The following is a 283,103-nucleotide window of genomic DNA, read 5'->3' on the forward strand; positions in this document are numbered from 1 at the left end:
AGTCAACAAAGCGTTTAGAGTAGATTTACTGTGCAGTAGATCAACATGCTGCTCACAGTGGAGTCTGAGAGAGTGACTGGCAAAAGGAAGGCAGCTCACTTGAAAGCACTCCCACTCGGGACGTTTTTGGACAAAGTATCAAGGCTTACCATTCAAGATGTTTAATATCAGCGCGAGCACAGGGCCGCTAGCGGGGGCATTGGGAACAGCCATGGTGTACTCCCCCACATTCACCCTTAAAGGCTTCTCATCCAAGACAGGCACATAATCCTTCAGATCCTCCATTGTGATGATACCGCCTAAACACAGATTGACACACACACTGTGAATGCACACTTGGACAGAACTGGAAAAAATAAATCCTCCTCAAAATTAGCTATGCAAAGCCTAAACAGAATCACAAAGTTATAGCTATTTTATAAATTAATATTTTTTCTTAAATACACTACATATTACTAAATATTTTTCACATTGTCTTATTTTCTCATTGCACAGCTACTGTCTTCCTCAGATGCTAAGTAGTAAGTGGTAAGAAGAGAGGCCGAGGCCTGCAGACTCACAAGTGAATCCCTTTGCAGTTTAAGTGACTGTGGACGATATTGTTGATTGTCATAGTGTTCATTCAATCAGATCTTTAGTTTGACATGTTGGGCGTATTCTTTGATGTGCCAGAGCCTGCTGGCTGGCCTATAAGCACGTCAGCATTACGTGCAGCTCAGTTTTCAGGATCAGCTCTGCAGTGAGGTGCAGCATGTGCTGTGATTGGTTAGTGGGCAAGCACGTATTTATTTTTTTACCTAGCTTTGCTTTTTAACACTCAATGGCTGAAATTGGAGGAGAAACGGATTTGTGAGTTGGGATTTAACTGGGATGTAACTCTTTGTCAACAAAGAAAGGAGGATGTGATCAGCATTTGGTAAGTCAACTGGTTCGTTTTTTTACATCTAATATCTGAATGGCCCTTGAGTGTGTAGCAGAATGCATGTTGTTGCTGTTGTTTTCCAATGAAGCTAGTTAGCGTAGCTTCCCAGAATACTTGCGGAGCATCAGCTGTTTTTTGTTGTCACACAGTCCGCTGTCTCCTAGTGAGCGCAGAAAACATTATATTTCCTACAATTTAAGCTTCTGCATTTTCCAAATGCACTAGTATTATTCAAACGTATTGTTCGGTTTGTAAACCTCGTATCGAACGGTTTAATACGAATACGTATATAGTTACAGCCCGAGAAACGAATAATAACCCTAGCTTTAGCGCCATCATGAGGTTATAAGGTGGTAGGACAGCAGTGAAGGCCCAGGTATAAAATGCACGACCCTGGTTTTATTATACGCCTGAAGTGTTTTTCAGCAAATCACTTTTAGTGCTAACAGAAGTGGCAATGATGATAATGATAATGTCCTTGTGTGAGAGATGAATTTGATGGTACAGAAAGATGATCTAATCTGCAGAAACAGCAGTTTGGATTGTAAAATAAAGTAAAATGATGACTCAATTTGTGAGAAAGACGCAACTTTTTTACTATAATTGTGGAAACTTGAATTTGCTAATAATTATAACAGACTTTTTCATCCAACAAAGAAAATAAGCTTTTCAAGAAACTATACTATTTGATTTTAGACAGTAAATACAAAAAAATTAAAAACATACCTGCTGCCTGAATATCTGTCACAAGGTTCTGAGCCAGTTGTCCCTGGTAGAAAGCATCAGGACCGTCTTCTGCTATTTTCTTATAACTTTCTGCAAGCTTGGTAAATTTGATGGTGTCATTTTCTTTCAGGACGTCGCCATCTTTCCCACAAAACACTTCACTGAAATAAGGGAAATTATCTTAAAGTGGGAATGAAACATTCCTATAATCTGAAATGATCACACACTGATCTTAAATTGCTTCGGGTCGATGCCTCTCACCACAGGGCTTCGTCTTTGATGATGGTTTTATTGTGTCTGGACAAAGCTGTGGCAAGTGCCCTGCCCAAAGGAAAACCTTTTTCTGCAAGATCAATGCTTGGCTGGAACAAGTCTTTCCAAGGCAGTTTGCCGTGTCGTTTGTGTGCCATCTCATAACCTCGAATCTCCCCCGGTACAGCAATAGACAACCCTCCTACCAACCATAGAAGCAAAGGAAACAAAGACTTAGATTATTGCCTCACAACATACACACATACTGCTTCTAAGACCCACACTTTCTTTCTTTTTTTATTCCTGAGTTTAAGAGTCTGTCAAAGCTCTCAAAAAATATACACTCTCTTTTATCTGTCACTATCACAAGGTCATCCTGTTTCATAATAGTGTTAACTGCAGCTTCCGTCAGCTCATTTCCATGTCTGATAGCGCTGGTTAAACATTACCTTTTTGGGATAGATCTGTGCTGTTCCCAAACATGTTCTCTGTTGCATTGCGTGGTGCCGTCTCCCTGGCATCAATGGTCTCAACCATCCCTGTGTACAGGTCACAAACCAGGAAATGCATTTATGATCGAGATAACCAGGAAGTCATGTGAACTTGTTGCGACAGTAGAAAGTAAACAGAGGACTTTGTGGTGGCAACGTATGTGAAAGTACCAGTTTTGGCGTCGTAAATGGTGAAGAAAAGTCCTCCTCCGATGCCCATACTGTGAGCATTCATAAGTCCAACACACAGTAATGCAGCTATAGAGGCATCTACTGCAGACCCCCCTTTCTTCAGAATGTCTCTTCAGTAAAATGTATTAAAACACAGGGAGAGAAGGGGTGTACGGTTAGTTTTATTATGTTCATGCTTCTATCTTTATGGATGTACGAGTCTGAGCAACGTGTCTGTCCTGATGGATGTTTCAGTCTGTAAGCTCTCACCTGCCGACCTCTGAACACGGCCCAGCATCTGCCGCCACAGCTGCCTTCAAGTACACCTGCTCACTCGGTTGCTTCCTTCTCTCGACACCAAAGAAGACACCCACGAATGTGGCGACTGATGCTAACAGCAGCAGCGTCAGTGCCGCAATTATCGTCTTCTTTACCATATTTATAGCGCAGGAACAATAAATGCTTTATTTAATGCCTGTCAAGAGAAAAAACATTTCCATTTGTGTACATTTTAAATGTATGGAATAGCAGTTGCAAAGAGCTGCACTATCAAAATCAGAAACAAGCAAACAGAAATTACACATCAGATAGATGTGTATAGATACTGCAATACCAGCAGTATCAATACATATCCAGACATTTGGAGCAATATAACACAAGAAAAATGTAAACCCACGTATTGAAATATCAATAACATAAAAATATAATACATGTCAATAACTCTTTAGAGGTAACTTGATACAACAACAATACACACAACCTACAGCATATTTCTTATGGGAATAAAACATACAGCAGCTGGTTAACAAATGCTGCCGTCTTGATAGTCACAAAAAAAGAGGACAAATATAAGTGTTTTCATTACTGTCTGGCATAAACACTTTTTAAAATTCAGATTCTTAGCAGGACTGAAGTTTAAGATTAGCTCATTAACCGAGAGATGCATCTGTGTTCTGTTGCAGCATGTGCCAACTGGTGAATCAAAATGTAAGTAACCAAGTAACTACGATAGTTAACAGATAAGTGAGGCAGAAGTTAGTGTTGGACTAATTAGCTCACACGCTCTCACGGGTGCTGCTCGCCTTTTACGACTGCGAAAGAGAATGACAAGTGAAATGATGGTGGCGCTGGACCTATTGAGCCTTAATGCCACCTCTTTTTGAAAATGTACCTCATGTACCTCGTTTTCAGAAGGACTCACTTTAGTCAAAACGTATTAAAAAAGTACGACATTAATTAAGCCTTGAACTCCTACAACACAACCAAAAAAAGGATAAAAGCTGATGCAGCAGAACCTAAAATATCGTCGTTTTTATTCCATGCATTTTTCCTTGTCATAATCTGGTGCCTACATTACCCACAATACAACGTGACAGCTGACAGTTTAACATAGATTCGGTGTGTTATAGTAGTATTCCCCAAGAAAATGTAAATGGGCATTGATTGATTGATTGATTGATTGAATTGAATAGTGGATTGGATGAAACAGACTTTACGTAGTTAAGTACTGTCAAACACCTATGTTGAAATGTACACATAATGTAACCTACATAAATAACAGAGGGATTTGGTGCTGCCAGCCAATAAACCTCCTAATTGTTGTGTTTAAGTAAAGTCGTCCAAATCAAAGAGTTTTGTGTATCTGAGGCGATCTGACTGTGAGGCTTTGTGTCCTCCTGGCTGTACTTTCAGCAGCCAATAAAGAGAGAGTCATTTAGCTTAAAAACACCCCCATTCGCTCCAAACCCTAAGAAATGAAACCAGATTACACAACATTGAATTGGTTCGGTCGCACAGCACAATCATTTTGGTTGAAACCTGTACACAAATCATTTATACAAAATTTGTCTCCTGCCTTGACGTCTCAAAGAACAAAGTTGCTTTAGCAATTAAAAGCTTAAAAGAAACGTTGTGAGGTCAAACAACTATGTAGATTTTGATTCAACATTGTACCACCTGGATTATAGAGCTAAACCTTCCCAGACATGTATAACGATTTTCTATCTTACCTGGTTTTTCTCTCGGGCCCTGAGCAACAGGCTGTTCACTGTGAGCGTGTGCCACAGTCTGCAGCAGTTGATGGGTAATAGACTTACTCTGCTTCTCAATGTGTAACTATTCATTAAACTTTAACCCACCCCACCATAAAGCACCTATCTTGTCTTAGGAATGGGAGAAGGGGACGGACACAGACGTAACAACTTGAGACGACACTCAAGTTATCGCTCAAATAATTAGTCATCTGTACTCAATTTTCACATAACTTTGCAAAATATCACGGCGCAATTGCAGGACCCTGAACCTGAGAGGAATCAACGATTTGCTGGAAGAGTAGTTATTTATCTGCGGCAAAGATTAACAGTGGTTTGCTGGTGGTTCATCTCGAATAGATGACATATGACTCTAGGTAGTCAACACTTTCACAAAATGACAGCAGGGATCCGTTTCACCGCTCTGACGCAACGGCTCACAAAACCTTTGATATGTAAGTTTTAAATAAAGTGCCTCCTCACCAGGAAAATGAAGGCTTTCAGGGCTGCGAGGGAGAAGATCACATCTGCCACGAGGGGAGGAAAGAACACTAAGAACAAACTGCAGGGGAACAGTGTGAAGGGGTGCAGAGCTGGAGGAGAAGGGTCAGTTAAAAAAGCAGCCAGGCCAATAGGTGGAGGCCAACAGGGACAGGAAAGATGACTCAACTTTGACACCAGGATCCCAGGAACAGCTTACCCAGGTTATCCCAGAATACCGATAAAAGCCCCCTTAGAATTGACCCTCCAAGGTTGTGATGGAACTCCTAGACTGCACCATAAAATGGTTCACAGAGGAAATTGGCGGACAATCTAATTAGTTTAAGCTTCAGATGGCCTGAAGGCACTCAAGGAGGTGCTTATACTGTATGTCATTTGAGAAAAAGCCCTGACAGCCGGCCTTGAATTTGATTCCCAATCAAATAGCTATGATTAAGTTATAAGTTACTCAGGTTAGTATATATATTTTTTAAAGAAGGAAGCAATGGCGCAGCAAGAACATTTTCTACTTAAGGAAAAATCTTTCATCAAATGTGTGTTATCGAGCAGTTTTATCTTTCAATATAAAAATTCTTACAGCAACATCCAAGGAGTCTCCTTGAATGCAGTCTATTTTTCACTCATTTGGTCCGTGAGTTGGACTTTTAGTTACAGCTGTGATAACAGCAACACTTGTTGTTTGTGTTTTCACAGCTGTAGCCCATCAACTGTACTAAATATCCAAAGTTGGTTACATAGCTCCATTTCAAACAGAAACTTATAGACAGGCATGCTATGTAGGAAAACACCGGACTTATCTGGGCACTTACAAGCTGACAAAACACGGTTAACCATCCTGGAATACTGTTTTACTTAAATGACAAGTCGATGGCTCATTTTTTTCTTTGATTTCACTACACTGAGACTTTTGACAATGAGCAGGCCAACGCAGCTTTACAATTAACCTTTATTAAAAGGTTTCAATCTAATACTATAACTATAAACAGGTTTTAATAGAGAATATAGTATCTATATGGATATGCTGATTATAGGCCTATTTAGAAAATGAAAGCAACACCTTTAAGTGGACCATATCTGCTGAGCAGCTGCACTGCTCCATTTTCCTGATTTCCTCCTTTTATTCAGTGAACGCAAAACAAAAAAACATTCAATGTTGTTGTTTTTCATTCTTCTGTTTGCATTCTGTTACCACTGGCAAAGCAGCTTTCATGATATGCGCTGCCAAGTTTGCCCCTTTCTTCTTCTTCAATTTTTTCGGATAAAGAATGCATGTCAGAGCCTGATCATATAACACACATCTGTGCTGTGCTACGAAAATCAACAGGCTGTGAAGCAATTCTTATGCTGGATGCATGTAAGCCGAGCCACGAAACACCTCCACGGAGATATACGAGTCCCACTTTTGGCTTGACACCGGCTGCTGAAGGACACCACCACCATGAAGAGTAGGAGACAACATCGGTTATTCTCACAGGATTCACCTTGAATATAAAATGGTTGTAGGCACATAAACCACAGTGACACTGGTGTACCTCATGCAGCGAGAAGCAAAATGAGCAGCTTCTGAGATGATACTAAATATGGTGAAACATTCCTTTCCAACATACTGTACATCTGCTCCTGGAGTGCTCTTCTGGCTGCCAACTCTGTCACCTCCTGCACCATAAACATCCCGGAGTTTGCTGCATCCGTCTGGAGACACAAGATAAAAGGTCAAGTTTACAGTAAACAGTGACAGCTGGCAGAGAGTTGCTTTAAACTTCTCAAATGTCCTCTAGTGTGACGTTTTACGAGACGGCCTTTCAGCTGGACGGCATCATTTGGAAGCGTCTTCCGAAAACTTTTAAGAAATAATACAGTTTTCTGATCTGACAATGCTGTGGTTATAGGAAGAGATCATGGTTTGTGTTCAAATGACTACTTTAAAGTGGAGGAATGTGATAACCTCACCTGTTGCCACGTAGCTGATTTAAAAGTCAGTTTTCTTTTATAGTTTACACTTAATAGTTAATTTTCTCTTCATTGAGTTGGCTGCCCTTTTGACCTTATGCACATAGATCAGCAAACAGATAAATGATTGACATTGCTTTTGTTTCAGACATCATGCTTCATTTAGCATTGTTGGCAGTCCGTTAGTGTATTTTTGTAGGGGCACATTTAGTTAATTTCTGTAAGGTCACACGGCTTAGTTTGTCTTCAGTTAACTTTGCCTACATTCGTTGTAATTCACATTTCTTTGAGTTACCAGTGCCGAGGGTGGTTGCTGGTGCTAAAGGAACAATCTTGTCAAGCCTGAGCGAAAGATGCACCCCTTAAAGCAGAGCTCTTACATACAGGAAGTGTCCAATCAGAATGTACCAAGTGCTGGCCACATCATGGGGGGGGATTGGATTTCCAGTTTAGAGATTTTGTTTATTTCTTTAGAGCATATTAGTTTGTTGGTTTTGGTTTATTGCTTAAATGTTTATACTAAAATGTTCCTGTTTGTTTTTTTTGTTCAGTTTAGTTTTTGTCTGCTCAGCCATGTTCCCCTTTGTGTACAGCACATAGTTTAGGTAAATAAAACCCTCTTTTTTTTATATCCACGTGTGGCTTTTCATGCCTGCCAGCTCGGTCTCTCACTGGGAAGGATCATACTCCCGCCCATGAGGTGCTTGACTCCATACAACCCAAAAAGAAACACAGTAAATTGGTACAAACCTTGTTTTGCGGAGAATGCTGTTTTTTCCTGAGACTCTGGCAAAAGGAGAATCTGCTACCGGCTCAAATCCAGTGTCAACAAAAAAATACGAACCTTGACAATCCGGGAGTTCATCGACCCTGAGAATGAGGTGTTCGGTGAAATCCTGTAATCCAGACAGAGCCTGTGAGAGCCATTAGACTTTAGTACCATGCATGATTGTGATGCATCACTACTGTTTCCATGGCTTTGCCTTTAGGCTGGGAGGTGGTACGACTTATTGCACTCAACCCCACCAGGGGTTGTTTGGTGGTGTAAGAGCTTATGCTGTTATATCAGACAGGGCTGACAGTGAAAGCTCGGGCCCCAACTCATCTCTCATATACTCACTGACCACAGAGACACAGATTCACCCCATGCTTTTATTTGGTTAACAAGATGCATCTGTGTCAATCACAGTGAATGCAGTTTAGAGGTTGAATTAAATAGCGATGCAAGTCTCACTCTGTAAATTGTCTCACTTAGCCCCCCCCTCCCCCTGATGTCAGCGTTCCTGTGCCCAGAGCAACCATCACAGAGCATTTATTTTCCAATTAGTGTTGGTTTCATGAATGAACAAAAAACAAAGACACGAAGGTTCCGTTAAGTCATGGTGGAAGATGTAGTGTTGAAGAGTAACTCGATTAAAAGCAGTACTTCACCTTGTTGAGAGTTGTAAAGCCTGTTGCACCTCTAACCACACCCAACAGTGATGTCACAATGTACTGATGCATCGTGTAGTACACTCATACATCACTGCAGCGAAGTGAATTGTATGATTTGCAGCCAATGTTAAGTTGCTCTTAAAGTCCAACTGAAATTTCTTTTATTGTCCACTATAGTGTTCTCATCTGCTCTTTAAAAAACCTAATGTTTCATATCTTTTGGTTTCATGATGATTGAACACAGACACTGACTTTTTTTCCTTCCTTTTAGCAATACAAAACCATTAATGATAACTATTTAAAAAAAAACACTTTGACTCTTGCTCTTAATGAGCATTACCACAAATTAATTTATCTTAAATGGTTAAAGCTTTTCTGCATCTACAACTTACCGTTCATGTTGCTCAGTAACAACATCTGTCTGGGATTTATCAATACTCTTCCTTATTTAATGAATACCCAAAAGTTTAGCTCAAGCGTCTGCATAGCTGATGGGTGCAGTGACTATTTATGCAAGGGGAGTTTTAATGTTATTATTCAGCATCTATCTATTTATATCCATCACATTTCTATAATACTAGATAAGATATCGTTACATAAGATACAGCAGGCTATAATAACATGGAGTAAACCGGTCAACTCTGTCTGATTGACTCAGGTTCCAATACACATTATGTGCGTTGCGCGCACGTCCTGTGTAACTAAGCTGAGATCAGTTTCCGACATGACTCTCGCGCTCAGTCTGTGCGAAGAATCACGATCTGATTGGCTGAGGAGCGCACTCAGCTCTGAGTAACGCGAAGGATGCCAGAGAGCTCAGGCAGTGCATGGACGGATGCAGACAGGGGGACGACGGCGAGAGACCGGGCACACACACGCACACACACAGAGACGTTGTTGTTTTAGGATACTGCTACTTTAAACTTTAAAGTGCTATTTCACTGCGCGGGCGCGAGTAAAGTGTGATGTTTTGGCTGCGCGTTGTAAAATCCCTCTCGCCACCACCGACGCATCCTCTCAGGAGTGATGGGTTCTAAGTTGACCAGACGGAGAAGTCTCGATCTGGAAACAAAAGTGTCCAAGAGGAGACGCCAGAGGAATGACAACCAGGGAGAGAGCGAGAGAAGTGGCGGCAGAGACTTCTTGTTTACCTCCTTGATGCTCAAGTCCGACAAGCTCCCGGGGATGCTGCGGAAAAACAACCACAGCCCATATGTCGGACGGGTGGCGTGGATCCGGGAAATCCAGAGGCTGCTCCGGGACCAGAGGATGGAGCAAGCGGCCGAAGTGCTCAAACTGCTGAGAAAGGTAAAGGGCTGACATTATATTTGGACCATGATCATGCGCCGAGTCTGTCCGTTTGTATAGCCTCTTATGTTGTTGTTAAAGCTAGAAACGTGGCTTAATTGACGATGTAAGTGGGTATTGATGAGCACGTGGGCAAAAAGTGAAACGAGCTAAGAGGCAAGATATTGACTTTTATATTTACTCAGAAACGAGTAAATGTAAGATGCTTGTATTTAATATCACATCAGTTTATTCAGTTGTTGTGTCCTTATTTCAATAAACCTGACATATTGCCTACACAGATATACTGGAAGTGTCTGCTGTAGTTTAATACACAAAGCTCAGCTGTCACTCATTGGAGAAAATGCACTTTTCAGGGAGCAGGTGTGTCTGCAGGTGTCAGTGTGTTAATGTTTAAAAAAAAGTTGAAGTCCTTTAATCATCTACTCTTAGCAAGTTCTCATAACTTTATTGACATAAACGCTTTGGCTTCTTTTGATATTCCCGTGGGAAAAAGAAGCACTCATAATGAGACGCTGTTTTTAATCAACCACCTGTGTAGTCTGAAAGGGAATGGGTCCGCCAGCTAGTTCAGTCTCTGAATATTCAATCAGCTCCGCACGACACAGAACACTGAGGATAGTATATGTTAGCCCGGCACCAAAACATATTTTGTATGTGATCAACTTTATGACCTTAAGTAAATGTTTGGCATATTTCTTTTTCTAACATATACCAGCAAGGTCTTTTAGGTAAAAGAAAATATTAAGTAAATAAATGAATGGCAAGCCATACATGCTGTCTTTTTCAGCCAGTTCCCTGTGTAAAGGAGGTTTAAGAGGGATTCAAAATATATTATAAATATTTAAATCCACATAAGAAGCACAAACACAGTTGATACTTTAATGTGGTGTTGTTAAATGCTTTACTCTGTCCCCTGTTGCACGGCATTGTTCAAACACTCCTTTGTTGTCAGCGTCATATTCCGCAGCTATAAGGTATGTTTATTTCATGCATTTAAGCCTTTTCCCATGTAACACCTCCCCTGCTCTAATCCTCACTTCCTGAGGATTTATCCAAACTTAAAGAGGAGTTTTTAGAGCTCAGCTTGAGCTTTCCACTGCCTTCTGGTAGCATTGATCAAAGGAGAGCAGTTTTGAAGTTCAGACAAAAGCAGTTCTGATCAAGAGGGCCCCCTGTCATGCAAACTCCCTCCCCCCATCTGTACGGTGCCGTAGAATAAATTACATGTGCAGGTTTAAAGCAGGAAACAATGCTGAGGAGAAGCTACGGGTGTCTGAGAAGTCGGAATTGAAGACAGATTTGTAGATATCTCTTATAGTGCATGTAATAGGTGTGGGGTGAATTTAAACGTCATCGTATCGAGGTTCACATTTGTGTGAAGCAGGAGGGAAATGACTCAGGCATGTCTTCCTGTAAGACTTCAATGTTGCTGTACCTGTTTGTTAAAGCGGTCCTGCGGTCCGTCATACTGAAAAGGATCGTAAAGATCAACATGTCAGTGGAGAGCAGGGACTGCTTTCTCCATTGCTCTGCATTGAAACTGCTCACGAAGCACAAACACGCTCTCCATCACTCAGCGAGGTGAAGGCAGAGCGCTGCTACTGTTGTATGTCGTTGGGGCCCGAAGCCAAGCGTCTGACTAACAATACTTCCAAGACAGGGGGGGGGGGGAAAACTAGCAGTAGATCTCCTGTTGTGGTTCTCCTGCAGAGAAGCAGCTTTTCCTCTCAGAGACAGATGGATTTGGAGATAATCACCTTGAGATGATGGAAGCTGGAACATGTTTCTTTCACATTAAGGAAATGATTACAAAGAGGAGCCAATAGCATCGGCCCCTACGCTGCATCTCCATGGCATTAAGTTAATTAGTTTGTGATATTTTACATTAATAAATAAAGAATCAGCATATACACATATAAATTCCACTCTACAGCATGCACACTGAGTAACCAATGTGCAGCGATGGAGAAGACACTAATTAAGGGGCTCTCTGTAGTGTATGAAGTCTGAGGTTAGAGCTGTCACAACACACAGATTTTATTTATTTATTTTATTCAACTTAAAATGCATCAACACAAAACCTGTGGTGCCTCTGTGATTATATTATTATTCATCTAATAGGTTTAGGGTTGTAGTTAGGTTTAAAAACTAAATACTTTTTGTTTTACCTCCTTCTCTTTGCCTGTCTGCCTCTCTGTATGCTATCAAAGGCAAACTTCCATGAAAATGAATAAATGAATACAAGTTACACGACCCACATTAATGAAGTAGTTCGATATTTTTGGCAAACACACTTATTCACTTTCTTGCTGGGAGTTAGATGAACAGATTGATACCTGTCTCATGTCTGTAGGGTAAATATAAAGCGACAGTCAGCAGCAGGTTAGCGTAGCTTAGCATAAAGACTGAAGCAAAATCCACCTCCCAGCTTTTCTAAAAGCTCACTTATTATTATGTTTTAAACTGTTTGTTTCAAACATGTAACAACGATGTACTTGTGGTTAATGTGTCAGACTATTTCTTGGCCATACAGTGAACGCTGCCAACCTCACAGTGACAACAGGACACCAGGAAGTTGTTGTTTTACAGAGTGAATGAACAAGATATATTGTTTGTTTGTGAACGTTAGAGACTAGTAGTTTCCAGTCTTTGTGCTAAGCTAAGCTAAGCTAAGACAACCTTTTGGCTAAAGTATTGTACTTGCCAGATGGTTAATCTTTTTATCTAACCTTAAGCAAGAAAGTGATTATCAGCATATTTCCCAAAATGTCAAACGAGCTTCTGGTACACTTCCCACAAATTAAGATAATATGAAAAAAGTCTAGTTTTGGTCACTTTGCTAATGAGTGAACATTGGAGACTCACTTTGTAAATAGCGAACGATTTTTCAATAAAATGCGGATTTATTTAAATTGGAAAATTGGATAGAAGTACAATGTGTACAGAAAGTTCCCCTTTATTTAAGGGACAGATTGCTAATGTGACTGTGGTAAGCTAAATTCATTATCAAGTATAGCACTCACAGTGTTCATATTTAAGTGTACAAGAAGACAATATTCCTTATATGTCTTGTCACATTTGACTAAGCTGACATATTGACCTCGTCCTGCTTGTCAGATATAATTGCCAAAAGATAGTTGCTGCTGGCCAGGCATTTGTGTCCTTGAATCTTCAGCTTTTCAGTCCTTATTCACAAGAAAGTCATGCAGTGCTGACTTCTTGCCTTTAATTTGATATGATTGCTTGAAAGGTCACAACATTTCGTCAAAACCTGTAAAAAAAAACATCTAATGCTAAAAAAGCGAGTAAACAGAACTGGACACCTGACAGCTGCCACAGGTTTCCTAAACTGAAGCAGAAGAGTGTGGGACTGGATTTGTCACACTGCAATATATTTAATTGGATTCTAATGAACTGCATGTGTGGGATGATGTTCTGCGGGTTCGGAGCGCGTCGCTTTATTCAGAGTTTTTGTGACGAGACATATGCAGCTTTCACGAGGACATTTGCAGTGGGATCTGAGGGCACACAGGCACGCACACAGACATCCTGTCAGTGACAAATAGGAAAACATTTCATTAGGAATCAGCCAAATGAATCCACAGGATCAGATCTCTGTGTGTATTTTAGAAATGGGCTTCGTTTCAGCTATAAACCCCACTCACATCCGATGCTGCAGCTGCACTACATATAACACACATCATCATTACAATATAATCTTCAGAATCCTCTGCGCCTCCATTTTTGGGCACATGTGGTGCCCTCAGTCTGTGCTAAATGAGGTTTATTGAAGGGAGAGGGGTCTGGAGGATAGTCCAGCGTCAGGGAATCCCGCAGAGCTCCGCTGTAATAAATCAACTCAAAAGCTGGAGGAGGAGAAAATGCTGATGGGAGTTTTCCTCTTTGCCTCGACTGTGCCCCTAAGTGTTAGGCCTGTCAGAGCGTATATAGCATGTTTTACACTGCTTCCACCTCCAGCCTGCTATTTGAAAAGCTTTTCAGTTCAGATCTGAAAGTATTCACTCCTCAGCTTCACAGCTTCTAGTTGTACAGTGTCACAAGAGGACGATGGTCCACAAACATGTGTGTTCACCAGTAGCAGCAGTCATGTCACTGATATAACAGCATGTATGAGCAGAGGAAATAATCTTTGAACGGCTTAATGCCTAAAAAGAAGAGATTTCCTTGTACTGTCTTACTCGCAAACCTTTTGTTTTCTGTTCTTTGTTTCATTTGCTCAGTTTCACGTCTTCCCTGCTGTTGTTCTTTTGTTGTGGTCCTGTGTGTGTGCGTGTGTGTGTGTTGGTATCTTTCCCCGCATGCTGGTGAGGATTATACATCAGCTGTTAACGACACCTCAGCACTCAAAGTTCTACCTGAAGATGCAACATATTTACATTGTCATTGCAAACAGAAACAACCTGAAGATGATTAAAGTATAATCAACAACCGGGCGTGTGTGTCCTTCACATCACACAATCTTTATCTTATGAATGCTGAAGATTGAAGATAGAAAGTGGAAGTGCATTAATCAGAACGTTTTAGAGACGTGTTTTGTGAAAATGATAAAAAGTCCCTCGGGCCAAAACTACAACTGAAACCTGTTAATGAGATAAGAGGAACCAGAAGGAGTCACTGAAGAGTAGTAACTGTGATATTTGAAGAAAGACCACACTACTTTTATCTTAGCTTACTGAAACTTTACTCCCAGCATCCCACACACACACACACACACACACACACACACACAGACACCCTCCTCTCATCAGCTGCTCAAGACTCTGATAGCAGATTGCCTCGCAGCGTGATAAGAGGGCAAGATGAAAGGGGATGATGAACAAAAGCTCATAAACGTTGACTCTATTTTCATTAAACTATCCATGAAATGCCACTTGAATATTAAATCAAGCATAGCTCAGACACGGATGCTTTAATCAAATTAATTTCTGACCGTCTACACTGTTAGTTTTGGTAAAAGTTAACACAAGGCTCTCTCTCTTCTTTTCTCTCAGGATTTGGGACTCCAGGGAACGTCACTCAATGAAATTTTGTACAAGAACGCAGCTTTTCTCAACCTGGTGGACCCCATTTCTCATGAGCTGCTGCTCAGTCTCGCCCGGGACCTGCAGTGTCCAAAAAGGGTGAGAATCCACAACGATCCACTGTGTTTCAACTGTTACATTAATGAATTATGAAACCTACAGACCTCACATTAATTGACTGTGCAAGGACCACAATTGTAAACAGAGGAGAGGCAAGCTGCAACATGTCCACATTTATTAGCCAAGCCTAAGGGCGTGTGTCATATCGGTAGTCATGCTATTGTGAAAAGAAATGAACTGTCAGTTCTGAACAAAACGCAACTGCAGAAGCTAGGCAGTAAATTACACTTTAGGTGTTAACCATTAGCATAATGGATTACTAAGCACGTCTTGGAGTCTCTAAAAGTAGTTCGATATAAGCTGACATATTAACTTTTATTACGTATGCAGCATCACAGATGCTAGAAGTAGCTGGCTCATGTCTTACAAGGGAAATGTGAGTGGCTGAGTACATTTAAAGTCAAGTTGAGTTTTATTTATTTAGCCCTAAATCACAAAAAGATCTTTACAATGTGCACAATGTGACTTTATATCCATAGCTACCATAGTTAAACCTGCTATCTTCTTTGACATTACCCACAGAGTCCAGCAAGATACTAATGTAAATATCACGTTCATGATTCACTGCAATAAGATATTCAAACTGATTAAATTGTTTTGCATTATCACAATAATTGCTTACATTCGAACATGTCTTAAGGGGTAGGTTTTCAGCCTTGTGCAGCCACAGTTCACATTGCATTCTGGGAAGAATGTTTATTTTTTTGAGTGTGCATGTGAAAAAGCTGCACTTGGAAGACAATCTGGAGGTCAAAGGAGAGCTGCCACTCATTCCCAGCTACAAAGGTGACGCCTGCGTGCTAAAAGGTGGGTAGAGAGCTATGGGATCAATGGTAGGGCTGAACGGAGGCGCCGGATCAGGGTTTGGCTCTGCAATGGCACCATGCGGTCTGTCTTTCCTGCTGCTCATGTGCTCTTTCGACGCATTGGCAAATGGTAGCAGCTGTGCTCCAGGACCTGCAGGTGTGTGAGAGTACCTGCCTACCGGAACGCGTGGGCAGGTGCCCGGTTGTCATCATTCTGAGATCAACAGGACTGGCAGCCGCGGTCAATAGCACCGAGGCTTTTGGGTCAGCATGGCTTTGGCACTACTAATGAGAGCACTTTGAGGGCTCTGAGAGGAGGCAGGTGGCCAGTGGGATCAAACCGGAGCCTGCTGAGTGTCTGATCTGATGTGTCCCACAGACTGTTTGTAAGGGACTATACACAAATTATTAGGAGGGGAAATAGGGTCAAACAAGGTGGAGGGTATTTTAATTTTTGCTGTAGTTGTTATTTTTTTCCTGTTTGAAATGTATCTTAAAATGATCTTATTTCAAGCTTCCTGTGCATTATACAGCGTAATGTTAATGTGTACATTAGTGGTGCATGTTAGATGTTTTGTTAAGATATTAATGTTTAAATTTGGGCTTTTGAATAAACAACTTCTCTGTTACAACTCTAATTGGTTTACAGATATTACTGATATGACTAAACCTTTCACAGCATGAACACATTAATCATTTATATGCAGTTGTCTAACATTAGTCTTATCTGTAAATCAATTTGACAAGCTCTTTAATTATGCATATGAAATATGTTCAGATGTGTGTGGTCAATAAAATAAATGACTGGCCCTTTAAGACATAAATCCTGATTTATCCAGACTGGGAGCCGGCTCATCCACTTGTAGCACGGCATACAAATCCGAGATATTAAATTTCAAATTACATTTCGAACTCTGGTATGAGGGTGAAGACAGTACAGAAGCAGCTCAGAGCGGCTGTAAAACACAGACCCCGGCAGCCATTACAGTTATCTCAGGTCTGCAGTTATCTCTTTTAGGAAAAGATGGGTTGACTTGAGATAAAGTCACTGTAGGTCTAGTTTTTACTTACCGAGACAGATGATAATCACCTGTGAGAAACTCTAATCTCATCGCCGTTTGCTTTGGTGGGGAAAGCCCAGGAGGACTGCAGGGAAAGTGAGGAGCTGGCAGCGTCCTCCTGACTGGCTGGCGACCCGTGGCAGGATACTGTGTCAGACGTGACGAGGGTGTAGAGAGGCAATGTGCTGGATTTAATGCCTGGCAGCTGCCTCTGTGCCCAGTACATTCCACCAACACTGATATGTATTTAGATTATATATTCAAGGACATATTGAGGACTAAAAGATGCGTCTATGTGAGTGTTCTGAAGCTCATGGTCATCAGTTTCAGACAGCTGATTTAATCTGGACGCACTGAGCTTTACAGCCCCGTGGTTAACGTCTAGGAATGCTTATAGAGTTTTCAGACTGTCCATCCTTCCACTCCGCAGATTCACAATTTCAAAGAATAATTTCACATTGTAAAATCAGTATGCGCAGCGTTCATGTTGTGTTCAGTCATCCAACTGGCTGAAACAGCAGCACTGATTGTTTTGAAGTATGAGGCATGTTTTTTTTTTTTCTTTGTCGACCAAGGCAGTGGGAATGGTTAATCGCCTTAAGGTAAATTAGCCCCGTCTTTGTTCCCTCTCGCCACATTGCCTTTTTTCTTGTTGTTGTGCTGTACGACTAATTAGATTTACCCTGCTCGGCACAACCCATTCCATTTAAAGTCTTTGACGGAGGTGGGAGAGAGAAAAGAGAAGGCAGGGGGGAGCAGGGGGAGGAGAGGCATGGAGAAAGAGCGACGCAAAAGGGAAAATACATTAATGTATGTTCAATGTAGAAGATGTTTGAAGCAGCTGTATTTGAAGTACAAGAAAAAAACACTCTGTGACTGTGTGCAAAGCAGTACATCTGTAGTTTGCAGGAAGAAAGAAAGGATCAGACATCTATATAAATATAGACATCAAATAGACTTTAACCCCCTAACGGCTCCGTTTTACTTTGTCATATGCAAAATATACAGTTTTATAAGTATTGGTTTCTTTCAGTGATTCCCCTTAAATATGTGATGTGTTAGTTGCATTTATTCACAACCGGTTTGATTTGTTGTAAGAACTAGATTTACATTTGCTGTCCATCATTCGTCCTTTGTGTTGTAGGAGACCGACGCATTCAAGTCCACTAACAAGATCTGCCGCCAGCTGATTTACCACCTGACCCCTCACTCCAAGTGGACGAGACAGAGCGTGCCCAGGAGGAAGTCTCAGGCCTGGTGAGTGTGTCCTCTTGGCTGCTGCCTGACGCTGTGCCATCACTCTGAAGGACAGTCCCTGTGACAGTAAACACATCCTCAGCATAAGCATCAACGCAACTCATCGCACAGCCTCTCTGAAATACTAGTCGGACATTGAGGAAGTTTGGGAGAAGTCCTCTAACAGTTATTTTTGCAGGATTTTCAATTTGTTTTAAAAACAGAATTGTTGATCATTTATCACAAAAAGAAGTTTATTGTCATTTGTTTGTGTTCATTTGATGTTTTAGTAGTATTCCTCTTTATTTACAGTATCTTTGAGGTGCAAAACAACACACTACCTCTTTTTTTAACATGTTCTACATCTGAGTGGTTATAATCGAATGCTGAAATTGAGCGACTGTTGAACCATCTGCATAGTTCACATTTACAATTTTTGCGCTCAACTTTGTTGATTTAATCTAAAACATGTTTAGTCGCACGGCTGAACTGTAAAATGTAATTGTATGTTTGAAAAGTAATTGGAAGAACCTACAGCAGATGAAAAGTTGACCCAGTTATATTACTGCAGCAACGTTAATTTGAGGTCAGACTACGACCGTTGCAGAGGTGCCTTAATGAGGTCGGAAGCGGGCATCATTGCTTCATTTGTGCATTTTATTTTTCTATTTAAATGTAGAGATACCAAACTGTAATCAGTTTATAATTTAGGGTAATCAAATCGTCAACTTGTGTTACAGTGTCTAGGATGATCGGTCCATTTTCACACTTGCCCCTCAGCAGCAAATACAGTTTCCCGCCTCACACCATCTTAAACACCGGCCATCACAAGTGTGATGTGTCATTAGAGATTCTAATATGTTTTTCTACGCCTACAAAGTGTCTCTAAGAATTATCTGGAGCAAACAAGAAACTAATACAGAAACTAAGATGAGGTGCGTAACTGAGCCGTCTGGGCCAGATTCGAACTTGGATTAACTTCCACCAAACTGCAAGCTGTCAGATATTGGTCCGTGCTTGAGTGACACAAAGAAAGAGCAACAGAAAGATGCTGATTGCAGCGACTGTAGATATACTGTGCAGGCAAACAAGAATGCTCTTCAACTCGAATGAAGTAACAGGTACATTTGTGGAGACGTTGTGAAAAGAAGATCTCTAATAATGATCATGAGGTTCAGTCTCCCTGAGCAATTAACCCAGATTGAAAGATTCTTTGACAGCTCGACTTAACTTCCCGCCCCAGTCTCTTGGTTGCAGTATTTCGAAATAACACTCAACAGAACAACAAGGCAGACTCTCCCAGTGTGCTCATTAGCGAGCGCTGTCTCTCTCCCAGCATCTACTGCAACAATCCAGTAGCAGTAACTTACGGTTTCTTTTCTCAGTGAATATAATAACAAATGAATATCTTAGGATCAAATGAAGCATTAGGACACAGTTGACGTGGTTTCACGTGTTTCTCTGATATTGATCTTTTCATTAAAGCTCTCTCTCTACCCCCCCCCCCACCTTTCAGCTCCCCCTTCCCTCCCCATCCCTTCCATTTCTCCCATTTTTAAATCCCTTCCTCGCATTGATTTTCTTCCTCTCCTCTTTTCCTGTGGGATTTTTTTTTCTTTCCTTCTTGTGAGAGTCCATTTTGCTCAACAGTTGCCACACAGAGCGGTTCTGCAGTTTGAGTTCCAGGCTCTGGGGAAACGCTCTGTCAGACGGAGAGAGGAAGAAAAAAAAAGGGGGGGGGGGGGTGGAATCACTGCAAGGTTGCCAATTAGAAGTCACGCATTTCCCTATTTCTTTACGCTTCGAATCAATCGTGAATTTGATCTCGTCATATTTAGGAATGCAAAAGCTATCATATAGCCGTTATTGCATTCTTAAATTCCTATTTTCTTCAAGTGATATTGAAAAGTCTATTTGATCAATCTAGGAATGAGCTGCAGCCTGCTCTCCACCCAGAGCTCTAATTGAATAGTTTTCATGGAATATATGCTTGGTTGCAAATATTCAAGAGATAACACATTAAGCATGTTTCAAGCTTTATTACTCCAGCCTGAGTTGCTTTTATAACACTAACTGCAAAATTGTGTCACACGTTATATATTATCCAGGCAATTTCATTTGTTTCCCTCTGCAGCCATGTGCCAGGTTTCTAAGAAGCACAGTATTGCAGAGTCCCCAGTAGAGTTTTTAATGTTATTGTAATTGGTAGCGAATTTCAGATTAATCAAGCTCATATTTTTTTTTATGATGATACAAATTGCCCCTGCCGCACTTTTGGATGAGATTGGACTCCGATTGCAGATACTATTTCATTGCTTGTCTTTACTGCAAGGCGTGATATTGATGTGAGGCTCTTACAGCAGCTATTACAGACGTCTTCAGTACATTTAAAGAAATGACTGTGGTTCAAGGAGACGACTGAATTCTTGTATTCAGAGTACTGAGGGAAATCCAATTGCATCTGGCATTGTTTTGTTTTAATTGAGTTAGCAGAGAATATGCCGTTAAGCAGAATAGCTGGCAGGATTTAGTTAGTTGCTAATATTTAGTCGTGCAGGTCGTGCCGACTGATGAGAGTGAAGCGAGGCAGCTGTTTGAGCAGATGTAACCAGCTGTGGATGAGCTTTGATAGTCTGTCTGAGTCCTGATATTTGACCCAGACCTAAAGTGCCTTTCCTCCCACAGCTGTCCAAAAGACAATGCAATGCTTTGATTTATCTGGATATAAAGCGTAATACTTATTGAAACAGGGCTATTGGAGTTGGAGCAAACAGTACATTGCCAGCTTGATTTGAAGAGTTGAGCACAATGAAATAATAACACGTCTCTTAGATAAGAGGCAGAGGCTAAAACAGTCGCTGCTCTGCTGATCTCAACATCTGGTAACATTTAATGTTTGAAAACGCATTATATTTAATGTTGCACATTTCAAACATGGTGAAATACAACGCCAACATTCCCCAATAAGATGAACCACATGGCCTCTTGTGCTGAAATTCTAACATAAGAATGAAAAGCAAGAAGACAAGAAAGCCATCAAACAGAAATGGCTGCAGCCAAACCCTCCGACAACAGACAACTGGACTGCAATTATCAACAGGATTTGAAGAAATTTACCTTTAATCTTTACATTCTTCACACAACTACTTCCACCACTTTTCATATTTACAGCCGAGTGCAACGTCATGAATCTTGACGCCTAGAATCCTGATAAGACAGCAGACAACGTTGCAGCCCAAACCTGCAGATTTGCACTCAACATGCATCAGATCCCTCTCTTCACTCGGGATTCATGCTCCTCTCATTGTTTAAGTTTAGAGGAATAATTACACCCAATATAATCTAATACATCTCTGAGAACACAGTTTTACTTATCCTCCCCACTTCAACAAGATAAACCAACTTATTTCCGCAAGAGGCACCTTACACCGTAATCCTGAATCACACCCCAGCAAGCATTAGCCAGTGAAAAGCCATCTTTGCTTCAACTATATTTGGTTGAGCAGTGAAACTTTTTTTTAGACGTCTGTGTAGTAGTCAGGATGCTTGTGACCACTTTCACAACTGCATTTCAACAATATTTCTAGCCCAGATGCCTAGACGGCTTTTCACAGGCTAATCACCAGAGAATCGCTCGCTGGGATTCTCTCTCCAGTCTCTCCCTGCTGCCGCTAATTTGCTCTAATCTTTGAAGAAATCCCCTCTACCTCGCTTCCTCGCTGTTATTTTGAGCCCTTCTCCATAACAGGATCCTTCCGGAGCCAAAGCAACATAAACGCGCTACACCTTCCACCTTTGAATTCAAGCTTACTCTGCTGCCCAATCCTTTGAGGCCATGACTACATTGATGTACTTTAAATCCTGACCGTTTGTTTTTATGACCATATTTTTGCTGCTTGTTCTAGAGTAGAGGAAAATACTCCCTCAATTTCATAAATAAAGCATTTTAGATGAAGATGAAAGTGTTGCGAGTCATTGATGAGGTAAAATGTACAGTTATAACAATAACATACAATACATACATTTAAATAGAGGTACAACTTCTTAAGATTCTCCACTGTACAACAAACAAGCAACACTTGATGGCATAGCTGTTGTTTGAAGTTGCCTAAATATTGTATGAACAAGAGAGGAAAATGAGCTTTTTTTATCATGTGGGAGAGATTTCTAGAAGGCTCTGTGGATGGCAGGGTCGGCGTGTCGGCTGGTCTAGACTGAAATATCTCAACAACTAGTTGATGGATTGCATTGGAATTTTGCACAGACATTCATGGTTTCCAGACAATGCATCTCACCTATTTTCAGAACTTGAATGCCAGTCTGAGGTTTGCAGCTCAGGGTGAAATACCGACATCTATTGAATAGATTGCTAAGGAGAAGGTATGCCCGTTGCGAATTTCATGGCAGGGTTTGGAAGAAATACCTTGCTCCAGTCTACCACTGTTCTTACCTCGAGGTGATGCCCCCACAATAATAATAATAATAATGATGATAAAATAATAATAAGCCGTCGTCTACAACTTGATTCAACCCGTCTTTCACTCAGCTGCTGTGCTTTATCTGGAACAAATAACCAGATAATTATTTCTTGATGCATTTACTGTACATGTGGCATCTGTACCCTGAGCTATGTGTCATATGCCTTTGACACGTGTATGACCTATTTCTGGGGCAGAGTGAACCCCCCGAGGTGGGCACCGGAAGGCCAAACAGACTGACTCAGCAGGCCTGACCTCTCACCTACAAGGTCGAATCCTAAGGCAAGGGCCAAAATCTGACAACACGGGGAAAGAATATTTGGGTGTTTGCATTTTTTAGTACACAATCCCAGATGATTGATTTCTCTGCTTATATTTCCATTCAGAGACTAAGTATTCCACTTGACTGCCAGCTGCACTCAGTCTCCTCAATCTGCTTTCTAGTTGACCTCCACTTTTAATAGACTTAAAGATCCAGCCACCATCCTCGTCTATGAATAATTGAGGGATTCCGGCGGTACAGACAGAGATCCTGGAGGATGAGGGGGAGGAGGAAGAGCTGCTCAGTATCCATCGCTCCAATCTTCAGCTATAGGGCACGGGGCCATAATGAAATAATTACAGTGATTAGATGTGTTGATTGGTAAACACAAGGTTGAAGGTGTTATTCATTTAACAGACGTTTTAAAACAGCTTTATATAAGAGCATTTCAAGACTTCTTTTTTTATCCTGGGATTGAATCTCTCTTAACCTCTCATTGATTGTATTCTAACTGTAAATCTGAGATAAGGCTGCTGCTGCTCGAGCACAACATGAAACAAGGATTTTTGTGCTTCAGATGATCTGTGGGTCTCATTCCTTTAAGGCTGATACAGATCAGTCCCCAGTGATTAAGCCCCTCGATCTGCGTTTGGAGCCCTGCATTTTAATGCGGATTTCATAACTGTGCCTTGACATAGTATGGCAGAAACAAGCGTACTCCTCCATGCTACACAGTTATGTAATGCAAACTGTTTTCTGTGTTCTGTCGCAGTATTCTTTTCTCCTAAGCATCCAGTTTGTCACATCGAATCAATCATGGGGGAATTTATAGCTCAGCCGTGGAGTACATTTTGCATTTTCCACGCTGCGCATTTGCATTATGGTACATTCTGTACCAAGAGGTTTTATAATCATTACATATACATCAGCGCAAATATGCTTTTCTCTTTGGATGGATGTCACATATTATAAGAAGTAATTCATGTCACATCCATGTTGAGGAGCAGTAACGTAAGTGAGATATACAAAAGAAATAAGGACATCTTTCCTTTTCTCTCTTTTTGCAGTGTACTTTCTCTCACTTTTTTTGTATTTACAAAAAAATCTTGCTTCTTTATACATCTTCAAGGATTAGTTGACGCAGCCGTTTGTAAATTGAGGATTTGGACCAAGATTTTAATCTGTCAAATTTCCACTATATAAATATTTTTCATCTCTCTTTTTGAGGGCACATGTGCTGTTCACTGCTGTCAGTTCACTCCTTGTTGACGTCAACATTACTGCTTTCCCCAAGACTTCTAATTTAGAGTTTCAAAGAATCAAGGGACTGATTTGCGATGTCAGAACACTGCACAGCCCGGAGCTGCTGCATTGACGACGTACAATAGAGGAAGCCTTTATCAGCCTATCCGCTAAATGTTTCACTGAAATTTAATCCAAATCCAAATGAGCTTTGGGGCTATTTTTTCCCCTCACAGAAAATGTGCCATTATCCCCATGAAACTGGAGGACACCGGATGGAGAATGCAATCATCACTTTCATGTTTCTACATTTTCTGCAGAAGTAATATCAGTGACAGTTGCTTAAAGTTGAGGCAATTTTTGGGCTCAGACTGTAAAGTATTCTAATTAAAACGGGCAAAACTGGACTAAAGGCACTCATATATTTGACGCTAAAACTGAGTTGTGTTAAACAAACCGGTTCAGCACTGTAGCTCGCAGTCACATTCCTGAAGGCACATTCAGATAACACAAAAGTACAGAAATAAACGAGCAGTTCTTTACTAGCTCACTTTTCAAGGATGAGTTTTTACATTAGACCCTTGCAGGCTCACACTGCTAAGACAGACTACCGCGAATGTATTATACACATGCCCGGAGGCGAAACAGCTTTGATCGATCCAAGGAATAAACAGGTCAAGACCAAAGCGTTGATGAAGCAGACATTGATCTGACCAATCCCACGGGTCCCTGGAACAGCATCCACATCCAATGTTTCTCAAGTGCTTTTATTTCCTTCCCCTGAAATAAATCAAGTGTTTCTCTGCATGCTCAGCGGAAAGACAATTTTGAATTTGTATTAGAGTTTGTCCTCCCAGCTGAGATACTATTGGATATATCTCTGAACTGATCAGGGACACACTGACACACTTTGGCCAGATTGTTGCCGTTTTTAACATATGGGACACAGATTTCACAACCAGGCCATCAAGAAAAATCCATATCACTAAAATATTCATACAAATTATATTAATATTTTCTCACCCATACCAAGCTTGAGTTTATATGTTGTAAATTATGTATTAATGATTAATAATCATTTTAAAATTCAATGAAAATCCCTGAATTACCATCTTTTGTGTATCCAGATTGGCGTAACTTTGCTAACTTTATCTTCATGCTAGGCTAAGTGAACCTGCTGATACTACCTTCATTTTTAACACACATCTTTATGCTAAGCTAAGCGAACCACCTGCCGACACAAGCTTAATATTCAACATACACATTTATGCTAAGCTAACCTTACCACCTACTGGTACTAGCTGCATATTTAACATACAGCTTTATGCTAAGCTAGGCTGAGCTAACCACCTGCTGGCGCTAGCTTCATATTTAACTTACATACATGCGAGTGGTAATGCACTTCTCATTTAACGCTCCTCAAGAAAGCGAGTAAGAGTATTTCCCAAAATACTTCAACTTTTGACTTCAAGCTAATTGGCTCATTATTCATCTAGAAAGCATAATTCTGCGATTTATTATTGTTATTAATGCCATTAGTTACAAACCATTTTTGAAGTGTCTCATTAAATGGGTACCAAATCATCCAACTATCCCAGAAAATGTATTTTACCAAACCAGACTCTTACAACACACACATCACCTTTGTTATATTAAATGCCACAGTAAGTGAACATGAGGAAAAAATATGCCCCATAACACTCCCCCTGTCTCTTGATATATTACTGATTCATGAGAGTAAATGAAGGGGAACATGTATTCTATGTGGGCGGACAGATTACAAGTTTCTCCTGCCATTTCCTTTTAACTCTCACCGTGGTGGCAGAATATTGAAGGGTTGTACAATTCTCCTTGTAAAGATGTCGATGTATCTTAACCTAGAAGGGTGTACATGTTGGTTCGGCCCTCTCAGCCCTTTTTAAGACGTTCACCTCTCCAACCCTCTCTCTCTGTACGGGTAGAGGACGTGTTTGGTTGCATTCGAGTGGAAATTGATTAGCAGAATGGTGAAGTAGGAAAGCTTCAGACTTACACTTATGATGAGCACTTAACGTTTGTAACATCGGGAGAGACAACTAGACAGAGTGGAGACTAACCTGACACCGAGTGGCACCAGACGAGGGTTACAAAATGAATGAATACAGAAATCAATGGATCTGCCCTGACCTTTAATGGAGAAGCTTTCATCTCGTCAGGGGATGCATAGCACAAAGGGATGAAGATGAAACACTACATCATCATTATTACTTTAGGTTTTAGTAGATATTTTTAGGAAATCCTATAAGTAGCTATGAATGTTTTCTGTTTCAAGACCCTGACAGGAAATGAGTAACTTCTTTTAGTTTTAGATTGGGGTGCTGCTTGAAGAGTTTTGTTACAAGTTCTGAGGTTGTTTGCAATTACATTTGGGCATAAAAGCTCACAGAAATATATTGGAGCCAGAAATGTATCATTAAAGTCTACCGAGTTAAATGACTCAAATGAAATGAAGTTGAAGGATGTCAGTCTGACAGGGATTTCACAGCAACAAAGAGTTGCATGTCAACAGCATAGCAATGAAAATAATCATTATGGTTGTGTATTATTGAAGTGGAAGCATGTAGATAAGAAATAGAAGTGGATCTAGGACAGAACCTGTCGGTACTCAACATGTTCATAAGCTCAGTACATACATTGAAATGAACAGGTGTAACTGTACATTGGCTGTTTGAGAGGAAGGAGATGAAACATTTGAGAGCGGTGTCTGCAAGTCCTGCAAATTCAGATAGCATCAGCAGTGATGAAGAGATCATTGGTCACACTAAGGGCAGTCTCTGACAAACCTTTCTAAAGACCTTTAACAAGTGAAGATTTCAAAATGTGTTCTATGCAATATACTACATTGTATTTAATGTGGTAAATATTTGGCCAAAGTAACAGTTCACAAATGATCTGAGATTAGCGTTTGTACATTTTAAAACATATTTTCACTGAGGCTGTGGAAAGAGACCACTGGAGCACAAGTGTTTTGTCGAGGCTGTCTGAGTAAATCTCTGTAGCAACGCAGATCAAGCCGCTGTAGATCTGTTATTCAAATATCACTATGAACTATATCCACTGCAGTTTGAATACAGATTTTATCACCGATTCTTTAACAATGTATCTCAAAACACTTTCATTGAAACGATTCATTAAAAGACACATCCTCAGGTTTTTTTCCGACCTTCTGTAAGCTTGGTCTGTTTGCCTGCACTCCATTTAAACATCACAAAGCCAAGATGTTTTATTTCCTACCTCTGGGGTTTACATAACTATGGAACAGCAAGGGCCCTTGTTCAGTGTGTGAACGTTAACAACATCCCTGAGGAAAGACAATCTATGAAAAACAATTAGATAGTCTGCCTGAACCCACATTTAAGCAGCCGATAGCTTGACATACGAGAGTCTGCTCCCATTACATTCCTGGATCGTTGTATCGGTTTCTCCGGAGATGTCAATAAATAGACTTCCCTCAGTTGTTTGCTTTTAAATGAGTCCCGATGCAGGGGATGCTCTTGTTTCGAGTCATGTTTATGGGAGTACACTATCCTTTGAAGTCGTTTGTGCTCGAACTGGTCCAAGAGGATATGCACCTCTGCCTACGAGAATGGCAGCCACATCAGAGGGAGCGAGATGAGACATTTTGTTGTTTATGTCGTTATCGTTTCATGGTAATTGACTACATTGTACACTGTGGCGTTAGAAACGCTAGCTGTGCCCCTGGGCCTGCGGCCAGCTGAGCAGCCTGTGGGTGGAAATCTGCCCACGGAGTCAGGAGGCAGAGGATTTGGAAGGAAGTCTGAAGTCGTCTTTACTCTGTCTCATTAAAAGCACATTAAAGGCCCCCTCCCTCCCTCCCCCTGCACCACCCACTCAGCCACAGTGCCACCGACTACCCGGCCTGACTTGGTCTCATGGATCAGCTCTTCTGACACAAACACAGGCACCCAGGTGAGAGAGGAGGGCACAAGTAGGAAAACCCTCCTATAAATACGTCCAAGACAACAAACGTCGATACCCATAATCAGATCCATTACAGTAAAGTGCAGCAGCTGCACAGGGGTACAATAAACCCTCTGAAATCACGGGAGTGGGCCAAGAAGCTGCAGATGCACTCACTTTCCTTTCAGACGCTACAGTCAAAGTCAATAATGTCTGAGGGCTGACATGGTTAGTCAAATAATTCATTAGTCGAACTGACAAAATGAATCATCAATTTAAAAAAAATCTATTATTTAAGGAATGGTTCAAGCATTATGAATTGTAATAAGTTTGGGGATTCCTTAGCGCTTCATTAAGAGCCAACAACAGTATGTTAGCTTTTTTTACTGTTAGCACACGTGTCTCAAGATGGTTTGACCAAAACAAGTGTCACTCAGAAAGGAAACATCGTCACTCGTAACACACCGACTTAAAAAACATGAACAGGGAGCATCACATACATCATTAACTTTCATCTTTGAAGTTTTAATGACTTCATTTTAATACATCAGTATTTCATTATAGAAGAGGAATAACACCTTTTCACTTTATTGACTGTACTAAATTATGCATAACAAGAATGAATCATAAATGCAGCAATTTGCTTCAATGTCCTTTATTTTTCCTATAACCTTGCATATAACTCAAAACTAATGCCTGAAATTCCAAATCTCTCAAAGAGAGGTCGTGGTTTACAAAATGGTCAATAATTGAGGCCATTATCTCAACAGAGACCGCCATTGTTGGTCTTCCTCTCTCTTTGTCGTCCGCACGGTCTCCCTCTCGCTGCCGCTCTACTTCCCCCTCAGCCGTCTTCTGTGATCCACGTTCTCAAACTAAATCATGCTGAAGCCGTTTTGTGTGAAACCACTGAAAAATTATTCAAAGTTTGGTCCACTGTGTGAAGAGTTTTGACCAATGCATGTCAGCAATTGAAAAAAAAAAGAAAAAAACACTAATCATCTCACAACCCTCAGATGCAACATGGGAACCATTGGAATAAACAATGAAATTATTGGTCGAAACAGATGAATGTATAATGAAAACAATCGTTATTAACAGCCTTATAATGTTGAATAAATAGCTGAGGAGAACACATACAGGCAGCATTTTCACATCATAAATATTTTAAACTGTAATAAATTCGTAGAGGCTCAGGTTGCTACGATCATTTTAATAAACTTACAAATACAGTAAACCATTCAAAAGAGAAAAATAAAAGAGGGCACAAGGGCTTCAGAAGATCAAATTTAGAACAAGACAGACAGTGAAATGATAAAAGGGAGAAAATAGGCCAAGAGCAAGAAAGTGAAAGGCAGTGAGCAATATAGTGAGCATATGAAGGTGGGAGAGAAGAATTATAGCCTACTCCTGGAATCAATATCTTGCGAATCACCGTCCCGGTGTGCTACAGATCTTTTTCTTTCCTTTAACCGAGCACAAAGGGTGACAGATGTAAAGCGCACAGCCACAGCCTGACGATTTCTACGGCTCCCAGACAAACCAGAGAGCAGAGAGATACGAGGATAATCCTCACCGTGCCTGAGGAGGCAGAGGGACGAGTGCAGGCAGACAGGACTAAGACAAAGAGACGATAAACCGTTAAACAGAAAGTTTTTCTCCCGTTTCTGTAATTTTCTTTAAACAAAGTCTCCCAAGCTTCCACCTTATTGTCATTTGTATGGCAGATGTCTAAATACCAGTGAAAATAGGAGTCTAATGCTCTGCAGCTTACTCTCTAGTGCTACTGTTGTGACATGCATGCAGCTTCCTTATAGCTCTCCTATGCATATTTAACCACTCCGTGGTATAGCGAGACATTTTCTTTCAGATTGCAGAGTGCTATCAGAGGCCGGGGGGAATACAATGTTCCAACCTGACAGGTGAGGGTAGTAGTATGGGTGCATTGTGGGTAATGTAGGTGCCAGTGTTTTGACAAGGAAAAATAATGCATGGGGAAAAAGGCAATATCTCCCTTTCTTCTGTATCACTATTGATCCTCTTTTTTTTTAATTAAACTGTCCATCATGAGTCTGAAGATGTTACAGGATCTGATACTGACTGCAACATTAGAGAAGGGCAGTGGTGTGTACTGGCTATCTGGCATACCGGGACAAATCTTGCTGGGCCGCTGCATTGGTGGTCCGGTGGACCGTCAAAAAGACCATAAACTTTAACCGGCCGTCCGGCCCTCTCCGTCTCTTTACCGGCCCTCGCTGTGTGCCTGTCATTCGGGGGGTGACTCGCTGCCTGCTGCGTGCATGGTCCGGGACTGGGTTCACTGGCCAATCACAACCAAGTTCTTCTAACTTGTGCTCACATCCTTGGCTCCAGGGCTGAATTTCTTTCCCATTGCACCCCTACAGAAGGAGATCACACCAGTGAGTTCTCATGTTTGTTTGTTTTTTTACTCGCTCATCAGCTCAATTGGCTTATTCGTGTGTCACCCACAATACCTCAGACACATGCCCAGCTCAAAACAAGTTGACATATCCGTTACTAATTGGCCCTGACCGAAGAGCAAAACATTATTTTTTGCCTCGTTCACTCTGTTTTCTAATCATTTATTTATATATTTATGGTCTTTGATGGTTGTTTCATACTCACAGACTTAGAGAGCTGGCTTAGAGATGGCTTTACAGGGAAGAAGTGACACCCGAAACTGAAAACAGCTGGTGCTCTTCAGTAAATGACATTTAGCCCAGGAGACAGAATTGGTTGCTTGAGGGACCGGGATACATTTAAATGCAAATTCTCTTCTTTACATTATTGAATGCTACTCTCTCCACTCTCTGCTGGTGGATGCGGTTATTTTTTTTTTTTGCGTACTTTGCAGTTCTCCTGTACTTGTGGGACATTGTGGCACCCCGTTACAGAACCTTTTAAAATCAATAGCCCCAGTATCATTAAGTAAAGATTGTTTGTTTTGACACACTTTTGGAAAACTAACTGCTAGTGCTGAATAATTAGCATGCCATTTTGTGCCTCAGAGACCCAACTTGTAAACAAAGTGATAGAAATTTGTTTTCATCTCCTCTTTTTCGAACAGTCTGAAGACCACCCTGAAGAAGAAACTGTCCGGTGATGTCGTCAACCTGTCGGGCATCCCGCTGTCTGGCCGAGACGTCCACCGCGTGGCCTTCTACCTCCAGAGTAGCAGTGACGCCGTGTCGGCTGTGGACCTGAGCTTCACCGGGCTGCAGGACGAGAGCTTGCGGCTGCTGCTGCCCTACCTCGGCTGCCTGCCCAAACTGACCATACTAGCCCTCAATGGCAACCGTCTGACGATGGCCATCCTGAAAGACCTGACGGATGCGGTGAAGGATCCTAAGAAGTTCCCCAGCCTGGCCTGGGTCGACCTGGGCAACAATGTGGATATCTTCACCGTGCCGCAGCCGCTGCTTGTGGCCCTGCGGCGTCGCTTTGGCTTACGCAGCAGCCTCCCCACCATTTATGAGTACAGGGAGGCGCAGGCGTTCAGGGGCTACAACCCAAACATGGAGACGTCTGTGGAGGAGCCCAGTCTGTACGAGGAGGGAGACGGAGAGAAAGATGAGAAAGAGGAGGAGGAGGAGGACAGGCTGGAGCTTCGGGCCTGGGGCTGTGGAGAAGAAAACGCGTCAAAAAATGTGCCACTGCACTTCTGTGGGAGGTGATCGCCCAGAGCTGCTTTCTTTTACACCGGCTGCCCCTTATATCCCCCAGTATCACCTTAAAATAACTTCCAAATAAGTAACCGTGTTGTATGTCCCTCTGGATACTCCGCCTTCTGAAACTCAGCAACGCGATGCAGGCCGCTCCGTGGTTGCACAGAAACTCAGAAGTTATCCGAGGATGAGTTAACCTTCACTTATCCAGGAGAAGTTGAACTGAACGTGTTTGCCGTTTCCCAGTGCTTTATGTTCCGAACGTTTTGTGCTCTCACACCTTCATGCTTCCCATTATTTGCTATTTTCCACTGGGGGTTAAGTGCCTTGCACAAGGGCACCTCAGCAGAATCGCTCGAGGAAGGGGGGGGGGGGGGGGGGGGGGGGGCGTTATTAATTCACATTCCCCGAGCACATTTATCCAGCTGGTCCCTCCGACAACGTCACCCCTCCTGCCCCATTTCTGTGGCTGTCAGAATAAGTCAAAGTAACTAAATATCCTACTTAAGAAACAAGAGACATTTTCGTTATGATGCATAGGTTTTTTTAGTCAGATCTCAACTGCAGTGAGATTATGTTCACATTTTTCTGTCGGGACACAGTATCTATTCAGGAATTATCGTCAAATAAATGTTGGCTAAGTAAATGCCACATGCTGAATCAATTTTAATTTAAACTTCCAGCGTTGATGCTTCAGTAAGTGTTGCTATAAGTGCTGCAGCTGTGTAGAGAAAAACCTCAGGCAGATACACACATGCTAGACAACACACAGTGTTTGGGCAGGAGCTGCCGATGAACTGATTACTGCCTCTCATCAGGTCTTGTTAGGCCCCTTTAGTCACAGATGGTGAGCAGAGGATCTATTTTTTCCTCAGCAAATAGGACTAGCCCCAGATTATATAGTCCACCCTTGGCTTGTGTATGATTCTATTTATGAATCAGACCACGAGTCTCGAGAAAGATGCCCACACGTTTTTTTTAAAAGGCGCACGCAGACAATGAAACGATTACAAACGGATCTGCTTTTATCTTTTCTTCTGTGGTGCTACAGCGTGCACATGAGTCTTTGTTGTGGCATGAGTAAACTGCAACAGTTCTGTTTTTTTTTAAATTATAGATGTATAGCTCTCATCCTTTTGTATTATTTTAGAACAATGGGCATGACTGTTTACTGTAGCGCAACATAACAGACAGAGAGCATGTTTACACGTACATTAATGTTTCATTCAATTTGGGATTATTTTTGTGGGGATTCGAGAAACATCTGCTGCATGTGAACACAACTGCCCACTTTATCCTGCCTACAGATGTTAATGTGGTCTGTCCCCTTTCCATGCTATTATTCAGGAAATTCTGTTTGTTTACAGGGATATTAATGAGCAGGTTGGCGTGTGTGTGTGTGTGTGTGTGTGTGTGTATTGTGGATATGCAGAGTAAATTACAACCTTTGATCGTAGAAATTAAATATTTACTCATTTGCACTTTAAGGAAAAATCAGTCCCTGAATGTTGTTGTTTGTTGATACTCACTGAGTCACCCTCATCCTAAAATAAACTTTTTCATTTGATAAGACAAACCATTGACCTTCATACAAATCGCTTTCAGGATAAAATCAGGTGTAAATGTACTTAATTTTGATTTTGTCTCATTAAATTATGGCTCGCTTTGAAAGTAAAAGTTGTGTTTTCCTGCTGTTGCTTAAAAAAATAAAACACAGTTTGACTAACATTTGCGTTTTGTGGAGTTTTTGTAATTGACAAGTCTGAAAGCAAAAATATTTTACTAAAAGTTTGCTCAAATGTAAAGGTTAAGCTTGATAAACGCCTACAGGGGCACGCTTCAATAATATCCACTAGAACATGCGTCACTTTATTACTTGGTGAGTTGGGCTCATTGAAGGTCTTTGGTCTGTGTTGACACACGAGGGAGTGAGTGAGTGAATGAGTGGAGTGCGCGTGCAATGTGCAGTGCGTTACGCTTGTAACAAAATAAAGAAACTACAGTTCGACGCATGCATCAAAGTATTCAAAAAGCGCACGACATGGAAAAACGAAAACAAACTTGGTCTTTTTAAATATATCTTTCTTGCGAGCGGTTGACAAACTATTTATTCTCGACGTCCTCAAATCACACACCTGTGAACAATAGCTAAGTGATGAAGGGCGCGCGGTGATTGCGTCATTTAAAACTCAAACTGCGACGCCTTGTGGTTCTTAGTTTTTCAACAACAAACAAAATGACTCCCGCAGACATTGTCAAATAGTTGCAAACAGCAGATTGTAATACCCGTTATGTATTTTACTGCTTCACATGATAAAACAACAAGCAAACTATAAATATGAGTGGATATAAGGCCAAATCTTTGGGAAATATGTTCGCAACTAAACAGTTGAGGGGCGAAAAACCCAAACAATGACCTGAAAGAGCTCCATAGAGCTGAGGGGAGAATGAGTGTCTGTTGTTTAACAGCTTTCACATTACACAGTCATGTAATACATTGTTATTATAAATATATGGATTATTGCAACTTTAAAAAAATCAAGGCAACATGAATAGTAAACGTTTAATTCTGGAGATTGCTATAAAACTAACCTTTATTTTGGGTCATGATGAAATCTTCATATTTAACATCAACCCTTCTTAAGCCCTTATTTGAAGGTTTTGCTGTGCATTGAACAACAGGCCCTTTTTTTTTTTTTTTAATAACCACCATGACTGAAAAGATGAGTCTAATCTTTACATATTGTACATGTTAATATGCCTTAGCTAAGCAAAGAATGTTATGTTTACGTTTACAAATATGCTCCTGTATACATCCATCACACATAGATTGAACAATATATAAAGCTCTGAAAGTTAGTAGTTGCTCTCATTCCTCAGGGACACATTAGAGATAGTCTGGTGACTCTGGGTTTTCTTTCAGCAGCTGGTATCCATGTCAGCATTTCTAATATAGTGTGTGGATGAGAGCGGGGCCCTGTGTGAACCTGTCGGGGGCAGAATAGTATCAACATCCTGCTGACTTGTAGCCGCTCTGCTAGCGAGGCATTTTCATGTTTACAGGGAGGGGAGACCGAGGCCATCCATCTTCGATCCCCGTTTGTCCCTCAGAGGAGTGTCGGATAACAGAGGATCCTCTTCTGGTTTGTAGCCAACACTAAAACACCCTATCGACATTTAGCAGTTTAAGTACCTGGTGTCTGCGCTGCTCCTCAGACATAAACAATGGCTCATGTGCAGCAGTGGGGAGTAACAAAGCATATGTCCGACTGTAATATAATCACAGTAAGTACAGCTCAGGGGTAACACAAACTACAGCCTCCAAAATGAACATAAAGGTGATTCAACACCTCATGAAAACAGACGTTCTTGTCCTTTAAATCAGCAGTTGAGAAATCTATCTCATCACAAGGTCCATTTAGTAGCTGTCCCAGAGCTTTCAGTCACACTTCTATCAGATAGTCTGTATCATCAGCAGACGGCGTTTGCCAACCTGGACGAGAAGTCAGAAACGAACTGATGAAGATCATGTGATATGATCAAAAGCTCCAGAACATATATGTGTAATACATTTCAGACGTGTCAGACTTCTCAGAGAACGTAATTCTTCAACTGAACAGATTTGCATACAAAAAGTGACATATCACCTGCACCAACAACAACGTCACAATGTTGCTCACATGTTCCATCAATATTTTAACACCATCTTTGAAATGGATCTTTTGAATGCACAACTCTTACTGTAGTGTTTGTTATCGTGACACGGCGTCATAGTGCTTCTTTGTCCACTTCTCCCCCAGGCTCGATCATCTCAGACAGATATTTCAAAAGGATTTCAGTCCTTTGTTTACTAAACCAAACCGTCCATCCAGGTCATTATTCGCTGACACGGGATGTGCGCATGTAACAGGCCACAGGTTAGTACACTTAGTGATGAAAGAATGTTTTCATTCATTTGCCCTTCTGTTTCCTCCTTCCTGTGGTTTGACCCCGGCACAAACTCTCTCACATCTTCCTTTTTATGACAGGATCTGTAGTAGGTCAAAAAGATCAGAACTCAGACTCACATTGTTTACTTGAGTGAAAGAACCACAATGTAAAAATACATTGGAGCTAGTTTTACTTTATATACAGTTAAGTAGTTCAGTACAGCGAGTCTCAACCTGGGGGTCAGGCCCCTCTAAAGGGTCTCAAGATAAATCTGAGGGGTCATGAGATGATACAAGAAGAAAGAAAAAACAAAAACATCATTGTACTTTTTTTTTATCTTTTTGTGAAGAATTGGATTATTTGACCTATTTTGGGCCTCGAGCAGTTATTTTTAAGGAAACCGTCTGACAAGTTTGCAAACAACTCAAATCTGAAACGTGACAAGGGGCCCCAACCCCCCTTTTGTTTTGTTTTGTTTTTTGTAAATGGCCACAAGCCAAAAAGTCTGTGAACAAGCCGTTTTATCTTGAACAATGTATTTTATAAGTTTATCATGTGTTTTTATGTAAAAGATTAATCAGTGAGTTACTAGTTACAATACGTATTCAGATTAAAATATGATCTATGATGACGTATTTTTGTAGATTAAGATAAAATGACTTTATTGATACGTGGGGTGAAAATCCACAAGCTACCCGGCAGTATATAAAGTAATCAAATTAAGTCAACTTTTACATCTGCATAATAAAAGTGATGTACACATGCATGAATAGTGCATGAATAGTGTAATCCAATCAAATGATAAACAGTGATGTACCTTTATTTAAGTAAATCTTTGAATATGTGACTTTTACAATATTTCTACATTGTGGTAGTACTACTTTTATTTAGACAACATATCCGAGTACTTCTTCCATCGCTGATATCATCTCAGTTTTCATTCCTATTCTTATTTTCCATATTTAAATTTACTCAGTAGTTTGCAGATGTGCCAGTAATGGCAAATTGTTTAACTTCTTCAAGCAACCACACACTTGAGCCGCGGATTGCTCTCTTTTTGAAAGCATACACGCTCCATCTAGTGGCGCTCGTCGGCAGCACAGAGCAGCTGCCGGATGTCGGCTCCAAGTGGGGACTGTCAGGACAAGAAGCAGCCGAATGTTTTTAGAAACTGCAATTAAATCATTTAATCTGCAATGACCGAATCAGTCCTCAGTAGGAGCACAAAGGAATAATTATGCAATTGTTTGGAAGAAATGATATTACTGTGTAAGCTGGAAATCCTGAGAAACATGACCTGCAGGTTCACTTTGCATAACAACACAGGAGGGGGGGTCCTTTCAACTCAGTGTTTTTTATTGCCCATGTTTCGCAATCGCGGAGTCAGATGTTTGTTGGACTCTCTCCCAGTAAAGTCAGTGTTTAAACTTGTCATCTGTTTCTCATCCAATGGTTAGTTTGTATCGTCACTGACCGTAAATCACCCCAAGAAGTGCACGGGATCCAAAATCAGCCCCATAAAAGGTGGTAGTCAGGTTTTAGTTTCGCTTTCCCATTTGTCCCCCCCCCCCCAGGGAGAACACATTTTCCAGTAAATGTGTGAATTTTGAAATGTAATTTCCATGAAATGGTTGCCTTTGTGAGAAACTGCTCAACTTGAAGCAGAACAAATGAATGGGTGATTTAGATTGTTTTCCAGATGTGCAATAGGGTGAACATGGATTGCAGCTGTGATAACGAAGCACAGATGCTAGATGTGAGACAGTGAGGGGAAAAATGAATATTCAAGAGAGCATGTTCACTCAATGTGCCAAAAAAATCTCAGGCATGTCTGCAGCTGAAACACTTCGGTGGTCCATTAATCAGAAAATGAATCAATAACAACTTTGATAATTATGTGTCTAAATAACTGAGAAAGCAAAACTGCCAAAGATTCTCTGGTTCAAGCTTCACTGCACAGACACTGAGAATGGACTTTTCAGGGAAGAAGGAGACACCTTGTGTCCAGTTGTCAAATGAATATATTTATATATTATGGATTTCCCAATGATGGAGAAGATATATATACAGGGAGAGCCCTTTATATGGCTTTACATGTCTGGATTAGATTTTTATCAATTTTCTTTTAATAAAAAAAAGATTTCTTGTGACTAATCAAGAATACAGTTGTTAATTGAAGCTTTTCTGTATCAGTTGATGCTCTTTAACATTTCTTTCAGCTAAAAAAAAAAAACAGTCACTTTTGTCACAAAAAAAAAAGTTGTGGAAGAATGTTACACTTTCTGTGAGGCCTGAGAGGAAACTGAAACTCAAACATCAAAATGTGCAGGAAAAATGAAGGAACAGGGTCGACACAAACAAAACTCCCATGTGGTAGGTCAAGGCTGGACAGGAAACAGACTGTGAGAGACTGAGAGGAGACATTAACAACATGGTGTTATTTCTATTTAGTATGACAGATGTTTATCCTCGCTGTTTATATTTGGGTAAAGCCGGATAGCGTCTCTTTTTCAAGGTAACAAGTCAAAGTGGACTTCATTTGAACAAGCAGGAGAGGATACTTTAGCCGGCTGGAACAGAGTCGGAGGTTCAGAGAGCAGAGCAGGATGAGCTGGGCCAGGGACTGGGATGCAGGTTGACGAGGAACTGGGTGAGGCAGGCAGGCACAGCTCTCAGGCAGGGAATGGACCCGAGGCCGAGGAAGGAAACACAGAGTTCATGTAAAACAAGGAAACTTTTACTAGAGTCCAGGCTGGCAGTGGTTGGCGAACTGAATGATCTACCGGTAGATATGCTCCAGAAGCTTGATTGGATGAGTCTCAGGTGTTCTGATTAATGGCAGCAGGAGGGAGATTGAGTGCCACACACAGAGAGAGAGAGAATAAACAGGGGACCAAACAAGAAACACAAAGAAGGGGTAACTCTCTTCTTTAGTGGTTGAAGTGTCCACAGAATAAATGTTAGTCAATGCCATGATCCCAAAGAGTAAAAAAACAAAACAGCATCTGTGTGTGAGTAAACCATAATTGTCCCACACTTTACTTTACTGGCATCCTCACAAATTAACTACCAACAGCTGGAGAGAACAACTTAGTCATATTCTGTATTTGTCAATAAAAAGTCCAATACTGATCACACAAGTTTCCTAAAACGAGACTATGTTTCTCCATAAGGTCCCGTCTGGCATACTGTATATAGATATTCAGAGTCATATAGTCGATCTTTGCTTGGTTAAATGGAAGGAAAGAAGTTAAGGGGGTTTCATGTGGTGTTCAAAGCTTCAAGGTATCTTTTGAAAAACAGTGTCCCAGTTACTACAGATTAATCGCTGACAGTTTTCATTGGATCTACTTTCTACTGAAGACATCGTCTCTATGAAAACTGTTGGCATTGAGCTCAGTGGATTATCCAGAGAAATTAAGGACACTGTTTCTGAGGATATCGCAGTTGATTTTTTTTCAATGCTTAGCAACACAAACATAATTTGAATTGCTGTCACTGTATTTGACAGAGAAGTCACAGATGGAGATGTATATCCATCTTACTGATAATCTGTCTGCATTTTTTTTTAAATGGTAGAAAGAGTTTGCACACTTCCATCATCCAATACAACTTTGATGTTTGAACACTGTGGAAGAAAATTCAGGCCAAGTCTAAAGCTCCAAAGTGTGTCACTGGTGGCCCGAGGGCCTCCACAGATCTTTTAATGTGGTTCTGTGAAATAAAATCAACATAGTAGGGTCACTGTTTGATGTACTGGAAATGGCAGAAACTTTAAAGAGACTCATGCTGCAGCAGGATACTCTGATTGCATCATTATCACACCTTAAATGTATTGTGTGTGTCCTACTCTAATGTTGCAACAGCTGCATACCCTATCATTTCAGCTGTATTATAATACAGTAAGAACATAATGAACAGCATGAGCAGCCTTCCTCCCCCTGAGGCTCAGTTATGTCTGAATGATAATAATGATGTGGCTGCGCTATCTGCTGCCCCCTGCGGGCTCACAGCGGTACCGGCCATGTGATGGAAGAACCCCCCCCCCTCTAATCTCTTTACTGCAGACAGCAGCCCTGTGTGTGTGCACACGCGTCACAGACATGCACACATGCACACACACACACACACACACACACACACACACACATCAAATGCAGCGGTAAATAAGATTGTAGACGCATTTACTTTTGGAACCAAACAGAAATAACACAGCATGTGTTGGTGCAGAGGGTAATCTCGGGTTATGGCCTCCTCAGGTGATTGAAGTAAGAACATCGGGGGGTAAGAAAATCCTCAAATTCATGAAACAAAAACATTTTTGCAACAAAATCAATAGTGCAGAATCTTTTTTTGTGAAATAAAATTAAAAAAAGAATCCCTTGATTGCAAAATTGTGTCATGTCTGATGCAGCGAGCAACTTATTTTATTATAAGAAACAAGTGTTTCTGTGTCCAAAAAAAATTCTCTAGAATAAACCGAAGCTGGGAAAATAGCATGATGCGTCTGTCGCGCTCACACATGCGTCTGTACGCACGGCACTGAACGCCCACTCCGGTGACGCGTCGAGGCGGATTGGCTGCTAAAGATACCAGCGCCCGTGTGCGCTCTGTGGTTGGCTGCGGCTCCCTGTGCCATTACGTTATGCTTACTCCACACACACAGGCAGCTGGAGAGAGGGAAGACGTAATGGTTTGATTCCCTGTGCATTTGCAATGGTCGTCGTCCTGACATTACTCGGCAAATTCCTCAAACGGGAGGTGCAATGAAGGTACGTGATCAATTTGCAGGTCGTTTACGGCTCTGGATTCGCTTACGATGCAGATTTCTGTGAGATTTCCGCACGACGCTGCACCGAGAGGCAGGGAATACCTCCATCCTAATCTCAATGCACTGTGTTTGCGCGCACCAATATGTAATTACACCAACCGGCTTTCGTTTAAATGCAACATCCACCGGTTCATTTTAACTTGTCAACCAGACATCTTCTCGCTGCTGCTCTTAAAAATATGTTGTTGTTTCTTTGGGGGGGCTTTTTTTATTTTCCCGGCGAGCTGGTTAAGCCTGGGAATGCTTTTCCTGCATAATCTCCGGTCGTCCTGATAAACAGGTACAGCGTGTAGCCTTTTATGTGCCTGCTTTGACCCCAGTGTGATAGTTCAGTGGACTAAATGCGATGGAGCGACGTCCATTCATCGCCGGGCTTTTAATCCGGTCTAATGAGATAGAGACTGCGGTCAGCGAGGGAGTGAGTGCGGGGATGTTGAAGAGAGATTCACCTCTCAGGTCCGAGCTGTGTCAGGAGTCTCCTTCCTTCCACCTCTCTCCTTGTGGAGTGTGTGTCTGTCTATGTATGTGTCTGTGGATGTACGAGTGTGCGCGCGCGCTGTAGCTGCAGCACAGGGAGGAAAAAGGTGATGATGCTGTCTGGCAGCTCGCGCTCAGGACGGATAACGATGAGGATGATGGCGATGATGTCATTGGTGCTCTGGTGGCGGCAGGTTTGTGGTGACAGTCGCGGTGAGAGGTGAGGTGGAAGCAGGACTGCCATAGCTGCCACAACCATCATCATCACCATCATCATCTTGATTGAGTGACCTACTGTGTACACACACGTGATGAAGAATAGGCTATAATCACTTATTGAAGTCTTACTGTAGCTGATTGGGTGCTTCTTATAGATGCATCACTCATTGCATTAAAAGGTGCATGTCTCCATTTCGCAAATATAAATCACAGTTGCAAAGTCACTAAATGCATTCACGTCCAAATACTTAACTTAAGCATTGTTTTGAATGTAGAACTATTTATACTGTGAGAACTTTCACTCCGCTACATTACTATTGTGATTTGTGTGGCAGGCTTGAGGGTTTCCCCAAACAGCTGCTGCAAGCTTAAAGCCAGCGACTCAGCACTGGCTTGTCAGGTAGGCTTTTTTTTTTGTATATCTAAATATCACACAGTATATGAAGTTAATGGAGGAGAACGTTTATCCAGGCCTGTGAAAGTGATGTTTTTATTTTGTTCCAATAAGTTACTTCCAACCAACTCCCCTTTTCAAATACGCTGCATGTTTTGGAGCGATGCTACCCCTCCGTGTGTGTTTACATTCAGTATTGGGCATTGCAGGGTGGAAGTACTGTTATTTAGTGTATCGGCTTTCGTAAACACGTATTCAAGCTTTGCGTGTTACTTCGAAATTACTAGAAAAAAAAACATACAATCTGGCTGTACTCACTCGCAAACTCCCTCCACAACACTGCATGAACAAATTGAATATATATCTACAGCTGCAGTTACTGATTCATTTGAACGTACAGGGTTTTACATATAAAACCTACAGTGATCTCATAAACTTGATGCAGTGAAGATAATAAACATGCCAGCAGTATTTGAAGCCTTTAAAGTCACAACAATGTTTTGTCTGTTACGACTTTCTGCTGCTTAAACTAAACAAAAAGTATCTTTGAGCAACAATCATTAAACACTGAACAGACACATTCTTCACAATGAATAATTCATGTTTGATTGTAAGGAATATTGTTTTAGCATCACACTTGTGTCAAATGTTGTGTGCAGTAAGTCAAGCACTTACCGTTTGTCACATGGAAAACAGGAGTAGGTGCTTCACTCCTGCTGGACAGCGTAGCATCACTCCCTGTGTCGCGGGAAAACAAAATGGACGTGATGTTTTATTGACTAATCTGGTTTAAATTGAAAAGCAGCTTTTCTGCCCCTGTGGCACCGACGGTGTTAGCTGAATTTTGTCAGCATACATCTCAAAACGGGACAGGCTGCGGTACAGTATGTGCTATTGCTGCCACTTCAATCAGGGATGACTTGGTCTATGACATATACTGTGTCTTCAAAATCCTCTTACCGTTTAATTTCCATTCCATCGTGGATGCAAATGCTCAACAAATCTCTGATGGAATGGTAAGATGCAGCACTGATGTAGCACAGCGGATCATGATTATTCCAAATGAGACTAAACTCACTCGGGGCAGTCTTTTAAAGTCGGCGAAGAAGTCGGAAGCTGTCCAGAGGGCACAGCAGAACTCTGGCTGTGGTTGTGAAATAGTCCAGTCATGGTTTGTTATTGCAGGACAATCTCCGCAGCAGTCTATTTCTGTTTGTATTTCTGCACCAAGAGTGTTCTCCAGGCTGAATCCTCCCCTCGCCCCCCTGCCTTTGGAGTAAACCGTATAAATCTGTTATTTTGCAGATAAAAAAATCCGAACTTTGCTGGTAGCAGAGTGAGCTTTCTCTGCATATCTCTGAACATCAACTTGAGTATGCCTCAGTTGGATGAAATATAGCATTTCTTCTCATCATTTTTTTTAGACAAACAACGAAAGGAGAGTTATGAGTTTATATTTTCAGTAGCGACGTCACACTCAAGTCTCAACAGTTAGGGAGCTGAATTCACTTTTCACGGTGGAAAAAAAAGTAGCTGGGGGAGATTCAGCAGAGAGAAAGAGGAAATGAAATGCGAGAGAGAGACAGTGGATGATGGAAAGATTGTGAGTGATGAACCCATGCATCTATAAAATGTTTGATGATGCACACTGCACAGTTGTTTACACTGAAAACCATTGACTGTTCGGTATGTATCTGTATTGTGATGCCTATAAGTAAATACATGGACTAGGGACAATATGTACCATGAGTTGATCAGATATTTTGTCATACAGATGTAATTATCCACTCAACCTCCAGCATAACATGGATACTGTTTCAAGTCAGTGAGTAGAACTACTTTATGGCAATATTGGATCCACGTCATTTTGTTTGCATTAATGTGATGAGGTGACCTGACTTTTAGTCTCTAGTATGAGCACAACACTGGATCCCTACATTTCCCATAATGCAACTGAACAGCATTTTTCATTAGAAACTCCTGCCTTTTAAATGCATATTGTCTGTCAAAGCCTGCACCTCCAGTTTATAATGCAGGATTATGAAATGACCTTAATGACGTCATCCGAGTTATTTCACCAGAACCACAAAAAAACAGTTTTCACAGGCTGTGTAGTACTTTTTCCGATGAGTAAACTGAACTTCATGTGTAAAATTGTTCTCCTTTTAAATTTAAAATGAAGTAGCTGGACAGAAGTCACTCGATGTTTTCTCTTTCGGTGTCAGACTGATTTTCAGTTCCAGTTAAACACTCCAGCCTCCACATGACCTATTTAGGCTCCATCGAGGCTCCCATATGGTTTCACTCGTCTGTGCTCATGCAATTTTTGCGATTTTGATCCTCAAAAACTAATTTAATGAGGTCAGATCACTGCGCCATACAAGGCCTGAACATGGCTGATTTGCCTCCCTTTTCTGTTGTTTCTATTTAAATCTGTGTGCTGCTTTCCCCTATCAGTCTTTGTTTGTGTGCACATACTGGGGCTAGATTGTTTGCTGACCCAATGTTGGGAATCCAGCAGCAGTGTGAGAAATATCTCAATTATTTGGTCTAGACCTGACACTCAAAAGTGTGCAAAGTATAGTGTGTATATATATATATAAAGTATGAAATATTGTTCCCAGAGGTATATCTTCCAGCTGTAGAGGAAAATATAAATGATACAAGAAAAAACAAAACAATGAACCACATGTGACGTTTACTCTTGTCACTTCTTTGTTCGGGACTCCCTGCCGCAGAGCTTACAGTGTGCTAATTGAAGTGACAGAGGGAACGCGTGCTGCTGGCTCAGAGCCAGTTAAGACTGATTTCATGGCCAGACTGCAGCGGCTCCTCACATGGAGAATGCAGTAAGCGTACCTTCACTCTCGAATGAGGGAGGCTGTATCTGAGTTGGGAGACTTTTTAGCAGCTGAACATCGGGTCAAGCTCACGCCACGGGCAAATAATTCAAGTTGGTATGCATCGTGGTTTTACTGTGCACATAAAGCTGGAGGCGTGTCGTGATAAAGTGAGCTGCTTGTGGTAGATTCAACCAAGGACGAGATGCATGATGATGATGATGGAAAACATTAACTGCTTCCTGCTTCTCAAATTGGAGGATTTGCTAATTGTCCGTTTTTATATCACTGTAATATATTTTCAGGTTTTGGACTGTTAGACAAAACAAGCTTATTAAAAGATACCACCTTGGGCTGTAATGGTTATGACCCATCCAACAAACCATTCTGTATTTAATGATAGATTTAACCTTTAAAAAAAAATCCATCCTGACCGTCTCTCTGCAGCAGGGGCTTCCTCCCCCTTAACGTGACTCCACATATAGAGCCTCGTTCTTAAGGTTGCGTAACGAATCCCTAAGCAGATGGGTGAGGTCAGATCACAGGGCGTTTGTGACAAGTCGGAGCTGAGCGCTGCTTTAAGAAGAGATGTGGCAGGACCCTGTGAATTGTTTTCCGCATAGAGCCGGGAACCACAGAGGGCTTGCATTATGCTCATGTCAGCTATTGATTCTGCAGGCTGGGGAACAACAGAAGACATATTCTCTCCTCGCCGTCCTCCCCCTCCCTCCTCCTCCCTCCCTCCTCTCATCAGTATGCTCCAAGGAGCCGTGGCTCCCATCACGCCATCTTTGCTCCCCGTGTCTGGCCCGTCACACATCCAACACACTTTTACTTTACTTTACTGGTGCACCAACTGTACGCTATATAGTTTGCATGTTTCCACAGCACGTAGGGAGGCTACATAGCATCCACGTCTTCACATTTGACCCTCACAAGATGTGTGTTGTGTGGCTGAGACTCCCAACACATCCTCTGTGTGGATTATTTGTTTATCAAATTGTTCAAAATAATGCAGTGAGTGAGAAATTTAATTTGCAGCGCTCTTTGGAGATCGTCATTAATAGCAGCTTTTAGAGTCTGCTTCTGTCTAGTTATCGCTAACCTCAAAGACTATTACAGAGCACTCTCAATGGTGTGCAGCCCAGTGTCTCTCCCCCTCCTCTCTTTTCCTCTCTTTACCCAAGACCAAGTGAGTCTATCTCCTTACACAGTTTAAGTATTATTGAGCAAAGGACTGGATGAAATGGCTCACAGGGTCATATTATTACAGGTGACCAGTTAAAGAAATAATTAGAATTAAATACTTGCATACAGCGCACACTGAATGTTTTATCAGTACGAAAATGGTGTGATGCCGTGGCCTTTACGGGCAGTAGATCTCAATTGAATTAAGGTTTTCTTTTGGAAGAATGGTGTCTGTATCTCCACATATTCCAATTGTGGAGGAATGAATTTTGGGGAAATGTGTAGAAAATAATGCACATAAATAGATATAACACATCACATGTTTAAACACTGGTGCCAACAGACAATGGACTCAAAAGCAAGACTCTGAACACAGGGCAGACGAAATAAAAATAGTCTTTACCAGAAAACAGGGTTCGGTACACTTCAGGTCAGTCCAAACCCAGGCGACAGTATTCAAAAACAGCAGGCGAAGGGCTGAGTGTGAATATAATGAAGCAAGGTCTAAACCACACTAGGAAGTCATGGGGAATAAAACGCTGGAACATAAACTATGAATAGCTAAGTTGAAATGGCACAGACAAAGGGGAGCACACAGATATATACCCAATGAAAGGAGGGTGATAACGAGGGACAGGTGACAGAAGGAAGTGAAGTATCTGAAACGAGAGAGGTGTACACCAAAATAAGACAGGAAATAATAACTGGAAACATAAAACTAAACTAAAAGTCATCTAGATAGTTTGAAATGTGTGTCCTTGTGTGTGTGTGTGTGTACTACGCAGGCAGGGGCATCGTCCATGTGGGCGTCATGCTGTGGACTGCTGAACGAGGTGATGGGCACGGGCACGGTGCGGGCGCAGCAGCCAGGGTTCGGAGCAGGGGCGGGGCCCTTCCGCTTCGCCCCCAGTGCCGGGTACTCCACCTACCCCCCCACCAGCTCAGGGAGCGCCGGACAGCTGTGCAAGGCCTGCGGACTGGCCTTCTCGGTCTTCAGACGCAAGGTGAGCAAGAGTCGTGGGAGTGAAAGTGATGATGAGTTTGATAGTAGATGATTAAAGGAAACTATATGTTTGGACTGCATGGTTTCACGGTAATAAAATCAACTTGCAGACTGGAAACCTGCTTTAGTAATCCTTCAGAGTCAACATTTAGTCAGCTTTTTTTTTTCAGAATTATGTAATCCTTGCGTGCAGTTAGAGCAGGGACTCTTCCGCATGGTGCATTCAAGGAAACACTGACATTCATAATTATTGAGTCACTTGCTGAAGATCTCTTTAACAGCAAACAAACCTCTGAAATAACAACGCAGTGTTTCACAGGGAAATACAAGAAGTATATTTGACATTATCACTTTCAGGGTTAAATCATTGTAATAGCTCATTTATTCAACCTTTCATTTATACAGGGTTGGTTGGCTGAGCAACAGTTAACAGAAATTAAATAGCAAGAAGAGACGGCCGTTAATAGAGCAGAATAACAGCCAGTAAACGAGACAAAGGCTCAGATAAGGCAGGTACAAGATTCTAACAATATCATATATATTAATGTATCAGCCATATGGGCCTTTTTAAGTACATTTTGTTCATAATACACGAAAAAGAGTATTTTTTTAGTCTTGTACTGGTACTTTAAAATAAGCAAATAATCCTCTTCCACCACTGCTTTAAGTTGTTAGTTGACCTAAAAGCTTGTGCTGGTTTGTTTTTGAAAATGGTCGTCCACATCTGGAGGTAAATCAGACGCAGAGAAAAAAAAAGCAAATTCCCTGGCATGCTCCTTTGAAAACATGCACCATTCATATTCATGCTGGCATTTGAAGGGTCTCTGCACAGCCGAACATGTCAGAGTTTAAAGGCAGAGTGTCTCCGTCTGCCAGTCAGACGCGCTGAGACACTGATGAAAAAGCTTCCTCTCTGCTCGCTGCCTCAGATCTCTCTATCGCCATCCACACACCAGTTGCCCTTCTGACAGCAGCGTGATTTCCCCGGACACACACACACACACACACACACACACATTTGTGTGTCAGCGCGATATTTTCATTGTATGAAAAAATAACGCGCCGGGGGATTAACTGCACATGACTGAAGAAAAGTATCTTTTGCCGTGCAAATGTGCTCTGGTTGGTCCGCCATAAGCACATTTGTGCACAAGTGATAAGAACATGTTCACAGCCATGGCTGACCTGCTTTCCTGCCCATTTGAAGTGTCAATCTACTCCGCTGCTCTGTATCAGGAGACAGCGTTACGCCAGTAAAATGTCAAACATCACCGGGAGCTTCACAGATAGATTATTTACCTTACTTTACTCGTCCCCAGAAAATAACTGAGCACCCAGGATGTGAGCCGATGTTTCAGATGGAACTTGGTGTTGCTGGTTTATAGGTTTTCTCTTTGTCAAAGCAGCAGCCTCTAGGAAATACATCAATGTCAATATGGTTGTTAGGTTGAAATATGAATCTGATTAGTTTGTTGATAACGATTACCATGATTTCAGATTATTATTTTCACTATCAATAAATCTGTCAATTACGTTTTCAATTAATCGATTAATCTGCATTCTCTCTTTGAGTGTAAAGAAAAATGACATCATCATTTCCCAAAGTATAATTGCTTATTTTATCTAAAAAGCAGCAAATCCTCCCATTTGAGAAGCCGTAGCATGCAAATGTTTGGCATTTTTGCATCCTAAACTACTTCAATAATTAAACATTGACTGGGCTAATTGATTAATCGACTAATTGTTTCAGCGCTAACATTAATATATGTCACTATATAGAAAAGGCTAAATTAAATATAAAGTAATCAAACCGATAATAAGTTCCATCTTTTCCCATCTGACAAAACTCTTCACATGCAAGCCTCAGTAATTCATATATCATGTCATGATCCCACTGAATCCTACCTCATCTTGAACAAGCTCCACAACTATATCCTGCAAGTAAAAGCATGTGCTGATGGCTCATTGTGCTGCAAATTAACCCAATGTTACTATCAATAGCACAAACGGCAGCTTCAGTGACTTCAGTTTCATCATTTGGCCCATTTTTCAAAGCTGAAATCGGTTCAACCCTTTTCAGTAGATGGTTAATTTATTCATGGGGAATAAATAGTTGAATATGCTAACAGTCAGACATCATGGCCTGCTCAGAAAGGATGAAATATACAGTTTCCTTAATTCTGTTGTTGAAAAGAAGCCAAAAGCACACCTGATCACATGACGTCTGTCTTTGACTCTCTTCTCCCTCCAACAGCACATCTGCTGTGATTGTAAGAAGAGCTTCTGCGCCCTGTGCTCGGTGCTTCAGGAGAACCTGCGCTGCTGTATGACCTGCCACCTGCTGCGCGGCACGGCCTTCCAGAGGCCTCGGCTCATGCAGCTCCGAGTGAAAGAGCTGCGCCAGTACCTGCTGCTGCGCAACATCTCCACCGACACGTGCAGGGAGAAACAGGACCTGGTGGACCTGGTGCTCTGTCATCAGGGGACGAGGGAATCCCCGAGACCGGTGGCGGAGGTCGAGGACGAGGAGGAAGAGGACGAGGAGGAGGAGGACGAAGAGGACACGCATGAGGAGGAGGAAGAGGAGGAGGAGGAGGAGGAAGAAGATGAAGGGGGAGACGACACAGACAGCCTGCACTCGCTCCCCCACTCGCGCGCCGCCTCGCCCCCCTCGGCCACGCGCTCCGCCTCCGAACAGTCGGTGATCTCCGCCACTCAGGGAGACGTGCTCAGCCCAAGTGACAGCTCAGGAACCAGCAGCCAGGTGAGACGCACGGCCGGTGTTCACCGTGTGTGTCCGCACGCACCGCCAACGCCGAGTACTGCGCGGCCACACACAGTCCTCTGATTTCCATACGCCATACTTACTCCCCAAATCTGTCCTCATTCTATCCAAGATAATTAATTTCAAAGGAGACGTGAGCTCGTTTACAAGTGTCAGTGTGGCTGTTTCAAGTCAGGAGAAGACTTCCTGCCTTCAAGTCCCTGACAAACATCTTTAGATGTTATTTCTTTCATAGTAATTCAGTGCTTTATTCTTCCCTTCGTGCTGTCTTCTGTGTTTTTTTATGGTCTCGTGGTGCTTTGCTCTGAATGAATTGTTTCTCCTTGAAAATCTACTACATTTCGGTGAATTATGTTCCCCTCGTTGGTATTATAAAAGCTCAGATTGTCAGTGCAGGTCCATTGTTCAGCAGAATGTATACGTGACAGCAGGAAACAGCTGTGTGAGCAGAGCCCTCGGACCAGCCAGCGATGCAGCTTAAGCCCTTTGCCTTTTCTAGGTCTGTTACATATAGGCTGAGTCTGTTATGTAACAGAAACACCACAGTACATCCCTCCTCTCCCCCCTCCATAGATGATCTCTGGACCATGTCTTAGTTTGTGGCACATAAAGGCTTTCAGATTCTTGTGGGTTAATTCATTTTCCAACCAAAGGCTTTCAAAAAACAGCAGAATATTTGTAACAAATGACCTGTATTTATTGAAACATAAAAATCAGTCAAAATGACGTCCAACTAGATTTACTATGTATTATATTCTAATGTAAATTGACAAGATTACTGGATAAGAAGAAATGTGATGAAATCATCCTGAAATGAGATATTGTAACGTTATTGAATCGTCATTTCTGCAGTATATCGGACACATTTTAATGCAAAACCCAGGAGGTTGAGTTAACTTTTTGTTTTTCTCAATGCAATGAAAGGAAAAGTGACCCAGGACTGTCTATCACCAAGTATATTATGATGAACATTTCTTCACATTTTCTATGCTTAGGATATCAAACTTACCAGCTCGTACAGATGTACGCACTCTCTGAGCGCTTTCTAGTACTTTCACAATCTAACATCAAGTCAAAGAAACGTTATGCTCCAGAGAGGTTTGGCACTGTTTGCATGTGTCGGGGACGGCTGCTCGTGTTTTTGTCTAGCCTGAGTTAAAGCATGACGTCTGGTTGAGGGCAGGCATCCAGCACCGCGACGCCGACGGATGCATTATTAACACATCTGCCTTCCAGGGAGATGATTGGTCTGCTGGAATATGCCGAAGCAGAGAGACAGAGAGAGAGAGAGAGAGAGAGAGAGAGAGACACAGAGGTTTTTAGGTACAGAAACAGACAGTGCACTCCAGCATGATATCACACAGTTACAGCTCATTTCAGCCCTTCACTCGCTCCCTTTTGTCAAGCAGATAAAAGAATAAAGAGACGATACCCTCTCTTCAAAGTGCGTAAATGGCTGAGATAACATTGAGCTATACACTCAAACCAAATTGAGTCTGCACTATTCTCTGCCTCCATTTACTCCCTTTTCATCCAGCAAATTCAAGACTTCCACCTTCAAAGAGAATAAGAACCGCTGGGTAAAGAGCAGCTGAGTCGGTGTTTAAGCATCTCCATTCTTTCATTAGCTCTCTGAACAGTTGTACTTTAAAGACTTAGATCGCAGAGAGATATGCAGTTGTTTTTTTATGGATAGTCATATGGAGCTAGTAGAAACTATGAATTGTAATCAGGCACAGTCTGTCTTGTGATAGTGTCAGGGAATGTAGGTGGTGATCATCTTGTTAACAAAACAAACAAATATTGGTAAATTCTGTATTTTCTCAGTTCAGCTGCCCCAAAACATGAAATCAGGAGGTTCTGATAAACTGTAAACTACAGAATTCAAGGTTGTATTTTACACATCGCTCGACTTTGATGCTGCACGCGTTTTGTTCAAACGTCACAAGCTTTAGTTGGAGTGATTTGATATCAGGTGATTAAACATTAAAAGCATCAGTGAGTGAAAATGCTGTTATGAGAATCTAAACCAACGTCAATTAACCTCAGCGTGTTGATTCCTACTCAAACAGGAGCAGGAGGATACTCCAACGGCGTCTCTCTTGAACCTGGAGCCCACTGACAATTTGATAGAGGTACAATACTTGTGTTTTGCAGATTTGCAGTACTAAGTAGTGTTTATAGTCGAAGAACAAAGATCATTATAGACTGACAAGGCTTTCAGGGAATGCAGACTGTGTTATTGACCGCAGCTCTGTTTCCTGTGTGGATTGCAGGTCAGTCCGGCGACACAGAGGAGGATCAGGGCCTCGCTGTCTGATCTGGACAATGAAGAGGCGATAGAAAACCTCTCCGTCCGCCAGCTGAAAGAGATTCTCGCCAGGAACTTTGTCAATTACTCCGGCTGCTGTGAGAAGTGGGAGCTGCTGGAGAGAGTTCATCGACTCTACAGAGAGAATGAGCAGAACAGGAAGTCCAGTGAGAATGTTTTCCTTTTTCTATCTAAATTTCACATTTTGACCTTCCATGTTCTGTACCTTTTGTAATAAGACAATGACGACCTTGTTTTCTTCTTTTCTTTCAGTGGAAAATGTGAGCATAACTGCAGGTAATTATTGTTTGATTATCATATTTCACAGGTTAAAAACGATTGCCATTGCCTTTTAATGAGAACACTAATATTAACACGTGTAATCGACATGCACTTCGCTCCCTCCTGTGATGTGATCTCAATGTTGAAAAGCAACAGTGCTTCAACATTGTTCTACATTTACTCTCCTGAACTAATGTACTTTCTTTATTACTGCCCATTCTTATCTATAAAGTGGTTGCGTATCCTCCACCTCTCAGCAAAAGTGGAGTTGGAGGTAAGATGTTTTTATTAAAGGCCACTTCACCGCCCCTTTGCCATCTCCTCCATCACCACATTCTGTCCATCGCACCAATCATTTGATATTTGTAAAGCCATGCTGCAGTTATTTGTACCCACTTGATCCTTTATATCATCCTGCATATTATCACATTATCATTATCTCCTGCCTGGTTCAGTGTCTCCACATTCTGTCACTCGTGTTTCGTCTCCAGCGGGCAGCATCATCTCATCTCATTGTGAAGGACGGACCCTCGTCCTCTCATTAATGCACTCGCTCTAAGAGCTTTTACCTCTTAATGAGCCATCATATTACTTCAGTAGCAGCGTGTCTCCATCAGGTGTAATTACATTGTCGGCCGTCCTAGAGGCTCTCTTGTTGACATAAAGGGCTTGAGGATCATATTAGCCCACTTAATAGTCAGACGTGTAGGGACAGCAGCCAGGCTGCTGCAGCGCGACTGGCTTTTTACCCGTCACACGAGATGTGAGCAGCAGGAGCCAGATTTAGGCCCGTTTAGCTATCAGCCAGCAATCAGACATTCAAGTCCTATAAACCTGCGCTTCATTTGCTGTTGTGATTGTTTGCTTTGGTTTATATTGTAGCACCTAATTATAAGTAACAGATCAGTTATTGTGAACATTTAACATAGTTGCAAATGTCCAATCTACCTCATTGGAAGACAATTATCTCAATATTTTAACAATTATTGTTTTAGACCATCTCTTTTCTTCCTCTAACTGCTCTAATCTAAAAACTAAACCCGGAGTATTTCACTAACTTTAGTTTTCGTCAGTTTATCACTGCTCATAGGGTTAAATTGATACATGTTTTTATTTTTTCTCCATGTTTGAGTTGAAAATGAATATTAGAAATATGAATTATCTTTTTTAAACCACCACAGTCCCACAATGGGCCTTACTGCACTTACCTTAGGCTTGATTTCAGTCAAAGGGGAATGAGCCAGTTTCCAACATAACTACCTTAATGGTGTTACCACTAACTTATCACCACTTGGAATGGAAACAGTGTTTTAGGTTATTTAAAAGTGACACCTCACATGTGCAAGGTGTGCACAAGGTGAGGTGAGGTGAGGAATTTAAAGTAGGGAGATAGAAGAGAGGATCCACTGCAAGTGAGCAAACGGTGGGGACTGATGCCGTTATGTTGATCGTTCTCAGACTGCAGCAGCTTCAGTTGGACTGTACAACATCTGTACAACATCAGTGAACTTCACAGTTTAACGATCCTGAAGGGAAGCATTGCAACAGAAAAATAACACTTTTTCTCCCATTCCACAGATGGTGTCAAGGCTCAGCTGGCGGCTGATGAAAACCTGTGTCGCATCTGCATGGACGCCATCATCGACTGCGTGCTGCTGGAATGTGGTCACATGGTAACCTGCACCAAATGTGGAAAGAGGATGAGCGAGTGCCCCATCTGCAGGCAGTACGTAGTGCGGGCCGTGCACGTCTTCAAGTCTTAAAACTGTGCTCGTCAGAGCGGCCCTCGGGGCGCACTTGTGGCCAGAGCCCTGAATTTATCACTGAGGATGAACTACTGTGCATGACGTCTCGCAGGGCCTAATGCTGCAGCAGGTCCGAGCAACTTCCCGGTCTTTGAAACCAGACTGTTGCCTCTGGACTACCCCCCCTCCACCCCCATCCTCCCTTACTAACTCATGTCCCGGCCCCACTTCTCCTCCCTGTTGGACCGTCATCAGCTGCACCGGGACACTCACTCTCTCTCTCTTTGGTCTGTTAAACACAGAGCAGAAAGCTATGCCATCGCGTTCTGCTCTCCATCCTCTGTTTAGTTTGTACTCACAGGAGAGGAGAGGAAGTGGTCCCATGGATACTTGAAGAGGATCGGGTTGTTCTGTACGGTGAAGAGAAGCAGAAGAATATCAGATCCCAGGGTTAGAGTCAATAGGGTTTACACAGTCATGCCACATGACGCCGTGTTATCTCCCTCAGTGTTCTTTTAGGATGTGCAATATTTAAAAGAAGAGACTTACATGTGTTTTTATTAAATGTCTATTTGTTAATCCGAACACCACAAGCACCGGGTCATCTCGTCTCGCACACAGGAGGGTGCAAGGTGCCAAACCTCATGCCTTTTGATCGATATTTGGTTCAGATTTCTTGGTGTATTCGTCTCATAACCAGCAAGCTTGGTGTGATAGTTTACTCTTTTTTTTTTTTTTTTTTTTCTCCAATGTACTTTAGGAAATAGGTGTGAAACATTTGAACACTTGCTGCGTAAAGGATGTGATTGTTTCCTCATCGAAAAATGAAGTGCACAGTTATGATTTCTGCCGAAGACACGAACGGTAACGAACGCCGAGCTGTTGAGCGTGAAGGTTCATTCGTCACCTTTGAAACAGCAGTTTTAGGGAAAAAAAAAATAAAAAATCTGAACTCAAGGCCCACTTACTAGCTTCTTCCTGGGCTTTCAAATTTCACAAACTTCATCAGAAAGATGAAGTTTGCTCGATTGTCACGGAGACGGGTCAGCCTCCGTGACCTAAGGTGGTCGTGTATGACGGAGAGATCAATCAAATGGTCTCATCCTTCTCCCGAGGAAGACCACGAGACAAGAAAAAGCTAATAAGGGGACCTTGAGTGAAGATTTCTTTTGAATCTTCTTTTTAAAGACTCGTCCTCCTTTCATTTGAAAGAACTGCCACCAAGCAATTCCATTTAGTCTCCAAGTCTACCAAGTGTCTTTCTCTGATTGTGTTGTCCGTTGATGTGTCGATGATCTTAGGTAGGTGACCGGTGCTACTTTCTCTTTTCTGAGTGTAACATCAACATCCCTTTTGACATGTTGTCGAGGCCTCCTTCCAAATGTCCATCGCAGAGTGAGAGGCAGAGAAAGCCTGGTTTACTTTAACCTGTTATGCAAATGAAACACTTTGTTTTCTTGTCATGAGATCCGGTAAACTCAGATGTCACTACAATATGTGTGTACAGTATGCCTGTGTTACTTTAAAAAAAAAAAAAAGAAGCTGAATTGCAGTTAAGTGAATCGCATAGATAGCTTATATTGTTGTTTACTTATAAGTCATTAAATGTATATTTTTCCATTTACTTGGGAGGCGACATGATTTAAAATTATAATAACATAAAATATACCGTTTTTCAGAATGTATCTCTGCTGATTTTGGTCAGACGAGTTCCTCAGTCCTCTGATCGCGTCACTCTCTCACCATTAAAGTTGCGTCAGTCATGGTCTCGCTTTTCTAGCACTTTTTTGTCGCCGCCTGCTTCAGATCCAAAACCGACACTGACACCATGCACTGTAACAAACACTGTAACTCTGTACGTCTGTTTGTCGATGCTGCCGTTTCTCAAAGATGTCATTCATTGGGCAGCTACAGTATTATCAGAGTAGGAGGTTATCATGAGCACTCATAATCCTGGATCTTTACATTTTGGAATGTTGAACCTTTTTATTTTGGTAAACAAGAGAAAATAAATGATTTATTAGATTCAATAAAATGCAGTACTACAAACCAGAAAGTAAAACCTGCTCTTCATTTTGTAATCGGCTTGATTTTGTTGTCCTACAGCCAACGTAGTGGTTGTCATACAGTTAATGTTCACTCATAAATAATACTAATGTGATGACAGCAATATATAATAACCACACACACAGCTCAGTATTTAAAATGAATTTAATATCTCAAAGGTTGACTTAACTTTTCCTAGAGGCTTTACATGTACATAATGTACAGACTGAACATTTACAGTAATGTACTAAAATATTTCATGAGGACATGTTGCTTTAATACAAAACAAACAAATAGAATGTAAATGTAAACCCATCCACTGAACCGTATCAAGTGCTAGTCAAAAAGACTTTGTCTTTAAAAAAGTTTAGTTTTCAAGAAAAATGTAAACCTATCAAATAATTTAACTGTCGAGTCCGACCTTTGTTAGACTAAGTTCCAATAGCAAAATGAGCAACTTTTATATAACTTTAAATATTAGGATGATGAATGAATGTGTAAGAAACAACACTTGTGAAAATGCTACTAAACTGATGCCCTAGGTTGACAAGTACTTTATCTTCAGACCTTTAACTCAAAAAAAACTTTAAAGAAATGATTTTAAAGAAAACAATCGGTGTTAACAAATATATATTTCAGTGGAGTCTCTGACTAAGAAAAAAAAGAACAAACAAAATCACATTTGCACAAACCTTTCAGGGAAGATGTGTTTTTCAGTGACAGGATTGTGATCCGATTTCATACTCTGGTAAAAACTCGACTTGATTGGTTTACTGTTACTGGCTTTATATCTTTTAAATAAAATATATCCATCTCTGCCCTTGGAAACAGAATACTATACTGCTCCCTTACTATAATCACATTTCTGGGGTCATGAGAATTTTGAAATATACAGAATTATTTTCTTTCAGCCTCTTGGTCTGTTTGACTGAGTTAATCACGTCACTTCTGTCAAATGGCACAAAAAAACTGCCTCATCCAAAAGATGTATGCAAATGTCAAATCTCATTCTGTTGATTGTTGCTTCTTTCTTTTTTTTTTTTTTGCATTTTTTTATCATGTGGAGTTCAGCTGATGGGAGTAAACAGATGATTATATTGTTTCAGTTACTAACCCTATTGCCTGTGGTGTAAACATGTGTCTTTGCTGCATGCAGAGCTAAAACGCGTCCTTTCACAAAGCAACGATAACACTAAAGAGTGAAGGAGACTGGCAGAGACGTTTGTATGCAGCTATGTCTTAATACAACCCAGTTAACTAGAAGCTGTTAGTAGAATTAGCGGAACATTTTAGTTTTGAAAAAAAAAAAAAAAAAGCTTTATAGACTGTACACTGTAAAGTGTATGCGTGAATACATTCATGTATTCGTATTTACTGTATCAGTGCAAATTGTATCATTTATATGGAAAACAAAATATACAGCAGCTTTGTCCGAACATAAACAGGGCACTGAAACATACAATCAAATATAAAAACACAAACAGAAGCTACCGTCCTACAGTTTGGCAACAAATCATTAGACCTTTGCCTCTCAACAATTAAGAGCTTAACAGTAATGCCGATTGATTATCAATTCCAATGGTATGATACTGTACAGTGGTGCAATCAATACTGCACATAAATGTATGAAACACTTTCTGATACAAAAATATTACTCTAATGCAATAAACTTTGCATTGGAACAAAAACAAAAAAGAGTCTATTAACACTAAAAGATAGTCATGATACGATACATAAACAATCAATATATAAAGAAATAAATAACTTTTAAACAGGTGCAAACAACAACAAACATTTTTTTTTGCAATATTGCCTTCACAGGACAAGATTTCCATTTTTACATTCCGGCTTAGCAGCACAGCCTCCTCTTACGTCAGCTGGACAGAGACAGACGCGTCCTCGTTGTCCGGCGGATGTAAACGAAGCACACAGTCGTCTGCTGCCTCCGTGTGGTCAGTAGTTTCACCACTTGTGAATGTCACACAGTCCTCCCGTGTTCCTAACTGATCTTTTGCAGCAGCTTCTCTTCTATCAGTTCAAACTGCACGCTGACGGACATTTCTGCGATGAACCGGTCGCATCCTTCCTTGCTCACCTGTTTGCAGTACCGCAGGTCGATGTGACATATGCTTCCACAGCGCTTGAAATAGGTCAGCGACTGGTCTGTGACCCTGTTGCACACTGCAGGGAGAAATGGGGTTAGGAGAAAAAGAACAAACGACGCGTGGCGCATCACCTGTACATGACATAAGCTATGACACACATGGATTAATCAAGCCTTTACGATATTCTAGGACATGTAATCCTCATTATGGCGGGCAGTGTTTCAGGATACATGAGGAGCCAGAAGGCCAAAATGTATTTGACTTGCAGCAGTTTCCATTAGAGCCCTTTGATTCAACGCTTTTCACATTTAATGGTATTCCAGAGAGACAACAAGTATAAGATGTGGTTATTTTTAGCCTTCGTGCACCTTCAATAAATGGAATGAAATTCTATAAAAATATATTCCACGATTTGTGAATAATGAACACAAAGTAGCGCCACAAACTACAACCTCTCTAAAACAGTTTCTACAAAAACTGAACATTAAAATCCTCATGAAGGTCCGATTTATCAGACTGCATTAGTTTAGCTGAGGTGTGCCTAATAAACTGGCCCACATAAAAATGGAGGTGTTTAGATGTATTTTCTTACAGTACCTTCCAGACAGAACTTTTGGTATCAGTAGGTTTTTAAATAATTTTCTGTTGGCAACTATTCGACAACGATATGACGAAATATTCACTGTGCTGCATTGCACATCTGTAAAGTCAAATGTTTTCTTTACGTCTGTGGAACTGATGTATAAATTCATTGGAAGCGGATAGACACAACAATTCAACACGTCGTATGAGTTCAGGGTTTAGCCATTCGGGGGAGCAAGTCGAATGCAGGCAGTCTAACAGCCAACAAAGACAGCCTCCTACCTGACAGGTTGATGTCAGTGAGCGAGTCTCTGGTGGTCGTCCCTGCAGCAGTCAGGATGTTGACGGACTGGTCGGTGACGTGGTTGCAGTAGCTGAGGTCCAGCTTGGACAGCGAGGGCATGTAATGTATGATGAGGCGCAGAGACGTGTCTGTGATGTCCAAGCCTGCCAGGCGCAGCTCCTCCACATTACGCAGTTTACTCCTGTTGTCCAACTGACCTAAAAAGCAGAAGACGGATGTTTGAGAGAAAATCATGGTAAAGGTGCTATTTTGTAGATAGTTCCATCTAACAAGCATTATGTTGTACGTATGGCTTGTTTCCAAAAGCCAGACACGGCTTATTCCTCCGTCGTTGTTCAAAAACTATTAAACCCACATCGATGAGCCACAACGTTGCACTGAGTGACATGTTCCTAAACATGGGCAATATAGTTGATTTTTTTAGAACGTTTTTCAGCTTCTGTACCGTTACGTGTTTTCCAAGTGAAACGGAATATTTGAGCGGTGTGCAGTTACAAGAGGGATTTAATTCAAATCACACCTAAAAAGTGTCCGTGCTTAGAATGTAGCGTGATACTGATCGACTGTAGCTCCACACAAACCGCCCTTGTCGCTAAAAGTTGCAGGTTGATTGATTGATGGCTGTCATGATATTATTGGTTGAAACTGGTTAGTACGAGCTCATTTAAGCACACTTCATATCTTGCTTTAAAGGAAGAAAACATGATTGGATTTTGATATGAAAATACGAAGAAATTAATTGTTTTGTAATTGTTTTGCATACATTGTTAAATAGGTGCACAATATGATCAGAAAAGGGCATTTTTCATTTAATCTCGACTTTAACCCCTTATACGCCTTCCTTATAAACCTTCCTGCTATAATCACTAGAGGGCCAATGGTGTATTAATCGGCAACTAAAAATAGTCACGAACAAATGCAGTATTTACTCCTGATTGAGTAACTTTTGCTAAAAACTGCTGCCCAGCTGTTTTAAGAAATAATAATTATATATTTGCGACCCATTTTGTCATATATTAGTATATATAAGTTACACGTAAAATATCCACTCCTCGCATTAATTTCCTATTCCTAATAATAATAATAATTTCCTTTTACTCCACGGTGTTGCTCGCTCAGCCTCAGACTGTTCAGACCGTGTGTGTGAATTGCAGGTCGGTACCTGGCCTGTTATCTGTAGGAGGCGACAGCAGGTCCCTCATCTGGGCATCTTTCAGTCCCTCAACCCACTGAACATCCAGAGTTCGCAGAAGAGGACAGCTGGAGGTGCAAAGAGCAGAGACCGCCACCCAGGAGCATCCGGACAACAGCAGCACACGCAGACCTGCAGAAACAGCGGGGACATACAGAGCCTCGTGTCAGACACCTTTTACACTAAAGATACACTTCACTGATCTTCTGTAAACGATATAAAACCTGTTCTTTGTGGCCCCAAGCAGCACCACAGCAAGCCAAATATACTGCAGACTCTCATTCAGTCTGTTGAAGAAATGTGCCCTATTTTTCAGTTTTTACGTCTCCAGAGTTTTAGTTAATCTGCGGCCACAAAATAAACCAACACAGAAGCAGTGAGTATTCTCATCTAATTAGCTGAGTGATCCAGCAAAGACATTTAGAAGCAACAAAGAAAAACTCATGGATTCATGGAGCCTCTGGAGACACAATTATCCATGTAGAGGATCCATATGGGGACATATGAGAATTATGACTTTTTAAAAACTACATAAAATCGATTAAAAACTTTTTTTTCAGTTTTTTGTTAACACACACCGCCTTGTTAACACAGGCGATTTGCTGGTTGAATGTATTTACCTGGCAGTCTGTTGATGAGCCAGCTGAGTTGTTTTTTGGAGATGTTGGTCCAGCTGAGGTCCAGAGCTGCCGGCTGTCTCCGGATGATGCCGCTCAGCATGAGAGGTGTGATGGACTTGCAGCGGTTCAGATTGACGTGCTTCCAAAGCCTCTTGTCGCAGCACCTGGTCGAGACACGGTGTTCTTACAGACGGGTGTTGCGTAACGAAGTGTGAAAGACATGTTTTCAACTGCACAGTACGTGTTGTACTCACCATCTGTTCCAGGTCCTGCAGACGCGCATGCACACACAAAGATCTCTGTGAGTCAAGTGGCCGAACACCGCCATCCACATCTCCCTTCGCATCACGTGCGCTTCACCGTCGGTCAGCGGGAGTCTGTCAGGCGGAGGACTGATGGGAGGGGGCCGGATCACGTGACGCTCCATTTGGATGCATTTTGGCGGCGACCGGCAGGGGAGTGGACGGGGGCATATGGGCGTGATCTGCATGCCTCTGTTCCAGCCCAGTGGCGAGTAACCACGCGTCGCCTCATTCGCCTCCTTCCCCCTGTGCCGCAGCCAGTCGCCCAGGTCGCTGCTGCCGTTATTAAGAGGCCATCGAGGCTTTTGGTCCTCTACTTCGTTCTCAGGCTCAGTTTTTACAGGCCTGTGGTTTTGATTGGCCAGGCTGTCCTCCGTTTTCAGCGGGCGTCTGTTGTGGTTGGCCAAACCTTCCTCTGTTTTAAGGGCCCTGCGGCTCTGATTAGCGGTTGAGTCCTCCGTTTTTAGTGGTTTGCGGTTGTGATTGGTCACGGAGTCCTCGTTCTTCAGCGGCCGTCGGTTGTGATTGGCTGAACCGTCCTCCGTCTTCACTGAGCCGTGGTTTTGGTTGGAGAGACAGTCTTCTTTCTTGGGAACCTCCTGGTTGAACTCTTTGCTCAGCTCTTTGTTGGGGAGGCGTCGCCGCTGATGGCGAGCCTTTAGCTGAGCAGAGTTCCTCTCCTGTGCATCTCCGGATTCGCTGCTTGGTCCAGCTCTGGGCGAGTTGGAGGATTGTTCACTCTCTCTGGCTGCGGATGTTCTTAGCAGTGGACTTAACAGGACCTTGGCTTTGTCTTCCGTACTGCTGTCTCTCTCTTTTTTCACCGTCTCCTCTTCCGCTCCCTCCTCGTCTTCGGCTTGGTCCTCGTCATCATATTCACGTTTCCCCTTTAAATGAATCCTGTCCAAAGTAAATCCATCTTCTTCGTGATCCTCCTGGTCGTCTTCTTCATCGCCGTGATCATTTTCTGTCTTGATTTGCCGCAACAGCTTCGGAGTCAAAGGATCATCTGGTTTTGAAAGCTTCTTCTAAGAAAGAATAGGATACACATAGTTGGTTTTTAAAGCAGTTGTCCGTTTATCAGTGTGAATTTGAGGATAGTTTTTGCATATTTGAGTTCACTCTATGTTACATTTTCAAGAGAATTGAGCACCAAATTGATTTACAAAAGGCTGACATATTGTAATACAATTTCATTTTTAATTTTAATAACAAATACACCCACCAAAAATGATTAATCATTGTTGATTAATCATTCTGTTCTCGGGTCTTCATTATCTCCCCCCTTTGTAATATTCACAATAAACTGTTCAGAAACATATATGTATATGTGAGATACATATGAGATTATTAATGCCATCTATGACTCCACATTATTCAGCATAACTGGTAAGACAACAAACAGATGAGGGTCTTACCTTCTTTTTCACAATTACAGGTTCATCATGGGTGTCAAAAAGCTTCCTCTTCTTCCTCAGTGGGTTGTCCTCTAGCCTTGGTCGGAGCGTACCGTCCAGAGACAGCAAGGGAGGACGTTTCTTTGGAGGCTCTTCCTCTTTCCTCTTAGGGATTTCCTCCCGCTCCGCTTTTCTCTTCACAGCAGACGTGGTCGTCAAAGCAGTAACAGTCGCTGTGGCCAACATCGGGGCGTCGGGCTCGTCTTTCGAATCCCGGTTTAACCGTGGTTCTTTCAGCAGCGAACCAGGAAGGTTTGACGCGTACTTAAATCCTGGCCCCCTTTTTTGCTTTGAGGCCAAAAGGTTAGAAAAACAGAGAGCACAACTTTATTTTTCCGAGACAAGCTTAACTTTTCACTGAATGATTCCATGACTCAGACACATACAGTTTGAGGTCCATACAGATACTTACTTTTCCTGTTTTCCCAGCATGATTGCACTTTGGGCACTCCCAGCAGTTTGGCAATTCATCGTTGACTACTCCGTTGGAATCTTTCACCTAAACAAGAGGAGGTTTTGCGTTAAGTTTGCGTTGGCAGCATTAACATCCACATCAGCACCACCTCCACCTGATTCGTCACTTCGTCTGACAACATTCGACACGTACTGATGTTGACTAATTTACCTTCAGACAGTTGGGATGAACAATCTCATTGCAGATGGAGCACTCCATGAGCATGAGGTTAAACTTCTCCTCCTCATCCTCCACCGTGTCCTCTTTCCCCGCCTCTCCGCAGACGAGACACACCGCTGTGTGCGGCAGGACGGGCTGCAGACAAAAACAGAGGCTTGAAGATAAGGCTGCCGTATCAAACTAATATCCTCTTTAGGAACAATTGCTCTTGGCCACAATTGTGCTTGGCGGACTATTTAACTCACACTGTCACACCCACCCAATGTTTCCATTAATTTAAGGTTTAATTACATGCTGCACTCAAGTGAGGTAGCTATCTGCGGTGTTTTGTGTACATGTTGACTGTGGATTAAACAGTATATTGAGTAAGATGTGTTTTGTTGTTGTTTTTTGAAGGTCTAGTATTTCATAGTCTGCCACCACCGTTTATATTGAACGTTTTGTTTTATTTGCATTTAACTATATTCAATGAATTCAATATGTCATGAACTTAACAACTTGCAAATTGTTTACTGAATTAGCAAACAGGCTAGTTGCATTACCCCTAACAAATGGGCAAATGTTTCACACCAGACCGTGAGGAACTAAAGCGTGCTCTTAGCTCCGAAGCAGTGTTGAGTGTACACCAGGAGTGGGTTAAGCATATTGGCACATCTTAAAAGTGGGACACAGTTGCTAAAGAGCTTAAGACCGCAAGTGTGGGACATTGGGACAGATGCCAAGTCTCCCTCACTCTCGTTTACTGCGGTCATTCATTCAAACTGAGTCTTCCTCATCGTCTGTTGACGATGCTCGTCTCTGTCCGTGGTGCTGAAACATGTGAACAGTCTTTGTCTCTCTCTGTCTCTCTCTCTCTCTCTCTCCGTGGTCGTCTGTGAGTACTGCTACAGCTGCCGTCTGCTGCTGCAAATACTTATTTATATTACATGTGTGGCTACCATGGCAACCACCTGAAACACCCATAGTAATCACCCTGCACTGCCCTAGCAACAATGTTGAGCACCCTAGCAACAACCTCACAGCCACATGGACCCAAAACCAAAAGCGTTCAACATTGAAGGAAAGCAAAAGGAAAACAACAGTTTGAGATTTGACGAAATTAGTTCGGAAAATTGATTCCACTCTCGTGTCTGCAGGCTGAATACGCAGCTAGAGCCAGATAGCAGTTAGCTTAGCTTAGCATAAATACTGGAAGCAGGAGGAAACAGCTATCCTGGCTCCGTCTAAAGGTTAAAAAAACAACTCTAAAGCTCACTGGCTTTTGTCGTATCTTGTTTGTTTAATCTGTACAAAACCCAAAATGCAAAAAGTGCAAAGAAATGCAAAAAGTCCCAGGATATCAGCGGGAAATAATTTTTGGTTTTGTGTAGATTAAACAAACAAGACACAACGTGTTAACCAGCAAGCTTTAGAGGTGCTGGTAAGTAGATTTGTTTAACCTTTTGAGAGAGCCAGGCCAGATGTTCCCCCTTGTTGTCAGTCTTTATGCTAAGCTAAGCTAAACCCGCTGGCTTTAGCTTTAGCTGAGAACAGTATGAACAGTGAACTTACTGCAATGCACTGCCTCATGATGCAGGACTGTTTCATGCGGCCCGGCCCGCCAAACTTCTTCATGTCTTTACAAAAGTGGCACTCTCCACACTCCGTCCGCAGGCACGCTTCACACTTCCGACAGCGCGTCCTTCTCCTCCTGGCGCCAGATGTTCCCCGACCGGCTGACAGCTTGACTGCTGATGCAGGAGAAGCTGCCATCTTGGGTTTCGGCCGGTTGGGAGGCCGGGGCTAAAAGGATAAAGAGGATGCAGAGTGTCATGTGCCTAAAATTATAAGGCAACAAATATCTCACAAACAGGTATCTAAAAGGTCAGATGAAATAGTTTGTTGACATAAAGACGGAAGGATATTTCTAAAAGATATATAACAAATGCTACTTAAGTATAGTTAAGTAGTCGAATACAGCAAATATAAGTGCATTTACTCAATACTGTGAAGCAAATGTGTCATAGGCAGCAAGCATCATTATTATCGTTCACAAAGAAGACTGCAGATGCTTTAGAATCATTATCTCACGAGGTACTAAATGGTCAAATCAATTTGACAATTCAGTGATTTCTTTTTAACCAAAATGTCAGCTTAAAGTAAAAGGGAGGCATTAAGCTCTGCGGAGCTCCTCCATCGAATGACCTAAATTACTTTGCATTTCAATTAATAATGGTGCTTTGGCTCAATAATAAGCACTTAGAATCATGTACATATTCCATTAAATTCAGCAGGGGTCATGTAGGACCCATGTATGCTTTATGTAAGCATGAATGCCTTATCCTTTCTTTGCGCTTTGTAACTCTGGGTCAATAGATGCTAACCCGAGACGCATCCATACATGAATATACACATATCAACAAACATAAATGTGATGATGTGTTCTTTCTTCATTCATGGCTGTTAAAGCACAGAATCCAGGAGAAAAACAAACAAATTAAGAATGTCCCTGGGGGCATCTTCCAAATTTAGCACTTCACTTGCTTTGCATGTTTCTACTTCAAAGAAAAGCTGCACTTACAGCTACATATCACACATGGAGCCATTATTCTGTGTTAGGAGGGCGCCGACTGATTTACATCAGTACACATTAAATGTGCTCTATTTGATAGAACTGGGTAATGGAGATGAGATGCTTTTGATCTCCATCATTATTGTTCTAGTATTATACATTCCGCTCCTTCTCGGGCTCAGAGCCCAACCACAGCAACATATTCTGACCATGAAAGCCGCGCGTGCCGTATACTGCCAACCGCGCCGTGTGAGACAAATATGTAGCAATGTGTGAGATGAAATGAACGAGGAGAAGGAGTGCAAAAGACTGCAGCTCTTGGAAATGAAGATCAGATTTCTTTAGTTACATCGGCAGTGCAGATTCTCCTGGAGTCAGCATAGCAACAGCCACGTCCCATTCCCTAACAGAACAGTCTATGACACACTGACTTGTAACCAATAAGAACTGTAATGAGACTCTCTAACAGAAAAAGAAAGAAGGCTCAATCTTAGGCACGTTACAATCATGTATTCTAACAATAGCCATGAAATAGACTGACATAGGCAGTCAGATATGTGTTTACCAGACGGGATTAGAGTGAATTATTGGGGGCGGTAGGGCTTGTGCAGTCTGCCCTGGACTGTTCTGGAGGTACTCAAGGGGATTAGAGACAGGAGGGCTGCCACACTGGGATGAGACCAAATATCCAAGGAAAAGACACACACACCATAATCTGTAATTTGCCACTTCCTACAAACGTGAGACAACAGGTCGGCGTTATGAGCGATCTGCTCATGTCAGATCACATCGAATAGCATGTACACACATGTACACACCTGAAACCTAAGCTGTAACTGCAGGTGTAAAAATAAAAAGATACTTCAGAACGCTGTCCATACTGTCCACTAAATCATCCCCGTCCACTATGTGAGTGATCTCTAAAGCAGATATCCCTCTGAAGCTCTGAATAAAAGGAGCAACGAAATAAACTGCCTATCACTCACAGTAACGACTTTCTGTCTCAGGTCGAAGTGTTTTTTGTTTAGCATTAGTAGCTGTAGTATACACACCTCTTCACAGAACGTAATACACACGTTTCCTCAGTGCAAGGACAGTGCAAGTAACCAACTAGTAATTCAATGGCTCTTCAAAGCCCATTCAGCTGGGAAACATGATGAGAAGAAGACTTTAATGTTCATTGACACTGGCTTGGAGCCTCTGACGCTGCTGTGGAGAGCAGTGGAAATCAATTACTGTGGATATACTTAACATCACCTTAAACACACATTGAAGACAGTGCATGCTGAGCACAGATTGCAGAAACAACAGGACATATTGTTTTATCAGAAGCCGAAGAAATTCAAAATCAGATCAGATGAGATCACGCAACACTGTGCTTTTTAAAGCCATATTTATGCCGTTTATTAAATTATTACTGCCTCTTTTCTATATCACTAGTAATATATGTGAACAAATTTAATTAGCAAAAGAAAATATGTGTTCACAAGTTCTTGGAGGGTTTACTTTGGCATATGTTATAAAGTTGATGCTGTATTTGAAAAAGCAAAGACAGAAACATGTGACTTCTCTAGTACACGGTGTGTTGTGTTTAGCCCAGATTTTACATAATGACAAAAGGAAAGTGGAACAAGTGTTACACACCAACCTGAGTAAAACCTCTGGAGTGTATAGTTACTCAGAAGCTGAGGAAGGTTGTCTGAACAGCAGCAACTGTGTCGATCAGCAAACCCACTGTACAGAGTATGCAGTGCATGTTTAGGAGATTAAGTGTAAAGTTGTTCAGACTGGTGCTGGATGCTTTTGGGCTACACCACCTGAAATCTAAACTTGCAGGTTCTTCAACATATATATATACATTTACATGACTGGAACAACCACAACAGAAAATGTGTTATACTATTTGTCAAAAGAGTCAAATGGACGTCTGCAGTCAATGTTTTTCAAATCCAAAGGCAGCCAAAGAATGAATGTGAGGGGGTGTGGTTCAGAGTTAAGCAAAAGAGATATTCAAATTAACTTTCCACATTTCTTGCTGTGTAAGCAAGTATCATCTTAGATCTCTCAGCCATTTAAACCGAACAATCTTGAATATTCCTTTCATAATAACTGCTTTCACATATATTCTAATATTTGTATCTGGTGCTTTTACAACCAAACCATGAAAGATTAATCCTCTGCATCGACATGCATTTCCATTCCTCTGCTTTGAGACAACCACTAGCAGCCCTGAGGCTCTGAGCTATATAAACACAGCCTTCTCCTATTGCTGGTTTCACCTGACAAAACACACACACACACACACACACCTATCAGAAAAACAAAGGGCAAAAAAAAATCAAAGACCAAGCACAGAATAAATGAACTGAATAAATGCATTTCTCTCCAGGAAGCTCCATTTCCTCGCTGCCCTGTGATGCTGCACACTGCTCTGTCTGGCACAAGCGTTCCTCTGGTGGCCTCACTACGCCTGCCTGCAGAGGTTTTGTGTGCTAACCTGCTCAGAGTCTGAATCGTAGTCCTCATCATCAGCGCTCAGCGACATGGCCATGGCTGGTTTTCACGCATCGTCCAGCTCACAGCAAACTGACATGGCTGCAGTCTCCTCCTCCTTCTACTCCTTGCTACTGCTGTCTGGCCTCCAGCCCTCCCTCCTACTCTAAAGCTCCACAATACCACAAGCAGATGTAGGAAACACAGACAAGCCTGCCTCATTAATATGGGTCCACTCCCAGAAAAGAACAGGAGGGGTGTTCAGAAGCGCCGGGCCAATGGGAGGCTGCTGTGCATCAGAATATGCACTGGGGGTGTCTGCCTCTATCCAATGAGGAGACCAAATGCAGAGAAGGTGTTTGTCATATTCATGATGGGTATCACAGGGAGAGGAGAGAAGGCTCCACACAGCCAATAGAGCCAGATGGCATCTCATTACAAAAGGCAAACACAAAGAGGCCCCACCACCAGCAGCTGGTCTCTGGCGGGACGGGTGGGGGTGATCCAGAGGGTCCATAAAACCAATAGAATTCGCCTCCATACATTCAGATACAACACGTCCCATCCACCCACCTCCTGTTGAGGCCTCTGCGCCCTGTTACACACTTCATGCATCTGTTTGGACAATGAATTATTCACAGAAAGTGTAAAAGTGTGTTTAGAAAATATGAAATGTAAAACAGTTAGCTTCAATAGAGTTATCAATGTGGAACGTGCAAACATACTTTCGTAATTAAATCTCACATTTTAGTTATTTTTGGCTGACATTCCTCAGCACCTGCTGTATTTTTTTACCACCATTAAATATTTATGTCTCCACATTTTTATGGTGCGTTAAAAATAAACACTGTACATCTGTGTGTCATTTCAATAATAGTAATTTCGGCCTTTTCATACTCGGTATATGGGAAAACGGAGGAGGTCGTTATTTTTCTTCTTAGATTTAGCCAATAAATGTAAAAGCCTTGATGTTGACCCTCTTACCTGCTCTTCCTGCTCACCTCAAGATAAATCAAACAGACATTAAACACACTTCAGACCTGCAAGTGTTCACAGCTAGTCAAGTCTTACAATATCTGAGGAGGTTTTTTTGTGCAGCACACTGATGACCGAAAGGCAAATGCGTAACCAGTACTTAAGTAATGAGCATCAGCAGAGACGGAAAAATATGACTGAAAATGTCCTTTTTGAATTTCTGAGTAAGCCTGAAGTGTAACAACAAACATGTAAGCAGTGAAGTTGTGTATCTGGTCTGAAAAATGGTCAACAGTTTATTTAAAATAGTCAGAGCCAATACTAAAGTATGTTAATGACAGCAACATACAGTATGTAGTATGTAGAGGTATGTGTGAATGGAGGAAAGCAAAGAGTGTTCTTAGAGTGTTGATATTAAAAACCAGACCCTTCTTAGACAGTAAGTCAAACATATCAAAAGCAAGATCATATTGTCCGTTGATTATTAATTGTATGACATTAAATTAAGGTTTCACACTGTTACCGGTTACTGGTCACTAACCACCAGTCAGTGGATCGTAGCTATATCATCACCACATTTTAACTCCTTTAAAACATAAACTGTACTCCTGCCATCTTCTCAATATCCATCTTTAAAGTTAAAGATGTTGTAGACGGTGCAATGACATTTTTACAAAATTAGCGTTTCAGGTGAAAAGTTCAGAAATGTTATGCACCACGAGACAAGTGACAGGTGATCAAACCAGGCTCTGTCCATCACCTGGGCTCAGTTTTCTTTCTATTTCTATTGAACAATATTTGGTCCAAAAGCAATAATAAAGCCTCGGAGTGCCACTGAAGTATTCTTACCTTTATAGTTTTCTTTGGCCAGTAAACCACAGGAACTCCAGTGATCGCTAATTTGGGGTCGTCATCAGCGTGTTCCTTTAAGACGACCTAGACGGCCACAGAGAACAGACAAATGTCTATTGAATGGCAAATATTGTGAAAATGACTGTGTACTGTGTCCTCTTTTTTGGTTTCTTACCTTCATGTCTTCCAGCAGGGCTTGTGGGTTCTCTATTCCCTCGGGAACACATTTCTTATTTTCAGGGAGGGACTCCAGCTTCTCAACCAGCGTCCTGAGTCCGCTCAGTTCAAACTCGGTCAAATGCGTCCATTTATTCAGAGACTCCGAGGCTGGAGAGTCCGAAGGGGTTTGAGGGAACTCCAGAGATGTGGAGCCGGGATTACAGCTGTCCTCAGAGTCAACAGATAAAACAGCTTTGAGGTGCTGGCCCCTCCGGTTGTCAGGAGAGCAGGGGCCATCCTGGGAAGCTTTCTCTGGTTTTTCACTCTGGCCATCCCTGACTTGAGTCTCACATGAGTCCTCGTTCATGTCCTGGCTCCTTGAGTCGGAGTAGGGGCTCTCTGTGTTTGCCTTTGTCTCAAAGTCTGAAGGGACGAAAAGAGAGAAAAAAATAGTTGAAATGACTTATCATATTTCCACATTCTATTTTTCTTCTTGTTGGAAGAATGCCATCAGCTGCAGAAATAACTCTGGAAATAGCAAAGAATGACTCCTATGATCCACCATTGCACTGAAACTGAATGCCTGACATGTCTGATTGTCTGACACAGCAGGTAACCCACAATGCATTACATTACAATACAGTCATTTAGCAGACGCTTTTATCCAAAGCGACTTACAATTCAGATTCTATCACATACACCGTAGGCACAGCAATTTTCTTGCTCAGGGACACATCGACATGCGACTAGCGGAGCCGGAGCTGGGGATCGGACCACCGATCCTCTGATTGAAGGAGGGCCCTGCTCTCCACTTAGCCACAGTCGCCCTCTGTACCCCCAATGCACCCTCTTGACTATGTCCAATAGTGAATAGACAGCTGCATTACTTAAGTTCACTCACCCATTAGCACAGGCTCCTTGCGGCTCTCCTGAGAAAAGTAGGAGCGTTTGGTGAGGCAGTGCAGGTATCTCTCCAGGACATACCAGCATATCTCATAGTAGAAGGGGAAACGGAACTTGGAATTAACCTGAAGACAGGGGGGGGAAAAACACCTAATATTAACATGCACTCAGGTTATCTAGTTATTGTTGGCTTTTTGTAGAAACCTGATTTCTTAAATGTCGGGTAATCTTGCCCGCGTGTTCGCTTAACCCGAGTTCTGTCTGTCTCTTTACATGACAGAGACTTCAGACAGAACACGGATCAGTGACAGCGACAGCAGTGCAAAGAGATTATCACTCGATCACAATATGTTATCTCCATCAGTTCAGACACTGTCCTCTCATGCACACAAGGAAACATGCGCACGTCTTCAGGGACAAACTGCAATCCCACAGGCTGGCCTAAGTTCTATGTAACATGATTATTCTTTTGCAATAATACAGCTTTAAAACCTATTAGAAAGAAAGAGGTCATATTTCATCATTTCTTTGTTAAATATGACCTAAGAGTTTCATAATATGGATTTTGGTGGAGCACAACGTACACCACACTGATTAAGAAAAAGGAAAATGATTTTCTTTCCGAGAGAAACACATAAAATTCAGAATCTACGCATGAAGTGATATTGCCTTTGTAAGTATGAGGGACATATTAAAACTTTCAAAACAACTATTATAGATATTCATGCATCTTTCTTTGATGTATAATCACTTACATTCACATCCCTCCGTGCCCCTTTTCTTATCGAGCTCCCAATATCTTACAACACACAGATTAGTATTGCTTTTGGGCTCCGACACATCTTCCTGACTTAAACATTGATATTTGTTGTCATGTTGTCACTCCCAAATATTTTGCCCTTTGACTCGTATCCCTTATTTCTCTGTCAATCTCAGGCAAATCAATTCCTCCTCCATCACATCTCTCATTCTGCTGTCTCTTGCACAGGTGACCTCTTCGCCTTCCCCTGGTTCTCAGAGAGATTGATTTATCATGTATCTTAACGTATTGCAGTGCAGGCAACAGTTCAGCCACACAACGGAGAATCCCGCGAGGCTCCTACCTTAGTCCTATTCTCTATCTCATGGATGGTAAGCTGCATAGGAATGTTGAAGCTGTGCAGAATATTGCCTCCAAATACCAGGGTGTCCTCTGGAGTGTAGACAGCATGAATCCACCCTTAATTACAAAAAAAGTACAAGACATACACAAAAGAGAAACGGAGGATTCATGCAAATTCACATAGTTGAAGAATATACCGTATAATGGTCAGGTAAAGCCCGGCATTACTGTTCATTGAAGAGGCAGCCAAACTTTTCCTGCTGGCTACTTTCAAAACAACCATGCCAACACACCAGATGGGATGAAGAACGTGTATCCTTGGTCAAGCTCCACTCTCTGGCACCCATCAGCTCGGTCTCCCAGGAAGAGATCACTCTGCTTGCCTGACAGGACCCAGTCCTCATAAAGGGCGAGGTTATGAGGGGTTGGAGGCACAAGCCAGAACACCTGAGGAGCAGCAGAGATTTCATTTAAAACTTGTACTGTACAGTCGATGCCAGGTTAAGGTGAAATATCAACTCTGAAACTGTTAGAAACACTTTATATTACCAGACATACATTTTCTTAATTTCTTCCCTTAACCGTTAAATGAAGATTTGATGCACAAAATAGCAGATAAGAGAGGAGAATTAACTTACTTTCTGTCCCTTGAACACGTGATACCAAACAGAAGTTCCGCCGAAATCGATGTGGAAGTCTGTGTAGCAGCCCTTCACACTCATCAAACAATACCTACAGCAGGAAAAAGGAGACAACAACAAAATTCAAAAAGAATCCTGTTGTTGATTGTGAGGCTGTACAAGTACAGCCTGACATTCATAAAAAAGATCTAAAAAGGAAAAACCGTGCTCAACCAATTACATGGCAGAGGTAATCTCAGCTGTGTTTTGCTGAAAACAGCAGCTAAAACACCACAAGAAACCACTTACAGGAGCACTACAGCATAGGAAATGTATCACAATGGGACAGCTCTCCTCTGGAAGATAATTGAGGAATGATTAGCACTCCGAGACATAAATGATTCAGTAAATTAGCCAGATGTGAGCAGCTCCGTTTATCTATAAAAATGTACCCAACAAGTGTATTTAAAAATAGATACAGACACCACCGCACACTTCTAATAGTAAGAGGGATTCATTTTATATGAGTCCATACATAGTCTTTTAGAAAAATCCTACATTGCTTGCATGAGAGATAATAATGAAACTGCAACTAGGGCTGCAACTCACTATTATTTGTATTAGCAAATAATTAATAATAATAATGTATAAATTGGTAAGAAAATTGTGAAGAAAATGGCCATCACTTTTTCCCAGAGCCCAAAAGCATCTTCAATTCATTTTTAGTAACACAAACATGTCTGTCTGCACCGACACCAAGCATTACTTTAGCAGCATAACAACAGCTTAACTAACCACTAGTGACACTGAAATTAAACGTTGCTATTGGCTGAAATAATAATAGAAAAGACCTGTAAAATCTGCTCCTAATTTATTCTATTATGTACAACCAAATCCCATTAAATTGCACTCATCTAACTATGAGCGTTATCAACAAAAAAAAATATATATATATATAAAATGAATAAATATAAGTTAGCTGAGGGACATGGAGTGATGGGAGGAAATACGAGCAACTGGGGTTACAAGAAAAGACACAATTGGTTGGTATTAGCTATGTAGAAATGCTGCAAGCTGATTGGCTGAGAGGCGTCTGTGCAGTCAGACTGCCGCTGTTATAAAACCATCCTCCACTGTGGAGAACTCTGCTGCCTAGCAACAATCAAGAGCACTTCCATGAGATGGATAACACAGACTGTGTGCAGCGCTCTACAATGATAGAGTGATATATGAGACACTCGGACGTGAGGAGAAAAATTGTATTATGTATTTACTGGCAAGGGAGCAGCAACTCCCCCCCCCCCCCCAAGTATTTTCTATATGTACACATTCCATTACTTTTACTCACAGACTTTCATAGACATACAGATCAGGAGAGGTTGTTGCGAAAGTCGTACCTTTGCACTTTAGGGTACTTCATGTCTGAGATTACATTGGTGGCTTCGGTTTGGCTATGTTTCAGATCAGGAGGCCACATGTTGTCCACCCAGTCGACTTGATCCACCTGGGAGAGTGAGCAAAACTGCACTGTTAACCCCCAATCACTTAGTCATACTTTCTTTTGTACCAGATTTGTGACCTTTATGAAACCTTTTATGCCATCATACAGAGTTAATTATGCTTTATTACCACTGTGGGCCGCTTGATGAGGTTCTCCAGCTTAGTGTGGCTGAACTCTAAGCTGATGACATTGAAGAGTTTGTCCCGCTCTTCCTCTGGTGTCTCATAATACCGGACAAACTGAGCCATGCTCATTTCAGAGCCTTTCTGAGTGCTCACGTCCATAACATCCACAGACCGACGACTCCCTGCAAGCGACAACCACAGCACAAGTTGACGTGAACCTTTGAGCACTTCCACTGTCATTAACATGCTTACCATTTGTCTGTAAACTTCTCAGAGAATAATCTAGCATGCTATTGTGAGATTTATACAGAGCAAACGTGTATTGTTGACATTTCACAGATTTCACCATGAACAAGAACCTCCTACTGTGTGTATTTCACCATCTTCCCCACTAGATGGAGCAACTACTCCCCAATCCTGTTTTGACTTCATTCAGCTGTACTTTAATGTGAAAGAAAATTGCAATTTCTAAAATATTTTTAGGCATACAAATAGACAAATAGATAAACATGCATGTTCACAAATTAAATACTAGCCTACAAAGGAGAAAACAGTCAACAAAAAGCAATAATACCATTGAAATAATAAAATATATTGTTTATGGAATTTGAACATACTGTGACTATGACTTTTCGTCCGATTATTTTTGGCTGTTCATATTATTTTGGTGCACACACTTCCACTAGGTGCAATATTTTACCAAAAAGCAGCTTTTTGAATGTATAAATATTTATTCCACTAAACAAAAGAGTGGTTCTTCACGATTTCTGGGCATTTTAGCTGATACCACAATTTGTACAGCTCGCTATGCCAACCACACTACAGAATCCATCAGAACTGGGGGGACTATTTACCTTCCACAAACTGTGCTCTGGAAGTACATATGCTCATGGGACATAGGACACTTCAGATCATCTCAAATCCAAAAAATAAAACATATTTGCTGACGTGTGCGTGTGTGTGTGTGTGTGTGTGTGTGTGTGTGTGTGTGTGTGTGTAGCATCCTACTCACCAACTAAGCCTTTAATTTCACTGACTGTAAATTCTGGATCAGGCATTCTATGAAAGACAGGGGTTGAGGTCACTTAGTAAACATAAACATACAATAAATCTAAAGTGTGATCAATGAACATCATGAGCACTGTCAATGGTTATTCTTAAGAACTATCTGTAAGCTGGTAAATTCACAGAAATGTTGTCTCACCTGACCCCGAGTCCATCTTTCTCTTTGAAAATGAGTGGGGTCCTGAGAGCCTCCCTTTGCACGTATTCATAAGAGAAGTCTGGAAGATATTGATTGTGTTATAGACAAAGACATGTATAGGAAAACAAATATATACTGTGGTAAAGACGTGCATCTAGCTAATCAATTGTATTGCAAAATATAATAAACCTCTACAATGGCTAATCAAAAGAAAAAATGATATTCTATGTGTTACTTTACCTTTACCCTCCATGAAGTGGACAAATGTGGCGCTGTAACTGTCACTGACAAGCTTTTCCTCCACACTGAAACCTCGGATGTTTGCAATTTCTTCAACGTCGGACAAATCCTCGTTTTCATCGTACATCCTTCGGCAGATGGAGCGCTGCCATTAAAAACGAGATGATTTATTTCACGTTAATTGCGTTAATTGAAACACACAACAGCCCCTCTGTCACCATAAACAGCCAGTAAGATGGATAATAGGACATTTATTTTATTCCTCACTTTAAAACTGGAGTAAAGGGTCATATTTTGTTTTTTGTTATTAATTACATTGCTATAGTAGCGTTGTATAGTTGTTTATTAAATGTGACGTCAAGCACAATAAACATGAAACGAGACTTGTCCTGAGAAAAGACACAACGATACATGTCAAGTGTTTTTTGCAGGGTTTCACTGATCTGGTCTAACTGATACGTCCACTGAACTATTACACATATACAAGAAGTTATAACATGACAAATGCGAGAGCTATCGTTTCTCCCCGTGGCCTCAAACTTGAGCACCTTAAGTGACTTGACAAACATCCCAACGTTGCAGGCGTTAGCTTAGCTACGTTAATTAGCTCGCTGCCAATATCGCTTCATAGGCTAACGTTAACGGATGGTACACACCAGCCTGCGTCCGGATTCAGCACACGTTTCCACGGCCTGAGCCATCGTCTCTTATCAATGTCTTCCAGCCACTCGCTTTCGGAAATGCATCTTCGTGCGTAGTGGAGTTAAAGGAACACTTAGCACGCGTTTCAGGTTCAAAACAAGGGAACCATGTTTTTGTGTATTACGTCACCGCCAGGAACCAAAACATTGTTGGACAACGTCACGGCATGTTAGTTCACTGCTTCTCAACTGGTTTGTACAAAGACGAAACATTTATCACATCGTATCAATCACTGTTGTTGTAGTGGTGGAAAGCAAACAAAAAAAAGCGTTACGTTGAATCCACTATTATCGAACAGTTTAGCATATCATGCTAATGAAAATAGAGCGATACAATAGTGTTTATAAAGAAAAATATCTTTATCTACTTTCATTCATTCTAATAATAATACTTCGTATTTATCTATGCTGGACGTTACGTGTGTCACGTGGACTGGTGTGACAGTCCGTTCATTCGGTCAAATTCACAATAACATATTTTGACAATTGCTACACTTTGAATGTGGTAATTGCATCAGCGTTAACTAAAGGGCTGATTCGTAATCTCATTCACAGAGGAAATGCAGCCGACAGATATGACTCTGTAGCGGATGTTCGCCTCGGAGCGCGCGGGCTCATGGGTAATGTGGTGCAGGCGGCACAACACGCCGAAGACCGGGTGGCGAAAGAAATATAGCTTCCGCAGTTCCGTCAGCTGGCGAGGCTAAATGACCTGTGAGTGTACACTGTTGGCATGCTGAGCGCTTGTTTGTGTCGTGTTCCACTAGAGTAACAAGGTAACTACGTCAGCGCTGCTCGCCCCGGTCCTTTGACAACAGAAGCAACATGAGCCTGAACGAGCATTCACTGCAGGCACTGTCCTGGAGGAAGCTGTACCTGAGTCGAGCTAAACTGAAGGCTTCCAGTCGGACATCGGCTCTGCTTTCCGGATTTGCTATGGTAACATTGTCTTCAAAGCCATTCCTCTATACTCTGCTGTGGATTAATCAGTCACGTTGGATAGTGTGGTCACGTGTGTAAAGTTATTTCCTGTTCTCTCCAGGTGGCCATGGTGGAAGTGCAGCTGGACAACAGCTATCCATACCCACCTGCTCTCCTGATTGCCTTCAGTGCCTGCACCACTGTGCTCGTGGCCGTCCACCTGTTCGCTCTGATGGTCAGCACCTGCATATTGCCCAACATAGAGGCTGTCAGCAATGTCCACAACCTCAACTCCGTGAATGAGTCTCCACACGAGCGCATGCACCGACACATTGAACTAGCATGGGCTTTTTCTACAGTTATTGGTACTTTACTCTTCCTAGCCGAAGTGGTTCTGCTCTGCTGGGTGAAATTTCTGCCCGTCAAGCCCAAGTCCAGTAATAGTACAATTTCAGCTGGTGTGGCTGCTGCTATTACTTCCACCTCAATTATGGTCCCCTTTGGTTTAATCTTTATAGTCTTCGCTGTGCATTTCTACCGCTCCTTGGTCAGCCACAAGACTGACAGACAGTTTCAAGAGCTGGAGGAGCTCTCTAATCTCACCAGGCTGCAAAACGAGCTGGACAACAGAGGGGACTCTTCCATCTTGCAGTCTCCAAGCTCACATTTCCCATAGTGAAGTGTGGTGAATATGCATCCATGGTGGAACTCTTGACTGCTTGGGGCCATTGTTGGCTTGTCATTTTTTTTTTTTTTTTTCAACCTCTTTGTTGTGAAATTTAATTTTGTGTAAAGAGTTGTATTTTTTAGAAAACGTGTTTTGATCGACTAAACTCACAAATCTGCCATCAATGCATGGCTCAAAATTGGAAAGCCTTAATTACAATAGTTGCTTGATTTATCTCTTTTTATCATGGCAGATATATCTGAATAACAACTTGAGATCCTGTCTGTTGCCTGCTGGATTTATTCACCCGTTTGTCAGTGATCCCCACATTTGTTAATATAACCACATTGCCTTGTGTTTTGTAAACCACAAGTATTTAACTATTTCCTCCGTGTTCATATTGTACATGATTTCTTGTACTGTCCACTGATTGTTTTTGTAATACTTGCATTGTGTAGAAGGATTCAACAGCTGCTAAAACTGCAGTATTATTTGTAGAGTATATTTGTTGACGTCTGTAGCACAGACTGTTGAAATAAACACCTTTATACCAAGTGGCATTCAAAGTTTTAGAATTTCACAAATAATTTGGATATTTGAAATCATTTGATCTATTATGTTATCGATGTAATTTACTTGCTATTATTGACACAGGCTAAAGTAAGTCCTACATAGAAAAGTGTAAAGATACATAACAGTCACCCTGAGGCTGGATTGATTCGTTTCGAGCACTCTTGTCTCACATATCCTGAATTAGCTTGTTTTCAGCATTCTCAATAATTAAAAAAAGCTGATCAATCTGAGTTAACAGTCTGTTTACAGTAATGGCTAATACTTGATCAGTCCTTACAAGACAAATTAATTGGATGTGTCATATGGATTTTCCACATATGCTGGTATTGAATTTGATCCCCTGTGTTGGTAGTAAACTTGATTAATATGTTGAATTATATCACTATTGTTTTCGACTCATTGAATAGAAGTTTTTGGTTTGCTCTACAAACAAGAACAAACTATTTGGTTGTAAATATTTTGACAAAACTGAAGCTGAATACCATCATGCTGTTTATTTTATTTTGTCCCTGTGAGTGTGTCATGGAGTGGAAACTTGCTGTTGATCCTCTCAAGGTAGACTGACTTGGCTTCACTTAAAACCAACTGCATGTCCACCAGTTGTAGCTTGAAGAAAAAAAAGATAATGTTCATATTTTAATCCACATCAATGCATTGTACAGAGCTTTGTCAAATCAAAGGATTATTTGATTGTGCCACCTAAGTGGTTACAGAGCGCTGCCAAAGTATCCACAGTGAAAATGTACCTGTGGAATTGGATACTGTGTCGGTGCCGGTGCTTCATTCCTCCCAAATTCAGACAGGGTCCCACACTTTGCCACTCCTTGCAACCAAAGGCCTTCATAAATCTGGCCTTTGTCAGAATAGTAGAACTTTCCATTACCGTTCTTCTTGCCGTCCCGCCAGGTGCCTTCAAACCAATTTCCATTTGCTTGGACACAAGTTGGAAAGTCACATTGTAAAACCCACCATCTAGCCTTACTAAACTATAATCTATTTTAGAGTTTAAAAAATGTACAGCAAAAGCAAAGTGGTCATACCAAATCGGATGGTGCCCTGTCCATGAGTCTTATCCTTCATCCACTCTCCCTCATAGATATCTCCACTCTCATAGCACATCCTTCCCCAGCCACTTCGATAGCCCTCACTCCACTCCCCCTCATAAACAGCTGAGCATTTGTAGAACTGCATACCGTACCCCTAAGGTATGACATAGAAGATTAGGCACAATATATCACAGTGTACATAAATGCATAACAGCATATCAAATACATACATGCTTCTTTCCATTTTTCCATCCACCACAGTACTTCGTTGCATTCTCTTTTGTTTCAGGAAGCAGCACACTGAGGGTACCATGTCCATTGGGTTTCCCAAATCTCCATTCTCCAATATACATGGCCCCAGACTTCTTCCAAACCTGAGTTCCCTTCCCTTGAAAAAAATAATAAGCAAACATTATGACAGGCTTATAAATACATGTTTATAAATGTATATGTAACTCAGTGAAAAAGTATCTCACCATGCTTCGTGTTGTTCAGCCACTCTCCATTGTATTCATCTCCATCGACTGAGAAAACTGTGCACCGCAGTCCACATTTCTGTGTCTTTGTATCCAACAATGTTGACGGTGGCGGATTTGTTCGATTTTTTTTAAGGAATGGCATGACTAGGAGTAGCTTGATAAAAAAAATTACCTATAACATAAATAATATGTCATGTGGAGGAAATGTGAGCACATAAGAGGAAAGTTTCACTAAAAACGAAATAGTTAAGACAAAAACAGATCATAGCTTTCACTATTATTCTATTATTACAGCCTATGTTACACATTAACATGTGTACATATCGTGAGAGCATGCCTATTTATTTAATTCATAAAGACAGTACTGATTTAAAACTAAAATTAGGATGCTATGCACATGAACTGACATTTAGGATAAAGTTTTCGTTGTTCAAATAAGCACGTTAGCTTAGTTTAACGTTAGTATGTTAGTTAACGCTACTATACGGTGTAACTTAACCTAACACATATTAGGACATCAAACACTAATTTAAAGCAAAGTACTTGTACCTTAGCGACGTGTACAAGGAGATGACATTTAAGACAAAGTGGTTAACGTTTATAGCTGGTATCGCAACCTAGAGGGGTCTAAACATTCGCTGTATCCTGGCAACAGAAGTGTGTACGGTAACTTTGGTTGGTAAAAAGTCGACTCATTTTTATTTATTTTCATTTTATCTTTTTAATTGTATTTAGTGTCTACAGGCTCAACGGTTGTCCGGACAGTGGTTATATTATATATTATCATATTATTAAAAAGGCACTCTGATCCGCCCTACTCGACCTCTGATTGGCTCATCCTGATATTCTGATATCAACCCAACCAATCACGGCAAAGGAGCAGCAAGCCAATCAGAGGCCGAGTGGTTACGGCATGCGCATGCTCTTTACGACCCATTTAAAAAAAGCTTACGAGTTGACAGTCAGCCCGTGGCGGTGGGGAGAGGGTGAAATCTTGTGAAGCTGCTCTCCTCTCGCATCAGCTACTGGACCACAATGTCCAAACCGAAGTTCCAGACGGAGTGGGAGGAAATAGACGAGGAATATCAACAATTACAGGTGACAGAAGACTCTACAACGAGAGAATCGTAGATTGCTGGCTGTAGCATGTAGCATGGTTCTTGTCTTGCGGCTAACGAGCAGCTAACGCTACAGTAACTTAGCTAACAACAGAGCGTAGTATTGCTCGGTTGATCAATGTTGACGTTACGTGATTGCTACCAAAGTTGCACAGAGGGTTTTTTTAAAAGGCAACTTCACGCTGTTGCTCGAGTTAATAAAGTCTTAGACATCGAATGCATCGTCGTTCACCTTTACCATGCTATAGCAGGCTAGCTAACTTGAATAATGTCAGGAGAAGTCGATAAAAGGAAAGAATACAGTTCACTTTGAGGTGTAATGTAGCATCGTGTCGTCTGTGGTGTTGCTCTCTGCTCATCAGACCACTGAGACGTAGGCCTGTTGTGTCATCATTTAAAATCTGGAGCTGATCCGTAGGGAGAGATGATGAAAGTGACTGTCAACTGTTCGGGGATGTTCTTAAATTACACGTTCTGGTGAATAACTAGTGTGAAATATCTCACCTGCACTGACAGTCTCCCATTCATTGTCGGTTGCTTCCTTTCTGATTGCATGTTTCGTACATGTGTGCATCGATCCTACCTCTGAGGTTTGAAGAGACTGTTGATTGTGGTAAAAGTTAAATGGCCATGTACATGTTAGAATTATGGGTATAACAAAACTGCCATGTGACCTATGTGGCTGTATAGAAAACACAATTTCCAGTGCGCTCAGCTGCCAGTTTGCTCTTTTTATTTTAACCTTTTTAGGTGGTTTGCATGAGATACAATTTACTGTCAAAGATGGTGTACGTTGTGTACATTTGAACATCAACGACAGGACCACAGCATCATCTCTGCTGACAGTGCGTCCTCACCTCCACACACTCGGTGTCATACACCAGTGCTGGTGGGGAAAGCTGTGTTCTACATACTGAAATATGCATTTCACAGTATCATACAGCATCATGGGCTGTTTCTGTTCTGACGGAAAGGTCAAGCAGGACTTCCCAGGTTGAAGCGTTTCTATCTCTGCTGAATAGAGACTCTGTTCAAGCTCTTCCGTGTTGTCCATGGACTATTTATTTTTTTAAGCGTGGCAACAATTTGTGCAAGATGAAAAAGCATTTTGGTCTTTCAAAGAAGTCTTTTCAGAGGAATATGACAAATTCAATGCATGATAATCACCCATCAGCACTTCTTTGTGATACATTTGTGAGTGCAGAAAGGCACAGTTGTCCATCTTATCGCCGGTTACTTTTTAGTCGTTCCAGATGTCCTCCGCTCACCTCGTGTGTTTGTTTGTCGACTAGGAAACTCACAAAATCTACAGACAGAAGCTCGAGGAGCTCACCAACCTTCAGACAACATGCAGCGGTGCCATCAGTAAACAGAGGAAATGCCTGAAAGATTTGAGGCGCAGCTTGACCAAGTAAGTGTTCTCTGATCGGGACCCGAAAACTGCATTTAACAGGTCTTTTACTCACCAGTCAGTATACTTTATCATTGGTTTGGGGGCTTATCAAATGTTTAGAAGATAAAAGTTCCTTGTTTTGTGGAATTTTCAAAATGGCAAAACAATAATATTTCCACTGATGCTCATGTTGTCTTTTCTCCGTAGGGGTTCACAAACGTGTGACGAGAAAGAATTGGAACTAATAACGGATATCAGATTACAAATTAAAGAAAAAGAAGACGTGTTTTTTGATATGGAAGCATACTTGCCAAAGAGAAACGGGTCAGTACTTATGCTTGTTGGTAATTCGCTCAACATTAGACGGTGAATATTATCGGTGAATAGTTTTTTTTTTTGTGCGTTTTTTTTCAGGCTGTACCTGAATTTGGTCCTCGGCAACGTGAACGTAACACTTCTTAGCAACCAGGCAAAGTATGTAAAGTATTCAGCCTGAACAAGCACGGTTTAGACTTTGGATTTGTGTTTGTTCCGTCTTCATTTTGAGCTCAATCTGTTCCCATAGATTTGCCTACAAAGACGAGTATGAGAAGTTCAAGCTTTATATGACGATAATCCTGATGTTCGGAGCAATAACCTGCCTCTTCTTTCTCAACTATCGGTGAGAGAACCTCTTCCCCTCGATCACTACTGTTGATTACTTATTAAAATCTAATGAGCGTCTCGCTATTTCATTTTAGAGTCACTGATGAAATCTTCAACTTCTTGCTGGTGTGGTACTACTGCACATTGACCATAAGGGAAAGCATCCTCATGAGCAACGGCTCCAGGTATGTTGTGCACTGCAGTCTGTCGAAACTGAAGTAAAACCACCAGAGCACTTGTTCAGAGTTCTGATTTCTCTACGATAGGAGCAATTTTTCCTTATTCTCCTTTTCTCCGCTTTCTAGGATCAAAGGTTGGTGGGTGTCTCACCATTACGTGTCCACCTTTCTGTCGGGTGTGATGCTCACCTGGTGAGTTTCCTGTCTTTGATTTCTCAGTGCGAACGTTGTTTTCAGCCTTCATATCAACACGTACGGGTAAAGACGGTACGGGCTACAGTTCCTTTATTTGGTTTTTGTTCGCCCTTGTGTCGTTTCCTAGGCCAGAGGGGCCCATGTACCAGAGGTTCAGGAGCCAGTTCCTCGCCTTCTCCATCTATCAGAGTAAGACGTGACACTATTGGTTACATTGCCATGAAGAGTCATAATGTGGTTTGGGTCATAACCAGAAACCTTTATGTGGAGATCAGGGTTTGTGTTTGATGTACTTTAGTCATATCTGCATCCAGTGTTGAATCTATTTAGTAAGTGTGTTTGGTCGAGTCATTTTTATTTGCTTACCAAACATGAGGTGGTTCATTCTCCAAAAGCAGCTGTCGGTTCTTCCTTTGGTGTGATGTGCGGTTGTATAAAAAAGGGAACACGCAGTCCCTCCTTTTGTTGTCTCATGACCAACATTGCGTTTCACGAGGGGCTTTGTTGACTTTGGTCAAGTGTAGCCACACTTTAGCACATTTGAGGCCATGTGCTGTCAGTCAGTATTACATCATCAGTCACAGCTGGGGGAGATAAAGGACAACTACTGTTACATATGCCTCGCTGTGTTTTCTAGTTCCCCTCATGAATACCTACATGTAGGGCTGCAACTAATGATTCTTTTCTATCATTAATCTGCCAATTATTCTCTTGCTTGATTAGTAAATAGTTTGCTTATGTCAGCAAATGGTGTAAGTCCAAAGTGAAGTCTTCAAAGTGTCTCGACCGTTTTGTATGTTGCTCTTCGCTATTGAATAACAAAGAGGAGATAAGAAAATGATGAACTTTCATTCATGTTTCGAGTCTGGATTTTTACGCTACGACGTAACCTGACGACAGAGCCCCGATCTAAAGAGAATATCTTCTAACTGTTTGTGCAAGAGTTCAAAACGCCTCTCGGGCTGTGTTCTCGCCTCAGATGCTGTCGTTCTGTCGCACCTCGGGTACGACAGTAGACCGACGCAGCTCCAGGATCACCTGCAACACGGTTTGTTCAGCGTCAGTGAAGCTTGTAGTTGCTGGACATCTACACATATTTAGAGGAAGTAAACACGACTTTCCTCAAGCTGGCGTTAAACGGACCCAATTTCAGTGGATTAATTAGCATCTTGATGTATTAAGATCTAATTGGATAAAGACGTGAACCCTTCCGTGTCACACAGATGTCAGACTGTAGATTACGTCCTCGCTCGCCTGCTGAGAATCGTTGCCTTCATGTTTTCTGGCTTCTCACCAGAAAACGGAAGTCGTCTTGCTCACACTGGTGGTTACAGCCCTTATCTAGTACATCACATGAAGACTGATGTGTGATGGGGTAAGCGATGTGATACGGCTCTGTGGTCGGGAGTTTTGGGTGAGAAGTAAATGTTGAAACAGACGGATGTTCATTTGGCAACAAGCTTCTGCCTAAACTGAGACGATGTGACTCTTTTTGTTTTGTCTTGAGAACACAATCATCCAATTTATGTTGTACAACGCTTCACATTACAAGCTGCTGTTTATGTTTTTATTAGTTTAAAGTATCCTCCGATGAGCGGATGCTAGTCCTGTAAAACAGTTTTCCTCTCCAGCACTGAGATACGAGTCGGATTACGTGAACCTTATTGAGCTGTGCATCACCTCAGTGTTGTCTGTGTGGTAATCTTGTCATATTTGCAACCCGTTTGTCCTCCAGGCTTCGTTCAGTTCCTCCAGTATTACTACCAGAGCGGCTGCTTATACCGGCTGCGGACCTTGGGGGAGAGGAATCAGCTGGACCTCACAGTGGGTGAGTGGTACGCTATTTTTGGCGGTAGTCGTTTTGATCGTTTGAACTCTTGAGCCATCTGCAACACCATGTCTGGAAAAATAGGGTAAAGGTCAGAGACTGAGACAGTTGTTACATACAAGCAGATGTTTGAGTGCTTCAGTGAATCTCTTAATTGACAACTTTGTACCGACATAGCAACCATTTATTTAGCATTCTATGTCACGTTGTCCTGAGGTCACTGTTACGCTCTTGTGTCTCTGCAGAGGGATTCCAGTCCTGGATGTGGAGAGGCCTCACTTTCCTTTTGCCATTCCTCTTTTTTGGCCATGTAAGTCGAAACCTTTTACAATCCATGTCACACCTGCATGCATTGTTTAGTGTTCAATCTGCATTAAGCGCGTGTGTGTTCAAAGCGAAAGTTGCTTTGTGCAACCGGATCGTACGTCAACACTGTGAAAGATAATGCCTCCTCTTCCCGCACAGTTTTGGCAGCTCTACAACTCCGTGACCCTGTTTCGCCTGGGAGGACATGAGGACTGTAAGGAGTGGCAAGTAAGGATCCCACTGGCAGATACAGTGCTTAAATGTAAAAGAGTCATGTCGAGACAGGATGAAACGTACATACTGTGACGAAGCCCGTTAAAGTCTGAATGTTACCCACTCCTACTTATCACGTCCGAGCCCTTCCACGTTTCAAAATCCAGAGAGCTACAGTTCGTTTTATTTTTTAACAGGTTTTTTTTGTTTCTTCCAGGTATTTATGCTGGCACTGACATTTCTCATCCTGTTCCTGGGGAATTCTCTCACCACTCTAAAAGTCGTCCATCAAAAGCTTCAGAAAAACCAGGAAAAAATGCAAAAAAATGACTAAGACACACACAAAAAAAAAAAACCTCCTCAGATCCTTCCAGACGGCCAGTAATATTTGAAGCAACGCGCCCAACGGCTTGATGGGCTGTCCGCAGTACGATCAGGCCGGGAGAAGACGAAGCTGAAACCACTCTTTCTCTCAGGCTTTGATGGCAGCAGTAGACACACACACACACACATACACACACACACACACACACACACACGGGCTTCTGCTTTGGTGTTGCTGCACAGTAAGTCACAACACAAAGTGGTGTTCACCTGGTAGACGGAACAGTTTGTGGCTTTATCCTGTACATAAAAAGTGAGCAGGACGAGTGTGTTTGTGTCAGCGCATGAGTCTGTCAGAGGGCCTTTTTGTTCAAGTCATATGCAACCGAAAGAGGGCCGGCAGCGTCGATCAACGGAACAGAATATAGTTTGCCTTTTTGAAGACCGAACGTCTATCATGTACTTCATGCCTCTGTGACGCGGCACTGGTCAAACCGTCTCCGGCTTTGGACAAAATTGGACACGATCAACTTGGCACTTCATTTCCAGAATTATGTAATGTTTTGTGTGTAGTTATGAACTCCCTGTTGTGCTATTTCACTGCTAACAAGTGTTTTTTTTTACAAGACTTGTAGGTCGACGACTTAAAAAAACAGCATAAACCTGATACTTGACTGCCTTTCAATTTAAAAAAAAAAAAAAAAAAATCTTCTGGTGTCTTTTTTTTCTTGTTTTTTTTTTTTTTTTTTTTTTTTTTTTTTTTTTGGTTCCTCAAAAGAGTAAGGACTTCAAGGGAATGCAACAGTTTCTCCCTTCTGGCAGCGGTTGCAAAAGCCATAACTTTATTATTTATTTTTTTACAATCTTAACGCCTAAACTGGGTTACCTGAACACAGACATAAACACTTGTACTGTCTCTACAAAAACACAGTTGTTCCCAGTGAGGGTTTTCATGGGAACTCCTCACTAACACTTCTATGTTCCCATTAACTTCATGCTAACTAACTGTAATGTTTCACTAATGGTCTAACGCTTCAAGTTTACTACACATTTGATCACAAAGCCACGCACAGAGGTTTCTCATTGCTGTGCTGAAACAAAGACCACGCTGGTAGATCCCATCTTGTTACGTGATGTTGCAGAAAAGTATCAAATGCTGCTATTAGTGCTGGTACTGTGAGACCGAGACACAGAACGATTGAAACTGTGCTCGGTTGTTTTCTTTTCTAATTCCAATCAACGTACTAAATAAAATATTTGTATGAATTAACTTCTGGACAATCCTGGAGCTTTTGCCCTCGTTGACTGTAGTGTCGTCTGCTTCCTGTCTCATGCGTGTTTGAAAGTAGAGTTTTGTTTTGTGTTTGTCAGCAGTGTTGGATCTCTAATGCCTTATTCTCCTTCCAGCCTGTCACAGCAACAAAAAAAAAAAAACTTTTATTTTGAAAAATCCAAAGACGGTAGCGTTTCTGTGTCATTTACCAGAAAGTCATCGTGCTGAAGAGAATCACAATATTTCATGTATCACTTTTATTGAGGGAAAATTGCGACACGTTGAGTTACAGACCAAAATGTTACATTTTGATGCGAAAGCTGCCAGAACGCACAAAACAACTTGATTTCCTCATTTTTACGATGTAGCTGATGAACAATGTTTTCATCGTTCATTTCTAGACTGTAACTGGTGCCTGAGTATGATCAGTAACAGAGACAGTGGACAATTTCTCATTCTGTGTACATTGTTGTAAAAAATATATATATTAATAATTAAACACCTAATTACATTTTTTTTGCCATTTCTGTGGTTATTATGCAATGGGACAGAAAGATGTAGTTATTTACATTTCACTGTGGGAAATGCCTAAACACACATTTCGTTTTCCTGACACTAGTGGGCGCTGTTGGTGAAGAAAAGAGCCCTGCTTCACGTCGACACAGCTACGAGACAGATTGGTGTTCAGTTTCACTGGAAAGGAACTAACCCTGTTGGGTGTTGATCAAGGTTTTCTTTCTCAAGACTGTTAAAGCTACAGTACCATGATATATTGAACTATTCTGTCTGGGAATCTGTTACCTACTTGCAGCTGTTAAAACCAGATCCAGACATTTTAAATTGATATGACAATTTCATTCATATAAATCTGAGTTGACAATACAAAACCTAACTGTTCAACTTCCTCTAATAGATGTACATTTCAATAAAACACAGGTTTGGAAACTGTACAAAACTTTGTATCAAAAAGGTGTAAATATAAAAGTACTAAATGTCATACAAAAATACGTTGATGGAATGCTTTTCAAGTTGCAGATACAAACCTGCTGCTTCTTGCAAAATTGTCTTTCCTGTTAAGTCATAAGTTATTTTCTTGTTACGGTAAGGACTGATGATTCAGTGAGGCCCAAACTTGCGGGGGCTGGTCAGGGCTCATACAGCTGTTTCCACACTGAGACGCCGAGCATCTTTGGTCTCTGAATGTCTATCCACTCGCAATGTGAATGAATGGTTTCCCACAACAACAACAACAAAAAAAGCCAGTAGAGTCCTTCAGAATCAGTTCTTCTGACTTCACAAAACTACACATTGCTTCTTCCTCTTGCAGTTCTTTTGTTTTCGATTAAAGGCCAAAGTTCTTTTGGTTGCCTCCCTGAAAACGTCTTCCACGTTCTCCTGATACTTTGCCGAACACTCGAGGTAGAGCTCTGCGTTCATCTGCTGCCGGGTCTCCTCACCCTACAACCCAAAGCCACCCAACATTAACACCAAGGATTAGTCTAAGCGGATCAATGTACTTTTGGAAGACATGTCTCGTTGCACTGAAGCTGTAGTATTTAGGTGTGGTTGTAGGTTCTGGTTAGCGCGCTTCCTCTTGCACATTGTAGTTAACATCCGGTAACCTCAAGCATAAGGCCTGTTTATATAGATCACAACATGTCTGAACACTCGTCCTTACCGTACCTGTGTGTAAGTGATGGGAGCCTGGTTCGTGGCCTTGAGCTTCCTGGCGCACTCTTTATCCTTCCTGAGGTCTGTCTTGCAGCCAATCAGGATGACCGGAGTGTCCCGACAGAAGTGCTTCACCTCTGGGTGCCACTGGGTGTACAAAATAAGACTTTAAGGATCCGAGGCATTGTATGTCTGCTCTTTTTAACATCACACTTTTTGTGCTTCAGGGTGACACTCTTTAACAGCGTTCAGAAAAGAGAACATCCCAGCACAACATTGAGTCCTATACCTGCATGCACAGGGGGGGTCAATGTCCACATGCAGGCTCAGTCGCATGAGTTAATCATAACGACAAGAATGCAGCCAACAGACTAACAATCATTAACACACACGCACACACACACACACACACACAGCTTTAACAGGAAACCCTGAAACTGTATCTTGGCACGTTGATAATGCACGATAAGAAATGATCACCTTTATCAGGACATTCTCATGGCTGGTGGGGTTAGTCACATCAAAGCAAACTAAAATCAGATCGGCTTCTTGGTATGAAAGCGGCCGTAATCTGTCATAGTCCTCCTGACCTGAAAGAAAGAAGGCAAACAACACCACTGTTAGCTGATACGTGTCACAGCGAGCACACAATTGCAAGTAAGAATTCATGTACACTAAACAAGAAGTGGTCTGCAGCCTGAACACAAAGATATGAAGTATGTTATGACGTTAGGGCACATGTATAAAACCACATCCTGGATTCAGCTTCCTTTAGCGCTGATGTAAGGCACCCTGCTGCAAATGTACCAAAGATAAGTCTGTCATGAGTTGTCCTGGAAATGAAATGACTTTTAAAAACTGCTCCATTCAGATCGGAACTTCACGTTTGTTGCCCCACAGAAATACAGCAGTTTGGAGTAAAGCTGGCTATACTTAAAATCAATACCTCTAATTAGGTAGGACTGGTACAGTTTTCAGTACATAAACACCAAATATAAACACAAGTGTTGGGTTTTTTTTTATAGTAAACTAATAGCAATAATAGATAGTACAATAAATATTAGTCTGACTCTATTATTGGTTGTTGCTAAATAAAAATACAATTTAAAAACCTGTTAAATTCAACATTAAGGAGGAATGAAAGGATTTCACTTGATGTGGGTTTCTGTCTTGTTTGGGAGGTAAAAACACTCTCTCACTGAATTTGCCTCTGAAGCTGATTCCAGAATATTAATAGTTATTAGATGCAAACAGCTGGTCACATCCTGAAAGACGATGCTCTGACGTAAACATGGACCGTTACCACTTCCTGGTGTCTGTCAGTTTTAAGCAAGCCAAGATAAAGACACACAGTGGGAGGATGTCTGAACTTGTATTTTTTAAACATATAAAACTATGAAATGATCCCCCCCCCCCCCCCCCCCCCCCCCCGCCCGGCAATCTGAGTGAATATACAGGTATGTTTTGTTTATCTGGACTATGTTTCTATACTGTACTCCAACGAGCGGTCTCTCCTTATAATGTGAAATGTAAAAACAGTCAAAGAAATAACAATCAACCATGGTCAACATTGAGGGGATTTTTGATGGTCTTACCAGCTGTGTCATACAGGTTGAGCTTTATCTCTTTTCTTCCGAGAGAGATAGTGGTGACATATTTTTCGAACACTGAAGGTGCATATTTCTGTTTTTGGTACACAAGAGAAAGATGTCCATTTCATGATACAACCATACTGTATATCTTATATTCTTCCATATTTCTGCGCATTTATAAATTCTCAAATTTCAACATTATTAGACTTTCGATAAATAAGACAAACATAATATTTTAACATAACATTTATATTTAATATCAAGCCAAGAAGTACATTATATAACTTAAGACGCCTTGCTTACCTCAGGAAAATCACCTTTGGCATAAACCAACAGAAGAGATGTCTTCCCACAGCCTCCATCTCCCACTATCACAATTTTAAGTTCGTCTCCCTTTTTCGTGGTACCATTAGCAGTCATTTCGCCCTCCAAACAATCAAACAGCTGCCAGACAGGTCAGGGCTGAAGATATACTCCCTCCAGATTTAAGTTAAATACATAGCAAATCTTAATGACTCTATTTATGGAAAGGCTGAGATGATGTACAGGCAGTGTCAAGAGAGAGGAACAGAAAAGCCTCATGTTTTACCGGGTAGCTCGCTCTGTTCACCACTTCCTGTTCCTGTCACATTGAAGCTGTTTCCAATTGACCCCCTACACTCTTTTCCTGTGCCGTTATCAGTCTGCTCACTGAAAGCATCGCTGGGTGAGAATAGTGAGTTGCACATGTGCAGCAGTTGAGTCTGGCTGGTCCACTTCCTCTATCGAATGTGCATGCCTATTTCATTTTCTGGGTGGGCACTCAAGCTGAAGCACTGCCTCCATCAACAGAGGAGTGTGTGTGTGTGTGTGTGTGTGTGTGTGTGTGTGTGTGAGAGATAACACTGAAAATATTCACCTCTAATGCTGAAGTTAAGTCAGCAGGTTTTTTGTAAACGCTGACAGATTTCTAGATATTTATCTGCGAGGTCATGCTCTGAAAACAGTGAATGCGCTGGGTGTGTCGCTTGTACCTCCATCAGCTCTTTACTCTGGGAATTTGCTTTCTCAGAAACATAGACCAGTAAATGGCCAAACCCCTCTTCTTCTTCTTCTTCTTCTTTTTCAATGACGCACAAAATATAAAGTAATAAACCAGCTGCCTCACTTCTCTCTAATTCTTCCAATGTATGCATTTTATTTGGGGTTGTCCTCCCTTTTCATTCCCATGCGTGGTTGTTTGAATCAATATGGAATATTCCTTCAATGGTAATCCATTAAATATCAGTCTAATATACATGGGATTCCATGTTCATGAGGACTGACCTGAAATATTCACTTGTATTCATGGGAAACCAAAATGAGGAATATATATACACAGACACGTAAATCAATTTGGATCTGATTATATACATTTCTTAGCCTTAAAATAAACCTCCATTCACCAGTCTAAATGCAGAATCTAATCATGCAATTGGTAGATATGTTTATTCCTGTGTTTTCCTTTTAATGTCATTATTTTGAATCCCCAGGGGCATTTTACCAGCAATGTGTCAGTCATACTTGTCTGTTCAGTCTGTATGGCTGATCACAGCAGTGACATCACAGATTGGGGCGTCAGGACAAACTATTCTCTCTCTCATCCCAGGGTGCAATGTACGGACATCTTTATCCGGCATTAAACTAAATAAATGAGCAAAAAGAGTGATTTGGAGACGACATTCTGAGGTACAGCAGGTTACCTTAGTATAAAAGGTGAAAACATGTACAGTATGTGCTGCTATCGACTGGGAGGCTGTGGGTGTGCGAGGCAGACGCGCTGCTTTAAGGCATGAAGAATAACTTATCAGTGAGTTATGATCAAAAGCAACTGGACGTTACATAACTGGTCAGTTACTGCCGGATATGAAATAAACTGGATGATTTGAGAATTCTCTTGTACATTACAGTATGTGCAATAAAATGATATTTTTACATTAGGAACATGTCTCAGCCTAGTCGATGATGGCTATAATTACATAAATCAGTAACAGTGGGTGTCAGGAGGGATTAGTTCATAGAGAATGAGCCAATAGAAACATTTTGTATTTGAGATTACACTCGGTTCAGTATCTGGTCTGGAACATTTTCTCTCCCTTAAAGGCAGTGAAACTCTCATTGAGGTAAGCTACAAAGGCACATTTAAAAGGTTAGATTTCAGTGGTCTCGGGTGGGAAAATATGCAGTTAGTGTGTTGGAGGGGGAAAATCTGAGCAAGCTGTCCCTTTAAGAGGATGAACTGACACTGCTTTTTCCTTTGCCTATTTTAAGAAAACATGTAATCTTTCAAGTATTTTGCCAGAATACACACACATTTATTGCAAGAACTAAAAGGGAGTTTCACCTATCAAATTGCTTCGGCTATGTCACCATGCAGCAGGAATTGAGTTCACTGTGTAATTTAGTGTCATATCATGATAGGCTAAAATAGTGTTTTAAAGATGGGCCTAAAATCATTAAAAAAAGGTAGATAATACAATTAATGTCAATCCAAAAAGAAAAGCAACCTGCTTCAATTCCCAAAACAAGAGAACATAAGAATGAGGGTATAAATCTATTTATTTAAACATTTCAGGAACACAGACAGGTGAAAATATTGCTAAGTAAGAGACTACATCACAAGCCTTACTGTGGAATAGTACACTAGTGATACACTAGATATGCAAATATTTAAGACCTAGAAAGAAGAAAAGACAATATTTTGAATAGAATAAATACAGGAGCCTACCACCAATGAAAAAACATTGAATAAGCAGGTGTACCTATAGATTAAAAAAATAAAAATAAAAACATAAAAAAACACAAAGTACGTAGGATACCTGATTTGATTCAGCGAACAATCCGTCAAAATAAAAGGCTGAGAAAACATGGAAAGAGAAACAAAGGGCAGAGCAGTTTGCCTGACTGCCTGCTATTCTGACTCCATAGAAAAAGCCATAAAACCGTACTCATGTGCCCCAATAGGTTCTACAAAACGGTACGGTGTAGTACAAGCTATGAAAAATACCAGCATAGTTGTACAAAAAGTGCTTGTTTGACTTACAAGGTGAAACTGGTAGCCTAACAAATGAATAACGTTGCATATTTTAAAAAAAGGATATTAAATTGTCCTGAAGATGTAGTCTACAAAATATCCATACGTATAGAGCCCCCTTTCATCAATTAATAAACAAAGAACATTTGTCAAAAAATGTTTTTTTTCGTCGTGCAGAGAGACAGCTGTCCCGCAGTAGAGAGGCCAATCCTCTGTGTGGAATATTCCAGTCTGTCAGCGGCGCGCAAAGCTGAATGGCGAACCCACCGAGGAGGTGTTTTTTTTCCTCTCTTTTTTTTTTTTAAACAAAGGCCTATAAATAACCTCATTGGCGGATTTGAACGCAAAATGTTCCTCTTTGTCACATACATAAAACCTTCCTCACATTTTGTCCCCATTGCACTGGGTGGGGGTGGGGATCTAGAAAGCAGGGTTAGGACAGAGGAGAGTGCTGGCTGCAGCCTCGTGACCTGCAAATGGAGGAATGCGCGCACTTGGCAGCCGGAGCTAGGAGTGGATAACAAGAAAAACAGGCCTCTGACACACCAACTACAATTCTGTGTGTTCTCACAAGCACCAGGCTACACACACACACACACACACACACACACACACACACACACTAAAAAAGGGAGTGCGTAAAAGGCACCGTATAGTGGCCCACCTTAAAACCGAATTAAGGCCCCCTTCTTTTCAACTCCTTTACGCATCTTTTGAGTTTGTATTTTCTGATCTGTTGCACTTAAAAATAATCGGTCCAAGAGATCCGCCGGACTTTTTTTTTCTCGAGCTACAGAGCACGCGCTGAAGCCCGAAAGCACCTCCAGTGTTATTTTCACCCAGAGACAGAACAACAGGGCTGCTGCAGAGAATTCCTGATGACCTTATATAGCAGTGTGGGGGTTGCAACAACACGCTCGAGCTCTCATGGCAACAGTCCAGAGCTCTCGGATTACTGCCGTTGCAGGGCGAGTCAGCCCAGTAACCGACAGCCTCGTTTCCAACGTTTCCTTCCCTTTACGCACGGTGGACAGTTTTTCTTCTTTTTTTAACTTCTTGTTTAACACACACCTATTCGAGTGAAATCGCCCCATGCGTCGGTCGGTGTTAAAACTTCCTGTTGTATCACCGAGAAATGTCCCCGGAGCGAGGCGCTCTCACCGAGTGAACGAGCCTCTCCCAGTTATGGCGCAGCAACATTTTACAGCACAGTGCTCTCCTTTGTCTGTAAAGAAGCCATTTTGAGACAAGAGAACAGCAGAGAAAGCAAAGCAAGTGTAGCCTACTTATCACCAAAGGGTGTCTTTGGATAAAGGGAAGCAGTGACATTTACAAGATTTCTCCCCATAAGATTCCTTTCCTCGTTTAAGACTTGGATTACATGTTTTGAATGCAAACTGTAAGTTTACGATATCAAACAAAAATACGAGTTATATATATATATACATATTACAAAAGCCAATACAGTTTTGATGATAGCGTTTTAACCACAATTATGTATTGTTCATGTCTGTCTTGTTGTATAACATTAAACCTACATTTAGACATAAATTGGCAAATAAAGTGAAATAGCTCAAAATCCATTACCTTTCAAAACAACATTTCCTTGGTTTTATATGATGTAGCTCAGTTAGAAATGTCGAAATTGAAGAGGTGTTTGCCTACTTGACTGCCATCCTGTCTTCAAGGAGAGAGAGAGAGGAGATGGTTTGCATATTGCCCACACAGATATGATGCTTGAAGATGCATATTCGCTGGCTGAGAGGCAATGCCTACTGATAAAAAAAAAAGAAAAAAGTTTTCAAAATAGCTTTCTATCTTTCGTGCTAATGGATTCCTTCCTTTTCAGGAGATGCTATCCCACCCCATATTAATGCCATTATTAGAGGATCCGAAGATGGAGCTGAAAACATTCCTTCTGCCCCTGCGTTTAGGCCTGTTAACGGCATTTCACCAAAGTGCTGAGGTAAATATTTTCACCATAAGAGTTTTCCCTCTGTTTCCTCTTTAAGTTTGACAGTCTATTTTTTTTAAACCGTTGTAGAGACGGTAAAAGGCTCTCTTACTGGGCGTCTAAAGACATTTAAATATGCCTTTGAAACAAGGTCAAGCCGAAACGATTACACTTTGGACGCATTTGGTTCTAATATGGCAAATGGACAGCACAAACGGAATCGTTCTTTAAGCTGTCTCCACGGTTATAGGAGGGGTAGTCTACAGCACACAAGCCACCACGGGAGTTAAGCATTGCTGTCGTGAGAGGAAAGTATTTTACGTCATTAATCAAAGCAAATGGGTTATCAATCAACAGTCAAATTTCCAGGCAGCACAATAAACTATTTAGCAGAAGGCCATTATGGCCTGCTTTCTGTCATTTGAGGAGCAGTGGCATATAACCTGGACTGTAGGATGTATATCTACATGTCTGCATGCCAGTGAACATTTTGAATAAAGTTGTCTATTACAGATGCCAAAATGTCTGTGATCAAATAGATAGCTCAGTAGCTCAAGTGACATTAAAACATGTTTAATAACAGTAACTGCATGCCTCACATTTTACATTAATAAATAAGCAAACAAATTTAAAATGATTATAAAAGAGTTGAACTTACTCATATCCTACAAGGCCATATGTGCAATGCCAACAATCAGACATCACTTTAACTGTTTCCCCCCCTAATTTAACATCTGCAAGATCACACAACTGTTTATTCACAACATTGGTTTCTTTTCACTTAACAAATATAAATACTATTATATGGGTGTGCCATGACCTAGTTAAGACAAAGATGGATTCCAGGCAGAGGAAAAAAGGCTCAAGATGTCACAGGGTATTGCATCCAGTACATTCTCTTCCTTCTTCTCAATCCTTTAAAAGGAGGAATCATAGTTTTTATCATAGTCCGTGAGAGATGAGGAAATCAAGTGTAAGATCCCTTTTGGAACAAAGGAAACCCATATAGGCCATTGAGTCCTGTTTCAGGAAAATGGCTGCCGAGAGCGCTCGGCCCCCTCTCTCTGCTCTGTGTTGAAGGACTCCTGAGCCGTGCCTCTAATAGCAGACAGCTCCTCTGCTGCTGCGCTCTGATTGGCCCGCTGAGCTGCCGCTGTTAACCAGCCAATTGCCCGAGCACTGCAAAACACCAGGCAATGTCAAACAAAAAAAAAAAACATTTATTTTTGTGTCGACAATATGCAGTTCAGAAATATAATTAAAAATGAGAAATCCATACGGGGTTACGGTTTTATAATTAAAAACTCCACGGCTGTTTTAAAAGCGAGGGCCAAACACAACGGTTTGGCTCTAGTTTGTTGGTCTGAATTAGACTAACTGACAGAGAACCAACCGCCGCATTCCAACGGTTACAAACATTAGCCTGCCTGTTAAATAGAACTCGTTACCGACCGAGTTTCGTATTATAATCGCATATTAATCTGGGAGTAATTTCACACTAGCAGTCTACTCGCTCCGAAGCAGCAGTGTCTCCATTTGATTGTTTTCCCTTTTTTTTAAAACAGCCCGACATGTGTGAATCAGTGACCGACCACAGGTCTGTACAAAAAACAAAAACCTGCGACCAAAGCATTTTTTATTAGCCTTTAGGGGCAGTTAAGAAGATATTACCACTGTGTCTATCTTGTGTTTGCCATTTGGGTAAATGCAATCGACAGATTCCACACAACATGATTTAGAGATTTAGCGACACCAAGCCGTTACAAAATATATAATAATAATATTTAGACACACGAACATTATCACCCGAGTCGTTTAAAAGATAACAATTGCATTCACGGTTGTGTCATAATTAAGTTACCAGCGGAAACAGACATGAGTTTATAGCGAAAGTGCGGCTAGCGTCGGCGGTGGGCAAAGCCTAGCGGTGTATTGTGGAAGAGACAGAAGCTACAGACCAGAGGCACACAATATGTGTTGGCTCTCGCCGAAAAGGAGGCAGTATTCTTCAAGCTAAATCATGTAAATGTGAGCGGCGAAAGGAAAGCGACTTCGTCTTTTCGTCAATTAAAGAATAACCCCTCGATCGGACGAACCATGTCCAAGCCAGGGGAGAAAAACAGATTGAACGAAGACCATGGCAGAAAGCAGAGTTCAAGTAAGCTTGTTCTTTTTTCCTCTTTCTCCAGCCCTCCTAATGCCTGTTTTCCGTCACTGGGATATACGCTAGGTCCCGTTTTCTCTCTCTCGGGTTACCCCCCCACCCTGTACCACCGAAGCCATGCATCTGTAACGTTTAAAGTGTCGAGGGGGGGGGGGGGGAGAGCTGGCAACGGGACCGGGTTTAGCTTCTTTTTTTTTTTTGTCTGTGCCTCACGATAGCTCTTCTCTCCTTGTCGCTGCCTGGCGTTTCAGGTTTGGCGAACGGCATGGACAGTCATCCCGTCTGCGGCTCGGCGGAGAAGCGGAGTCACCACTGGAGAAGTTACAAGTTGATCATCGACCCGGCGCTGAAGAAGGGCTCGCACAAACTCTACCGCTACGATGGACAGACTTTCAGCATGCCCGTAAGTGGACCGCCTTTTTTTTTTTATTATTTTTTTTTTTTACCCGCGGGTGAAACTGGCTACAATAGTAACCGGGTAGCCGACCTCCATGATGGGGTTACAATGTGGCTGTGTTGTGGCCGCGGGCACGTTCCTGCGTCTCGGAAGAGGGGGGGGGGGGGCATTTGTAATGCACCGACCAGCGTTTGGTTTGTGCTAAAACTTCTCTGCAACAAGTTCTCACCGTGTGAAGTTGTGAAAGTATTGATAACAGTATGTGTCCCCCCCCCCCCCTCTCTCCCCCCTTCCTCTCTCCTACAGAACCCCGGGATACCACCGGTGGACATCGTCCGAGACCCGAGGATCGGTCGTCTCTGGTCTAAGTACAAAGAGACGGACCTACCGGTGCCGACATTTAAGGTATCTACTCTGACAGAAGCTCTTGAGTCCAGCTTTTTCCCCGGCTGTCAAAAAGTTGCAGACACACCCCCCTCACTCATCTTTGGGATGTCGGGCGAAATGATGGTGGACGGAGGGGGCTGTTAGAACCAAAATAACACGCACTGCTCTTTGGGTTTGACTGGATGTGCATGTTCATCTCGACAGACACGTCGCTCTCGTGTCAGCTGTCAGACACGGCCGCACGTGGTGCATCGTTTACCCGAAAGCAACCTCTGACGTTAACCCCTCTGATTCCTCTTCTTCTTCGTCTTCTTCCAGATCGACGAGTGCTACGTCGGCCCCGTGCCCCCGAAGGAGGTGACGTTCGCCCGGCTTAACGACAACGTTCGGGAAGGATTTCTTTCGGACATGTGCAAAAAATTTGGGGAAATCGAGCAGGTCGAGATCTTGTACAACCCGAAGAACAAAAAGCACCTGGGGATCGCCAAAGTTGTTTTTGAGAACGTGAAAGCCGCCAAAGTGGCCGTGCAGTCGCTTCACAAGACGTCTGTTATGGGAAACTTCATCCACGTGGAGCTGGACCCGAAAGGTAAACAGTGATTCAGTCATTCAGAGGGAGAAGATGTGTAACCTACATTCATGCAGGATCAAGCTGTCTCTCTGCTGCTGCTGCTGCAGCAGAGCTGCTCACTCGAAGTGGACAATGTTGCCTTGTTTTTAACTATGAGGAGGACAGCAATCACGTGTGTAAATGCACACGTGTGTTGCCTGGTGATGTGGGGTAATTGAATTTCATTGAATGTAAGGCTGCTCCCACAGGCCCTGCGCTCAGGGTGCTGTGTACTCCCACTGTGCTTCATATCAGACCTGTAAACAAACCGACCCGTCAGATTCACACTGTCTCTGTTGACTCACATTCAAATGACTGAAATCTAAGTTAAGAGTCAAAGACTCTGCTGTTGCTTCTGACTAATGCAGAACAACCATTTAATTCCTCTTTAAGATGTAAAGTATTTATTATTTGAAGTGTTATTCTCTTGAATTATTCCCACAAATGTATTTCATTTTCTTTTTATGAATAGTCTTAATATTGTAATTTTTAATAATAATTGTAATTAACAAGTGTTGCATTCTGTGGAGGATATGTTCATCTTATGAAGACATGTTTAGGTCGTTATAGTACAACATCTACTGTATCATTACATGTAACTTCCCAGATTACCTAATGTACATTAAGAATATTTACAGACCGTAACTTTAGTTTGTAATGCTCGTATTGTAAATATTTGGAACGTGTGTACTATGAAAGGAAACTGCATTCGTGTGTCTACAAATGTTTAGATTTGAGTTCAGCTGCCGGATTAGTTTTAATACAGCCTGCTGGCTTTAAGCCTTCTTTATAGACTTCGCATCAGACTAACGCATGTTTACCGTCCTGCAGGTGAGAATCGCCTCAGGTACTTCCAGCTCCTGATGAACGGCAGCTACACTCCGCAGACGCTGCCCGTTGGCGGAGAGGAGGCCAGGGAAGTTTCCCCTCGGAGCCTGGCGGAAGCCCTGCTGGTAAAAATGCGTCTAACAATATGCAAAATATCTTTTTGTTCCATGTGTTTATTAGAAATCCATTAGAGTTAAAACAATACTATAGTTTGGTACAGGTTTTTTACAATGTCAGCCTGGTGAATTGTAGTGTTGCTCTGTAGAAATAACTGACCAGTCTAAGCTGACATCCTTATCTGTAATCCATTTTATCAGCGCAGCAGGTGGTAGAGTGGAGCAGAGGAAATGTCACCCAGACCCGAGTCTGTGGACTGAAATGACAAAGCGCCACTGAAATGTGAACTTTGGCCTCGTAGCACAAGATACTTATCCACTAGTTGCTTTAAAAAAAAACAAAAGAAAGGATCTGTGAAGGCGCATATTGGGAAATGTAAATATTGCCTGTGATTAACCTTGATCCGGTTTCTCTCCTCTCAGGCCTGCGAGCCCATCCGCAGGTTGTCGGAGAGCAGCGCGTCTGCGGCCGGAGGGACGTTGCCACCCAGCAGCAGCTCCACCACGCCGTTGTCCCACGAGACGGGCTACTCCAGCCAAAGGCAGGACACACCCCAGTCCCAGGGAACCCCTCACACCCCACGGCAGAGTGGTACGCCCTTCTCCCAGGACTCCAATTTCTCCAGTCGGCAGTCCACGCCGTCGTACCAGTCCAGCCGGGCCGAGAGCTCTGGAGGTTACAAATCTCGCAGACACGAGAGTAAGTTCCAGGATGCATACAACCGCAGACCGGAGAGGCCCCAGTACCGCAGCAACATGTACAGAGGGACGACGTCGTCGTCGTCCGAGCAAGCGTCCTTCAAACAGCACCAGCTCACCCCGCCTGAACCTCCGCCCTCCACCCCCACCTTCACCTACACAGCGCCTCTCCCCGCTACGCCCAACTTCAAGTCGGCCTTCTCGCCCTACCAGGCTCCTCTGCCCCCCGCGTTCCCCCCGTCGGAGCCTGCTTTCCATCACCCGGCCCAAAGGGAGGGCGAGTACCTCCGACCGCCGCAGCCGCCTCTGGCTGCCGCCACTGACTTTACGCCCGTCAAGGAGAGACCAGAAACTCCTCCGATCCCCGAGCCCCCGCCGGAGCCCATGCCCCACCCGACCACCCCTCCTCCTCAAACACCAGAGCACTGCCCCTCGCCCGGCTCCCCCACACTCGACCCAGAGCGCAATAGCCTGGACTCCCGCATTGAGATGCTCCTCAAGGAGAAAAGGACAAAGCTGCTGCCGTTCCTGGAGGAGCGAGACTCGGACACCGAGGTGCGTATGGAGGGGAGTCCGATTTCCTCCTCGTCCTCTCAGCTGTCCCCGATCCCCCCTTACACGGGCGGCTCCCAAGGCGGCCAGCAAAACTCCCGTCCCACTAGCACAGGCCTGGAGGATATCAGTCCGACCCCGCTGCCTGACTCGGAAGATGAAGAGCCCATTCCCGGGACGGCCTCCCTGATCAAGAGAATCACGTCTCCTGTCCAGGAGAAGATGAGCAACAGTGACCTCAAAGATGGACATTTTCGAGGCCACACTCCCACTGATAAAGTTGAAACGGTAAGACACATATTTTCCTTGTATTTGCATCAAACTTCTGTTTACAAGAACAATAATACTGAAGTAAGAACAACCCACGGTTGCACATGTAGCTAAGAGGAGCTCGCGTTGACAGTGTTGGTTAGTTGATGGCACCACGCCGCTGATGTTTACTCACAGCTGTGACGGTTTCACTGAGGACCCCGGAAGTGAGGTCTACTTTCAGTGCCAGGTGATCGTAGTAAACTTTCCCTTTTTGTTTCCTTCACTATGCCTCATGAAGGCAGTGCCGATCTCACAGCAATCTATGTATGAAACAAGGTGTTTGCGATTTCAGTTGGCCTCTGCTGTGTTTATGCAGAGTAAAAATATGATTTGAACAAGAAGTTTATGTCTGCACAACAGTCTATGAATATACATATGAAACATGTAAAAACTCCTTGTTAACGCTGGCAAAACAGTTGAGTTACGAATGAAAAGTTTCAGCTCACAGCCTTACAAATACCTTCACATTCATATGAAGTTGATCTCCTTGTTTGAAGTCATAGTAACGCCATCTGACCTGTGATGTTGTATTTCTACACTTGGTGTGGTGCTTGCAGGAATAAGAGCGGCTCTGCTGTGTGTGTGTGTGTGTGTGTGGGGGGGGGGGGGATCGAGCACTCTTATTTCCGCTTTCTAACACTCGTCGCACGGAGGAAAACCCAGTTTGGCAGTTAGCCCCATTCAACAGCACACTTCCTGCTTTTTTTTTTTCTGAGCCTGACAGTCAGGATTGGCCGCAGCGTCTCATGTCTCACATTTCAAGTTATCACAAAGCAAGCAGCGCAAACAGGTCATTTGGATAACGACGCCACTCCCGTGCTGAGTTTACTCTCCTTTTTAGTTTCATTCCTGCAGCAGTTCATAAATCCTTTTCATGATGAACAAACGGCAGGGGAAGGAGACTCAAAAGGCCGATGTGTTTACAGGTGTTGCACTGACATGATCCAAGTGTGCTTAGGAAGTATTAGTCTGTTGCCGAGAGCAAACAGCTCTGTGTGGAAACATGCTGACCAATGACCTGGATCAGTTGTGTTTGACTGTGTTCACTGCAGACTAAACTTTGAACTCTGATCAGAACTCAGATCATTTTTTTTTTGCCCTTATCTTTAATGATTCACTGGTTATTTAAACCTCAGTGCTTTTTCAATACGGACCAAATTAGAGTACTGTAGGATGGTATTGAGGGCAGGTGTCGTTTACTTATTCTTTAATCAGATATTTCCTGCTTTCACACTTGCTCCTTGTGTTTGAGAAATATAAACATGTTTAATGTAAGGCATCCAAAAACTATACCCACAATTAATGTTAAAGCTAAAGGGGCCTGGTTTACGACAACAATCTTCACTCAAAGTCCACTTACTCGCTTTTTCCTGAGCTTTTCAGCCTTATCTCAAGGTCTTCACGAGTCAATGGCGTTCGCTCAGTTTGTCGTGGAGATGAGAAGGGCAGACGATTGTGCTTGTGTAGTAACCTGTGACGTTGATTCGTTCCTCACACAGGGCCATCAGTCGTCAGGCGAAGACATGGAGATCTCCGACGACGAGATGCCCGGCACTCCGACCAGCGGTGGAGAATGTGGCAAAGGCATCGTGATGAACTCCGCAGTGTCCCCGATGCAGACCATCTCCATCCCGCCTCCCGGCTTCCCTCCTCTCCCGCACCAGGTCGGCTTCCAGATCTCCCATCACCACCTGGCCGCTCACGCTGCCGTCCCGGGACATCCGCACCTGACCGGTCATCCCGGAGTGCCTCATCATATGCTGCCGCCCATGGGCCCCTACGCTCACAGCATGATGCCGCTGGTGCAGATGGAGCTGATGAACTGCTTGCGGTGGGAGCAGTGGAGCAATGTTCCCATGTCCTTCCAGATGCAGCAGCAGATGCTGAGTCGCATGGCTCAGCCCAGAGGCCCCTATCAGTATCCGCATTTCATGGACAGCGCTGCGGCGTCCGCGCCGTACGGGGGACCCTACGCGCCTCTGTCTATGGGAGCTACGCCCGATACCGGCGCAGCAGCACCCGGACAACAATGGCAGCATCCCAGTGTACCAAAGTTCAACCCTACTGTTCCTCCTCCTGGATATGAGACTAAAAAGGAGGATCCCCACAAAGCCACTGTTGACGGCGTACTGCTGGTCATTGTCAAGGAGCTGAAGGCCATCATGAAGCGGGACCTCAACCGCAAAATGGTGGAGGTGGTGGCGTTTAGAGCCTTTGATGACTGGTGGGAAAAGAAGGAACACTCAGCAAAGGTAAGTCAACTCGTTTCACCCTCCCAAGATACAAATACAGGGTCAGACACAGACGCAAAGAGAGATATACCACACATACGAACACAATGTCTTAACTTTCTGTTAAGTGAACACTAATAATGTCCATATTATATGAATTATTTTTATATAATAAAGCCATGAATTTGAGTGACATCAAGAACCAGTCATCAGGTTTGCGTTGCAGCGAAGCAGCAATCAAAACATGATGCTTTTTAGAGGATTATTACGGAATAAGAATTAAAACAACCTCTGATGTATCTCTCTTTCCAATCTACATCCACAAGAATCTTACCTTCTTAGTAAACATCATTTTAAACGTAATTTAAATAATTAAAAGTAAATTAAACATCACGTTATTTCCCCCAGGTTTCTTTGACTCCGGTGAAGGGTGCCGAGGGGAAGGAAGAAGAAAGACCCAAACACAAAGAGACGATGGGTTCAAGTCTGCTGGAGAACTGGAACAAGGGCGAGGGGCTGGGCTACGAGGGGATCGGCCTGGGAATCAGTTTACGGGGGGCCATCCGCCTGCCCTCCTTCAAGGTAAGCACTTTTGTCTTTGAGTGAACACGGACACCGCCTGTTGCACCGCCTGTTGGTGTTTTTAATGGTCGCGTGTTGTGTTCAGGTGAAACGGAAGGACCCGCCCGAGGCTGCAACATCGGGGGACAACAAACGAGCACGACCCTCCACTCCAGTGGACGACGAGCTGGAGGATGAAGGTAACGCTCTCTTTGGTCTTTGCGATCATTTCCCTTCTTTCTGGTGTTTTGTCAAATTTTCAGCCGCTAATTTTGTCTCCTGGCTTATTTTTGTCAGACCGGGATCGAGACCCAGCAGAGCTCCCGTTGGACGATTCCAAAATGGACGCCGACGGCGGGTCAGCGAAGCGGCGGCACTCGCGGCCACTTGAACTGGACAGCGAGGGAGAGGAGGAGGTGGACACCTCGGGAAAGGAAGAGGAGTCGTTGTCCGACAGGGAGGAGGAGCCTGATAAAGCGCAGGCTGCAGATAGGCTGTCATCGGGCAAAGTAAGCTGTCTCACGCTTTGAGATTATTGACATAGTGTGACGTTGACTATTTGTGCATCTTGTAAAAATTTCCATGATCTGTTATCGTCTCTTAGGAGAGTGGCGATGAGGAGGGTGATGATGAAGACTCCTCCAGTGAGAGCGCCTCCTCAGATTCGTCCGATGAAGGTACTTTGACTATAAAACCGTTGTTGTAATTTAGTTCCGCTGTTTCCTGTAATTAATCATTTCTCCTCCACGTTTCCTTCAGAAGGGCAGAGCTCAGCTTCCTCCAAAGCCAGCTCGGACGCCTCGGCGGAAAGCGCAGACTCCTCTGAGTACGAGTTGAGCTCGGAAGAGGAAGAGGACGAGGAGGAAGAGGAGGAGGATGCGGCAGCGGTGCAAGATGTGGAGCTCGAAGGCAAAGTGCCGGAGACCTCCTCGTCCTCTTCATCTTCGTCAATTTCCTCGTCGGAAGAGGACGAAGGGAAGGCAAAGACCAAGCACCCGTGCCCTCCTTCGGGGACGGTCCTAGAGGATACGGAGGACCAGAGGAGAAGGGAGGAGCTAAGCGGCAAACCCAAATACAGACCTCCTAGTCCTGAGGCGGAGGTGACGGAGGACCTGAAGCCTCCGTCACCCAAAGGCATCCCAGGTGAGTGTCTGCTGCGTTATTCAGCGCAAACGTGTTTTTGTACTCGTCACAAGGCAAAAAATGTATGTCAGATGTTACGTTAAATCAATATTATGTGTTTTTGTCTTGTAGTCAAAGAGCGAGACATCGGCGCGGACGGTAACATTCCTGCAGTGAAGGAGCATGTAGCAAACCTTCGGCCGCCCACTCCCACCGGCGCCCTGCCCGACAGCGACCAGGGGACGAAAGGTAAAGCGGAGCCTGAGGAAGTACCCTGCACCCCCGGTCGATTAGCCCTGTCCCCCGTAGATGCTAACACACCTGTCCCCAAAGCTGTCTCCGCATCTTTATTGCACCTCCCTCTCCCTCCTCTCCCGGCTGTAGAAGGTCGATCCCTCCTTCATCCGCCCCCCGGTCCCCTGCTCGACCACCCGCTGCGGCCCCGGCTCCCCACAGACGAGGACATCCCCCGCACGCCGGGCAGGGACCTGATGGAGCGCGCCCGAAGTCTGGGCAAGTCCCAGAGCACGGACACTGTGCCCATCACACCCGGCGGCGATGCCCCGCTGACAGGTAGCAGCCTGTTGCTCAGCTCCCCTCACATCCCCGGTAGCCCCTTTACCTACCCTGCACAATCCCCTGTCCTTAGCGCTGGAGTCCCCCGCACTCCAGGAAGAGACTTAACCTTCACCCCTGTCTTCCCTGACCCCACAGCACTGGCTCTTAATAGGAAAATATCCACCGAGAGCCTGGACGAGAGACCCGTTTTTAAGGAGCCGCCCATCAGCACTCTGCCCAGCCAGGCCCTGTCAGCTGGAGCGGCGCTTTCAGCCAGCGTCCCTGAAGATCTGCCCGGCGGTCTCCCTGTAGACGTCCCTGTGCCGTCAGATACCGCCCCATCAAAGAGGAAACCTGGACGACCCAAAGGCAAAAAGACTCCAGCTGTCTCCGCAGCTGATGAGTCTTTGGAGCTCTCGTCTGAGTCCACCCTCCTGCCTCCCGACGCACACCTCAGCGATCTGTCCAAGCAGACGATCTCCGCCAAGTCCCCGCACTACCCGAGCCTGGACTTCAGGGAAGGAGACGCGAAGCCCCAGACGGTCCTACCCGACGAGGACGGCTTCCTGTCCTACGAAGAAGAGGCACCTGTGGCCGTGAAGCCGGCGCGGAGGCCACGGCGACCCTGGGGGGAGCTGCTGCTGGACAGCCTGTCCCCCGTCACCTCGCCCCCCCGGCCGTACTTCAATCCCCGCTTCGAGTTTGAGGAGATGACCATCCTGTACGACATCTGGAACGAAGGCATAGACGACGAAGACATGCGGCTTCTGCAGATCACGTATGAAAAGATGCTCCAGCAGGATAACGGCAACGACTGGCTCAACGACACACTCTGGGTCAACCATCCTCATATCCTTTACTGCTAATCATTGGCTGATTTACACCAAATGTTATCAGGAATATGATTCTCTGTTATATGTCAAAGTTCAAAGTGCTCCACAAATCATTTTAAGAGATCAGTCTAGTCCAATGACACTTAAAAAAAGATAATAAGTGCCTTATTCTTTTTTTTTATGGAGCTGTTTTGTAGTGTTTACATCGCACAGCAGCCCCCTCTGGTGGTGGAAACTAGGAACGTTTTGGCTGCTGTTAGTATCGCAGATCCTGTTTTGGCATCTTAGCTGTGGCCCAAGGCCTTCTTTTTCTGTTTCCTCCTTGACTTCCCTGCACCTACCAACATCCCAAGAGTGAAGAAAAAGAAAAGAGACGACGGCATGAGAGATCACATGACTGGCTGCGCGCGAAGCGAGGGATACTACAAGATCGACAAGAAGGACAAGATCAAGTACCTTCAGAGCACAGACCTGCAGTCAGAGGAGCTGTTGGTCGACACGCAGGTGAGACCGGATTGTGACGTGCGACTCCTGTGAACGTAAACGCCTCAGAGGCATGGGGCGCGGTGTGGGTGAACACATTTAACGCCGTCTCCTCTCTGCAGGGCATGAGTATTCCTGCACAGGTCCAGAGCTCCAGAGCTGGCTCGGAGCGGCGGTCGGAGCAGCGGCGTTTGTTGTCGTCGTTCGCGTGTGACAGCGACCTGCTGAAGTTCAACCAGCTGAAGGTAAACGCAGACAAACCTCCATGTTTGATTTCCCCCCACTGAATTTTATATAAAAACGGCAGTGAGCAACAACACGAGACAGTTTATGCCATCTGACGCTTGTCTCCCCCGTTTTTCCTCGTTTTAGTTCCGTAAGAAAAGGATCCGATTCTGCAAGTCACACATCCACGACTGGGGTCTGTTCGCTATGGAGCCCATCGCCGCAGATGAGATGGTGATAGAGTACGTGGGACAAAACATCAGACAGGTGAGAGGGAGTTAATTCTTCTCTGTGGGCGTGTAAACAATGATGACATTTTGACTAATTCACTTGCTTTCATCTTCTCAGAATTTGTCTTTCAGGATAATCACGGCTATCTGTCACGAAGAATTATTTGATCTTAAATTATTTATATATTTGTGATGGATTCTACAGGATATATGTCAACTTGTGAGTTTGTATAGGAAACGTCTGTTGCACAATGCAGTTTATATTCAGGGACATAACCAAACGTTGATGCTTTGAGTGCCATCACAGCATCAAAGACATGGTTACAACCAAGCAGGGATCAACTGATGGGGTTGAAGTAGACACCCGGTGGATTTCTATGTCAGATGAAGCCGTTCGTTTCATTTCAAAGCAGTCAGAATTCTAATACGTGGCCATCCTCCATCCTCCATTGGCAGGTGATTGCGGACATGCGGGAGAAGCGCTATGAGGACGAGGGCATCGGTAGCAGCTACATGTTCCGCGTCGACCACGACACGATCATAGACGCCACAAAGTGTGGCAACTTCGCCCGTTTCATCAACCACAGCTGCAATGTAAGACAACATCGGCACGACGCTCCTCTTTGAAAGCTTTTGCACCGCCTACATAAAACACACACGAGCATAAAAGGAATTTAATATAATTATAATCTCTATTATGTTTTCTTTCAGCCCAACTGCTATGCGAAGGTCATCACAGTGGAGTCTCAGAAGAAGATTGTGATCTACTCCAGACAGCCCATTAATGTCAACGAGGAGATCACGTACGACTACAAGTTCCCCATCGAGGATGAGAAGATCCCCTGTTTGTGTGGGGCGGAGAACTGTAGGGGAACGCTCAATTAACGTTCCACGTGAGGTCAATCTTCTCCAGGTTGTTAAAAAGTGCTGTCCTTAAATTTCAGTCAAGTTTTCAAGACCTCAGCACATGCTGAGACTCTGGACGAGGAGGAACTGAAGTGGGAAGGTCTGTTTTTTGTTTTTGTTTTTGATCGAGGAGAAGAAAAGCTGCAAGTCGTCTGTACGGCCCTCTTCACACATTCAACTCTAGATTGTTTACGATTTATGGTGCTCTTGAAAATAGAAAACACGTATTTTTTTTTTTTTTTTAATGTCTGCCAGTGACCCGGAACTTAACACTTGACTTGCTGGTGCAGCATTTCATCCTCTCAACTCGGACAGTATTTCAGCACAGCTCCTTCCACGTCCTCTCCTGGTTTGTACAGTTTTACACGTTTTTTTTTTTGTCTCATAAGCTTTACGTCCACCACACGTGGTACAAAAAAAAAAAAAAAAAGAAACAACACAACATGTTCAGCTGCTTACTAAACACTGCTGAGACGCACAAGCCTAGCCAGGAAAAGGCCTCTCTTTGGGAGAAGACGTGGTCGGGCATCTGAGCAGATGGGATGACGGCGGAGTGTCGCGCCCCGACGATCCTGCGTTCTCGCTCCTACCTCCTCTGCACCACTTTCCTTGGACGTGAAATCAAACTGATGGGAGAAATTCAAGCAACACAAAATGATTATATCCTGCCACAAAGTCTGGAATATTTTGGAAATCACGCCTGCTTTCACCAGCCAATAATAGATCACGCTGCTTCCTATTAGTTTATGCAAAACAAAAAGTTAAAGGTGACGTGCAAACTTTGTATTACTGATAGTCCAGTGTTTTCCAGTTTTGTTGAGGTAGTTCTCCTCTTTCTTGTTTCTTCAAAGACACTATCTAGTGTGTGTGTGTGTGTGTGCGAGTGTGTGTGTGTGAGTGTGAGAGTGAGAGCATTTGAGTGCACTGCCCCCTGTAGGCCACAGCGTAGTATGCCGCCATGCGCAGCAAGAAAATGAAAAAATGTAATCAATTCCTCTCTACATCCACTGGGCAGCATTTGAAAAAGAAATCCTTCTCAAACAAAGTTTTCAGCATATGAAGAAATACCATTTCCTTATTTTAAGTGCCATATGAATGTGTAACCGTCTTTGTGTAGCTTGAGCAGGCCGGTGACGGACATAGAAGTCGTTTCCGTTCGCCTCGCGCTGTGTTAACACATGCATGTGCAAAGAATTGCTGCCTAGTCTTTTTTTTTTTTTTCACCGCCGCGGGTGTTTGGCGATGACGTTTCGGGTTTCTTCATCTGTCACCTGGGATGATGTTTCACGTTTGTGTCCTCTTCAAACTGTAACACTTATTACTGTACCAGTGTTCGATGTTTCCTGCGAAACGGAAGTGTTATTACGGCCCAGCAGCCCTCCTGCAAGGGTTGTTCTTTCTTTATAATCTAATTAAGAAACAAATAATTGTAAATGCACTTGAGGCTTGCACTTCTGCTTTACGCCCCCCCCCCCCTCAGCCAATCATATCCCCCCTTTCAAGACCAAGTCAGTCACTGCTTTTCATTCAGTTGGATCGAATTAAGGAGATTTTCTTTTCTTTCTTTTTTTCCACCAGTGATGTTTATATTGTATATGATAACTTGTACAGAAGATCTAAAGCTTTTTTTTTTTATCTTCATAAGGGTAACACTTTTAAGATGCATCTTTCTCTTTTTTTTTTTTTAAAACAAAAGACTGAGTATTTAAAAGTATTTTCAGGGATCTGTAAAAGGAATCTGAAGGTTTAAAAGGGTTGTTTATTTAAAGAAAAAGGCCCACTGTGTACAGGAAAAGTCTCCACCTCCCTTTGTGAAAGATTGTTTCTTGTAGAAACGTCTTCTTTTTCTGCCCATTTGCTTTGTAATCCTAAAAATGTGTACATACAGTAACTGTGAATACTATATAAAAATATATATATATATATATATATTTTTGTTCCCCTGGGATTTGCTACGTGAACACAGCTCAGAGTTCTATGTAACATATGAGGTGAGCCGGTAGCAGGAAATTCAGCTTGTGTCAAGCTTTGTTTTTGTTTTTTATTTTCTGTTGTAAATTCTATGAGAAGTTGTTTGCGGTGTGGAGAAAAAAACAAAAAGGTGCAGAATCGGCATGGGAAGAGGATTGAAGCGTCAGCCTGTTTCTCATGTCTATTTATTACACAACAAATGTATGAAAAAGGAAAAATTGGAAATAAAGCAATTTTGCATACATCCATAAACGGCGGTTGTTATTCATTTGAAGGATGGTCGTCTGAAGTGACCCATCGGAGTCCTACTGGTGCTGACTTTTCATGAATGGAAATGGGAGGCAGCAGCTGACCAAACAATGAGTCTGTGTCAGGCATGGCTCCATGGAGGACCTCGTCATGTGATTCCCTGTTCTCCGACAAACACACACCGGCAGTAACAATTAGCATTCACCAGTACAGTGGTGGATGCAGCACATAGACCATGTAAAATGAGATTTTCCTCCCGACCAGACTCCTGATTTCAAGAGCTCTGAGTCTGTGAGTTTGACTTCGAGCCTGTTTAAAGTCTGCAGCTCCAACTGTGTTCTCTTGTTTCTGATGTTTAAGTCATGATGTCATGTTTTTATCGTGGCTCTGTTGATGTGAAGAGACAAATGAAGATTACCCAGTTAAACTCGTTTGTCACAGACTGTGCGTGCCTGCTGGGTTGTGTTATTTTAACATCTCATGTCACCTCAGCCACAGATTTACAACTCACTGAGTCATTTTTGCATAATAGCCTCACCAAACCTCGTAACTCAAAAACAACAACAGCAAGTGTGACACAGAATAGGATGCATATTGTTTGAATACAGCAAATATTATTAGAACATTTAAGTTAACTGTGAACTTACATTTAAGTGTTAAACACATATTTGAAATGTTCTCTACTTGCTGCTTGTTTACACTGATGCTGGTGGGTCCTAGCAAATATGCAAATGACGCACACAGAATATTATTTTTCTGAAGGCAAGAGGAAAATCCGCACATTAGGACCATGAACAGCATTCAGCTCCTCCTCCACGCTCCTCTCGTGCTGTCAAATCGATTCAAACAGCCAGCAGCTCGGCACAAACGTTGATAATAAGTATGACAAAAAGAAATTGTCTTTTAATATTCATAGTATGTTAAAAAAAGTCATGAATAGGTCATAATGTATCATTTCGAAACATGTCATAGTATGTTTTATAAAAAATTATTTGTAAAGTATTTCGAAAAATGTATAATTATATAAATAAAATATTCAAAACAAGTTATGAAAGTCATAACATAGTATGTGGAATTTAATCATAAGAAAGTCATAGTGTAGTATGACGAAAAATAGTCACGAATAGGTCATAATATATGATCTCGAAATTTGTCATAGTGGAGCTTAGTTTAAATATTATAAAAGGAAATACATTTGAGCACCGTGGGTTTAATGGATTTATAAATCCCCAAAAGTATAAAAGCGATAAAAACAATTAATTTTTGCAGTTACCTGTTAACATGAAATAATGCATTTTACTCCTCACGCAACACCTTTTGCTTCACTGCACCTTTATTGTTCTTATACAAAGTTTCTAATCAATGTGAAGGCATGAACTGTGCCAACAGAACATCAGATATTAGTAAACGTTTCTTTCTTTAATGCTCCCACATAGTATTTGCTTTTGACTGAAACGTTGAGCTCCGTGTTATGAAAATACTTCATACTTCAAACATCTTTATGGTTAACAATCATCTTTCTCCTTCTGTTTAGCCCCTATGAGGTTGACATTTTTTTATTATATTGAAATATTTGTCCAATACCATAAAACACATTTCAATGCTCAACTCACATTATTTCTAACTGTTAGTAAAGAGACACATATTTTATCACATCTTTCAATGCACTAATCAAGTTAATGCTGCAGAGACTGCAGAGCACAATCACAACATTTAGCAACATTTTACAGTACTTTATTCACAGTTTGTATTTTTAATATGTATTCTTTGCTGGTCATCGTCTAAATGTCATTTTGGAGTGAATGGCAAACACATGAATCCATCTTTGTATGGCCAATGCTGTGTTGCATGGTTTTGACTTAAAGTCCAGAGACGAAGCTTCCCAGCAAAATGATTTGAAGCAGATGCAGCGACGCATCCGACCCGAGGGGACGGCTGGACGTCCCCGGGAGGAGTCTGCCGTCTTTGGACACGGAGACGACGCGACTGAAGGTGGGGTGGACGTGTCTGAAGTTGTTCTGCAGAGGTGTCACCTGCTCTGCATCCTCCTCGGTGGAGAAGATCTGTGAGGAAAACTGAGCCAGCTGAGGAGAAAAGATCCACGATGAGCACTCAAGGAAACCGTTTTTATTGTTTTCTGTCAGAGACGAGACATAAGAGACCTACTTGGGACCACGAGATGTAGATGGGAACTTCGTACAGAGTCCACACAACCGCTTGAGAACACGGAGGGGTGGTGAGACTGCCGTAATAACGGTAATACTGACTCATGTTGTGCTTTGGCAGGAGGTGCATCAGCGGGAACGGCTTGATTTTAGTCGTTTGGCCTGGAGGCAGGATGCACAGCCGTGATGAGAGCAGAGTTACAAAACAACAGAAACAGAGCGGGCGGGAGTGAATTCTCTCAGAGTGTTCTCTAACCTTTGTAAGCCACAGAGGACAGCTTCTGGGAGATGAGTCCAAAGTGCACATTGTCTGCGTAAACAACCTGAAAGAACGCGTTAAAATAAGGATGTGTTCGCACGCTACAAATGCTTGAATATGTAGAACTCATTTCAATCAACGGACATCAATAAAGAATCCAAGAACAGCAAGTCCTGTTGGATCGCGCAAGGCCGCTGTCATGTTCGGATGGATGGACTTCATGTTGACTATGTGCATCTAGAAGTAAATTTAAAAAAAAGACATTAAAAGGGAAGGCTGCACTGCACCAGCCTGCTGCAACAGCTGTCGGGTGACAGTGTAGAGCTTGTCTACTGACCATACTGTACCTCCATCGGGTATCTGCGTCTGTCCACAGTGTGCTCTGAACCGTTAGTGGCCGGGCCTCCCCAGTGGAAGTGCAGCTGGATGGTGTGGTACACATCTGGAAGACCTCCACCGCTCACCGACATGCCGTTGCCAACCTGCAGCACGACTGAGAGAGCAGACCAGTTGGTGTAATCACCCAACACAACAATGTGCACGTTCATGACAGTGTCTGTCGGTGTATTCACCAGAGTGCCCGTCGTTTTCAATGGTCCAGTGACCCGTTTGGATCACATCGAAGCCCTCCAGGTGTAGAGATCCCAGAGACTCGTTCCTGGTCATCTGGTGGTCCAGGTTGATGGGAGAGTGGTGCTCTTCAAGTAAAGGATGGCAAGGCGGGAACATGTCTCCCCATGCATAAGGATCTGAGGAATGGCGAAGAAACCACAGAAGAAGCAGCTACACCAGTGACTGAACGGAAGACGTACATTAATAGTCTCCAATATAACCCTTTTTTTATTATTGTGACAGGAGAGAAGATAAATATTTCATTTCATTCTTGACCTTGGAAACAGCACAACAGAAACGATTTGACAGCTATTCTGGAGCTTTTGATCAAATCCCACAAACTTCCTCTGCAGATTGAGTTTACTTTACAAAAATTTAAGACTTTTATTTCTTGAGCTTGGAAACTAACAAAACAATCTCATCTCAAGTGTCATGTAGTAGCAGTTGCAAAGATTACATTTCTTTTTTCTCTAATTTTTAAGCTTTTTTTCTTCTGAAACACTCGACAGTTTAACCTCTTGAGGCCTCCAAACAATTATTCAAATGACACATTCTGCGAAGTTTAGAGGAGAACATTTGCTCACAACTCAAAGACATATTGAACTGAGGGGTTTGCAAGAAGACACCGCTTCATTCTAGGGGGTCACCAACCAGGAACAGCTACACAGCATCAAAATAAAGATAGTAACTGAACTTAAATTGTATAAAATCACAGGCCTAATACAGTTAAATATCTCCCATTGGCCAGTAAACTATTCACCAACAAGTGGGGACATAATATATTCTGACGGCCGCTCACACTTTATTGAGATGACATATTCTTTAAGTTGTAGTCTGTGTGCTTTAAAACAAAAGTTATGTTACTTACCACAGTGTGGCTCATGATAACAGTAGTCCTCTGAAATGTAAAAAGAGCACAATTTTGTCAAGTAATATTTTGTCTTAGCTTTAGAAATGACACTTCATAAATAAATAAATACAGTCTATAGACTCGAGCAGGACCCTCACCTGAATTACCGTATGAAACAAAAATCACGAGGAGAGCAGCAGCAGCAGCCCCGATCATTGTAGGATCCCGCAGCCCGGTGAACTCCTGACAGGTGTCCGTATTCCCGCTTAAGTGGGAACGGAGGTGGAAGCCGAGTTTTATTTTCTCCTGGTCTGGTCAGCGAAGTGTGTCATTACCAGTCTAGTGGTCTTTCCTGATCAACAGGCTCATTGATGCAGGACAGCTTCACCCCCCCCCCGCGCCCCCCTCCCCTCCTCCTCCTCCCACTAGTGCCAGCATCGATGCCCAGCGACCAGTAACAAGACCTATTCATGCCATGGGAAAGTCAGTGGACGTGTAGCACGCTGAATTAGAAAGGGTACAGAATATATATATGGTTTCACATAAGGAGGGGGTGTAGAAATGTGTCTCCTGTAACTCTCGGTGGTTAAAAAAAAAGTGGAAACAGGACATTGTAGAAGAAAGAAATCCCTCCAATCACTGTGTGAAATAACATTTTTTATGATATTAAAGCACCATTCAAATATAAATGTACTGCCTCTCTCAGGAAAGTCCTTTGAGTGAAAGGGAGAACTCAAACTCAATGCTTTCACACAAACGTCCTGAACATAATCCACCTGAAACACTTCTTTCTAAATACTTCCTATTGACATAATGTCGCACACAACATTGTGCTTAAGTTGCTCAGTTATCATCAACTTGATATATTTAAAAACTCTGGATACGTGTGAAAGGTTTCTAAGTGATGTCACAGTTCAAAACTGTCTTGACTCAACGATAAGCGTTGCGTCTCCTCCATCCAGGAACAGATCATGTGATTCTGTCACTACTTGGCCCGTGTGAACAAAGCCTCTTTTCTTCAGCCACAATGCTCTCCAGCCGGGTATCGCTATCGCTGCTCCGCCCGCTGCCTCATGAGTCACTGCGAGGTGCGATATATATCCGCTTTCTTTGAATTATTTGAATCTCTTGATGGCCGTGGATTGAGTTTATCTTAACAACCTCCAGCTCACTGACGGGGGGGTTCCCCACATCCCACCTTAATCCTCTGTGGCATTTGGTGTCACTGCAGACGGAGGACTTTCCTGCAGGACTCACAGAAGCAGCTAAATGTCGTGATTGATGAGACTCGACAGAGTTCAGTATGATGCTGTGTTCATACCCACTGACGCATGAGTCTCATCTACCTCAGAAAAACACAAGCCCTCCCTGCACATGAGTCACTTTTTTGTTTTTTTAATTTAAAGGCTTTGAAACAATGAAATGTAGCATTTGTCGTATTATACATGAAACATATCAAATCCATTAAAATGAGTTCTCACACCACCAGTGAGTCTAGCACAGAAACTACAGCATGAATGCAGCTTTCCGGGGTCACGGTCAGGTTTTTTCTGATGCTTACAGAGATGTTGAAACTATATGCAGGAGTGGAACTGTACAGGACTGTTGAGCTGAACACGTTTCCATCAAAAGAAAAATCTCTCTGCATGCCAAAAAATTAAAAAGAACATGCACCGCAGCTCCAAAAAGCAGGTTGAAAAATAAAACCAAACGACTTTGATGAAAACTCAAAATCTAAACCAGAACACCTCCTCCTACACACACACGCATGCAGATGGCTTTTCTTTTTTTCACAATTCATGAGATTTTGTGGATGATCAATGCCCCCCCCCCCCCCCCCCCCCCCCCCCCACAAAAAAAGAAAAAATGGGGAAAATGTTTTATACAGTAAACTCAAACGTGAGACACTCAGACACTCACATTTACAGCTGGTTTGAATGCTGGTGGTTGTGGGTTCAGCCTGATCGAACTTCTTCAGGCTTTGCAAAAATTCATCCTCGAGTGAATCAAACGATTGTCGTCATAAAACGGGTCTAACAAGTTCCAAATATACAGTTTATCTTTATTACAATATTTCTGTTACTGCAATCCCACCGAAAAACAAGGACGTCAACAGACCCATCGACAGCGAACAGAAACAACCGAGATGACCGATGTATTTGGTGAAGAACCCAAATCATACAAACACATCAGAAATGGAGCGGCAGCATCCAAATGTGACATTTAACTCATTTCTTTGCAAAAAAAAACCCTCCCAAAAACAAATTAAATTGTAGTTTTTGAATCCCTAAACATGGTTCAGTTTGCAAATACACAACTATGCTGCTAAGAGTCGATGATTAATTAACAATAAATGGGTCCGTTTGCATGATTCATGATTCGAACAGCCATCTTAAATAAATTGATTTCCTCAAATGAAATGATGGGATATCGTCTCTACTCTTCACGTAGGGAGTTCGGGGGAGTTCAGACCGTGTCCATCTCACAATAAAACAATCACCATTACAGCCTGCAGTCATAACTTATCATCAAAAAGAACAAACTCGGATATTTATCAGTACCACAACATTCCTGGACACACAATGCCTTGTGTCAGCATTACCTAATAAAAACCACTACAGCAGGAAACTAACCGGACTCTCTCGCAAGGTTGAAACCCCTTAATTACAAAACTTTTGCTGCAAATACGCTCTATAAACCTGGAAGACAGCTTCATGTATCAGACTAATAAGAAAGGTAGGGGGGGGGGGGGGGGCCGCAGACTCTATGAGCGAGTAGAAACGGGGCTGATGAGGACATTATTGTAGCCTGGAGACCGTCGGATCAACACAGAAACGTCCGTTTTGGACGGTAAGATGCAAACGAAAAAGACGCACACGAAACGTTAGCTGAATTCACCGTCCGTCTGTCATTCTTGTGCTGGACTGTGTGACACACGGGTATAACAAATTTGACCGGCGCAGACCTGAAGGGGTATTTACATGAAGGGCCGCTCGACCGATCGGGACAACTCTGAGATGTTTCAAAAGCTTCGCTCAGTCGATGCTAAAAGTAAAAGTGCCGCCTTCACGGCCACAATGGAGTCTGTATAGAAACAGTTGTCTCTGAAGAAAAAAAAAAACACTCAAAAAGGCCAACTGCAGACGTGTCTTCAGAAAGAGGATTCTGTTATGTCTGTACAAACTTTAACTCCCTGCAGTCAGCGTTTTTGATAAATGACTCCACAGTCTGCAGCTCCCTCCACGGTCCTTATACAACGGTGCTGAGGGTGGAGGCGCAGTCTGCGGGCGCGGAAGCAGGGGCGGGGCCATCTGTCGGGGTGTCGGGCCCCACCAGGAGGGTGCTGCTATCTATGGAGTCCTCCCGCTCCTGAGAGGTCGGTACCGAGTCCGGCGCGGGGCCGGAGGCGTTGGGAATAGCTGCATGGAGCCCGTCCACCATGGCGTTCATCTGGCTCGGCACCAGGGACACCCCGTGTCCTGCGGGTGAACAAAAAGAGAGGGAATGAAGTCGAGAGCCTGACACACCATGAGATACATGAACAACAGGCTCCGCGCCTACCGAGGTCCACGTAGAGGAGGCTGTCGGGGTTGATGGAGGCTTCGTACGGAGGAGGGGGGTCGTCAGGGTGCTGGATGTCGGCGTACTTGTAGGCTGCGTACGGCGGAGGAGGCTCTTGGAAATGGAAAGCTCCTCCCTCTCCATCATCGGACAGATGCAGGGGAGTGAGGCCGGTGCCAAAGGCATCCGGGCCGTAGTCAAAGCCTGGGACTCGTCTTCCGAGGTTGAAGTGGTGCACTGAGCAAAAAAACAACAACAAAGGATGATGTGAAACAACTGCACTTAAAATAAAGAAAGAGAAAGCCTTAAATTCCCTGAGCAGCTTATTATTGTTCAGAGGGTGGTGTGTGCTAAACGCTCACAGTTTCCTCCGATCAGAGTTTCGATGCGTTCGCGTCTCCGCTGACGGAGTCTGTGCACCATGAAGAGCAGCAGCGAGAGGATGAGGAAGGACGAGATACAGCTGACGATCAGTCTCATCCCGCTGGCCATCGAGTCAAACAGACTGTTTCCATCTGAGGAGAACGAGAGAGAGAAAACCGACAAAATAAGAGCATCACAAGCTCGGGGGCTCATGGGTGCTCCCGAGTATGAGAAGTGCAGATGTCAGACATTCCGCTCGTGTGGCAGTACCTGGGTCCAGGCAGGTGAACTTGCAGCACTCTTTGGGATCCTTGCGGAAGTGCTGGCAGCCCTGCGGACGCTCGCACAACGCCGCCACACACATCTCCGGTTCACCGTCGTGACACGTGCAGCTCAGACACGGGTCGTCCCCCTTGGGGGTGAAGTAGTAGCCCTCGTTCACAACGTTGTCTTTTATATCCACACACGTTTGCCCTATCGGGGGGGGAAACAAAACAACATCAAGACGTTATCCAAAATGAACTTTATATGACCGGGACAAAACGTATTTACATTTCTGATGGAAAAGACATAACGAGCACGTACTCCTCTTGCAGAGAAATGGGAACTTCTTGTAGCAGTTCTCAGCGTGCCAGCTGTGCAGGCCTCGTTCATTCATGCTCTTGATCTGAAAGCGCTGCAGCTGGGCACAGAAGACGTTGTCCTGGGTGGGAGACGCCTCCCCAAAGTTGGTCAGACCCTCGGGTGGCAGAAACACCTGCATGGACCCTGGTGAGAAAAAAAAAAAAAAAGCATTACAACAAGTAGCGGAACAGTATATTTGGCTTTCTATTATTTAAAAAGAGCAGAGAAAGCTCATACCTTTGTATGCGACCTCCCAGCGGCCCTCCAGAGAGTGGCTCTGATTGGTGATCACATACTGGTAGCCCACCCAAAACCTTAAAAACAACAATAACTCCAAAGTTTAAATGTACTTTATCAGATGGTCCACTTCAGGGTTTATGCACAAACCACTATTGGCCACTAGATGGCCTGCAAGCAAATGACAGACCCAGCTCTGCTGAAACACACTGACCATTTGAATGAATATTTATACTGTATACTTGTATGTTAGATAAGTCAACTTGAAACTTAAAGGTTTTAATCTCTTTTCTGTGAATGAATTGAATTTTCAGTGTCAATAAAGGAAGACGAGTGTGCAGGAGTAGACAGAGCAGTTTGTCTGGATTTGTCTTTGCGCAGAAATTGCAAAACTACACACAAACAGTAAATGACTGTAGAAACTCAGAACTCTGACTAAACACACTTCTAACATCCGCTAAGTTACGCTCTTATAACAACCTACGATCAAAGGCTTTGGACTGAAAGACTCACTTGCACTGGTCTCTGCGCTCACAGACTTTGTCGTCAAAATCCACCTCGATCTTCAGGATGAACTGCAGCTCCTCGTTGGTAACGAAAGTCGCCAGCGAGCCGTTGACTTTCTGACACGTGTCGACAGCCTGCCAGTAGTTCTCGTTCCTCAGGTACACTTTGTAGCAGCTGGCCGTCTTCTCGTAGTGGTGCCACCCACTGGGGCATTTCTCTACGGACGCGAGATAAACGTCAACATCGTGGTTGATAAAAGCAGCGCGCGCACATACACACACACACACACGTGATCAGACACAGGTATCAAGTATGAATATGGTAAACGAATATGTCTGTATTGCAGATTGCACAACATTTAACAGGGGAGAGTGAAGCTGCTTACTGTTGAAGCGGACGGGCTGAGCCACACCGATGACGTCTTCTACCTGGTCGTATCCGTTACCGAAACGAAACCTCTCCTCCTTTATAGCTGCAAAAATAAAAATAAAAAGACTCACGGTCAACAAGTGTGGACACGTTTTTTTTTTTTTTTTTTTACAGAAGAACACTTTTTCAGTGCACATATCAGTTTCTGTTGTGCAACCTGTGATGTAATGAACAAGGCATTTCATCAGTGCGATAGATAAACGGACGGTGCTGCACCGACTCTAACTGCTCAATATCATGTGTGTGCAAAGGCCTGTTTTGTCTTAAGATAGTATAAAAGTTCATCTTTCTATAAATGTCCACAGAGTGTATAGACTAGTTCTGGTATAAGTACACTTCTCTTTCTCTAGCTTTATATTTACTTCAGTGCTTCTGATCAGCATTTCCTCTTTATCTTCTTCAGGAAACGTGAAGCTCGCGTCTTAAGAACCAACTTCAACCCACAAGAAGTAAATACAGATTTGAGGAAGATAAAAGCAGAACCCAAACCTTACTTTATTAACATTAAAACAGTGCAGACTGTATTCGCCAAGTCTAAAATAGAGCTCAAAGCGATTCATATCTAAAGTCCCAGCATTGTCTCCATAAAGCACAATCTCTACCTTTCTCTAACGACACTGAGGTTTGACTCACTTTGGTACGGTCTCTTTTTTTCCCTCTTTAACCTGCTGTGAAGTCATACGGTGGAACAGTTGCCTCTGGTGTTTGTCGAGGCTGGAATTAGTGGGAGCGATGGCTCCACCGCCACATGTTGTTCAACAAAGAGCTAATCCCAAACGAGAACATTGATTTCCATGCACGCTGTTGATTTAGCAGACAATAAGCCCTCACACTGAGACGTTGTGCCAGCATTGTTTGGGTTTCTCTCTGTGAAAACACAGCTACTCGGCACACAGGGAACGGGTAAATACATGCAGACAGAATATACTGTACATGCATGTTATTTAAGGGACCTTTCATGGGTGAATAAACAAAGAAAACAAATGGATCACTTCCTGCTTTTACGGCATGTTCCATCAATGTGGCTTCACTGAGGACTGACTGCTGTGTACGGCGTTGTTTCCGGGCCCACAGCGGTAACCTAAAGGCACACTGCTGTGCGGAGGTCACATGCTGAACTCAATCCTCTGTAATTCCTATTATGCGGTCAGAGATCTGGGGATAAGGTCTCTCTGGATTTAAGAGGGGAAAACAATGGGATTTCGGTCAAAAGGCTTGGCGCCGCAACGTTGAAGAGATCAACGAGCGGCCAACAAAAACAGAGACACATGTGCAGCCACTCAAGAGTTCAACTCTGCCGGTCCCCTGCCATCTGATGCAGTCTGTCCAGATCTGCTAGTCTTGATTTTACAATCCTTGTGGTGGATTAGGACCAGCAGATTTAAAACCTCCTCTGATTGGTAAAAGTAAATCAGCTGGATTTGAACTACACACTACAGGCTACTGCTGCTCATATGTCGCTCGATTAGATCCCAGAGCGTCCTCAAAGCGTTCTGGGTGCATTCACACCTGTATTTAGAGCCGACCAGCTGTGATCCCGACCGTCCAAGTGGGTGGGAAAAAGGTCCCGGGTGTTGCTACTCTTTCCAGAAATCATTCATGTTATTGGTGTCAGGAGTGGGTGTAACAAAAGGCTATACTCACGGGGACAGTCCATCTCGTCGCTCTTGTCCTCACACGCTGTCCAGCCGTCACACTGCCAGGACATCGGGATACACTGCATCTTCCCACTGCGGCAGGCGAACTGCCCGGGGCTGCAGCGCTGCTCTGAAAACACAACAAGAGAGGAGCTCCTGTGGTCAAACGTGCATGTGACTGAGCCTGAAAAAACATTTCAAGTCCAGCAGAAGACTGAATGAGGCCACGCTTTTAATGGGTAAAATAAGAGATCTTACACGGTGACGGGGTGAATTTGGGGGGTGTAGAACACATTTGTTATGTTCTTTCTTATAGCACCTGTGTGCAAATTATTTAAAAAATATTTCTCCTTCATTGTGAATGTTGTTATTCAGCCGAATCTACATGTTGGACGTGACAGTCGGTCTTAGTGGTATTCGTCCCGCCCCTCCTCCTCTGTGATTGGACGGCTGAGTGCAGCTTTTCACCCAAAGTTGAGTTTCTTTAGATTCTCAGAAACCAGAAGAACAGACGTGCGACACCGTGTCACGCTGATGCCGTTTGTAGCATATCGTAAATGCTACCATGCTATGCTATCCCATTGCAAAGAAGAAGAAGAAAAAAATACACTGGCAGAACATTTACACCCACTTGTTGTCAGCACGAAAGCCCACTCACCCATTCAATATACTGAGAGAGCAAAGGAGGAAATAACAGAGAGAGACGGGATCCTGGCAAAGAAAACCCAGAAACTCAACTTGTTTAAAAAACGTGGTGTATCCCCCAAAATCTGACCATTGAAAACATAACAATAAGACTTTTGTAAGTAACAGTTGGGTTATTGGGGCGACTGGAAAGACGTAGCCTTGGACCTGCAGCAGACACACTTAATGTCCTTTTGTTTGTCTTCAGAGCATGTGAGGTTAGAAGAAGGATTCTAACCAAGACATCAAACAGACCTCTACACTAAAAGATAGACTGCGTGCTTACCTGACAATAATCTTGCCAGAGCTAGCCGCGGACCTGAAAACAAACAGAAACAATAGAGTGACTGTCCAATCCAATGTGTCGTCTGCTCATCATGTTGTCTAGAAGGACGTTGAGTGTTTATACCGTCAACAACTCTCAGTGCTCTGTGATTAGAGGGAACATCACACCACCTGTTCCTGGATACAGGCGCTTGTGTTGCCGGACCACCCACTCACGTGACATGGACTTTACTGAGAAGAAGACTTGGAGCTATTTCCAGTCACTATTGTTTCACCTGTGTACCAAACAGCTGAGGTGACATCACCCCACACAGACCAGACCTTCAGCTCTGATGACGTCACAGAGCGACAGCTACACTCGGCTTTAACACGGTTATTAAAAAAAACAGCCTGTATTTGAACAAGAGTTCTGACTGCTGCACAAATGAATGATTAACCTGATATAAAAAACAAACATACATGAGCATCTGGCAATGTCGCACAAAAGTATGGATTTACAAACCAGACAAAAAGGTTTACCCACTATTTACAATCATAGCGCAACCTCAGCAATAGCTTTGTTTTAGGAAAATAATAATTAAACTGCAGCTTCTCCTGGTTTGAATACAACCGAACCACAAGTACTTTCACAACAAAGGCTTTTGACTTCATTTGGCACAACATCCTGTATGGCTCACACAGCTAAATGGAACAAGATTAATAAGAATATGATGTTAAAAGTATTTTGTTTAAAAGACCAGTTGTGTTGTGAGCATGCTGTCTATTAAAAAGTTAATATATGGTGGTGTTTGACGGCTTAAACCATGTTTCAAAAGCTCCAGCACAACGGTTAGTTTGAGAGTTAACGCTTCATGAGGTCGGGCTATTATTAGATATAAACGATAAGAGAGAAAAGGTCTGAGTCAACATATCCTGAGACCGTAATGCAGAATTGCAGACCTTCACTCTATCTCTATCTCTCTCTCTCACTCTCACACACACACACACACACACACGCACACACACACACACACACACACACACACACACACACACACACACACACACACACACACAGCAGACCTGTCTTACTTGATGCTAAGTGGATTGAGACGCATTACAGACTCGTCTCAGTCTCCGGGGACTGAGCGCGTTATCATCGATCCCATCAAGCCCTAATATGTGTCAAATTGATGGATAACATGAAAGACCATGTGTCCCAAATGTGATGTTAATAATTAATGCACACAGAATAATAGACCAGGTAAAAAAAGAGCTATCGGCTTTCACAGTCAATCTTATTCTAAGTGCCTTGCAACATAACATAATTATGCTAAAATATAATATCTAATCTCACACATGTGATGTTACAAAGACATCCAAGGGCTTTTATAGTCTTTTTGTTCGATGTTGTACTAAGACACGTTCCGTTGCCATGTCGGCCTACTGGGAAGCTAGCAAACAAATCCAGCTGGGGAGTGTTTATCTCAAACGTAGCCGACTCTGTTTGAGCCGTGTCTGCTCGTGCTCACTTGTACTTTCTGGTGCCCGTGGTTTGGATGAGGACTCGCTGCCCGCACGGATCCGTATTCAGTCGTTCTGTTCCGATAACTGCTGCTGGGAAAGACTAGTTTACGCTTTAGGTTATCAGATGGTACATGTTGAAGGCACAGCTTGTTTTTAGATACAAGTGTTGATGCTGGAGTGCACTTCTCTCGACATCAACTGAACTTCAGGGAGAGATGGAGTCTCTGAATCTGCTGTGGTTAACATCGGGTTTCCCCTCCTTGTTCGGTCGGTCGGGACATTTCATCAGAGAGATTTTAGATATAGTTTTGAGACGAGCGAGAGAAGATGATCACTCAAAATGAACCACGCATGATGCACACGCACGCACAGTGTCTTGCGGCCGTATGCAGAAAAGCATCTGCCTGGGAACAACTGTATTAATGCCTTATGCATGACAAACGGAGCCGTTGTGAAGTTGGACAGAAAACGTCTCTTCTTTCTTGAGGCCATTTCTCTCACAGGCGTTGGGTTTTGTCACTGAGCGAACGTTGGCAACCCTGAGACACGTGAACCTTTGCATCGCTTACATAACCAACAGGAAGATACAATAAAGACTGGAAGACTGGCCCCCAGCTCAGTCCCGCTGAAGAATAACGGCAAAGTGAACCGGCCTTGTGTGCACGACGCGTTCCTCTCCAGCCGCCGGTGATTCACATCAACACTGAAGGCTCGCTGTTAGAAGCAGTGAGTGGGTACAAAACATTCATTTCTCCCTTTCTTTGTACCACCTCGCATTTAAAAAGCAATATTCTTTCTTTTATACCCCACGTGGATGAACGCATTCCGGGTCAAATTCCTTCAAAAACATAGCCGTTCTTAGATGGGCAGCCTACGTAACAAAAAGCAATTTTGGGGGGAAATGAATGTGTTGCGTCGAAAGTCTCGACACCAATATGACAACGTCAACACTTCAAATGGTAAACAGGGTTGCTCCTGAATACAGAGCTGTAGCACTGAGTTTCAGCATATTAGGAGAACGTGGTAATACTGCTTATTTCTAGGGTGATCTTTACAGACTCTTTCAGACGTGTCGTCAGTTTACACCTCTGAAATGTTCATTTCCTCCACATACAGGAGAGCAGCGTCAGCAAGATGTTGCTAAATGTTTCAGGTGCAAAAGGTCTTGATCCAAAACAACAAATTTAACACTTTCCTTATCGGTGGATGGATCACTTTTCTCCCATTTCCATCCAACAGCTGACTCGAGGATCATAGTTATGTTGGAAATATGAATTAATGGCTTTATGTTGAGCCAAGAGACATCTGACTTTTGTCAATAGTTAAACAGTTTAGCGCTGAACAGATGGTGATAAACCAGCTGCCAGTGTAACACAGACGGCTCATTCAGCCCCCACAGACGATTCAAACCAAACCTACAAGCAGCTTCAATGAAAAAGTAAAAGGTAGACGATTACCCAGATCTGCCTCGTTGTTGGGCTCATTCACATGAACAGAGGAAGGAAAATAACTCTGGATTTCGACTATTAGAACTTCTAGGACCTAATCCATTTAAAAAGGGCTATTCAAGTGTTCATACTGGGAAGTTTATTCCCATTAATCCTCTGAGTTACAGATGTTTTCCCCAATGTAAGTCGGGCCCAAAGGCTTTTAGCCTCTATGTAAAATTAGCTTCCACGCCTGGTGCTCTTCCTGCGGGATGTGTTGGGAAACACAGGGGGGGGGGCGGACAACGTATCCATGATACGTTGTCAGGTGGACAACGTATCCACGATCACATGCATGTCTCTGTAGTGTGGCAGCGAACTGAAGCAACCACAGGACATGCACATGTGCTAACCACCGAGCCACCGCGGTCTGCATATGATCACATCTATTTCCGTTGCTACATTTATCACACGCGTTTCACAATATTGTGCAGAGTAATGTAAAACACGCAACCCCCACGAAGACACATTATTTACAAGTGAAACTTACACGGATGCTAAAAAGTGATTCGGATTATAATTTGAATTTAAAGCAAGTTTCATTCTCCTTTGGATGGAGAGTATTTAAAGCTCAACTACATCCAAATTGTTGACATTTGAATGCTGCCTGGCTCACTGGCATAAATCCAGAAGGCTAACCAAAGAGCCATTTCGTTTTATGATGCACGTTCCTTTGCTTATCAGCAGCAGTAGACGCTGTGAGACTCTTAAAGACACCGGGAGGCGGCTCAAGCCCACCTGTGTGACAGGGAAAGTGGTTCATGTTCACACCAGCACAACGTTTTTAATTGAATTATGTTCCAGCAAACTGGATTATTCTTAAGTCTGAGTTATGTGGGCCATCAAGCTTTACGACGCCTGTGCAAAATACGATAAAATTATTATTATTATGTTATTCCCCCGCCCCGCGTAGAAGGCTTGGCATGAAGGCCACACTATCCCCCAAACAACTAGGAGTGGTTTCAAACAGAACAATACTCTTTTCAAAAGCATTAAACCAGAAATAAACCTTCACTTTTCCCTCAAGTTATCTTAAACAAAAAAGGTGTTGTGTTCACTTAGAGTAAATACTGAATTCCCCTTTGACGAGATTGATAATTACAGTTGATTACACTCTTATAATGGAGTGCAGATCAAACACAAATGAACTAGTCGTGTTGCTTGTACTGTATGTTCCGGGAACTCCTTTTTATCAAACCAAACAACGTGTTTATTCACGACTTGTACTGATTACGGCAGATAGCCGTAGATGGTTCAGGGTCTCCCAGAGCAGGCTGAACCACTATAAACAATCATTCCTGCTTATGCCTATTAAGACTCACAACACTAACAGGTAATCTAGGGGACCATGGGGGTTGTGCAATATGTCGCCACTGTCAGAAGGTGTGTCGCCTTGTGTGTACGTGCAAACTGTTACGTGCAAGTGGTGTTGTACGATTGCATCTTCTGTGGAAGTCCAGAAACACATTTATCTTTGCTGCTCCGATCCACACGTTTATCAGGATCACAAGATCAGGCCTACAGGAAACCACAAGATGCTTTTTATGTTCTTGCTGCTTAAATTATTCCAGGAAAGGCTGAGCAAGTGTTTGCAATCGAAGCACAAGTTCAAGCTTTCAATTGAGACAAACTAATTAAAAACATTTCTCTGTTTGATCTTTAAAAACTGGTCATTTTGTGACAGACTTGACTACCCGAGGAGGCCTTTAGTGTGCCAATAATGTGCTGTAAGTGGTTATATTATGGAAAACAAACATGCATTTGCTTATTAGGGATTTTGTATGTCAAATAAATCAGATTGTGTCTGCAGTACACAACAGAAACATCTTTTAGGAGAGTGTCATGACAATGACATTACTGTGTTGTTCAACACTCGGATGTTTGACTGTGTAGCTGAACGATGAGTCAATGAGAGACAGCTTCTGTGATGCAGGACCATGAATCTCTGACATGCATTTCAAACACAAGCGGACACACGGCGAGGTTAAATTGTTTACAAGGCTGTAAAGACACCCGCCTTATAAAACAGGAGTGAAGTTAAATCTTTATAACATCATTTATCAATACAGCTGTTATAAAAAAGTGTCAAAATAGCTCATGAGAGAGAGGCAACGGTCTATCTATAGATATATTTTTGTATATATATATCTATATACATATAGATATATATCTATATATATATGATGTGGTTCTGTTGACTACATACATCTTTAAGGTAGGTTTTTATTTGCCCACTTTTTAAATGTCTTTTTACTGCTATAATAGCGACAGCAAGGCGGTCCTCCACACCGTCCAACAGAAGCACAGCAGCGGATATAAAATCTACTCGAGCCCGTGGTTTATCCAGCAGGCCTCTCCGCCTGACCTGTAATCTCTGTTTCTCTCTTCGAGCTCCACGGGAATAAATGCAGAAGTAAAAAACAACAACGTGGATGTATTTACCTGTCCGTGGTGGGTCCGTTAACGTGAGGACGAAGAGGAGAGAGAAGAGGACGAAACTGCTGCTGTCAGCCTTTGGCAACATTTATCCTCCATTCATAGTAACTCCTCTATCCAGAAAATTGTTTAAAAAAAACATAAACCGAGGATCTGCGCCGCCGCTCTCCTCCTCCGGAGTTAACACGTTACCCTCTTAACACAGTTTGCACCCATTGTACGCACTCGAAGTGGCAGCTAGCGAAGACAAACCGCGTCTATAAAGCATAGTTGCACCGCACAGCGACACAGATTGTGCTTAATCTCTCAGAGCAGCTAACGGTAGCTGACTGGCTCCGCCGCGCGCGTCGTCCGTCCTCTCAGCGCCGCTGATCCAAGATGGCCGCGGCCTGCCATCACAACAATCCCAAACATTCACCACAAGGCTGTCAGCTGGAGGAGCTGTCGGGGCGGAGTTAAGCCGCTTTTACCCAGAGAGACACACGATAACCAGCGCGTGTATGTGTGTGTGTGTAGCCTACTCGTAGAGATTATTATGAGATGAATCCAACCCAAAATATGATCAGTGAGATGGCATCGACGCACGAGCGGCGCTGATGACTGGCGCAGTTTATCATGCAGCATGATGCGAAAGGGTTGTTTATTTTTAGTGTATTTAGCATATCATAAGACTTTGATGAAGTGTTTTACCAATTTAAAAAAAAGTATCATCCATTAATCCAGTTAAAAATATATTTATTCTAAAACCAAGACAATTTAAGCTATTTCACTCGAAGCAGTCATGCAATAATATCTGCCTTTCTCATTAGGAAAATATTTGTACTAAAATTGCATTAAATATGCATTTCTACCCTGAATGTTATGTGAATATAATTTGCTTTATTTCATGGTATCCTTGAGAGATAACCCATGGGTCAAACTCCAAGACGGCATTTAACATAACAAGTGAGTCCGTGTCTTTGAGGGAATTTTATGGCTTACTTTTGTTATTATACTGGAAAATATATCTAATGTCTTAACACCCGTTTCCGGCTTTAAGTACAACACATTGCACACATGATGTGGTACAGTCCAAATTAAAGTGGGCAAATTGTCTTTGACATAAACATGCATATCCACAACTAAATCCATATTATATCAAGCTACTGCGTTTGTGTGTGTTAGAGGACCTGTAACTCCCTTAATGCTCATTAAAACTCAACAAAAATATAACACCAAACAGTGTGACTCGGCCTGTACATTTTAAGCTTCGTTCAAACACCAGTAGGAGGAAGAACAGATCTATTAAAGATGTCAAGGTGTTAGATTCTTTAGTAGAACTTATTTTTGTCAAACGTGTCCAGTTTTTATTTTAGAGTTTAAGAAAAAGGTTGTACAGATTTATAATGCTGAGCCCAGCTCTGCCTGCACATTTATTTTCCCAATATAGGGAAAAGAGAAACACATTTTTATTCATTTTAAACACCAACACACTTGTTTGACGTTGGGTTTGAGTCATTTCTATGATGCAGAGACACTGAACATGTCATGGCAGCATGTATGGAGAGCTGGGTGACGGCTATCGGATGAACTTATTAAATATTGGATCAGAAAGAGCTTCTGGATTCTATGTATATATTCACATCATTTAAGCTGCTGTGTGACACGGATACCAAACATGTGTTAAGAGTGGAAACAGCTGTACAAAAATCTATGAAAGAAAATAAGAAAATCAAGTTGTACAATATAATTTGAACACTGTATTGAGCAGGGACCTCTATTAACCCGTCTGCTCAAAAATTGAGAAAACATCTTGAAAATGCTTCAGTCCTGTGTGCATTTCTTCCTCCAGTCATCCGACTGAAAGATGTGCTCTTTAACTGGAGAAAACTGGGTCTGGACAGTTCAAAATCAAGTTTCCCACGTAACATATCTGTTTTGTACAATCCCAGCAGAGAACAGCTTCTCTCACTCAGAAATAATCGGCGGCTTTCCGTCTCTTGGGAAGTTGCAGCAGATTGTCTGTCAGGGACGTGAGGTCCTGAGAGCTCGGCGTCTTGACTTTAGTAGGCGTTGGCGTTCCCGTGGGAGTGGACGGGCCGCCGAAAGGAGACTTGCAGCCGGGGACTTGATGTGAGGGCGACGGGGTGTAACTCGCCCGTAATGCTTTGTCCGTGTATTTGCTGGATGTCCGGTTTACGAGCCTCTGCAGGGCGGGGGTGAGGGCTGGGCTCAGACCTTTAGGAGTAAGACTGCAACACAACAGTTCAGTTAAGAAGAGTATCATTGTCCTCAACAACTGCGCTAATAAAAGGAATCAAGCAGCAGAGAATAATTTAACAATCAAGAGGGCAGAAATGTCTTTACCTTGCAAGGTTCTCCGTGACCTTTCGGAACGCCTCCTGTTTCTTTGCGCGGTTTTTAGCGGCGGCTTCATTGGCCATCTTTAAACCCAGCCTCTCTCGTCTTCCTGGTTCTGGAATCTATTAAAACACATATTCAATGTCAACATTTTACAACAAAAACAATCAATGATTAACAAAGAGCTGGCTGCCGCTGGAGGTTCAGTACCTTAAATGACGGACCGTGATTCCTCTCAATATACGGGCTGTCTGATCCGTCCAGACGGAATGGGGTGCTCTCAATCTCACCCCAGGTCATCAGAGGTGACTCGGCTACACCTGAGGGGACAAACACGGCTTTGAGATCTCTCCTCCAAATGTAAGAATGTTGTTAAATGAGCCATACAAGGCACACACATTCAGTTGGGTCCGTCTCCGGACTGTTACTGAGAGCCACTCACCAGGTGCTGGAGACGGCATACTTTCAAAACCATATCCATTTACTGACGGGGAGTCGTGCGGGATGAGCTCTTTCCCATCAGGTCCTACTTTACCCTGTTTGAACTGGACAGAAAACACGACACATCACTCTTGAATTATTCAACTGGAGAAGAGACTGCCACGTATGGGGCACACATAGGCCCAAACCACATCAATGTTTTTCATACATTCTTCTAACGTACCTGTGCATTGAGGGCTGCCGCCTGCTGAATCTGGCTTTTGTTGAGAGCTTTGCTGAATGGGTCTCCAGCAAAGCGCGTGTTCTTGTGAATGACCTCCCGTGGCTTCTTAAATAGATTATCGTCGTCTGGAACACCTGATTAAGTGAAAACACACGACCATATATTTTTCTCTCACAGTGAAATTACCTCCAGTAGGGATTAATGCCACTTAAAGAAAAGAAGGAAATCCACGTTTGGTGTTCTTACCCTCTGGATAATACATCAAGGCGTTCTTGGCTTTGTACTCCCACGTCTCCAGTCCAGCTTTGACACATTCAAGTGCTGCTTTCTCCGCTGATGGTAACGCAAGGTTCTCGTCGTGGCGCTGCAAAAACATCACACGTGTTTATAAATGTAGTCTAGGGGTGTACCGATACTTTAATAGTTGTCTGACATAAACATAACATGTACCAATTTGGTCAAAGGGAATGTAATTTTCACCTGTAATCCAAAAATATAATTCCTTTGTGATTTAGATTTGAATTTGATTTAGTTTAACTCTGCACACACATACCTGTTTGTATTCAGCCTCCGCCTCATATAACCAGGAATGCCTCAGCCTCTCCTTGTCCTCTGCCAGATCCATGATCTGCTCAAACGATGCGTTATCCTCACTGGTATTTTTAGCGAGGAAGCGATCCAGAGCGGGCAGCTCTTTCTCTTCCTTGTCATCATCCTTGCTCTCTATAAATACGACATCAATAGGAATAGGGTTAATGTACTTGTGAGTATTTGTGATTGCATTCGTTAGGGGAATTACGGACTAAACATGGTTTCAATAAGACACAGATCTGGCATGTGTTCATCTTCATTTTAATAAAATAGATACTTACCCCCGTCTAAACCTTTACCGCCATGAGAGGAGGAGGGAGACCCTGAGCGGCCCACTGGTGTATCAAAGCTTGCAGGTGTCACATCTTACATACAAAGAGGAACACAAATAGGCGTGAAGATCATTAAGACTGAATATTTCATCCTGTAAATAAGGTATGACAATATGAAGGTGCAGTGGTCCATTTCACTCCTCATACTACTCACGGGGTGCAGAAGATCGTGGGGTAGATTTGGTCAACGATGATCCATATCGGATGGAGATCTCTCTCATTCTTTCTAGGTCACCAGTTTCCTCCGCGTCAAGGTAGTCCTTCTGTGCTTGCAGTTTAGTCACATCTGGGAAGAAGTCCCTCTGGATGATCTTTTCTAAACTCTGTAGAAGTAGACAATTTGATTTATTTGACTTTGTAATATTGGTACAACAACCTCGTCTCTAATTGTCTGGTTGTTTATCTACCTCAATGTACTCCTCTTCGTCGAGGACCTTTCTATGCAGCTTCCCCTTGTCGTTGTCCTCAGGTTGTTGTTGTAGGAGAGCCATTGTTGACACTGTGACAGGGACGAGAGTCCCGCACAACGCTCTCCTCACGCTCGCACTGCCCTCCATTGTAGACCGTTGTTAGCCTGCTAGGCTAATGGTTTAGCTTCAACGAACAACTGCGACTGAATCGAAACGGAAGGCGACTTTATAAACACCGTCTAAGTATTTAGAGCGAACAGTTTATATCTAGTAATCTAATACTACGCGAACGTGACTAACTGTTACGTTAACAAGCTAACTAAGGTTAGCTACGGTCGGCTAACTTCAGAACCAGCGTACAAACAACGCACTACGTAAAGGCTTCAGTCAGAAGTTGTACGTCACCGGAAGTTTACTGCCTCTCAGGAAATCTTCAGAATAAAATAAATAATGACATTTCCGGTATAATAATAATAATAATATTAATGATATTCATATTTATTATTATAATGCTATTTGTTGGTGGGGATGGGAGATGACTTCTTGTTTAACCTTTACTATAATCTAAAGTTAAAAAGTTGTGTTCTTCAGTGTAATCATAATATTTTAGAAGAACGTGTTTTTGTGTTCTTAGGTCAGATATATATATTACTATATATACTATTTGTAAAGGAATCTATGGTTATATTTTATTAAACATACATTAAATACATGCTTGCATTCATTTTTTTTATATTAACAATACTACTGCTCCAAAAAAATATTCTATAAAGATAAAATAACAATTTTAACAATAATAATACTGCTAATAAAAGATGATGTATCTACCAGGCAATAGCTAGAGTTTCACTCTGATCCCTGTTATCTACCCACACAGAATAATTACTATATACTGTATGATCCTAACCCAAAAATGATCATGTGACCACACTAATAATCTCCTGACCCACCAAAAATTTACAAACTGATTATTTTCTTACACACAAAACTGCGTGTAAGAGTTGTTGAGCAAAAAGTGAAAAATGTTTAAATACAGTAAAATAATTAAGCTATATTGTGACGTGTTCGCTTCATGTCAGCTTTTAAATTATTATGATGCCCTACTTAGATGTGTTATAAAAAAAATAGTTCTCCACCTCTCTCAAAATAACTTTATTTGTTCACAAGGACACTTTTTTTCATAACCAGTGCAAATAATAACAAATTCCAGATTCCAGAAGTATCAGTATTAGCATATACTGAAAGTCCTTTGATCTTGCAATCAACTAATCAGATTCACAAATAGGCTACAAAACTGCCTGACAGACACAATATAGCAATAATATAGCTATTATATAGCAATAAAAAAAATCATTTTATTTATATAACTCAAGCTCACACACATACACGGCTCTCTTCTTTCTCAGTGTTGTCGTCCATATAGTACAAAATCTAGTTTTCCGTGTCTCCCACACAAAATGATAGTCTTTTCTGACGCCTCCACTTTGCTCTTCGGTTTTTAAACCAAACCTACCGGAAGAAAAAAGATCACGTTATTTAGTTGTGATTTTATCTTTTACATTGTATATTTACATTTAAATAAACAACAGCATTGGACATCATTATCAACACAGGCATATAATTAAATATGTCAAATTGACTAGTGTTTAAACTTGCACACATCTTTAGGAATGGTCCATCTTCCATTAGCTGGCACAATACGTTGCTAATTTGGAGCAGTCTTAAAACACATCTAACCCTGTATCACTGTGAAAACATGACTATTATTTGATGAGAGGCTGAACGTGACAGTCTTACCTCTACTCTTTCTTCCCTTAAGTGAGTATGCTGTGCTAGTTTCTCCCTTGTGGTCACATCTGGATACTGGTTCTGCAGGAACAGCTCCTCCAGTGCATCCAGCTGCTCCTCTGTGAAAATAGTGCGATGACGCCTGGTCCGCCTCTGCACCTGACCGGGCGACTGCTCCTGCCTGTGAGCATCTCCCAGCCTGCACGGGTCTGTGAGCATCGCTGGGGGCCATCCGTACTGACAGGCTGCAGGGAGGAGATCTGATTTTAGGTGAGGGTGCAAAGTAAACGTTACCGTTACCAGTTTAAAACGTGTCAACAGAAGTGACTCTTCTCATGAGGAGAATGGTTCTTGGTCTTACCTTCATGAATGAAATCAGCCTGGTAAATGTCTCCACAGTGGGAGCAGTAGCAGCAGCACAGGCAGGTGTGATGAACAGCCTCCATCTGACCTCCGACAGGACTCACTGTCCTCTCTTTTAGTCCAGCGCCACTTTCTCCACATGACCGTCTGTCTCCATTAGTGTTGGGATAATTGCGCAGTATGTTTTCAATAGTGAAAGGAAACTTTTGTCTCTCTATCCTGATCAGTCCATCCATCCCCAAAGAAATTCCAACAAAACACAAGCTGCAATGATCGCAGGATACTGACACACACAGTTCAGGCTCAGCTGCTCCTCTGCTTCTCCTCTCTGCACAAAGGTGTGTCGGGTCCTTATAGCGAAATTGGGAGGCAAAAAAAAAGAAAAGGAAGTAAAACTATAATCCCCCCTGTGGACCAGAAACATAAAACGGTTGAAACTTAATTCCTAGCTAATCTGGGCAGTTTTGTGAAGAGGTTAGGGAGGACGGCAGATTCAGTTAATCTTGCCTCATTCCTTTCTCCAAAAGAAATCAGATTTCACTGCATAAAATGAGAAGTGGAGAGCTCCTAAGATCCTTATTGTTGGGGTTTTAGAGAAAAGGGGATTGCTTGGTATTAGAAACCTGGATTTAAAGATAAACGCTTTTTTTTTTTTGGTGTGGCCAGAGACTTGTGTTATGTTGAATTTGAGGATTAGCTCTGAAATTTATTTCATAATGTCGCTTTGCCATTTAGCTTTATCAACGAGTGATCAGGCTGCACTGACAACAACAATACTAATTAAGCATACTAATTACACACAGTTGGATTATTGACTCATCTTGCTAGTGATGTGTGGTGACACTAATAGATTTGTATGTGTTATATATAACTCAGTACAGACAAAACCAAAAGCAGTAAGAGTAAATTCAGAAAAGGGTTTCCTCCATGTGGTTTGTATTCACAATCACGCATTATGTGTCTTATCTGTGCGGTGCAGTCTTTCATCCTCACTTCTCTGACAATGTGCACAGCTGTTGTAAAGCTATTACAGGTTAAATTCATCCCCCGCAACAAATCCTGTGATTTCATACAAGGTAAAACACCTTTTTTTTTTCAGAGAATTAATGGATTTCCACAATCTGTCTTAAGCTCCTCTTATAAGGGCTTTTGAAAACAGATAACAATAAACACCATCCCATCCTTTTCACTCGGGTTTAATAGCGTCCGGATTGTTGATGTATAGTTTGCGGAGCATGTGAGATCGCAATCTAGCAGATATTGTGCTCCTCAATAGAGGCAATTGTATCACATCCACATTGGTTCAACCGGTTCAAAATTCATTACTGGGGATTAGAATGATAAAGGTTCATTTTGTTGTTGTAAGAGCAATATTTGGCACAAGAGGTAAAGTTAAGAAAAGCCACCACCACCGCCCACATGGCTGATACAGTTTTTCTAGATGTTTGCAGAGCTGCTTGGATGGCTCTCTTCAATTTAAAGTGATTTTCACCTGTGAATCTGCGGCGCTTTACTACCCTACAAATACACAACCTGAAGCGACAAGATGGACAATACTGAGCAGGCCCCGAAACAAAAGTCAACCAAAAAACAGTTCCGATAAAGTGAGAAAACATGAGGTGAAAAACAATTGAAGACAGTATGGCTTGTATTTCTGAAAAACTGTTATAATTCCAAATTTCAATTGATAAAGGAGACACATTAAACCAGTACAATTCAGACAGCAGACAGTATTACAAATACTCTTACTGATGGTAATTAAGCAGAGAACCCCAGGTGGCATCAGACTGTTCCCATGTGACAAAGCACAGTGTCTCTGTTCTTTGCTGGACTGGGGCCCGAAACCTCCTGGGGAATCGCAGATTGCAGCTGTGAGAGGACATGCAGAGGATCAACCTTCCTCCTTGTTTACTCCAGGCTTACTTGTGCATGAAATGTTGAAGGCTCAGAAAGCACTTGTCAGATAGTGATACTTCTAATAGCTGCATTAATACAAATATTATGTTTCTCTTTCTTCATGTCCTCATTTATTTTGCCTATAGAATCTGAAAATTAGCTCTGAGATCTGGTGCGTCATTGTCAGGCTTCAACATCACCTTGCAGGCTCTATGAACTAAGGGAAATATGTTTTGTTGTACCAGTATGTTTATGCTTCTGACCTTAAACTCAACCAAGGAGATGCACTTATGACTTCTGGTGACTAGTAGTTCTCTTGAATACCTATATGTTGAATACACTTATTGTAAGTCGCTTTGGATAAAAGCGTAATGACTGTAATGTAATGTAACTCTTAAGATTTCTGTTCTATTATGTAGACATATGTTTGTAATTAGTTGTTCAATGCAATAAAATCCATTTTAATAATCGCCACATCATCACTTGACATAGCCTGCATCACAAAGCTTCACAATTCTGTCTCTACCATTTTAAAATTGTAATATCGGTGCAACAACATATTCTTATATTGTAAAAGCAGTGTGTACAACAGGGATTTGAAAAGTTAAAACATTTGTGAAATGTAGGCTTGGTGTGACTTATTCATTGTTAATTAAACTGCAAACAGATTTCAACAATGAAACCATTCTATTTTAGATATGTCATGCAGAACAAATAGATATGTTTATGTTTGCAGTTTATGTTCGCCTCCAAAAGATGAAATGACCCCTGTCCTCCTGTACCTGGCTTATAGTGGCAAAGGAGGCCGATGCAGAGTGGTGCGCCCCCCTGCGACAAAAGACTACAATGCCCACCGTTGAACGGCGGAGCGACACAGCGCGGCAGGCAGCCCGCCACTCGCGATAACTCGCGTCGAGGCAGCAGCTGGGCGGAAAAGGCGGGAGAAGACTGCCGCTTCCGCGTCCGCGCACAGGCACAACACTGGGGCAAAATGGACGATAAGTTAATATTGGCCGTATTTAAATACCCAGAGCTGTACAATGTCACTTTGCCGAATTACCGCTGCACGGAAAGTCGGGTGAATGCGTGGAGAAACATCAGTGTCATGCTGAGTCTCCCATGTGAGTATCTGATTGTTTTTTGTTTGTCACAACTTTACAGCCAGTTGTTTCCTAGCCGACGTTGTTGCGGACGATTAAACACGCATACACAACAAACCATCATGTGTGTCTGCGAGTTAGAGGTATTTTAATCATGTCTTACAGGCAATTTAAGGTTTTGTTTGGTGTTGTTTTTTTGGTATCCGCGCGGGTACAGCCTGGTGGTGAAGGTGCAGCCGCGCGCACCGTGCTAGCGGTAGCAGCCGCAGCTCGCACGCTGTAGGCCGCGCTGCACCGAACGGCACGGCACGGCCCGGCTCTGTCACTGCGCCGCCGGCCGCGTGTCCAACACGGCACGGCGGAGGAGGAAACATGCGCAGCGTCACGGACTGTATTGAGCGAGCCGCGTGCTTTCCGACTCGCTCGTAAGCACCACGAGCTCCATATAAACTAGAAGCTTGTTGAAGTCTCGTGGACGCGCCCACGGAATGTTATAAGATAAAACATGTCAGAGCCAGCCAGCCCCCCCCGCCCCCCATATATTCAGATACATGGAGTCATGGTTAAATATGACGAGGCAGCATATAACGCGGATGAACTAACAGTGACCTCCAGACAAGACCCACATTAAGATACCTCGAGCGTTTCTTTATGTGACTTTATACATACTTAAACGAAATAATGTATCCACATTTTAACTTGGATAAAGTTGTGTTTTTGCTATATTTTTTGTATACCCTATTAACTGTTATATGCATTAACCAATACACTGCCTGGCCCCTTAATCGGGTACAATACACCCATATAATATAATACAATCCAACAAATGATATATGGCACATAGTCTATATAAAGATTATATAAAGAGGCGTCAATTCAACTAAATGATGAATTCAGTCTAAGCCAAATACCATTTGCAATTTATATAAGACTATATAACCCAAAGCTATGCAAAGGTACAGCTATTATTTGGCCCATCCTGCTGTATTATATCCTAGAACAGAGATAATCCACAGAGAGCCTCATTCAGGCTGTATGCCAACAGCAGTGAGTTCATTGATCACTGAGCAGTACTTTATAGTGATCTCATGCATGTGGTAAATGTTCTCATTTTGGTGAATGCCTATATAGGTTGCATCTTTTTTAGATTTCTTGCCCCTAACACTCTGATATTTCACTTTTCCAGCCGAGGAGTGTAAAAGAAAATGGAAGAACATGAGAGACCGGTACTTGAAGGAAGTCCGGATGGAGATCAAAAGCAAGAAACAAGGAGAGATCATGCAAAGCAGATGGAAATATAGACAACTAATGAACTTTATCGCCCCCTTCACTGGATCGAGAAGTGGACTGGCGGACATCTGCGGTAACAACGGCGATGACCACGATAATCCTGACAACGAATCCGGCAGCGTCGAGGGAGAAACCTCGTCATCTGAGGCGGTCAAGACGCCGCAGTCGGCCACGAAGGCCCCCGTGAGTCAACCCGACCTCAAGCCCCAGGTGGCGTACGTGACGCAGATCCCCTCGGTGTCTCAAGACACACAGATGTCCCATCTGGCCAAGATGCCATTGAGTCCGCAGTTCACGGCCATCAACAAAACTGGACGAAAGCGGCGCCTGATGCAGGAGTCTCTTTCACTGTCTTCTTCTCAAAGCGCATCGTCTCCCACCAAGTGGCTGGTCAAAGACAATGGCGCCTCCTTTCCCAACAGGCCGCGGGACGAGGACGAACTGTTTCTGCTGAGCTTCGTCCCCGCTCTGAAGAGACTCGCGCCGCAGAAAAGGTGCGAGACGAAAATAAAGATCCAGCAGATCATGTATGAAGCCGAGTTCAACGTCGCACAGTCCGCCTCTCACGAGAAACAGACGGAGCCGTCAGCGCAGGACTAGGCCACACGGACTATTTTATACTTTATAAAAACCTCTTCCACAAAATGACCAAAAATATCTTTTTGTTTACTGTACATCCTTTTTGAATGTGAAATTCTAACAATGAAGAATAACTCAACTTGATTTGCATATTTAAATGAGTACGGCTAGTGAGAAAAGGAAGCCCCAACATAATTGCACATTAATAGGACAACAGACTATGATTAACATCTTTATTTACATAGTTTTACTGTCAATAAAGTGAATTCACATTTAGAAAAGTGGTTTCACGTTGAAACAATCTTCATTTAAGTAATTATTCTGTAATAATCTATAGTATTTTTACATTTAATTACAGCAACAGAGCAAAAAAAAAAAGTATTAAATGGTGAAAGGAACACTGTTTCATAAATTAACTGCTTACATGCATCAACACATTTCTTTTTAATCTGAACTAAAATAAAGACAATTGTTTTGATTCCACAAAATGAGTTTTGGTTTTGGTAAATTTTTGATGATCATGTGTAAGATCAGGTGGAGCTGGATTAACAACTAAATTCTTAGTGGTCAGAGAGACAAAAGGAGTCACACGCTCGTATTCAGAGTCTTTGCAACAAATAAAAGAATTATAAATACAGGCTAAAAGGAAATCACCATATACAACATATGGATTTGGAAATCCAAAATGATGAGCACAGAGCACTGGTTGGTCTTCTTTTGTTTAGCAGAGTATATCTTTAAATACGGTGATGGTACCAAAACAAAACTCAAAAAGAGACCTGAACATCCTGAATGCGTCTGATCAAAACAACAGCAGAGACAGACATGTTGTAATGAGCAGCATGAAGTTTGAAGCCGGTAGCTGGTGGAGTTTAGGTGCTCGTTTTAGTGCTGATGAAGTGTTAATGAATCAAAACTTTAGGCACCCACGATCATGTGGTTCACTTTTCTCGTATTCTCGGGATTAACATCCAAAAACTGGCTTCATTAAACTCTTACATGGCTTTGTGTCAAAATAAATAAAATGAATGAAGTTACCAGAAAGGAAGCAGAGTCACATTGGTGCAAACCGTGATAATGTGCATCTCTGTCAAATTATTTGAGTTGTCCCAAGAAGTCATTCTGTGTATTTATGCAATCAGCAGCCAAAACATAATGACCAGAGCGACAAACAGGAAGAGTCGAGACAGAAACTGTTCGTCCGTGTGCTGCGGTGTCCCCGGAGCTGCTGTTTGGGGAAATAACAGGTTATTAAATATATTGTTGATAAAAGAGAGATGATGGTGAAACATGTCAAACAGAAATACCTGGAGGTGGTCTGCCGTCGTTGATGTTAAAAGCCGTCGCAAAAATACCAAATGGAAAGGCACCGATTCCAAAGGACATTTGGAAACCTCCATCTCCGAAGCCAAACCCTTGGAAGCCCTGCGGATCATGCATTTCATCATTAAGATGAAGACGCGTAAGTGAGTGAGATATGACGCAACAGCCGGTGAAATTTGTGATCATTCTCAAGAGACGTCTGCACACCTCGGCGCTTAGCGTCTAATATATCCCAGAGGGAAGTGTTCCTTCTGTTAATGGATAAAACCTACATCATCCTATGTAACGGTTTCATCATGAACGCATGTCAACAGCGGACACTGAAGACTACAAACAGCTGCAAACTTTTTTCTATTTAACGATACCTGTACAAAGTACTTACACCACGATTTTCTGGCTCCGGCCTTTGTCCTTGTGGTCGAGGAGGAGTTCTTTCTCTGTAAAACAAAACCACATTTTGTAAAAAGCCATGCTTTGAAAAACCCATTTAAAGTTAGATATTATGTGTGTTGTGATTACATAACATATTAAGTTTTAGAGTCACTGAAGTACCCACCTGGGGTCTTGTTGACCGGTGCTTCCTCGTCCATATAAGGGGATTACTTTGTCTCGGCTGATGCCCGCTTTACACACGGGACATACTTGTCTGTTGGGTCTGGTCTCCAACCACTGAATGAAGACAGAGACACTTAGGACCTGACCTGTCTGCTTTAGTTTAAAAACTATCAATAAGAATGCGTGTCATGTGGAAACAGACAGCTTACCTGATGCAAGCAAGGCCAGCTGATGGAGAGGAGGTGACAAGTACAATAAAAGTTGACAGGGAAGAGGTTTGATTAGTAAAACATCGTCTACGTCACAGAACAATCTGGCTGTGCAAAACATACATTTACTGGAAAAAAATGGCACCCATGTATCACGTGTTCACGAATGAAAACAAAGCGTCACTTCACTCGTGAAAGTTAAGGGTGAGCACAGCTGCTAAAGAAAAAGGAAGAAAAATGGCTTCCTGTCAAAGGGGATTTAACTTCGCTTTGAAAATGAAGAGCTACATTGTCTCGCTGCTGTAATTGCATTGATTCTAGAGAAGCACTCATATGCCTGGTGGTTAGACCTGGCTTAGTTAATGCCGTGACTAAATTGGATTATACTGCTTTCTTACCAGAAGAGGTGTCCACACAGGCTGATCACTGCGTCCTTAGCGGTGTCCAGACATATGTTACACTCGAACGTGCTGTCCTGGTTGCCACTGTCGGCCGGAGTCGAGCTGCTGGATCCGGGACTTGTGTTTTCAGTGGCCGCAGTAGAGCCCGGGGCTGGTGGGGGGGCAGCCGTGGCCATTTAAAAACAAGAAGTGGGGGGGCACCCAGCGCTTCAGAATAAGTACATAGGGAGGCCCAGTGTTTGGGGGGTTATAGATAAGAGAGTAGACGATGAGAGACTGAGCGTATTACCAATAATTATGTAAAAAAAAAAGAGTCAAATCGAGTCAAATCAACTGGCTGCTAGCTAACGCTAAAGTTGCTAACGTTAGCTAGCAGATAAGACTGAGGACAAACAACTGTTATCGTCAGACAGATTAAACGAATACAAAGTGACAAACGGCAAATACAAAACTGCTAATCCAAACTGTCGTTCCGAAGGTGGTTTTCTAACTGAAAATCAAAAACTTGTAGCGAGAAGTTGCGAGATATCCTTACGTTTGGTTGCATCACACATCCGTAACGTTAACCGGTAGTACATCCTGGGGGAAGACAGGGGGCGGGGCCACAAATGTGCGTGGTGGTCTGCTGCCCTCAGTAGGCCTATCAGGTGCCCCCGACAAGGGGCTCCACCAATCAAACATCAGTATTTATTAAAAGTTTAAACCATGAATGAGCTACTTCGTACACATATATTTTTTTTACCATTTTAATCTAGAAATTGAATAGGAGCATGTTTGATATATTTTATTTGCTTAAAATAAAACAAGTACAACAATAAAATACAACAGTAGCCTCCTGTCAGCTACATTTAATCAAAGGAAAGTTTTACATTGACAGAATTGACAGAATAGAATAAAGTTACAACAGAGTAAGTATATCATTAATTTGTTTACTTTCTTTTGAAAATGTAAATATGCATCAATTACTAATTACAAGATTAGGAATACAGGTATTTGTTTATTCCAGTGTTGGGATGTTGTGACTGTGTTTTAGTTCACAGTCTCTAAACAACCAAATTCTAATACATTGTAAAAGATTAATTACATTCAATTCAAAATAGTATGCTTTACTTGTCCTACAAGAGGCAATTTGAAGCAAGCTGGCTTACAAAAATAATAAACAAGCAATTAATTCACACTCATAGAAACAATCCAAAAACAAATGAAAAATTAATGATAAATGTCTGTGGCTGATCTATAGCTGACCAACACAGTCACAGTCCAGTAAATCATTGATAGATGAATATACAGTATGCATAGGTAAAACATGCCATGACATATGATTTTGTCAACATCACCCCACTCTATAATCATGTTCTGTACTGTGAAATACTCCTTGTCATTGATGACAAAGGTTTCAACTTATTTTTTGACAATTTCCATTGACTTTGAGTGATTGAGACCACCTGTCCGGAGATCCTCCGCCATTGCTTCTTCTATCCTTGATGTCAAAGACCGCTTTAGGACTCGTCTAAAGTCATTACCAATGAACACATAGAGAACTGGGGATATAAAGCTGTTTGCTGCGGCCAGGGTGGTCCCCACCTTCAGGCCAGTTTTCAGTACTTCCACGCTGTGGTTCTTCAAGTCTGACTCCGAAAGAACAAAGCTATGATAGGGGACCCAGCAGATGAAAAATGACAAGATGAGCGCCACCATGACTTTGTAAGGCTTTGTTGACTTGATGGTCAAACGTCTCAGCTTCACACAGAGCACCAAACTGCAGAACACAATCACTAGGAAAGGAATCAGGAATCCGCAGATGAATCGAGTCAGGACCACCGCCTTGTGTTTGGAAGGGCCCATGTAACTGGTGTAGCACTGAGTGACTGAGCCGCGGACCGTGGTTTGTCTGAAGATCAGCGAGGGCAACGTTAGGAGTGCAGAAAGGACCCACACGAGGACGACAACTCCAAGTGCTTTCCGCACCGTCCGTTGGTTATGTGACCACACGGGGAAAGAAATCATGACACAGCGATCAACGCTGATCAGAACCAACAGAAACACATAGCTGTACATGTTGAGGAAGAGGGCAGAGGAGGTGACCTTGCACAAAGCCAGTCCGAACGGCCAGTGTGAGGTGATCATGTAGAATACTTCCAGGGGCAAAAAGGCACAGAACAAAAAGTCTGAAATGGCCACACTGAGGTACAAGGTGGTGATGACGGTTCTTTTCATTTTCCATAGACAAATCCATATGACTAATGAATTCCCTCCAAGGCCAATAACCGATATAAGGATATTGACTGCTACCAGAACATGAGACAAAGAAGACTGCGGACTTCCGAAAGGTTGTTCAGTTGTGATGCTGTTGTTCTCAGTTTCATTGTCTGGAGTGTAATCCTCATATTCAATATAATCCACATCCATGCTGGTTACTTTCCCTGAAATATGAGGCACAATATCTTTATTTACAAATACTTACATATAGATGATCACAACAGTTCACAATTGCCATCGAGAAAACATACTTTTTAATATAAAATGTACTCATGTACTCACGTTATGTCTCAAAGCAGAAGCAATCACTTTGAAATGCTGTCTTCCCTTCCTGCTGGATGCAACTTTTCACTTCTGTTTCCTGGACAGTGTTACTGACGAAAGCAGAATCAGAAGTTACATGTCATGGAACAAGTGAGAATCTCCTCCCACTTACCAAAAACACATTTTATTTCTTTTGGGTGAGACCATTTTCAGCTGTTTATCTATTTTTTGTGGTTTATCTTAATCACAGAGGTCAAAACATCCACAGCAAATTATATTAAAGGTCTTACACCAGACTTTAAGTAATCTGTTGCAATATCACAAAGGAGATCCCCTTCACAGCAAGAGACAAAACCACCAAACCACCAGCTGACATCCCTAAACCAAGGGTGTGCCCATACCATTTTACCAAAAATGTAACAAAATCTCGGTCAAGGCTGTTAAATCTTTTGTTGTAACTCAAAGAGAATGTTTTTTTGACTATAGATCTCTATCAAGAAAAATAAAAAGTCAAATATAACAACATCATACACTCCATCCTGAAAATCCCATGTCATCAAATGTACCCATGCTAAGAAATCACAATTAAAAGAAATGTATGTGATAGCAAGTGTGCACTTAAAATATAGCACACATCTGTTCCCTGCTTGCTTTTAAAGTAAAATGTATAATTTGTGAAGATAAACATCCCTAATATGACTCACTTAAAACATAATATGATGCAGTAATGCACCTCTTTTATCTTTAATAGCAGCATATAAACAGCCGATGTCTAGATGATTAAGAAAGTCAGTACAACAAATGGCAGGAAGAGAGAGAAATGTATGCCTGGCAGATTTTTAGACCAAATCAAAACTTTCATGTCACATTTTACGTTGACAGTGAAGCACAGTTCCCTAAAAATCAGATGATGCAGTTATGTAACAGAAAAAAAGCTGAGTAAATCATTTTTCAGTCAAACACCAATCACAAGGCAAGCGACTAACACATTTGTGGGATTTTGTTTTCATAAAAACAGTCAATACCAATTCTCTGACGTCCATTTGTTTCATATATGACTTTTTAGATCGGTTACTGAACTAAAAGTGCAAATAATGTAGCTACAATACACAATTACAAGTAAAAGTCCTGTATTCTCACTTTGATCTATACAGAATTATTAACGGTGTAATACAAATATCTAAAGTGAAGGTACCTGTCATGCAGAATGGCCTACTTTTTAATCTGAATATCACAATGCAGTGTTGTTATGTTATTATATGCCTTCTGCTTTCATCTGAAGTTTTTAAGATAACGGTGGTGAATATTGGCTACATTACAGTACGTTTGACCAAGTACTGTACTAAGTACCATTTTGAGGTATTTGTTCAAGGCCTATCTTATTAATTATAATGTAATTTATACTGCTTAAGACATTTGAAGACCTCATCTTGGGCTCTGGGTGGTTATATTGGGTAATTTTGAAATATTTTCTACTAATCGATGAATCAAAAAAATAATTGGTTGCAGCCTAACTTTAAATAAAATATTTTCTAATTATGTTAATGACTGTTCACCATGGGGGTACTATATATTAGAAAAGTATGTTTATCCTCCACTGTTGTGCGTACACTGGACATGCGCAGATGTGATTGTTTTCGCCCCTCCCCTTACAGTGACGTATCAGTCTCGAGGCATCGCTATATCTTCCACACTATCAAACTGCGCCATTCCCCTTGACTATCAACATGGCGAGTACCGTTGCTAACAAGTGTCTCAGTCCTCTGGCTTTCATCACCAGGAGGCTCTCTGCTCCAGAGTTCATTACCCAGTGCTGCTACCACAAGAAGGTAAACATCTTTTGTCCGTTACAGCGTAACTAAAGGAGGCCGAGGTCACCGCGTGCTAGCTGCTGTTTGGCTAATGTTTACAAATATTAGCATTAGCTTCAAGTAGTTCTAGCTTAATAAGAGTATCAGGAGTATTTAAGAGTGGTGACATGGCTAATAATTAATTAGATGGAGCTGGTTAACCATGTAGCTAGTTTTTAATATGTATGTTGTATGTACAAATAGACAAGGTTACACCACTGGTGTCAGGGGTTAAATGTCGCGTATGGCAGTTATGAAACGTTAGCACTTTAGGTAAAACTCGTTAGCATAAGTTGTGTCGTTCTTGCTGATCAGTACATTTGAAGACGTCACTAATCTGGCCCTCAGGGTGGCCATTGACATAGCTTTAATACTTGAATCACATCCGATTAATACGCCTTAAGCAGTGTGATATAAACCTGCACATGTTCTGTTTGTGTACCGTCATCTTGAGGTTGCAGCATCTTAAAATATCCTTCTTCACCTGTACGATCATAGAGATTTATTTTACCTAATTGTATTCTACACCATAGAATGTGTATCACTTACTTTTGAGAACAAACTTACTACAATTCCAAATGTGTATGAAATGCAGTCCTTATGGGATGTTTTGTGATACAAGCTCAGCCACTTCATATTGTTTACGTCACAATGACTTGGCAGGAATAAGGGGTGGGGGGGGGGGATGGCTGCAGGAGTTGATTTTGGTTGACAATGAAATCCTGTCCTAATCTGTTTATTTAAATGTCTCTTGCGTAACGGTGAATACTTGGTTGTATAACAGTGATGCTCAAGACTCTCTTTCTGATTGCAGTAGAATAGTTTAGTCACATGTATGTCAGTATGGTGGCATACTCTCAACAACTTGCTAAAACCCACTTTGACACGTTGTTTTCTTTCCTAACAAAGTGTTTCCTTTTTATCTACTTCTCTGAAGGTGGTGGATCATTATGAGAACCCAAGAAATGTCGGCACATTGGACAAACTCTCCAAGAATGTTGGGACCGGTTTGGTGGGCGCTCCAGCCTGTGGCGACGTAATGAAGCTCCAGGTATGTTTGTCGCTAAGCCCGGATGGATTACACGCTTTTTATACACCCAGAGCCATTAAGACTGAATTATACCAACAAAGTTAAAAGCTGTTATAGTTCAGCATTGCCATGAAGCAGTTATTTCCCCTTGGGCATTTGAGTAAAACTTTCATTTTGACAGATTGAGGTGGACGACCATGGGAAGATTGTGGATGCCAGGTTCAAAACCTTTGGCTGCGGCTCTGCTATTGCCTCCAGCTCTTTGGCCACTGAGTGGGTGAAGGGCAAATCTGTGAGTTAACGCACTACAGAAACTTCTTTCTCTGCCTCTTGGAGTGCGTCATGTGTTGCTTTTCCTATTCTTATTCATTCTGCTCTGCTCAAAAAAAGGTTTTGTGGTTAAACTAGCTGTGTGCTTTTCTCTCCAGGTGGAAGAAGCTTTGCAAATAAAGAACACTGACATTGCCAAAGAGCTCTGTCTGCCACCGGTTAAGCTTCACTGCTCCAGTAAGTTATTAGGGATTTTTTTTTTTTTCCCCTTCCTTTCCAAACTTCTCCACACATGTATGTATATTTAACGGATCTAATCGTTTCTCATCAGTGCTTGCAGAGGATGCCATCAAGGCTGCCCTGGCTGACTATCGCCTCAAGCAACAAGATGACCAGCAGGAGGCAGTCAGAGCCAGCAGTTAAACGGAGCGCGCTCACTCTGAGCTGGGCGCCACTGTTTGCGTCCTGCTGTCAAGAGGAGAAGTAACAGTAGTCCAGAATCCTCACTTTCCTGCAGTATCGATGAGGCACACCTAGTATGTCGATGGCCAGTACACCATTGTCATCCCTCAGTGTCCCACCAGGCTTTCTGTATTGGTCCTGTCTGTGGTCCGTTTTAACCTCGCATACTGTGTCTTCCTAGCCTGTCAAGTAAACGCACAATAAACACTGTTTGGGCTGTCGGTACAAAGGTGAGCCTTATTTTTGAGATTGTGTTATATTTTAAGATTTTGTGCTTGGGGAGTGTTTAGTTTGAGTGGTGTGACGGAGACGGGGATTAAAGCTAAAGGCCGTATCCTATCTGCACCCTGAGCACTGAACTTTTGATATGCAATGAAACAAAGTGGCTTGAAACGATGAAAGGGTCCACTGGTTTTAAGTGTAATTTATGAGTATTTAGTAATACTTGATTGATGGTATGCAATAAAAGAATTCTGAAACTAAAACTCTTCTCAGTCTGTGGTTTTCTATACTTTTACTAATCTTAACCGTGCAAATACTGATCCAAAGCAAAGTTGCTGTTTAGATGCACACTGAGCAAGATGTACTTAAACATACAAAAATGTTTTATACCAGCTGTTAATGAAGTTACTTGAGGCATGTTTATAATATGGTATGAAAGTCAAAGCGAAGCAACAGCTGCATGCATTTCCCTGCATTGAATATCCACAAACAAAAACCTCCCAGGATTGGAATTTAGCAAGCTTTCTGCATTTCTCTTGATACATCTTTGACAAGGTTTGCTGGACAAATTGCTACACATGGATTCAAAGCATTAAAAAAATAACAGTGTTCAGAATAGTTAGAATGCAGTTTTGTCTCCCGCGATCAGCTGAAGTGTAGCAGAGTCATTGTGAATATGCAGAGAGGACGGCCGCAGGCTCCTGCCAGTTAAAGGTTCCCGTGAATCATCTTCCTCTGGAGGATTGAGCTCAAGGCTTCCTCCTCCTCCTGCTGCTGCTGCTACAGCTGCAGCTGCTTCACTGTCAGGAAGCCCACACAGATCCTTTTCCTGAGGGAGACTTGGTAGCTGCTGGTCCAGGATGCTGCCATCTGGATGAGAGCTGTCCTCAGGACTGTGGTCTGCTACTTTCTGACTGGGATCACTTCCCTCTGCAGCATCAACACATTTATTTGGGGTGCGCAGCCTCTTGGCTGCCCTCATAATGTCTGCCTGCAGCTGCTTGTGAGAGTCCACCGGCTCACTTTCCTGCTCGGGAACGGCTTTTTCTGGCACTTCCTTAAAGAGTTTAGCACCTCCGGTTTTGTCACTGTGGTCCACGTACATTTTTGAGGGGAAAGAGGAAGGGTAGTAGGCATTCACTTTGCGCCTGCGGCTCATGATAATTGCCCCACAGATAAGAAGGAAGACGAGAAGGATGAAAGAGCCTGCAACAAGGATAAGGAGCATGTTCTCCTCCAGAAAGTCCACAACTCGGTTCAGAAAGTCAGTTTCCACATGGGTGGGGCCAACAGGTGTGGTTTGGTATTCAGAGGAAAGGTTGCTGGTGGGCGGAGAGGAAGTTAAGATGCTGAGATCTTCCTCATCTGTACTTCCTTCTAGAATACTGTAAAAAGGTAGCGGTGTGGCCAAGCTGCTGCTGATGCAAAACACCACACACAGACCAATCAGATGAAGGCCCATCGGTAGCATGGTTTCCCCTCAGGATCTGTAAACGATGAAATGTCAGTGTGAAGACAGTTATGTGCCACAATTATGTTGAGAAGCAATGAGCCATTGGGTGAAAACTTCCATGAACTGCATCAAACCGCCAGTGTTTTATACTGTACATGTTTAAATTTGGGTGATCTGGCCCTTTAACACATGCTTTAGTTATTTATTTGGATCCCAATCAGCTCACTGCTCAGTCTGTGTGTCAACTGGCCGCAGCTCTCACACTTTTATTCTTATTCTGCTCCATCTGTGTGCAAGATGGGCAACATGAGCCTCTGCTCTCATCTGGAAAAAAGGGGGTTGGGAAGATCTTTGTTTTTTTTAGAATTAATCACACTCACTCACCCCCAGACCAAATATACATGGACATGCCTGTGCACATGTGCACATAACGCCATGGTCATATGCACACACATGGAATTTATCTTCACTCGATCGATTTTTTTTAAACTACAAAAATGGAAAAAAGTACTATGACCTAGATTCTGTCTTCGGTCCACTGGGATGTCTAAAACTAACTTTTTAGTTGTCATGGTTATAGGCTACTTCCTCAGGCTGGATGCTGCTCTGAAGGCGTCATGATGCTGTCACATCAGCCGCTTCAAATCGACATGTGAACTAACATCAAGAAACCCCAAAATGCCCAAAGAGTGAGCAACATCCAAAGAAAAAAACTCTGAAATGTCAAAACATTTTACTCACCATCCACTGCGGCAGAAGAAGTATCTCTGTTGAAGTTTTCTCTGATGGAGGATGTGTGAAACCAGTCTGGCGAAAGTGAAATGAGAGAGCGAGAGAGCGCACAGCAGAGAGTTGCAAATGCTCTGTGAGCCACACTACTTCTGCAGTTTCAGATTTCAGGCTGGAGGTCGCTCTGGATAGTGCAACACATTTTGTTCACCATGAGGACAAATCCCTCCTTCTGCCTCTCCACTGTTCTCCTCCCCCCTCAGCTTCCTACAGACTGTCTGGGCTCTCCGGCCTGCACACAGATTGTTCTCGTTAGGTAGAAGTCTGTAACGTGCTGTGGGGGCAGGGACCTTCTCCTCCAATCTCCTGTGTGGTTAAATAGTTATGCAAGGCTAAAACAACACCGGTGGAATGAACTAAAACAACTTTATGACAATAAAACATCACAAGCAAACCCTGAAACATCATCATCTGCAACATCTGTTCTCTTTTGAAATAGCTCTCCATGATTTCTGCAGAAAGAGCCTCCGATTGACAGTCTGGCCTTTTCGTTAACCTCAGCCTCTGACACTGATGACTAACAGCAGGCCTGCTGGGACAAAAAGAGTCAGAGAGTAGCAGCTTGTAAGAATGACCAGCTAATGCAGGAAGAGGTTAATGTTTCCTGTGCAGACAGAACACCCGTAACAGTCAAGAGGGGGAATTTCACTCCACGGGCAAGCAATTAAACTCACACGGCGTGTGTGACCACTTTAGGGAGAGAGTGTGAAGGAGTACGAGTGAGCCCTACAAGTGATTTTTTTTATAAGCGCAAATGCATTTTTGGCAACTCTACTGTGTTTGTGATCAGTCAAGACAAGTCTAACTTTATATGGTCATCAGGAGAATGAAATGAGGTGCTGCTTCTCCAGGTTTACATTTGTCTCAGCTCTGTTGATAGTCACCAGTGTCTGTTTCAGTTGCACATAACTCGACGTGGAGAAACAAAAAGCCCTAATAAGCATTCAGGGCTCTGTTTTCTTTTCACGGGAAGGGAAGTGAATATGAAATCCAGTCCTGCGTAGAAGAAAAGCCTTTTATAAAGCCTGTCATAAATAAGGGAACTGACTTAGTCCACAGAGTGCTCAGTTGTATTGTGACTGTTTACCATTTAGAGACACATACGGACATTGAACACCTTTCGCAAAATAGGAACAGAGCTGTTTTGTGTTTCACTGATTTTCGCATGAGCTCTTGTGTTTCCAGCATAACATTTATTTGAATAACTAGTTCTTATTTTGAAACTCAAAGTGAACCGCCATCCGTTTGAAGAAAGGAAAACTTTGATAACCTTTTACTGGTCCGTAATGTCAAATAATCATGATATTAATCAATTCCAATTAAATGCAAAGATAGTGTGACCAAGACTCTTTCGGTCTCTGAACTTCGCCTCCATCTAAAATTAGTAAAATAGAAAAGATTAGGCGATGACAGATTTGTAAAATAAAGTGTAACAAACCGTTAAATAAGACAAATTGGTTTAATAAATTATCACAATACAGAAGCTGCATCTAAATGCCTACATAAACAGAGTCACATACAGTTTAACATTATTCAAATGAGAACGCTCATACAATGAAGCCACAGTGCTACCAGGACACCACGTGTAAACTGAGCAGTGTCTGCGAGGAACACTAATCCCTTGACAAAACAAGCCTTCCTGTCTCCCGTCGCTAAGTGAAATACCATCACAACTCAGCTCAGGATGTTCAAAAAAATTCTTTGATCCCTCTCTTCATCCTGACTTTGACTCTTGTGGAAGGCAAGTGTAGAATTACGCAAAAAGTCTCAACTCTTTTCCAAAATACACATTTGATGACCTGACCTGACCTGACCTCACCAAACACCAGATACATTATTGGTTCATGAACAGTACTGTTTTGGTTTGTGTTTGTGGATCTACGTCTCTTCCTCCACAGCAATGGCTTGTGCAGCGAAGCCAAACCACAAACTTCATACGGGAAGCACGAGTTTATTCAAACAGCAACTGTTTCCACTTCACTGACAGACAGGTCTGCAGACAATAATAGTAATTCCATTTAAACATAGCGGTCATTTTCTGGAAGGAAGCTGCTGAGAGTGAGGTTATCTCCTCCGTCTTCATCGCTGTCTGCATCACCGTGGATCACCAGCACTCCGTTAGGGACTGCATTGCGTTGTCTTGAGTAGGTGATATTCCTCTCAGGCAGCAGGGACGAGATGCACATCATCTCTGTTGCCGGCTGAGTTTTTTTGAGCTTGTACTTCCTTGTGGACAGCTTGATGCAGAGGATGATGGTAGAGATCATGAAGACGGTGGCCAAAGCAGCCAGGGAGGCGATGGCGATGAGGCAGTGCTTCGCCAGGCGCCGGGTGGAGCAGGGTTGCACCTCGGTGCTGGATGGGCTCTTTGAGACTTCACAAGGTGCTGTTGTAGTTACCGGAGTTGATTTGGTGGTTAGGACCGGCAACTTCTTGGGAACACGAGGGATCAGGATTCCTGCAGGACTGGTGGAGACATTGGTGGTGGAGACATTGGTGGGGGAGACATTGGGGGTGGAGACACTGGGGGTGGAGGCTTTGGCTGTGGAGACATTGGGGGTGGAGGCTTTGGCGGTGGAGACTTTGGCGGTGGAGGCTTTGGCGGTGGTAGGAGATTCAGTTGAGAATGAGATGGTTGGGGACTCCGTGGTAGAGCTCAACCCTGCTGTGTCAGGAAACTGTGATGTGGAGTTTGGGGTTTTAGTCACAGAAACGAGCTTAGGCGTCGACAAAAGCGCAGTGCTGGTGGTGAATGTTTCACTCACTGTGGGATCAAACACAGGTGCTGCCTCAGAGGTGCGGCTAGCTGTCATTGCGGTTGTAGCTGAAGCCGAGGTACCGCTGAGGGTCCGGTTGAAGACTGTAGCCGGAAACGTTTCAGGAGAGGTGATGGGAGATAACTTGGATGTAACTTCAGGCTTAGCGGTGGACGAAGGCTGCTGCGAAGACGCAGCCACTGTTGCTACAGAAGCTGCTGCAGAAGTTGTTGCAGGAGCAGCCATGGCAGTGGAAGTGGTGGGTGATTGTTGATGTATCTGATCCCCTGTAGGGTTTGCAGTCGTCTCTAAGATCATCGTGCTGTGGGAAGGATGTGCTGCACCTGCAGTTGTGATCACTGCTGTGGAGGCATGAAGCAACCGTGGCTCTGTTCTGCTTGTAGTTGCTGCGACGGTGTTCATTGCAACCAAATCAGAAGTGGTGTTGATTGCGCTGTCGCCTCTGTAAGCGGCGGTCGCCTCTTCCGTTGTCTCTGGTGTTGAAGCGACACTAATCTCTGCAGGTTTGTGAGGTTCAGCAGTTGAGTTCATGCTGCTGGTTCCTGTGTTGGAAGCGCTCATGTCAGACTCCACAGCATACAAAACAGATATTCCCCACAGCAGAGCCAGGTACGTCTTCACGCTGAGTGCCATCATTGTTGTTTCTGAAATTACAGAAAAGATGCAATGCAAGAGTTTGGTTAAGAAATCTATTAAACAGTTATAGTAAAAAGACACACACATGGGGATAAAAACAATATGTCTGCTAGTGACAGCTTATGATGAAACGGTCATGTGTCTTTCACCACACCCATTGCTACATTTTTTTTTACAGGACAAACAGAACTACTGCATTTAAGAGTACATCTGAATCTTTCTTTAACACAATCTATACAATCAGAATCCACATTTAAAGTTGTCTTTTTATGAAAAAGTAACCTGTAGCCAAAGGGGACAACATCAGATTTTCTGAAACTTCTGAAATGTCTTAAAGTTAAGTATACATTTAATGTATGAAGTAAACAACGTGGATAAATCAACCTCCTTTGTGAGAAAATGCTAATAGAAGATAACATTTTAAGAGAATACTTACTAAACTTTATCCAAGTCCCTTACATGAAAGGAAACGCTAGATCACAAATGCAGAAACATGTCTATCCAGAGCAAAGATTTCAAATGTGTCCTCAGAGAAACCGGGTCGGCGTCTTACCTTGCTGCTGGTAAAGCACGTAGATGAGAGAATAAAATCTGATAGAAGTTCAGCTCATTTCAGCCTCTCTGGGAGAACATCCTCCGAGCTCTGACACGCTTTCTGTATCACTGCTTAGAAGAAACAGGAAATGTTCACACACACATTTTTTTTAAAAACTGAAAATCCATAGACAGACACTTCCCTTAGAAACAAACACACAGCTTTAGTCTTGCATCAACGAGGAAGTAAAAATGATCAGAAGCTTCTTTTTATTGCTCTACAATCGCTCAGCTACCGTTTTAAGATCTTTTAATCATTAGCAGAAGATTAAATATGTCTTACCCTTCTGATGGAAAGTTATGGAGATGTTTGCTCTGATGATCTGATCACTACTTTATATAGAAGTAGCAGGAAGTGCTCAGTTCTGTTTCTCACATGTCAACTATACTGATCACTATGATTACAGCTTCATGTCATGTGGGTAAAAGGCATTAGCTCTGCAGGAACTTCAAGGCACTGATAGTGGACCAGTGACAGGATCAGCTACATGACGGGGATTATGTCAAGTGTAACACATGCAGGAATAAATACGCTAAGTCCATATATTCAATGGATTTGAAATAAATAAAGGCTTGGACTCAAACCTACCCTGTAACAAAACGGAAATTTGACTTGTGTGGAAATAGTAGCTGTCACTTCCTGTACTGCTGAGTCAAAGGAAGATGTGGTTTAAAAAAAAAAAAAAGAAAAAAAAACTTTAGAAGTTTATACAAATGTGACATGAAGATAAACTAAGTTTGCTGGTCTTTTGATTAAAATAGTACACAATACACGTGAAGGAGAATAGATTATACACGAGACAGTAGCTATTAATAAAGTTACAGAAGTGATGTCCTCATAGTTTCTGGTAATGTGGGGACCTGAAGTGCAGTTTTATCTTCAGGAAAATATGTCTATATTTAACACAGTGCCTTTAAATATGACAAAAGTGAAGACATACAAAAATGTGTACATTCAACAATTTTCCTCATAATCAAATTCCTGGATGAGAGGTGAAAAGCGTTTTAGACCTAGCTAAGCTCATTCTTTTAAATTAAGGTAAAACATCTGGGAGTGGGAGCACTTTGATTGCCTCACAACGGCTCTCAACATGTCGACAGCGAGCTGGCAGCTAGCAGCTAACAGCCCAAACTAAGGCGGAAGTGCTGACAGAGCTAACAGTGTTTGCCTGTAACCGCCATGTGAGAGCAGCGCAGAGCGGTGGCTGTGAGCTAAACATTGGACCACACTCACAAACCTGCACTAAAATCAGAGCGGTTGGACCTGCTCGGACAACAAAGCAAGGAGAAGCGCCGATAACAAACGGAGGGAGAGCGACTTTCTGCTCAGGTAGACATTGCTCCATTATAGTCTTACATAGATAGCCGTTTGCCGCTATATTAATGTTTAATACAGCTCCTTTAATGAATAACTACAGTTACCGCCTCTGGGTTGTATGCCTCCACCAACCAGTAGAGTTGCAGTTTACATCTATGTCTGTGCAAAATGTCATAACTTTTTATCCGACAAGACATTTGTGTGAAATTGGGATAATTAGCATTAAACTCTTAAAGCTGTGGCCCAAAATGTTTTTTTACGGTCACAATGACCTTTGACCACCAAAATGAAATCAGATCATCCTCGAGTCCAAGTGGATGTTTGTGCCAAATTTGAAGAAATTCGGTGATGTTGAAACCGCATTCATGAGGGTGGACGGACGTGCGGATGGAAAACTTGGATACACGATGCCTCCGGCCAAAGTTGTCGCCGGCGTAGAGGCGTAAAATAAATTGAACAACAAGCTGTGAGAACATCTCATAAAAACTGAAATAGACTTCACACTAAAATTAAAGAATGTATTGTTGCCACAGCAGAGGAGCCAGTTATCCGATCAACAATTGAATGACCTCATGAGCACTTTAGCACCAACGGCAGGTAAGAAAAGTAGTAACACCTGACAAGTTTGAAGGCTTTGGGGACTGATGTTGGGTTAGAGCTGAAACAATTAGTGACAGAATATCAACTCCCACTGACGCACAATAAGCTCAACACTCAACCTGCAGGGATACCGATTGATAAAAGCCAAATGAAGATAAATAAATTAAAAGAAAATAGAGGTTTTCATGTGTAAATTCTTTATTCATGTGCACAGAACTGTTTGTTAGAGGTTCAGTGAATCACAAGCTGGGTGAGTGGTCCCTTCCCCAACACCAAATATGCACTGGAGAGGGCGACTTCAGTTTGACCCTTAACAGTGACAAGAGGCACCACTACATTTGCACAACATTTACACCAGAGAGATGCAACCCCCCCCCCCTCCCCTCCCCAATAAAACCCAATGTTACATTTCAAGCCCAGAAGAACAGGAACAAAACGCTTAAAAAGGAATTCTTCCACATTCATAAATCTGATGGTTATCAATGAGCAAACTGGTGGGAGGAAAAAAATGTTCAACCGCTATTGTTTTAAAAAAAAAAAAAATCCAGCTTGACTAAATCAACCTAGCAGGTTGTGACTGGAATGTACAACAGGAGAGAAAATAAATGTAAAAGCAGTGCATGAAACGGCACACGATTCATATTTGGCAACACATAAAATAACAATGGAAATACTGATGCTACATACAATTTTTGAGTAGTAAGTACAAACTTCACATAAGAATGTTTTACCACAATTAAAAAAAACAAAAACAAAAAAAATGGTTAAGACTTTTTCCTTCAACAAAAATGTCTTTTCTTCAAATGTGTACATGAGCTGCGAGAGTTCTTCCTTTTCTCTGTGAGTCGGGGCAAAGTGTGAAACTGGAGACTTGATGAGGAAAAAAATAAGTTCATCTTGGAATGTAGGGCTTGGTCTCATCGCAGGACGAAGCCCAGCTCAAAGAAGCCGGATCTTGAGAATTTGGCTGTGGCCGACCCCGTCCATTCGATTCCTAAAAACAACCAACGGTCCCGGGAAGTGGGGCCGCAACCTTACATGGCGACCTTGGCGACCTGGTCTTCCAGTCTGGCGATTCGACGGTCTTGGAGGATGACACGGTCCCGGAGTGACTTGAACTCTCGGAGTACCTCTTCCAGTTTATCTTCTATTTTCTGCTCCTTTTTCTGGTGAGAAACGGAGAGAAAATTAGCTGAGTCGAGTTCTTTAGTCGTCTCATTTAGCTTCCAAAAGACTAATAAAGATTTACAGTGTTTACAGAAGGTTTTTGTGGGGGATAACTTCTGTATCTTACCGACTAAAAAACGTATTTTCAGGCAAAACAAGCACGGATTTGACAGGCAATGATGCCCTCTAGCTGTTAACATTTTCCCTTGCTGTTCCACTGAATCGTGACCCAAACACCAAAGTATGTGCTGATCCATAACTTTTGTGAATTGTTCCAACCATAATAATTACTGTGAAGGGGGGAGTTCAGATGTCAGCAACAAAAATGCTGAGTGAGTTTGAAAAGGGTACTGCTTTCCATTAAAGGAAACAGTAACAATAATAATAATCTGTTTTAAGAATCTAGTTGTACACAAAAAGAAGAGTTGAAGAAACAATAACTGGGAGGTTTGACACTCACGACTGTGCGCTGCGGAGAAGCGTGCTTCTGGACAGCCGAGATGTTTTCTGCTTTTGTGGCCGGCTTGGTTTCCAGGACGTTCGTCTTGATCACTTTGAGATCGCGGGCCTTCGTGGAGACGTAGCCATCTTTGAGTGAGATCAGGATGGGGCCCCCGTTCTTCCCGGCGAACCACTCCTCCCCCTCCAGGGCGGGATCGGGGCCGGCCGTGTCGGGATACAGGTCGTCCTGGAACAGGTCCGACTGGTGGAGAGGACACAGGACATGTCATGAGGAGGAGGAGGAGGAGGAGGACATATAAAGCAGCACTGAAAGAACAACATGTTCATTCCTTGATATAAACACAGACATACCTTACGTGGGACGGTCATGATGATTGGTTCACATTTCCTCTCGTGTAATTTGTAAAACCTACAGAGGATTAATAATATGTGATTAATATCATACACAGCAAAACAGTTTACAGCAACAAGAAAAACACTCAAACAGTAAGAGTAGCAATACAAAGTTTAACTAAGGAATATATTCAGCCATTAATTAAATTCATACATTGGTAAGGCAAATGATGGATTTGTTTAAATGATCTGTTTACTTTAAATAATTTCAACTATGAGTAAACACAAAGATCAATAATGTGTGAAAATAAGTGGTGAACTTACTTAGATGAGCTTTGTCCCTATTCTTTCTTCTATTAAAGTCAAATTAACTTTTTTACATGAAACTATGGTGACGTCACGAGCTGAAACAATTAGTTGATTAATTACAGAATATTAATGAGCAACAACTGAATCTTTTATTATAGAAAAATAACCCAAATTCTCTGGTTCCAGATTCTAAAATGTTAACATTTGCCTTTTTTTACAACCTCCTATGATACCAAACTGAATATCTTTTGGGGTTTTGCACAAAATACAACATTTAATTATGTTAATTGAGCCTTGGAAAATTGAGACATTTTATAGACCAAACAACTAACTAAGAAAAATCTGTAGATTAATGGATAAAGAGAAAATCCTTGAAATCAAATTGTTTTAAGCTGATTTTGCTCTTCTTAAAAATGTGGGTATTTTTCAGACAAATTCTGTAAAACAAATTAAATAATGTACGTTATACAGTACGTTAGCTCCACAAACCAACAGACATAATCACTGTAATACCTTGCAATTTCACATTTGTTGACATCCAGGCCTCTTTTGGGCATGTATCCCATGCCTCTCTGGGGCTCCTTGGTGGAAAAGGTGCTGAGGTAGTGAACAAACGGCGCCTCATCGGTGATCTCAAAGTACCGAATGCTGCTGTCACCCTGAGCACACACAGTCACAGCTCAAAGTCAGATTGAGAATCAAATTATCAGAAACAAGAAACGAAAACTTTCTTCTGCTCACCTTCCCACACAGGTAGACTACGTTGGTGTCGGGGTCATAGAAGGGCAGCAGAACTCCATTACTGGAGTCCATCTCTTGAACACATATTGGCTCATCCATGTTTTCCTGGAAACACAAAAATAAGTAGAAGTAAGCAGCACCAAATCTCATCTATAGCCAATAATGAACAAGTAAGAATCATTCTCAGCTAATAAATAAAAAATGACTTGTTAATTAGATCTGGAGAAGTGAAATCTCTTTGAATTTAACGCCCCCACCTGGAGCTAAAGTGTAATGACAATGAAAATGTGATCAATCCTCATTCAGGCAACACAGGAGAAACTGATGGAAACTTGTACAACAGGTAGGAAGTGTATATGTGATGAATCAGTGTGTTGCGGATAGAATGAGATTCACTCCGGTGACGTACGATTTTCCACAGAGCCAGCTGGCGTTCGCTCATGCGGCTGAATCCAGTGGTGAAAATGTTTCCGTTTGCTAAAAAGATGGCTCTCATTGGCCGAGCTCCCTCGTGGGCTTTGTCCTTCTCCTAAAAACAGAAACACACGTGTCAGACTGGACTGCCGTGTTTGTAGGTGCTTTGGAGTAAACAGCTCGGTGGGCGATTCTGGGAAAGGTTATTTCACACGAGAAGCATCCAAGCCCCCCCAAATCCCCGCGGCGTTTCCACTTACCGCAACAACCCTTTTTTTACGGGGGTCGATGACACGGACCTTCTTGTCCTTGCAGGCGGTGCAGAGCAGGCTGCCATTGCGGCTCCAGCTGACACTAAAGATAACATCAGGGTGCATGTCCTCCAGGTTGATCATGGCCTGTCCCGTGCCCACATTCCAAATGACGATCTGGTTGTCACACCCTTAAATGGACACATGCAGCACAGCATGACTACACACTCACACACCTCTGTGCTCCAAGGCTATTTCAAGCCCTTTACATCACACAAAGCAACAGGATGAGAAGGCCGTCTGTGAGGTAATTGGTCCGATTTGGAGTTCAGCTGTGCACAGTGGACAAATGGCAGACAATTGCCCGAGACGGATATTTCAGTCTGAGGGCGCGGGGTGCGTGCCACAAGGCCTCGGTCAAAAGGTTACCTGCGCTGAGGAGAACGTTGCGAGCGGTGGGATGCCAAGACACGATGCCGACCCTCTTAGAGTGGCCCTCCAACACGACCACGGGCTCCGAGAGAGGAGTCCCCAGCCCGTTCTCAGGGATCTGCCAAACCTGAGTCCGAAAACAAGACCAGTTAGTTACATACCAGCTTCAAAAAGGTACTAGATTACAGTGTATTAATACAATAGAACAGGCCCATCATTTGCATGTGCTAGATCTAAAAATAAACAATGCAGTGGGTAAAGTGTAATGCAATTGCTTATTCAAGTATTTATACTTGCTACATTGTTAAAACACACATAATAAATCTGAGTTCATGCGATCCTGTCGTATTAACCGTGTCCTTACCATCACTGTGCAGTCCTCCGAGCCGCTAGCGATGACGTGGTCATTATGAGGACACCAGTCGATGTCCAACACTGGGCCCGTGTGACCACAGACTGTCGGGTAAACCTTGTCTATACGGCCAGACTGTGAGACAGAAGACAAACTGTGTTACAGAGAGTGTGAGACCGCATCCTCCTGTAAGCTGATATCCGTCAGAGGAATATGAAAATGACCAACGGGGCTAATTTAACTATCCTGTGGAGTTCAGTCCTTTGCATGATTGCGAGACTCTTTTTATGAGCATCACATTGCAACTTCATCACACATCTGTCCTCATGCTGGGCTAAAAACAGAGAGCCGGGGTTCATTATTGTACATTTTCACAAAATACACTTGTATTAAATGTTTGATATTTAACTCAAGGATTCAGCAGCAACTCCTCCCTGAATGAACCAACATCAGCAGACGGCTTAACGTCATGAATACGTTTGATCGTCTGGGCTTGTTATGATCCCAAAGAATCATTTCAACAGGGAGGACAAAGTCAACCCATTTTTACTGTTATGACCTCACCCCAGTGGCCTAAAATAATGCAGCACCCGTCCCCTTTGCGAGTATCATGTGTTCAATGAGCCAACCGTAACCAGATACGCATTACATGCCTTTATTACCGGGCAGATTCAAACATTGATTATCTTTGGGGTTTTTACTATAGATATGAGCCTCGGGGAACGACCGGACGGGGTCACAGCAGCAGTGTGCTGGAGGTCTGCTGACAGAGAAGCCTGTAGGATTGATTTGCTACATGCTCTGAATGTCCTATGATACAGTGTGCTGTTACGGCGTAACCTTCGTCTCTCTGGGTATGCTTTACAACGTCTGTGGCCAATTTTGGTCTTCAGTTGCCGGTGACATGCTGCGATTTATTCCTAACTGACAGTTAAAGCCCCTATGTGAAGGATTTGAAAATGTCACAGAGGAACAAAAAACCCCCCCAAATACACCAGCCCCCGAGGCCTGACTATTTAAACTAGTTTTTAAAACACTTTATACAAACCTGGACCTCGCAGCTTGTCTGTAAATGACAGTTAAAATTTTAAAACCCCTTGAAGGAAATGAGAAGGTGTTGCAAGGCGCCACTCACCTTTTGTAGAGGAAGTACAAGAAAGGCTCCGCCCCCACTGGCGTCTATGATGATGGCAACAAATTTGGGGTTGACGGCACAGAAGGAGCTGTCCCATGTGACCCTGGACACGCGGATGTCATCGTAGCACTGGTCGTTCCTCACCGCCTGACCAAAGACATGGCGGAACTTGCTCTGTCGCACAACTCGCCGCAACATATCTGTTAAAGAGAAATGAGAGCGCGATAAGAGCGTGTTTTGCCCAGAAACAAAGTATTTTCTAAACATAGAATAAAATCTGCATTTAATGATCAAATTGCTGCTCAGTGCAGTACTCGTACTAAGCTTCCCGTCTCTTCTTTTACTCTCATTTATGCTTTCGGCTTCAAGGGAAGTCATTCATCGGGACTAGGCAATTGTTTTCACAGCAAATTCCATTGTTGGCATTGTGAAAAACTTTGGGAACGGTCAGGTCTAATCCGCAGCCAAAACATGAAAACCAAACATGATGGAAATACTCCTCAGACTTGATTTGGGGAAGATGGAGATGTTCCATGATTTTAGTGGCATGCTTCGCTGCATAACTATGTGGAAAATATAGTGTGTAAGGGCGGTAATTAAGCTGCCAGTCTGAAGAGACACGCTGAGCGGTTATCCCGGCTCCAGTTATCTGAACCACCTGCTTCTTCACACGCAGTCATGGATTTTGAAAATGGAAAAGATGAATCACGGCTCTTTGTCCCAAAATCTTACTCAGCTAAATTTTAGCTTTTTTTTCCCTTTGCAGTTTTGCGAAGGACTGAACAAATCTCATCTTTAAATAATACCTCTGATTTGTGGAACTCACGGTCAGGATTCATTTCTATAAATGATGGTCTGTAAACACACCTATTATATATCCACACAGGTTTTCAATTATTGGCCTGATTAGATCTCGTCTCAGAGGACAGGGGGTGTGATTGTGATTGATTGACGCTACATCTTAATGTTTCATACATGGAGTTGATTTAGGATTCTTACGTGGTTAATGTGTCGACTATGGAGTCAAATAAGTATTTAAACATATAACTTCAATCCAAGTTAACAGCCACATTTGTCACAGTCCAATGTGAGGTCACATCACATGGCATCGTCTTAAAATCTTAGTTTACGCCCACACCTGCGATACAAGGTGGATTACTAGACATGAGCCTGGATAGCAGAGGACGACACAGTTTACGGCAGACCAGAACAGCGTGTTCCCTCAGCCAATATCACTGAAGAGCAGCTACTCCAAATATGCATCTGACTAAAATGTGCTGCTCCAGTTGATGGCATGCACACAGCGTGTTGCTCTTTGCCACCATATCACCACCTGACACGGGACATTACTGAGCATCATGCTGGCGGACACGGTCTTGTTGCAGCAGTTACAGACTAATCCTACGATATTATTATCCAGGAGTCTAAGCTGAAGAAGAATGTCTCTGGCATTAATACAAATGTAACCAGCAGCCCTGCAGGGGTCTGGCCTCCCTGTCTGCTATTCCACTGTCTGTCTTGGACTAAATGGGTGGACTACAACCAAAGATGCAATCTCCATCACTTCAACCTAAGCTTGTTAAAATACGGGCATGTTGATTTTTTTTTTTGAAGGTCTATGCTGAATATAGCAAATGAGTCAATGCTACAGCTACACTGTGCTAACGTTAAACAATGGTTGCTAGCTAACGTTAGCTGATGTGAACACAAAGCACGGTGTGTACCCTCCTCCCCATTGAAACAAGTAGCTATAAATAAGACATTAACATGACGACGAGACTCAGCTTTGTTGTGATTTTTAAACTTTCTTGCCAGTAATTTCAACCGGAGTCGTTAACGCTGTGGGAACGCTTTAGATAAGTTAAGCTAGCTACGCTAACGACACCGTCCCTGAGACAAGGGGGTGGATCGAGTATGGAGGTTTGTATTTTGGTGAGTAACGTTACGCTCCAGATGTGACTATCACTTGAGAGCGAAATAAAGCATATGATCTATTGAAACTACTAGATTAATTTAATTAAATTGTATTATAAGCAAAGTTTGACGCTAAAGCCGGCTAGGACCATTGTGGACCGTGTTCCGCCGCCCTGCCTCGGCAGCTGTGCCGGCTGGTCCCGTCTGAACAGCCGCTGATGCTCAGAGACGTTACAGACAAGGGGGAGGACACCTGATGGGAGTGATTTAAAAAAATAAATAATTACACAAGCAGCCATATTACTCCTGTATTGTGCTCATACAGAGCTCTCCGCACAGTCTAAAATGTGCAATATGTGTACGAGGACTCCAGTAGCCTGTCAGTGTGTTTTGCATCCGAACCGTTCATCAGTTAGCTCGCTAGCCTAGCCGCCTAGCTGCTAGCTGTTAGCTGCGGTGGACCACAGCCAGCTGACGCAAGTGCAGATATTTCCACCCAACGTTTTTGGGCTGCTCCCATTCTCAAACCCATCCAGCGAGTTAAATGGATGCTGCACCGCCACCGACCGACAGATCACATGCAAAATACACAATGCAGAGAGACTTTTTCAGGATTTCCTTACCTCCTAACTCTATGCAAGGTTTTCGTAAGCACGGGGGTAATCAATCACAACACATGAGTCTGGTGATTTAGGCGCGCCCTTGTCCTGCAGGACGTTGATCTAGTGTCCGTCTACTCCCGACTTGCAAATATGTGGCCCGGAGGAACGTGCTTTAAATCTACGAGTATTTCTAAATGCCGGTTGACAAATGGAGCATCTCCTGTCCGCTCCTCACCTGCGGAAGACTAGCAATCGTCTACTCTCATCGTTATTAAGTTCAATGGGGGTACGTTGACGAGAGGCTACGGCACATGCGCAAATGACAAGATTTCCTAAGGCTGTGAATGGGGATGGGGCTGCAGGAAAAAAAAACTGGGTTCCTCGCTACATCCTCCTTGTGTCATTTGAGTAGTCCTACTGAATGAATGCATTTCTGTTCAGCGATGCAAAAATGTGGATTCTAACTGGCAGCAGCATCGTTTGTATCATGGTCCCTCCCCTCCCCCCAGTCCCATCCAGTCTGCACACATAAAAGAAACCCCCATAGTCTGTAATGCACCCACACATCACATATTCAGGGGAATCTTTTTACATCTTTTATTAATGTTTTCACAGAACATATTTGCACTCCTTAGGGTTGTTTAATTGCAGGGGTTTTCAAAATTGTTACTGTTTTTGATGCTAACTAAATATATTTAATTATCTAGCCCTTCCAAAGTCTAAATCATCAAAACGAGTGTCAATCTGAATATGTCTGCTAAAAGTAAAAATGAACGAGAGACGAGCATTATTAACCTTGGAAATAATAATTTTGCAAAACAATTCCAACATTCCCAACTCAAGAGACACTTACATTTTTTTCCAGGGCTTTCAGCCGCATCACCTGGTCTTTATCAAGGTCAAGGAGAACTTTCATAATTAGTTTGTAAGCCGCCACAGATGAGTCCTAAAATGGACCTCCACTACAATTTACAGCTGACAACTGAGAAAGCCATGTGCAGCTAAAAGTTCCAGAAAAGGCTATTATGTGGACCCTGAATTGGGATTTTTTTGTTTTGTTTTGTTTTTCAAACCAAAGACTCCTAGTTTACTTTTACCTCTTTTGTCCGGTGATATGTGGATGACCTTGTGAGTTGGTCTGCACTTATACTTCAACAGCTCTGAGTTACTGGGTAAATATGGAGTAATTATCGAATCGCCATCACAAAGACACAAACACATTCATCACTCATGAATGGGTTTGTGTTTCTATATCGCTTCTTCTGCTTTGTCGATAATGCCTGACGAAGATCTCTGGTAGATCGAAATGTTGCAGTCAAAATTGCCGGGAGCTTTTAATACAGAGTAGATCTTTTGTCTGATTATTACCTTAGTTAGATTTTTTTAACCGGCACTTCTTGAAGTATTTTGGCTGTGCATTCCCCGCACCCTGTTCATTTTAAATATGGAGTAATGTAATCTAAAATCAGAACCACTTTCCTTTGATGTCTAAGTTTATTTGTAATTCAATTTGACTTATTTTAGGAGGACAATAATGTAACAGCTTGTTTAAATCATGAATGGGAGATGTAGAAGGAAAACTAATTCCTTTGCTTCTTTCTTTACCTGCTTATTTCGACAAGGTCAGAGAGTTTAGAGCCTTCCACAGTCAGCATCGGCAGAAGGCAGGGAAACAACATGGACAGTTTCCAAGACTGCCACAGGAATAATTAAGGTAGACAACACATTTATACTCTCTTTTACACCTATAGGGGTAAATCTGAGTCTCCATTTCACCCTGAGCCTTGTATTTGGGCTGTGGGAGGAATCCGAGGTTAACACAGGGAGAACATCCAAACTGCACTAAAAACCCTGCAACCAAGTCATAGATGGAAGAACTAATTTAGTCAACTGATTGACTAACCGGCAGGATGAGAGAGGAAATGTGGATTTCTTTTTCTGTCTTAATAACCATGTGAATGATACTGAGTCACAGCTCAGACCATGTGAAAATGTTGTTTGGGGAAACCTTGCTTTGTTTCATATTGAATTACTCTCCCACCCCGACAAGAAAAACAAGACTCTCGATCGAATTAGGCTTAAAAGTTAAAATGTTGTGGATCCAGGAACAAGACTTGGATCTTGTTAGTACATCACTGGCAGAGCATGAATACATCAGCTGATTTGAAGGAAAATCAAAACGATGAGCTAATAGAGGCTAAAAATCTCCTGAGAGTTGAGGGGAGCCATTGTTAATATAACGTTTCGAAATATTGACGTGGCGCTTTAAATCCAATTTTATCTTCAAAATGTTTTTTTCTACATTCTCTACATACATATATATTATATAATCTTTCCATTAAATGTATTCTTAGTGTGACAAATTTGTTTTTAATTGGCTTCATATAAAAACAGAAGTGTTTTAACTCACAGTAAACCATCAGTCCCTCAAGTCAAGTTGTACCATGAAATATAACGTGAAGTGTTTTTCTCACGACGGTCTGTGGTATTCAGTTTGGAAAGTACCCTCTCGTCCTAATATAACACACATCATGTGCTTTGTGTGTATACATGCTTTGATAAACTATAACAAAAAAAAAAAAAAAAAAGACAGAACCAATGTCTCCAACATTGACATTGCAAAGTCTTTACCTTTCTTTGGACATTGTTGAGCTTCCATTGTTGGTCTCTCTTTGGATTTCTTTGGGACATCAAAAGCATTCTTCATTTGGGATACTTTCACACTGGGACCCTCCTCTGCCACCCGAACCGGAGCTTTGGCCCCTTCAGGTTTGACCCGGGGCTGACGTCTCTGCATTTGATTAGTTTCTTTGATGAGTTCCGCCACGGGCTTGTACGAACCCACCTCACTGCCGTTTCCTGCATCCCTATCTCGACTGCGGTTGTCTCTACGCGTACCACAGTTACCGTAGTCATCATTGCTGACTCTTTCAGATCGGGGCTCAGGGAAAATGTCTTTTTCCCCTGAATAAGCAGGTTTTGATCTTCGGATTTCATTGTATGATGCGACCTCAGGTATGTGAAGAGTCTCTGTGGACGCAACCCGATTTGGGGGCTTTTCCACTACAGGAGGAGGCGAGCTTTTAAATCTGGATCGTCTCTCCAGGAATTCTCTTCTCAGCAACATGTCCAAGTTTTGCGGCTCTTCCTCTGGAGACAGATTTCCCATACGCACGCAGTAGTCAAAGTCGACCATGTCTCCGTACTGATCATCCATGCGTCCGAGCGAATGTTGTTCCCAGGGGCTGAGGTCAACCGACAGACGCCGAATGTTGGTCGGCGCCACGTAAGGGCCCCTTTCGTCCCACATTGAGCACATGTCCTGATTAGCTGCGGTGTTGCTCGGAAGATCTTTGTAGAAATCAAAAGTGTGTCTCCTCTTGACCCTCCCCTCAGAACGCGGATGATCTTTGCCTCTTCTTTGCACAGCAGTAGACTTTAATTGTGCAGTTTTGAGCTTTAGAAACGGGTTTTTAGGTTTTTTGGGGACAGGCGGAGGTGGACCTTTAACTTTGGGCTTTTCTTTTGGCATGGATTCATCTCTAGAATCACACGAGGCGTCTGGCGCCGTTTGCGATTTCGCCATGCTCGTACCGAGTTGCGTCGGCATGGATGCGTCTCTCTTAGGCAACAGATGAGTTAAAGGTGGAGGGGTGATGACAGCAGAGAAGCAAACAAGCTCGCTTTCCCTCTTTAAGCTCGCGACCTGTATCTTTCCATCACAGCCTTCATCCTCTGGCAGAGGAGGACGAGGGATTGAATTGCACTGTTCCAATGAAAGTGATTGACTGTCATGTCGTGGTGGTGTTTCAGAGCTAGGGGGCTCGGCTGCTTTGCGCAACACTCTGCTGTCCTCTTTCTTGGTACACAAACCACCTGCTTTAGCCCTCATAGAGACAGCACCAGCAAACCGGCTCGGATGGGACTGATCCGCTCCTACTTGTGTTTTTTGTGCAACAAATTCTGAACCGTGGCTTTCTTGATCATGTTTAATGAGCTGGCCTGCTTCATCGAGCATGTCTTCTAAATCCTCACTGCTCTTTCTTGATCTTTTCACAAAGCCGCCGTTGTTTTGTGTCGACAGGTGCTCTTTGCTAATGTTAGACACTTGCCCCTCGCCGTGGTCGTTCATGTTTCGCTCCCTCTCTGCTCTTCCTCTCCCAGTTGTCCCAGCATGGACAGCTCCAACATGACCGACTCCTTTTAGCAGACACCTGCTGCCTGTCACTTCAGCCAAATGTTGACCCATTTCCCTCTCAAAACAGGCTTCGGGTGAACTCTCAGCATGCGCTTCCACACCGTCAGTCGCGACTGGAAGTGTGTCCGATCTCCTCCTGCTTTTCTTCTCATTACCCTTTTCTTGAAGGGCATTCCTGGAAGCTTGTGGAAGGTTAACGCCACTAGCTGAAGCGTCTTCCTCGACTCTTCTTTTTATAGGTGAATGAAGATTATCCGTCTTGATCCTGTTGCCAAAAGGGATGTCCCCGTCAGATGACACCCACGTCTCGTCCTTCTCTAGCACCACAAAGTCCTCATTACTGGGATTGAATGAGGAGGTTAGACTCCCGGTTTGAATGTCAGGACCTAACTTGCTACGACCAAGATCTGATTTCTTCCCATTTCCCTGCTCCTCCATAGCTGTAGTCTCAGTATAGACCACAGCCTTACTCTCAGAGCCTTGTCTTTTGTTTGGAGTTGGTCTTGTCTCCTTCGGGCTCAGGGCAGCTTTTGACTCCTCTGCCGTTCGAGCGACACTCCGGCTCGCCCTGTCTCCACCCACCCACACTCCCCTGGTGTTCAGAGGTTGCTCCCGCTGACCTAAAGGCCTGATTGGCCGCCCAGTTTGGGGGTCTGTACATGGAGAAGTGACTGTGAGCCCAGTGGACGCGACGCCGACACTGAGCTCGCTAATCCAACCAATACCCTGAGGGGTCACAAAACTGCCATCGTCTCTGCTCTCATCTTGTTGTGCCGTCTCCGACTGTTCGGTCTCTTCAGTTTGCCCCGACCAATCCGAGTTATCAAGCGACTCTTCATCCTTTTCAGACAGCTTCTCCAGCTTCTGGCCCATGGTTGTTGTTCTGCCTTGTCATTAGAAAAGAGAGAGACAAATGTCAAGACAATGTTGTAATGTGGATGGCTTGCCTCCACATCCCAATGAGAGGAAAACTCTATTTTGAATCATCTTGAACCTCTCTCTATTTTGGTATATTCTTCTATTCTGATCATCCGTGCCCTCCCATGGCCTCTCTATCTATCTCCCCCTATTCTGTAGGAAAGGAATGCTGTGGTGGCTATAATTAACGCTGGTCTGACTGCTGCCACTGAGTCAGGAGGCCAAAAAGGAAACAAGACAAGTGAGATAAGAGGTCAGCTGTCAAGGTCAATGTGACCTAATAAAATGCTGCCAAGACATAAATTATAAATCATTTTGATGCGCTCTGAAACCAGTCTTGAATTACAACCAAGCCTTATTTTTATATAACTTGTCTAATAACGGATTCTGTATACATGTCTACCAGAGGCAGCACAGTGTTGGACATCATGCAATGTCAATTACTGGTTTGGAGACAAGGCGTGTTTGTGCTTCCCCTTCAAACCAGCTGATTGTTTATGGTTGTTTTGGTTACGGGGTCTAGAGAAAGGTCACCTGCACTACGTGATTCAAGTCACAAGTGCTTTGACTTCTGATCCGAATTGTTTGAGGGCAGAGTTTAACCACCGCCGACATGTTGGAAGGCGGACGAGAGATTATTGCAAAGGGAAAACAGCTCAACAGACTTTAAAGTGGCATGTGGAATATTTTTAGATCACAAACAACCGAATGTGCAGAAGTATTGTTGCATCAGGTATGTTTTCCACGAACGCAATTTAGAATCAGACGAAATGCTAAGCTAATGTCCTTTGACGTCGCCGGCTGAACGGTGAGGAAGGAGAGGTGACTGAACCTCTTCACCCTGCGTCTGCAATCACGTGATCCGCTGCTTAAGCTATTTCAAGCCGCCGGAGAAGCGTTGAGTGACACTTTACGTCTTTCAAGCCCGTCTATTTAACCAACGTGCTTGTCCACAGAACGTAAATATAACTATCCCCCCTTCAAGCTCGACAATAAATTATGGTTCCTCTTGTTTACACCTGTGATTCCCAACTCAGGGTACTTGTAAGTGGAAAGACTGTTGAGTAGCTCAATCCATTTAAATAGATTGAAATTACAATTTGATTGTGAAAATATACCAACATGGAGACAGCTGTAACATCTGACCACCACATGTTGAGAGTACATGAAAACTAGTTAGAAAAAAAAAGAGGATAAACAACTGAAGCAGGAGTGGTTACATTATAAATTGGGCTGTGGGGGACAAACAAAATGTCAGAACATTTGCTCCACATAATGGATTCACATGAGTAGAATTTCAAGAACTAGTTTTGATAAATACAAAAGTTTGAAGTTGATCCAGAGGTCAGTTTTGAACCATTTGAGTCTTTAACATAGCCTGGACTGAATTGTATTGATGTAGTGATGCATACTGTCCCTCGTATCTTTCATGTCCCATTACTGTGTCTCTCATGCTCAAAGTTTATAAGAAACTTGTGACTTTGTGTACTCAAACTATTAGCCCGGGCTCCGGGTAGATTTCTTTTTCTTCTTCTCCCCAACAGAATACTGTGCCCTTCCTTTAGAGCAGTAAGTGCATGGGTGTACATACAATGAGCTCAAATTCAAATAGGCAGTACGGCAGGATCGTATTCAGACACATTATCTAGTTTGACAGTAAAATGTTTTCCAGCATTCTACAAGGCAGGACTTCAAACGTCATAAAACGATAGATGTGCTGCCGTGTACCGGCGCATAATAAGCTTTTTACATTAACCACAGGAGCATACAGTAACATTTACAACACAGGCATCGAAATGAAGATTCTTCTGTCGTTGAGGTAGAAAATGTTAACTGACCATTTACTGTAGCATTTACTAGGACAATACTTCCATTTAAACAACTTAACTGTTTTAAGTTATCTAATAAACTGCGTAGTTACACCGACATAAAACTATCACAGATTATAGGTAAATACTTACGGGGACTGATGCTCTGCCTGCCCGTCGTCCTGTAGGACTTTCGTCTTTTTGGGAGATCTTCTTCTTCAGCCGTCACCTGCCCCATGATGATGTCACACTGACTTCATTTGACTAATTCAATAACAGAGCTCTCTGCCCATTTAAGAGCAGGCAAAGGCCAGAGGCAGACAAGAGGTGAACATATGATTACAGATGTACAATATATTGCAATAACGGTATACAAAGTTGCAAATGTTTTGCGATTAAGTGGGGAAAGTAGATCTTTTTTTTTCTCCACCAAAATGTGTAAATATAATAAACAGTGTGGTGAGCTGCACGCACAGCAGATCAACTTCACTGAATAAATAGATTATGCAGAGGAAATGGTTTATTTCCATGATAAACATTAGACTGGACATCATTTTAACAAAATGTAAAAAAAAAAAGAAAAAAAAAGAAGTGCATTACACATGAACATTGGCAATGTACAGTACAGTACACAAAAGTTAACGAAAAACAATTAACGTAACAAAATCTTACTCCCAGGAAGGTTTATCGTGTTCTACGTTTTCCACTCGTCTCGACCTCGCATGCTTTGGGGCAGACTTGTGCTCTATAAATACACTCTATAAATGCCTGGATCCCCCTTTTAAAATTGCAATATGTCTTAATATCCTTCCACACAAAGTCCTCAACGTCTGGCTCTTAAGTAGGATTGTCAGTGTGATGCCTGCTGCCTGGGAATAATGCAATAAAAAAAAAATTTCAATTGTTGCCATTTTTAATGGAGCCTGAAGACATTTGCCTAAATCGCCCAAAGTCTTATTTTTTTTGCTGTGGTACAAACACGAGAACTTAATTATGAGTACTTCTCAATACACAGTAGCATTATCAGTGCTTTTCTTAATATTGACCACATCTGCAAGCTAATGTACTTATAGCAAATCGAAAAATATATACAGACTGGTAAATTTCAAAGACTTAAATCCATCCTTTCTAATGTTTTTAATGTAAATGATAGTTCTCATTCCAGCAAGTAAGGTTCCTCAGCCAGCTTTTGAACCAGTACAGTGTACCACAAGTTTCAACAATATCAAACAAATACAATATTATTATAGGCTATTAATAAATGGAAGTCCATCAAGTATGCGTGTGTTTGGGGGGGGGGGGGGGGGGGGTGGGGGTGGAGGAGGCTGCTGTGCATGAGCTTGTGTGTGTGTGTGTGTGTGTGTTTGCATACATTATTATTTTGTGCCGAGTTATACATTGCAGGGAGCATGGTTATTATTGGGAGTGAGGGTGAGTAATGTACAAAAAGCCAGACCATCAACACACTCACAGAAACTCTTGCAACGCCTGTGATGCTTTATGATGGAGCTAAGGCCAAGGTTAAGGCACTTAAATACAAACACAAATTCAAAACATGAAGCGAACAACCGAACTTAGTGCCGTGGTCTGGGAACGCAAACAGAAGGATTTAGTGCTCACAATGTCGAGCACGTGGATCAGGCTCACTCGTCAACACACTGAGAACAGCTGGCTGAAATTAGAATCATATTAATAATACATTAAAAAAGGAAGAGAACATTTTGGGACATTTGTTTTCTCGCCGGGAGTTAAGACGACGAGATGCTAATCTCGTCTCCAAGTTGCCACTTTGTAACATTTCCTAATTCTTCGATTACAGATGTTTGCGGTATCAAATGCTGGCAGCAGATTTTTAAGTGCCTTACGTTACATCGTGCTCTCACGTGTGGGGAAAAGAACAGTTTCAAGGCAAAAACCAAATTCTTTAAAATCGAACTAGTGGAGCAAACCTGCAGCTCCCTGGGGTCCAGTTAAGGGAGGAGAAGAAACAGAGGATGCATGGAAGTTTCTACTGATCTAACTAAAGAAATGTTAAATCTACAAAAAAAATGTAAAAAAAATACAATAACCTCATGGTTAAAAGATGATTAAATAACTTGCATTCATTCTTTGCACAGTTTTCATTTCTTCTGAAGCACTCAGATCTTTAAACACAGTAATAAACACTCGCATGTGCTTTTCCTGCATACAAACAGGCGTCTTTCAGTTCCATTCCAGCACACCCAGCGTGCCAAAACACAACATCAACCAAACAGAAGACCTTGTAGAGCAACACCCCGCGACACGGCAACTTTGGCTTGGTGGCACAATTTGAACACAACGTGCCTCAAGCTGTCTCGACATGTACACAATGAACTAAATAAGGAAAAGACTTGACGAGATGAGCGCTGGGCTTTGCAGTTTTCTACATAGTTTACTAATCTGTATTTAAAATTAAAAGGAAAGTATCGTAACTTCAGATTATAATTTCAAATTTTCACACTGTAAATAGAAATATTTGATTTGGTAATTTCAAAGTCAGAATTCAAATAATAATAAATTAAATCAGATCAAATAAATTACACCCACAAGTATGGACACTGCAAGCAAAGAATGGAACCACGTCTGATTTCTGCTTTCGTGTTCCTCAAATTAATTTGATTAAAACGTGGCTATAGATCTGAAATGTGTGCACTGTGTGAATGGATACTAAAAGTTGTGCTCAAGTGCTAAATCTATACATGATTAGCGCGTCTTCGCAGGTGTTTGTGGGTTTAGGGAACGTTAGCCGAGTGAGGCGTGTTTGCCTGGGAGCCTCCGAGATAAATGAGGACCCAGACGCAGACTCGGTAAGAAAGTAAAAGAAGAATTTAAATCAAGACGGTGATTTACCGTCCCGGGCAAAATCATATGGCTTTGGTTACATCAGCAAGCGATCAGACCAAGAGTGGAGAATAAAATGACGTTTGAGCTCCTGAATGTTTCCTGACATCTGAATGAATGACTGTCAAGTCTCCCAACAACTGAACGTTTTTTTTTCAGTCTTTTTCTTTTTGTCATTCTTTCAGGCATAAGACGAGGGGGTTAGCTTCACTTTAAAAAATTCATGTTTCATGATCTCTTAAACTAAATAATGACAAATCTGAATGCATTTCAGGACTAAAATAATATGTTTGCTGCCCAAGTGTGTCGACAATATGTTTTGTAATACTGCAAAGTCATGCGTGGGGCTAAAGTGAGTGCTTTAAGTACATGATTACATTAACTTTAATGGAGGAGGTCAGGGGTGAACCAGCCACTGTGCAGAGACAACAAAAGAGTCTTTGACCAAAACAGTTCGAGATGCTTGTGGTCCGAGGTACAACACCTTACAAAGAGGCATAAAAAGGCTCACATCCTTTTCTCAAAATGATTATGCTTCCACATGAAATGCCCTTTCTTGATGCAAAAGCAGCTGCAGCAGGGAACGTAAGAGTGGATTCAGCTATCAGCGGTAACATGAGGAGATGCTGAACGCAATCAAAATGGGGCAACTGCAAAACATTCATCGAGCTCCTTCATGAATGCCGTTGATGAGTTGGATTGAAAGACATACAGTACACTGAAAGAAGCAGGTAACTTCAGGTATTTCTCTTTCCATCAACACCAAAGTGCTCGCTATAGCTTTCTGAGGAGTTAGAAACAAAACAACCACCGCCGCCGCCGTCTCTGGAATATGCCAAACCTGTCTGTTGAGGGTAAATACGGCAGCATAACGCTCATCTCCACTGGGCTGTGGGGAGGTGTGATGATCCTGTGTGTGGTGTGGGGCCAGCAGGCTCAGAAGAGACCAGGTGGGCCTCCATCCGGTCTGAGGGACAAGTGGAAGGGCACGGGGAAAGTCTTCGGTCCTTACCTGGCCAGAAGCACTCAAGCCTTCAGCGAATGGTCAAAACAACCAGCCTCATCTGGATCTTAGTGCCAGTAGACAATGACAGGACACTCTCTGGGAAATGCAGAGAGGGCTGTTTGCAGCTTGTGACAGTGCAGCTATGAGGCCAGGACGTGACAGTTCAGGTCAAAGCAGAGCTTCGTTTCTGGTGCGACACCACAGCGGTAGTCATCTAAAAAAAAGGCCCACAGCCGTCATAGGGTTCCTGCTGAAGGCAGTGGCCAACCTCCTCCTCCATCTCATCCATGTAAGGGTTACTGTATTAAGGCAGGGGCCCCACTGGGAGCTGGCCCTCCATGGCCAAGCTTGGCAGCTTCTCGAGCTGCTCCGCCCTCTGTCGCATCAGCTCCAGACCAAATTCTAACCCCAGTCCCGGCATCTGCAGCTGGGCCAGAGCCTGCTGCTGGAGCTCCACGGCACCACCAGGTTGTAATTCTAAACATTCAGCGGGAGCCACTCTGATGGCCCCCGTACCATCCCTTGATAGTTCTTCCCCCATGTCCTCTGTGTCCACCGAGCCGCGGTCAGGAGGAGTCTCCTCGCAGCTCATGGGCGAGACCGGTTTGGGGCGGTTGGCTAGCGGGACACCGGGGGTGCAGGTGGAGCAGCGGTACAGATGACTGGAGGGCTGGATCAAGTTGGGTGGGACAACAACAGGGGCTTGCAGAGACTGCAGAATTGGGGCGGAGGCAAAATTGGTCCCGGGCGGATCTATGCATATGGTGGGGATAGTGCAGTGGCGGGAGGGGTTAAGGCGGTGAGAACGGCCTCCTGCTGGACGGTCACAGCGCCGCACTTGTGGTAGACGGAGGCAGTCTTTACAGGACTGATACGAGGGCTTCACTTTTAAAGGGTTTCCTGTGCTACCACTGTCCTAAATGGAGTAACATACAAACACAGTATATGGTCAGTGGCATGCAGAATATTTAAAAACAATTGAAATCTGTATAAAAAACAGACAAAGACTTAACTAGAATTTTAAAAAAGCGATATTTTCTTAACTCACGTCAAAAGCTGCAGGGCAGCTGCGCTTGGCAGCCAGGCGGTTGCTATTGTTGGTGTTCAGGTTGGCCAGGCCTAACCGGCTCTCCTCCGTCCTCTCAGCATCCTCCCCTGGCCTCTTCCCATCGGAATTTCCAGGTGTCTGAGCCAGGGCCGCCATCTCAGCTTCCTCTTTCTTGGCCTCCTCCTCATCCTCCTCCTCCAAAGTACTGATCTCGAGCCTCAGTCTCATGTCCTCCAGGGGGTCGAGGCGGCCGCACGTCTGAGCTGCCGTGCCCTCGCCAGGCAGGGCTAAATGGGCCATGGGGAAACCCTCGTCCTCCAGTAGGGCATCCCTCTCCACGTCTTCTATCTCAATGAAAACTCTTTCCATGCCTAGCAGAGGGGGGCCCCGCACTGGAGTGGAGGGCTCACTGTCTAATGCAGAGTCTGACAAGCGTCTGAAGTAATAGTTATAGTTAAGAGAGTCAAGGGGCTCCATCTCCAGACCCACAGCCCTGCACGGAGAGGCCCCGCAGCCTCCCATGGCTTCTTCCCCTCTGAGCACTGGTGTCTCCTCCCCACCAGAACAGTGGCCAGAGGCTTGCAAATCATCTGATCCCTCCTTATCGCTTTCAGGCCTCCACAGCTTGTTGTGGCGATGTTTACTGCGAAGGCAGATATGCTTTTGTTTACATGTGAGGAAAAAACAGAAAGCTTCACAAAGCAAATCACCATTATAGTTAAGATACCAGCAGGATGTGCGTAACGGCCGTTAGCTTTATGGTATGTGTACTTGAGGTATCTGGCCACACTGGAGTAAAAAAACACCCAGGCGACTGCAGCGAAGTGCAGACCCGAGTGAAACTGTAGAGCTGCTTACCTTGCATCCAGGATTCCCTCGTACTCGGCCAGCTGTCTCATGAAACCAGCGTTTGGCTGAGCTATACTCCGTTTCTGCTTGACAAAGTTGTAGGCTTTCTCCAGAGACCAGCCGTACTCCTTCATTGCATAGGCAATCACTGTAGAGGCAGACCGGCTCACCCCCATCTTACAGTGCACCAGGCACTTGGAGTTGTTCTTCCTGGTGGACAGAAAACAATGAGTTGATATGGATCTAGTTGGTGACAGTTAGGACGGTGTAGTAGCCGTTAAAAGTATTCAGTTAAATCTGTTTTCGATGGTTTTCATGAGGTGCACTCCACCATTGCACCATTTCAGTTCTCTCTGTCTACGTTACGCACAGCTGTGTCATGCATTTGGGTGGGAGAAATATGCATCCTGTGGGGCCACGGCCCCAGGACTTAAGGAGAATACATGATGTGAGCCGGTCAAACTGTAACGACTTAAAAATGATGCCTTGAAGCCACATCTGTTAATACCAGAGGGCTGTGGGGACACAGTGCTGTTGACTGCTGTTTCTATAATTCTTGGATAACAATCTGGTTTTATGATCTGTACAACTTTTCCCAAGCCCACTGCTGTATCTTAACATGTGTGGTCTCTTACTTGGCTTTGATGAGGAAGTTGTAGGTGTCGTTCCAGTGGGCCAGCAGGTCGGTAGCATCCTCGTCGTATACGCGGATGTTGTGATAAGAAAACATCCCCGGGAAGAAGTTGTCAATCTCTCTGGTAACATTCAGGATGAAACCCACTCTGCAACCAGAACAATAACATGTTAGTCTTCACACTACTTTTTAGTTTAACTGTTACTCAGGACAGGTGGAATCAAGACTAATGCTGCGTTCAAGACAACTCGGAACAGAACATTTACGACCTCCGACTAGAAAAAATACATCCACCCCGACTTCATGAAGAAGCAGTTGTCCACCAATTTTTTTTAAATGTCCCAAAAAATGTGGAGGCTGCACTGCTGAGCGTCTAATTGTGTGTACTCTTGCCAAAAGGAATATCAGTTTGTCACGGTCAGCCATGTTTTTTTGTTTACATTTGTCATTGTGCACCTTGAACGCAGCATAAATATCTACCAACACTGCTGCACTGACTAAGTAATAACTGAAAGTCATACAGAGTCATGTGCCATGTGTTTTAAACAGATTCACTTGGTATAATTCTACAATTCGCCTCCCAAATATTAACAGACAATAGCAATATTTTCTTCTTTATAAGAATTCAAAAAGGTGTAGGATTAAATCAGGACTTCATGGTGTGCACACTATCGGCTCACCCGCAGTCACGTAGTTCTTCCAGGTTGGACGCGTTCCACTCGGAGCCCTACAGAGGCAAAAAGACGGAAACTTATTCTGGATAATTGCTGAAGTTTACTGAGGTAATAATAAACCACAGTGTGACAGTAAGTGTGTATCAGCGTAAATGTTAAGAAAATAGTGGAAAAATATTATATAAAAACAGTTCAAGGTAAAAGATTCTCACCAAGTACACGTGGTCGAGGATGAGTGTGGGCTTGTCCATCTGACCCAGGATCAAAAGCATCTCGTTGTCTATGAACTCTTTGTACTCCGTGAGGTTACAGCTCATATGCTGCTCCAGCTTGTTACGGATCTGTGGACGAGGATTGAACAAGAAGCACTTTATTATACTAAAACATTGCAGCTGCTACATTAATAAAACATGAAAATCCGATGTGTCTTTTTCTCAAACCGTTAAGTACAGTATTATAGAAAGATCCGGACCCATCACACACACACACACACATCGTCGATTTGCCACATACCTCCTTCGAGGTGGTGTTCTCCAGGTCTTGAAACGTCATGATGCTGCGTAGCTTGGCTTTAATGAGACACTCTGTCCTCTCTCGCTCAGTTGGCCTGCACATAATGAGTCAATACATCAGTGTTGCTGTCTGAATGGAAATTAGCATAACAGTGTAACATGTTCCCCAAGCTGAAGACAAAAGGGACAACAGCTGGTGTCCAAAGCATTAAAATCCATTCCATGACTAAAGACACAATACACACACCATGCATGTTAAAAAAAACGTGTAGAGCCTATTCGGATAACGGATTAATCCTTACAGTCATTTTTCATGGAATAACAGCAGACAATGCTGTTTTCTGCCTCTCAAATATGGAGGTACTCTGCTTTACATCACATTAAACTCATATCTTAAAACGGTTATGTTGCATGCAGCAGCCTGCGGGGTCTCACCGGTCGACGAACATGGTGGGCGAGTCGGGCCGGGTGGTCTCCAGGTCGGTCATAGCGTTCCACTCATTGATGCAGCTTTGCTCTGAGGTGATGCAGCTCTCATAGAAGGCCATCCACGTGAGAGCGATGCCCCCTTGGAAGTAGTTGAAGCGGCGTGACACCTCGCACGCCTTGTGGAGGACCTGCAGGGCAGACCTGCAGAGACACGGAGCAATAACTTCACTATCACACAAATCAGGGTACATAAGACAAACGGCAGACTTGTTTATTGGTCGTTCTGATGAGTGACCAGCAGGTGGCACATGGATCGAGCTAGACTGCCAGAAGTTTTGGAACAAACTGTAATGACAGTCGTGTAGTGCTGGACCAGGTGAGTCATTACAGTGTTGAGCACAGTGGGAAATTATAGTCAAATGCTCTATAATTCTTTGGTTATTTATAACAATAAAGAGCACCAGCGCAAAGGCAGGGACATTTTCTGTACCATTAACCTCTCCAGTGATGGATAGCTAGTCAAAGACATTAACATGTTGTCATTTACATATTCATGAAGTCCCAGAATTACAGAGACAAAGAAATCATATTAATGTCCAACTCTTATTTCCATATGCGCACAGAGAAGACAGATATAGTAGAACCAAACAATAATCTAACACATCTCACATATAAAACACATCTCTTAGTGTTTTGTGTGTATTTTTTTATAAATGGGTGTGATTGGAATGAGATAATTGGTGGCAGTTTGTACCTATGTTCATTTATGTTACTGGCGACGAGTGCAAAGCCTCAATGTTGGACAAAGTCTAACAGTCATTTATTACCTTTTTGTAAAGCTGCTACTTGATCCCATAATTGAGCCAACTAATCCCACCCTCAGCTTTTCAGTACCTTTACACTGCACACAGGCCATACAAAATCTGAACACTCAAATTAACCTGCACATGCCTCGAGGCCTGGTACACACGTTTTCATCGACCTAATGTGAGAGTCCATAACAACAATTATCCAGCGTGGCCAACGCGTGTTTCCCTCGTGTCCACACACCGGTAATCCCAGGTAAACACGACGGATTCACTCACCACATGGCCTGCACAGATACAGGCTTGAAGACATGTGATCGCCCCGCCGTGTTCACGCTGAAGCCTCTGGTGAGGAAGAGGAGGAGAGGGAAGATCAGTTCACGTTTTTTTGGGTGGAGATGCAGAGAGCGGTCAGGGGGGATGTAAACACAGACTGCTGCACACGGCTCGTTCACGGGGACTATTCAGGACACCAACCGGTGGAACATTCCTCCAGCATACAGAGACAATGTTAACAGGTCAGCAAGAACCGTTCACACACACACACACACACACACACACACACACACACACTGAGAAAAATGCATGTAATTCACTCCTCTGCCACTGGTGGGCAGAAAAACCTAACAGGAAGAGAAGAACAAAAACATGCAGCTGGAAGCCCGCCTCAATACCAGCAGAAATATTCAACCAGCTGATTTACGTATTCCAGCTTTTATGAAAAGGACAAACTGAAACTTACCCATCTCCATCTAAATGTATGTTGGAATCACTCCACAGTGGCAGCACCATCCCAATAGAGCAGTTTTTACTGTAGAGCACAAAGATTTCAGAATCACATTTGAACAGATCTAATAAATCAGATAAAACTGCATTAAAACGTGAGACAGCGGAGGGATTCATTACCTGTCCTTGTCTGTGAAGTCCATCCCCAGGACGATGTTTTCCTCTGTATCTTGATGGCCGTTGGTGTAGATGACGACCATGTAGCGCACCCGGTCTGACCAGCCGCTCTCCAACCGTACGGCCTGTGGGACAGAAGGAGAGCATGCAAGATTTACTGGTGGGGGTCGTGGAATTATTGTGCAAAAACTGCATGAAAAACAACAAACCTGAGTAAACAACACTTTTCTAAAATGGTTTTAATGAGTAAGAGAATTAACTGGAACAGCTTCAAGTGTACAGCACCCACACAAACAAATCGATCCAAATACTTTTGAAAATAAATAAATGTGTGTGTGTGTGTGTTAAGTATCATACTGACCAGCTTAATGCGATCTTCAGACCGGAGGATTTTAAACATGACCTGCAGGTGTTGAGGTAAATCACCTGCAAGTGAAACACTGAGTGAGTGCGCTGCAATTCAACGAGAAGCACAGTTTAGTTCAGCTCGTTCTTTTCCTCGTGTTTGATTGGACGAGTTAAGGTCACCGTCACAGTCTGGATGTCCAAACTGGACACTGGATTTCCCAGTAAGAAACTAAAACGGCCTTCAATAAGCTGACAAATATGACCAAGTTCAGAGTTAACAATACAGAGAAAACAATGCACACTTTAAAATCGCTGACAGGCTTCACTGCAGAGACACTCAGGGGAATTCCTAACAAAAAACAAAAACAAACAAAAAAAACTAAAAGGTCAAGTACAAACTGATCATTCAGCTTCGTCTATTGTACATTCATTTGGGGTTTCCGTCTCCAGTGGGAGCAAATATGCTTGTGGATTTCTCTCAATGAAGACAAATCTAAACCCGGCGACCTTCCAGCCGTGCTAAGCTAAAGTGTTAGCGAGTAACACCCGAGTCACCTGCAAACAGACTTCTCCCGCCTTTGTCCTCAAATGACACACGGCTCAACTTGTAAACAGTGAGCGTCTATTAAAGAGCTTTCATTTTTAGACGGTGCGTGATCATGCTGCATTTTAGCATCACTTTGATGTGCAGACAAACATCAGCAGCATGAGTCTGTAATTCAAAAAAAGTTAAAAGAACAGACACCGTCCGTGTATTGCTTTAAAATAACTTTAAGCTGACTGATTGATCTGGTTTGAACTGATTTGTGGGCATCCCTTGTGCTGAACTGCAGGTCACTTCAGGTCGGACCACAGTTTAGAATAAACACAGACGAACCCACAGGAGAGAAAAACCACCTCAGCAAACACACTTTTCCTTTTGTCTGGAGCTCATTTGTGCGAGAAACAAAGCTTCTTCTGTGCAAGTTTGCTCCTACCTGCATGTTTGTGGTGCGTCGGGGTCTTTGGTCCTTGTGCGCTGCCGCCCTGCTGCAGAAAGAGGGCGGCTCCTTTGACCATGAAGAAGCTCTCACTGAGGCTGGAAAAGGCAGACGTGGAAAATACATTGAGGGCGGCTGAAATCTCAACAATTGCCATCAGAGGCAACAGTACAGTGTCTGACACTTTCACACCAGCTTGATAATGTTTTACCAGTTGAACCACTCTTCCCTGTGCTTCGTTCTAACCCCAACGAGTCAAACCCAAGTGAGGTAGGGATTTATTGTTTCCCCTCTTTCTTTTCAAAAAGGAGAGTTTTGGACTGAAGAGAGAGAGCGAGAGAGAGAGAGAGGGAGGAGTGATTTAACATCTACTGGCTGGCTAAGGTACAGGCGTAGTTAAACACATTGATTCCCTTCATCATCCAGCTCGGATATCTCCAGATTTCAGACATAAAAACCCAAATGACTAGTTAGGAAAGCAAGAAGCTGCAGAAAACAGTCTTAAAATGCCACCTGGGTGGGTCAGCAGAGTAAACTGGCTGCACCAGGACAAAAGGCCTGCTCTTCAGAACCACCGTTAATCCTGCTGGACAGCCTCAGCCTCCTCTTCATGGTCTCCACAACACTTTAGTTTTACTTGACGTGTATGCACCTTAAACATCACTCGCACAAGTATACATGCTGAACACCACGGAGCCATTCCATAGCTCCACAACCCTGTTTTTGCTTTAGACTCAAATGGAAAGAAGACGTAGTTTTTTTTCAATTTGTGCCAGATGTCAGAAGCTTTTTCCTGTATTCTAACATTTGACAATATTTCTACCATAATTACTTCTAATGTAGCATCAGATCTTTACTACTCATTCTCAGCTCATGAATCTCTTCGTTTTTCTATTCCCTCATTAGCAAACAAATGTATTCTCACACATTGGAAGGAAACTACTGTCAGAATGATTAAAATGTGGCTGGACGACTCAATTATTACCCTACATTTAAAGAGGTTATGAAATGCTTTTAACAAAACATAATTTGGCTTTGTAATTGATTAACTGAGCAACAATAGAACCAGTGTTATCGGTATGCGACCTAAACTGCTAAGTACATTTTTTTTAGGAAAGAAACTTATCATCTGATCTATTTGAGGTCAGAATTTCCCACAACCAAAGGTGACGTCTTCAAATTGCTTGTTCCGTTTGACGATCGGTCCCAAACCAAAAGATTTTTAATTTTACGATCACATAAAACAAAGAAAAGCAAATCCTCAAAAACCAAGAAGCTCAAACCGATGAATGTTTTGGAAAGACACCAACGATGAACCAACATTGTCGAATACATTTTCTGTTGATCTGCAAATAAGTCATCATGGCCGAACTGGAGTTTAAAAGAAATCCCATTTTCAAATCATGGTTGAAGATTTGCAGTGAACACAGTTGACCGTTGCTGCTCGTCATCCCCTCTTTTCCTGTCATTCACCAGCTGCTCTAATAAAAAGCTAAGAAAAAAAAAAAAAAAAAAAAAGAATTATCATAAAACAAAAAGACATGTCTGCAGTGTGGATCCCGTACGCACAGTGAGCAGTCAGGTGTAGGCTGCATACTTATTAAGTCCTCGCTGGTTCAGCGAGCAGGACAGAGGGCTCATCAGCGGCTGAAAGTCAGCAGAGTTCTGATGCGGTGACTTTTACAGCCCTGTGTTTTTATAGCATGATTAACAGACGCCTCCTGCGTGGGTCTGCTGACCTACGCTGAATCAAGCGTTACACCGCGACTACCCAAATGTGCTCGGACATCCAGACTCCCTCTTCCCCCCGTCCGGGCCTGTACTGGATGCGGGACTTGTGGGGGGGTCATGCCTTTCGTAACGAGGGCTGCAGTGAAGCAGGAGGAGAGCTTTAGCGTCTTTTCTCACACAGAACAGAGTGCAGCTTTGTCCAACTGCAGTCTCATACCCCTGCTCAACCAACACACACACACACACACACACACACACACACACACACGCACACACACACACACACACACACACACACACACACGCACACACGCACACACGCACACAGCCTGGTATGACTGAGTGGGACCATCACAAGGCCTTTTGTTTCAGTTCTCCTGCTACGTGGTATCACGATTCCTTTTCAATTGTATGTAGAATACACAAGATTTAGAGACAACGGTCGAAGAATCACAGGACGTGATGTGAATCAATTTACGTTCAACAAATGTACACTTGAGAAAGGTTTGTTGATTTCAAAGCAACAACTTCAAACTCTTCACAAAGCTCGAACAAAGAAGACTTTTTCTTATCTAAAAACGTTCAAATGTGGATGACTGCTAAATTAAACTAAATACACAGACATAATAACTTTTAATCTTTACTTTACTGTCAAACTTTGACCGCCGACTCTAAACATCCCAAACCGCCGGTAAGCGTCGACTCACCCCCATACATTTTCACTGTCAAGTCTGCCATCGACTTTCTGTTTGCGTCGCTGTGAGAACTTACATGCGACAGATCTCCCTCCGAGTCAGAGCAGCTTTCTCCACAAAGTGAGGCAGCACGGCGAGCATGGCTTTGTGTGGCGGTTTCGCGACCAGATGCATCCTGCTAGCAGTTAGTGAACCACCTAGTAGAAATAATAACTCAAATCTAGTCTCCTCTTATCAACATCCTCCCATCTATCGTCTACACCTGTGTATTCCTGTTGGTCAGGAGACGGCAGCCTCAGAAACTGGCAGTTTAACTTCTCTCTCCCCGTGGTCCCGGTCTAGCAAGTCCTTCCTCTTTTGCCTCCCACGGCTTTCTCGGTCCTGAAGTCTCCTCGTCTGCGCTGCCCTGTCCTCCTCGAGCCTCTGTTCACTATCTCCTCTTCACAGCACGCGCTTCGGCAATCAGCTCTCCCTACGCAACACCCTACGCCACAATACCATCATTCATGCAAGCGCTGCGAAAGCAACTGGCAACGCTACTTGGCGTCAATCTGAAGTCTGTCATGCAGAATTCTAAATGAAGACTCTGCGCTGATGAATTGCTGAGCCACAGAAACGGGTTACTCATGTAGACACTTCACACGAGGCATGACATGACTGTTTTGAATGAAACCCACCCTCCCACACACACACACACACACACACACACACACACACACACACACACACACAGAGTGAGTACAAAGACAGAGTCTGTGCCAAAGCTTTACTGACACAGATTTGGACTTCTGTGACGTCGGGTTGATTAAAGGAAAGCTTTGTGGACGAGCAGGAACAAAAAGTACTCTCCGTTATGTAACCGAGGAAATATTTTTAAATCGATGTGAAATCAACTGCACTTCCAGCAGGTTTTTTCCTCCTGAGCAGCGAGAGGCTGAGGGCCATTACAGGAAATACACGGATGCTCCTGCATCCTCAGGGCCCGAGGACAAGACTAGCAGCTCATCGCCTGTCAGAGAAGCTCCTAATAATCACGACCACGCTTCTCTGATGATTCATTCCATACAGCGGGTCATCTGACGTGTGACCCGTCTTTCCCAATTTGTGTGTTGTTTAAACCCTTCTACCAAACTAGAGACCATCACAACAGCCGTGACACCAATTCGGGCGTAAATTACACGTTCCCCGCTTCTTCTTCTCCTCCTCCTCCTCCTCCTCCTCCTCCTCAGAAGCACAATAAGTTTACATCTCTTTGTAAGTGTGTTTGAAATCCTGCAAGAACTTCCAACACATGACTCGTTAAACGGTAGAGATCCTTACCTCTGATTATTTTTCCGCTCATCATCACTTCCACAATCCTGAAAGACATAAACGGAGGATATAAAGACGGCGACAGCACGACGACGTGTAACGGCAGAGTCAAATGAATGTCGAGGAAACACAGAGGAGAGGATTTATATTTTCTTCTTAAAAATAAAAAACAGCCATCGTTGTGAATCTAGTATGCAGCAGAACCAGAGAGTTGTCCCAGACCGGATTAGTGAACGGAGACCACTGCACTGTGCACATGGAACTGTTGTGTTGAGCCACATGGGCGGGAACGGACTGGACCTTGGCACATTCATGATTTTAAATCTTTAAAAAAAAAGGTGTGAGTAGGCGCCTACTGCTGGTCCTGTCCTGTCAGTGTTGTGATCTCGTCTGCTACAGAGACAACAGTAGAATCATTAGGAGGCCTTCAAACATCACACCCATCCACTTCTCCTTCCTGCTGTCTGACTCTTGCGGAATAGTGAGCCGTAATGCAGACAGCGAGGTTAAAAGCCCAACTCGCCATCAGAGGAAGAACGTCCCCGCTTGTTTTTGTGTCTCGGCTCAGTCAGCCTATACCAAGAGCACATAATCCACTCTCCTAAAAACTAGAGAACTGGAGCACTAACCCCGGTGTTATGGTTTCATTTAGAGTTCAAATCTGGCACCGCTCCACATTTGAATGTATTTGCTGCTAAGACTAGGTGTTCCATATGGGATTCAACGTCTGATTCACAGCCGCACACTCCTCAGAGTCAATGTTACTTCTTGTTTGTCAGGAGCTGAAAGAAAATGACATACTCTCTTTTTGAATTGTGACAAAAAAAAACACTGAATACATGTGGTAAGATGTCTCTGTGGGGTGTTGCATATACATCTAACATCACTTGATTGTACCACCTCAGTGGCAGCACTCATTAAGTGCTTCTCTTCTTTTTTTTTTGCAAGTTCACGAACACTTGACTAAAGTGTCCTGGGGCACACACACACACACACACACACACACGCTGATCATAATGGATTGCCATTCCCCTTTAAAGCCTCCTCCCCAACATTGGGGCTGCATTACTACATAAAAAGGCCAATAACAAGGAGGGAGAACAACCTGAGTGCAACGCAGCAACTGTTTGTGCAGCAGCAAAATGACCACTTTGTACTGACAGCTAAACCCAGCAGCCTCCCCCTCCCCCGCTGCAGGATTTTGTTTACAAATCCGCCGCCACAGCAGCCACAAACAACTCTCTGCTGCAAACAATGCAACAATAAATCAAGTTTATAACACACAGCATTGACGAAAGGATGGCTAACCCTTCCTGCGGGATATTGAACGCCACACCGCCTGGGTTGATAGGGGCTCTCCTGCAGGCGCCTTCTCGGCTTTTCCTCGTACACAAAGACCGAGCCCCGGCTTTTCCACTTACCTCCCCCGCACTGCTGTTCGTCGTGCTGGCCGAGGATGCTGCACTGGGGGTGGGAGAGCGCTGCAGAGTCACCAGGGCCATGGTCGGTGGGCTGCAGCCTTGGAGGGCAGCGGAGGAGGAGGAGGAGGAGGAGGAGGAGGAGAGGAGAAGGGAGGGGAGGGGAGGAGGACGTGGGAAGATGCGCCGCTGAGATTGTCTCTGTCACCGGGGAGAAAATGCCTAGTCAGACTCTCATCCAGCAGCACCTCCACACTCCAGAGCCCCGGCGGTGCTCCCGTTCGGTCCTGCTCCGTGCGTCCTCTGCGGTTACCGGAGACCTCATGAGCGGGAAGTCATGAGAGATTTCCGCCGTTTGTACCGAGCCAGCAGCGGACCCCGCGGTTTCATCACTGCTGCGCAGACAGACAAACAAAACACGGTGCAGGTTGCAAGCGGAGCAGAAATGACATGCAGCTTCGCCGGGCGCCTGTGATTGGCTGGCCTAGTTCGCGTGCGCGCTGTCATTGGGCCAATGTTGTCAAGGTGACTGGCCAGACTAGGAACTCCCAAATACAAATGATGAAATAATATTCTGCTCGTGTTATGAAACGCAGTGAGGTTGACCCAAAAGGAGGGCACCGATCTGCGAGTATTTTCATGATCGATTCATCTGCTCGTTACAATTAAATTGTTTGGTCTACATCAGTAAACAGTCGAAAAATGACCGTCACGATCTCCTTCAGTCCGATGTGATGTCACCAAATTTATACATTTGACAATAATATCTGGATTTTATCATAATTGCATCACCTATTGATGAATAGAACCATGCATCTTTTCTTCACTGACAAAAGAAAATAGAGTCTAAGGAATATTGAACATCTTTAATTGGCAAAAAGTCAGGCTTATAAATAAATACAAGAAGTCATTTCTTATACAAAATCTTAGGGCGAGTCTTAAAACATGTGTAGCTCTAAGCAGAGTACAGTGAATCACCATCTTCCAAATATCCCTCTGCTGTTCTTCATGGCCCAAATGTAGAGAGGGTAAACAAACCGGGTCCAAGTGTGCTTAAGTAGGCCTGCCCTCAATTATCACTCCTGTGATGAGATTAGTTTGAATCCTGGGAGCGATGATGGGTGAAGAACAACAGGACAAAGTTAAACAGACAACTGTGGCATCTGCAGCAGCCTTGGAGTAGACAAAGAATCTTTTCTTTTAAATGGTTTCACTCTTCCTGAATGAGATACCTCTGGTTCTCCTGCGTTTGTATCATTTGACCCGCTGGTTGTGGTGGTGGTGGTGGTCGTCTGCGCTCCGTCCTCCTCATCGAGACTGGACTCCTGCAGACCCCTGCCCATCGTCTCGATGGGCAGGATCAAGGCTGCGATGCCCCCCAGCAGACTAAAGCCGCAGTACAACGACAGGGTCCCATACACTGATGTCCTGAGCAACACCTATAACCAAAACCCAAAATGTGAGGAGCCAGGCGGAGAAACAGCCTAAAAAGAGTCAGATATCAGAATGGTGCTGGAACTTCTGCATACCTGTGCCACAAAGGGGGTCATCAGGGCACCCACCTTGCTCATCATATTTGAAATCCCCATTGCTAATGCTCTGTTTTCTGTAGGGAACACCTAATGAGAGGAGAGAGCATTGTGTCCAGTTCATACTAGGGCTGTCCTCAACCAAAGAAAATCGACTAACACTCATTGTCAACTAATCCATTAGTTGCTTTAATCGACAGATCTTTAGAATAGAAATTCTCCACAAAGAATCACACAAAAAGTCATTCAGCATAACAGATTTGTTGACTAATCAACTAAGAGGGGGCAGCCCTAATTCAAATGATCTAAAAAAACAAATGTTAACTTGGTAAAAGACATGCCTCTGGTGTGTAAACAAAAGCAACTTGGAATCCTCCAGAGATAAAGGCTCTGCCTATAAAGAGGCAGAGTGTGAGAGCGGTCCTGCACGGACAGAAAGACAAACAGTTAGGATTGAAGGTTTAATACATTATACTGTTCCAATGTGACACAACAACAAAGAGACACAAACCTACCTCCCAATACAAGCGTATATGGGCAGAATGCTCAAAGAAAACATGAAGAAACACAGGGCCATGCTCTTCTTCCTGCCAATACGATCAATAGCCAGAAGGATAACTAAAATACCTGAAACAAATATCTTTTAAATGTGGCAGTCAAGACACAGTGTGAATTAATTGCAATTCAACAGATTAAGAAGAAATATGGAGGAACCTCTGTACATGGGCTCAACGCTGTTCTTGGCACCGTGAAGGTCTTCACCTGAAAGTTTTAATTACATACCACCGCTCTGAGAAAATGCTAATAAGCAGCCTTTTACCTGGGAATTCAGCTACGGTTGTCCACAAAAGGTCTTTGTAGTCGGCTGATGTCAAATATTTGCATTCCAGACTACAGCTTGGTTCAATCTTGGCCCCTTGCGTCGCTATGAGGAAGGAGGGATAACTTTGTTTTGGGGGTTCGTTCCAATTTAAGACGCAGCATGACAAAAGTTAAAAGCTGGTCCACAGGGTGCCGATACTCACTCTCGCATGAAGGTCCAGCTTGGAACAGCTCAGTCGCCAACAGGACTATCCCGTAGTAGGAGAAGGCGTTTACAAACCTTTGGATAAAAACACAATGCAGCGTTCTAAGCTGTGTACACGCAGTTGAACACAAAGCATTAAAACACATAGCTGATTTAACCTACTAGAGGACAAAATAATTTCAAATCTGTTGCCCCCACTCTCTGTGCATTGTGTGTGTACACACACACACACACCTTTACTTTCCCATCATATAAAGTGCACACAGCAGACTACATAAGGCAGTCTCAGCACTATCTTTCCTGTGCCCTGGGTACCAACCACTACTTGGTAATCCCAGCCTTAATTACATAATCACCTTAGATCAACATACCAGATTAAGGAAAGTTGACGGAGAGGAGAAAATGTGTTATTTAAGCTAACCATATAAACCACAGAAGAAGAGTAGTCCTCAAATATCGGGGAGAGAAGAGAGCGTTGATCCGTCCACTCTGTGAAATAAAAATGACAATAATTAAAGGCTTATTTATTAATATCAACAATTAAGCATTGTATTAGATACTTGTGTCCTTTACCTGAAATAACCTCTTTATCTTTAACCTCACCTGTTTATAGGCGATAAGCTTCCCTTGAGGCATGGCCTTGCCATTCTCTTTGGCGATGCGTGCTAAAGTTGCCATGGCCTTCTCCGTTTTTCCGCTCAGCAAACTATAACGAGCACTCTCCGGTAGCCACTGTGCAACACAGAAAAGTTCTGTTGGAGCTTGATTCTCGGCTGGTTTTATTTTATAACCAACATACTTACGAAGGAGAAGCAAACAAAGATTGCCATTGGTATGGTAGACAAGCCGAGCAGCCACCTCCAGCCCAGAGTGGGCATTGTCAACGATGCCAGGAGGATCGCGAACACAGAGCCAAGTGCCCAGAATGTCTGATGCACAAAAAAAACCATCAATCAGGAGGGAATCAATAAGCGGTGTGTGCTTGATCACACCGAAGATTCAACACTGGAATACAGTTAAAGTCATGCAGAGATAACAGAACCACCACAGTACCGAAATCAGCATGACACCGATGCCTCTCGACTTCTCTGGAAGGAATTCTGAGTACAGTGTCACCCTTAAAAAGAGACCCAACGTTTATTGCAAATCGTTTCATGGCTATTGAAATGTGCAGGTCTGTTCAGTGCAGGCTTCACGCGCAGAGGAAGCAGCTGAACTTACGACTGAGGAACTCCTCCGAGACCGCAGCCTACGAGGCCCCGCAGGAACAAGAGCCAGCCGTACACCGGAGCAAAGGCACTCAACAGGCCGTAGAACAGAGACCAGCACATACTAAGCATCAGACCCTGTTCACAAACACAGAAAACACACAAGTTAAACATCAAATCATGTACAAGAAAACAAACACTAAATCATTAAAAACTCCAATATGAGACGTACCACTTTTCTGCCGTAGATGTCAGACACATGCCCCACTACAGGTGAACCGATCCCCATTCCTAGAAACACCACCTGAGACAATAAAAAAAAAAGATCTTGAGAGAGAAGATTTTCGCACATTTCAGAATTAACTTGCTGTAGAATAACACTTTCTGAGAATACAGTACTTAAAAAAGGGACTTTACCGATGTTATGAGAGCCACCTTATAGCTTGGCAGCCTCCACTCACAGTGCAGCTGGGGGCCCAAGATGCTGAGCATCATCATCTCCATGGCGTCTCCTACCTGCACTCAGAGAGGCAGAGAGCTACATGACATTCAGCATCTGGAGGTCAGAGTGAGGACTTTTCTGCGTGTTTTAGGATTCTTACCCATGACAGTCCGGTGAGGACAGACATTTTCCACTGGAACTTTCCAAAGCCGAAGGCCTCAAGCGCATCGTCTACAGTGAAGGTTTCTGTAAAAAAAAAGAGACAAGACAGTCACTGCAATGTCACTGTAAAGAAATGTAAGCATTGCTGAAGAATCACAACATAATACTTGAGTAATATGTTAAAATATTGATATTGGGTTTTTACACATCTAAAAAAACCTTCTCTCTCACAAAAACAAACAAGTATAGTTCCAGTTGGCAAGAATTACACATTTAAATCGAAAGGCCACCTTGTTTATTGTGTATTTTTCACACAGACGGATGAGATCAAAATGTGAATAAACTACAACTAATACTGTTCTACAGACCTTCAGTTTCACGAAATCCAGTTGTGAATACAGAGTTTGCTCCCTCTGAGTTGACTCTTGCTGAGGCTACGGTGCAGATCTCATTTTCTCTGAAGTCTTCATCGTTGTGACCCACAAAATTCACCTCACTCCTTAATGTTCAGCACACCAAAGGGAGAAAAACAGGCATCATTAAGCACAAAAGGTTGAGTTTTTAAGTACAATATGTCAATTTTGATCATAAAATGAATTTGCCTCAGACTGGACACACATAGCCCTAACCGGGGTCTTTTAAATTTCATTTCCTGTATTCTGGTGCCTTTTAACAGGTGGTTTGGTACTTGTATCTGCCTATACTAACATGAGCATTGTAATATCACCCCAAGGAGGTAGTTGGCCTTGGGTGTGACATGCAGCTGGAATAATCTCAAACCATGGCAGGACTCTACAAATGTAGCTGTTCCTTTTGTATTCATAAATAGTTATTTAAGATGATCAGACGTGTGATAAAACTATGTAGCGCCTCGTAAGGTACTGTTCTAACTGCATTCCTCAAATGACATTCACCTTGACATTATGTTTTTATATTGAATGTAGGCTTCATCCAATTCAACTGCTATAATCGTGACATGATGTTTACAAGTGCAAACAGCTGCGGACGTCAAATTATTAAATAACAATGTTCTCTTACATTAAGCACTACCTTGCTGTATTTCATGTTGTAATATTGACATTAAATAGATATGTGTGTGTGAATTAAACAAATATGACATGATATTCTCTCTCCCATTATGCCACGTTGTGAATTGAAATAATAGGAAATGTATAGGTTGTCTTGAACACGGTTATACTGCTCTAAAAGTGATCATAAAATACAGAAGTAGGGAAGGATATCTCATTTTGTTTAATGCCCATTACCTCAACTCCTCTCTCCTCGCATCTCCCGTGGGCGGAGATGGGAGGACATGTAAGGATGGGATGAACAAACATTCCTCAGATGATGTTTGTTCATCCTCAAAGGAATCCAGGATGAACAAACTGGAAAATGAGAAAGGGAACCGTGTGTTTTGGCTACTCCTTACGCAGTCTGTGGTTTAACGCCAAAACGCTATGAACTGTGGGTAATTTCGGGCAAAGTAATTTTGGGCAAAGTCTGCAGAAACGCGGACTTTCGGGGACTGTGCATACAGCATCAGGCACTTTGCGATCTGACAGTTGGAAAGCTCTAAACACTCGCGGACTTTTTGGAAACGCAACTCAAAGTCTGAGTCCATTAAATGTTACTATACGTTATTGTTAACTTATTTAAAACACTGCTTGTCTCTTTAAGACCGATTCCCCAGAACCCATGCTATTTTTTAATAAGTCTCCACCCGCAACACTCTGGTATGTGACAGCTGCCAGACAGGTGACTCAGAGTAGGCTACATTACCTATTACCATACCTAAACATGAGGAAATAAAAAAGTAAAATCATGTGGTGGTTTTACCTCCGTTCAGGATTTCTCCACCGTCTGTAAATAATGTTGGTTTTTCTGCGCCATCTGTCCATTCCAGTTAAGTGTTGGCGAGCTGAGACGTTCACTTCACAACACGCTTTGTCTTCATTAAATATCAGGTGATGTCTCAGGTATGACAGCGGCACTAGTTCGGCAGCTGCCCAGCTGAGCGGGCAGAGTGGGCGGAGCCACATTTCCTGAGAACACCCATTGTTGTTACGAGAGCTCAGCTGACATAAATTAGTTTTATAATTTTAGTTGAGTGAAGGAGCCACCCGTTCTCTGTAAACATCCTGAGAGTAACCACGTTGTACTTTTTTGTTTCTCATTCATTTTATTTAAGTATGATTTTGCTGGTTTTGCAACAAAAGGGAACATAATACACTCTTTCCAAATTATTACTTTATAGTCATTTACAACAATCGGCTAAAATCTCCAATCCAAAAAACTGAAAATATCTTCGCTCTTCCTCTGCTTATATGTAGGTGTCAGTAGCAGCCACAAGCTGCCAGTGCCAATAGTTGCCAATAGTTGTCTCAGGATGTTTACAGAGAACGGGTGGCTCCTTGACTCAACTAAAATCATAAAACTGATTTATAGCAGCTGAGCTCTCGTAACAACAATGGGTGTTCTCAGGAAATGTGGCTCCGCCCACTCTGCCCGCTCAGCTCGGCAGCTGCCGAACTCGTGCCGCTCGGGTGCCGAACAGTGCCGCTCGCCTGCCACAGTTGTGGCACCTGACTGACACAGTTCCGACACCTGCCGACACCTGCCACAGACTTGCCACTGGGGTGCCAGTGCCACAAGGAGGATCTCGGCCCTACACACATATTATGCAGAGTGGGCTTGGCGCGTCAGAATTACTGATATTTAATTAGAGTCCTGATATTGTCTGTTAAATTAAGCTTAATTTTCTTGGAAGTTGTAGGCTCTTCTTCTGTCTCCTTAGTGGCCTTTTCCCCTTTGCAAAGAAGCTCTCCAAAAGTGTTTTACTCATTTTCGCTAGTTTGCGGGCTTAATTTTTGAGGTGACGTAGGCTATCACGTTACCGAGACAAGCGTCTTGACATGTCATTTCAAAATAAAACTTAAAAAAAAAAAAATCAATAATACGTACCAAATGACAATAAGTAGGGATGATGAGATAGAAAATTATCATTTTGGACTTTTCAGCTTTTTCACTTGGTGATAATTTGGTAAAAAATAACACAAAAAACAAGAAACAAACTGTGAAGCCAGTTTTGAAATATTCTTTTATTTTATTTGATTGCTGCCAGTAATTACATTACAAGCACAAATCCAACCAGTAGAAATACATCAAACTGCAATAATCTTCCCTCGTCTCCTTAATAAAGGCTCTTACCTTCTGTTCTTATCCAGTGACTTACAATAAGTACAACTCAAGCTAAGCTTAAGATAAAGTTAAAGCACAGACAGAGACTGTGTGTGTGGTAGAGGTCATAAAACTCGTTGAAATCTGGGATTACAGAGTTGAATTTGTCAAAATAATTGTTCCTAATTTCATTGAATCTTTTTTTTTTTCATTGAAACTTTTGAGGAGGCTGATTAACTGTTATACCCTCGAGCCGACAGCAGGTTGTGCTCTCATCTTTCTGGTGTTGGTCAAATAGCCGCAATGCTCTCTCTGTAAAGGCTGCTGTTGACAGAGGTTGCACTTGTTGTGTTCATAGCTGTGTGTATGTTGGTTCACACGCACGCACACACACACACACACACACACACACACACACACACACACACACACACACACACACACACACACACACACACACACACACACACACACACAGCCTATTGTATCTTTTCACAGAAGCCTTATGAGAGAGGAAGAGATTTATACAATACAATGATCTAAAAGTACTCCATTATAAGTAGAAGTCAACATCCTACTTAAATAAAAAAAAATAAAAGATGTATTATCAGTTCATTTGTATAGTACAGTATAGTTTTGTTACTTATTTTTTTCTCTCTAGCATTATTTTAAATGAAACTATGTGAGAGGTTTAGAAGGGAAATCAACTCACAGACAACATGACAATGAGCACCAAGCCACTGGTTTAACCTTTAACAAGTCACACATATATTATACCTTTATCTTACACAGATATATATATATATTTGTTTATGTTTCTGAAAATAGCTGTCAGATAAAAGAAGTGGAGTAGAAAGCACGAAATTCCCCTTTAAATGTGGTGGAAGTATAAAGTAACACAAAAAGGTAAGTACAGTACTTGAGTAAATGTACAGTGTGATGTGCTGGTAAGCAAACCACAAAAACAAACAATATAGAGTATTTACCGCCACAGGAGGACATCTTGTCTGTGGCTGCTGGAAGTTTTCTGTCCTCTGCACTCATTCAAGTGAATAAGGCCAACCTGAAAATAAAAGCTGTCGAAAAGTAGGACACCGCGAGGACATGCTGAGGCTGCTGCATTATGGGACGGTCATAAATACAGGTAGAATACACAATACATCCTCTGGCCACATCAGCTGCTCGGCCGGACTCACGCAGAACGACACAGAACCTCAGCAGAGCTCTTCTGAATTGCCCAGAGAGTTAAGACATGGATTCAAAGGTAAGACACAAGATCTGCTGTACATGCTTAAAGCCTTTGACATGTTAATGACCTATCCTGCAAGCAGGTATTCAATCTGTTAAAATTCCGTTTGCATGCACACATTACGAAAACAGCTGGTTTTGTGATGCTGTACATTAGTTATTGTGTGATTTGTTCCCCGAATGCTCCACTTCTGAAACAGACAGCCTCACAGCTCGGTTTAGCCTTCAGAGTCTTGCCCTGTCGACAGCGAGCTGTTTGCTCACATAAATAAAGGATTAGTTGAAAGTTTAGTTGTTTGGGACTAATCGGACCTGTGAATATTTATTTGGACAAGTGGTGGATCAAGGACACTTTGTGATGCAACTTGTCCTTCACTCTTTAGAAACACGATTGCAATAGACGTTATTTGGCTCTTATTTCTGTCAGATGTTGGGATGTGTTCTTGTGTTTGAGTTAATACTAAACAGTGTGTGGTTTGAAAACTGCTTTTTTGTATCAGTACCACAGCTCGCATACCAAATTGTCACGGATATAAAAAAAAACTTTAAAAACTAGTAATGCATCCCTTAATATCAGACCCGTTTAGCGTTGTTTTGATTTAGTCTTAAGTCTTAAAACACAATGAAAATAGAAGGTATCCAATACAGCAAAACTGTCGGTTAGACATATTTTCTGTTCTTCGTAGATGGAGGGCAAAGTAAATAATATATTTTCAAGCAAAAGTTGCCACTGCATTTATATACAGTGGATTAAATCAAAGGATTGGATTGTTGAGGTATGAGGTGTTGCCATCAAATGATACTGGGTTTTCCATGAGTACTATAAATCAATGAGACGTGGCCACCACAGCTCATCATTGAGTAGATCCTTGAAACCTCTCAGTATTTGCATAATGGATTACATTATGCTGATGACCATTTATTCCAGCATGCTCTCTTATGTCACCATGTATTTTGGCCAATCTAAGTAACGTAAGATGCCTTTGTTGATGCTTACAGGAAGCACAATGTTAAATTTTAAACAGACGGAATGAGAGGACAATGTTACGCTGCCCGCAGGCCTGACCCACAAGACAAAGATGAGATAGAAGCACCAGGGTGCAATGTTGTATTATAGTGGTATCAATACAAATGTGGTTGTGTATATACATTATGATACATAAAATCAGTTCAGTTCCATGTTGCAGATTAATCATTTGAATACATATTTAATTTTTTTAATTGAGGTTTAATGTAAAAGCTTTCATTGGAAACAGAATGCACAACAGTAGCACATCACCGTAGTTCTGAAATAATCTGTGATTTTGACAGGTGGTGTCACCGTATCTACAGTAGCTTGATCCAAAACCGGTCTCATCGTTATGGCTCTAATGAGCAGCTAGTAATTAGTTTGAAATGCATCTGCCTAATCAAAGATCAGTAATCGAATACCTGTGCTGTAATTTTGTGTGGAGGAGGGTGGGGACGGGTCTCTGGGAGGATAGAGTTACTACATCCTTGTGTTACATACCTGCACACACACACACACACACGCACACACACTCTTCCTTAAACACATAGAGTAGCTGTTCAACACTCAGGTGAAGCGCTGAATGAATGTTTGCTGCCTGGGCTCCATGAATTTTTAACCAGCCCAGTGCTTCCAGAGCCAGGTAGCTGATTACTGCCTCATTACCTACATTGCAGGGACGCCAGATAGTTAGGAAGCTGCAGTGCCACACTCCTCCTCCTCCTCCTCCTCCTCCTCCTCCTCCTCCTCCTCCTCCTCTTCTTCTTCAGCCGCTCTGTCCCAGGTCGTGATAACGGGCCTGCTACGAGCCAGTATTTGAATCAGGGACCGATGCAAACCTGAGCAGCAGAGGAGACGGTAGATTCTTGGTGAAATACCTGTGCTGACTTATAGAGGCTCCACTATGGGAGAACTCATCGGCTACTAAAGCAGCCGTCACAGGCTGTGTTTGTCCGAGTTGTACACCTGGAGGATTGAAGTTCAAAGTTATTTGGATATCTCAGGTTCATCACACAAGACTGATTCAACCATGACGCACATGGTTTTGGAAGTAAAGGAGGTAATTACATGAACATGGCTTGTGTGTCTTGGCTGCAATTGTGTTGTACTTTAAGTACTTGAGGATTATTTTAAGTGATTGTAGCATCTCAGGTGCATATTTTCTTAGTTAATTGTGGGAAAAAAGAAAATACAGGTAAAAACTCCAGATGTTCTCATACTGGACCTACCTAATTCAAATGAAGTAATGGCTTTAAAGATGCACTTATACATTTTTTCACAACCTCAATTATTTAAATGACAATCTGAAATGTGAAAGGGTTTGCTCGTTGTGACGAATCCACAGAGAATTATCAACCGACTCTGCAGTTAAGCTCTACAGAGCCTTTCAGCGTCTTTCAGCCCATTGGTTTTGTTTCAATGTTTCGTTTCACTCTGCTGCAGAAGCAGTATTTAATAAAAAAAACATCTGATGAACCCACTGCACGTTACCTGCTCAGCACTAAACAACAGACAGACAAAGTTAGTGACTTGCTTGTAAACATAGTGGAGCATTTATCAGATAAAGGGACAGTCGGTGGAGACCAAAAACAGAGCTAAAAGAGTGAATATTGGACGTCAGGTGACGTGAAACACGACTCCACAATGAATGCTAATGTTGCCCTGTATTTGCTGGATGAGGAAATAGAGCACAACGTTCGAAAGCAATAATATGTGAATGTTGTGAAATTAATAAATAAAAGCTAACCATATTTTACTGTCCAGAAGTGAAAAGTGTTTAACCAATTCAGCGATGCAAAAACAGCCAAACAGGGTAATCGGTTGATAGCGTAGCTACTGTATGCTTGTGTGAAACAGTAGCAACAGAGGAGGTACTGGACCTGACTGGTGTGATGGAGGCCTGTGACGGTCAGGTTTCTCTAGACACCTGGAGCCCCCTAAATGTGTGTTGCCCTGGGTGATGTGTGGTGTCAGTCAATGGCCCACGAGGAGCGCTATCTCTTTCAGGAGCCTAACTGCCACTTTGTGGCTGCGTAACAGGATCCTGCACCATACTGGATAGACAGGGACAATGGAGCGCCCTCTCGGGTGATGGTCTCCGGGTCAGATAGACTTTCCTGTTCCGCTGAAGCCTGACATCAAAATTTGATGTTTATCGTAGTTATTCATGTTGGATTTTTGTGTGCGTTACCTTCTACACGTGACTGTGTTTTGTTCATCTTCTCTGTTCATATCTTAAAGTCTTGAGCACTGTCCATTATACATCAGACGTCAATGTTGCAAAAGGAAAAAGCCACATCCCATCTTGTTGCTCTTTTCCTGAGCAAAACTGTCAATCCTCTTACAGCACAGTGTTGTTTGACGATCTGCCGTTTGTTCAGCAGATATAACGTATCCTCTAAATGGCAGACAAATCTCTGCCCTGCACTTTGTGCCCGGCCAACAGTTGGCAAGTCAGAACGATTTTTTTCAGGTGTTATTTACAGACACATGATGAAATGTTTTGGGAGAGACCATCTCTGTGATAAAATTAGAAAAAAAACATTTGGTACCTACAGTAGTTTTATTGTTACTGCTGTTATTCTTTAGGTTAATACCTTAAGCCAGTATCAAACGGTACGTATTTATACGGTATTTATAAGCAAGTTTTGAAAAGCCTCAATTTCTCTTATTATAGTACTGCTACCAGTTGTTGTGTCAATTAAAAAACAGGCTAATCCGTATTGTGTTACCGGCCAATGAGAGCGACTTATGTGCTGAATTTACAGCTTTAAGTTGTATCAATTGCTATGTAAAATATACAATTAATATTTAATGTTCATAAATGGAGTGGCAACATTCACATGGAAAAAATGCATTACATTCCTAAAAATAAAGTAGCTTTCCTACAAAATGATTTGGTGAGAAATACATTCTTCTCGTCATGAAGCCTAATCGTTTCAAGATCGTGGAGTCTTTTAATTTGATTAGCAAGATCAACAAGTTCTTGTAAAACGTTCACGCAAGTATGTTGTATGAGGTATAGAGTAACATCTACAGTAACGTATTTATCAACAAGCACACACACACAAATACATATTTCGAATGAGATTTTCTTCCTGTGTCGCGAACTCACTCGATTATTGATGGTTTCCTATTGAGGGAAGTGGAAACTGTTATCTTTCAGTGTTTCCTGTCATACTACTGTCCTTTCCCTCAATAAAACCAGATGTTCAGCTCACAATAGGTACAGACGCACACACACACATACACATCGGGGACCTTCAGGGTAAGTAGCTTTTTGAACTTTTTCCTGCAAAACGTTGTCGAACATTTTAACGATCACATTTGGGGTTTTTTCAGGACATGGTTTATTGTGACATTTTGATGTGAATTTCTGCTGGGTCAGTAGAGCATCTGCTTGTTTTACTGGAGAATGATCTGTGAGTGTCAGTTACTCCGGTGACAGGTCAACTTGGCAGTGATGAGAGCCAGACTACTGAGGCGTTACACTGGGTGGCTCTTTCATGGCACCGTAATTAAAGTGCATTGCGTTTGGCTGATTATTTTACCTAGCACTTCTTCAGTTGAGCATCTTTAAGTGGCAGATCATTTCCTGTGTTTATACATATTAAAATGACTGTAACTACTTCTAGATTCCACTTGATTAAGTTTTTATTTGTGTAAGTTATTGTTTAATCCTATATTAAACTGTGGACTATATCAAGCTTTCGGTGTTGGTATTTAGTGTTTGTTCTGTTTTTGTCCTGAACAAAACTGATGGCTCGTTAGAGAGCAAGGAAGCAGATTAGATAGTGACGGCTGAATTTAGATCTGTCTCGCGCATGAAGGATGCAGCCAAGGCCACTCACGGCTCTGACTGGAGGTCACAGATATAGGCACAAACAGGCAGGACATGAGATACCGACTGGGAAATATACATCCTATATCATCCGCGATTGTGAGCGTGCGTGTGTGTATGTGTTCTCGAGTGTTGACAACCTCAACGAAAACAGATAACTTTTGGGGAAAACAGGACACAAAGGAAAAGGATGGGACATATAGGCCTGGTCTTGACTAAAGGAATGACAACAAGGTCAAAAATAACATCATATCTGTAGCGTTTGTTTAAAAGAGCAATACATTGTCTTATCAAGGTCTAAAGTGCAACATACAGTTTTGACTTTTCACTTTGTTGTGTTGCAACACCTTGTTTCCTTGTGACGGATGTGTTCCTGCAGAGCCTGGAGGTGCGCTGTAACCAGATGCTGAGGAACATGGAGGCCTCCCTGACAGCCCGGGATCGCGTGGGCATCCAGGATTTTGTTCTGCTAGACGCCTACACGAGTGAGAGTGCCTTCCTGGACAACCTGAGGAAACGCTTCCATGAGAATCTCATTTACGTGAGTGTAATGTCGGATCACCCGACTCGTTCCGTTGCTCCAATTAAACTTCACGCCCTCGACCTTCAACCCAACAACGTCCTAATGCTGCTTTTGCTGAATAAGGCACCTTGTGTTGCTGAAGCAGCAGCTCCTGTTCTTTCCATTTGCACAGTGAGCAATCTAAAGGTCATGACAAGTGATTAACCAAACTTATTGCCTTTGATGAGAGGAACAAAATTACTTATCAGCACAGTGATGAATGCACAGCACACTGCTGGAAGCTTTCCCTTGATGTCATGTAATGTTTGAGGAAAAACAATGTCCCGTATTATCAAATGTGCAAGAGTTGCAGAACATGACTTCCCCTCCTCGTCTTTCTCTGCAGACCTACATTGGAACTCTCTTGGTGTCGGTCAACCCATACAAAGACTTGGATATCTACAGCAAGAAGCAAATGGATACCTACATGGGTGTGAACTTCTTTGAGCTGCCACCTCATATGTAAGATTTTATAAATGCTGTATTCATTTATGTTGTGTATTGGCATACAGTGGATGGATTGTCATGGAATGTTGTACAGAAATGTCGAATCCTACTGACTTTTCATCTAGCGCTATCATCAGATCAAAATTATGATTTCACCAAAGCAAAACTAAAGACATTCCTATCCTCATCAGCCTCAGCTGTACTTTGTGTTTAGTGCTAATTAGCAAACTAAGATGTGAACATGATTAACATTTTACTTGCTGACATTTGCATTAAGCTCAAACTACAGCTGTATCCAAGTACAACTCTCAATTGCATGACACATTATCACATTAGAAGGAAAAAAAGAAAGGATGTCAATGTGACACAAGAGTTTATAAATTATAAATGCAAGGCGTCATGGTGCCCAAGCAGTTTAGGTGCCAACCACGAACCAAAACGACGCGGACCTTTGTTGCAGGTCATGCTCGATCTCTCTCTCGCCTCATTTCCTTTCACCTTTCCACTGTCAGCTTGCTTTCCAATAAAGGCATCACGACGAAATGGAGTTTTTGGCCTCTTGTAAAGGAAGAGAGAAATGTAATTTATAACTTAAACAGGGGTGTTAAAAGCTACAATGTGTTCAGCAATAAAAAAAAGCACTCTTTGCCGAGTCTGACTTCGGGGCTGACTTTGACCTATTACTGTACTTTCAGTTATGCGCTGGCAGACAACGTCTTCCGCACCATGCTGTCCGAGTTCAACAACCACTTCATCCTGATCTCAGGGGAGAGTGGGGCCGGCAAGACCGAGGCCTCCAAGAAAATCCTGCAATTCTACGCTGTCAGTTGTCCAAGTACCAAACTCCTGAACAATGTCCGCGACAGGCTGCTTCTCTCCAACCCAGTGCTTGAGGTCAGTGACATGGATATGTGTACCATGGCTTATAACATGCATTTAAAGGCATTTAATGGCGTTTTGTTTTACACCATCAAGGCTTTCGGAAACGCCAAAACCCTGAAGAATGACAACTCAAGCCGCTTTGGGAAATACATGGACATCCAGTTCGACCACCAGGTGGACTTAGATACATTCATTACATTACAGTGTAAAATACAATGTCAGGATAATACAACCCAGCAATGTAAGGACATCAAGGTAAGTTAAGGGTTAAGACTTACCTTTCGCACTCAGGGGGGTGCAGTTGGTGGTCACATCCTGAGTTACCTGCTGGAGAAGTCCCGTGTGGTCCACCAGAACCACGGGGAGAGAAACTTCCACATCTTCTATCAGCTGGTGGAGGGAGGAGAGGAGGATCTGCTCCGCTGGCTCGGCCTGGAGAGAAACTGCCAGAAGTACAGTTACCTGGTGCAGGTCAGTGGAAAAAAACGAAACTAAACTCTTCTTATATCTGGTGCGACAAAAACTTCTCAACCCAGACAATTTTTATACTGTGTCTCCTCCAGGGGGATTGTGCCAAAGTTAGCTCTATCAATGATAAAAGTGACTGGAGGACGGTGAGGAGAGCCCTCTCTGTCATAGAGATCAGTGAGAGTGATATTGAGGTGAGGTGTAACAGTAGATCTTTACACACCTGGACAAAGCATTATTGAAATCTATGAACGACACATTTTGCTGGTGATTCATGAAGTATTTCTTTCTGGGTGTAAACGCAGCACCTGTTTGGAATAATTGCTAGTGTGCTCCATCTGGGAAATGTCAAGTTTGAAGCAGATGTTCGAGGATACGCCTCTCTCAACAACAACCAGGAGATGCACTGGGTGTCAAAGGTGGGGCCCCCCAAAAAAACACTGCGGATAGCATAAACTCTTAACATTTCTCCATTCAACTTTCTGATGGAGACCAGGAAGAGATTTGGTGCTACATGTTTTTGTTTGTATTTGCTGTGCAGTTGCTGGGGATTCCTACTCAGGTGCTACAACAGGGCTTAACCCACAGGAAGATTGAAGCCAAAACAGAGGAGGTGACTTGACTTCTTTGATTTGATTTTAAGTATAAAATATCTATAACTTGTGTGTAGTGCTTCTTTTTAATAATCTACGTTATTCTGACGTTAAAGGTGTTCAGTCCCTTCTCCGTGGACCACGCAGTGTATGCCAGGGACGCCCTCGCCAAAGCAATCTATGGCCGCACTTTCAACTGGCTGGTCAACAAGATCAATGAATCTTTAGTTAACAAGGTGAGGGGAAAAAACAAACATTCTTCTCTCTTTCTAATCTTGCCTAGCCAGACCTGTCTCATAAAGATCACAGAAATGGGGAGTAAATTGGGGTAATGAGATTTTAGCAACCCTGAGGCGGCCATTTGATTTGTTGTGAGTCTGAAAACACCCAATTCCGGTAACAGCACATCTGGCAAATTTGACTTTGGGCAGATTTTTCCCCCCACAATGTAATTGTATTGGTTTAAAGTAACACCAACATATGAGGTTGAATCTCTCCAAAGAGGTCTGGCTTCACAAAATTGCACATTTTCCATGTGACGAGATCATATCTGCGTAAATCATCTGTAGGATTCCTCCAGGAAAACAGTAATTGGTCTGTTGGACATCTATGGTTTCGAGGTTTTCAACGTGAACAGGTGAGATCCAACAGAGATGAGCTGATTCAGAAATGAAGAATATGATACTAACGGTGTCTCTGATGTATTTCAGCTTTGAGCAGTTTTGCATCAACTACTGCAACGAGAAGCTGCAGCAGCTTTTCATCCAGCTGACCCTCAAGTCAGAGCAGGAGGAGTACGAGATGGAAGGGATTGAAGTAATAACGCTAAGATCTGTGGTTCACAGTGCAGAAATAAAACTCACGATAAAAACTGCTTCTCAACCACTAATGCTGTCCTCATTTGTTTTTTTGCACAGTGGGAACCAGTGCCATTTTTCAACAACAAGATAATCTGTGATCTCGTGGAGGTGAAACACAGAGGAATCATATCTTTATTGGTAAAGTTAGGATCGAGTTATGCTCCTCCACAACGACACATAGTACGCTCGCCCACAAAACTAAAACTGAATACACTTGTATCGATGCTTGTCCTCTCATATAGGACGAGGAATGTTTACGTCCTGGAGAGGCCACAGATCTCACCTTCCTAGAGAAGATGGAGGAAACGATTGGTGGTCACCCTCATTTCGTCACGTGAGCTCTACAGCGTTGCTTTAGAGAAAGTGCACGTTGTCTACGCATGTTGAGACCAGCACACCGCATGACCATAAATATAATAAGCTACACTACATGTCCCCTTCCTGCAGACATAAACTTGCCGACCAAAAGACAAGGAAGACATTGGACAGAGGAGACTTCCGCCTCTTGCACTACGCTGGGGAGGTTACATACTGTGTTGTTGGTAAGAGATGTCATACCTCTGTGTATTGAATCATTTATGACTCTATTACAATGCCATTAAAAGAACAGCGGACTATTGCTAAAATGTAGTGTAACATTTGCACGAATAGAGAAGAGTCATAAAGTCTCGAACAAGTGCTCTCACAATTGCTGTGTGCGATAAAATACGTCACATTTTCAGCTCTCAATATATGCAGTCAATAAAATACATCACTTTCAAATACTATCGTGTAATTTTGACAAATTACTATGAAAGTGACAATATTTCTACCCACCAGTAACAATTACCTATATGTATTAATGAATAAAATGTAATTTAAACTTTAAACAAGCCTAACGTTACCCATAACACAATCAAAACGAGTAGCCTAGCTTGAGATTGTTAACATGTTATAACAAGGTGCTGTAAAAACCTTCAAGGACAATTAAACTACACTATATTATCAAACGAGGTCTGTGATTCACAGAAAGTACGTTTTGCGCCACATTTTTGCGTTGTTTTAATCACGTTTACATCACTATTGAACGGAGCTTTGCTACGGAATCACCTCTGCTCAGCCTCCCGAATTAAACGTATAATTTGTAAGAGGAAGAATGTGTTGTTGCCAAAAGAAATACTATACTTTTTGCTATTTTAAAGATTTTACTTTTCTTTAAACTTTCAGGATTCTTGGACAAAAACAATGATCTCTTGTATCGAAATGGGAAAGAGGTAATTTAATTTAATTTCTCTAGTATGAAACCAGGTGATACACAAATGTCTTTGAATATTTGTTTTGAATCTACCGTATGACTTCTGATATCCTCTGGTCCTACCAAAAAAAAGCAAAAATAGAACTGAAAATATACATTGAAGTAAAGCAGCATAATTACAGAATTATTTATGGTATATACGGTTTTGTCTGACATGTTGGATGCTTATAGTTTTCCTATTCTCCTTCAGGTCATGCGACAGTCCAAGAACGCTATTATCAAACACTGTTTTCCTTCTTCTGAACCGGACAGCAAGAGGAGACCTGAAACTGTGAGAAACGATTCAGATGATGACGTTCAATGACCCACGGATTTAATGATTTACACAACTAAACCATTGACACCTTTCCTGTGACTCCCCAGGTGGTGACTCAGTTCAAGAGCAGCCTAGTGGGCTTGACTGAGATCCTAATGTCCAAAGAGCCCTGGTACGTCCGCTGCATTAAACCCAATGACGCCAAGCAGCCAGGTGTGTGCCAAAAATCCTCCACTTCTGAAAAGACCCTCGAGCCCTAGCTGAGCTAATGCTTTTTACTGTATGTTCAGCCTGCAGTCAGCCAGCAGATGAAGTTAGACGAGACAGTTTTGACCCCTGAACTCTGTAGATTACCTTTGATGTCCCCTTCAGGACGCTTTGATGATGTGTTGGTGAGACATCAGGTGAAGTACCTGGGGCTGATGGAGCATCTGAGGGTCAGACGCGCTGGGTTTGCTTACAGACGCAAATACGAGATATTTCTCCAGAGGTAGCTAAGCACACTTTCACTCTTTTTTTCATTTAAATTGAACACACATCTAGTTTCTATTTTTCTTGCAGAAGACATTTGGCATGTTGTCATTTTTGCTTATCAAGTAGCTACAAAGGTGCGTGCGATCCTGCGGTCTTCTTCTGTACTCAGGTATAAGGCCCTGTGTCCTGACACCTGGCCCAACTGGAAAGGTACGGCAGCAGAAGGCGTGCGGTGCCTGATCAAACACCTGGGCTACAAACCTGATGAGTACAAGATGGGCAGGTAGGCAGATGGTGCTGTATAAAAGCCGTAGACTCTGTCTATGAAGGGTTCACCTGGAAGAGACATCTCACTAAATGTCTTTTCCCCTCAAGGACAAAAATCTTCATCCGGCACCCTCGAACTCTGTTTGCGACAGAAGACACCTTTCAGGTCTGCAAACATAAGCTAGGTGAGGTGCTGTTCTGTACATTCACTTGCAATTCTACATTCAGCATCCTAACGCTCCTGAGGGTGAAACTGTGACCGTCATTGTTGCAGCAACAAGGATTCAGGCCAAGTACAAAGGCTACAGAGTGAAAGAAGACTACCTGAAGCAGAGGGAGGCTGGTGAGTGTTAAAATGCACACTGATGCTAAACTAAAAGCTGCAAAAGCATTGTAAGATATTACTTTTTATTCACTTGTCTAATCTAAATAGCCACGAAGATTGAGACCTGCTGGAGAGGTCTGATGGCCAGAAAGGAGCGTGAAAAGAGGGCATGGGCTGCCAAAGTCATCAAGAAGTAAGTTCACACGATGACAGAGGAGATGGTCATACAGCCTAATAAAGCCGATGATGAGAAGTTACACGTCTATTGATTTGTTCTAGATTCATTAAAGGTTTCATGACTAGAAATCAGCCGGCCTGCGTTGACAACAGTGAGTACCTGTCGTACGTGAGGCAGAACTACCTCACACGTCTGAGGGACAACCTTCCCAAAACCGTCTTGGAAAAAGACTCTTGGCTGACCCCTCCGCCGATAATGAAGGAGGTTGGTGATACATTTGTTTGCATCAGCTGTTTCTAAGGCTGCATGCATGAGGGCACGAGTTGATGATTTTGGTGATGGCTGCACCCTGTAAAAGGTGTCAAACTATTTATTTTTTAAAGTTGTCCCAGCTGTTGAAGAAGCTCTACATTCGTCACATGGTGCGGAAGTACGTCCGAGGAATCCCTCCACAGAGGAAAGCACAGGTACAATAATAACTACATAAAGAAAAACGTTTGTGCTTGAGTCCCAGACAAATTCACTTCAGGAAATTTCGTACTTACTTTTTTTTACTTCTCTTGTTTCCAGCTTCTGCTAAAAGCACAGACGAGCTCCATGTTCAAAGGAAAAAAAGAAAACTACCCCTTCAGCGTGTGCAGACCGTTCGTGGACACCAGAATTAGTAAGACTGCTGAGTTCTTTGTCTTTTCATTGAGTGTACGTACAGGAATATAGCATTCAGCATTAATACTTTTAAGTAGAGCATAGGTACAACATGATAATACTGACTAGTTAAAATAGTCTGTGAAGACCGCAGATGCAGCAGTACTTTACATTAGATTAGATGTATTCATGCTCTACCCTTTTCAGAATTTGATTTTTAAATTTGAAATAAATCTTTACAGATGATTTAGCAACAGTACAATTTAATTTTCAAACTAAATAACAAAACCTGATTATGCAATCTGAGATACTTTGTGAGCCGGTTAATGGACTATTTTGCAGATTGATAAGCAAGTTATAATGGAATTACTGAGACAGTATCGTATTATTGTATTCAATTTGTGTGTGAAATCCTCCCTCATGGCTTCTCTTATTCTATTAAGATGCAGAAGACATAAGCATCAAAGTGCTTCAGATGATACGACATGAGCACATCAAGGTAAACATTGGAATAAACTTAGCATCTTTGTCCTTTTATCCACTCTGACCTTGTGTGTGTGTGCATCCGTCCCACAGTACAGTGTGCCGGTGGTGAAGTACGACAGGAACGGGTTCAGGCCTCGTCTCCGGCAGCTCGTCTTCACCCAGAAAGCCGCCTACCTGGTCGAGGAGGCCAAGATCAAGCAACGGATGGATTACATCTCTCTGAAAGGTAACGAGTGAGACAAAACGAGCATCATGATCTGAAGGGAGAGCTACGCACATGCTTGAAACCTACATACGTGTTTATCTTTCTATTTAAAAGGTGTGTCAGTCAGCAACCTGAGTGACAACTTCCTGATCCTCCATATTACATGTGATGACATCAAGCAAAAGGTAGACCTATCAACAGACTGGTGTCTACACACAATATATTTTTAGATGTAAAACAATGTGTTTGGTTGGCTTTTAGGGGGATCTGGTTCTGCAGTGTGACTACCTGTTTGAAGCCCTGACTAAGCTGAGTCTTATTGCCAACAAGCAGAACTGCACCAAAGTGGTCCAGGGCAGGTACAGAATCTGGACTTGTGTAGTGATATTAATTAAGCAAAAAACGATGGATGTTCCTAATTCAATGTGTGAATTGTCACTTGCAGTGTGCGATTTGACATCCAGCCTGGCAGAGAGGGGTTTGTGGACTTCAAGAGTGGTCAGGAGTCAATGGTCTACAGGGCAAAGAACGGCCATTTGACGGTGGTGAGCGTGGACTTCATCATGTTAAGATGACGTCAAATTACTATTTGTATCAACAATTGACAACGGTCTCTACTTTCTTCTTTAGGAATCTACCAGAACCAAGTCCAGATAATGCTGCCAGTGATTTGGGATGATGTTGCTGCGTATTTTAGTAACAGCCGTGTTTGTTTTTGTAATCCGGCTCCATGGTTGATGCCAATCGTGTTTCATTTAGGCAGATTTTTACCTTTTCGCATCTTTATGACAATGTTATCCATTGATATGTACATTACACTGCCAATATCTCAGTAGAGCAGACAAGAAACTAGTAGTAGAGCCTAGCCAGAACATCATTGGGTCTGCTTGCTCCTAATGTCTGGAGTTTAAATCATCTCTGAGTGAACAAACTGATCCCTGCTCAGATTTGGGGAAATCAACCATCCTTACTATGAATAGAAGCGCTTGTAATCTTATTTTTGTATTAAATGTATCTTAAATCCTGTGCAGATGGTAACATGATAAATATATATATATGTGTGTGTGTGTGCAGCCATTAATGTTTCTAATACCTCACCCATGTTTGACGGTTACATTAAAAACATGTTAAACCACAGACACTGCATGTGAAAAGTATTTCTTGGGGGGAAAATTACTTAATTACAGAACAAAATACACCAGCACATTTTAACTGAATGCTTGATAATCTATACATAAGTATATTTTGCTTAGATGACTTTTGAGGTAACAGCTCTCCCTACTGGCCTACTGCTGGCCCTACAGGTCCCCTCTGGGATTGTTTTCAGCAAACTTGTCGTGATGAAGTTCTGTTGATAATTAATTTTCCATCTACCTTCAACTTTAAGGTGATGCCAAATTGGTGTCCAGGAAACAAATAAGACCGTGAGGCATAAAAGTGCAACTTGTTTTTGTCTTCTAAATGATTCATTTTGTGAAGGCAGCATTGGATTGTGCAGTAGCTTAATGTGCAGCACACTCTGCTGGACAACACAAATACCAACATGAAAATAAAAAGTTAAAAGTCTAACAGCTCTGCTAGTAAACTGTTCAGAAAAAAAGTTAAATTCTACAAATCTACAAAATGCTATTTTTGGGTCCTTGTGGCACAAAACAAATACAGCGTTCATCAGTCTAAGCTGTATATGTTGAGAGCATTTTAGCGCACTGGCATGCTAACGTTCACGCTCATGACTCAAATGTGTTCTTTTATTCTTAATTCTATGAACCACTGTTTCAGCACACATTGTCTTATTTAGAGTAAGAGGGAAAATGCTGACGTGGGATAGAAATGCAAAGATTGCATCTAAAATTCAGAGAGTGCATATTCTCAGATTTTAACTACAGTTCAACATGCTCAAAGTTAGCATCTTAACATGCCAATGTAGCCGATATGCTAACCTGGGCTCAAACTTTGAAAGAAGGTCCATTTTGGACTGATGGCACCGCTGTGATACATAATCAAAATAATGAATTAAATACACAGTATGTCACCTATTTCACATCTTGTTACTCTCCAATATGACTGATTTGTTAAAACAAATATTCTCTGAACATGACAGCATGTTTTATTTAGCTATTATCCCCATCATTGTTTCTTAATAGGCTGTAGCTTTATCTAAATATGATAACAGCCAAGATGAGTCTGATTTACAACCTAAAATCTATTAAGCAGATAACAAAAACTCACAAACAGATTACCGATGAATTGAGAGGTGGTCAAAGGTGTTGTAGTGGAAATGAATCCTCTTAATTTCCCTGTGAGAAATAAACCTAATGAACCTGATGGACCAGGGTCCCAGGCCTCGGCAGGTGCTGCTGCTTTTAAGGAAGCGGGTTAGTTTGTGAGGTCAGGATGACTATAGTCAGACATAAGATACATTTGTTATTTGGGTTTGCTGAGTTATGCTTTTGCGATGTCTGCACATGTTCAGGGTTAAGCGATACGAGTTACATCTAAAAAGAACAACATATGATAAATTACCACAACAGTGGTCACGTAAGGATACGGTCAGACTTGTTATCATAATGACCACTGGTTAATGACTAAACAGATCTTTGTAAATGCCTGTGACGAAATAGGCCAAGGTTTACGGAACTGCTGAGTATTTACACCTACATAACTAAATTGAAGCAGCAGCAGAAACCTCAGTCATGATGGAAAGATTCACAGCAGTAATATTTTTCCTTCTGGTTTCATGTATCTGCAGGATATCAGGTAAACACTTCCAAACCGCTACATATATTGTACTTTGTCTCCGACAGTTGGAAAGATACCAACCCATAAACATGAACTGCTTTTATCAATTTCAAACCGGTGGCACACTCCAGATTCCACACTGAAAACACTTTCTCCTTATTTTGAACAGGACAGACGTGTGAAGGAAGTTGTGGAGAAAAATTGGACTCATGTTCATGCCACTCGACATGCACGTCTCTGAAGAACTGCTGTACAGACTACAAAGAGTACTGTGTGGAAGCCTTTCCATATTCCGGGTCCATGTTCGGTGGGACGGATTTTATTGTCCTTGACGCGAGTTTCAACAAGAGTTCAGAGATTCTATGCAGGTAAGACTTTCTTTTACATGCAAGCGTTTACGTGTTGCTAAATCCGTTCTGGTTAAACCTTTCACTGATCCATTGATTATGGTGAAGAGAAATACAATGAGGAAAAAAATGTATTTTCAATTTTAGCTTTTTCAAAGGCTTTCGACCGCATCTCATGGTCTTTATCAGGTCTTCTGAGCAATATTCTGAGGAAGACATCAAATAAATGATGAGGTGCAATTGAAAGCAATGGAATAAGCATGGAGTGAGCTTTCACGCCCAAGTACCAGTACAATTATACAGTTGAAGTACATTACAGAAACCTGCTGATCATTCTTTCATAACGACAGGTTCAACGGCAATATCGACACTGAGGGGTATGTGGATGAAAACAGTAGAGGCCATTGTATCTCCCCACTATTGTATGAAACGGGATGGGTTCCCTTGCACATCTCCTCTGATAATGGCACCACATTCAGTAGAGTCGGAGCCTGGCTCTCAGGTACAATAACTGTCTGCATATTCTTTAGAGGAAAGAACTAAAAACTCTTCCATATATTTGATTACACGCAGTTTTCCATTTAGTGCGACATTAATATAGGATTTACTTGATTCAAATGTGTTGCTTTACAGTGCATACTGGCAAGTTAGATGCTCAGTTCAAGGCAACTCTGGTCAACTCAACAAAATGGCAGTACTATGGTACACCTGACGTTGGAGGCTTTCTTGAGATGACATGGAATACGTCTTTGGTCAGAGCGGAGAGGGTCAATATAGAGGTCTGGGGATACAGGGAGACAGGTGAGTACGCCTGTTTGTACACTGCATTTACACTTGTTAGATCACATGATTATTCATTCGTAAAACGCTGAATTCTGTATAATGTTTCTCTGTAGGGAAGCCCTACACAGACACCTGGCAGGGTGAGTGGCGGTATCTGTACTCACTTGCAAAGGATCAGCCCAACAATGGATCTTTTAGCTTTTTACCCAAACCAGCAGAGAGCAGCTTTTCAAGTTGGGAGCTTGGCTCTCTACGTATCGGCCCCAGCACCGACCCCGATGGCACACGGTATTTCCAAACACTTCCTATAATATAGAATACTACGACAACACATATTATTGTAGCCGTCAGCTGTACAACATTTGTCATGCGTTTCGTTTAGGAATGTTCAAGCGGCATGGACTGAGGATCACGCTCTGGCCTGGCATCTGGAGGAGAGGTTCAGGCAGAACTCGACAGTTTGGGCCCTGGAGAAATGTTTAGCATGGGACCAGCTGGAAAATCAGCTGCCCAACTTCCTCAGCGAGATCATAGACTGTCCCTGCACTCTGGCTCAAGCGAGAGCAGACACCGGGAGGTTTCACGTAAGTGTCGCAAAGGTTTAATGGTTATCTGTACGAGATTTAAAGACAAACATAACGCACACACGCAAAGCAATACGTCTCACATGAACTGAGAATTACATCATCACAGTAAAGCAATTTCCTGTGTGGTAGATTTAAGTTATTACTTTATGTGTTTATGGGGATTGTCAGTGGCCGTAGCCCTTTGCTTATACTCACTGCTTATCAGTTCAAAGTCAATGAGAGCGCTCAAGGGAGTTGTTGTATTCACAAGCATTATCTGCAAAGCTGAACTCGTTTCAGCATAGATTTTATGCCTTTTATCTCAAAAATGTTCTGTCCTGTCGGTCAATGTCAGGCGAGTGACAAATGGGATGATAACGCTGCACATGAGCGTATTGATGTAGTACATACATGAACACAGTGAAATGCACATTTGGCTGCCTGGTTAGCACAGACGCTGTATCTCTCTCCTCAGACTGACTATGGCTGTGATATAGAGAAGGGGAGCGTGTGCACCTACCACCCTGGATGTGTTCACTGTGTGAGGGCTATACAAGCCAGGTGAGTCCCTCACTCACGACTGTTGACTCGCCTTCAGCTGTCAACATTATGTTCTAATATCACAAATACATTCACAACATTAGCAATGATTCTGAAACACACAGGATTTATACGATTTGCAGGGTAGGTTTTATAGCACAGCTTTACTTTCTGTACTCTGTGGTGTTTATGGTAATATTTTCAGCTGTTAGCCGTCAGTCTGGCTGAATCTGTGATACTTGATACGACATACTGTAAGCATTTTGCAAAAAATGCATTGATCATGCAAAATGAAGGTTTCATGCACAGAAGAGCAAACGAGAAAATGTCTGAATTTGTATGTAAATTCATATACTGCACTTTGTAACCTTTTGGCTGCCTATTTATTTCTTATCTATACTCTTATCTGCAACATCGAAGACATGTTCACGAGTCCTCACCCTTAAAGTAAGCAGTGGTAAATACCTGCATCAGCCCTCTTTATGAACGGTCAACTTATGGCACCTGGAATAGTAACTGTTGGCCATATTAGCATGTTAGCATGGCAACACTTAAGATGGAAAGCATTACACTTGCTTAGCATCAGCCTGCTAGCATTCTCATTGTGAGCTCAAATGATCATTTAGCTCGAAGCCCCACTGTGGCCTCTCGTGTAGCTGTGGACTCGTGTATACATTTGTATCATGATTTAGTTGCAGCAGAGTTCACTCCTTTAACTGACGATGTTTTTGGATCTGCATCAACAGTCCTACATATGCAGCGGGACAGCAGTGCTGCTATGACAGCACTGGCGCTCAGGTGCTGACAACGGACTCGATTGGCGGTAGTACCCCCGACCGAGCACACGACTGGGGCTCACCCCCATTTCAGAAACCCCCTCGAATTCCAGGACAGTCCCACTGGGTCTACGACGTCCTCAGCTTCTACTACTGCTGCCTGTGGTCTGACAACTGCTACTACTACTTCAAACACCGGCCCTCCAGCGACTGCAGGCGTTACCAGCCACCCAGCTCAGGTGAGGGAGTCGTCAGGCACGGTATTACGGTTTATGGGTTTTTATGTGATTATTGTTAAAATGTGAAGTTATTTTTTGTCTGTAATGACAGCTGTGGTGTTTGGAGATCCCCACTTCATAACTTTTGATGGCGTCAGCTACTCCTTCAATGGCAACGGGGAATACACTTTGATGACCTCGACAAAGAAATGGCTGACAATCCAAGGCAGGACAGAGCCGGTGACTGGTGAGTAACTGAAGGCACTGAGCTTTTGAACCTTTCTATCTCTCTCAACAATGTAAGTAAATGCTACCAATAAACACATGAACTATTACAACAATCCTTAATGTCTCTAACCAGCCACCATAAAAGCTACTAAGTTGACGGCTGTAGCCATGAGAGAAACGCCCTCTGATGTTATCGAGGTGCGGCTGGTCAGCGGTCACAATGGCCTCGAAGTACTGCAGAATCAAAAAACCCTCTCCTTTTCTGAGCAGAGCTGGATGGACCTGCAGGGTGAGACCCTGATTCGCCTTTCTGCTTTGTACTGAAATATTATAAAATGTATTCCCTTTGTTTATTTTATTTGACAGGAAGTAGGAATTTGGACACAGTCTTCAAATTTGTGACACAATGGTTAAAAAAAAAAAAGACGAAAGAATGACCTTCAACTTGACCAACTACGACAGTAAAATGCTGCTTACACCTGCAGAGACGTGAAATGAAGTGTCTTACTAGGACCCACATAGTAACATGCTTATTGTCAAAACATGCTTGATGTAATCTTGTTAATATATATATATATTCCAATAACAAATGTCCCTTCTAGGTGTGTTTGTGTTTTCTCCTACCTCTACAAATGTGACCGTGATGTTCTCAAGTGGAGCCGGGGTGGAAGTGCGACTGAGAGAGGGAACCATGACCACCACCGTGCTCCTGCCGGAGGAGTTCAAAGACTCCACTTTCGGACTGCTCGGAAAGATGAACGGTGACGCCAGAGACGACCTCGTTCTCAGCAACGGAAAACTTGTGAGGAACGTCTCCAATCCAGAGGAGGTGTTCAGCTTCGGGGCAAGCTGTAAGAAACTATTCACAACGCAGATTAGGGTGTGCCGTTCAAAATCCAGCTGGTGTTTATGACTGTTGTGAACTTTATTTTATGTATGAGCTGTATATGTTATTTATACAACAAAACCAGTGTAAATAATTTTGGATAATAGAAAGGAAGAATTAAACACAGGTCACCAAAGTTAAAGTTAAAGTCCTTTCGCCAAACCATTTCTATGTCACACTGCTTCCTCTTTTGGGTCATGTGACCTTCATGTTACCCTTTATCTTGTTGTGTTTTCGTGCATCGATCAGGCATTTGCATTCCAGGAAACCCCTCTCATTGTATGCAACATCAGCAGATAATGCTGCAAAGGTTTCACTTAAATTCAAATGATTTTTTTTCTTTATTTTTGTCTTACAGGGGCCGTCTCCAACCAGTCTGCCTTGTTCACATATGATTCAGAACATCTTTTGAACACCTATTGTTATGCTCCCAGACATGACGTTACATTTGTTCCAGTGTTTTCTGTCCCTGAGAGTCCAGATGATCCATTAGCCAATCAGACACTTGAGATATGCACTGGAGAGGGCGCTCAGTACTGTAGGTATGAGAAGAAACCTTTCATCTACTTTTACTCATTATAATAATTATTTAATTTAATACTAGTGTTTCTAGACAACGCATAAGCTTGTTCTCTTAAAGGGCCACTCCGCTACTTTTACACATGAAGTTTAGTTTACTCATCATGAGGACCACTCAGCTGGGGAAAATAATTACATAATGTCTTCTGTGGCTCTTAAAGGGAGCTTTCTAAAAACGTACAAAATAACTCTAATTATCTTGACTCAGTCTTGTAAGCCTGCATTGCATACTGGAGTTATGGGTTTGTAAAACACGGGCATTGACCAGGCAAAGGGATCTCGCAAAAGACCAGTTGCATTGTGGGAAATGTGGGATGCGGTGCTTTTAGACCAATGCGGGGCCATAAAAGTAATGACATCTCGACATCTGATGATTCTTTTTTCAACTACGTTAGATTAAATTAGAAAACTGTATTAATCTCCAGTAGGGAAACTCATTTGCCACCAAAAACGCATACAGACAACAATAGACACAGTGCACAACAGACACATTACAACAAATAAATAACACCAGAAAATGCCACATGAAACATGATTGACTTCAGAAAGATGCTAAATGCTAAAAACCACATCTAAAGGTGTTCATTCAAAACTCTAACTGCTGCTGGAACCAAAGACCTTCTGAGTCGTTCAGTAGAACACTGAGGCATCCTGAGTCTCTCACTAAAATGTAAATGTTAGTCATTGCCATTTCAGAGAAATCGTTTTCATATTCAAAGCAACTCATGTTCTGATCAGTACCTCCGTCCTGTAGGTATGATATCCTGGTAGGTCGTAGTCCCAGGATGGGAAATGCGACCAAAGTGTCTTTCCAGAGTCACATTTCTCTTGTGGAGGATCTAAAGCAAGGTGAGAGTATAAAAACACATGATGACATTTTTTTTATTATGAACATTTACTAACTGTGTTAGGTATTGTTATACTGTGCAGTGATATCCTGTGGATGGCTTTCACCACCTAATAATGGGAAGAAGGAGGGGACCACATATTTACAGGGCGCTAAGGTGCAGCTTTCCTGCGATGACGGCTACACTCTCACAGGGTCTGCAGAGCGAATATGCCAGGAGAACGGCCGGTGGTCTGGAGAAGACACAAACTGCGTGGTTCCCAGTATGAATACATCATAAAATCAGTCCCGTCCAATGAATCTGATCATCACAAATCAACAGTGGCATGTGTGTGTCTGTGTGTGTCTTTGTGTGCATCATTTGATCCATCAAATCAACGAAACATTAAATCTCTCTCATGACCTTTTTACACAAATATTTATGAGTGAGAATAACTTCTCACCAGTGAGTCATTCTAAGAATAATGCACGCATCAAATTAGAGCTACAAAGACTTTGACAATGCTTCCTTCTGTGGGCAGTGGACGCTGTGTGAACATCACTTTTTGACAAACACATGATGACATATTGAGCTGGCCATTTATCCCAGTCCTATACGAGAAACACACAGCTTCACAGAAAAACGGAGGAAAGCTGCTGGATGTATTTTATTTGCATTTGATGGCACTTTTTTCTGTGTATCATTGACCTGTTTGAGGGGCCTTTTCCGCTACTTCTTGTGGATTCCTGAAAACAAACGTCTGCAACTCTCAAGTGACTGATTATAACCCACCATCAGCAATCCGTCCAGTAGATCAGTCTGGACCAAAGTGGTGAACCGACCAACAGAGATTGCCATTCCTGGAACCAGGCCTCTAGTGTGACTGTACAAAACAAACATAGTTTAAGATACCTGCATAGCTGGGGAGTAGATAGTAACATAATCACAAATTACAAGGATGAACTTTCGTCCTGCCTGGTTCCTCTCTATTGAACCAAATCCATGCAATCAAAGGTTAAATATAGGTTAAAAATTAATAAAGTCCTTTAATTCTATCATAAGAAATGTTCAGTATATTCAGCAGCAACAGCAACAACAAAATATACTTTCTACAAGAGACAAAAGTACATGAGCTTTCCAATGTGTGCCACTAAATCGGACAAGAAAAACAAATCCTAGTTAATACACAAAGATGAACACCTTTAAGGGTAAACAGAGCAATGAAAGATTCTGGTTGGTTGGGAGCTTTGCTGCATCTACTCTCTCTTCCTGTCTGAATCAATGCAGTTCAAACTAATGTTCAAACTGATTGTGCTTGAGCCTCTGGTGAGAAACAACAAGATCTTTGTCATCCTCCAGGTAATCTGGCAGGAATTGTGGCCGGTTCAGTCCTTGGAGCGGTAGCACTGATTGTAATTATAACAACACTCGTACTCCTCTCCAGGAAACAGAGAAGGTACAGTATCTTCAGTTGATGTCTCATTAATCTACAACATAACGTTTCTAAAAGTCATTACCCTCACAACACTTGATGTGGAAGAAGTGTGACAGAGGCTTCATATTGTAGTTTCCTGCGTCTTCACTGTTTTTATTTGTGTGTTTTCTTTTCTCCAGAAGAGCTGCGAGTTTAGGAGAAGTTGTGACAAGTGAGGCCTTCTAACCACAATGCATGCATAAATACATGCTTCCATTGGATAAAGACACGCATTACTCAAAAGAGAAAGCCTACCCATGTGAAACCACAGTCATGTTCCAGATTAACATATATTATGAGGTTGAGCAAAGGTCACTTCACGGTTAAAGAGCAACCACACACTCCATCTTTTACCCACTGCGTCTCCCACAGCAGAAAGGTATTATTGCACTGATACCTACAGGCTGACATTTTAACATGTGTTGCACTTTTGACCACATCCACCATAAACGCAAAGCATTCTGGGCTATAAGACTACAGGTTTATTGTAAAGTGAAAACACATTTTATGAATAAAAGCTCGTAAGATCATTTGCTTCACACTCAGTCATCAAGTTGGATGATATATTTATGAATGATAGGCCGAAAGCAATAACTTATAGTTAGTCTGTTCAATAAGTTAACAATAATTGATTTGGTGAAACATTAATGATGCAACCTGCTACCGTCTAAACATTTTAGTTAAAGTGTTTGGGCTCCTGAAGGAAGTCCTTGGTCAGCTCTTCAGATCACCTGTATATTTAGGCCAACAGACGAACTGTGAGAATGAACTCTGCACTGTGTACTTATATTTGTGTTCTGCCATCAAATATTGATGAATGTTGTTTTATCGGTTACAGTTTTCAAGTTTGTTGGACAATAAAGTTTTTCAAATACAGTGTATTCTGTGGCTTCAATTCAAAATGAATGTGAATTATTATTTTCTTATTTTACAATGCATTCTGCCAAACTACAGAACACAATGGGCCTCATGCACCAGACGATACAAGAACAAATGTCCTCATATTTCTGTTTGTATGCACGATTAACTTTTCAACAGTATACCTTTACTTCTGGGAATGCGAATCCATTATCCGTTAGCCTCCGTGATTACCTTATGCTGCTTTAGCTCTGGAAATGTAAGGTATATTGTCTTATTTACTCAGTCTAAAACGTGGCAAATACCGCAACAACTATTGCAATGAACTACTAAATAGTAATCACAAACCTTCAGTAGAATGCAGTGTGAGAAAGCTAAAACTGAAGAAAAGTTTGGTTGGTAGCTAGCAGGCTATATCCAGCAAAAGTGAACTGTCAACGAGCCTCGGTCTGCAGACGACATGCTCGAATTTGGATGAGTGCAGATGGAAAGGTAACAGATATTGCCTCATTAATAAATACCATTCCTCTCTGATGGCAAAAGGCTTGATTTATTCCTCTGAAGCTCAGTTCATTATTTATACAACATAACACCCATGAAGACCTGGCTCTAGATGCAAAATTCCCCACCACCACTCGACTGTGTCAGTGCCCATCACTTTGTCCTGAATGTAAACACGCCCTTTATCGTTGTAATTTGCCCGGCATGCTCATCATTTGTTTATTCCGGCTTGAGTTGTTTTTCTTCAATCTTGTGTTGAGAAACTGGAAGTTACTCTGTTGTTTACCGTGTGACTCCGCTTGTACGTGCTGTTCCCTCACATAACACAAGGCTGTGAGTTATATGGACAAAGAGCACCAGTATGTGACAAGACTGCAGAGGCCACGGCTGAATAAACTGTCTGCTTGCTGCTTCCAGAGTCATTCGCCAACAACTTGCCACAGACACTCCAGAGATATAAATAAAGAATAGTTAGCATTATCCTCTCCAGGTCCCGGGGCAACGGAGGAGTAACACACCAGCTCATGACATACCGAGTCATTCTCGTCCCTTAGATCACACTTGATGCTGGACAAGTGTTAGAATGACTCCGCTGGGTATATATGTGTGTGAGTAGAGCAGTACAGATGCCAAAGCAGCCTTTTCCTCAGACCTCCAGCTCACTTTCTGTCGAGAACAGAAATACAGCTGCCCATTGTTGAGTGCTCAGGTCATCAATCTAGACTTGTTTGTTAGGGTGGAGCTTCAGGCTTTTGCAGTTTCAACATCCTTTCCCTTCATTCGGACCTTATTTCCTAGGATATGGAGGAACAAAATAAAATATTATCCCGTCCCATTTTCCGCCGAGATGTGACCTGGGATCCTTTCCCAAACTGGACGCAGCCGAGTCGAATCTTTACGCAGGACTTTGGCCTCCCTCCTTTCCTGGACCCTAGTGATGTGGACTGGATTGACTGGTCCAAGAGGAGACTGGCCTCTTTCTCCTGGCCCGGGTACGCACAAACTCCCCTTCTGCCTCCATTCAGTGGCCAGCACTCTGCAGGGTTGAACCAAAGGGGTCCGAGACAACTAGCAAGTGGAGTGTCAGAGATCCAAACAGGGCAGGACAGCTGGAAGATTAACCTGGACGTCAATCACTTCTCGCCTGAGGAAATTACAATCACAACCAAGGAGGGTTATTTGCAAATATCAGGTACACTGCACATGATTCTCTGATGTCCCACAAGCTATATTTGAGATGTGACAAAAAGTATACCGTGCCTGATCTTTAACATTCGTTTCTTTTTTCATTACAAGGAAATCATGAAGAAAGGCAGGATGATCATGGATCTGTTTCACGGTGCTTCACCCGGAAATACAAGTAAGTCGTCTCTGAGAATGTGAGGAATTTTGAAAAGAATGATCTTCCTGTGGTTCAATGTGGTATTGTATGATGACACATATAAGGCAAGAGGTCAACATAAACAGAACTCCTCTTCTCTTCAAGGCTGCCAAAGGGGGTGGACTCGCAACACATCAGCTCTTCGCTGTCCGGTGATGGAGTTCTGTCCGTGGAGGCCCCCGCTCCAGGGACATCCACCAGCAACCCACCCAATGAGGTTGTGATACCGGTTCAGATCAAACTGACGCAGGACGGTGAAAAGTGAAACCAGTAAGCAAGAATTTGAAACTACAACGAGATGTTGCCCCGGTTGTGTAGAGCAACGTTTGCAGCACTGGCATGAAAAAAAAGGCAGAACTAGTCTGTTGTAGTGTTTTCCTGCTATAACACACTGATATTGTAATATCAACGGTACAATATCATTACATTTGGTTTCACAATTAAATGCGCACTCATCAATATAATACAGAATCAACTCTGAAAATAAGGAATTATTTTTCGCTTGTCATCGCTTATAAATGGATTAGCATGACCGTGTATTCCTAACAACATACCATCATGTTTTCATGCTCTTATAATATCTTAATGATATAAAATACAAGCTAGCAGCTGTAGTTGTGACCTTACATGACTTAAGGGACTGTGGAGATGATAGCTGACAATACTGGCCAAGAATGGACAGAGGAAAATGAACTATTTATATCCAAACTTTATAACAAAAAGGTCAAGTTGTGCTTCTGTGTAACATGGCAAGACAATTAAATATTGATTTGGTTTGATTTTGCTTGTGAAGAAAAGAAACATTGTAAAAAGCTGTAACATAGATTTTGTGTGCTTGTCCTGAAAGTTGTACATTGATGTATTGATTAACCAGCCTAATAAAGCTGTCCGGATGTATCTGCCAAAAATGTATTAAACAGCTTCTGCCATATAAATAAAGAATGTGATTTTATCCTTTAGTGTTCTCTATGAGTGATACATTTGTTAGCAGATTATAGGATTCATAGAAACCTGTATTGATTATTCATCCATTGCTCTATTTCTGATGGCTTTCCGGAACGTTATTATCAAATGGTCCACAAGAGGGCACTGAAGTCCTGTTTAGTGTAATATAGTTTCCTCTTTGAGAGACAGTTTTGACTTTAGTATTTCAGTTGATTTGATTTATTAAGGTAGAGATTCATCAAGTTTCTCTCAAAGAATATCTATATCCTACAAATGAGCTGTTTTAAGTTTATTCCACCAAATTAATTTATTTTAAATTCACTGTAGTCAATGGTGGTCTTCTACAAGCCACGTGATGGCAAACTTTAAAACAAATGCACAACAGCCTGGAGCTGGATGAAATGAAGGTGTTTGATAACTGAGAAATTATACATTAATGTAACATTAAACTGCATTAGAGGCTAAAATGTACAAGAGCAGAAGTCCGGGGCTCGGCTGATCTGATGAAGGCCACTCAGAAGTAAACAGTGACATCTACTGCTTGAACTAGGTATTACATGTTGACGTATCAGGAGTTACTATATTTGTACGGAATGTCAACACATGGATTATTGTAATGTTGGAAATACTGAGACAGATAGAGTGAAAAAAGGGGGGATTTTGTTTAAAATTGTGATTGCTTTTTTAGCTTGGTTTGGTGATTATTCAGCCAGTGGTTGGCTGAAAAGGAATCACTTAACAGCAATTTGATGATGTAACAAACAGTGGTTCAATTTAATTTGAGTAAAGGATGGCAAATGAAGTGTCACTTTAAGACGGAAGAGTGGCAGTCCTCTCGCTTGTTTGTGTATTTAGAAAACGAAAATAATATGGAGATGGAGGTTAGATGTTCATTTATAAGCAGCGCGGAGAAGATTTCTCTCACACATTTAATATGACCAAAGATAAATGTCTCTTCAAGCTGACACTATTGAGAAAATGTACAGATTCTTTAAGTAGCGTTACCAAATAAACATGTTCACAGTAATCTTTTGAGGTGTTACTTTTCATATTACATCTGAATCTATCCTTTTTGAGAAATTCAAGCATGCAGTGGTGAAATGTCCCTGCTCTTGCTTTGAGTTTCTCTTGTTCCAGATTGAAGCCAGCCGGGTGGGAAAACAATCACTTAAAATTGATTTTGGATTAAAGTTTTTGCAAATCAACAGTCATTTTTCCTTCTTTCATTCCTGCCCACACAGTGGAAAATGTACCTAAATTGATAATGTGTCAGTTTAGATACAGAGGAGCTTAACAGATCTTGAAATTGTCCCAGACAATTGGGTTAGTTTTGGCCAACAGACTCTTAACATGCATTTACACATCCATTAGAGTGCGACCCATGGAGTCACCCTCTGCTGCAGCCCCATCACCAATGTTCATATATAGAACCTGTATATAGCCTGTCATCCTTCATCCATCCATCGTCAACCTCACAGTTATTAACGGGGACACACGGGACCACCACTGGACCTGTCAGGCCCAAAGCCAAAAATAAGTTAACGTTTTTTTGTTGTTTTGTTTTTGTTTAAACTTAAAGTGGATCAGTAAAATGTACAGTAAGGTCCATTTTAATGAATGCATAACACCCTTTGATCTTTGATAAGACTCATGCATAGGCTAAATAAATACGCCAACGTTGAATATTGTGTTTACAAACAATACGCGGAACTTCTTGCATACTATGCCTTTAAGTGAAAGTGTGTAAAAGATGTAATTTTAGTGTTTGGATAAGTTGCTACAGTATACCATAACCCTAACCCTGTCACTAGGTGGGTGCTGAGGAGTTTTCAGGGCATTTGCTGGTAGCTACTAGCTGGTTGCGAAGGCGTTCCACGCGGTTTCTCGGAGGTCGGCGGATGAGGTGGTTTCCGTTGTAACTCCAGGTGGTTACCGGGAGTACTGCATGTGTGCTACGGTGTACTTTGTGTTTGCGGTCATAGAGGAAGTAGTGCTAGTCGTGGCAGCGGTGATGGCGACAGTTGCGATTTAGCGAAGTATATTCAGCACCATGGAGAGGGACACATGATCTCAATGTTTGTCTCTGTCGCCCTCCAGCGGCCACACAAAGTAATGACAGGAATAATACGAGTGGCAATTATAAAAATAGTAGGCTCTTTGCGTCATTAGTTCACCAAAAATACAAGTAATGTTCATAAATAAAAACATGAGTCTCACTGATGAAAAGAAGAGGAGCGTTGAAAAAAATGTATCATAAAGAAGGCTAATTTGTATTATTTTGTGAGTGTATTCCACCCATGCAATGAGCCATTCACAGGTTGGTATCATAAAGCTTTTCTCTTTTAAATATTTTAATATTATGGTACTGAAGGATTTAAAAAAAGAGTGGATTTTCTGAAAATATATAATAATAGTAATAATATCTTATGGATCCTATTTTTTTTTTAAACAAATACTGAATTACATTTAAGCTATACATATATAAGTGAACATTCTCATCATATTGGTTTCTATTTCTGAAAATGTATCTTGTGATAGAGCCTGCAGTGAAATAACTTTAGGCTGGTTGGCTGTAGTATTGCGGTGTCTCTTTAAAGGAAGGGGGAGTGTAGAAGAGGGACAGAGGAAAGAGATGAATAGAAGGCACCAGAACCACCTACCATGACCAAGTGCGCTGTAAATGTAGGACAGAAATTCGAGTGGAATACAAACGGATCATCAAGCGACATATTCGAGGGAAAACCATGTTTGGATGTGCCTTATCTGACTCCAATCTTTTTAAATATGGTACCACATGCGATCATTGGAACACAGGAAAAGTATTTTTCCTCCCAAACATTTCTTGCATTTTGAAACGGAAAAGACGAGTGGCAGTAAAATACATCCCTGTGCTATCTTTCTCCGAGTGTCAATGGTAGGCATTGCATAATTCAACCTTATCCACCGGAGCCATTTGGTTCCTTCTCTTTGAGGAGAGGGGGACGCCAGAAAAAAAAAAAACCCGACTACATCCAGTAGCTGCCTTCTCGGTGGTGCCTGCAATTGTTTAGCAATGCCCTTTTCTCCCGTAGGAAGAACTTGCAGACAGTAGCGGGGGAACAAGCAGGGGAAGGATGCATTTAAAGCTGGATGTGTGCTGCATTCAGGGAGATTCGGCAATAATAGCAGCTCTAGCAGAAACAGCGAGTGCGGAGGGCCTGGGAAGCACCCAGCCCCACTATCTCCTCCTTTTCCTCCCCCCCTGCAGGACCATGCTTGCGTGAGGGATGAGGCTGTGCACAGGGACACCAGGCCAGAGCTGCGGCCTACTTCTCACAAGAGCCGGTCTCTCGACTGCAAGATCTGTGAACACATTGCCACCATCAAATCAGCATCTTTGGTACGCAGCTCCCCCCCCCCCCCTCTCTCCCTCTCCCCCTCTCTCTCTCTCGCTCTCTCTCTCGCCCGCCCTCTCTCTCTCTCTCTCTCTCTCTCCCTCTTTCCGTTTGCATGCAAAAAAAAAAAACCCGCTGGTGCTCGCGCGCGTGTGTTAGTGTATGTGTGCGTGTATGCGTGCTGGCGGCGGGAGGTGAGGAGGGGAGGGGAGGGGAGAGGGAGGGGGGGTGTCTGTGTTCTCAGCTGTACATCTGTAGTCATGGCAACCAGATCCTGTTAATGGATGTCATATTTTCCGTCCTCAGCTTCCCTCTCTGCCTCTGCTTGTATGTGTGTGCATTGCATTTATATGTATTCCATTTAAATCTCTGCCCCGACGCCTATTACCAGAGAGGTTGAGTTTTTGTCAGATTGGTGCATTTATACATCTTCTCTCATGCCTGTCTCAAATAGTCATTTTACAGAATGAGCCTAACAGTGGTTCCATATATTATAAATGTTACGTTTGGAGCTTTGATGATTGGTGGATTCATTCATGTTGCTTTCTAGTGTTAAGGAGTTGACTCTGATCAAGAGTATGAATGGGATTAAACAGCAGAGCCTCTGTATATTGATGAACTTCACCTCTTTTGTGTGACACTGATGCTGAAAGACATTGATACTGTCAACCCTAAAGGATTGTCAGATGTGTGTATCAAACCGTGCTAACTTCTTGGGTTATCGTGGATGTGTAGTAATCTGAAAACTGTTTACTTTCCAGTTTGCAGAAATGTTGTTTGCACTCCACTGTAGGTGGTCTGTTTGTAGACAGTGGCCTCTGACTAACCAGCTGTATGTCTTCCTTTATTCCACCTGATTTCACCATGGCAGTTGCTTCTCTCTGCCCGCTCGGTTTCTTTTACTTCCTGCTTCCTGTGTTCCCTAGGTCATCAGGTAGATCCAGGAGCATGAGCAGGACTTTGAGCTGCGGGAGCAGATGTCTGGGTATAAGCGCATGCGGCGGCAGCACCAGAAGCAGCTGATCGCCCTGGAGAACAGGCTAAAGGCCGAGATGGATGAGCATAGGCTCCGGTTGCAGAAGGAATTAGAGACACATGCGAACAACACTTACATTGAGCTGGAAAGACTGGCCAAACGCCACACTGCTCAAACAGACAAAGAGGTAAAGCCTTAACAGCAAGCACCAATGAATGATGACGTGTGTCTGTACAGGCATTAAGAGATCATTAAAGGGTGTTCATTTAAATACTTGAATGTCTGTTCACAGATGAAGTCCGTTGCAGCTGAAGAGAGGAGGATCCAGCAACAGATTGTTGCTCAGCAAAAAAGAGAGCTGACTACTTTCTTAGAGAATCAGAAAAAGGAGTACCGGCTTTGCAAAGACAAGATCAAAGAAGTAAATATCACAAACAAATACAAAGCAAAGTGTATTGTCCCTCACATTATATCATTTCAACATGAAACACATTTCCGTTTATTGGTGTTACAGGAGATGAGCGAAGACCCTGGTACACCCAAGGAGGAGAAGCAGGAGCGTCTGTCCAGGCACAAAGAAACAATACAGCGCTCTCAGGCGGAGGAGGAAGCTCACCTGTTGGCCCAGCAGAGGCTGGTCTACGACCGGAGCTGCAGGGCCCTCAAACGCCGGAGTCTGGTCAGGAAGCACGAGTTTGAACAGGAGCAACTGAGAGAGGTAACGTGATCTACTGACATCACATCACAACATGTGTGAGCAGACTGTGCAGACAACCTCAAAATGAAATACGACTATTGGTGTTTTCAGAAGACGTTTGGACACAGGAATCTTTTGTGAAATAACAGTCGGTGATGACTAAATCAATACCAGATTTCAGAGAAATAACGGTTTCTTTATGGTGTCATTGATTAAAATGCCCAGGATAAGATGATTATGAATCATTTGTTGATGATTGTTTGATTACGTATGCATAAGTGATTTCTTCAAACTACTTTGACTAACTTTTCAAAAATCCAGTGATATTCAATTTACATTTGTTATGACATGAAACTGAAAAAAAAAGCAAATCCTCACATTGAACCTGAAACCAACAACGATTTGGGATTATTTTCCAAAACTACATTTCCACAGTAGGAAAGGCTGCCAACAATGCGGTGAACATGGCGGCCGTCAGAGCAACCCACATTATGTAGATCAAAATGTCTCATTCCCACCCTGCAAAACATTTTCAGAAATTGTATTTTCTAACGCTTCAAACTGTCCACTGACAACAAGAATGCAGAATTCTGCATTTTAACGCTGTGTTTAACAGCAAGAGTGGGCCACCATCACTAACATCATACAAAATGAATACACTTTTATGAAATATAACATTAACCTAAAGGTAAATAGAGCGTAGGCACCAAATTACATGCAACAATTATAGTGTGACTATTGCTAAGACCATCATTTCCTAATTGAATTGATCAAAAGACGAGTTTCAGTCTGGATGACTTGCTACCTTGGGTAAACAACGTCTTTGTGAAACCTTGTAATCGTTACTTATTTTAAGTTGTATCAAAGAAGACACTACATCTATGAAATGAAATATCAGCTAAAAGAAGAGGACCTAAGCTGAATTTGCGCATGTTGTCATTAAAAAAACGACCTTACATCAAACTTGTTGTCCCAGGAGCTGAACAAGAAGAGGACCCAGAAGGAGATGGAGCATGCCTTGATGATCCGGCAGGACGAGTCCACCCAGGACATGGAGCGCAGGCAGCTGCAGATGCTGCAGAAGCTGCGCATTGAACTCATGCGGCTGCAGCACCAGACAGAGCTGGAAAACCAGGAGGAGTACAACGGCCGGCGGCAGAGAGAGCTACACAGGAAACACACTCTGGAGCAGCGGCAGCAGCCCAGAAACCTCAAGGTGCCTGGGACTTTCTCTTTCCAACTATGTGGTTATTTAGTGAGTTGATACCCAGAAAACCTGGTGAGGTTTTAAAAGTTTGTTGACAAAAGGGACGAGACATGTTTCGACAGGAAGATTACATCATGGGTTTGATATGAAAGCTCTGCAGGTACTGTACATCAGTCCCCTCTGCTGTTCTCCACCTCTTACTTTTGGTTTGCCTAAAACGTAGCTGGTATTCTAGTTCTAAATTGCCCATCGCAAATATGTCGAAAAAAACCCCCATGACAACTGCCTCAAAAACATTTCTGATATCTTTCACAGATTTAAATCTTCTCTCCCACCTCAGTCTATTGACGCTTTTTGTTTTTGTTTGAGCTCCAGTGTTGAGCAGTGAAAGCTCACTTTCTCTATGCAAACATGTTCAATGTCACTGCAAGAAATAAATAAATAAATCCATTGATTTACATTTTTTATTTAAAAAAAAATGATCAACAGGTGGAATTAAATGCATGCAAGTTGTTTGTGAGTCAAATTAAGAGAGATATTGCAAGAGAGACCAACTGTTAACTGTTACATTTTGTTATCGTCAAGTGAGTATTTCTTTTGCCTCAATGTTAAAGTCAAAATGAACCAGTAACAACAATCACCTGTGATTTGATGCCTTTTGTTTGTCTTTCTCTTTCAACCCTCTGGAGATGCTGGAGATGCAGATCAAGAAACAGTTCCAGGATACCTGCAAGGTGCAGAACAAGCAGTACAAAGCTCTTAGGAACCATCAGCTGGAGGTCTCTCCCAAAGGCGACCATAAGATTATCCTGAGGAGCCTAAAAGAGGAACAGACACGCAAGCTGGCCATACTGGCTGAGCAGTACGAGCAGAGCATCAACGAGATGATGGCCTCACAAGCGGTACGAGGATCCTGAGGCATCTTGTCATGAATAGCAGAAGTGGGCCTCATTCATCCTTTGTATGTTGTATATTTACTTGTAGAAGACATTCGCTCTTCACTTCAGACTAACGGTAACGGTCACAACTATGTGCATCGGCTATTTGCAACCTCATCGCGCATATTTGAATTTTTAGAGCCCCAACATATTTGGCCTGTGGTTTGATAAACGAGGCCCAACCTATGCTTGTTGTTAATGTGTTTGTAACTACCTCCGTCTCGCTGGGCCTGTAGATGCGATTAGACGCAGAGCAGGAAATGGAGTGCCAGGCCCTGAAGCAGCAGCTGAAGCAAGAGATGGAGCTCCTGGACGCCTACCAGAGAAAAACCAAGTCACAGATGGAGACCCAACACGAGCGAGAGCAGCAGAAACTTGAGCAGAAGGTCTCCATACGCAGAGCGCACCTTGAACAGAAGGTAGGTTTCAGATCGAAGCCTTTTTAAAATACTCTGTATTAATACAGCATGACACCGTTATGTTTGAAGAAATGACCCCTGGATGGATAAATGTCCAGAGAGAGACACCTGTTGAGAGCTGCAGCTTTGTTGGGAATCTTTTACAAATAGGTGCACTGATAGTGACCACAAACACAAATGTGTTGAGGGGTTCAGTTACCTGGATATGCAAGTTTGCAGCTGGGAAGGAAGTGAGGGGTTTCCCTCCAACTCCTTATGGTTGGTTGGGATTGCACAGTTGAGGGTGACGTGTCACTTTGTCCTACTGGTGAAGCTCATCGCTGGCAGGTGACTCTGGAGCTCTGCAGCGTTCCTCAGGTAAGTAAAAAGGGCTGCAATGAAGCAAAAGTAAAGTAAATTGTTTGTTATAAATTGTTTGTTGTAAAAACTTTGCACATGGGGTGGTGCTCGAGGAAAAGCAATAGGGTCTTCTATTATTAAAATGTTGTGTTCTTTGTTTTGTTTACATTGGCTTTACTTCATTGTTATGGAGTCCCACAGAGCCCATCACTGCTGTAAGATAGGAAAATCAGGTTCTTTGTTCAGATATTCTTAGCCATGCCGGTGATATGGGCCTCGAGATGGCAATGTTGATCGGTTGGTCCACCACTTTGGTCCAGACTGCAAAATTAATAAACTATTGGATGGATTGTCATGAAATTCGTTACACAATATATACATGTCTCCCTCAGGATAAGGGGATCATCATCAGGTCAAAAATATTACTTCTTCAACTGTAACTTAACTTTAACTTGTCCCTCAACTGTACATTGGGTTTAGGGCTAATTAGCAAAAATTAACACATTAAGATAAATCAAGATGTTGAGCAAGTATACTGTACAATACAGTAAGACCCAACCACAAACGAGTTTCAGTTTAGTTTTCAGTTTACTATCACACACTGAACACAAAGAGAATCCTCACATTTGAGAGGCTTGACCAGGTCTAGTTGCATGATAATTTCATGCTGATTGACACTTTAACTGGTAGTTTCAGCTTTAATGTGGCCCTAAAGGAAAACCACCACTAACTGTAAGATTCATTCTACACAAAATGTTCTGTCAATCTGGCTAATAACCGGGACGTCTTACTGTGAAAGTGCTGGAGTTACAGAGCCGCGTCTCTAGCAGGGCAAACAATGAGGTTAAAGTTAGAGTCCATATAACGAAATAACCGCCATCACGTTTTTCGATTTCAGATTGAAGAGGAACTGGCTGCACTTCAGAAGGAACGCACCGAAAAGATCAAGCACTTATTGGAGCGTCAGGACAGAGAAATTAACACTTTTGAGACAGAAAGTAGAAGCCTCGGCTTTGGAAGCCTGGAATCTCTGGACTTCCCCAAAGAAGACAACAGATGAAAGTGGATTTATCTTTAGAGGACAACATATCCGTGCCCTTTTTTTGCGTCCACTTGACAGTTTGTCACGTCCACGGTGGCAAAGCTGGATAACTTTCTCTATTGCTTTTCTTCTCTCTTAGATATTGCATCTTTGAATCGAGGTGTTACGTGCAATGAGAACTTCTTTTGTGAAAGGGAGGGGGGGGGGGGGGGGGGGAGTAAAAACAAAAGGAATCTACAACAACATGTCAATAAAAATCAAACCTAGTCAGTGTAACTCAAAACTTGTGTGTTTAAAAATAACAGACTCTTTCCTCCATGCCATTTCCTCCTTTTGGTATGAATTGAATAAATCAGGAAATTTTAGTAAAATTGGCACTTTGATATGTTTAAGTAGAAACCCATCATGTTCGTATGATGCTTAATGTGTGTGTTACATGGAGGGACATTGTGGAATGTGAGCTGCGGACTCCCCCGCGGTGTTAAGCTGCTTTGTCTTTTTTATTGGTTTTATTTGATTTTGTTCTATTTTATTTCATGCTCTGAATGTGAATATTACTGTATGGGGTCACTGGAAAGGTCAGAGTTTATTCTTTTTCTTTTGGTCATACTTCCATATTGTGCTTATGCATACAGTATACTGTGGTCCGTCACTTTTCTAGGCAACAGTTCTTACCCTTTCTTTTATTTGATATGTAGGGTCAATTGGCATTAGCTTGATCAATCTGTTTATCTTATCACAATTCAAGATCCCACTTGGTACAACTGCTTATTATTGCATGCACTTTAAGGACAAATTCAGGTTGTGAAGTGAAGCATGAATCTGTCAGAGATTTTAGCTGTTTGTAAATAAAAGCATTTTTTTTTGTTTTTGTTTTAAGCCTATGGATACTGGACATAAGCGCCATATTTGATATGATAATTTCACAAATGCCTTTATTTAAGTTGTGCCTGATGATTTTAGTTCCGTGTTTGTTATATCTATATTTTATTTACTGAGGCCGGCACCATTTTGTTTTTTGGTTTCATCCAAACTTGTGAATCATTTAATGTTCACTAATCAAAGTTCTTGTAAAGGAAAATGGTGAGAATTGTGCTGTATAACTTTTGATATGAATATTTGTACATGAGAATATAGCTAGAACATACAGAGACACTGGTCTATTACTGATAACAGAGCTTAACGATACAGATTTTGCTTCGTTTTTGTTTCATGATATAGAGATATGGTCAAACAATAGCTCAATATAAGCTATGTCAAATCACTAGACTCTCAGATTGTATAAATGCTGGTGGATGGAACCACAGACTTCTTATAATATCAGTACCGTGATCTTTAAGGGATAATGGTTCTACAAAAGCAAACACAACATGTGAGTCCAGATTGCATTTGAGGAATTAGTGTCTAATGATCAGATTTACATATTTTTTTGCCATGTTCATTATGGTCATTGAACAGGTTGCACAATGTTTCCATTAATCCTGAATGGAAAGATAATTGTTTGGTGCTTAATTTCTAATACCACCTTTAGCCTTGTAGTTTTTTGTCTTGGAGAGACGATTGATTTTTACAAAATGTAAACGTGAAGCATTTTGAAACCCCCTCTGAGTCAAAACACTACTAAGTTTTTTAAACACTCATGACATATTTAGAGTACCCCATGCAGTGAAATCCTCTAAAAATGAAGTATATGTATGAAAAAATAAATACTATTTTATCACAGGTCAGCTTTTGAAACATTGTTTAATGTGGTGGTCTTGAATGCAACCCCGTTATGTTTGGCAGGTTAACTCTTCCCCTGTTTTTCTTTTCTTTTCATTCCAGAGCCACGACTTGTATTAATGTTTGGTCATGTTCCTCACAGGGCTGAAAGGTGGAAGACGCCCCCTGAATTATCAAAGTATTATAAATCGAGGAATATTATGACATTCTATTTCTGATGGCAATAGAACTTAAATGCTCTTGTTTTACACATAGAAACCTAAAACACTGAATTTGTTTGACCAGAGTGTGTTCTGAAGTTGAATGGCGCCTCCTGATTTTTTCAGCTTTTTACATTTTCACAAACTTTCTGAAATTTGATGAAAAAGTTTCTCATATGCAGTAAGGCCTTTTGTCTGGTCACATATAACTGAAGCCTTGCAGACAAATGGTTCCATAAAAAAGTGCTATTGGGGTGCTTGAATAAGGTTTGCCTGAGCTTCAGAACGGTTATGAACCTTACAATTTGTGTGAATTCTAAGTTACTAGAAAGATGTATTTAGTTAGAATAAAGGGGACTTTCCTAAACAACCTTATCACCATTTCCTGTGCAGTTCAAAGACAAAATAAAAGAGATTCTGTTGAAAAAAAGAGTCTCAATCAACATCCTGCATCTTATGACAGTGCATTTCATTGTTTGTGGTTGAATTTCCTTGTAATGCTCGCTTATTTTGACGAGGACTTCTCACTTTTCATTTTCTTTGGTGTGATGTGACGGCTGTGACCTTACATTATGTCAAATGCTGTTTATTGTAATTTACTGTAAATCTACAAACACACATGCATATCAAAGATAACTTGTGAAAACCAGAACCTTGAAATGGGAACAAGAGGTGAGAGGGAAGTTACACTGCCGAGCGCCCAGTGTTTTTAGGCTTCCTTACATTTCAGGGTAAACTTGCTTGATTTAGGGTGTTGATTGGGGGCTTTTTTGGGGCATGCCTCTAATGTAAACGCTGGCAGGAATGCGACTGTATTTTCCTTGAACTGTCGGCGTCTGCGGCACCATCTGCAGCCGTTGCCCACCTCACCACAACCCCTCTTTTATCCCCTGGGGCAACTGGAAAGCCCCGAGGATAGGCAGTAGAGTGGTTAGCCTCTACCTGCCGTAGTGCTGACAGTGTTGTGGTACGTCGAGTTCCCCCTGTCTTTTTCTCAAGTAGTCAGTGGTTTGACAGAGTTGTGGCATCTAGTGTGCACGTCTGAAACAAAGACGAGATTACCATCAGAAAAACACGGCAATCGGGTCAGCTCTTAGTGGGCCGTGTGCTGACCTCTCGTTAACCCTGCGATGCAGACAGCAGGCGAAACACATCACAGGGTGTCTCCAAGCGGAGGTGATCATCATTTGTGGTGGTGACAAAGATGAGATTAGACAAGACATGAAAAACCCAGTTTGTGTTATATTCGCATTTGACATAATCCTCCTGGTCCCTCCTCACATACCGCTTGAACTAATCACCGGAGGATGCAGCACCATAATATGTCACAGTGATGTCATCCCCTGATAATGCGAGCCAGCGCTGCAGAAGCAGAAATGAACTTGTGATGTGATGACAGTGACATCTTGCCTACTTCAGCTACGCAGACCCTCCCTTTTATACGCACTTGTAAAAGTTTCTGATTGAGAAATGCATTTCCGGTGACTTTGCCAGCTTCCTGCTTAAACGGCCCCGTGAACAATATTGCTGCAAAGAGACACGCATGGCCTGAGGAGCAGTTGTCAATTGTTGTGACACAATTCTACATCAAAATGAGTCTACTTTATAGGGATTATTTTCTATAAACTGTGTCAAAATGTATGCTGACCTCAGCGTTTAAATCACTTGTACGCATGCCTGACATGTTTTTCTAAAAATCAGCGATTTAAATATATCACATTTCTAGTATATTTTTCCATGCTCAAATAAAAAGGAAGTACCATTAAAAATACTCTGTGCTACACTGCATGGTCACTAATAATAATAATTAGACAACGTCCCTACATGCCCGCATGTGACCAGACATGTAGAGACGTGGCCCACATGTCTAATATAGAGGAAAGAGAAGAAAAAAAATGCACAACTGACATTCTGGGAAATTTGGTTGCCTCACAAAGTGCACGTCATTTCCTCCTGTGACAAATGTGTGGTTTCTGTCTTTTAAAAAAAAAAGTTTTAAAGGAGTGTGTTTATGAGGAGTCCGTGCAATTCGCCTGTGATTCTGAGAGGAGAATGAATGGTCATGTAAAGAGCATGCGCTTTCAACAGTTTATGGAAAAAGCAACAAGTAAGTTTCATTGCATCTACTTTTCTATTAGAATATTTTTTAAAACAATTGGTTACTCTCAGTGTTGTGAAACTGACTGAAGTGTGAGATTTAACGGTTTCACAGGTTTTGAACACAGTCTAGTTCTTTCTAAAGGAGTGAATTAGTTTTTAAATTGGCACATTTTTAAACAGACTGACATTGTTTGTTGGCACCGAAACATACTTTAACCACAGTATATGGTTCTATTAAATGTCTGAACCGGTAATATCGCAGACTTCTGGTGCCCTTTTCTTTCTTGCTGAATATATGCAAAGTGGAAAGTCTGTTGTAATCACCCCTGCCTTACACTTGTGGCTTTCAAATGAGGTTCCCCTCACCACTGGGATGTTGGATAACCTTAACTGACCAGTTCCTTTCTCCGCAGCGTTACTCTCTCTCCTGCTGGTTATGGCTGTTGATTCATCAAGAACTGTGGCTGCAAGCAGAAACCAGCAGTGTGGGAATTCTCTGCTGCAGACTTTGAAGCTAACCAGACTGGTACAGAAGGAATCTGTCGACCTAATCAAAACATATGTGAGTGCAGACTTAGAAGTGCTGTATCCTAATTTGCTGTGTTATATCCTCATCTGCTTGTTCAGCGCTCTGCCCTTTTACCTTCTTTTAGAACACAATGTGCATGCTATTCATGGTCCTCCTGAAGACTTGTGGCTTAATGAATATCTGATCTTTTGTTTTGCAGAAAGCCTCTCAAGGAGAAATGTCAGAGCTGTTCTGCAAGGTGTCCGTTAACAACGTCCCTGACCCCAACATCTCCGGCCTGGAGCCCTCAGAGAGGCTAATGAGCGTCTACACACATCTCCAAGACTTCTTCCCGCATCTCAAACGGGTGTACGAGCAGCAGACGGACTTACAGTCACCCACGAGCCCGCTGCTGACGGACCTGAGCCAGGTCAACGCTAGCAGCAGGAACCTGGCTGCTCTCATAAACGACTTCTATCAGTGCCTCTTCCCAAACCTGCCTGTGCCAGAGCCAGCGGGAGGGCCGACAACACTACCTCCACCTCAGAACGTCTTCCAGCAGAAGGTCTACGGCTGTGTGGTCCTGAAGACCTACAAGGAGTTGCTGTCAAATGTTTCTCGAGAACTGAGGACTCTAAAAAGCAAAGTTTGCAGAAGGAGGACACAAATGAACACGCTTTTCTGAGGATGACTTAAGGCTGGCCCTAGACAGTCAGTTTTCAACAACAGAATTAAAGACTTTAAAAGATAAGTGAGTATGAAGGTGGCTGGTACATCAGTGTAATTGAAGCCTATTTATGGTATTTAATAGTTATGATTTCATAATTTAACAATGATATTTATTTTCTTGTTTCCAATAAGAGGAATGTTGATAAAAGATCAAGAGTGTGAAGGTATCTCTATGCAAGATATGTATATTTAATTTGTCTTATATGTTATGTAAGGTTCTACTTCACTGATGTATTATTATGATTATTAAAAGATACTTTGCAGCTGCACTTCTTTATGATCTTAGTCTTCATTCTTTTGTGTCGTTGCATCAAAAATATACCATTTTAGCAACATGGGAATTTCTGTAAAATGTTCATGCACTACACACGTGTTCTTAACTCAATTTGAGTAACAATATATCTGCTTCTACGCTTAAAAACACGTTAACCTTTTCGTAAAAGTGTAAGAAACGATAAGTAAACAGTGTCATTTGGGCTGGCAGGATCATGTGCAGAGTAAGTCCATCAAGATGGGTTAAAAGAAAATCAGGAACCTTCTGAGACGCTGACTGTGTGATATCAGCTCAGAATGACGCATGTGTTTAACACAAGGCAGTATCAGATAGGAAAGATTTCATGAAACTGGCGGGCTGTCTGGCCAGTCACAAGGTGTGAGTGTGTGTGTGGGTGTGGGTCAGATAACTGTATGTGTTGTTTGCACACTTGCCTCCTCATATAGATGGAGACACAAGTGTGTGAAGGGTGGGATGGGGAAAACAGGAGAAGTTAAAAATTCTGCAGAAAACCCCTTTTTTTTTTAAATAGATGAATAACAGACACCGCACACAAACCTTTCGTCTATATATACACATCTATGTATATATAGCATGGATACCTAATGTTTTAGTTGGAATGAAGTAATGCTTTACTGAACTTTCCTCAGATCACAAGTTCTCAGGAAAATGGAAGTAGATGGGGGATTCACTCTAGGTCATAAATCAAGTTCCTTGTTATAACTCTGCTTTATTTAACCACAGAGGGTACCTCAGGACAACAATCACTCCTCAGTCAGTTGAACTGCCCACTTAATGCTTTAAAGCGCCACAGAAAGCTATGAAGTATAGCCCAGCAGGTACAGTATTTGTGATATGCAAAACACCTTAGACTAGTCACACATCCTCCCTGTAGAACACTCTTATTTAATCTGAAGCGGAATAAAACCAGATAACCTGCACAATTTCAACATCAACACAGCGATTAACATGCAAACTCCAACAGAACTGGAGAGGCCTGGAGAGTGAACCCAGGACCTGTTGTAGTGTCTGTCACCTCAGATCCACCTGTCGTCAATTCACAGCACGTCACTATTGAAATGTGTGGACTTCTGCACAACTGCAATACATTGTCTACAGTTTCCAAGGCCAAGAAAAAACTAACAAAGTTGGGCATGACTGACTAGAGTGCAAACCTTTATTACAAAACGAGGTGATTACAACCTCTCACATGTCCTGTGACCTGAAGAAAAGAAAAGATATAACAATACAGCCTATATCAATACTTATAATTCAGTTTGTGGTGGTCTCCTACCACAACATCGGCACACTTCTAGGGGCTCATTAGAAATCCTCAAGAAAAATATTGTTTATACTCACTGTTCTTTGTAATTCAGCAAACTGTTAGTAATGGACTTTTTAAACCTCTCTGACCGTGTGCAAAACACTGTTTCTCTAGCAGGCAGCTGTGAGTCCTGAGCAGCTCTACCGCAGCAGCATCCGATCCACACTAGAAATTCACAAAAACGAATTCAGAGTTAAACACGTCTGTATTTCTACCACTTCTCTTTTGCGTTCAGTCTGTTTCTTAATCTCTGCTTTAATTCCGTCCCCTCTCACCAGGCTAACTCAGTAGCCACTGATTGGCTAATGACAAATTCACACTTTGCATGTATGAGAAGTTTGCCTTCAGTTTTTTTTCTTCAGAGTTTATAAACTAAGGAAGTCCATTTCTGCACTGTGATAAAAAAAAACAAAGATCCTCTAAGTCATAATAATGAGAAACTTTCTCAAAAATAATGACTTAGCATCTCATGCTAAGTCATTATTATGAAATGCTATGTCATTATTTTGAAAAGGTTTCTTATTATAATGACTTACAGAATCTTTATTTTTTTCATCACAGTGGCGGAAATGGGCTTCCATAATAATCACCATATAATGTAATGGTTAAATGTATCAGACTAGTAAAAATGGAGTCGTGCCTGTTTTGTTATTCATATCTCAGTTTGATGCCCAATGTTCTATATTTTGTCATATTGTCACACATTGTAAATGAGGATTTCTTTATTCTATTTACTACAGTGATGCTCTGTGAGGCTGCGCTTTAGGTTAATGTTCACCTCAGCATGCTAACATGCTCAAAGTGACAATGTTTAGCAGGTTCAATGTTTGCCATCTACACCGTGTGCTAAAATAGTCTTAAGGCCTCTTATAATAATAATAACTTTATTTATATAGCACCTTTAAAAACAGAGTTTTCAAAGTGCTTTGACAGACAAAGCCGCAAAAGCAAGACAATAACAATAACAGAAAGCTCAGTGAGACAGTTGATATGATAAAAATAAACTAAGAAATAAAAAAATAAACTTACACATAGAAAATATTTAGTAACCTGCTGTTATATGATGGATCTTGTGGCGCATTTGCAGCAACATTTTTCTACACAACCAAAGAAATGTGGCTGAACTGAAAAGCAGAAGGGTATACAATGTGACTGTCCACCAGTGAACACAAGCAGGCCATTAGAAATATGAACCACCATTACATATATGTCTTATTTTATTGCAAAATATGGACAGCTTTCCAGAGTAAAAGCCTCAACAATACAATGACACGGACTGTAAAAGCAAAACATCTAATCTTTCAACTAATGTGCACCTGCAAAACAATAACCAAGCATGTACCATGTTTAAAAGCACTGAATTAACGTTTTTACAATATGAAGTACGAAAAAAACAATTATAGAAATGATGTAGAAATATCTTTAATGGATCAGGTGCAGGTTCATTATCATCTAACATGCTTTACATGGTTTGACCCATGGAGGGCAGCATACACCCATGACTGAATACACAGAAGAATGAAGTGCGTCAGAGGCTCTCTTTGGACATTATAGACAGTCTATCACATGAAACTCACAGGAAATATTGAGAAATGAAGTGTTAGTATACATTCAACAGAATAAACAGGTATTGATAAGCTTTTTAAATTGATTGTGACAGTAGTATGAGTAGTAAAGACTGACTGATTCACCTCATCAGTCCTTCTTAAAAAGTATCTTATCAGTCTTTCTTCAGATAGACTGATAAGATACTGCCTTAAAGCATTTAATCTTGCATGACAGCACTCCCATTTCCTTTTTACCAGAAATACACATCATGAACTGAAGTCAGATCTGTTTCATATGGTTTCATTGTGCAAATGTGGTGTGCAGAGCATGCACCAATTGCCATTTGTATAATATGAGTAAAAGGCATCTCTAATGATTGTATTGCTTTTATTACAGCCATCCAGATATAGTTAAAGATAAACCTTTATATCCCTGATAATTAAAAGTTATTGATTTATGGCATTGAAACTTGTAAAGGTTCTACATGTATCAATATTTGCATGCATTGAGTCATACTGTCTGCTACCGCAGACATGGATATTTGACTATTGCTTAGACCAACTACTGACAGGCTGATTGCTATTTGACTGGTTTTCTCATATTATTGCTTCCCATCAAATAAGCTGCTTACATCTGCAGTATACATGTTTTCATTTGCATAGTTATTTAAACATGAGTAAGGCATATTATTCAGAGCAAGCGACAAACTGGAAACAGCCGATAGTGAAACCATAATCATGCGTCTTCAGAGTTTTCCCAGAGTCACTGCATAGTCTAGTGTACCGGCCTCACTTACACAAGGTTGTTGCGTCCATATTCAAAAAGCGAATGTTCATTCTTGATTCAATCTCAAAGCCATTCAGCAACTAAAGAAAAAAGGGAAGAGTTTTATATTTGTTTAAAATGTATATTGCTAAATGTTACCATCCTTTAAATTCTAAATCACCCAAATGTACTTTCAAACTCCGGTAATTCAGAAAGCAGTTTTGGGAAACATATACATCATAGTGTATATTCTGTGTACTAACCTTGAGGAAATGCTCAAATGTGATTCCCTCATAGAACTCATCGGGTTCCTGCGTGTGAAAAAAGTGAAGTTACAAACAAACAGTGAATCAAACCTGATGTTATCTTTTAGCTGCATACCACAGCTCACATACCATGTGACCCATTGAGATACTGGCCACTTCCAACATGGCTGCATCAGCTATGCCTTTGGCTGTGTTCTTCTCCAGTGACTCGCTGAGAGATAGCAGCTCGTCCACCACCTGGACAGGTGTGAACAACAAGTTGAAATAAAATGACGTTACTACAGTGGCTACAAGACTCCAATCTCTGACGGCTCGAGGGAAGGAGAGATTAGTAGATAACTTCCTTCAACATTCACTTGAGACGTATAAAAGATGCTGATAAAAAACAGTCTCCGCTAACGGTAAAAACCCACACGATGGACTCATGCTGATTTCCTCAGACCGTGGTTGGAGGCTGCTGTAATCTTTACTGGTTATTTGACGAGTACGGTTCAGTAAGAAGGTGCATGAGTTGTGTTCGACACAAGTGAACAGAGGCTTACGTGTCTGTATTCCGCCAGGGTTATCGTCCCATCGTTGTCCGTGTCATGCATGTTGAATAAAACTGCAGAGGAAAAACACAGCGCATCGGTTCAACGGCATGTTTTGTCGTCGACAGATAATGAATGCCAAGCATGTGATCGTGTGATTTGAAGACGCTACATCTCAGTTTATCCCTCCGGATGCTCTCACGCTGCTCCACTGTTATGTTCATTGACGGGGGCTTGAAATGGGACATGGTCACCAGAAACTCCTCGAAGCCGATCTCCTCAACAGTACCCTCGCCGTTCTGCCGAAAGTTTCTGAAAAAAATATAAAAATGAGCAACTGAGCGGACAGGCTTTAATCTTATCTCGCCCCATATTACAAGCTCCAGCAACTTTCATCCCATCGCCACTGTACCTTCTGTCAAAGAAGGCCTCTACGATCTGAGAGCGGATGGGATTGCATTGTAGGTCAGGGATTTTGTTGAAGTGATCTCTCCTGAGGGTGGAGAGAGGATTTTAAGGAGTGGCATATGGTGTCGCACACACTGTAATATTATAATCATGGCCACACGTTTCAAGCTATTATGTGCAGGTGTAGAGCCTGTTAGACGGGTTTCCACTTCTAAGGAAAGCTGTGTGAGCTGCCAGGCCAATTTTCTTTCAGATATAAATCAAATAAAACAGAAACCTGAACGTGTTGGTGACAAATTCTCATAACACCACACAGTATTTGAAAAATTATACATACAGCAGAGTTTCTTCATTGTGGCTCAACAGCTTGAATCTTTTATGGAGGACTCCAATCTGCTCATATGAAACTGAAAACAGAGAAGAGGCAACCCAAAGTTACTATCTTGTGCATACATAAATAGGTCTCCAAAAACAGTGAGACAGGAAACTCTTCAAACTCATAACAGTAATCATTTTGACATCTAAACAAGTACGTTTATTGAGAATCTGATGGTAAACGGCTCTTTATTCTCTCACATGTGTGAAGCTTAAGGCAGCAGATTTGGATATTCATATTCTATGTAAAACCTTTTGTTTTGCTGTTTGTCTGTCACCTGCAACATAGGCCTCCAAACTCTTCCACGTGAGGCTACATGTGAATTAAAGCAGCTATTGTTGCAACTCTCTTACATCGTTGTGTCAAAAGCTTTCAATACAGTGTATATGATCTATTATTAAACACACTTCCCTCTGTATACTTGGTGAAGTTTCACTTCCATTAACTCACAATGTAAATTATTCACTATGCTACTTCTGCACCTCACACACCGGCTTTCCTTAGGTGTGTGTAATGACAGGCAAACGATGACCAGCTCTTTATTTAACACGCAACACGTTAACGCGGTTTCCCCTTTAAGATAAGACCGTATTAAAGTCAGACTGAATTTAAATCATATTTCCGGTGCAGTGAGCTCATGTTTTCACACGTCCTACATATAACGAATACCAGCAATAACGATGACTACTCACACCCCGTCTTTTCCGCCAGATCAACGTACTCTGGTTGACCCGGTGCGGACTGCAGCGCTCCCATACCTCGAAATAAAAAAAGAAGAAGAAGAAGATCTTCCACCAGAGACGTGTCAGAAATGAACCGAACACTGTTGTTATATAACCGGGATCTCAGCGCATCATGTCTCATCCACCTCCTCCTGAGTGATTGTATAGGACAGACCCTGGGCTCACACTTCTTCCTCCCCCTGAGCAGGTCGCAGGTCTCATCCTCTGCAGGCTACTTCCGCGACTGCCGTACTGATGACGACACACATTTCGGGACAACAGGCTGCAGCTTGAATTATTGACACAGACTCGTTTATTAATTCAGAGGCCGCGACCACTGACTGTGTGTGTTTGTACTGTACCAGCCAGGGAAGACGGAGAGGATAAGGAAGGTACACAAGTAGTTCTCAGGTATCAAAATACCCGCTTCAGTGGCTGAAAGATGAGAGGTATTGTTTCAAACTGCACACTTGAAGTATTTTGATCATTCTTTATGTATTAGTGTGTCTCTCAGTGTGAATTTTGACCAGCCCACCTTAGTTATTTATCCATTTAAACAACCGGTTGAGTCCAATCAAAACACACACACACACACACACACACACACACACACACCCACAAAAGCTTATTTAAAATTCTGGACATTTCAAGGATTCTTCCAAAATTATCAAACATGTCAAGCTGAACTACTGTAAAATACATTATTTTAGGACCTCAAGTGACTTTTAGGCTTTTTTAATGCTGAATTACTTATTTCCTCGAAACTAATGATCACATCTAAGGTAAAAAAGTAGTGCTTTTGTGTGATTCTTTGCGGAGAAACTCAGTTCTATAGATCTGTGGATTAAATCTACTCATCGATTCGTTGACAGAAATGTATGACTGAGTCAAATAAGAATTTATTTGGTGAAGGACAGCCCTAATGTGGATTTGTATAAGGTTATATCATATTTATATCATATTTTGCTGAGCACTTCAAGGACCTTCTCGTCCATGTTGGCTCAAAAAGTCGGCCTCCAAGATACGATTGAAAGCTCTAGACCAGCTACTAAATGGACGGCGAGGTTGGACTAATTTGTTAACAGTGGTCTCCATGTCAAGAATTACACTTTGAATCTCAGGGAATGAAATATGTCATCTAGCATGTGTCGCCAGAGTGACATGACAAACAAAAACTTCCTGAGCTTAACTGCATTATCAGACCCAAATCTTCCTCCAACTGACGGGTTAAGATACTTCTTCCACGACACACGTTTTAATATCAGCTCTTGACAAGATCAAAGCCTCAGACAGAAAGTTGTTTGTGTTGGTTTAAACCAACAGGAGTGTTGTATTTCAGGTCACCCTGTTGTTATTGGGGTGTGGTCTGATGAGGCCTGAGGACTCAGCAGCGAGCAGCAGGTTTCTCTGTTGTGATACACAACATGTCAAGAGTCTCATTAACCATGTCTTGCCCCAATGTTTCTCAAATGTCAGAAATCACACAAACATAAAATAAAAATCCAGTTAGTTATGATCTTGAAGAGCTATGTCAGTAATTTGTGCAAACCGTGAAATTTAATCAAAAGGTGAATTCAATTAATTTTTTTCTATTTCTGATCTTGCTTGATTGTGTCTTCCTGTTTACTCAAAACTGCAATGTGGAAATGTGTCCAAAACACTACGTGGTGTCTGAAAAGTTCCCATAAATGATCACCTGCGCTTTTCACACTTGTTCAGGCACGTACCACGACTGTACATTGAAATAACAGAAGTGAAACAAGTTACAAGCTGAATACACTGTTGATTAAAACTATGCAGTAATAAAGAAAACACCACAAGGTGGTAGCATTTGGTCGACTATGTAACGTAACACCAGAAAGGTCAGTTAACCCTTAAATACGATTCATTTCATCAGAGCGGCAGTCAAATATATATGGTGTGTGTGTTTGTGTGTGTGTGTGTGCATTTAAGTGCCTATATTATAAACTGTGTTTACTCGAGGGTGGCATCTATGGCTTCTCTTTACATTAATTGTGGTGAATATGTTGTTTAATCACACTTATTTTCAGTATTCTTTACCAACAGATGTTACACCGTCATGTCTCTTTCACCATCACGGTGAAGGTCTTTATTGAATTGTAAAAACGCTGATCCCAACCTCTCCCACTTTGCAGCTGTTTCCAAAGCTGTCGAGCTCCACCGTCTGTGACTGCTGCATCCTCCAGTCACGAGCAATTAGCTGTGCACTGCCAATACTGATTCAACAGGCTTGGTAAGGACAACAGCAACACAATTGAACTGCTTGAAGGAGAAACATCTTAACCTGCTATTTTACCCCACTCATCTCCATTTGTTTAGATTTCTCTTAAAGTCAGATGTATGTGTGTATTATGATCCAGTACAATACTGTGTTCACACCCGGGGATTGTAGAGAAACTGTTACTTTTTAAGCTCAGGAATACGCTTATAAACAGTCTATTAGGAAATCTGAAAGCCCCATTATGACACTAATCAATTATGAAATAAATGAAGGAGCAGAGCTGCATTGTGAGCATTGTGAGGTTACTAATACTTGTTACAACTTGGTTTATCAGAGTCCCCCTTCAAGATAACCTCATCAACTTGTGAGAGCTCTTTATCTCTGTGCCACATTGTGGCTGTGACACAATGCAAGCTGTGTCATAGCATTTGTCCTTGCACTGTATAGTTAATGATGGCAATAATGTGCTCTATTGTTTAACCTCCTCAACACGCTGTCATACCCAGAGACTCAGAGACCCATGACTGCTGTGCTGGAACACTTCTTTGCCACATGTTTTCTGTGATTAAACGTTACTTCCTTTAGGATGATGCAACACATGAGCACAATATACACTTAAATAAAGTCTTGTGTTTTGAAACTATCAAGAGTTTTTAAACTATCAAGAGTGTTCAAGCACAAACGACCAAGCAGTAGATTACATGCACAAGGTCGAAGATCATATTCTTTATGACATATTGTAGTATTACAATTTAGATTTGGTCTGTTTTTTGAAAAAACAATCTCACTTAGAATATATGAGCAACCCATCAATTAAACGTTAAGGCCCCTAAAATGCTTTAAATATTTGTAAGGCCTGATAAAGGAGTATCTTTATGTTAGAAAGAGGTCGACCAAATCAGAACGTGTTCAAATATTTTCCCTTTCCATGGGAATTTATGCATCGAGTAAACAATCAATCATAGTCCTAAAAAACAACAACAACAACAACAACACACATCATTTTCCTGAGCAGTCTCTGCCCTTGAAATGTGGTTTCCCTTAAAATTGTCTCACTTGCATGTGTGTTGTTGTGTTTGTGTGCGCTGTCACTATTACTGAGCGCACTACGTTGGATGGCTTGCAATTGATTTGAATGAAGACTCCCCTGCGGAGAGAGGGGGGAGAAAACAAGGAGGTGTCGGTTATATAGGGAGACAAAAAAGGGGCGGAAAAAAGCGTGGCCAAGGAGAGAGAGGGCAGCCTGAGCCTGTTTTGCATGCACGGGGGGGCTTCTGTGGGAGAAGGAGTTGACAGGGCGCCGCAGTGCTGCCTCCAGCTCTCAGACAACAGCTGCTCAGAAAGAGGAGACGTCCTCGGGGTGCTGCGACACGTCTCGCTCTTTCTCCATCTCTCTTTTCACCTGTCTGCCTCTTCCTTTCACCGAACAGACGTACGCTAGACACATGCCTCCTCCACTTTCTTACCCATGTCTTTTTCTCAATGACACACACTCACACACACGCACACACACGCACGCACGCATCGGGGGATGAGATTCATAAGAAATTGGCATGCTGCCTGTACTCAAACCTGTTGTTTGTTCTGCTTACTTGAAAGGATGTTTATGAAGATGAATTATCAGCAGTTTAATAGAAATGAAATATTCCTCCTCTACTGTTTTCTGAGCCACTGATGACAGAAATTCAAGCAGACAAGCCTTTGGATTAATATCAAACGCCTATTATTATTTTTTGCATTGATTTAATTTGGTTACTTTTGAATTTGTGATAGCTTTTCATCCATTTCCTCATGCAAAGACTAGAAAAACAATTTCTGCTGATTTCATCCACATCCTGAGAACCACACACCACAATATTTGTATTTTTTATTGTCACCACATGAGAGAATGATGCCTTTATATCTCACAAAGCACGGTGAGATTGTTTGATGTGACCGCTCACATCATTTAAGACTGATGACACCTTTTCCTTTCACAGACAGAAGCTCATTAAAGAAATAACCTTTGGCAACAAGTCCCTCTACTTAGCATTCATACGCAGTACATACACATTTGATAAATGGTTTACACCACATATGACGTAGTTGTAAGAACGATATGTATTAATTTAAATGTCAATATAAGTCCTTCTGTGGGCACCTATTAGTGGGGGCTGGTGCATAATATAGGACAATATATTAAAACACACTTATGATACTATAGAAAATATCCTGATAAGAGAAGTCATATTTTGACATTTACTGTACATTAATAGGCACCTTAACATGTCGTTATAGCTGCATACAACTACATTATAGTGTGTTGTAAACCATTAATTAAATGTTTGTGTGCTGCTTATAAATGCTAGATTCAACAACCTGAGTTACATCCAAAGTTGTCTCTTATAAGCTTCAGAGAAGCTTTAATTTCTCATTTATATAAATAAATTCATAGAAATGATTGCATGACAGATTTATGAACGGTCATAAAGGCATGCTATACATTCATCTAAATGGATCTGAAACAAGACTCAGAAACCAGCTTTTGTTTGGTTCCTATTAATTACTTTCATAACTTTAGAGGCGACCCAGTTCTAAAATCAAAACATCCGGACTGGGTGTTGAGAAATGAGTGAGAGTTAATTACGGAACCTCACGAGAAGGATACTGAAAAAAACACCGAAAAAAGAAAAAAAACACTTCACAAACAAAGACGTTGTGTGAATAGCAATGACAATGACTGTATTGTCATCTTTATCTTCTTACTGGGAAAGTTATTTCGCAGCCTTCTATCAGTCGGCGTTTGAATTATAGCACACAAAAGGTGTGTCTCTTTGCGTCGTGCCCTTGGTTTGTCAACATAAAAAAAGGAGAAGGGATTTCAGAGGCGTGGACGGGGCATGCTCTGATCCCCAGACAGAAATCAATCAATTTCAGGGAACAAGCAATTCAGAGACGGCCAAAGACGAAACTAAGTTACATTGTGAGACAGTGAGGTTGTAGAAAGGTCAGGGAAGTTTTAGAAACATAAAAGTCATTATTTCATGATCAGGAAGACTTAATTAGGATTAAGAAAAAAATCCTTAAAAGCTATTTAGTTTCAAGTGATGGCAAAATGGTCTCTTCCCTGACATCTTGCTCCCTCAGCTCACCCCGAGCCAGATGGGAGATTTAATCCCTCAAGTGTGTCCTGGGTCTGTTCTGGGGTGTCTTCCCGGTTGGTCATGCCTGAGAACACGCCCAAACAGAACCAGGCATTTTTTGTGAGATGCCCGAACCACCTAAGCTGGCTCCTCACAGTGCAGAGGAGGAGTTGTTCAGTGTCGAGGAATCATTGAGCTCTCTTTAGAGGGAGGCCAGCCACCCAGCAGAGAAACCTCACTGTATCTGCAATCCTTTTCTTTCTGTCACTAGTCAAAGCTCGTGAGGACTGACTGATAAAGTGAGAGTTTTACTTTACCACCACATGCTCATCCAAAGCCGGCCAGCTGATGCTCCTAACTGATGATCAATCTCACAAACCATCGCTCTACAATACCAAACCTGAACTCCTCCGTCTGTGGCAGCTGCTCCCTCCTCACGGAGATTGGGCAACCCGTCTTTTTCTGCATCACATTCAGCTTCAGACCTCACCGCCGAAACACACGAAGGTCACAATCCTTTGAAACAAAAAGGAGAGCATCATCCGACATGCCACCAGACGTGACAGGTACTTGCATTTGTTTTCAGCATTATTTTCATTTAAGTATTTAAGTATTTAGCGTACTGATTCAACCCTCAAACTAAAATGTTTTCTACCCAGGAGTACATGTTTCAGCAAAGTACTGAGTCTGAATTGATATGTATTGCTAAGCCCCCCGTCCACAATGTCCATTGTTGCCAAGATTTGGTGACTTTTAAGAGCCCCTTTAGCAACTTTATCTAAATAAAAGCATAGAGACAAGGTGTGCCATGAAATGGGAGCACTGACTGCTAAGGCTGACTTTCCAAGAGCCGAACGTGTTTGTGTCAGTTCGTTAATGATGTGCTTCTTGGTTTTCGAAGCAATGCTCTGTTCCTATAGCTAGTTTGAAGGGCATGCTGACAGTTGCACCTTACATTACATTGCAGCAGATAAACACTGTTTAATCCTTTCCTCACACTTTGGTTCTTGTTGTTTTTTGGTTTTGAAAAGGCCTGAAAAAAGGGCACAACCGTCCGTTTTCTTTAAATGCAGTATCCCTCTCACTGAAGCTCGATGCACACCAAGAAATTCAAAGCATAACAGAGCTGCCGTGCCTAGTTAAGGTGGCTGAGGTATGGTTGTCCCTGTGGTTGCTGCAAGCCAGAGAAGAAACCCAGCTGGTTTTATTCTGCCACTAACTGTACAAAATTGTCAGTTTTCCTGCCCCTTCTGGGTAATCTTCCAAAAAATGAATGTGCTGGTCGGCTGTGGATGAAGATGGATCACCTTATCGGCCGCTATCTCAAACAAAATGTTTTTAAATGTTAGTGAAAGTAAAGTTTTTAAGCACTCAGCTCATAGTGAAAGTTATGTTTTAAACTATAATACACAGTAATGTCTTTTTCGCCAATATGATTATCAAAATATCAAGTTCAGGAAATTAAAGTTTAATGCCTTCTAATGTCTCCAGTGATTTCATAGTGATGGAATAATAATATGCAAAGGTCATATCTGGAAATACTGATAATAGTATCCATATTGTTCCATTAAGAACCTCACATCTTCAGGATTCAGTCCCATTGCGTTGACCTTACAAGTAATCAAAGTCTATAACAGAAGTGTTTATAAACTCTCGGCTCTGAATGCCAACATATTAACTGGTTTGCCTCAATGTTCATTTAGGAATAAGTGATGGTTTAACCTTTTTAACCTGACACATCCTTTGGGACGTCCATTAGTAGAAATTCAAATCATCAACTTTATGCAGTCTAAATGTAAATTGCAATGGTGCAAAATAAGTGACACCAAATTACAAGTAAATATGCATAAAAAAAACTAGAATTGCCCACTTGAAATAATGACACAAATAAATGACACATTCAAAATTGCATTCAGTCTACGTGACACACGTTTTTTGCTATCAAAAGCGAAGACGGCTGTTCAAACCTTAAAAGAGAGCAGACTGAGAAGACGAGGGGCGTCACTGAGGGGCTCGACTGTCCTACAGCAGATGAATATGAGACGATTGGACGGAGCACAGGAACCTGTGATTATGAGTCGACCCATCTGAACAAGGTTCTGTCCCTAATGCTGTGATTTTATCCCTAATTTGAAATGAAACCAAACATGGTGTCATACAGTAAATATCAGTACGTCTACAGTGGGAAGGTATGGTGTTAATAAAGTAAGTGACAAAGTAAGTATCTATTTGGTCTATTTGGTTAATCTTCGATGCCAACACAGACAATTTGTCACAAAACACAACATCCCATTCAATGCATTTCCATATACAACTGAAGGTTAAGCAATGTAATAAAGATTCTCTCTAAAAACACCTATTCCTCCTTGTCTGAGTACACAGCAGCTCTTTGTATTTGACCGCAGAAAGTAAACAACACACTTATGTAAGCTTACATAAAGATGCTTTGTCATGAGCCAAGGTCAGTGCAGTGTCAGTAAACACACAGCTCCTCAATACCTGCCAGTAAATATACACTATTTACCTGAATGAAAAATTAGGTTTTTGATGTATGGAATTCTTATTTTAAACAATAAAAAGATGAACGCACCAAACAATGCAGAGCCATCGGGTTAGTGTTTTAATTGGCAGATCCCGTCAAACAAAACCAACAACTGTTGTGCAGCAGAGCAAACCTAAAACATGCCGCTGTTTGTATACTATTGTTTTAAAAAAGTAATAGGTGTTGAAGATGATGAATCATTGCTGCAATTTATTAAGTGCGACCCCAAAGTATCAACAATTCCTGTGTCTGGTGCAGCTTCCTGAAGGCTGTCAGGGGGAGCTTCAAATGAGTTTTGGCCATCAAGGGAGTTTCAGCCGGTTTCGTCTTTGTCTTCCTGTTGCTCTTGTTTTTTTTTGTTCATGGCGACAGGAAGCCTTCAGAGACAACAGCTTTAAAGTTTAAAAGGACACTGGTTAATATTTAAAACAAACAGTAAAATAATCTGGAAAAAACATATTTTTCTATGAGCAATATACTGACTTGTAAATGGGTTTAGACACTGTATATAAAAGTAACACCTGTATTAATTCTGATGCTTTGAGAAAGGGCATTGTTTGTAGTTCTAGTAACAGCCCCTCTGGATCTGTGCTGCTTTGCATGCTCACCTTGAAAAACCCTTGGAATCGTTTTAGTCAGGGAATCGGTGCACCCGAAAGATGCTGAGTCTCGTTTGAAAGTTGAGAAGAGTCCCCCGTCCCTCCCGTTCTGCGCTGTGGTGCCTCTGCATCGGTGCGATATTGCCTGTGACCTGTGTCTCCTCCTTTATCCCTCTATTCACTCTCCTGCACTGTGTGAAAAAGGCTTGATGTGCAGTGCTTCAGCAGGAAGAATGGGCACTCGAGCAGCTATGGTACATTATCCAAGCCTCTCCCCGGTTCCGTGCTTTGCGTTCGGATAATACCTGTTGTGTTGAGATACGGGTCGGAGTCAAGCTGTGCTGTGGCACGGCGGTGATCAGCTGTAATGTTTACCTGCTGCATTGCAGTCAAGGTCAGTGGATTGTGATCGCTGCAGCCCAAATTATGGGCATCAGTTGAGACCTACGTGAGGTGAAGAGCTGTTGAAAGTTTATTATACAATCAGACCAGCTTGTGTCTGCTATTTCACCCCCTTCCTTTTTCAACTAGAGGCTAAGATGGATGGGATTTAGTGGTATTGGTCCACAGTAAATTAGGCCTGACAGGAGGCGTGTGCTGCTACAGGGATGATCAGCTCCTGTGAGTCGTCTTGGGCCATTGTTGGGCTTCTCTACATAAGTATTTAGAGATCTGTTAGGAGAGGAGTTCAATTCACATACAAGCTGTTGGATGCAAAAACATGAAGAAGAGGGTCAAACGTATCGAGTGCCTTTCGAGAGTTTCACCTGTGTTGATAGACCTCGGCTAGCCTTCGCTGTCATCGCTGTCTGATGGTGTTGTGTTCTTGCTGCAAATACAGATTTTAATTGTTTATCAGGGTCATTATTATTCAGTCACAGTCTGTGATGCCGGGAGTGGATCCATAACAAGGTAGGAGATGGGTAATCAATCACAGAGGCTTGGGCAGCAACACATGACACGTGGCATCTAAAATCCAAAACAAGTCGGCCATACATGCGGCTCTGTGGTGCTTTGAAGCTTTTCCAAATGAGATTCAGGAAGAAACTTGGAGGAGACATTTGCAGTGACCTCTGACTCTCAGCATCTGGTCAATCAGATTTGTGTTGTATGAACATTCAGCTGATCCAGAGGGCGACCTTTATGAAATGTCTCACTCTCCAAGAGGGCGTTTTCAAAAGGTTTGGACCGTTTGCTTCAAATATTAAAAATGTGCTTTCAATCTGAAGGGATCGCCTATTTAGAAACCAGGCCACGATTTAATCTGTGCACCCTTTAGTCCTGCACCCTCATTTAGGCGTCTTCAATAATTCTCTCTGATTAGACAGGTTCAAGTTGGGTGGAGCTATGATGAGATTCACATGAGGGCACCAATATGCTAATAACAATGTTAAAAAAGAATTTATTTTGCACTTTTAGATGCTTTTAGCTCATTTGTTCAATTGTATTAAGTCATACTGTGCATCATATAATGCTGTTATGTAAGAGTGAGTCATACCATGCAGAATTGTGTGATTTTGTATCATCTTATTGTCTGAAATCAAATTGCAAATTAGTCTACTAAAATTGCATTATAAAATTTAATGAAGTAAAAATAATTGATAAAAGAGGAAGTTGTTCCAAACATAAAAGAGATGTCAGTGAATGTCTGTACATAAACTCATTCATTATGTAGTCCACTAGATAGGGTGCTCACCACGTTATAGTGTTGTTACGGTTTTGGATCCTCTCTACCATGAGAGGAATAACCTGAGTAGTGTCGGATAAGAGTTCTGAAAAGAGGTTTAATCAGAACACCTGTGCAGATGGACCATGGCGGTATATGGGCTCAATAACTGCATGTGTGAATACCAAGAGAAATAAAACAAATAAAGTTAGGCTGTACTATTTTACGATAGGTTGACAACCTGTGATAAAAAAAAACAATTTATACGATATTCAGCTGCAAAAGATCACGCTGTCTGTTATCTGTAGGCAACAGCTTCAAAGTTCCTTTTGATACTCTGTCACATCAAAAGGAAGTAAATAAAGGGAAATCTCGGCTGGCGGGTTATTGGAGAGACATGTTCTTCTGCTGTGTTTACTGCTCAGTCAAACAGGTGACGGAGAGAGATTTCCTGCGCCGTGACAGGCATGTTCTCCAAACTGTTTCTGTTTTTAGCTTTCCAAGGAAAGCTGAGAGAATGGCGGCGGATCATGTGCGCAGCTAGAGAAACCTCTGTGTGTGTGCAGAGGCTGAGCCGCAGCAGGTTGTTTTTATACGTCAGGTTTCAATCTGGATTAACGCCCCCTGCTGATTGAGACAGCTCTCTTTGTGGCATAATTAATGTGCAGTCATGAATAATTTGTCATTTTTCTCAAGGTGAGGAATTCTTCCAGACTTGCAGAAGCATCACTAAGGGAGAAAAATAAGAAGATTATTAGCCATGACAAATAGAAATGCTTTGTTGGTCAAACTAATTTAGTTTTAGGATTTCCTTCAAGTATCTAGAATAATATTCTCACAGTAAGTGCACACCTGGGCTGTACCACACCAACAAAGGTTTGGCTATTTCACTGTTTGCTCACTGCAGTTAAATGTAGTATATGGTTAACAGTAAAACATCTTTGAAGGCTATCAACAGGATTGCGGTTTGGGATTGTGGACCCAGTTCTATTTTCTGGTCCATAAACTTGACTGGTCTTGCTTTTACATCTTGAGACGCAGTAGAGCCTTTCTTCTAAAAGCAGTAGGAACTTGATGGGTAGTAGTCAAGTAGTCAAAGTAGTCAATCAAAATGTTATTGTGGCACAACACTTTCTATGTGTATCCACAAAATAATCACACCGACGTGTGATATATGTGAAGTCTGATGCATTACATTCGCAAATGTGAGCATCTGCCCAAATCTGCAGTGAAGCGGATCGGAGACCAGCACATTAATTTAACAAGTTGACAAATGAGCTGCATTCTGCCTACAGTGGTTTTAACTATACCAACCACGCAGTGACAAAAAAAGGGGCCAGAGGTGGAGTTTGAAACTTTTTCAATATCTCATTAACAGTGTTTTCAGTCTTTTTTGCAAAGATTTTGCAAAGAGTGGTACCCAATTTTGAACCTCGGTGTCGACATGATAAATGCAAACCGGTCAGAGTGGGTTACTCCTTAAAAATAGAATGTGTAAATAAGCTGTGGTGGCAGCAAATCAGCCCTACCTGTAAACATGACAGATGGACTGAGGGGAGAGGCTTGTTTGGGGGGAAAACACAGACATTTGATTACATTAGTGGGCGGGGGAGAGGTAGAGAAACGTTGGCTGGTTTGCTCATCCTACCAGACATTCCCCAATCCTCTTATGACGTCATGTAGTTAGTCAAACATTTTTCCACAGCACATTTAATTGGCCAAACAAATGTTGATGAATCCATCTATTCGGGAAAATGTGGAGTGTTTATATTAGCTTTCTTTCCAAAATCAAACTCCGAAACTCTGAAATTCAGAAGCAGACAGCTTCACAGCCCTCACTGAAAACAAATTAAAACGTTATAAAGAGGATTCATTTATCTATTAGTCTAAAGCTCTTGACTTTGGGAAGAGGATATTTATCATCAGGCTCGAAATGACTCTGGGTTCTTATTGCTTTTTGGAAAGACTCTCTTCATTGTCTTTGTTTCATATCACTTTCACAAATTAAAAAAATCACCCGAGGTACTGGTAGCATCTGGGTGTCGCGATTCAAAAGCACAATACAAAATGACTCCCGTTACACACATGCAATCTACATGATTGCAAAAGCTGTCCGCCCCTGGAAACTGATCTCTCTATGTCAGAGCTCACATGCATAGAGGAGATTAATATGGCAACTGCGTTGAAAGACCCAGTCATTCATGAGAAGAGTTTTAAACGTGCAGATATATCTAAATCAGACAGCGGCTGTCCGCACATAAATCTTCGTACTTCGACTGAACAATGTTGGCAGGGCAGCACGAGGAGAATATAATCCCCTGCAGGTTGCATAATAAAAACCAGACATTGTTTGCATTCTGAGATGTGCCTGAGTGAACAGTTTAAAGATTTACATTTTCATGTTAAATATGTGATAAATATGGAGATAAGGGAGGAACATGTATGGTAGCAGATGGGGGGCTGTTGGGAGAAAAGACATGAAAACCAGAAAGCAAAATGAAGACAGAGAGACAGATGTAATGGCTTATCCAGAATGGAGTTTCGCTATTGTTATTCATAGAATTGCATGCTTGGATTAAGAGAGAGGTTTCTCACTCACATAACATTCTCATGGCCTGAAATTGCCACTTAATTCAACGACAGTGCAATGTGATCTGGCATGATTACAAGAAGAAGAAAAAAGCAGAATTGGCACAGCCTGGCAAGGAGCAGGACGGCATGAAGACGTTTTTGCAAGTGTTTGAGAACTAAGAGTGGAGAGAGACGATGAAAATGTAACCTGATTCAATAAAGCTGAGCCAGAATCAAACCCACGTTCCGGTTTTGTGGTTTGTACTTCAGCCCAGTGAGACGCCAGGACACCATAATCTCTTTCTTCATGCTGTTCACCCTTGAAATAGAAACACCGTTATTATCACCTGCTGGACCATAGAGGGCTCTACCAGAATCCAATACAAAGTTTCAATGGTTATACCGTCTTATTCCTGATATATATATAAATATATATATATATATATATATAGATTGTCTCTGCAAACTTGCATCCTGCAGCAACGAGCAAAGCCTAAATGTGAATGTGCACATTAACAGATATGCATTCAGAAAGTGCCACATTATAATCTCACACTGGAGTTGCAATGTTACTCACTTATATATAAGTTCTATCGTAGCCAGACTTTAAATATTATACACTCTAGGAAAGGAACTTTGTGACTATCAACCTTGCATTTCCGCACATCCACCTCACCACACTGGGAATCAGTTTGTTTTGATTAGGACAGTGTGTGAGTCACTTGAGTATAGACTGAGTCTGTAAAGCTCAAACACAACCAGATAATCTTCGCTGACCGTGCTTTCTGGCAAAGCATCTGATCCCCCCCTTGTGGGTACTGATGGCTGGTGTCATATCAGGAGCAGTCCACGTCCGGAGGCATTTTCTAGAGATAAGAGACCCTCAGGAGAGCAGGGACATTAAGTAGATGAAAGGTCTGGGAGGAGCCGAATAAACATTGAACTCAATAATATTGAATTTGTTGAGCAAACCCAGAGAAAGCGTATTACCCATGCAGAAACTAAAGTTGTAGAAATATCAAATTAAGCATTCGATACCTTAACGAGTGCGTCATAGATACAAGATACATTTCTGACATTTCTGTCTGGTATACACGTGCCTCTGCAAAACTGCTTTGATCTTTTCTCCCAAGAGCACGAGATTAATAAACAAACAAAAGTGAAAAAAGTCCTGTAGCTTTAACACTTGGCAGAGAAACACAGGCGGAGAAAGTGCTGTTTCATTTGTAGTTGAACCAATAAAGCACTGCAGAGGAATACACGTCTACACAATGAGTGTAAAAGACACAAAATGTGCAAGACTGTAGCACAAATATTTATAAGCAAAAAACAGTAAATAAACCCTCAGCTTGGAAATGAACAGAGAAAACCAGTCATGCATAAATACATAAATGCATGAATTGTCTTGCATCGCATTAGATAGAAACTTTCAAAATATAGATAAATGTTCAACCTCATCTCAGCTCATTCAGAGCTGATGCAAATTCACTCCCGTTTCGCGATCTGCAGTAACAGCGTTACACTGCCGCATCTGCTTCGCATATGGGTCCACTGGCGCTGTCGGGATTTCCCGTCCTGTCTCACTGTGGTAATTGAAACTGTGCAGGTGTGAAGCCCAGTGCACAGGGACTTCATTAGTAAAGAGAGAGATTTTACCTGACCCATTTCCAGAATACCCTCGGTGCTACAGGGAGCTTTTTCTTTTTGACATCCTAACTCCTGCTGTGACACAAAGAGGAAGGGCGGTTAATTTATTGCTCTGGCAAGTGAATCCGCAGAGATCTCTGGCTCTTTCGCAGACCTTGAGTCTAAGCTGTCTGCAAGGCCAAGGTCAGTGCGGCTGGTGATGAATCTCAAACGTGTATCTTTTAAACATTGTCAAATTCATGCCATAGTGTTTAGCCCCGAAGCCTCAACCATCTCCCCTGAGCAAATTTAAGAAAGTGTTTTTTGTTTGTTTGTTTATTCTACAGAAACACCATATGAGGCTGCAGTTGGGAAACTCAGAGCTGACTGTTGCGGTCAAGCTGAGACAGACAGATATGTGTTATTTAAAGATCTCCCTGCTCATAGATTTATGCAGACGAATTGCCTTGTTTGGAAATCACTTTGCTTCGAGCTGACTGTCCGCTCACTGGAAGAAAGGAGGCGTGCATGAGTGGAATATCAAGTGTCACCCAGATGACAGTCATTGTTACCACTGCCAGATGTACAGATCACCTTATGAAACTCATAACAGGATATTCATGAGGGGCAATCTTTTGTAAACTGCTCGATAAGGAGGTATTGTTTACCTTCACAGATGAGCGAACCAATTGACATTGACCTTGTGTTTGTTTGTTTCATGTGCAGCTACATTAATAAACGCATGCAGAACTTTTCTGTTTACATCACCAAGTACAAACTTGAACCAGATCTCAAAGAACAGAAAGTGTTTCACCTTAATGAGTCTGGAGTCGACAACTTGCACCGACGTAATGGGTCATGAAAAGCTTATTTCACTCTGTGTCAACTAGGGAGGCAGATTTTCATTCATCCTAAATCTGCATACCCAATTTACATTTCAAAAGGCAGCAATCCTTTTAATTTCAACGAAATTGGGAGTCTGAGGGAGACTTAGATACATGGAATTACACAAATCAGTCCAACTGGATTCTGACACTGAGGACATCACACGTGAGAAATAACCATGCAGATTACTTATGTGTGAACCTCCTCATGTTTCTACCATTAAGCAACATTACCTTCCAAAGCTTATCAGACAAATAGATACTTAAATACCATCTTTTTTGTTTAGCATCATCAGGGGTTTCTGCAGTGGAGCTGATAGAAAACTTTTATGATTTATTAGGTCAGGTTTTGTAAAAAATAATCAACTTTTTCTTATCAATCATTCTCCAATTTGCACATTTTTGTATCTAATGGTTTTGCAAATGCCCTCAGCGGCTTGCTCACGGATTTAGTGGGAGCTGGGATGTTTAATACAGCATACGATATTGCCTTTTACTTCTGTTGCCCTGAGACCACAGCCCAAATTATGTAACTTCTTATTCTGCTCAGATGGATCATCCTCTGATGTTTCCTGGGCAAGCCAGAAGTGTTTCGTGACCTAATTCTCTAAATACACAATTGATATCTTGCATGAAGGATCTATGAATGTAGGTCAACATGCCGCTTTATGGGTCAGTCCTGCTGAAGTGGATATACAGTTTGTTATTACTACATATATTTTCTCAGAGTACCATAAACAAAGTTTTTCATACTTCATCCATTGCCTGCTTTCCACTGAGAATTGAAGTCACGCAATCCTTTAATTTTGAAAAACAGAAGAAACTCTTGTCTGCATGCAAACTGTCAGTCTGTAATATATGTGATCCAGAGGCTGATATGAACACATTTGTTCCTGTGCGAGAGGACTTTCTCACAGACGTCATTTCTCACGTGAAATGACATCTCACATAATTTCTCCCTTTCTTTCCCTGAGACACTGTCACCACAAAACTGCTCAAAGAGGTCACAAATTTAGTTTTACCTTGTCTCTCATAAATAGTCCCCTTACCTCTGGCTCTCTTCCATCTGATGTTAAGCATGCTCTTGTCTAGCCTCAAGCTATAGTCTGCGCTCAAACAATTTATTTCAGTGTCACTAAAGTTTCAGTGTGGCATTTTCTCTTACCACGGTACTAAAATATTCCTCCTTCCTTGTGATCTAGGTTTAGCATCTGTTCCTTGACAATTCTCTTTATCAGGCTTCTTTATGTGATGCTTCTGATAATCAACTATTTGCTATTTTCTAACCTGGACCCTAATTTCCCATGTTTTTGTGCCCAAGGGACTAATGGGGACGATTTTGGAATGACAAAGGTTATAGTTTAACTTTTTTGGAAAATGCCGACTTGTTTTCTTGCTGAGAGTTAAATGAGAAAATCGATACCACTCTGAAAGTGGAGCAAGTAGACAATTCGCTTAGTTTAGCAAAAAGACCCGACACTAATTAATTTTGTTTGCGTGATGTGAAAGTCAATTTATACGATGTGTCGTATATTGCATGAACTAATTTATTAGAGGCACTTTTAGTGAAATAATTAGAATGATAATAGCTGGCAACTGTTGCTCAATTGAGTCACGAGATTCTCCTAAAAACAGCATCAATGGAATAGTTACATTTAATGTGAACCTGCCATATTTCACAGGACTGTGGTAAATCCATGAGCCTCCACGTGTCAGGTAGTAAATCTAACAGTGACATCTGTGAGAGGGGACTGAAAAAGATGCTGCACACTGACAGATGCTAGTGCGAGCTGGATGTACAGGCTTATACCAAGAAACACAAACAAGACAAAGAGCAGATGACTAATACCTTATTTATATTTCTACAGAGCCAGAGCACAGGTTTTGCAGAGCTGCACTACACACCTTCTGTGAGTACTCATTATTACATTACAGTCATTTAGCAGACTCAAAGCAACTTACAATTCAGATTCTATCCATACACCGTAGGCACAGCTACGGGAGCGATTCTGGGGTTAAGCGTCTTGCTCAAGGACACCTCAACATGCGACTAGCAGAGCCGGGGATCGATCCGCCGACCTACTGATTGAAGGAGAGCCCTGCTCTCCACTTAGCCGCAGTCACCCGGCACTGTGGATGCTGCAGAAGATGAGCCCTCCAACTCTTCCATATATTTATTTTTTTCTATTGAGTTGTTTGGGGCCAAATTTATGTGGAACCTTTGAATCAAATCTATCAAATAAATCAAAGAGCTCCTGACAAAGGACTTGAAAACGTAGTATGCCTGGCGTGCATGACAAGTTCAAGTCTGCACAGAAGGCACAGCCACAGGAGTGTAATTCATATGTATGTGGCGTTTCTTACCCTGTCCGTGCAGAAACTTACTATGTAGCTGTACAATTGTTCTGCCATTGAGATCAAGATGTCTCAGAAAATAAATTATGCCCTTGTGGCAGAAAAAAAGATGAAAACTGAAGATTTACTAGCTAATGCTATCTAACTTGCTCATCTTTTAGATCAGATTCACAAACTGTCTATTTTATGCCATGTGCAATTCTGAAATGTATGAAATTTGGTACGCAGATGTTACATGTGGAACTGTTTTGGATTTAATTATTTTCTTGCATTACCAACATGTAACTCCAGACCAAAAAACTACATTTGGACCAGCACATCAAATCCTCTGAGCCAACCTAACCATATACTTATATTTTCAGACTATAGAGTGCGAATTACAACTGAATGCTTTAAAGATTGAAGGATAGTTTATTTTCATTATGCAACAGGGAAATGCAGTTGCCATATGCCATAAAATGCTCCAGAAATAGACATGAAAAGACGATAAATTAAAACTAAAATGCAGTTTATGGGAGCTTCTGGCCGTGGTTGCCATCAGTGCTTGTCCCCTGATTTATACATCGAACAAAGCACACGTTACACATTACAAATCACTAGAATAGTATAGGTGTGTGTGTGAGGGAGTGGGGTTCTTACCCTGGAATTCTGGAGCCATTAGAAGAGCATGTTATACCACCTTTTCTCCTCCTTTCGGGTGAGCTGTCTCTTAAGTCTTTCAAGCCGAAACCTCTCTGTCTTTTTCCACTCCTGCTCCTTGTCGGGAGGGAGGGATTGTCATCCTGCCATTTGACCCCATGTCTCTCAAGCTGCAGCTCATTCCTCTCGAGAGCAGCTCCAAGGATGTTATTGTTTCTTTCTTTTTCTGGCTTTTTCTTCCCCAAAGGAGGCTGTGGTCTTCTCAGTCTCCTCCAACAGGGTGGTGTTCTCCTTCTTAAGGCGGAGGTGCTCAGTCTCCAGCATTTCTTTAGCCTTTTTCAAGCCTGCCACGACTGCGACCTTCCTGAGCTCCGCTTCTCGTTGCTCATGCTGGTCTTGATGAGACGCCTTGATGAGTCTTCTGAGCTTCTTCCTTTGTTTGTAGAGAGTGTCGTCCATCTTGCTGAGTTTTGTTTTTTTTCAGCCTCAGCTTCAACCGTCTTAAATTTAGGAAAGCTCGCCAACTCTTTTGAGAAAGCACACTCTGGGGTCTCTAAATAACCTGCAGCCTCAGGAAGTGAATGGTGATCTCTAGGTTATGTACAACCACAGCACCAGAGTCCTTTTCAGCGCGGAGCTCTGTCTGGATTGCATCCACCTCTTAATAAGTTAAACACAATTAAAGAACAAGCCAAGAACAAAAGTCAAGGCAAACTGGGATGAATAACTTTACAAGCTGTGCTTTGACTGTTTGCCAACACTTCAGCCCAGGATTTAAATAAATTAAATTTGGAGGCTTGTTTAAGTGGTATAATTTTCTTTATATTACAATAACCATATGTTTGTCCTTGAGTACCTCCATGATGGATTTTTCAACTAGTTTGGAATTTGTCACAACAAACTATTATAGAAGCAGTTTCTCACAAGAATTCAAAAGCTCAAATGTACTTTAATAAACCCTATACTGACATAGCTGTGTGGGATAGTTATAACCTTACATGTTGTATTTATGCTAAGATAACCGTCTGCTGGCTGTAGTTACATTTTTACTGAACGGACTCCGTATCGATCTTCTCATCTAACTCTCGATGAGAAGTGCAAAAAAGCGTATTTTCAAAATGTCAAACTATTCCCGATAAGAATGTGGTTGGTATTTTGGACTCTACTCTTCACTGATTCTCAGTGAGCTCGGTTAAGTCAGAGGCTAAAGATGAAGATGAAGAGAAGGGCACAGTTTGTTGGAAAAAATAAAACCTGAAGATTTTAAGGGCAGAAATTGCTAAAGAAGAAAGAGATGACAGCAGATTAACAGGCTAGAAAGATGAATTGGTTTTGCTTGAAGGGCAAGAGAGTACAGATGGAGAAAGGAGATTGAAAACAGCGACAATTGAAGGAGAACAAGGTTAATCAAATGGTACAGCACAGTAACGCCTTTGTGGAGAATCCAGTGTTTGAATCTAAACAATGTTTCATTTTTTCCAATTAAATCTCTTCAACAAAGGCACGCGATGTTGAAACAGAAAGAGAGCTTTGGAAATGCGAGATAAAAGAAACCCAAAGTATGCAATTACACGGCTAGTTAAAGAAAATTAATGGAAACAGTTTATTTGAAAGGTCATGTCTAACTCAAAAGCCATGACAAAGTTTTCCCCCTTTCTCTCGCTCTTAAATGTTCTCTTCCTGTGACATATTGTGACGGAAACCATCAAAAACTTGCCCCAGGACAGTGGAGACAGGTGTTTCTGTGAATCTGTTTGTCAGTGAGTTGTGGAAAAATGAAAGATGAAGTGTGTTCAGAGGTGCAGCTAAATTCAAAGACCACCAAGAAGGTGTTTTTACTGTCTTTCTTTTCATTAAGAGACTTCTTCATATTAAATTTCTTGATACTAACAGCAGATGGGTAAAACTATCAAGTCAGTGTCCTTCAAACACAGTTTTCACTCTTTTGTCTTTGATGAGATCTGCATCAAGAGGACGTGATTATGGACTTTGATAAGGGGCAAAACTAAAATATGCGGCCTGTCCTTGTCTGGCCAAAACAGCCAAGCAAACCGGGGTGCTGTTAGCCAAGGGGATAATTGCAATGTGAAAGGCAATTTTAATGACTCAGTTCTGAGACGACGTTCATGATCATTTAAAAACAATAATTCAAAGATGAACATTTAAAAGACATTTAGTTGAACATATCCTACAGCTGTCTTTGGCTCCTTTAGTTGTTCAAGACAGGCAGACAAAGAAATGTATGAGAGTCAGAAAAGATTTAACTTTAAAATTAAAATATAAGCTGTGTACCAACTCCATACATCCTAGTGTATTGTATTGTTTTCGCTGTTGGTAGGCCTATACATGTGATCAATGCACTTTATTGTTACTGTACTTTCCTGTAATAACAGGAAATGATTCAATACGTGATGCCGATAAATGTCAAATTGCAACCTCGAAGAGCCACTGCCAATAACTAAAATGTGTCTCCAAAGACTGAAAATAATCAACTATGCATGATTTTTTCAAATAAAGTTATTTAAGTCATTTAAGCGTAATCATTTTGTAAGGAAGATGCATAGGTAAGGAAAGCAATGGTGTAATGATACAAATTAAATATGGCTCCAGTTTCCTGGTGTTGTGCATGCTGGCTCACTGTCACGACTTACTGGAACACTCGAGCAGAACTGAGCCATCGTTAATTAGATTAGTTGCACCTGTGCTTTTCCCACAACAATGGATTCATGTCAGTAACTGTGTCCCATCACGTTCTCCCGCAACGGACAAAGAAAATAGAGGAGCTGTCCACAACTGAAAGAAAAACTAATTGGATGGTGGTGAAACGGCTCAAAACAAACAAACCCAAACTTATCTTGAATTGAATGGGAGAAATATGTGCCTTTGTTAGGTTTAACAGTGGCACTCAAAATCACAGATTGATTGTATTATTTCTAGTATACTAACAGCAAGAAAGATACACTATACAATTCTTCCAGCCAAGGGACGGCAGACGCAAATTCGCTATATAGCTGAATATGGCTCAACAGTAGTGTTGTGCATGGCCCCTGTCAATTAAACTGAATAACTAAACTAAACTAAGATTACTACGCTGTATGCAATTACTAAGTAGCATGAAGTTAGGACTCAACAAACATATGTGGACAAAATGTATAACAATCATAGACCGTATGAAATGAAATGGACGTGGCCACTATGACGTCACCCATTGGTTTGAGGACTACCGCTTGTGGAACCCCCAACATCTTTAGTTTACACAACTGATTGCATTAAATTTAAAGTTATAAACAAGTAGAACAACATCAGCAACAAGATCCCTTCTGTCTAAACCAACAGACTCTGCCGTCTGAGCATGCAACTGATTATCAATTATAAATGTACAACTGCCGTCCTCAGTGTAGCCTCACAACAGAGACAGAGCGCAACGTGCCATACTCTGAAAACGACGCCCTCTGGAGGGGAAAACAATCGGTGCTACAATATTAGTTAGTCATGAAAATAACTTGACATTAACTCAACACTTTTGGACACGAACATCTGTCTCAAATACCGGCCTCGTTGAAAGATCGGTGTCTGTTTGACTTATCCATCTCCTTTCCCGCCCACCCTGTGGGCCCCTTTCACTGTTTAATACTACATAACTTGCTCTGACTGTTGCAAATAGTCTTGTGAATGCATTTCATTTGTGTGTCGACCATGACAAAGAGTCTTCGAGACTTTTCATTGGCATTGTTTTCGTGGTGCTGACACGTAATTTCAACACATTCCGTTCCACCACCATGTAATGTGCTGTTCAGAGGTTGTGGCCATTTCACGTATTTCTGCGAGACCAGGTTATTGAAACATAATACTGCTTTCTGACATTCCACTAGAAGACATTCTGTCAAAATGTCTTTAGCTTAATTTACAGAAATAATATATGCTGACTGGTAACTGTGTGTCAGGATACCCCAGTTTCCCCATTCTTCCTGCTGGTGCCTCAAGTCGTATTGCCTGCATCCTAATCTTTTCAATTCGGCAGCTCATAAAACTTTGTTGAGGTTGTTTACCCTGTTGGTAATGCATCCAACCACACAGCAGCTTTTAGGCATTTATTTTGGTTTGCTAGCAGACAAAAGTGACAAGGAGGCGAGAAATTGCTTTCCCCTCCGGTGTGGATGGGACTTAATTGCACTCTGTTGCTATAATTAACCATAAAAGAGAGAAACCTCAGACAACTTAACAAAGATGATTGACAATAAATAAAACCAATGGATACGACGACGGGCCTGGAACTTCTTTTAGAATCAAAATAAAACATCACCAAATCAGACAACGTGGAGATGTAAACAATATAAACTCCACAGCAGCTGCAGCCATAAATACAAATATTACAGCAAAGGAGAAACTGCAGGGGTTTATTTCTCTATATGTTTTACTAGAGCGCACACTCAACTACGTTGCAAGGCAATTCTCTACTTGTTTATCACACACACACACACACACACACACACACACACACACACACACACACACACACACACACACACACACACACACACACACACACACACACACACACACACACACACACCTAACTAGGTTACTATGCCGAGCTACAATAATGCTAATTATAACCACACCTGTGCTTGAATTTGTCCCAGGCCACTGAAATCGGCCTGTAATTGCAAAAATGTATAACGTCTTATTTCCGGAGTGTCACCTCCATAGAAATAACATAACAGTAGAACGGACATTGAACTGTATTTGATTAGTACAACAGAAAATTGCAATTGTTCTTATGGTGGCAACCACGTCAGTTGAGCAGTAAAACACACAGCTCACCTGGAACAGAGCGGACTGGCTCCGGAGACGGATGGCTGGCTAGCTAGCTAGGTAACGTTAGCTTGTCCTTCTCCGGAGGGACGGGGGAATAAGCCCACTGTATATTTTCTGTAACAAGTGTAGCGTGGCGGAATTAGCAAGCTAGCTAACTAGTTTTGCATCTTTTGCATCTCGTAGAGTCACCCCCTGCTGGCCCTTAGAAAGAATGCATGTTTCCGTATTGACTGAGGCTACTCTCATACAGTGTGCGTAGCTATACATACAAAAATAAATGCACTGTACTTTGTTGATATCCCACAAAATCAATGTATATGTAATCCACGTAATTATTAACAAGGAAGTATGTGAAACGTGACATCAACGTTGATTTATTTGTCACCTACTTTCCGTAAATATCATCACTTCTGTAGTTATTTTAACCCAAACCATGATCTTTTTCTTGACCTCACTAAATATTTGTTATGCCTAAACCAAACCAAAGTATTTTACAATCTTTTACTAAACTTTACCAGGTTTTGTTGCCTACGCCTAACTAAGTTGTTTCAAGTGAAGACGGAAGTTTATTTTAAAAAGAATGACACGTGTTGCTGGACTTTCGTAGGAAAACTCTCGAAAAAAAGAGGAGTAACTTTCTTGTACGATATAATACAAACTTTTGTATGAGGATACGTTGATTGGCTTCCCTTTTCAGACCCTTATATCACCCTTTGATTGTAATCCATCCAGCTCCTCTAACAGTAATCCTTAAACACTGACTTCAATCCACTTCCAGCAGCTTTGTTTCAGTTCAACACCTCATGTGTAGACATGAGCTCAACTATATCCAGTTGCAATCTCCCTCCTTCACATTTCCTTACTCCCCAGAGAAGTGATGTTCAACGTGCCCAGAGCCAGTTTCTGGGGCTACGGTGCAGTCGACCAACACTGCAGTTCTTCTCCCTGCAGACGACAAAACAAAGTATTCAAACTGTGAGCTTTTTTTATTTACCCACTTTCATGATGAAAGCCAGCTAAAAGTTTTTCTGTTGCCTTTTCTGTTTACCATTAACCTGTTTTGTTGCATCTGACTCTGCTTATTCCTGCCTTGTCCAGCAGTTATCCGCACTCTCCTGCCGTTCATCTTCACCTGATTGCCTCACCCATCTGCACACCTGCTCCTCATTCCCCTTCATTAGCTCCTTAAGAACATATCCTGTACCTGCCCCTTCAGCCCCAGAACTCACCTGGGAAATAGAGGATTTATAGTGTGGGGGATGGGTGGGAAGTAGATATTATTTTTTTAATTGTATGGTTAATATTTTAGTAACATTTAAGGGATTCTAAAGAAAGTTATTGACCTATGACATACAAGTTTTCCTGAGGGATAAGAGTCATCATATATGACAATGTAAGTTTTCTACATGCTCACTTTTCACCATAGCGGAGAGTTAACATGAAATAAGGAAGAGGAGACCACATGTGTCTTAGCTTGCAGTTCTTGAGAAAACAATATTAGCTATTTAATGGTCTCATAGATGGAAAAATAAAAAAGAGGAACACCAGAAAATTGAAAAACTGCCAATGACAGAAAAATTAGATTATCCTGTCAGTGGGAATGAGCAGCAAGAAGGACATTTCCCAAAGTGCCTGCAGCCCTAAAAACTTCAATTATAGCTTAACAGCTTTCAACTTTTTCTTTGAAAGTGTAGCAGGGCTGATTTGTATGCCACATTATCGCATGCTATTTAAAAATGCAACTGCGTTTAGTCCATCTTGTGTGGTGGGAGAGATAAGGAGCTCGCCCTGTCCATACAACCTTAGCTGCCTTAAACCAGTCCCCATCCTTCATATGGACACTGTCCTGTCTTACATGTGGTACAGACTGAAGATGATTGATCCCCAGAAGAAGTCTGTCATGGAGGTATTTGGGTAATAGGGTGTTTCACAGTCAAACTCATCAATCCTGGAAAGACATCTCACTAAACTCTTCCAACTGAATAGCACCACAGCAATTGACGGTTTTATAGTGGACATCTTGACAGGAAGACGACAGTTACCCAGTTGGAAGGGTTGCTAGCACCCAGGAAGCTGTAATGAGAGCATCTGCTGCTTCATTAAGAAATCCAGCCAGAGGACGCTCTGAAAGTGAAGAAGCAACAGATTTTAAGGTACCCTGTGGAGCTTACATCTTTTTTATATTCAGCGTTTCTCAATAAAACACGTTGTGTGCATCCTTAAAGCCGAACAGACATATTCAATGCATCTTCAAAGCTCATAAAGCCTTTGAGCAAACCCCAGCATTGTTTACATCAGCTTGTGCTGTTATTAATCTCTTTTATTGGCGCACTACCTTTTCTTTTACAAACATATAACCTACACCAACTGACAGTATTACAACATTAATCCATTGCATGCACTCCCTTGCAATGCAAATGTGCTTATAAAACAAACACGCAGAAGGACCAGCTCATATAAAGTATTATTGCTCCACAGCACCACTAGTGGGCAAACACGTTTACGTCCTGGTTCAATTTCACAAAATAACAATCATAAGTGTTGTATCATCTTGGATCACACTCTGGTTCACCGTCTCTAATTTTCCAAGGACAAACTGCAGCATGGTGTGTGCGCTCTTACGCTGTTGATTGGTCACCAACTGACAACACACAGGTCCTGCATGACGTGAGGACAAAGGGGAGGGCAGGAAAGATTACGACTGACCCCCGTATAAATGAACCATCTGTTCAAGAACCCTTACTTTGAGACGTTGCTGATTCATCAAGCTTAAAACCAAGAGTTGAAATCTGGCTCAAAAGTGAAAGTCTCCTTTTGTAGCTGCAGTTTTGATATAATTAATATCTCTAACAGTGGAAAAGAAAGGCTCTGCCACAGCATCAGTCAACTCCAGAATCTGTGAGCCAAACACTTTACTTGCAATACAATTTACTTGTTGAATTGTCTTTGCACATGTCTTCTGAAAGTCGTCATGATCGAGTTGATCTACTGCAGACCAGAAAACGCCGACATGCCCATGGGATTATCAAACGTATTGTCTTCATATTGTGACTTTACAGCAAAGACTGAAGGATGTGTGGAGAAAACAGCTTTATTACTCCAGAGGCAACCGACCCAGAGATCTGTAAAATTGGTCACAGAAATGGTATTGATCTGGCTTTTCTAAGTGCTGTTGTGACTAGACTCGTAATGCTCCTTCTGTAAAAGCTCCCTTTCTGCTCTGCCTTTCCCCCAATCTACCAGCTAAATGTGATATCACCATACAGAGTGTGTGGAAGAAGCTGCAGTTGGATCCAGATGGTATGGCAGAGAGTAAAAGTCATCTCTGTAACTCTGTATATGATTTTATTTTTTAAATCTGTTAATTTTTTGCTAGTTTATTCATCAAAGCCTTGAGGAATAACGTCCAACTGAGCAGTCAGTGACTGAGATTTCTCTACAAAGATGAAAAGTATCCATAATGGATCCGGAGTCATGTAATAGTAAATGGGACTGCCCAGCCACAGTGCAGGGTGACCTTGTCGGAAACAGGAATGGTCCTTACACAGATCTCCGCCTGTAGTGGAATGGGAGATGAGGAGGACGAGCCAGTGCAACCACCAGCTTGTGCAGGCAATGACTGATCGTCTGGGGAATGCTACTGTATTGCATTACCACGACATAATTGACTTTAGCGCAAGACAAGATCCCAAACTGTTTAGCCTCAAGGTCACTGTTTTGGGCAGAATACAACGTCGGAGAGGAGGTTTGTATCGAGAATAGGTGAACAAAGGAGTAACATACACAAAAAGATCCATTTTGCTTGACCTTGCTTACAGCAGCATTTCTGAAAAAGTGTGCTTCTCGACACCTCACAACAACGAGGGAGCTAATTTAACGGTATCTTGACCTCCAAAGATACTTCACGAGCTTCTTGTGGATTTTCAATTAATCTTTACAAGACTGCTGAAGGATTTTCTGAAGAGAAACAGTGTGTGAAATGCAGAATACACACATATATCTTCCTGCCGTACGAGGATTCACTCGTAACGGGGCTCGCTGGCTGGGTCTGGCCAAATGACAGCATATTTAACGTCATCTCCCATCAAGCAACTGTCAGTGTTCACTGCCTCTCTGATTGATGGTCACCCCCTGGTGTATAGTGAACAGCGAGCCATCCGACCACCGTGTCACTATCCGTAGTTAATGATCCGCTTGAGGGCTTCCATGACTGAACAGAGAGCAAAAGTGGTCTTCGGCGAGTATCACGACCGATGCACTTGGAACACACATGCAAACACATAGTCTATGCAAATGGCTAAACAACTTAATGTGATTATATGAGTATTGCAAGGCTTTTTCTACACAAATTTCTGCTATCCATGACTTATTTGCACTTTCTAGTTTGAATAAAACTTTTTCCAGCAGCGTTGTGTTTCCTGGCGTTTTATCCTGTGATTACACTGCAGCACAATTAATCTATCAGGGGGATTCGTGTATTTATTTATTTATGTTAATTGAAAGCCATAGAGCTTCTATATGTGAGTGTGTGATGAATGTGCACTTAATGCTCTTTCTTGGTGAAGGTCATTAACTGCTGTTAATGTCTCATTGCTAGATGCAGCGGTTTATGAAGATAGACCCCATATTCAGCCACTCAAAGTCCAATAACTTTAGTCTATGTGGTAAAATGTTTATTGATGGAATAATCTGTGCAATAATTTGCTGTGTGGGACAAAGGCATTGTGCTTCAGCAGAGGTCCACTATAAAGGAAGAGTGAGTTTTCACACAAAGACATATTTCGGTCCGATTGCCACACACAAGAGTGACATTTTTACCAGCACACAGAAGTCTGTCGTCTGTAAAATGAGCTAAACTCCTTCATTCCATTTGGGTAAACCCTGTATCTGTCCCAGGGATACAGAGGAGAAGATACTAAATAGTTTGTACATGACTGGGGAGAGCTACACACAAATACAATAAATGTAATAAAAGAGCAACAAGAGAGCTTTTCTTGCGGGTATTCTCTCTGTATGTTCCCCAAGAGACCTGTCTTCCACCAGGACCTTGCTCCCGAACATGAAGATGCCCTTAAAGTTATTTTCCACCTGTCAAGATGTTTTTGTGTCTGCTCGGGTGGCAGCGAACATGTTTCCCCGATTGTGGGCTTTAATGGACAATCTAGAAAGAGCATCGACACTCTGTCCTCTAGATGACACAATGGCAGCTCTTTTATGTGACGTGTGGTTTGTTTGGACCGCGTCTCTTGTGACTCGTTCATTTCTGCTTGCCACTAAACTGATCAAACGCAACATGTTTATTGGACGGTGACACACACACAACAAGGTCAGAATGCAGTCCATCAGGTGTGACAGACATGAAGAGCCATCCAATTAGATCATCACCAACGTAAAATATTTTTTTCCTGAATGTTTAGCAAACATAAATCAATTGTGGTAATAATTTTAAGAAAAATGGAATCCAGTTCTGACAGTGTATTGTACAGCAAGTGCTTCCTTCCACCATTTAGACAAGCCATCCCTGGTAAACAGGCATTCAAATAGGAATTTCATACAATCAGAAGGCCATTTTATATGAAAAAAGATTGAACCAAACTCTGCGCATGTGGTAAAATGGTTGCTTCTTTAATTCACATGAAAACAAACCCACAGGGCCTTTAACATGCCCATCAACGAATCATAACTCAGGATTTAGGGGTCGCGCCAGAAGTGGCCAATCAGATTTCTATACCACCCTTATTCAGTCCCCAGACATGCCCCATGCAGCCGGAGATATTCAGAGTGGTACAGAAATCGATGTCCTCATTATATTTTAATACATCACTTGAAAACATGATGATGTAAAAGTTCAATAAGCACTTTTAGGTGCTCTTTTGGCCCTCATTTGGCCCTCAGGGTGCAAGAACAAATAAATTACATCGCTATTGGTCATGAAGATTCATGCTGAATATTTCATCAGGATGCCTGGGAATTCTCACCATTGCCGTTAATGACAAAGCATGCCATCTGCCACAGCAACAGGTAATTTAAGGAATCCATCATCATCTTCACATACGTGAACAGAGAATGATACAGACTGCAGACAATACCCAAATGTCTGGGTGTCTGTTCTCTAAAAACAATACATTTACTTTCCGAGCACAGCTTGTTGCAGTCTGGCCTGATGTCTTCCAGCTCGACTGGATGAGGTAAGTATTAAAAACAATGAATAATACATCCAAAACCTGCATTTTCTCCTCACATTTGAATTGAACTTGTTTTACAGCATGATGGCATCATAACCATCCTCAAACAGGCCAGTTCATTAAACCCTTGGTTCACGTATATACTGGAGTGTGGTACAGTCTGACCAGACCAAGGACAAATTAGTGTCAGGGAAGTTGACTGCGCCAGAGCAGGTGCTCATGGTGTATGTAAATTGTGATAATGCAATTTATTATGAAATATTCATGAATCACTGTGCAATGGAGGCCGTGTTGTACCCCAATGTCTAATTGCCAATTACACCTGCAGCTCACAGATCACGATGGCGAAAGCGATAATGATTTCAACAACATAACAGAAAATGCTGAAATTCACGTGCAAGGTAATTTAATTTCTTCTAAAACCATAAAAATAGTGAATATCTTAATGACAGTTGAAGAAAATAAGTGGAAGAAGGTGATCTCAGGAAGAATTTGATAGAGAACACCACATCTATCCATAAAAAAAGGGAAATTAAGAGATGTGCCAACAATACTGACATCTTAAGAGCCCGCTTTATGGCGGGGAAACAAGAAACACTCACATCCTTTGCTGTCAGTACATGCCTCTTTTATGTGTGTGTCGAGGTCTCCTCTAAACCTTACACTCTCTTAATACTCATCTGCTAGAGGATACTTACATTTTAAATGTTTCCATTGTTTCAGTTATTTCCCCACAATGGCGTATTTAATTATTAAAGTCCTGTGGAAACTTGAATCTCTGAAGTGTCAACTCATCAGGTGAGCCTTGTGATAATTTATATATATAGAATATTTATTTTTTATCTGAATGAGTAGATTTTCCTTAACCTATTCACAGGAATTTGAGAATACAATATAACTTGCCAAATTCAAGAACAAAGATTCTTATTATTCGTGATATTACGTTTTGACTTCTGCATCAGTTGCTCGTTGTGAAATTTCCCTCTTGAGTTTTGTCTTTATTCATATTTGTGAAATGGGGTTTACGCATAAATTTGACTTGACTTAATTCTCCACTGACTGGGATCTCAGATGCGAATGTCTCGCAGTGATAATCCAAAGCACTCTTTGTGCCGAGCCTCTCACAAACCCAGAGAAAGTAACAATTGGATCCTGACTCTCGATGTTACGATTCTCATCACATAAATGCTGTCTGTGGTGCGGCCTCAGTTTCTGAAACCAAAGGTTCTTTAGTCAATTACAAAAGCAATCAATAATCCCAAATTAATCTTTGACGGTAAATTGTTTTGATGTAGGTGCCATTGATGAGATTTCTGGAACTTCTTTCTGCACTGTTAGTTTTATAGATTGCATTTGCCGTGCAGGGAAAATGCTGTTCCAGTTTCTTGAGCTAAAATTTGACCTGTGTTTCCTGACGACAAACATGAATCTCATATCAAGTAGAGTGATGTCTAACTAGCTCCACACTTGGACAAAAAAATGAAGACATGCAACCACATATGAATATCAAGCAATTGTGCCGGCTAAGTAGCAGAAACTTGCTTGTGTTACCTATTGCATGTTTGAGACAAACATGTCTAATTCTTCACTGTAAATGTCTTTTATTTGCTATGAATTTTGGGGTGAATTAGGACTTTTTTTCCAAATCAAAAACATGGCTGAATGTAGGGCTCAGTCAGGGAACATTCAGCCTCGGGATAGTCTTCTCGGACAACACATTATGAGCAGATGTCACTGATTGTTATGACACATGGCTTTTAGTTAGCCTGGGGGTAGGGTGGCTAACTTTAAGGCCAAAAAATACCGTAAATCTGTTTAACATGCATTAGATTAATCTAAGAGAAAAATGAAGACCTGCCCAGCACTTCGGACCAGTCTGAAATAGATTTGTGTTTATTTACTCTGCTGCCTTACTGGTCCTGTGGTTGTGGTTTCATTTCTGCCGTTTGTCTGGGCCCTCTGTTACTGGGACTAACTGAAGGAATACGTTCTTTGAATTTAGAGGAGTTTTCCTCCATCCAGTGCTGAATATTTCCATCTTGACTATACCTGGATGTCAGCAGCTATGGCTTTGATGTCTCTTACCTGCCTGCTTTCAGGTCTGGTGCCTCTGTAGACAACCCTCAGCCCTCCCTAGAGGCTTAATTTGATGATGGTAGGATGGATGTCAAGACTGAGGTGCTCTCAAACCAGTGTGAGCCCTCAGGTGAAACGACCACTGTGGTTCACTTTTCACCCTAGGAGGCATTTATACGCCTTTCACTTATAGTTGCAACTGTACAGCCATCAACTGCGATACACAGGAGACTCTAACACTCCTGTTTTATATAGTTTTGATAGGTTTGGGTGTGAGGAGTTTGACTGCACTGCTCAAAGACGATTTCCTGGCTTCTCCGGAGAATAAAAAACATCTTGGTTTAGCTGTTATATACTTTTTTCTTACAATTTATAATTTATATGGAGGTTATCCCCAGATGAATGTGTCCAATATCTTTCATAAATGCAATGTTTCTCTGATATTTGATAATATGTTTGTATTTGAAATGTGCTGCAAACACAAGCTTTACTACAAGCTCCATTGGGACATTTTCAGAAATCGTTTCCATCAATATGTCTTTTTAGGAGCAACGAATATTATTGCGCTTGTTATGAAAGCACCGGATATCTGTGCTACTATTCAACCATGTTTTTCTGTGTGAACATTATTTAAGTCTGAGAGCCTGAGCCATCACATATCCACCATGTTGTGTAGGATTGGAGGGAGAAGAAAGGCTGTTATTCTGGTTTTAAGTTTTCTTGTGTCAATACGGAGCCAGCAGGAGGCTCAGGTGCAGCAGAAAGAGACGATCCCTTCACATTCTGACGGGAGTAGACCTGTCAGTCCTGTAAACGCTTGAAAAACCAACCAGTGGAACCACATGCAGCCCTCTCAGCACACACCGCACTTATCTGGTGTGAACCAGGGTGGAAAGGTACTAACGCAGGGCGTCATCATGCAAGTTGCAGGCATTCTCAACGGGTAATGTTTTTGCTTTCTGAGGGTTTGCTCGAACTAACCTCCATCACATTTCAGCGATTCATGCTGCTGCTTTTGAACAAAAAGCGACGGTGTGTGCTGCTTTGTTTTTGGTTTAAATGAATAAATAATGTGCTGCCTGTAACCCCTTCAGTGGGCTTGATTGTTTCCAGGAACTGGAATCTTCACGAGATTCAAAGAAAATGTGTTCGTGTTTGCTCAACCTGCATTGATAAGTGAATTGAAAAGACACGTTTATGCTGCGGTCAACTTACTGTCAATAGCTAAGGCCATATTGTCACTCACTTTATCTTCGAAGTTTTAGGAAACACTCATATTCTCCCTTGTTGAGAGTTAAAAGAGAAGATAGATAGCACTCGATAAAGCTACAGCCAGCATATAATTAGCTTAGCTTAGCATAAAGACTGGAAACAGGGGGAAACAGCTAGCCTGGCTCTGTCCGAATGTAACAAAATCAACTTTCCGCTAAAGCTCACTAATTAGCACATTATATTTCATTTGTTAAATCTCTACACTGGACTATTTCTTTACCAGGAGCAGTGACTTCCTGTAGTCTTGGCGTTACCTTGAGAGTACTGGGGATCCAGCGGAGACTCCAGGGGGAGTATGTTGTTACCTTTGAACAGAGCCAGCTGTCTCCCTCTGCTTTCAATCTATGCTAAGCTACACTAAGCGGCTGCTCGCTGTTTGGCTTCATCAATCAGATATTATAGTGGTATCAATCATCTCAACTAATTCCAACAAACAAGTTTCCATCTTCCAAAATGTTGAACTAGTCCTTTAACCTTATTGATTTGGTTGCCTTTGGTCTTTGATGGTGGTTTCCTTTAAGCCCCTCAATAGCTCGGATTTTAAATTTTAGAGAATTTGATTATGAACTATTTATTGACTGCCTGAAATGTGCTCGGTAAATTGCCTGCGGGCATAATTTAATTTTTCATTATTAGTCCCTCACCTTCCATTTAGCCTCCAGCCTGCTACGGCAAAGAGCTCAAGAGCCTCACTTGTTGCAATGCCTCTTACTTTTTTTTGATGAAGCCATTAAACATGCAAGCTTTTATATTTACCTAAATGTGTTTCTGTATTTCTGACTCGTTTTAACACCCATCACAGGGTGCATAAAATGAAGATAATCCCGTTGTAATTTGGAAACGGTGAATAGACTCTGCTGTGACAGAGGCAGTATGGTGGAGGCGTGTGCGTGCGTGCGTTTGTAAGTGTGTGTGTGCGCGCGCACTGCTTCGTGAGAGCCCAATGAGACTGGAGCAGACAGCTGTAAAGAGAGAGAGAGAGAGAGAGAGAGAGAGAGAGAGAGAGAGAGAGAGAGAGAGAGAGAGAGAGAGAGGATCGCTGCCTCATACAGCGTGTCTGTATCAGATGAGAGGGGGGTCACCCAGGAATCCCTCGAAGCTGCTCTCCAGGAAAATAAAGAAATGTTCTACGATTTAGTTTGTACCTCGTGCACCGGATAGTATATCAGCTCGTGAGGTCGTTCTCTTGTGATCGATTCGTTGTTTTTTTTTTTAAGAAGATGCCGTCACGGGGGAGAAAAGTGAAGCAGATTATGTTGAAAGAACAAGACGTGTGGTAGGAATCAGCGACACCAACAGCGAAAAGCTCAATTAAGTGCCGATATTTTTTGTCGTGTTTCTTTTTTTTTCTTCTTCTTTCTTTTGTTTATCTGTTATCTGACCAATATGTTAATGGTCAACAGGCTGTGAAGTAAAAGTTTTCATTTTCATATTTTGTTACATGGAGCAAATGGTGTTCCCAAATTGCTCCATATAATCTGCTACAGGCTTTACATTGAAACCAAAGGCGAGTTACAAGCTGCATTCCTGGTTAAACACGCAGCTCACTGCAAGGCGTTTTTACTCATTTTATCGAACAAAAAAAATCCGACAACACGACGAGGGTTGAACTTTGCGCAGGGGGGGGAGTTCCCGTTTCAATTGCTTGAGATTTTGCTCATCAAAGACAGCAACGGGTCTGTCTCAAAACTCCGGAGAGCTAGGATATATGAAGATCGCCACCCAGTTGGTTGTCTCTCGCAGAAATGCCAGTCCGTGCTGTGACCACCAGGTTCATGTACAAGGGACTTTGCACTATTGAAGATGTCCTCACCTACCGGACCCCTGTTATCCTGCCTGAGGATGAGGTGGAAGGTGAGTCTCGTGCGTTCGGCCGGTTGGATTGTGGTCGCATGTGCTTGTTGTAACGTTAAAGAGTTGTTTATCGAGATGCAAAACGTCCAGCTGACAAACCAGTTCAGGACCCCGGAGAGCTCCATGCGGTGTGCGCTCCTTTTCCTGATTCACAAATCTGACAGTAGAGCAGCAGTGCCGATTTTCTTCATTCTGTTTAGGGTCTAAATGTTTCACAACATCTAGGATACATATAGCCTACACACTGTATATTTACATTTCTCTACTGGCTTTCTTTTTGCATATTTTTGCTTCTGATTTGGGTCACAAAATTCATTTTTTTGTCATTTGTACATCATTTTAAAATGTCACATCATCCTCTGATAATAATAGTAAAAAGGTATTAATCCTCCTGATTCTCAGCACATGCCAAGTTCTCCACACATGGCACATTGTCATAAACTTGTGAGTAAAAGACATTGTTGAATACAATGTTTCCTGGCTGTATCCATGGCACCTGTAAAGACTTAACTGCACTGGATTTCACTTACTGTAAGTCGTTCGTGCTTGAGCCAAGAGACAAGACTTCAGAGTCAGAGGGACAATGCTTGAAATTTGCACAACAAAAGACGAGCCTGAAATACAGGGAAAAAAGGGCTGTGATGAATGGAAAACGTATAACTATAAAAATGCAGATTAAAATATAATTTCCATATTAAACTCAGCAATAAGATAGGAGATTGATTCATTTTTGAGTCTTAAATTAAATCCTCTCATCTCTTTCCGGTTTGTGTGATGTATTTTGTCTTTGATTAATAAAAAAAAAGAAAAACGACCATCCATAGCACAGTGTTGCACTTAGGCCATCTAAAAGATTCATTAGAGCATTATGATCGTTCTTTCAATAGAAACCTTAGTGCATAGCCGTTAAGAACGAGGTTTTGTTTTGGCAAATGGTCCTCACAGCGAGAAAGCACATCTGGCAGTGACTACAATGACGAGATAACTCAGATCAGATTTGATATCACCAAGTCTTTTATTCAGAGGGAATTCCATTTCCCTTTCTTTTGTCTGCAGGTTGCCCGCGCCCACAAGTGGCTGCCTGCCTTTTCATTTGACATTGAAAATCCACTATCTGCAATGATGACATAAATTTAATTAAAAGGTTGGTTGGCTATGGAAAAAGCAAGAATTTAGACCAACAGTAAAATCGAGTGTTGTGTGTTGCATGAGAGGCTGTGCAGCCATTGACGACACAGTAATGGACAAATCTTTTCAAACTGTAGTTTACGGATTGATAGCTAATAAATATTCAGAACAGAGACCGACGATTCAACCGTGACTGTATTTACCCAGGGACGATTCACTGAGCACATAATGCGCTGCTTCATTTACATGGCCTCACACCTCGGCTGTGCCCAGGGTAAACAGGACTCTATACCTTTTCTCACCGAGCAGCTCCGCCAGTGCGTTAAAGAGCACTCTGCTTGTATGTAGCTGTTGAGGGAGGTGAGAGAGTTCCACATGAAAGTCTTCCATTTTCAGATCCTCAGACAGACTGAATCAGCAACCTCCCACTTACTGACCAGCTACCCTTGACACTACAACTGCTCCACCTTCACACACAGCGTGGGAGCTGCTGCTGCTGTTGTTCTGTGAACAGCACTGCGGACGGTCCACTGTCTCCGAGTGAAAACGGCTCTTTTTTTTTTCTCAGAGGTCTGCAAAACATGTTGTTTCATCCCCAGAAATATTTAATTACTACAGGGCAGAAGTTCCCTAATTGTTCAACCTATGTAATTACTCTCCCTAATCATATTTATGATTATGTTAATATATTTTTCCTATTACGGTGTGCATATACCCATGTGATTTGGGATCATCTGAGAAACAGATTACTGTAACACATCACTGTGACTGAACTACATATATCAAGCTGAAATAAGCACAGTAATGGTGTGTCTTCATGTTCACTTTATAGAATCCAGACCAACCAGATGACAACTTCTCAGGCATTAAATCCAGACGACTAAACTCTGACACCAATGTAAGAGTTTATTTGGTCTTATTATCATCTGGTCACTAAATCTTTTTGCTATTTCAAGTTTTCTTTGAAATACATTTCGGTTTACCCTGCTGTTTTTTTAACTACACAACGTCTACAGAAATCAATATGATGGCACTTAAGACATTTAGCAATTCTGTTTTAAATTTAGCAAGTAGAGACCATGAAACTCACACACAAGTGAGAATAGACAAACCTCTGTGACTCAAATCAACGGGAATCTCTCTCGGTGACATCGTTGCAGACACATTCTGACCATTTTAGTGCCCACTGACAAACACAACCCACAAGGTCAAAAGGACCTTACATCATGTTTCAAACAGACCGTAGCAGTAGAAGCCTTAGTGACCATAGTGGTAAAAGTGAACAGGAAACATGTGACAGTTTACAATTATAGTGATTTAAATTAGTCCAGGGAAGGTAAGAGGTTCCCACAAACAAAAACACATCACATATTTGATCTGCCACCAACCTTTTGAGCTCAGAAACTATCTTACATGTAGAATACAACTTCTTCAGGTTATTGACAACATCATCAGACACTTTGATGTTTAAGCAACCAGCAACTACCTCGGTTCAATGCTGGAACCAATGCAGAACGTGCCCTGAGCTGCAGAATCTCAGATGGCGACTCAAAGCGGTTTCAGTAACACTCCGACTGAATTCAACTAACTCTAATTTCTCAATGGATAACTTAATTTCCTATGATGTGTGTCTTGGTAGCATTTTAAGAAACATATGATTTCAAAGTTAAAGAACAATAGGAAGGAAAAAGAAAGACACTGTTCATCATTCAAAAATAAGATTAATGACACTGAATTATTTACTGGCACATTTAATGAGGATGTTTCTCGCTGTATAACAAATACGTTTGCAAGTAGCATCATTCAAATGTAATAAACGAACAAATAACTTTACAGATTTTATTTTAAATGCATCGATGAATTAAATGATTACAATCAACCAATAAAACGTGGATAATTATTCAGTGGCACGCTCGAGACTCCATAGAGATTATCTGAAAATCTTTATAATCCTGCCGTCTCAAGACATTTGTCATCTTTAATCCGACATTGTATCTGTATCACAATCATATCTGCAATATTAACTGTATATTCACCATGGCTGCATCGGACATTGGCTACGATATTTAGAGAAATCTTTATAATTCATAGCAAATAGTGAGGATTACAGACACGTCCTCTGAATGGAGTCACTATTGTGTATACTGGGTGAGTTTTAGGGAGGCTGATTAAGTACTCACAGCTCTTAATGGAACTGCGGTTTCCAGGGAATGTTTTTCGAACAGATGGTTGCCATGCAGGTCAGTGTCAAGGCTTCCGGCCCGCTCCTTCGCACTAGTGTCATGCAGTTGTCATAAACCCTGATATGTATTCAAACCATTACTACTGAGCAAGCAACTGTACCACAGTTTCGTCTAAAACTGTACAAAGGCCTAGTTTATGGATTTGAGCTTTTAAAATGTCTCATCCAAAACCTGATTAAACGTGAGTTATTCTAATTCATTTACATTTTAATGGACTTACCTTGGGCTTTGGGTCGTTAAGTAGTCTCTGTTATAAATATCGCTCAATGGAAGGAAAATAAAAAAATGTTCACTAATGCTATATACTTATTGATGCCAGTGACATAGCAGTAACCCGCTCTATTGTTTGTGTTCAACACACCCGTTTAACATTTATGTGTGTGTTTACCCTGTGTGAAAAAGTTACAGTCACTGAGCATCATTTTGCAAATATGTGGACATTGTGCTGTGCCAAGTGTGTATCCTCATTTAATGAGCGCAATATTAAAACCAAGGTCCAGAGCCAAGTTCAGCCCATTATGCATGAACTACTGGGATAACTGAATACATCTATGATACTTTGGCCAACATGCATTAAAATGTCTCCAACACCTTTTATAATCACACTCACAAATGTAAACAAAGTCATGTCTAATCATGTGATTGTGTGCATGCACATATAGTACATGTGAGGTAAGAGACAGATCTGTAGAAATATTCTGAATGTAAATCACCAGGATCAGTAATAATTTAAAGACACTCTACATAAACCCATTTTAATGAACATATAATAATTATATCAAATGTCTTACTGAAAATAGGATCTGACCGTGTCAATATTACAATTACTGAAACACATGTCATAACTTACAACAAGCTGGCAGACACTCAAACTGCACATGTGTTGAAACCGATAACACTCTCGTTTTATGGCTCAACAGTCATGACTTCCCGGCAGTTAAACTCTTGGAGGTCTCTTTGAGCTTGTGTCACTCCTCGGTGCATCGCTGACGGAGGAAGTGAACAGTATTAATAGATCACAGCCAGCAGGAGAATCCCCCAGACGTCAGGCATTGTAGCGAAGTGTAGACCGTCTTCCACTTTGTATGCAAAGCTGTCGTCTTTTTGCTTACAAATGG

The 283,103-nt window shown here is 42.1% G+C and overlaps 28 protein-coding genes across 30 annotated transcripts in view; 12 read left to right on the forward strand and 16 right to left on the reverse strand.

The window, feature by feature from the left end:
- LOC306710560 (glutathione hydrolase 1 proenzyme-like) overlaps positions 1-2,999 on the reverse strand; it is a gene marked incomplete at its 5' end in the record, with an annotated part of 8,909 nt that extends 5,910 nt beyond the window's left edge. Inside the window, 6 exons of the mRNA XM_079179192.1 lie at positions 150-299; positions 1,649-1,809; positions 1,910-2,102; positions 2,350-2,439; positions 2,563-2,693; positions 2,833-2,999. Of these exons, the coding sequence (XP_079035318.1) occupies positions 150-299; positions 1,649-1,809; positions 1,910-2,102; positions 2,350-2,439; positions 2,563-2,693; positions 2,833-2,999 (892 nt within the window). The remainder of the gene's footprint in view (positions 1-149; positions 300-1,648; positions 1,810-1,909; positions 2,103-2,349; positions 2,440-2,562; positions 2,694-2,832) is intronic.
- A 6,495-nt stretch (positions 3,000-9,494) lies between these two features.
- lrrc75bb (leucine rich repeat containing 75Bb) lies at positions 9,495-31,690 on the forward strand (the record flags this gene model as incomplete). The annotated part of the gene is made up of 4 exons (XM_079179193.1): positions 9,495-9,785; positions 14,801-14,929; positions 17,962-18,074; positions 31,084-31,690. The coding sequence occupies exons 1-4, from the start codon at positions 9,504-9,506 to the stop codon at positions 31,688-31,690; spliced, it is 1,131 nt and encodes a 376-aa protein (XP_079035319.1). The 5' UTR covers positions 9,495-9,503.
- A 14,658-nt stretch (positions 31,691-46,348) lies between these two features.
- On the forward strand, positions 46,349-53,704 carry rnf34b (ring finger protein 34b; the record flags this gene model as incomplete). Its single annotated transcript, XM_079178856.1, has 7 exons — positions 46,349-46,564; positions 48,818-49,327; positions 51,421-51,483; positions 51,625-51,826; positions 51,933-51,956; positions 52,174-52,215; positions 53,520-53,704. The coding sequence occupies exons 1-7, from the start codon at positions 46,361-46,363 to the stop codon at positions 53,702-53,704; spliced, it is 1,230 nt and encodes a 409-aa protein (XP_079034982.1). The 5' UTR covers positions 46,349-46,360.
- A 2,242-nt stretch (positions 53,705-55,946) lies between these two features.
- On the reverse strand, positions 55,947-76,409 carry kdm2bb (lysine (K)-specific demethylase 2Bb). The gene is made up of 21 exons (XM_079178691.1): positions 76,310-76,409; positions 75,654-75,798; positions 75,414-75,492; positions 75,222-75,268; positions 74,213-74,391; positions 73,981-74,087; positions 72,602-72,695; positions 72,257-72,410; positions 71,965-72,080; positions 70,860-70,986; positions 69,975-70,381; positions 69,797-69,883; positions 64,480-64,710; positions 62,920-63,063; positions 62,707-62,793; positions 62,256-62,582; positions 60,790-61,865; positions 60,536-60,699; positions 59,886-60,047; positions 58,702-58,920; positions 55,947-57,913 (listed from the first exon to the last, which is right to left on the reverse strand). Exons 1-21 carry the CDS (start codon positions 76,352-76,354, stop codon positions 57,732-57,734), a joined length of 4,179 nt encoding a protein of 1,392 aa, XP_079034817.1. The 5' UTR covers positions 76,355-76,409; the 3' UTR covers positions 55,947-57,731.
- A 617-nt stretch (positions 76,410-77,026) lies between these two features.
- orai1b (ORAI calcium release-activated calcium modulator 1b) lies at positions 77,027-78,604 on the forward strand. Its single transcript, XM_079179638.1, has 2 exons — positions 77,027-77,293; positions 77,397-78,604. Exons 1-2 carry the CDS (start codon positions 77,180-77,182, stop codon positions 77,949-77,951), a joined length of 669 nt encoding a protein of 222 aa, XP_079035764.1. The 5' UTR covers positions 77,027-77,179; the 3' UTR covers positions 77,952-78,604.
- Positions 78,605-79,013: 409 nt separating this feature from the next.
- On the reverse strand, positions 79,014-80,182 carry morn3 (MORN repeat containing 3; the record flags this gene model as incomplete). The annotated part of the gene is made up of 5 exons (XM_079179285.1): positions 79,014-79,121; positions 79,262-79,446; positions 79,556-79,715; positions 79,792-79,949; positions 80,038-80,182. The coding sequence occupies 5 exons, from the start codon at positions 80,180-80,182 to the stop codon at positions 79,014-79,016; spliced, it is 756 nt and encodes a 251-aa protein (XP_079035411.1).
- Positions 80,183-81,000: 818 nt separating this feature from the next.
- On the forward strand, positions 81,001-86,965 carry tmem120b (transmembrane protein 120B). The gene is made up of 12 exons (XM_079178742.1): positions 81,001-81,138; positions 82,451-82,569; positions 82,759-82,875; positions 82,966-83,025; positions 83,117-83,212; positions 83,292-83,381; positions 83,502-83,567; positions 83,698-83,759; positions 85,306-85,398; positions 85,644-85,708; positions 85,864-85,932; positions 86,135-86,965. The coding sequence occupies exons 1-12, from the start codon at positions 81,076-81,078 to the stop codon at positions 86,249-86,251; spliced, it is 1,017 nt and encodes a 338-aa protein (XP_079034868.1). The 5' UTR covers positions 81,001-81,075; the 3' UTR covers positions 86,252-86,965.
- Positions 86,966-87,024: 59 nt separating this feature from the next.
- Positions 87,025-91,463, reverse strand: rhof (ras homolog family member F). The gene is made up of 5 exons (XM_079178743.1): positions 91,081-91,463; positions 90,781-90,868; positions 89,666-89,775; positions 89,198-89,332; positions 87,025-88,972 (listed from the first exon to the last, which is right to left on the reverse strand). The coding sequence occupies exons 1-5, from the start codon at positions 91,195-91,197 to the stop codon at positions 88,808-88,810; spliced, it is 615 nt and encodes a 204-aa protein (XP_079034869.1). The 5' UTR covers positions 91,198-91,463; the 3' UTR covers positions 87,025-88,807.
- Positions 91,464-97,779: 6,316 nt separating this feature from the next.
- setd1ba (SET domain containing 1B, histone lysine methyltransferase a) lies at positions 97,780-111,201 on the forward strand. The gene is made up of 18 exons (XM_079179404.1): positions 97,780-97,941; positions 98,199-98,350; positions 98,651-98,749; positions 99,050-99,320; positions 100,173-100,294; positions 100,709-101,824; positions 103,348-104,100; positions 104,488-104,661; positions 104,747-104,840; positions 104,938-105,149; positions 105,245-105,317; positions 105,400-105,783; positions 105,895-107,169; positions 107,491-107,657; positions 107,759-107,881; positions 108,009-108,128; positions 108,548-108,685; positions 108,803-111,201. The coding sequence occupies exons 1-18, from the start codon at positions 97,881-97,883 to the stop codon at positions 108,974-108,976; spliced, it is 5,508 nt and encodes a 1,835-aa protein (XP_079035530.1). The 5' UTR covers positions 97,780-97,880; the 3' UTR covers positions 108,977-111,201.
- Positions 111,202-113,021: 1,820 nt separating this feature from the next.
- Positions 113,022-115,319, reverse strand: car15 (carbonic anhydrase 15; the record flags this gene model as incomplete). Its single annotated transcript, XM_079179286.1, has 8 exons — positions 113,022-113,301; positions 113,384-113,544; positions 113,639-113,705; positions 113,786-113,878; positions 113,989-114,134; positions 114,214-114,390; positions 115,122-115,151; positions 115,262-115,319. 8 exons carry the CDS (start codon positions 115,317-115,319, stop codon positions 113,077-113,079), a joined length of 957 nt encoding a protein of 318 aa, XP_079035412.1. The 3' UTR covers positions 113,022-113,076.
- A 1,157-nt stretch (positions 115,320-116,476) lies between these two features.
- Positions 116,477-129,222, reverse strand: dgcr2 (DiGeorge syndrome critical region gene 2). Of its 2 annotated transcripts, XM_079178700.1 has the most exons (11): positions 128,866-129,222; positions 123,432-123,464; positions 122,469-122,591; positions 120,781-120,867; positions 120,402-120,612; positions 119,889-119,965; positions 119,613-119,795; positions 119,298-119,501; positions 119,027-119,179; positions 118,665-118,901; positions 116,477-118,582 (listed from the first exon to the last, which is right to left on the reverse strand). In XM_079178700.1, the coding sequence occupies exons 1-11, from the start codon at positions 128,945-128,947 to the stop codon at positions 118,353-118,355; spliced, it is 1,620 nt and encodes a 539-aa protein (XP_079034826.1). In that variant the 5' UTR covers positions 128,948-129,222; the 3' UTR covers positions 116,477-118,352. The 2 variants fall into 2 exon arrangements, with proteins under 2 accessions (XP_079034826.1, XP_079034827.1); XM_079178701.1 differs by lacking the exon at positions 123,432-123,464.
- A 355-nt stretch (positions 129,223-129,577) lies between these two features.
- Positions 129,578-133,557, reverse strand: ess2 (ess-2 splicing factor homolog). The gene is made up of 10 exons (XM_079179504.1): positions 133,194-133,557; positions 132,941-133,109; positions 132,736-132,819; positions 132,417-132,586; positions 132,110-132,227; positions 131,864-131,997; positions 131,642-131,744; positions 131,410-131,519; positions 131,206-131,321; positions 129,578-131,090 (listed from the first exon to the last, which is right to left on the reverse strand). Exons 1-10 carry the CDS (start codon positions 133,341-133,343, stop codon positions 130,811-130,813), a joined length of 1,434 nt encoding a protein of 477 aa, XP_079035630.1. The 5' UTR covers positions 133,344-133,557; the 3' UTR covers positions 129,578-130,810.
- A 1,070-nt stretch (positions 133,558-134,627) lies between these two features.
- Positions 134,628-135,583, reverse strand: LOC306710809 (homeobox protein goosecoid-2; the record flags this gene model as incomplete). The annotated part of the gene is made up of 3 exons (XM_079179505.1): positions 134,628-134,705; positions 134,994-135,229; positions 135,346-135,583. 3 exons carry the CDS (start codon positions 135,581-135,583, stop codon positions 134,628-134,630), a joined length of 552 nt encoding a protein of 183 aa, XP_079035631.1.
- A 2,631-nt stretch (positions 135,584-138,214) lies between these two features.
- On the forward strand, positions 138,215-140,278 carry LOC306710220 (uncharacterized protein). The gene is made up of 2 exons (XM_079178634.1): positions 138,215-138,364; positions 139,530-140,278. The coding sequence occupies exons 1-2, from the start codon at positions 138,235-138,237 to the stop codon at positions 140,231-140,233; spliced, it is 834 nt and encodes a 277-aa protein (XP_079034760.1). The 5' UTR covers positions 138,215-138,234; the 3' UTR covers positions 140,234-140,278.
- Positions 140,279-140,431: 153 nt separating this feature from the next.
- On the reverse strand, positions 140,432-143,256 carry rnf185 (ring finger protein 185). Its single transcript, XM_079178636.1, has 6 exons — positions 142,698-143,256; positions 142,300-142,318; positions 142,092-142,204; positions 141,918-141,972; positions 141,520-141,637; positions 140,432-141,440 (listed from the first exon to the last, which is right to left on the reverse strand). The coding sequence occupies exons 1-6, from the start codon at positions 142,874-142,876 to the stop codon at positions 141,343-141,345; spliced, it is 582 nt and encodes a 193-aa protein (XP_079034762.1). The 5' UTR covers positions 142,877-143,256; the 3' UTR covers positions 140,432-141,342.
- Positions 143,257-143,515: 259 nt separating this feature from the next.
- On the reverse strand, positions 143,516-145,309 carry LOC306710088 (chemerin-like receptor 1). The gene is made up of 2 exons (XM_079178471.1): positions 145,242-145,309; positions 143,516-145,123 (listed from the first exon to the last, which is right to left on the reverse strand). The coding sequence occupies exon 2, from the start codon at positions 145,107-145,109 to the stop codon at positions 144,102-144,104; it is 1,008 nt and encodes a 335-aa protein (XP_079034597.1). The 5' UTR covers positions 145,110-145,123; positions 145,242-145,309; the 3' UTR covers positions 143,516-144,101.
- A 4,213-nt stretch (positions 145,310-149,522) lies between these two features.
- tmem119b (transmembrane protein 119b) lies at positions 149,523-151,494 on the reverse strand. The gene is made up of 2 exons (XM_079179445.1): positions 151,252-151,494; positions 149,523-150,544 (listed from the first exon to the last, which is right to left on the reverse strand). The coding sequence occupies exon 2, from the start codon at positions 150,526-150,528 to the stop codon at positions 149,677-149,679; it is 852 nt and encodes a 283-aa protein (XP_079035571.1). The 5' UTR covers positions 150,529-150,544; positions 151,252-151,494; the 3' UTR covers positions 149,523-149,676.
- Positions 151,495-152,751: 1,257 nt separating this feature from the next.
- LOC306710880 (uncharacterized protein) lies at positions 152,752-155,348 on the reverse strand. The gene is made up of 2 exons (XM_079179593.1): positions 155,266-155,348; positions 152,752-154,720 (listed from the first exon to the last, which is right to left on the reverse strand). The coding sequence occupies exon 2, from the start codon at positions 154,710-154,712 to the stop codon at positions 153,318-153,320; it is 1,395 nt and encodes a 464-aa protein (XP_079035719.1). The 5' UTR covers positions 154,713-154,720; positions 155,266-155,348; the 3' UTR covers positions 152,752-153,317.
- Positions 155,349-157,632: 2,284 nt separating this feature from the next.
- coro1cb (coronin, actin binding protein, 1Cb) lies at positions 157,633-170,036 on the reverse strand. Its single transcript, XM_079178545.1, has 11 exons — positions 167,968-170,036; positions 162,821-163,020; positions 161,698-161,820; positions 161,331-161,460; positions 160,911-161,092; positions 160,646-160,765; positions 160,237-160,341; positions 160,009-160,154; positions 159,205-159,262; positions 158,852-159,094; positions 157,633-158,390 (listed from the first exon to the last, which is right to left on the reverse strand). The coding sequence occupies exons 1-11, from the start codon at positions 169,970-169,972 to the stop codon at positions 158,259-158,261; spliced, it is 3,444 nt and encodes a 1,147-aa protein (XP_079034671.1). The 5' UTR covers positions 169,973-170,036; the 3' UTR covers positions 157,633-158,258.
- A 6,396-nt stretch (positions 170,037-176,432) lies between these two features.
- ssh1b (slingshot protein phosphatase 1b) lies at positions 176,433-188,565 on the reverse strand (the record flags this gene model as incomplete). The annotated part of the gene is made up of 15 exons (XM_079179369.1): positions 188,470-188,565; positions 187,058-187,095; positions 183,309-183,409; positions 182,345-182,409; positions 181,987-182,108; positions 181,823-181,891; positions 181,360-181,425; positions 180,281-180,475; positions 179,847-179,940; positions 179,546-179,674; positions 179,340-179,386; positions 178,661-178,807; positions 178,035-178,235; positions 177,177-177,819; positions 176,433-177,044 (listed from the first exon to the last, which is right to left on the reverse strand). Exons 1-15 carry the CDS (start codon positions 188,548-188,550, stop codon positions 176,433-176,435), a joined length of 2,610 nt encoding a protein of 869 aa, XP_079035495.1. The 5' UTR covers positions 188,551-188,565.
- Positions 188,566-189,342: 777 nt separating this feature from the next.
- svopb (SV2 related protein b) lies at positions 189,343-194,805 on the reverse strand. Its single transcript, XM_079178640.1, has 17 exons — positions 194,671-194,805; positions 193,203-193,333; positions 192,833-192,918; positions 192,648-192,746; positions 192,463-192,534; positions 192,244-192,368; positions 192,076-192,139; positions 191,826-191,951; positions 191,626-191,754; positions 191,444-191,511; positions 191,021-191,097; positions 190,816-190,920; positions 190,511-190,622; positions 190,337-190,418; positions 189,996-190,085; positions 189,699-189,905; positions 189,343-189,571 (listed from the first exon to the last, which is right to left on the reverse strand). Exons 1-17 carry the CDS (start codon positions 194,730-194,732, stop codon positions 189,560-189,562), a joined length of 1,647 nt encoding a protein of 548 aa, XP_079034766.1. The 5' UTR covers positions 194,733-194,805; the 3' UTR covers positions 189,343-189,559.
- A 4,493-nt stretch (positions 194,806-199,298) lies between these two features.
- On the forward strand, positions 199,299-210,708 carry myo1hb (myosin IHb; the record flags this gene model as incomplete). The annotated part of the gene is made up of 32 exons (XM_079179287.1): positions 199,299-199,328; positions 202,489-202,650; positions 203,018-203,133; positions 203,814-204,012; positions 204,094-204,174; positions 204,292-204,471; positions 204,564-204,662; positions 204,774-204,887; positions 205,010-205,081; positions 205,178-205,297; positions 205,631-205,698; positions 205,772-205,877; positions 205,979-206,059; positions 206,164-206,255; positions 206,369-206,463; positions 207,128-207,174; positions 207,406-207,486; positions 207,579-207,684; positions 207,844-207,961; positions 208,115-208,228; positions 208,321-208,397; positions 208,487-208,555; positions 208,646-208,730; positions 208,817-208,979; positions 209,099-209,182; positions 209,286-209,379; positions 209,804-209,859; positions 209,937-210,072; positions 210,166-210,236; positions 210,313-210,410; positions 210,497-210,596; positions 210,682-210,708. 32 exons carry the CDS (start codon positions 199,299-199,301, stop codon positions 210,706-210,708), a joined length of 3,141 nt encoding a protein of 1,046 aa, XP_079035413.1.
- Positions 210,709-212,742: 2,034 nt separating this feature from the next.
- Positions 212,743-220,884, forward strand: LOC306710762 (sushi domain-containing protein 2-like). 2 transcript variants are annotated; one of them, XM_079179446.1, is made up of 16 exons: positions 212,743-212,808; positions 212,960-213,158; positions 213,488-213,639; positions 213,771-213,938; positions 214,034-214,208; positions 214,303-214,504; positions 214,962-215,047; positions 215,773-216,041; positions 216,133-216,267; positions 216,382-216,537; positions 216,851-217,099; positions 217,493-217,676; positions 218,468-218,562; positions 218,644-218,823; positions 219,900-219,996; positions 220,155-220,884. In XM_079179446.1, the coding sequence occupies exons 1-16, from the start codon at positions 212,745-212,747 to the stop codon at positions 220,198-220,200; spliced, it is 2,457 nt and encodes an 818-aa protein (XP_079035572.1). In that variant the 5' UTR covers positions 212,743-212,744; the 3' UTR covers positions 220,201-220,884. The 2 variants fall into 2 exon arrangements, with proteins under 2 accessions (XP_079035572.1, XP_079035573.1); XM_079179447.1 differs by having other exon boundaries at positions 212,778-212,808; positions 212,965-213,158.
- Positions 220,885-222,174: 1,290 nt separating this feature from the next.
- LOC306710741 (heat shock protein beta-1-like) lies at positions 222,175-223,389 on the forward strand (the record flags this gene model as incomplete). Its single annotated transcript, XM_079179420.1, has 3 exons — positions 222,175-222,565; positions 222,670-222,733; positions 222,860-223,389. 3 exons carry the CDS (start codon positions 222,175-222,177, stop codon positions 223,017-223,019), a joined length of 615 nt encoding a protein of 204 aa, XP_079035546.1. The 3' UTR covers positions 223,020-223,389.
- Positions 223,390-228,050: 4,661 nt separating this feature from the next.
- On the forward strand, positions 228,051-232,709 carry taok3b (TAO kinase 3b; the record flags this gene model as incomplete). The annotated part of the gene is made up of 7 exons (XM_079178540.1): positions 228,051-228,236; positions 228,342-228,470; positions 228,564-228,767; positions 229,723-229,962; positions 230,643-230,855; positions 231,128-231,310; positions 232,548-232,709. The coding sequence occupies 7 exons, from the start codon at positions 228,051-228,053 to the stop codon at positions 232,707-232,709; spliced, it is 1,317 nt and encodes a 438-aa protein (XP_079034666.1).
- Positions 232,710-235,272: 2,563 nt separating this feature from the next.
- On the forward strand, positions 235,273-237,906 carry m17 (IL-6 subfamily cytokine M17; the record flags this gene model as incomplete). The annotated part of the gene is made up of 3 exons (XM_079179288.1): positions 235,273-235,285; positions 237,127-237,275; positions 237,442-237,906. 3 exons carry the CDS (start codon positions 235,273-235,275, stop codon positions 237,904-237,906), a joined length of 627 nt encoding a protein of 208 aa, XP_079035414.1.
- Positions 237,907-240,954: 3,048 nt separating this feature from the next.
- Positions 240,955-244,396, reverse strand: tescb (tescalcin b). The gene is made up of 8 exons (XM_079178451.1): positions 244,134-244,396; positions 243,403-243,472; positions 243,070-243,150; positions 242,830-242,969; positions 242,670-242,731; positions 242,257-242,364; positions 242,125-242,172; positions 240,955-241,962 (listed from the first exon to the last, which is right to left on the reverse strand). Exons 1-8 carry the CDS (start codon positions 244,303-244,305, stop codon positions 241,885-241,887), a joined length of 759 nt encoding a protein of 252 aa, XP_079034577.1. The 5' UTR covers positions 244,306-244,396; the 3' UTR covers positions 240,955-241,884.
- A 34,109-nt stretch (positions 244,397-278,505) lies between these two features.
- The window catches only part of cabp7b (calcium binding protein 7b), a gene marked incomplete at both ends in the record, with an annotated part of 14,434 nt that continues 9,836 nt past the window's right edge, over positions 278,506-283,103 (forward strand). The window contains one exon of the mRNA XM_079179224.1: positions 278,506-278,614. Within this exon, the coding sequence (XP_079035350.1) occupies positions 278,506-278,614 (109 nt within the window). The remainder of the gene's footprint in view (positions 278,615-283,103) is intronic.

Source organism: Pholis gunnellus (genome assembly GCF_910591455.1).
Source record: "Pholis gunnellus genome assembly, chromosome: 18".
Lineage (NCBI taxonomy): Eukaryota > Metazoa > Chordata > Actinopteri > Perciformes > Pholidae > Pholis > Pholis gunnellus.

Excerpts from the sequence above, each read along its gene's own strand:
- kdm2bb (XM_079178691.1), bottom strand. The coding sequence starts at position 76,354 with ATGGCTCAGGCCGTGGAAACGTGTGCTGAATCCGGACGCAGGCTG. Across the intron at positions 75,269-75,413 it reads AAAGATGGACTCGGGGTCAG|AATGCCTGATCCAGAATTTA; the intron begins GTGAGACAACAT and ends TGTCTTTCATAG. Across the intron at positions 60,048-60,535 it reads GCTCATCAACAGACTGCCAG|GTCTGCGTGTGCTGCTGTTG; the intron begins GTAAATACATTC and ends CTGTTTCTGCAG.
- orai1b (XM_079179638.1), top strand. The coding sequence starts at position 77,180 with ATGAGCCTGAACGAGCATTCACTGCAGGCACTGTCCTGGAGGAAGCTG. Across the intron at positions 77,294-77,396 it reads TGCTTTCCGGATTTGCTATG|GTGGCCATGGTGGAAGTGCA; the intron begins GTAACATTGTCT and ends TGTTCTCTCCAG.
- tmem120b (XM_079178742.1), top strand. The coding sequence starts at position 81,076 with ATGTCCAAACCGAAGTTCCAGACGGAGTGGGAGGAAATAGACGAGGAA. Across the intron at positions 83,382-83,501 it reads CTCATGAGCAACGGCTCCAG|GATCAAAGGTTGGTGGGTGT; the intron begins GTATGTTGTGCA and ends TCCGCTTTCTAG. Across the intron at positions 83,760-85,305 it reads CGCCTTCTCCATCTATCAGA|GCTTCGTTCAGTTCCTCCAG; the intron begins GTAAGACGTGAC and ends TTTGTCCTCCAG.
- rhof (XM_079178743.1), bottom strand. The coding sequence starts at position 91,197 with ATGACTGCTAATGGTACCACGAAAAAGGGAGACGAACTTAAAATTGTG. Across the intron at positions 90,869-91,080 it reads CCAAAGGTGATTTTCCTGAG|AAATATGCACCTTCAGTGTT; the intron begins GTAAGCAAGGCG and ends TACCAAAAACAG. Across the intron at positions 88,973-89,197 it reads CTCCCATCACTTACACACAG|GGTGAGGAGACCCGGCAGCA; the intron begins GTACGGTAAGGA and ends TTTGGGTTGTAG.
- setd1ba (XM_079179404.1), top strand. The coding sequence starts at position 97,881 with ATGTCCAAGCCAGGGGAGAAAAACAGATTGAACGAAGACCATGGCAGA. Across the intron at positions 97,942-98,198 it reads TGGCAGAAAGCAGAGTTCAA|GTTTGGCGAACGGCATGGAC; the intron begins GTAAGCTTGTTC and ends CTGGCGTTTCAG. Across the intron at positions 104,101-104,487 it reads AGAAGGAACACTCAGCAAAG|GTTTCTTTGACTCCGGTGAA; the intron begins GTAAGTCAACTC and ends TATTTCCCCCAG.
- dgcr2 (XM_079178700.1), bottom strand. The coding sequence starts at position 128,947 with ATGTTGCCAAAGGCTGACAGCAGCAGTTTCGTCCTCTTCTCTCTCCTC. Across the intron at positions 123,465-128,865 it reads AACGGACCCACCACGGACAG|GTCCGCGGCTAGCTCTGGCA; the intron begins GTAAATACATCC and ends GTTTGTTTTCAG. Across the intron at positions 120,868-122,468 it reads CGACGAGATGGACTGTCCCC|CTATAAAGGAGGAGAGGTTT; the intron begins GTGAGTATAGCC and ends TTATTTTTGCAG.
- ess2 (XM_079179504.1), bottom strand. The coding sequence starts at position 133,343 with ATGGAGGGCAGTGCGAGCGTGAGGAGAGCGTTGTGCGGGACTCTCGTC. Across the intron at positions 133,110-133,193 it reads ACGAAGAGGAGTACATTGAG|AGTTTAGAAAAGATCATCCA; the intron begins GTAGATAAACAA and ends CTACTTCTACAG. Across the intron at positions 131,745-131,863 it reads CGGCAGCCCTCAATGCACAG|TTCAAACAGGGTAAAGTAGG; the intron begins GTACGTTAGAAG and ends TTTTCTGTCCAG.
- LOC306710220 (XM_079178634.1), top strand. The coding sequence starts at position 138,235 with ATGGACGATAAGTTAATATTGGCCGTATTTAAATACCCAGAGCTGTAC. Across the intron at positions 138,365-139,529 it reads TGTCATGCTGAGTCTCCCAT|CCGAGGAGTGTAAAAGAAAA; the intron begins GTGAGTATCTGA and ends TCACTTTTCCAG.
- rnf185 (XM_079178636.1), bottom strand. The coding sequence starts at position 142,876 with ATGGCCACGGCTGCCCCCCCACCAGCCCCGGGCTCTACTGCGGCCACT. Across the intron at positions 141,638-141,917 it reads CGGAGCCAGAAAATCGTGGT|GGCTTCCAAGGGTTTGGCTT; the intron begins GTAAGTACTTTG and ends CATGATCCGCAG. Across the intron at positions 141,441-141,519 it reads CGACGGCAGACCACCTCCAG|CAGCTCCGGGGACACCGCAG; the intron begins GTATTTCTGTTT and ends TTCCCCAAACAG.
- LOC306710088 (XM_079178471.1), bottom strand. The coding sequence starts at position 145,109 with ATGGATGTGGATTATATTGAATATGAGGATTACACTCCAGACAATGAA.
- tmem119b (XM_079179445.1), bottom strand. The coding sequence starts at position 150,528 with ATGCTACCGATGGGCCTTCATCTGATTGGTCTGTGTGTGGTGTTTTGC.
- LOC306710880 (XM_079179593.1), bottom strand. The coding sequence starts at position 154,712 with ATGATGGCACTCAGCGTGAAGACGTACCTGGCTCTGCTGTGGGGAATA.
- coro1cb (XM_079178545.1), bottom strand. The coding sequence starts at position 169,972 with ATGGAGGAGCAGGGAAATGGGAAGAAATCAGATCTTGGTCGTAGCAAG. Across the intron at positions 160,342-160,645 it reads AGCTGGCTCTGTGGAAAATC|GAAAACATGGATGAGCCAAT; the intron begins GTACGTCACCGG and ends TTGTGTTTCCAG. Across the intron at positions 159,095-159,204 it reads TCATGACCGTCCCACGTAAG|TCGGACCTGTTCCAGGACGA; the intron begins GTATGTCTGTGT and ends CCTCTCCACCAG.
- svopb (XM_079178640.1), bottom strand. The coding sequence starts at position 194,732 with ATGGACAGATGGCGCAGAAAAACCAACATTATTTACAGACGGTGGAGA. Across the intron at positions 191,952-192,075 it reads TCGGTGTCATGCTGATTTCG|ACATTCTGGGCACTTGGCTC; the intron begins GTACTGTGGTGG and ends TTTGTGCATCAG. Across the intron at positions 191,512-191,625 it reads AGCTTATCGCCTATAAACAG|AGTGGACGGATCAACGCTCT; the intron begins GTGAGGTTAAAG and ends TTTATTTCACAG.
- LOC306710762 (XM_079179446.1), top strand. The coding sequence starts at position 212,745 with ATGATGGAAAGATTCACAGCAGTAATATTTTTCCTTCTGGTTTCATGT. Across the intron at positions 214,505-214,961 it reads CAGACACCGGGAGGTTTCAC|ACTGACTATGGCTGTGATAT; the intron begins GTAAGTGTCGCA and ends CTCTCTCCTCAG. Across the intron at positions 218,563-218,643 it reads TGTGGAGGATCTAAAGCAAG|TGATATCCTGTGGATGGCTT; the intron begins GTGAGAGTATAA and ends TATACTGTGCAG.
- tescb (XM_079178451.1), bottom strand. The coding sequence starts at position 244,305 with ATGAGACATGATGCGCTGAGATCCCGGTTATATAACAACAGTGTTCGG. Across the intron at positions 242,970-243,069 it reads GAGGCCTTCTTTGACAGAAG|AAACTTTCGGCAGAACGGCG; the intron begins GTACAGTGGCGA and ends TATTTTTTTCAG. Across the intron at positions 242,173-242,256 it reads GTATCTCAATGGGTCACATG|GAACCCGATGAGTTCTATGA; the intron begins GTATGTGAGCTG and ends TTTCACACGCAG.